At 43.5% G+C, this 279,625-nt stretch overlaps 18 protein-coding genes and 2 pseudogenes across 29 annotated transcripts in view; 8 read left to right on the top strand and 12 right to left on the bottom strand.

Annotated features, from left to right (window-relative positions):
• Positions 1-9,288, bottom strand: part of fam83fa (family with sequence similarity 83 member Fa) — an 11,434-nt gene extending 2,146 nt beyond the window's left edge. Inside the window, exons 1-3 of the mRNA XM_069165425.1 lie at positions 8,704-9,288; positions 1,766-1,933; positions 101-222 (exon numbers count right to left, since the gene is read on the bottom strand). Of these exons, the coding sequence (XP_069021526.1) occupies positions 101-222; positions 1,766-1,933; positions 8,704-9,177 (764 nt within the window). The 5' untranslated portion in view covers positions 9,178-9,288. The remainder of the gene's footprint in view (positions 1-100; positions 223-1,765; positions 1,934-8,703) is intronic.
• Positions 9,289-9,828: 540 nt separating this feature from the next.
• On the bottom strand, positions 9,829-20,164 carry grap2a (GRB2 related adaptor protein 2a). 3 transcript variants are annotated; one of them, XM_069165426.1, is made up of 8 exons: positions 19,892-20,164; positions 14,355-14,496; positions 14,178-14,269; positions 13,823-13,942; positions 11,887-12,073; positions 11,397-11,489; positions 11,091-11,207; positions 9,829-10,451 (listed from the first exon to the last, which is right to left on the bottom strand). In XM_069165426.1, the coding sequence occupies exons 2-8, from the start codon at positions 14,430-14,432 to the stop codon at positions 10,272-10,274; spliced, it is 867 nt and encodes a 288-aa protein (XP_069021527.1). In that variant the 5' UTR covers positions 14,433-14,496; positions 19,892-20,164; the 3' UTR covers positions 9,829-10,271. The 3 variants fall into 3 exon arrangements, with proteins under 3 accessions (XP_069021527.1, XP_069021528.1, XP_069021529.1); XM_069165427.1 differs by lacking the exon at positions 19,892-20,164 and adding an exon at positions 17,458-17,478; XM_069165428.1 differs by lacking the exon at positions 19,892-20,164 and adding an exon at positions 14,591-14,609.
• Positions 20,165-22,105: 1,941 nt separating this feature from the next.
• LOC138207912 (ras-associating and dilute domain-containing protein-like) lies at positions 22,106-44,094 on the top strand. The gene is given in 17 exon segments (XM_069165487.1): positions 22,106-22,758; positions 23,701-24,033; positions 24,208-24,443; positions 26,029-26,357; positions 28,648-29,343; positions 29,468-29,505; positions 30,468-30,637; positions 30,731-30,843; positions 34,079-34,298; positions 34,888-35,060; positions 37,586-37,730; positions 38,709-38,890; positions 38,983-39,346; positions 42,093-42,217; positions 42,334-42,390; positions 42,392-42,474; positions 42,565-44,094. Coding segments are annotated over 17 exon segments (3,483 nt in total). The 5' UTR covers positions 22,106-22,630; the 3' UTR covers positions 42,656-44,094.
• A 12,292-nt stretch (positions 44,095-56,386) lies between these two features.
• On the top strand, positions 56,387-70,906 carry unm_sa1261 (un-named sa1261). Of its 2 annotated transcripts, XM_069165488.1 has the most exons (5): positions 56,568-56,653; positions 59,459-59,571; positions 65,283-65,512; positions 68,400-68,602; positions 68,703-70,906. In XM_069165488.1, the coding sequence occupies exons 3-5, from the start codon at positions 65,341-65,343 to the stop codon at positions 69,525-69,527; spliced, it is 1,200 nt and encodes a 399-aa protein (XP_069021589.1). In that variant the 5' UTR covers positions 56,568-56,653; positions 59,459-59,571; positions 65,283-65,340; the 3' UTR covers positions 69,528-70,906. The 2 variants fall into 2 exon arrangements, with proteins under 2 accessions (XP_069021590.1, XP_069021589.1); XM_069165489.1 differs by lacking the exon at positions 59,459-59,571 and having other exon boundaries at positions 56,387-56,653.
• Positions 70,907-73,983: 3,077 nt separating this feature from the next.
• Positions 73,984-80,669, bottom strand: LOC138207881 (transcription factor 20-like). 2 transcript variants are annotated; one of them, XM_069165449.1, is made up of 7 exons: positions 80,251-80,669; positions 77,745-79,642; positions 77,333-77,426; positions 77,105-77,154; positions 76,629-76,697; positions 76,055-76,160; positions 73,984-75,756 (listed from the first exon to the last, which is right to left on the bottom strand). In XM_069165449.1, the coding sequence occupies exons 2-5, from the start codon at positions 79,638-79,640 to the stop codon at positions 76,656-76,658; spliced, it is 2,082 nt and encodes a 693-aa protein (XP_069021550.1). In that variant the 5' UTR covers positions 79,641-79,642; positions 80,251-80,669; the 3' UTR covers positions 73,984-75,756; positions 76,055-76,160; positions 76,629-76,655. The 2 variants fall into 2 exon arrangements, with proteins under 2 accessions (XP_069021550.1, XP_069021551.1); XM_069165450.1 differs by having other exon boundaries at positions 76,055-76,157.
• An 844-nt stretch (positions 80,670-81,513) lies between these two features.
• Positions 81,514-98,597, bottom strand: LOC138207849 (myosin phosphatase Rho-interacting protein-like). The gene is made up of 22 exons (XM_069165396.1): positions 98,365-98,597; positions 97,034-97,111; positions 96,880-96,945; positions 96,373-96,524; positions 96,175-96,259; positions 95,692-95,863; positions 94,394-94,502; positions 92,970-93,075; positions 89,514-89,612; positions 89,354-89,410; positions 89,157-89,225; positions 88,984-89,073; positions 88,795-88,904; positions 87,522-88,050; positions 87,107-87,199; positions 85,075-87,003; positions 84,176-84,323; positions 83,851-83,968; positions 83,592-83,751; positions 82,761-82,862; positions 82,359-82,445; positions 81,514-82,096 (listed from the first exon to the last, which is right to left on the bottom strand). Exons 1-22 carry the CDS (start codon positions 98,488-98,490, stop codon positions 81,956-81,958), a joined length of 4,626 nt encoding a protein of 1,541 aa, XP_069021497.1. The 5' UTR covers positions 98,491-98,597; the 3' UTR covers positions 81,514-81,955.
• A 1,381-nt stretch (positions 98,598-99,978) lies between these two features.
• Positions 99,979-109,795, bottom strand: LOC138207808 (splicing factor U2AF 65 kDa subunit-like). Its single transcript, XM_069165323.1, has 11 exons — positions 109,667-109,795; positions 108,006-108,180; positions 107,388-107,491; positions 106,995-107,146; positions 106,776-106,892; positions 105,452-105,590; positions 105,281-105,360; positions 103,058-103,180; positions 102,872-102,958; positions 101,922-102,164; positions 99,979-101,680 (listed from the first exon to the last, which is right to left on the bottom strand). The coding sequence occupies exons 1-11, from the start codon at positions 109,713-109,715 to the stop codon at positions 101,549-101,551; spliced, it is 1,401 nt and encodes a 466-aa protein (XP_069021424.1). The 5' UTR covers positions 109,716-109,795; the 3' UTR covers positions 99,979-101,548.
• Positions 109,796-110,925: 1,130 nt separating this feature from the next.
• Positions 110,926-115,581, top strand: LOC138207809 (dehydrogenase/reductase SDR family member 7C-B-like). 4 transcript variants are annotated; one of them, XM_069165324.1, is made up of 7 exons: positions 110,926-111,036; positions 113,201-113,378; positions 113,473-113,585; positions 113,682-113,892; positions 113,983-114,075; positions 114,403-114,558; positions 114,670-115,581. In XM_069165324.1, the coding sequence occupies exons 2-7, from the start codon at positions 113,216-113,218 to the stop codon at positions 114,873-114,875; spliced, it is 942 nt and encodes a 313-aa protein (XP_069021425.1). In that variant the 5' UTR covers positions 110,926-111,036; positions 113,201-113,215; the 3' UTR covers positions 114,876-115,581. The 4 variants fall into 4 exon arrangements, with proteins under 4 accessions (XP_069021425.1, XP_069021427.1, XP_069021429.1 ...); XM_069165326.1 differs by lacking the exon at positions 110,926-111,036 and adding an exon at positions 111,249-111,311; XM_069165328.1 differs by lacking the exon at positions 110,926-111,036 and adding an exon at positions 111,342-111,455.
• A 281-nt stretch (positions 115,582-115,862) lies between these two features.
• On the top strand, positions 115,863-117,538 carry LOC138207846 (protein NATD1-like). The gene is made up of 3 exons (XM_069165394.1): positions 115,863-116,062; positions 116,859-116,977; positions 117,063-117,538. The coding sequence occupies exons 1-3, from the start codon at positions 115,906-115,908 to the stop codon at positions 117,213-117,215; spliced, it is 429 nt and encodes a 142-aa protein (XP_069021495.1). The 5' UTR covers positions 115,863-115,905; the 3' UTR covers positions 117,216-117,538.
• Positions 117,539-119,867: 2,329 nt separating this feature from the next.
• On the bottom strand, positions 119,868-125,821 carry LOC138207810 (germ cell-specific gene 1-like protein). Its single transcript, XM_069165329.1, has 5 exons — positions 125,518-125,821; positions 123,871-123,918; positions 122,532-122,684; positions 120,715-120,826; positions 119,868-120,147 (listed from the first exon to the last, which is right to left on the bottom strand). Exons 1-5 carry the CDS (start codon positions 125,819-125,821, stop codon positions 119,868-119,870), a joined length of 897 nt encoding a protein of 298 aa, XP_069021430.1.
• Positions 125,822-129,847: 4,026 nt separating this feature from the next.
• rcvrna (recoverin a) lies at positions 129,848-131,304 on the top strand. Its single transcript, XM_069165421.1, has 3 exons — positions 129,848-130,228; positions 130,961-131,072; positions 131,186-131,304. Exons 1-3 carry the CDS (start codon positions 129,848-129,850, stop codon positions 131,302-131,304), a joined length of 612 nt encoding a protein of 203 aa, XP_069021522.1.
• A 2,423-nt stretch (positions 131,305-133,727) lies between these two features.
• Positions 133,728-157,353, bottom strand: gas7a (growth arrest-specific 7a). 2 transcript variants are annotated; one of them, XM_069165196.1, is made up of 13 exons: positions 157,206-157,353; positions 154,282-154,359; positions 152,118-152,203; positions 149,764-149,826; positions 144,648-144,737; positions 143,168-143,283; positions 141,633-141,707; positions 140,665-140,743; positions 140,157-140,288; positions 138,636-138,759; positions 136,805-136,884; positions 136,514-136,612; positions 133,728-135,646 (listed from the first exon to the last, which is right to left on the bottom strand). In XM_069165196.1, exons 1-13 carry the CDS (start codon positions 157,336-157,338, stop codon positions 135,533-135,535), a joined length of 1,269 nt encoding a protein of 422 aa, XP_069021297.1. In that variant the 5' UTR covers positions 157,339-157,353; the 3' UTR covers positions 133,728-135,532. The 2 variants fall into 2 exon arrangements, with proteins under 2 accessions (XP_069021297.1, XP_069021298.1); XM_069165197.1 differs by lacking the exons at positions 152,118-152,203; positions 154,282-154,359; positions 157,206-157,353 and having other exon boundaries at positions 149,764-150,083.
• Positions 157,354-165,687: 8,334 nt separating this feature from the next.
• On the top strand, positions 165,688-177,558 carry LOC138207812 (myosin-4-like). Its single transcript, XM_069165331.1, has 40 exons — positions 165,688-165,734; positions 165,825-166,038; positions 166,452-166,595; positions 167,208-167,364; positions 167,439-167,466; positions 167,554-167,662; positions 167,734-167,826; positions 167,928-167,991; positions 168,088-168,186; positions 168,280-168,383; positions 168,498-168,636; positions 168,728-168,846; positions 169,186-169,335; positions 169,421-169,591; positions 169,686-169,992; positions 170,228-170,304; positions 170,759-170,846; positions 170,925-171,042; positions 171,133-171,256; positions 171,334-171,470; positions 171,843-172,098; positions 172,192-172,434; positions 172,516-172,692; positions 172,774-172,919; positions 173,001-173,091; positions 173,186-173,575; positions 173,654-173,780; positions 173,884-174,002; positions 174,082-174,278; positions 174,397-174,580; positions 175,028-175,193; positions 175,290-175,414; positions 175,499-175,807; positions 175,888-176,091; positions 176,260-176,385; positions 176,462-176,632; positions 176,740-176,844; positions 176,950-177,045; positions 177,126-177,257; positions 177,342-177,558. The coding sequence occupies exons 2-40, from the start codon at positions 165,835-165,837 to the stop codon at positions 177,360-177,362; spliced, it is 5,817 nt and encodes a 1,938-aa protein (XP_069021432.1). The 5' UTR covers positions 165,688-165,734; positions 165,825-165,834; the 3' UTR covers positions 177,363-177,558.
• Positions 177,559-177,797: 239 nt separating this feature from the next.
• On the bottom strand, positions 177,798-179,483 carry LOC138207740 (general transcription factor II-I repeat domain-containing protein 2A-like; annotated as a pseudogene).
• Positions 179,484-190,189: 10,706 nt separating this feature from the next.
• LOC138207739 (myosin-7) lies at positions 190,190-194,846 on the bottom strand. Its single transcript, XM_069165220.1, has 6 exons — positions 194,783-194,846; positions 193,310-193,413; positions 191,853-191,957; positions 191,673-191,768; positions 191,442-191,576; positions 190,190-191,150 (listed from the first exon to the last, which is right to left on the bottom strand). Exons 1-6 carry the CDS (start codon positions 194,844-194,846, stop codon positions 191,127-191,129), a joined length of 528 nt encoding a protein of 175 aa, XP_069021321.1. The 3' UTR covers positions 190,190-191,126.
• Positions 194,847-195,405: 559 nt separating this feature from the next.
• On the bottom strand, positions 195,406-203,004 carry LOC138207876 (myosin heavy chain, fast skeletal muscle-like; annotated as a pseudogene).
• Positions 203,005-203,092: 88 nt separating this feature from the next.
• On the bottom strand, positions 203,093-206,623 carry sco1 (synthesis of cytochrome C oxidase 1). The gene is made up of 7 exons (XM_069165446.1): positions 206,426-206,623; positions 205,350-205,475; positions 204,948-205,038; positions 204,325-204,522; positions 204,124-204,216; positions 203,622-203,737; positions 203,093-203,457 (listed from the first exon to the last, which is right to left on the bottom strand). Exons 1-7 carry the CDS (start codon positions 206,558-206,560, stop codon positions 203,326-203,328), a joined length of 891 nt encoding a protein of 296 aa, XP_069021547.1. The 5' UTR covers positions 206,561-206,623; the 3' UTR covers positions 203,093-203,325.
• Positions 206,624-206,945: 322 nt separating this feature from the next.
• tmem220 (transmembrane protein 220) lies at positions 206,946-209,945 on the bottom strand. Of its 2 annotated transcripts, XM_069165531.1 has the most exons (7): positions 209,860-209,945; positions 208,742-208,923; positions 208,635-208,664; positions 208,497-208,557; positions 208,103-208,226; positions 207,466-207,525; positions 206,946-207,382 (listed from the first exon to the last, which is right to left on the bottom strand). In XM_069165531.1, exons 2-7 carry the CDS (start codon positions 208,838-208,840, stop codon positions 207,250-207,252), a joined length of 507 nt encoding a protein of 168 aa, XP_069021632.1. In that variant the 5' UTR covers positions 208,841-208,923; positions 209,860-209,945; the 3' UTR covers positions 206,946-207,249. The 2 variants fall into 2 exon arrangements, with proteins under 2 accessions (XP_069021632.1, XP_069021631.1); XM_069165530.1 differs by having other exon boundaries at positions 208,742-209,922.
• A 474-nt stretch (positions 209,946-210,419) lies between these two features.
• On the top strand, positions 210,420-222,124 carry map2k4a (mitogen-activated protein kinase kinase 4a). Of its 3 annotated transcripts, XM_069165527.1 has the most exons (13): positions 210,420-210,585; positions 211,501-211,536; positions 212,398-212,430; positions 215,091-215,193; positions 215,937-216,111; positions 216,219-216,338; positions 216,438-216,557; positions 216,657-216,708; positions 216,806-216,933; positions 219,787-219,864; positions 220,153-220,301; positions 220,902-220,947; positions 221,627-222,124. In XM_069165527.1, the coding sequence occupies exons 1-13, from the start codon at positions 210,420-210,422 to the stop codon at positions 221,738-221,740; spliced, it is 1,320 nt and encodes a 439-aa protein (XP_069021628.1). In that variant the 3' UTR covers positions 221,741-222,124. The 3 variants fall into 3 exon arrangements, with proteins under 3 accessions (XP_069021628.1, XP_069021630.1, XP_069021629.1); XM_069165529.1 differs by lacking the exon at positions 212,398-212,430 and having other exon boundaries at positions 215,103-215,193; XM_069165528.1 differs by lacking the exon at positions 212,398-212,430.
• A 1,885-nt stretch (positions 222,125-224,009) lies between these two features.
• On the top strand, positions 224,010-234,995 carry elac2 (elaC ribonuclease Z 2). Its single transcript, XM_069165219.1, has 24 exons — positions 224,010-224,218; positions 224,741-224,791; positions 224,887-224,957; positions 225,456-225,520; positions 225,609-225,666; positions 225,768-225,836; positions 225,926-226,057; positions 226,230-226,285; positions 226,395-226,453; positions 227,027-227,099; positions 227,188-227,300; positions 227,385-227,483; positions 227,724-227,862; positions 229,048-229,133; positions 229,459-229,580; positions 229,691-229,790; positions 231,351-231,489; positions 231,565-231,603; positions 231,705-231,814; positions 232,232-232,331; positions 232,418-232,538; positions 232,978-233,056; positions 233,358-233,502; positions 234,565-234,995. Exons 1-24 carry the CDS (start codon positions 224,010-224,012, stop codon positions 234,793-234,795), a joined length of 2,466 nt encoding a protein of 821 aa, XP_069021320.1. The 3' UTR covers positions 234,796-234,995.
• The last annotated feature ends 44,630 nt before the right edge of the window (positions 234,996-279,625 follow it).

Below are 279,625 nucleotides of genomic sequence, written 5' to 3'. Positions count from 1 at the left end.
TTCCCATCAAATCTTTTCGCCTGCCCGCTTTCTCAAAAAAAACCAAAAAAAAAACACCGACCAGGAGGATAAAGTTTGGTTAAAGCTGCCGGATTCTCACCTGTACGAGCCGAACATGATTTTCTCTCCGTCCACCAGCATGTATTTGGAGCACAGCGAGCCGGGCAGCTTTCCGAAGGACAGGGCCAGCCCGGCGCCGCGGACCATCCGCACACGGAGATTCTGCAAAGACACAGAAAACAACCCCCTTTAATTACACATTAAAAAAAGAAAAAGGGCTTAACATCACACGGGTGAGCCTGAGCACACACGGCGCGAGACGACGTTGATGCAGAGAGTCAACGCCTCGAGACCTTAAGTCAACTTTCGAGAAATAAAACGGTCTGAAACAGAAAAGCCTTTGCTCGGGTGTGTTTACTTAAAGGGAAGAGACATTAGAAAAGGGACACCGAGTGGACAAACTGGGAGGAGGCGCCGCTCGGCTGTGTGTGCAGGCGACGGCGTCGAGTTACGCTCTCTCGGGATCCGTGAGCGTTCGAAAAGGCCCTTTCACGGCCTCGATCAACCGACACCGGCTCGCGGGCGGGTACCGCGGCGCCCCGGCTCAACCGCTGTAAGAAACGCAGCGTAACGGGCAGATAAGGAGGGTTATTGTGTCGCCGTGGCGATCGGATGACAGCCGGCGATCTGCGTTTCGCTCTTAATCTGCATCGGCACTTCGCTGTCCGCAACGCATAGGAACACACTTTAAATGTTATCACACCGGTGCTTTAACACCGAGCGTCTTCCTTCAGCGGGGAACTCGGCCGTTTATTATCCAGGGAGTTCTTCAAATGTAAAACTTAAGTCATCCTTTTGACTTTTTTAGGAAATTTGTTTTTGAGTGATTACCCCAATTCTCCAGACGTTCGTCTAAAAGTTGAGCTATGGCTTCTGCAGAACTATCTCTTTATTTTACATCCATGCAGCAGGAACGTTTATTATTTAATTAAATTTGTTCCAGATTTCAATTTATTCCAAAAATTCATGACTTGTTTGACATAAAATGAATAAAACTACCAACTAAGCTTTAAGTTTAAGTGGCTTTACTAACGTAGCTAATGGTACGTTTTAGAGAAATAAAATTTAATGTGATAATCTGATGTATAAGAGTCATTTTTTCATCCATTTATATTAAATCCTAGTTTCCAAGTAGACCAGTTTTGTTCCCTGAAAAACTGTTTGTTTAAGGAAGTGTCACACGCGTCTCTTTTTTTTCTCGAGCACACAATACTTCCTCATAAAAAAAACCGGTGTGCGTCTGTAAATGATCCACTCGACCCTGCACAGAGGACAAAGGCTGCCGTTTCACACATAACTTACTGTCACCTGCATTGTGCGGCTCTGCAGGTCTCAGAACCCGAAACCTCCCCGACGGTGGGAAAAGTGGGAAAAGTGTGTCATCGTCTCCGATTTTGTGCGTTTTGGACGCGCTGACCCCGTTAACGGATCTGGAGCAGAGCGGTTTAATCTGTAACTGCTGTTTAAAGAGGAGGTTTACGGTCCTGTTTGAACTGGATCAGACTTGTCTCAAGTTTTTTAAGTTGTCAGGAGTTTCCTACATGTGATGTACGACGTGTTTGAAGTCGTTTTAAGCCACCGTAGCTCGAGCAGGGAACCGATCTGTTTGCTCTCTCTCTCTCGCTATGTGTGTGTGTGTGTGAGCGAGCGAGCGAGCGAGGCCTCCTCCTTCGTCATTGTTCTGTTTTCCGAGCTGTCTCCTCACCCGCAGATGCACGGCGTTGATCTGCAGCCGAGTGCACATGTCCAGGAAGTGGGGCACTCCCCTGGCCTCCAGCACGGCGTAGACGGCCACGCCGCGCCGCGACGAGGCCTCCAGCAGGTCCTGGAGGATCTGCAGGTCCGTCAGGAGGTCCATGACGATGGCCACCACCTGGGAGAGACGGGGAGGGGGGGGGGGAGTAAATATCTTACTCTGTATCCGCTTCCATGTCGACTCTGCAAGTTTATTTATCAAGTGTAGTTTCACGCACAGAACACGCAACCGTTATCATGTTGGGATAAATATTTATTTAAGTATAATGTGTCGTTGCAAATAGATAAAAAAAAAACAACCATAAAAATAGCCGCAGTCCTGAAGTAGGTCGTGCTTTTTGGCTGCAAAAGTATCACACACTTATAAAAAAAATACTTCATATATTGTAAATTTGTTTTTTTTTGTGGGGGGATTTTTCTATTCTTGTTAATAGAGTTAACAGTTGAAGCAAATATCAAGGAATTAAATGCGGAACAAGAACAATAAAAATTAAGCCTGTCGTGGTCATTTACCAAGCAGGAATCTAAGGGGCTGAAAAATGAAAAAAAAAAAAGAAAAAAAAAAAAAGAAGTAAAACTGCAGTTCCTCGATTGGCCACTTGAGGCCGGCTCCACAAGTGAGTCAGACCTCCGTGTTAAAATACGAAACGTTACAGCAGATGATCACAGCCTGTTACAAAATAATAGTTTTTATTCATTACAACCGTACTAAACTCCCCCGTTTAGATTCAAATAATTATATGAAGGCTTAAAGTTACACATAATTGAGGGCGGGATTGCGTTGAGTGACAGATGGGTGCCGTCAAAGCCGGCTAGCCGCTTGCGAGGCATCACTTGAGCTAATTAGGCTCACAAAACTATTTTCAGTGTACATCGTGTTGGTGCCTTTTGGAAAATGTTTTCATGCAAATATCGGACAATTATTACGTCTTACGATCAGACCGCCCCCCCCCCCCCCAGTGGCCCTCGGTGGTACTGCAGTTTAAGGCACTTCAGCATTGGCTTCACTTTTCAGACCCAGAAGCTAACGTCCCTCTTTCATTCACGGTCTACAGTCTGCACTCACCACACTCAAATAGTTTCAAAATGAAGGTGTACGCCCATTAGGACGCCAACCATCGCCCGACGGGAGGCCCGGCCCGGATATTCACACGGTGGATGCGGGTCAGGTGATAACAGACCGGCCCGGCAGCTAAAACGATCACAGCGCTTTTGTCCAACAACTGTTTCACCGCCAGTAAACAGTTAAGTCTGGTAAACGTTCAGCGCCACTCCCACTGCCGGTTCCTCAAAGACACCGAGGCACTAACCAGTCGTTAACCGCTTGCGATACAAAGCGCGAACGCATCATTTCCCGCGGTTGACTCGCCGGCCCGACTCGTTCTTCCAGGTGATTAAAAACCGCTGGACGAGCTCCAAAACCGGGGACACCGCTAATCGTTTCAGCAGCAGGACCATGACGTAACAGTCCAGGATCTGAGGATCACAAGACGCAGCATCAGCAGGTGCTGACACGGTCCTAAGTTTCACAACGCACGGCACATTTCATCTTTTTATGTCCCCGTGTGTAATCTAAAGCGATCGCCATAACTTGTTTTTCCCACTTGTTATTGTAGCTCTGGTGAACGTTGGTGATGTTTGGACCCGATCCAAGCAGACAAAAACGAGTTCTCCGGGCAGACGAGAGTTTAAATGTCATCGGTCATTCACTCTCAACCGTGTCTGAGTCAAACGTCGGTGATCACATTTTTCACCTTAACTGCTGATTGCGAGGAAAAACCGAAGGAGGAAGACGGTGGGACTCGTTTCAGTGTCAGTCTGACATGTTCATATCGAACACGTTATCTGAAGGCAACTCGAGCTCCTTTGAACTTCTAGAACTAGTCGAGCAAGTCCAGCAACCAAAAAACAAACTACAGATAATAGGTGTTTCATTTTTAGATGCCACTTTGGAAATCAAATATCTCGACAAATCTTTCATTTTGAACGATTGATGAACTCTAACAACCGAGAGCCGCATTTTTTAACTTCGAACTAAATCCCATTAACTTCCATTGTGTTGGTGACATTTCAGAGTCAGATGTCTCATTAAATCCGACTACCCAAAGAAAAACAGATTCGTGCACTTTCTGTACGTTAAATCCTAAATATTTTACTTTCTTTTGTAGTAATTGTAATTTGCGTTTATTTCATGGGTCAGAAAACGCCAACACAACACGACTTATCGGCTGAGGATAATAAGCGACGCAACTATGAACTGAAATTCCTGGAATAAAATGCATTTGACAGACAAACAATATTATGATTCTCCGGAATAAATGATATTTGGACTTTGGTGAATTGATTCTGAAATTAATCCGACTCAGCACACAGAAAACTTGAATTTGCACTTCAGTGGCGACTTTTAATAGAATTATAAAAACAGATGGTGTGAATATAAATAGTGATTTTCTTGCCTCTGGAGTTAATGAGCGCAGCTGCGTTTCCCTGTAAAGCAAAGTGAGCAGCAGGAGAGCTTCATATCCGTCTGAGAGGAACTTTGGAATAAATAAATCTACACAACTGTTTATTTTTCTGGTTGATTGAAGTGATTTTTTTTTTTTTTTTTTTTTTTTAACATCAGGAACAGAAACGACTGAAAAATCGGACACTTTTTTTTTTTTTACATAATAGATCGAATTTATTGATTATTAGCAATAATACATAATGGAAACCTCCAGACGTGCGAGTGCTGGCTGCAGGGCTCTAGTGTTTGTTGTCTTTAGGTGTGTATATTTATTAATGTGTGATATAATGGAAAACACTTCTTGTGTTCAGAACAAGTATGAACACTTCAGCCTTCTGACTCGTACCAATTATTTTTTCTCCTCGGGCACATCTCGGCTCTCCGTCTTTTCTATTTTTTTTGTTTTTTTTATAGAAATAAATGATGCACTAAAAATAAGACAAGTTCACCTGACAGCAGTGCTTTTATTTGCTTTTTTTTTTGTCTTCTTTCAAACACACGATTGGATGTGGAGTTAAAGGACATTTTTCTGCAGAGCTCCTCTCGAGTTACGAGATAATTCTCCACTTCACCTCACTCAGATATGAATTACACAGCTGGGCTGCATCTCCTGATTTCAGATAACGACCTCCTGTACGGTCACGGTACGCCTCCAGGGTCAGCGTACGTAGATGTTAAGTGTTAAGAATCACGGTTTGAACTGCAAATGGATCAGGTTTTTTTTAAGTGCGGAGGATTTACTTTACCTCGAGGGGAGCAATCTCAGCCTGTGATTGGTTAATTAAGCAGTCAGGGCGCTGAGTGAGGCTTTTGTAAACACACAACTAAGGGGATTAGCCGTTGACTGTCTATTAAAAGCGGATGTAGCTTCCGGGTCTGTAAAATGAGGCTGAAGTGCCTTGAGCTGCAATACTACCGAGGGCCACTAGAGGTTGGCTCCAAAAAGCCTCCATCGACTCCCATTCAGCTGGTCTCATGAAATTCTCAGTCAATAAAATGTCTCCAGCAGTTATCTCGGTGTTGTTCGCTAAATTCGTTCTTTTTTATTAGCTTTCTGGAGGTCCATCTGAAAAGAATCCCTCATTCATAAAAAAATAAGCCTAAAAAAGACCTGTTTCTGTTTGATTGACAGGCCTGTGGTGCAGTCAGGTTACAGCTATCGGTGGGCGGTACGTAGTATTGTCAAGGTTTCCAATCACATCAGTCAAATCAACCGTTTGCTCCTCCCCCCGCCCCTCCCTCGTCCAAATATGGTCACTTCCTTCTCCAAACCGCTCCGAAATAGCAAAGATGGCGCCGGACGAAATCCCAAACTTCATAACGACCGTTCACAAACCGACGGGTGACGTCACCGCCGGTCGCCTTCTTGGGATCAACTTATGTTGTAATTATAAATTTGCGCAGCAGGAAGTTTAACGCTCTGCAGCCTCCAATGCTGCAGGTCGAGTCAATCACAGGTGAGCCTCCTCCTCTCGAGCTGCGTGCCGGGGGAAGTCGACCGTGGAGATACGAGGCCCGTGTGAACCTGCAGGACGGGAGGGTTCAGCCGCTCCGCTGCGTGTCCCGATGTGAAGCTGACATTTAAAGCCGCTTCGCTCTCCTCCGATCTGATGACTCAGCTTGTTATAACTTGCTGACATGACTCTCCCCGAGTTCGCGCAGGTGTTTATTACCGGCCTGAGTCACGTGGCCCCGCTCTTATGTCTGACTTAGTGGAATATTTCTGGCTTGTGCAATATATTTCATTCTGTAAACAGCTATTAAAAAGAGCTTTTATAGGTCAGCTGCGTTTTGGGAAAATGACACGAAAAGAAGGAAATCGAACAACTGCAGCGAATTCAAATCAACAACATAATAATTTTATAAAAAGGTGCAAAGGTTTGTGCAATTCCCTCTTGGCAAGTCAACAATTTATATGGTGCACGTGTGGCTTTTCATTTCAGTCTACTGCACAGTAAGAAAATAATTAAACAGCTAAATAACACTGAGCATAAAATGTGGAGTTTCCTCGCTGATATTTCTTGTTGAACGTATACGCAACATAGACTTTATATGTGTCTGCGGGGAGCCGGCGTTTCTCAAGTCTGGCTCCGGTTCAAATCCGATGACAAGCATGAATTATTATACTAAAGAGGCCAAAACGATCTGCGAGCGAAAAGCGTTTCACTGATGCGTGTAAAAAGGCAGTTAAGGTGTCTGTCTGGCCTTCGAGGCACTTAAATCTGCAAAAACTACAACAGAAATAATATACAAACAAATTACCGACATCGACAGGTAAAAAATGAACAATGAACTATTATGGAGGTGAAAATTCTCCATTAAACCACATTAAAAGATCATAAGTCGAACCTGAAACTGCAGGAAACGACGTGGAAATATTTTCTCTTCTTTTCATTTCAGCTGTTTTTCTACAGACAAACAGGAAACGATTCAAATTATGATGCAAAATATATGCAGGTCAGGCGATTGTGAAATAATCACGATGGGACTCGTTAATATTTAATCTTTTTTTATCTTTTCTTTTCCAAAAAACAAAAACTACAAGAGCCAAAACACAAGCGGCCTTTAATGTGAGCTGCCTGGCTAACCCACGATCTGCCTTCAGCTGTTATTTTCTAATTAAGAGGAATAAAAGCAAAGTTTACATGAAAAAAAAAAATCTAGAGCAGTGGATTTTGGTCCGGCACGTGAAACGCTTTTTTTTCTTTCTTTCTTTCTTTCTTTGTTTCTTTCTTTCTTTCTTTGTGTGATCAAGAATCGCAGATTCAAATTTTGGGACCTCGACTACCAAACTTCTGTTACCGTGACAATCCCTCAGAGCTCACACCTGCAAGCTGAAACCCAAAGTATCTGTCCGACGCAGTGATGGTGGAAATAGCAGGTGATAACTGACACGTTGAATTTTCAGTTCCATCAAAAGCCGAATACGAACTTGTTGAAACCTGCCGCAGACTTCTGTTCTGTTCTGGGAAAAGTCCCAGTAATTATCTGGCTTTAAATCTGGATTGCAACATACATACAAATAACTTTTGTTCCATACGTCTGTCGCAGGAAGAACTGTGATGAATTACACCAATGAGTTAGTTACTACGTGATAGAAAATTTTTAAATAACGCTGAAATGTCTTTCTTTATTTACGTGATACTGAAAATAATCCTGAAGTTTTCTTCTAGATGATCAAAATTTTGTACTTAAAATGACATGAACTCAAGTTATTATTATAATGTGTCGTTTTGTTCCGCTAGTTGTCCGAACCCCAAAGAAATTCAGTTTACAGTCAAATATGTCGAATAAAAACTAAATTGAAAAGTGAAATAAGGAAATTTTTTTGTTATTTTCTGCTTGAAAAATCGAAACAGGTGCAGATTATTTATTATTTTTACTATTTTGCATTTGGACTATTAATGAATTAATACTTTAACAAATGAACACCATTTCTTCAGTGTGGGTTATATTTATGGTTTGAAATAAATCGAATCGACACCATTTAGTGTCGTCTGAGGATTCCAAAGAATCCTTTTAGACCCGAGAACGTCGACTAAAATGTTTATTTAGATTCAAACATCATTTATTTCCAGGTTCATGAGGACAGGAGAGTGACAGTAATTCCTCTCAGCCTGAGGGTCTGCCTCTTTCAGTGTCACATGATCACCTGCTGCCAATCAGTCTGAATATTTCAAAGCGATTATCCTGCTGAGTGCCAACTGGATCACAGGTTTCTTTTGTAAATTACACCTGCGTGTGTTAAATAGTTTTTCAGGTTAACCGCTGAGAGTTTACACACAAACTGTTCTTAATCTGTAAATCTGTTTAGTGTAAACCTGCATTATTTTTGCAGACAGGCGCACCGCAGTAGAGGTCTGATGTAAAAAGTTATGCTAGAAATGAGGATTTTTGATCAAAAATGAATAATTTAAGAACATTTTACAACACAAAAATCGCAAGTTAGATCTTCTTAAATGTGAATAATTGCAAATGTTCTCTGTATAGGTTTATTTTGGACTGAATTTGAAGAAAACTGATTAGAAATGAACTTTCTCTGTTATAGATTAACTGACACTTTACATCCTTGTCAGCAGAAGCCCAAATTGTTTTGATGATGTATTAGTTGAGTTTGACTCAATTTGCATACATATTATTATAAATTAAGGAATAAACTTCTTACATTTTAGCAAAATATGCAATTATTGGTCATTTAAATTCATTCATTATTAAGGGTGGGGTGAAAATAGGCTGATTACACCTAAACTTTTAACCATATTTTAGGGAATGTATTATCCTATATCTGTAAATAGGAGGAACTTATCAATAACTTGGTTTATTTGTGTTGGAAATATAAACGTCTTTTACTTTTGTGGACTCTCAGAGACTTAAGTACTGACCTTGTGCGCCTCCTGGATGAGCCTCCTCACCACCTCCTTGATGTGCGGCCCGGGCTCTTTGGGCGGGTGGGTGTACACGGACACCCGGGTCACCCCCTTGTAGACGCCGCTGCTGCCGGGCCAGCCGATGTCCAGGGGCGGCACCTCGGTGTCGGACATCTGGGGCCAGTAAGTGGAGTGAACCCCGGAGTCGGCGCTGGAGGACTCCTTGGACTTCTCCTGCTCGCAGGACTCGGAGTCGCTGTCCGTGTCGTACTCGTGGAAGGTGTTGCGGATGAGTTTGACCTCCCTGGCGCACAGGAAGTCCTTGACGTTGTCCTCCTTGAGGCGCATCTTGAAGGCTCCGTCCCCGTTCCTCAGCAGCTGCTCCAGCGCCGCGCGCTGCTCCTCGCTGTAGTAGAACTCCGGTCGGGACTCCGGCACCTTCTCGTTCACGTGCTCGTCGTCCATGCACACGAGCTGAGACTCCGCCATGGCCGCAGAAAACTTCTCCCCCCCCCCTGCTGTGGCTGCTGCTTCTCCCACCGCTGCTCGACAGCACACAGCGCTACCTGTGCGGACAGGTACTTCGGAGGGGAGAGCGTCAGGTAGCAGCAGGGGGCGGAGCCAACAGGTCGCTACAAAGACCCCGACAGGCTCAAATAACTTCCTGTTACAAAACCTTCAGAATAAACGCGGTCACCAGTGGAGGAAGTGCTCAAATACGTTAAAACCCCCAAAGTACCACACTGTAAAAAATACTCAACTACAAGTAAAAGCACTGCATTCAACTACACTACCGCTACAGGTAAAAATACTCCAAGCAAACAAACGATCATATCTTAAATTCGTACACGTGTCCTGAATCAGGGCAAAACTCGCTCAACGGCAGGCTCTTGCGTGGCTTTTATTTTGAAGGCCGCCCGTCCCCACCTGCAGTTCAGTTTTTGTTTGCTTTTGGTGCAGCTGGACAAGACTTCAAAACAACCCAGAAATCCCAGTGAATAATTATCAGGGTTCAAATGTGATGGAGAATTTACCTTCTAGTTTCTCTTTGCAAATTTTTTTTTTCTCAGCGGTCTGTCTATGAATTTCCCACACAAATCCTTCAAACATTATGAGTTGGCATTAGATTTAAACATGAAATCAGTGATAAAAATATTTTTTTATTTCCAAGTCAGTGAGCTGCGAGGAAGTTACATGTCTTGTGTGAAGCTCTTTTTTTTTTTCTTTTTTTTTTAATATATCATACAAAACAATGTTTTTGGTATAAAATGTGAGCGAACATGAGCAAGAAAAGAGTCGATTCATCAGCAGCCAGGCCGACGAGCATTTATCCAATAAATACCTGCCGACAGACACGTCACAATACACGGGATAAAGATATTCCCACGGCGGCACTTCCTGTGTCAGTTGATCATGTGGGGGAATCAGGAAGCTCCTGCTCCGTCGTGAATAAAAACAGTACGTACGAACACGACCCGACTGACACGCCGGCGGACGGCCGACCGGCGTGCAGCGCGGACGCTCCGAGGCCGCTGCACCCGCGTCAAAAAGGTGTCGTGAAGGCGTCGCCCGGAGCTCCTCCCTCACATCTGCGAGGTGTAGTTGGCCGGAAACAAGCCGCTCCTCCCCCGCAGCTTCCCCTTCCACCACGACGCGTCGGAGCGGTCCAGCACCTCGATGACGTCTCCGGCGCTGAAGCCGAGCTCGTCGTCCTCCTCGGCCGCGAAGTCGTACAGCGCCTTCACCTGCACCGCCTGCGCCCTCTGCAGGACGGGGGAGGAGACCAAAGCACAGATTCCAGATTTACTAAATAACAAATAATCCTTTCAAATTACTAATTTGAGTTCTTAATTTATTGCTTTCTTCCCTATCTGATTAATAAAATGCGTCGTTAAAACGGGCTCTCGGTTTGTTTAATTTGCTGTAGAGGGCAGCGAAGTGCAAAAAACGATGCAGTTTAAATACGGCGTCCTCCAGAAGTGCGTTTACAGTCGAGTGGGAAAAGTTTTCTGAATTCAAGATCAAACCGTGAGACAAAACTAGCGACAGACAAGTTTTCATTTCACAAATATATATTTGAATACATGAGAACTTAAAGAGTCTATTAACGGTATAAAGTCGTACTGTTAATGTACTCATAAGGAGGGAAATGCACCAAAACAAAAACAGTACTGAAAACTATTCAGTTCAAGCTCTTTCGAGGTAAAACGAAAACAATGAGATGTGATTTGACAGAAGAAAGTAAAGACAGCCGCCGCTTTTCAACTCGCCGTCGCCGTCTTGGTGGCAAAACTGTATTTTTATTTATAAAAAAAACGCTGACGATGTCCTCCAAACGCATCGTTCTAGGCTTCGAGCTGAAGTGCTGAGCGTGCTAACGTGCCGGCCTCGTGCAGGCTGACCTGAGGCAGGGGCATGGTTTCGGAGGTGCGGCGGGGAGGGTACGCGGAGCAGACCGGGCTGCTTCTTCCCGTGTGGCCGATGGTGTGAGCTCGCTCCTCCAGACCGGCTCTCTTGGCCTGGAAAACAAGGAATGACGCCATTTATTTTCAATGCTTCTGTTTCAGGGCGAAATATGTAAAACACTCGGCCTAAAACAGCTTCCTGCACCTTCCACTTGATTTTCTAAGTGTCTAAAACTATCTAAAAAAAACCAAAAACGTTATTTATTTATTTATTGAATCTCACTAGGAAGAAGAAGTGCGTACCAGCTGGTTGTTAGGTTGGTCTGAAGCTCTGCGCGGTGTCGTGGTGATGGCGGCGGCCGCGTTACGCTGCTCGGGCAAACTTCCCCTCTTCACCTGCAGGAAGGAAGCAGATACCGGAGATAGATAGATACTTTATTAAAACCTCAAAGGGACTTTTTTTTTTTTTTTTTTTTTTTTTTTTTTACATTACAGCAGCATATACAGGCCAAAGCAATAATAAAAAAAAAAAAAAAAAATAATAATAAAAATATATATATATATATGTATATATATATATATTTTTTAATGCACATTATATACAAAGAAAAATAGAATAATATTGAATTAAACTAAACTAAACTAAACTAAACTAAACAACAGTGCCTTAAAACAAAACAAACAAACAGATAACATCGGGAAGTACAGTCGAGTTCTCAACTCTCATTTCTATTTACAATATTTAATTTTTATTTTACGGTGAAGAAAAGAAAAGCCTTAAAAACGGTTGAACCTGGGCGGCGGAGGGGCTCCGGTAGTCCGGGCTGCCGTCGTCGAGGTAGATCTCCCGGGTTTTAGAGATGGACATGGTTTTGTAGAACTCCACCAGCTTGTTCAGGGAGGTGAACTTCTCGGACCACAGATAGTACTGGCCCTTATTGTCCCGCATCACTTTGAAGTGTTGGACGTCAGACTCGTGTCTGAGGAAAAAGATTGAAAATATGCGTGGAATAAACCAAAAAAATACACAATAGAATATACGACATATGTATCACGGGACTCTTTTAGATGTTTTCCAGGTTTTTTTTCTGGTCACGTTGAGTCACTGTGCAAAAGCAGCTCCAGGACAGCTCATTCAGTCCAGTGGTTCATTTCCTCAGCTGGGTTGTCCTCTGCTGGTCAATGTGCAAAACTACAACATCAAAGTTTACTTAAAAAAATAAAAAATAATAACTTCCATCCCAGTGTTTTTTTGTCATTTGGATGTCAGAGGAATGAGAGGTTCAGCAAAGTCCCAATGGATTCATCCTCTGGAGACAACGCATATGTAGATGGGGAGATACTTGACTTGAATAAGTGACTTGCTGGTTTGAACTGCCGAGGGGGAGGGAGGAGTGGGAGGGCGGGGTGGGGACTTTAATAGGAGCTTGATATTAGCATTATACAAATTTAACGCTGGAAAAACCTGTAGATGTGCTAAAACGTGTCTTTTCACGCTTGTTATATAAAAGTAACAACTACAACTCTCAATATTAGAGGTGAATATTTCAACTAAAACGAAACAAACCGCCACAAAATGAGACATATTTGAACAAATCATAGAATTGGAGCAGTCAGTCCTTCAGCCGCCATCAAATCTACTGTTAAATTTAAAATGTCGACTGTGACGTGCGGGGTGGTCTGAAAGCAAACTGACTGAACCTCATTCCGCCTTTACACCTCGGTTTGGTGGTAAATACATCTTGCAAAGTTTGCAGCTCATGAAAGAAGCTCGGAGGGACGAAGTGATGACTCACCGTTGATCAGTTGTTGTTTTTTTAATAATTAGTGTAACCTGACGGGCGTAAAGGGGAGATATGACAGTTGAAATCAGGACACCAAGTATAACGGCTTTATTAACAGATTTCATTCACGCTTTTGGTGTTTTTCTTCCACGTCAGCGACTTGATGAGTGGTAACACTCAAACTTAAGACATATTTCGATTATGTGGGTGTTATATTTAAAATCAGTGGTGAAAACGTAAGAACAAAGGATTAAAAATGACTCCAAAGACAAATCAAATATCAAATTCGCTACCTTTAACTAATTAACCTCTTGATTAATTTCATTAATTCATTTAATTTCAGCTCAAACCAACCAGGTTTTGGAGGCCTGAGGAAATAGTGTTAACTTAAATAAACAGTATTTAATGCACACAGCGGCTTCATGGGCTCGACTAGTAACTATTAACATGAATTAACTCCTCTTTCTGCATTGATGAATAGTTATCAAAGACTTTGGCACAGAAACCTAATTTCTGGAAAATTGAATGAGAGTTTTAAAGATTTTTTTCTTTCTTTCCATTTTAACTTTCTTACTCTGCTGTTTACTGGGTGATGATAAACAGCCTCAACGTCCTGAAATTGGTCCAAAAAAGTCCGAACCGTGTAGGAAAGTGTTTTTCACAACCACGGTTCAGTTTTAACCGGACTGAGAAGCACCTGTTGGCGGTTGAACCAAAATTCCTGACATTCATTTCAGAAAATCAGCGAATCCATCCATCATCTCTACCTGCTTTATCCCGAACAGGGTGCAAACGCACAGAAAGGCTTCAGGCCCCGGGATCGAACCCGCGGAAACCTTTTTCGCCGTGAGGCGACAGTGCTGCGCCACTGTGCCCAAATCAGCAAATTCCAAAGCCCTGAATATATCCTCGCGAGCCAAACTTCCAGCTGTTTTTCAGACTCACTTGACGGAGATGGAGAAGTCTCCCGGGGAGCTCTGGCAGCCTCGGATCACGAAGGCTCCCACGTCTCTGCACCTCAGCAGCTCCTCTGCGGCGCTGCGACTGGCGTTCTCCTGAAACCACCTGGATACGAGAGACCACAACGCATCCTCATCATCGCATGTAAAAAAAAAAACACACACACACCTGACAGCCAGGGTTTACAAAACTGAATCAAAATCCTCCTCTGAAAGTTTTACGCACCCAAACCTGATTAAAAATATGCTCTTTATTTTCTCTTTTACAGTATTTCTTTTCCAGTCTTACACGGTTTGCATTCTGCTTTCACTGACGTATATTTCATGTAATCGCCTCTCACCCCGGACTCTGCATTTCAATGTAGTTCTGCGGTACGAATCCTTCCTGCCCGTTCATCTCAGCCTTACACCAGTGATCTTCCGGGCTTAAGATCTGTCCAGAAACATAAAAAGAAGAGGTGCCGTGTTACGTCCACGCTTAATGAAAAATAATTCCTCATCTCATCACGCACGCTGACCTTCAGGATGTCGCCCTTCCTGAAGCTGAGCTCATCGTCCCCCGTCGCGGTAAAATCATACTTTCCTCTGGCCTCCATCGGGAGCAGCTGAAGAACGGTTCAGATAAAAACGTAGAAAAAGGAGAAGCAGACCGGCGTTTCTCTGCAGGGAGGAAGAAATTTGACATGTAAATTCTCAGTCCTGGAGCAAAAAAACATAGTTGTGATTTCCGTTCGAGCAAAGACAAAAATCATACATTTGAGAGCAGAGAAGCTTCTTCCCTCCAAGGTGCCAATGTGCTAATGAGATAACAGCTCTGGTTTTAGACTTAACAGCTGTGGTTGATCTGAAGGAAGTCACAACGGGACTTTTAAAACTCTTCAAAATGTACTTTTTGATTAAAGTTTCTGAGCTGCACAAAGTGGGGTTGTTCTTGTACCTTTATTTCAACACAATCAATAAACTAACGGGAATTTATTCATTGGAAAGTTTATCTAAAACATAAAGCATCTTTCAAATCCATTAATGTAGTTCACAGAGTTTTAAATTCACTGAATTGTAACCGCTGAAGTCAATTAATCAATTATGCAATCGCCATGAAAATGAACCAGCAAGTCATTTTATTTAAAACAAATATGGCAAAAATGAACTTGTTTCAGCTTTTCAGTGTGAATGTTTTCCGTTTTCTGTGATAATAAACTGAATATTTTTAGGTTTTTGAAACGTCGACACAGAGACAACTCTTTTCTCACATTTAAAGGACGAAGCCACAACTTAAATTCACCAAGAAAAGTAATCAGTAGAGTCATTGATGATGAACCAAACGTCTGCAGCCCTGAAGCTCGAGAGATAAACAGTAAGACGGAGACGAAAAGAAAAAATAAGGAGATAAAAGTTGAATAGATAAAATATTAACAAATTTGTAAAGGTCACATGCATGAAATGCGTGAAAGCTATTAAGCAGATATTAATTTTTTTTTTAAAATGGTTCATCCAGAAAAGATTGCCATCTTAAATGTTTCACAAAAAAGTGTTTGTCTTTCATCGATTTTCGAGAAGAGGGAACAACAGCAGTCATTCCCCGAAAACACAAATTCATATTTCAGTTCCTGGTCGGCGTGAATGAAGGACGTTAAACATTCAGGCAGTTACGGGAACTGGAAAACTTCACTTGTCGTGTATTTTTCTGCCAACTTCTCCATTCGCTGTTCGTTTCAGAGGCGCGACCGGGAACCTGGAAGCAGGTCGACACCTCGTTAGGAGGAAATTTAATTCTCCAGTTAAAAGTCGGTGGATCAAACTGTCAATTCGAGTCCCATGACAGCAGTTACTGTATCACGGGTGTCACGCCGGTTTATTCTTTTCCCACAGATGTGAAGAATTAAAGCTTCACTCTGTTTGCGGTTGCGAAGCGAAGGATGTGGTCGAGTTATCGAGCAGCTTCAGTCGTGCAGCTGCAAGCTTACAAACCCTCTTCTTTGAACTCCGGGAGCGACGTTTTAAAAAACACCCTCCATGTCCCCCCCCCCTCCCCCAAAGGAGAGGGAGGGGTAAATACATCTCTCAGTTAAAAATAAAGATTACTCATCTCTTAATCCACGCTCAGACATTTTTTTCTTTTTGAACTTCATGTCATGCCACTTTTCTATTCTAGAGGGGAGGTGAGAGATTTAATCAAGTATCCCAAAACCAAGAGGGACTTTTTGCAGTTGCCAGTGGGGGGGTGTGTGTGAAAAGATTCGATCTGTCTTCATGAACAGAAATTGTCATTTATAGGAAAAAAAAAAAAAAGAGCAAAGCTAAAACAAGCAACTGAAGCGTTGGCATCGTGACGCACGCCGAGCGGAAACTACAACCTCCGACGGGGAACTAATCCAAGTTGAGCCTCTTGACCAACGTCGGCACGCGTCTCAGGAACGCCTCGTCGCCCTTCGAGGAGTCTCCGTCGCCGGTTTCCAGATGTTTGACCCCCCTATTGTTTTTTGTAAAAATGTTCTCATTCTTTTTATTCTTACGTAAAGTGATTTGCCTTTTTGGAGGCTTTATCATATTCAAAAACTCATGAAAGTGGAAACACATATGTCTCCCGGAGGAAAATTTCGTATTCTAGTGGAGTCACGAGTGGGCTCGAGAGCGCCCCCTAAAGAGATGCCCCGGCGGCCACATTTACCTAAATTCACCAAATCCGGTGGACACGTGTATCACACCTGGACGCACAAAAAAGTTACATTGTACCGTTACGTCAACTGGACAGGAAGTCCACCATTTTGAATTTAGTCGCCATTTTGGGCATGTTGTACTTTGTCGAACTCCTCCGAAGGATTTTGTCGGACCGACTTGAATTTAGGTTCAATGGATAGAAAACATGTTTGGGATTAAATCTTCTTAAAATAATTTGTTTTTGTCAATGCGTGTGCCCGTGAGAGGCGGCCATTTTGAGGGCATCGCCATGAAACTCCGAGTTGCTTTAAATCTTATGTACATGGACCGACCTTCTCCAAACATCACAGGTATGATAACAGCCCCGCCCTGAAGACCCCTGTGGGGTAATATTCGCTCATAGTCATAGCGCCCCCTGTTGGCCACTGGAAATGACACTTTTCATACTTTCACATTCTACGTCGAGCTGGTTGATCACATTAACGTAAAGTCGGGTCACAATAACCTGAACATGTAGTTGATGATATATTGAGACATTTGTTCGACTTTGTCAATGGGCGTCACTGTGACGATGCGGCAAAGTTGGATGTCTCGCCGTGACACAGGAAGTTGATGTTTAAGGTCAAAGGATGCTTGAAACCTCACGAAACGTGTCACATACGTCCGGCGTGGTGAGACGACACATCTGATGTGTTTTGCGAGCGGGCGTGGCCAAACGGCTCGCCAGCGCCCCCTGCTGGAGACAGGAAATGAGACAAAAATAGCAACTTTAAGCGGGTATACGTGGTCCCTCGTGTGCTGCACGTCGGGGAAACAGCTTCGGGGAGGCGGCTAAAATGATGCTAGTGACACTTTTTTTTTTTATCCAAAAGGTCAAAGGTCAACTTCCCCCCTTTTCCTATCCACGTTTCCAGGCCCCGTATTTCACGTGCGGTCATGATACACCACCTGGTGACACTCAACCTCGAAACGTGCTTCCAATTGTACGAAGCGTCCGACGTTTTGCGTAGTTTCGTTTTGCGGCAACATCCGTATTTGAAGCGTCGTCTTCACCGACCGATCGACTTTCTCCGGACGAATTTACACGCCGAGGCAGTCGACATCCGGCAGAACGAGAACAATGTGAAGCTGAAAAAAAAATACACTGAATGATAGCTTTTCTTAAAGTCTTCACCGCGTGTATTAAAGAGTCTGGACAGACATCCAACCACAGGAAGGTGCTTCTGTCTCATCTGATCTTTAATATCTGACTCTTCTGCTTAAATCCATATTTGCCGATTGACGCTGCGACGTCTAACGAGAGGAAAAAAGCTCCGTTTTCACCTTCTCGGCGACAAGACGGCGGTCTTGTCGAGGGTCTCAAACATCGAACACAGCAAAGAGTGAATTCTCAATATTATGAGGTTTTAAAAAAAAGAAAAAGAGCCCAGAGCTCCAGATTTAGACGATACTGGAGCTTCGTAACGGCTGAATAACGTGAAGGTTTTTCTTGCTGTTTCATAAAGTTGACACAATTGAAGCCCTGTACCGACACTAAATGACAAACTTCACAGGAGACAACTGCAAAAGTGCCGACAGCCTGCTGGTCAGCGTTTCAGTGGCACCATGCTCAGCAACGGGGGTTTCCTGAACTCAGCAGAAATAGTCAGCCTCGTTGCGCAAGACATCAAATTTGATGTTTTTCTTTTGTATTTTACAGACAGTCAGGTCGTGCAATACCATCGATGTCTACAGGCAACGGCTGCAACTAATGATTCGGTCTTTTTGAACTATTAATGTCTGAAAATAGTCTTAAAATGTCCCGGATTGTCCAAAACTCAAAAGCTGTGTAGCAGATATTAACATTTAAATTGATGAATTGAGGGATTTTTTTTTTGGTTTACATTTGCATGACTAACTGATTACAAAAAAATGTCCATCTAACAGTCCAAAGATCAGGTCACAAAGAAAACTTGACAAATAATCACAATTTAAGAGGCTTCAGTTCTGGCATCTCAGATATATTGCAGATCGACGTGTCAGTTTATCAGGATGCACGATTTCTTCAGCGGGCGATAACAACCGACTGCAGTTCGCTGTAGAGTTTCAGCTGTGAGATGTGTTTGCTTGCAGTGATGCATGAAGTTTCACTGTTTTAATCGCGAGGGGACATCATGAGGAAGGGGGGAGGGGGGGATTCTTTCTAATGTTGATTCACCTGCGTTATAAACCGCTCGTGTGCAGAAACCCATGCAGTTGCAAAACAGTTCAGACGGGTGTTTCTGCAATTATGTGAAACTTTTTGACTGACATCACTTTTCTTAAGTAGAAAACAAAAAGATTTCAGTTTGCTGCGACCGCAAGGTGAATATCTTCGTTTCGAAAATGTTTCATCACGAAAATAACTGGCAGCCGAGTGGACAATAATAGGTCTCGAAAAAAAGTGAAGAGATTTAAATAATTATTTGTAATTTATTTCAAGACGCCATCTGAACTGCTTTTTAGGCTTTTTATGACATTTTAAGTAATCAAGGAAATAATTGACAGCTTAGCTAATAAAGTAGTTGAAGCTAAAGTCCACAAAAAAGAACCATATTTTGTAATCAATTATTCATTTCAGATGCCTTTTTGAAAAGCAGAAACGTCCAAAGTTCCCTGGTTTTAACTGAGCAGATGTGAATATCTGCTGCCTGTCTTCGTCTTCAATGACCGTAAATCAAAATATGATTTGGGTTTGGGACAATACAAGAGATTTCAAGACTATTGTTGTATTGCATTTTATACATTTATAGGCATCAGAGATGAAACGGGGGGATTGATCTCTACCTGACGGTCATGCAGCTAAAGCTGATCCATAAATCTGTTGTAGATATTAATGAGTTTGACTTTCTTCGACACTCCTCTCTCTCTCTCTCTCTCTCTCTCTCTCTCTCTCTCTCTAACAATAGCTGTTGAATCCACTTCCCCTGAGTAAAAGGACTAAAAAGCATGCAGCTGAGGAACAAACAGGTCAATTCAAACGGCAGGACCTGGCAAACGGACACTTAACCTTAATATTACATAAGAAGTTACAATTCAAACTGTTTTTCGCTGTATTGAAGAACAATAAATGCCCACATTGAAGTGCAGCTTTTATAAACCACTTAATTAATAACAAAAATAACACGTGTGATGTTGTGTGTAGGTGCAGAGATTTCTAAAAAAAAAGGACTTCATTCAATCTAAAAAGAAATAACACAGTTTATAATAAATAGGAGTAAATAGGAGTAAACAGTTTGTAACGTGGACGTGAACGATAGAGAAGTGGGAAACAATGAAAGAGGAAGAGAAGTGAGCTGAGCTGTTGCTAAAATCAGTCATTTTCTGAGGAAACTTTTGTTTTGGATTCCTTTCTCATGTTTAATATTGTTCAGCTTACCTTTCCGCCTCTCCGGGGTTGAGTTTTACTTGAAGTGAAGTTTATTCTAAGGCTCGTCAGCTTCTCCCTCCGGAGGGTGAAGGCAGCAGCATATTTAAGAGGGTTTTTTTTTCTCCAAAATAAATTAACTTCCAGTTGTTGTTGTTGTTGTTGTTGTTGTTGTTTTTTAAATGAAAGCAGTTCTTCTTGATGCGTTTAACTGGACGAAGTCGAGCAGACACGGAAGATGAAGTGCCTCTGAGTGTTTCTGCTTTCTGCGGCCACTGCTCCGCTCTGGTGCCGCTTGCATTTAATGAACCGCCTCTCTCCGAAGTACAGAACAAGCAGCTTTTCAAAATAAAAGCCCACACGCTGCAGCACCCTTCTCTGTAGCGCCTCCTGCTGTTGATGACGCTGGCGTCTACGGTCTGATCACATGTAAAAGAAGTGCTTATTAACTAAAACTAAAGTCCTCATCGTACAAATTGGAGACTTAAAATCAAAACTCACGTATAAGGTACAAGATGATGCATTTCATCCTCAAGTACAATTTTTTTTTTTTTTTTAAAGTGGAGGAATACAGGTCGGAAATATCAGGAACACAATCGCATCCGATCCACAACTTGTTTGAGATGTTGGGAAACTTCGGACTTGTTTGTTGATGGATGTGTGACGACAGTATGGCTGCAAATTGTTCGTTTCGGTTTTTTCTTTCTGTTTGTTTGTTGTTCTAAGACAACAACGACAACAACAACAACAACAACAACATAAAACCAATAACCTCTTTTGAGTTTGACTGCTCTGATTTATGTTAAATAACCAGGCCAGCAACCACTCCGAGTGTCACAGCAAGCAGTTTGCAGCAAAAGAAGATACACGTCTGACCTGAATGTTTAAACCGCTCTCTGTGCACAGAGGCTGCAGGTGGATGCCGCTCACATCCGCCGCTTGTCATGTTACTCAATACCACAAGATGAATAGACTCATATATGAGTGTGCAAGAGGCAGGCGACAGAGCTGAGTTTGTGAAGAAGTGGTGGTTAATGTGAAGTGAAAGCGGTAAAGTGAAACCCTTTAGGTCCTCAACCCCTCTATTGCAACATAAAAAAAACAAGTTTCGCTGATTAATGATCAAATAAGTGCAGTTTAGGAATAAATATACTTTCTGTTTTATGGGGAAATCTTTACAGCCGAATACAGTCTGCAACATAAGTAGTGACGACAGCTGTTGGAAGAATGTTCTGGAGCGAACATGCAGTATTTAATGGTAAAATGTCAGAATAAACGTAAGTGTTCTGAAGGTTGATAATGCAAAAGCTTTTTACAGATGTAAATATTTGTAACCTGTATTCGGTCAGATCTACGTAGGTTACTTTAGTACTGACTTAAGTTTTCCTGTTAATGCAGATTCAGTTGCAGCTGTGACACTTTCCCACCACTGGATGGCGCTTGTGATGCAGAAAAATAAATCTTAGCTGCAGGGCAATCTTCAGGTCAGTGACTGTTGGTTGTTCACGGTTTTCGAAGCAAGTTTAAAAAAAAAAAAAAAAATACAGATTAAATAAACTGCAAGGAACTCAGAAATTGTATCTTCTTTAGAAAGATTTAATTATTTCATGTTACATATTTGTTTTTTCGTGGCCTTCACATTCACAGAAAGACGAATATTTGTGTGCATGTGAGTAATTGTCAGTCTTGCTTTGTGAGGACCAAATACAGTTTTTGACCATCACAATGAGGACATGGCTGAATTGTGAGGACATCTTGGTTAGTCCTCACAATTCCAAAAGAGCTGGTTGATGGTCCTCACATCTACAGAAAGACCAATTTGTGTGTTTGCGCGTGAACTTGTAAATCGCTCCAATTTGAGTTTTTGACCATCGTAGTGAGGACACGTCTGTAAACAAGAGGACGTTTACTCCGTCCTCGCGGCTTCAAAAGTCTTTGTTTGAGGGTCCAGACGTGGATCTGGGGGTCCAGTTTAGAATCAGGTTTGTGTTGAGGGAATTAGTTGCTACGATTGAAGTTAAAGAATTAATTAGGGGACTGCTCTCTGTTCAGGAAAGTCCTCAGAAAAATAGAAGTACCAATCGTGTTCTGTATATATGTGTGTGTGTGTGGGTTTGCCCCGCCTCCTCGCTTGGCCATGCGCGTGACGCCGGAGTGACGTCAGCCCGCCGCCGCTCGGTCTCCTGTCCAGCGGCTGGTTGGTTTCATTCAGTCCGACTCTGCGCTCCCGGACGGAGCCGACGGGATTCAGCATGGAGCGGCTCGTAACTTCACTCCAGCCGCCTCCTCCTCCTCCTCTCAGAAACGGACAAACGGCGAGTGAAAGTGTCTCTTTTTTCCTCCTTTTTCTCAGTTTGGATTTTAATCTGGAAGAAATTTGACTTTTTTTTTTTTAATTTTTAATTTTTTTTTTTTTAAAACGGTTTGAAACCGTTTTCCTTTGAACTTTGTGAAGAAACGTTAAACTTGTCTTAACCAAGCTAACGTTTCCAATAACGGTCCCCAACATTTTATCTCATGGATGCGGGAGTCCCTGTTGGAATATTTTTAACACATTTCCCAACTTTTTTTTTTAAGGATTTTTGTTTTTTCTTTTGGACCAAGTGGACCGTCTCTCATCCCGAAAAAAACCCGTCTCATCTCCAACCGTTAGCCGGCTTAGCTGCTAAGGATGCTACGCTCCGGTTCGTCTCGGTAGTTTTGTTGTTGTTGTTGTTGTTGTTGTTGTTTGTGTAAAAACTGAAAACAACAATGATTTCGGAGGAGAGAAGCACCCACGTCAATAAACAAGCCCTGAACTTCCCGGTGGGTTTACTCCTCCGCTCCCCCAAGAAGCGCCTGGCCAAGCTGGGGAGGAAACCCAGCAATGGATCGGTCAAGTAAGACTTCACTTTGCTTTAATCTCTTTTTCAGTCTATAAACATTCAATAAACTCCCTGTTGTGTTGTTGTAAACAGATATTAAAGGATATTTTAGTTTTTTTTTTAATGTTATATATATATATAGTGTTAAACAACAAGTATAACTGCTCATATTTAGATGTAATTTGGATTATTTTGCTTTATAATTATGTTATATTTGTTTTACTAAATTATCTTTTTTTTTTTTTATCCTGCTTAGACGATATCAGAATGTGTTTTTAACTGAAGTGTTTGAATATGGATGACTTTATTCTTCATTTTATGGAAAGAAGTTTGGATCATTACTGTTCTGACTATTAGTTTTGCTGCAGTTTTCACATTTCTTTTTTTTTTAACTTAAATGTCATGTGGTGGAGAAAAAAAAAAACAATTTCACCACTTGGCGGGAAAACAGTTGTCTGTCCCTCATTAATACTTTAAATTTATATTTTGAGTAGTAAATTGGAGGAGGGAAAAAAAGTTATTTGAATAAACTTAAATCTGTTATTTGTAGTTGGTTGTGATGCTTTCTGTTGATCTGAGTTGAAATGATCCCTTTAATTTCTCCCCAATTTGAATGATGAGTCAATTAATCCAGAAGTGAACCGACAAACTTAATTTGCAATGATTTTGAGAATCGATGAGTCGTGTTTCTCAGATGGCAGAACTGACTGCTTCTCCTTGTCTTACGTTGAAGTCTTGTCCTGTTTCTTTTCATTGGTTTAACCGATTATTTTATTTTTATTTCTTACAGTTTTTCACATGTTTTACAGGCAAAACAAAAATGAATTGATAAAATAATCATGGAAATGTTTGTCACAGCCCTAAATCGGCGTCCGCTGTGAGACACCCGACTATATTTCGTGCCACAGAGGCCACATGTATCGCGGCTGAAACGCTCACCGCTCTGTCCCGTCTCAGGTCCAGCAACTCGGACAGCACCGTCCGCTCCACGGAGAGTGCCGGCGTCCGGCAGCCGGCCAAGAGCAAAATCCGCCGGCACAACAACCGACTCTCGACCGTCTTCAACCACAGCCCCAACCTGCGGGAGGGCGGGCGGCGCGGCGGCCAGGCGGCGGACGGCGGCACCCTGGCCGGAGACTCGGACGACCCGGCGGAGCTGTCCAGCCAGATGTCCGTCCCCGGCATCCTGAAGATCTTCGGCAGCGACATCTGTCAGGGGACCAACTACAAGAGCGTGCTGGCCACCACTCAGTCCAACGCCAAGGAGCTGGTGAAGGAGGCGTTAGAGAGGTGAGAGGTTTCCGTGACGAGATTTCTTCTGAGGAATGAATATTTTCTGATGACGTCACTTGAGCTCTCTCAAAACCGTGAGGGAGACCATTTCGGTAATAAAAAAAAAAAGTGACAACCCCCAACTCCCACGATCCTCCTCTCTGAACTCCTTTTCTTTTTTCGTCGTTTCAGGTACTGCCTGGAAAAAGAAGACGCCGGCGACTACGTGCTGTGCGACGTGATCGGCCAGACGGGCGGCGACACCCAGTGGAAGAGGGAGTGCTTCAGGGTGGTGGGCGACGGCGAGCGGCCCCTCATGCTGCAGTCGCTCTGGAAGCCCAAGGAGGGCTTCTCCAGGCGGTTCGAAATCCAGCTGCGGGCCAGCGTCGAAGCGCAGAGCTTGAAGGACAGAGACACGGTCACGGCAGGTACGGCTCAACACCTTTTCTGTTTTTTTCCTTTCCGGTGACGTGAAGGCACCCGGTGACCCCGACGTCCTCCCGCCTGGGTAATCAGCCGTTGAGTCTCCGCATGGGGAGCCTTTATTCTTGTCTCTTATTGCTGGCTAACGACCTTCATTGTCCGGCTTATCACCAGCTAGAACAAGGAGGGCGGAGGGGAGGAGGGTGACGGGAGGCATGTGAGAGAGGTCAGGAGGAAACAAAAGCTTTTGCAGTGAGGAGATAGAGGAGGTCACGGCGGCCCGGCTCTTATCTTTGTTTTATTTCAAGGGTCCATCAGGTTCCCCCCGACGGAGCATCAAGGCGGCTCCTCCCACCGGGTCCGTAACGTGGCCTCTCTCGCCCGCTCTGTTCTTTCTACCAGAGCTCACTTCCTCCTCTGCTGCCCCCCCCCCCACCCTCACCCCATCCCCACCTCCTCCCCCCACATTGACTTTGGCACCGAGTTTGTTGTGGTCCTCATCTCCGCTACTCCGCCGCTACTGTTGATGCTGGCCTTTTTTTTTTTTTTTTTCTGTTTTTTTTTTAATCAGAGCTCAGTCCCATATAAATAAACTTTTTTTTTTTTTTTAAATTGTTGCTGTGGCGTCTTCATAGTTTTAACCAGCCTGGATTTTAAAGGAATAGTTGGACCAAAAACACGTATTCTCTCTTTTTGGTAAATATGAAGACTGAAAACCGACCGAAGGTAACAAAGTCATCCCGCCTGCACGCGTGAATTTAAACTTTTATACTTTTATGTGTTGTTTTAAGCTTAAAACAAGAAGAATTCGTCATTTTACTGGAAACTCTGCGCTGTTTCCGCCCAACCAGCGAAGACGCAGACACACAACCGTCAAATACAGCACAAAAAAAACCGAGTAATTTTTACACTTAAGTTTTGGTACTTATTACAGTTTGCTTTTGTTACCATGAAACAGAGCTGGACAGCTTCTTTTTTCTTTTTTTTTTTTACTTCATACGAACTGTTCAGATATCAACCAGCTGTCAGAAATCGAGCGTTTCCCACCGTCAGTATCAGGAGCCGGCACATAATCAGCAGCTGGAAATATCACAATTCAGAGGCGTCTGTTGGTGAAGCCGTTCATCGGTTTCTCGTGGCTCTGCAGTGCAAGATTCACCCTCCTCCTCCTCCTCCTCCTCCTCCTCTAACTGACTGACTGACTGGAGTGGAGGGGGGGAGGGGCTGCCCTCTACCTCCAATTGGCGTGTTAGGCACCGGGCCGAGTCTGTCACGGCGGTGCTGAACAATGTGGAAAACACCCACTTCCACAGCTGATAAGAGCAGCGGTTCACAAATAAAAAACACAAAACATTCTTTAATTTTTTTTTTTTTCATTTTGGGGATTTTGAGTCATCGGTCAGACAATACAAACAATCTCTGCCTTTTACTGTGAATTACGTGCATGTCACAGGATCTCGTAGCCAATCGGCATCAATCAAAAACAAATACCTTAAAACGGTCATCCGGGTCCAACTTGAACTTTAACAGGTCATTTATTCATGATGTAAATAACGCACTGGGTAACTCGCCGTCTCCTCGTCCGTCCAGGCATCAACGCTCAGGCCCGTAAGCTGCAGAAGAGCCGCTCCAGGGTGACGTCCCTGTTCGTGGACGGCAGCGGCGAGGACGCCGACAGCCTCGGCTTCTGGAGGAGCCTGAGCGAGATGGACCTGTCGGCCATGGGCAGAGAGGCCGGCCGGGCCCGGCAGAGCGCCCTGCGGGAGGACCCCGAGGCCGAGGCCGACAAGGAGGTGCTGCGGCTCGGCATGGAGAAGGAGGAGACGGAGAGCAGCGACGACAACGCCACCCAGTACTCCATCCACCCGCCCTTCGACTTCCCCTACTTCCTCCTGCTGCAGGGCTACAGCCACAGACAGGTGAGTTACTCAAAACCCAAAAAATGGATAAAATCAAAGCTGAATTATTCCAACATAATTTCGAATTTGCTTGTTAACTAAATATTGTTAAGAGGTCTTGAGTTTAAATAACCACCGATGGAATATCTGTACGTTTGGGACAAAAGAAGACATTCTCGGGGATCATAACGGAGATTTTCTACATTTTCTGCCTTATTTTTATTTGATTTTCTCGTTTGATAAATTGAGGTTCCTCCGACTGACGATTCGACTCAACGATCGTCACGTCGCCTTAAATTTCATCAATACTTTTGAACATTTGATTCTTAAAAAGCACTTTATCTTTTCCTTTTCCGTTATAGCGTGACCCGCTGTGAATGTTTTAAATGAACATTTTGTTTGTTTTTCAAATTTATCTGGGAAATATTTGCCTTTAAGACGGGAGAACTCCCCATTCAGAGCTCACGGCGTCCTTGAGCGCCGGCTGGCAGCGCGTCAACGGGCCGAGGCCGACGCGGGCTTATAAACCGCATCAAGGTGGAAACAACAACATGAGATGTGTTGGATTGAACGTCTTAACGTTAAGAAGGAGAAAATCCCACGGTCAGAGGAGGAGAAGGAGGAGGAGCAAACGCCTCGGCTCTCTGAGAGCCGACCTGCGAGGTGTGTTGGGACCAGGTGAGGCCATCCGGGCCTCCACACCAGCCTGTCTGTCGTCAGGTGCCAATGAAAGGATCGGACGTGGTCGCCGTGGCTACCTGCCCGGGGGGCGAGGAGATAACCCCCGATTAAAGACACGCTATGGAGAAGGATAAACTCCACAGAAGCAACCCCCCCCCTCCGCCCCCGCCCAAATACATAAACATTAGAAACAACTGCTACGCTGTAATCAACATACCAGCGTCCTCGGTCGGGTTGTTTTAAACTTCTTTCCACGATGTCACCCTGCACTCGTTTTACACTGTGAACCAGAGAGGGCAACGCCTGTGGCTTCAGCACCACTCCCAGGAACGGGAAGCTCTTTCTCAATGTTTTTTACCGCCCCCCCTGCCACCGGAGATTGCTGACTGTGCAGGATGCTGGTAGCACCAGAGAGCTGCAGGCGAGCCCCTAATCTTACTCCTGACAATCGGTTGACCCAGAAGGGAGAGGCGGGTCTGTCCTGTATCATGAAACAGGAACTGAAAGATGATGTTTGTTTTGGTGTGGGGCTGCTGTGCATTTTTTTTTGTTTCGTTTTTTCATTATTGACTGAATGGCAAAGTTCCCCAGTTGGAAAGCAGTTTCTATTGTATAGAAAAACAATATAAGTGTAATATCAAAATACATCCGTCTTTAAATCAATTAATGAACTAATCTTTACAGCTCTGCGGCGATTTGAGCTTCAGCTTTCATCGAAGCGCCACGAGACGTCCCCAACGACCTTTTTTTGTACGAAAGGAGACGATGATACGCTATCATCGCCGCCCACTAAGAGTCTTAATGCGGCGACCCCGAGGTCACGGACATCGCCGACGTCTCGCTCAGTAAGCCCTTTCCATTCCTGTCTCGCCGCCCGCTGCCAGGGCAGGTTGTGCCTTGTCTTTTTTCTTCACCGCCGGCTTTATCCCGCCGCAGCTCACACGCACACCGCTTGGTGCGTTTCCAAAATGTTACACAAGGAAGTGAATCCCGTCCTGCGCGCCCGCTGCCGTTTCGGAAACAGCGTTCGCGTCAAAAATACGGAATTAAAACGAAGAGATTAAGTCGATCGGAGGTTCTCACGGCTTCTGGCGACGCTGGTGGGAATTAGTCGACTTTTTTCACCTCGTAAAAGACATTTGAGGGGAATTATGGGAAATTTGGAACTGAATTTTTTTTTCAGCTTTTCATCAGTCGTTTCTTAGTTTCAGCTTTGTTGTAAGAATTTGCTGCTTTTCTACATTTCGTGTGATAACAAACAGTTTATTGCTGGATTTACACTTTACAAAAATATTTTCACCCATTTCTGACCTTTTATACACACAAGAATTAATGGATTTAACAAAGTTCTCAGGGGAATTAAGGTAGATTTTGATGTCTTTTTTTTTTTTTTTTTTAGCTTTTTATCAGCCAAATGATTAAATATTTCTTAGTTCCAGCTTTGTTTTAAATTTCGCTGCTTTTTCTATATTTCACGTGATAATAAAATGGATATTTCTGAAACTAAAAACAGGACATTTTCACCTGTTTGACACCAAAAGATGAATGGATTTACCTTGAAAATAAATGGTAGGTTTATGGATGATAATTTTACAAGACAGTTAATAAATACGATCTTTATTTTTTCCAGGATTTCGTGATCTACCTGATGAGCGGGACCACCACCATCTTCGGCTGCTGCAGGGAGCATTGCAACGGCGAGGACGAGGAGCGGCTGAAGGTGGACATCCTCCTCTTCGCCCCCGATGTGCTGCCGCAGCACTGCTGCGTCCGACGCCTGGACTCCAGCCACCAGACCTCCGCGGGGGGGGAGCGCAGAAAGACGCTGACCATGCTGAAGCCGCTCCACGGCGCTCCCGTCACACGGAACGGTTTCCTCCTCAAAGACGAGGTGGAGCTGAACCCGGGAGATCTGGTCGGCTTGGGAAAACACTACTTGTTCATGTTTAAGGATCCGACCGGCGCGTCGCCGCACGCCCCCCCCTGGATGACCCGCCTCTGCCCCAGCTCGGACTCCAAGGCGACGTCGTCCCCCTGCTCGTCGTGCGGCTCCTCCGTTGCCATGGAGACGCTCCGGGGGAGGCCGTCGCCTCCTCGCTGGAGAGACCTGGAGGGCGTCGAGGCCTCGCTGAGCTACGAGCCGGAGCAGGAGGAGCGGGTCTTGCAGGAGATCCTGCACACGGTGGACCCCGGCGGGGACGAACACAAGCTGACGCCGGCGTTCCTGCTGAGCCTCTGCATCCGGCACTCGGCCTCCGCCTTCGAGCTGACGCGCTTCAGGCAGCTGCTGCTCCGGATCGCCGGTCAGATCCAGCTCGTCATGTGGGTAAGGATGAAACTCTCCCGGTAACTGCGGCGCTACGTCCCCCCCCCCCCACACAGTGGGACCGTGAAGTAATCGAGTGTTTACTGATGACACGGATATCTTATTCATCTGTTCTGCCTCTCAGGAGAAGACGAAGGAACTTGCTGCGATCCAGCCAGAAACGTGAGTAGACAAAGTCCCAGAAATATGTGACGATGAGCAGCTGCTTGCCTGTGATGACGGATGAAACCTGAAACCTGCAGTCTCACCGTCTGGAAAAACATTAAACAGACAGAAAACAATCAGCTTTCTTAAATCCAGAGAATTTCACACTCTCTCTTCTCCAGAAACGAGACACGGCTGATCACAAAGCTTACAAAAACAAATGATTTCCAATCATGATTTGGTTGCGAATCAGATTGAGTCAAATCCACCGCCCGCTCCTCCTCAGTTCATCCAAACACGCTCACTTCGGGCTCCAAAAAAACAAGATAGCGACGGCCAAAAAAACCTTCAGAACAGCAGTTGATAAACCAATGGGTGATGTCAGCATTCGTCAGCCGCTTGGTTTTTAGCAAGCAGGAGTGCGATGACTTTGACTTGAGAACGGAAAAAGCAAAAATCCTGGTTTTATTCGGAAGAAGTGGGAAAATAACATTTTGCTGATTTGATGAAATAAAACAGGAAGTTGAATTAAAAAAGAGTTCACTCAAAGGTGGATTTTATATAAAAAGAAATTACCACAGATTACTGAGGAATGTCAGGGGTCAGACAACTGTCTGTTGTCACAACAATCAGCATGTCGGCAGTAAAACATGATAATGGGAAAAAAAAACCTCCTCGAATATCTCGTTATGTTTAACAAAAAGTCCAAAAACGACAAATATGAGATGCTGAAATATGCAAATATCAGGATCTTAGAACAATAATCGCAGATCATTGTTCTAAAAAAATTGATTAATCGACTAATCAGCCAGAGAAAAAAACATGATTTTTTTTTTCTGTAGAAATGGGTCATGTGTTCAAACTTCTTTGAACACTTGTTATAACAAAGATTTCTCATATTTAGTCATTCGGGGGTTTGTTTTTCAGACCCGTTTCTAATCATCTCGTCATGGTATTTTATTTATTTTTTGTCACATCAGGAGCTCCGGTGACGAGGCGCCCGAACACCTCCAGCTGCTGAGCATGGCCGAGCTGATCCCGGGTCTGCAGCCGCTGGTGCTGTGGATGGCCAACTCCATCGAGCTGCTGCACTTCATCCAGCACGAAGTCCCTCAGCTGCTGCCCTGGAGGCAGGACAGGGAGGACGAAGGTGGTTCATATATCCGTGAAGCTCACAGCTGCTGGATCTGCAGCGTGTGTGTGTGCGTGCGTGACCGAGACGTCTTTGTGTGCTTCATCGCAGGTCTGCTGGACTCTGAGATGTCGTCCACTCGGATAGCCTGTGAGGAAGCCATGACGGTCCTGGAGGAAGTCATCATGTTCACCTTCCAGCAGTCCGTCTACTATCTAACGAAGGTGAGGCCCCGCCCCCTTCTCATTAATACGAGCAGCGGCCCCGCTCCTGACCGGTGACATCAGCGCGTTTCACTTCCCCGCGTGATCAGTCACACGTCAAAGCAGGAAGCCGCGCTGTGTAAACACCATATTCTGTTTTCATTGAGGCAGAAAACACGATCGCAGAATGGAAACAAACTCTCGGTTCAGGAAAGAGCCTGAGACAGAGGTGGCATATCTTTTCCACTCACTGGAATATAAACACACACAATCTCATCTCTTAAGGTTACCGTGGTTTCTTTAACAACAAAACACAACTCTCCATTTGGTGAGAAAAATCTGAAGGCCTTCTTTAGAGTTACAGGACATTTGCTCTTTTTCAAAACAACTGGTTTATACAGTATAACAACTTTAGTGTCATTTAGATAAATTAGCCGGACCTTGGCATTAAAATGGATCTTTATGCAGCCTCCGAAATAACAATATTAGAGTTGAGTCAAGGCTTCCATAAAAATGTGAACATTATAACCTTCATGAAGGAGGATTCATTGCAGGACTTTTTGTGTATGACTGCAATAGTTATTACTGCCAAATAAAACTGTCAGCTGAGTCAAAGTCATTTTTAAATGAATTATGCTCATCTAAAAGCAAATATCAGACGGGTCTTAACAGTATAGACCAGCAGCTACTGGTTAAATATGTGTTGAGTATCAATTTGTTGTTGTTCACATAAAAAAAATAAAGCTCATTCAGCTGGTTTGGGTGGAGCTCAGCTACGTGAATAAATGTTACTTTTTTTTTTTTTTTTTTATCAAAGTAGCTCTTGGAGAAAACAGGTCGGAGACCACTGACACAGACTGATCTAAAACATCTTGGTGAAACCGAACGGTTAAAAAAAAAAAAAAAAAAGTCTTGTTTAGCGTGAGAAAAATCCAACATTTCCAACAGACTCTAGATTTTGCTTGTTCATCGTGTTTGTGTTTTTTTTTTTTAAACAACAAACCCCAGCGCAACCATAAGTAATGGAAATAAAAATGAGCCGCAGGTGGAGCCTTGAGGAACACCACATAATACAGCAGCAGAGATGTAATTTATTCTACTCTAAGGCCTTATAAGGTCTTTAATCTGGACACGCTTGGAGAGACAGTCTGAAAATGCATCTCGGTACCCGGTGTGTGTGTGTGTGTGTGTGTGTGTGTGTGTGTGTGTGTGTGTGTGTGTGTGTGTGTGTGTGTCTGTCTGTCTGGGTTGGTTCTGGCACATACGGATGACCAACAGTCAAGTCTGCTGTTTTACAGTCCAACATGTTGAATTTATGTGACTCCTCCCACGTTTGAAGTCGCTCATTAAAGCTGTCTGGTTTATGCTGCGTGCAGCGTGGACATTTAAAGGCCCGTCCGCCTTCATTTTGAAGAATTGTCATTGAGCATGTGCAGAATTTGACACTGGAAAATCGAAATGAGGAGATGTTCTCCGTCTATTAAATATCAGTCAAAGAGTTTATAACTCAGTTTGGAGGAAGTGTGAAACTCGAAGCCTCGGATGAACAAAAACACTCCAAAAAGTGGATTTTCAGTGAAGTGTGGAGACACTTTGTTGTTCAGCAGTTAAACTTTGTGGATTACGGAATGATTTTTAACTGGATTCAAGTGAAACGACGTCTGGGATGTCGGCGGTATTTAAACAGGAGAGGCTGTGGAAACGCCGCCACCCTGCACGCCGACTGTTTGAGGAAGGAGGGGAAGGAAGCAGGAACAGCCTGCGCTCTGGGTTTGTGTACTCAGGCATATTTCCAGCGAATGTTTTTTTTTTTTTGTGCTACAAAACTGTCCGTGCTCAAAAAACTAAAAAAAACAAACAATACCCTGCATGTTATTCAATCTGGTAAATCCTGAAGGATTTCTTTGTCACTTCTGAGGCTTTTTTTTTTTGTGTCACGACACTAACTGGGATTTCTCCTTTAATCATCCGACGTTGGTGACTATCTTTTTCTGCTGGAGAGAATGGGAGGATTAGCGGCTCGGGGCCGCAGTCTGTTTCCTGCAGAGGAAGAGCGAACTGTCATCAGAGAAACACCCAAAGAGGAAGTGGGGAGGAGGAGACAGTCTTTCTGTTCATTTCCTGTGAAGTATGACTGGACAGTCATACGTGTCCATGCATATTCGCTTCTTCTTTTTTTTGTTTTTATTCAACCTCAGACTGTATTTATAACTAGATTTGTGGGTGTTAGTGAAACGATAAGATCTCGGGTGCGTATTTTAAAACCAAACAAAAATCCTCTGCCGTCTCCATGGCAACAGATCATCACCTGCAGATTTCACTGTACACTCTGAGCTGACCTGTTGTCTCAGGCATGCGGGGGGGTTATTGCGACCTTTTTGGCCTCTTTCAGTTTGTCTGAGGTCATTATCTTAGTCACCGGTGTGTGTGTGTGTGTGTGTGTGTGTGTGTGTGTGTGTGTGTGTGTGTGTGTGTGTGTGTGTGTGTGTGTGTGTGTGTGCGTGAGACCCGGCGGTTGATGTCATGCCTGTGAAACAATGGCAGAGCTGTGTCATACTGAGGAGTCACGATAAGAGCCGGCAACGAGGTGGGCCGGCGGTGAAACAGCTCGCAGGATGATTCTGTACCGTTTACTGTATATTCGGGCTGAAACGTTCACAATCTTCACTTTTAACGGTCGCACGAAGGGTCACAGAGAGCTGGACGTTCACGGCACGTGGAATAAACGGCATCGACTGAAATGGGGGAAGATTCCCATAACTATAAAAAAAAATCGGAATTCGATCAGCCTGAAAGAGAGAATCAAGCTTCTGTACGCGGTTTCCGAGCTCTCTGAAAAATCTCCCGGGTGTAGTGAGATCTTCATATTCAATGTTCCCAAGTCAGAAACGGTAATTACAATAACTTCAACGTGACCTGAAGGCAGCGCAGATGACGGCAAACAGTCAAACTTTGCAGCTACACAGACGTAACGTGAACTCAAATTAGACACTTCGAAACTCCTTATTTGCAGTTTTTTTAGCATCTGAGCTGCAGTTGTAGTCATCGGACGGCGTTACCCGCTCCCCCACAGACGTCCTTTGTGTCGCAGCACTCAGGCTTTTTCCTCCAAGTTTCCTGTGCGCTCTCCGAAAGCCTTTTCCTCTCATTATGTCATTATGTTCTGCGCGCAGCAGAAACACACGGGCTTCTGACTGCACGATCATTAAAATCAAGTAAAGCCATTTTCTCTCTCTCTCTCTCTCTCTCTCCACAGAGTATGTACTCGGCGCTGCCCGGCCTGCTGGACGGGAACCCGTTCTCGGAGAGCGGTCAGCTGCGAGTGCCCGACGGGCTCGGCGGGATCCTGGAGGTCCTGAAGGAGGTGCTGAAGCTCCTCACGGCCTTCCAGGTGCACCCGGACATCTCGATGCAGCTCTGCGCCTACCTGTTCTTCTTCATCAACGCGTCGCTGTTCAACGCCCTCATGGAGAGAGGTGAGACCTCCGCTTCGCCGTGAAATACCGCGGAGACGTTCGTTAGTTCCCAGAGGACGAATATATAACGACGGCGTCGGTGTCTTTTCATCTCGCTCCGCAATCTTAAGTTGTTGTTGGTTTTTTTTTAAGTTGAAATATCTTCACAACAATTTGTTGATTGCTGTTATAAATTTGTCACAGATTCATAATCCCCCAAAACGAATCAGATTCCCGTCAGCCTCAGTTGCACTTTGTGTTTAGTAAATGTTAGCATGCTAACGAGCTAAACTGCTTTCGTGAGGATAATGCAGTAATTAAGCGTGTGCAGGATTATCTATTCACGCTCTTTATTTTAAATCTATTCTCTATAGTTTTGGTGTGCATTAGCTAATAAACTACATTTTTATATTCTTAATCTATAAATTCTGTCATTTTATATCGAAAGCGTTAGCAATGTCTTTTTATATTTATTCCTACTTTGTCTTTACACCGAATGAAATGCGCTCCACGAGTCAACTTCCCCTCGATAATTGTGTCGAGCCTCAAGTTGCCCATCGATTATCTCGCCGGACACTTTCTCTTAACTTGACACCGACATGTCGCTCAGGATCCGTCGCCGGGTTCTTCCAGTGGTCGCGGGGCGTCCAGATCCGGGCCAACCTGGACCTGCTGATGGACTGGATCCAAAGCATCGGTCTGGGCGACCTGGCCGCAGAGTTCTTCCAGAAGCTCTCCGCCGCCGTCAATCTGCTGGCCACGCCCAAAGAAACGCTGCTGCAGGTCGGTGGACGTCCGTCTTCTCCTTAACCGTTAACTAACAATGCCGTGAAGGGTGAGAACAATGTCGTCTGTGCTTATCGTTATTGCTTTATGGTTATAGCGCCCCTGAGAACAAACAAGCTCCACTCACAATGATTGACATTAGATGGAGGAAGTAGCTCCAGGGAACAAAAGTAAACACTGTAAAAAAAAAATCATGACATCACCGTGCCGTTTACTTCAAGTCATGTGGACCTGAGCGTCCTTTCGCCTCCGATCTTGTTTATTTAAGCGCTTGAATGGATGGAGACATCTTGAATTTCATACCCTCGATGTTTGAGATTAACCTCCCGCATCACTCGAACGAGTCTGTATATAAGAGAGCAGCCGGTTTCCCGGCGCGTTTTCTTCTGCTTTGTGCTCAGCCTTCGCTGTTGCTGCAGAAGCTCGTCGACTTAACACCTAATCCGTCTTTAAGCACAGCGCTCTCTTAGTTACCCATTCAAATCTTGTTTACACTTCGTAGCGCAGGAGGAAGCTGAGCTCTCAATCTGTTTGACTCGTTAAAAGTAAAACCAGCAAACACAATTACACACTTATGACTCATGAGCAAGCACACAAGGGCTTACGCAGAAAAGGTCCCCCCGGACCCACGAAACTACAAACCTTTTCCTGATTGCCAGGTTTTTATGGCGCGGTGAAGTCCCCATGTGTGTAAATACATAACCACATGTCTTCATGTTTTTATCTGCAGTGCGACTCCAACATAGTGACAGTGATGGATTACTGTTAAATGAAAGGGGACGTTGCTTCAGGACAGATAGGCAGATTCATTTGGGAGGAGTGGGCGTGTTAGGGTGTCTGTATATCTTGTCACTGAATGAGTGAGGGATCCACATTTGGCCTTTTAATCGTCCCGAAGCAGCAACTTCCCTTTCAAAATAAAAGCCTTTGTTCACAAAAATGTTTCTCTCGTGGTTCAGCACAAATCCTAGATTGGAGTTCGTCTTGTGTTTCCCAACGATGGGATCGCCCAAAAAAATAGTCTGCACGTGAGGCATTCAGGGGACTTCTGTAACTTGTAGCTACAGAAAAATAACCTTCGGTTCCGCTCTCCCCTTCTGAAGTGCACGAGCGTGCAGCTTGCTGTTTACGGTTATTGTATATTAATAATAGAGTTAATTGTTTAGCTTTTTATTGGAGTTATTGATTAAGAAGAAAGTTTTTTTTTAAATTTTTTATAATTTAGCTGTTTGGAGTTTAACAACACAACTTATTTTATAATAAACGTGTGTCAAATATGAGGTGTAGTTTTTACACTGAGGTTGGCACCTGTTGTTCGGTCCCAGTGACTCGTCGTCGCGGCAACCTGCCAAAGCTGCCGAGGGGCTCTTGTCTCGTCTGTGTCGAGGGATTGGATGGTTTGCCGGTTTTAATGCAACACACACACACACACACACACACACACACACACACACACACACACACACACCCCGACATGAGGTCACGTTGTGGCTGCTACAAAACAGCACACACCCTCCACAGAGTTTAGATTTTTCCATCTGGAGTTCTGGGCTTTTTAAGAAGCGAAGTGGCTTCGCTCTGGCGCGGCCGTAAATTACACACAGAGAGGGATGTGGCGTCGCTTGTTTTGCCAGCGACACAACATCTGGGGAGTTATTTTAGGAGAGTATAGCTGCTGCCGAATCTCAGACATAACAAAACGGTGGCCGTTTTTTTTTTGTTGTTGTTTTTTTAGCGTTTCTGTCGTTTGTCAGCAGAATGTAAAACTCCACGCGGCGTTGAGCTCGGCGTGTGCGTCCGCGTCCTTCAGAGGAGGGCGGCGACATTTAGCTTCCGGTTCCTGTCGCGGGCACGTCTGGGAAAAACCGCTCACGTCCACCAATTCAACTGGAAACGGTCTGAACGAGCTGCGTAATGTTTGCAGTGTTTTCACGTGAACGGCACGCCGCCGGGCGACTCACCTGTTTTCCCATCAAAAGGATCAAATATTAGCATTGATATTAGCATTAGCATCAATAGCATAGCGATGACAATCACAGTTCACCTGGAGGATTTTCACAGCACAACCTGAGAGGATTAGATCGATCACTTCTCACCAACAGCACGTGTTCATTAAATGAAATCCAAACGCTCACCTTGTGTTTAAAAAGCTGCAGCGGGACTGTAATCACCCAGGCCTTTTCTGATTTTTTTTTTTTCCCATGAGGCTTTGTGCTGCCACATCTGGCCCCGTGGGCAGATAAACTGTTTAAACATCATCATATAATTGGTTTGAAATACTTTGCCTGTGAATGAGAGAGCAGCAGAAGCTGTTTAGAAAACAAGCATGATGGGAAAAGCGTTGTTTTCTGCCTCCCCGTCGTTCTCACAATGACTCCAAAGAGCTTTTCGTGGCTTTCGATCCAAACCGTCCGTCAAAGGGCTTTTTACAATCCTGCATTTTTTATTCTTTTTTAAGTTCATGTTTCTCAGCGTTCTGCTTTGTCTCTGTTGTGTGTGTTGTTGTTTTTCTGCGGGTCCAGGCGTCGTGGGCGTCTCTCCGGACGGAGTTCGCCGCTCTGAAGCCGGCCCAGCTTCACCACATGCTTCGGGAGTACAGCTCCGTCAAGGCCTGCCAGGCGGGATGGACACCGCCGCCGGAGGACGAAGAGGACGTCTTCAGGACGGGTGAGCGACGCAGACGGAAACGTTTAATTGATCCAGTAAAACAAAACAAAAATTGCAAAATGAGAGAATTTGCTTCTTCTCTCTTTTTTTTTTTTGCCACATATGATTTTAGATTTAATATCAAGCAATGTTAAAGACGTCAGTTTGAGTTCTGGTTAATTGTGATGCTTTTTTTTTTATAATTAGTTGATTAATCATAATTTATTATAGAAATAACTGTTCAAGACGATTCTGTCTCACATCATCCGTTCGGTTAGAAAATAAATCTTTTAACGTATCTGGATTCATTTTGTTGTCATGAAAGTAAAGTCACAGGCTGTTTGTTTTTTTGTTTTTGTTTTTTAAATCCACAAAGTCTATTTAAACGTTTGTAAAACGACCGATCCGTCGTCTCCGCTCGGTGACCTCGCGTTCGGTAAACCGCGGCGACCCGATTCGTTGGGCAGGAATCAGAACAACAGCTCACATGTTCAAACTTGACTTGAACACAAGACTTCATGATGAATAACAGAGAAACGCAACGAGTTTAATAACTTTATGAAAAAAAACATGCTGAAACTAGAACTCTGCGCCGCTGGATCCTGTTTTATTATCATACTCGTTATATCCTCTGTTGTTTGTCATCAAGTCGTGCAGTTAAATGAGAAAGTTCATGTTTGTTACATTTCCTGTTAGAAATGATTTGAAGGCTGTCACCAATAAATTAGAAATACTTTTTAAAATCAATACAAACATGAATGAATTTTGTGAAATAAAAAAATGCATTATTGTGAAAAGGTTCCTCAATATTATACAATAATATTATTCTTTCTGTATTATTTTGTTTTGCATGAGGTCTTTTTAAAAAGTCTCCATCAGCACCAGTCCTGGACTTTATTTACTGCTCTTAACGAGGCGCTGACCCGAATACAGCAGCTTTACTTTACTTTATTTTACGCCTCCCCCCCCCACTCTTCATCCTCTTCCTCCCCTCCGCAGCCGACATCCTGGAGAGCTTCGACGACCACCCGCCGCTCATCCTGCCCAGCAGCACCTTCCACCTGGAGCTGGACAAACCCACCGTGGAGCCGTCTCTGTTCGAGCAGCTCGTCCGTCTGCAGGAGTTCGTGGGCCGGCTGCCCCGCGGTGAAACGCCGGCCGAACCCGACGCGGACGAACAGGTAACGAGCTCTCTGACCCGAGGAAACGAGGAGCTTTGATGTCTCTCACATCTGTCGTTGATTAACACCGTCCTGCCCCCCCAAAACTAAAGGCTCTCAGCGGGACGCCCGCAGACGGCCAGTCTGCGACCTCGGCCTCCGTCGGCCTCGTCCGGGATCCCGCCCGCCAGGCGGTCTCCGACCCGGCCGAGTCCGACCCGGACCGCGCCTCCCCTGCGGAGCCGGATCAGGCCCGGGGGGGTCACGGTGACCTGAGCAGCTGCGAGGCGGTCCTGACGCAGAAGCTGAAGAGCCTGGAGCTGCAGAACGCCCTGCCGGGACAGGCCGACATGGGCTACCACAAGAGCCTGGCGCTGGACCCGTCCTGCCTGCTGACGCCGCCCAACACGCCTCAAGGGATGGAGCTGTCCGAGCTGGAGGCGGATCTGCAGGAGGGCGCCCGCCAGCTGAAGAAAGGTAACTGAAGGCCAGAACCGGACAGAACATCTGCACAATATATATACGTATATATATATATATATATTTATATATTTATAGATATACGTATGTATCTATATATATACATGTATGTATATATATGTATATATATATATATGTTGTTAATTACACCTCTCTTGCATATTATGTAAAACATAAATGGAAACAGTCAATGAATCGACTGATTGAGTAACTGATCAATCACACAATCTCAATATTAGTAAACTGAATACTTTTGGGTTTTGTTCTGTTGGTCTGACAAAGAACTTTCTGGGAAGTGATAAGAGACGGTTTCACTACTTTATAGCCCCCCCCCAAAAAAACCAATAATAGATTTAACTGAATGAATAATCGCCACATTAATCAATAATGATAAATATTTCAATGTTTCCTCTAGATTTAAAAAGTTAGACATTTTAAAAATGTTTTCCTCTTAAAGCCGCAACCGACAGCTGAAATACGTTAAAGTTGAAACCTGACGACGGCAGGTGATAACGGAGAGCGAGAATGTGCTCGGAAACCAGGAAACAAAGGAGGAAAACAACAACAACAACAACAACAACAAAAAACAGCGTGTGAAACGGCCAGTTGAGGAATCTGTTTTGATTCCAGCGACACGTCTGGAATGAAGTCACCGGCAACTCAAACCCTCGTTTCACCTCCTCCGCCGACGGACTTAAATCTATCAAAGGGAGGTATTTAGCGACTTGACCTCGCTGCATATTTGTCCCCAGCGGTTCCGGGTCCACATCAAGCGCACCCCCCCCCCCCACACACACACACACACACACACACACACACGACATGAAAGAGGTGGAGCGCCCTCCCTTCATCTCGGACCGACTCCGCAGGTCAGGAATTTCAAGTGGAAAGGCTGAGCGAGGGGGCGTTCACTGTGCGGAGGAAAAGAGGGCTTCCTCTCCCACCTCCTTATTGTTTCTGGACGCCTCCAGTCATGAGGTCATCTGCGAGGGAGGGAGAGAGAGAGAGAGAGGGGGGAGGGAGGGAGTCACCGAGAAAAAAAAAATCAAACCCCCTTCGAAAATCACATTTGAAAGTGGCACACTTTCTGTGTAAGGAAACTAAAACCGTGTAATTATCTATTTTTAAAACTTTTTTTTTTTTTTTGGGGGGGGGGGGGGGGGGGGGGTGTCTGAGCATCTGGATGTGTGTTTCTAATTGGCAGCGGCTCGACGTCCGAGACCCGCAGACTACACGAAGATACAAGACGTGACGGCTCCTCTGGTCCTAAGCCCCGCCCCCCTCGGTGTTAGCAGATAGGCAATAAATGGAACTAAAAAAACAAAATTTCATAAAATCAACGTACACCCAGACTGTATATTTTGGGATCAGAAAAAAATGAAGATATGTATCTAAGGTGTAATACCACTGAGGGGTCGCTAGGCAACCAAACCTCTGGCTCCAATAGACTCCAATTCAAAACAAAGTCAGTATGTTTTCCACAGGTCGTTATGGCTCCATATTAATACACATTTTTAGGCTGATTCCTTATTTGGTTTTTAAACTTCAAAGCTCAGTCGGTGTCTAACGAGCGTTTTCGGTCCACAGAGCTGAACGCGTGCTCTTGCGGTTCAACCTGCGCTAATGCGCTCGCTAACAGGACAGGACCCCCCCCCCCGCTGTGATTGTGCGCTTTGACTGAAGCACTTTAAGCTGCAGGATTTTGTTGCTCTTAATCAGATGTCTTTACTCTCATTGGTTGTTTGTCACTGTGTTGTTTTCTCTCGATGCTTTTTATCAAGAGTAATTTGCTTAAACGCTTTGAGGATTACGCTGAAACCGAAGCCATCTGGCACGTTTCTCCGTCCTCACTGGAAGCACATCACAAAGTTGAATCTGCACAATTTACTTCTTAATTAATCAAAGGGAAAATAATCTGCAGCTATTTTGATGAACCGTTGATTATTTGATTGACGTTTTCAGCTTCTCAAATGTAAAGATTTACTGCTTTAACTATTAACTGATTCATTAGGCTTTTTTTTTTTTTTTTTTTTTTTTTTTTTTTTTTTTTTTTTTTTTTTTTTACGTCCTGTCGGGACCTTCCGCCTCGACCCTCCATGCGCGTCCAGCACCTCTGCGGGTTTTCGGCTCGCGGCTGATGTTATTTTCAAAGTTTGGTATAATCCTTTAATCTGGCCAGAGGGAGTCACAGAGAGGTGGTGATGTCAGGAGAGAAAAGAGCAGCGGCCGATCCATCATGGGAATTTACAGTTGGGTTGGTGCGTGGAATCTTAATCGGCCCGCGGCATTGTTCGGGGCAGGTCCTGCGTGGGGGGCAGACAGGCTGCATGTTGGGAAAAAGGGTGTGTGTGTGTGTTGGGGGGTGGTGGGTGGTGGGCTGCAGGGGTGGGAACAGGTTTTTTTTTTTTTGGGGGGGGGGGGGGGGGGTTTGGTACTGTTTGGTACCTATGGAGGCAGATCGGGGCCAAAAGTTTTGTAAATTTGTAAAAAAAAAAAAATTGTAAATGAAAAACAAACAAACGTAAAACTGAAATAAAACAACGTATTCAAACTAAAAGAATCTGTGAGAAAATGTTTTTTCAACTTCAATCTAATTTTGATTCAATTCTGAAATCAAATTGTTTCAGATCTTTTTTTTTCACTTCCATGTTGTGATTGTAATTTGTAATCAAACTCTCGCAGATCCACAGTCTGTCTTCACACCTCGTTGATCCGCCGTGTTTCTCTCTCTGTGTTCGTTCAGCCGGCGGAAACGCCGAGAAGAAGAAGACGGGAAACGTGGAAGCGGAAGAAGAGCGAGAGGAAGTGTTCACGGTGGAGCTCCGCCGTGGGCCTCACGGCCTCGGGCTGGCGCTCGTAGACGGGACGGTACGACGACCTCTTCCTCCTTCCGTAACACCGACGGACCCTTCGCATCTCTCGATTAATCACGTTTTTGCTTTTGTTTTCTTTCCTCCTGTGTTTTTTCGTGTGTCTTCGCTCAGAAGACGGCGCTGAGATTAAGCGGCATCTACGTGAAGTCGGTGGTTCCCGACTCTCCGGGCCGCTCGGTGCCAGAAACTGAAAACGGGCGATCGCATCCTGGCGGTGAACGGCATCAGCCTGGTCGGGATGGACTACAACACGTGGGTGCACGCGTCGCGCTCAGTCGGCGTATTTAACGTCGCGCGCGGGTCCGATCTCACCGCTCGCTCTCTCGTGTTTTTCCGTTTCAGAGGCAGAGAGCTGATCCGATCGCTGGGAGACTCTCTGAAGCTGCTGGTCGCCACCATCGACTCCAAAGCTTCGGCTAAAGCCAAATCCTGAAGGACGCGAGGTTCATCCTGAAGGATGCGAGGTTCATCCTGAAGGACGCGAGGTTCATCCTTCCTGCAGCATCCCAAGTCAGTATTTTATCCTCACAGGACGGACAAAGAGGAAACGCACACTTCCTGCTTCATACTTCAGGCTCAGTGTGGAAGACGATCAGCCCGAAGCCGCCGTGAAGTCACGCCGGCCGAACGCAGATTGTTGGGCGTTTTTCTGGCAGACGCAGGGTGGAAGTTTTTCTTTTTTTGTTTTGCTGTCTCAGCTTTCTGTCTGGCCTATAAACAAACTTTGCTCCGCACCCGTTAAACACAAACAACCAGGCGTCTGCGGTGACTCCCGAGTTGTTAAACGTCTCATTTGAAACGTCTGAGAGCTTCGTTTTTCTGTCCGAAGAGCTTCGTCGAGCCGCGTCTGGATTCAACTGGAAATTATTTTTAAATTATGTTCATATTAAAACAAAAAAAACAACAACAACTGTGAACTTGTATATTTTACACTGCAGAAAAATATCCCATTTTACCCAGTTAGTTAGTCTGTTAGAGTTATTTAACAGTTCAAAAGTAACTTTATCTTCAGGACGACATCGAGATATTCTGTAATATTAAGATTTCTTTTTAAACAAGAAAATTGCCAAACCAAAGACAACGTGAGGATTTTCTCGGTTGTTTTTCATTGTGGGACGACTGTATTTTAGTTTCTGGTTTTTTTTTGTCGTGCAAATGCTGCGACCTCGAAGTAAATGTCGGGTTTAACCACAAAATTCCCGCTTTTAAACGAGTCGCGCTGTTTGTGGTTCCCACGGTAAAGCCAAGCGCTACCGTGAACAGTCCCGGCTGCGGGCTGATGGTTATTTTCAGTATCAATTTTCTTGATTCATTGTTTTATGAAACAGCAGAAAACGTTCCTTCGGATTTCTTTGGAGCACAAAGCAGCGTCGTTAAATGTCCCGTTTGTCTCAACAACCGTCTACAACCAAAGAATATTCAGTTTACTTTCATGTAAGATGAAAATAAAATCCCCAAATTCTCATATTTAAGATCAAGTAGTTGAACATTTTGGCTTAAAAATGACACAAAATAATACATTTTTATTTCTCCTGACAAATCAGCTGATTGTTGCAGCTAAACAGGGAAAGCAACACAGTTTAAAGGAGTTTCTGGTTGGAATATACTCCAGTGTACATATGAAAATAAGAAGAGACACTTTGTCGTGATGTTCCTCTGCTGCCTCTGACGTGTTCGGCAGGTTTCACGAATCATTAAAAACATCTCGGAGCTGATTTATGGAAAAACATCTGTAGATATTTGTCACGGTATTTTTCACCCTCCGTTGTAAAAACAGTGTTCAAACTCTCTCACTATTCTGTTTTGTAATATTTATATTGCACTGTATTTTTTTTTGGAACCGATGGAATAAATATTATTTGGACTTTGAAAGACTGGATGTGGATCTCGTCCTCCTGCCGGGTGGAGCGGGGCGGGGAGGAGGGGGGGTGGGGTGGTGATGCTGGGTGTGTCGGCCGCATGGCACGCTTTAGCGGCCGCTGTTTATAGCCGCTCTGTGGTTTCCACTAGCCCGGCACTTTTCCACTGACTCCGGCATGGCACAGTTCAGGCCCTGTGGCCCCGCCCACTCCCCCCCCCACCCCCTCCACCCCCCCGCCTGAGGCCCCGGGTTAAAAAAAAACAACAACTTCATGTCGGTGTAAAGTTTGCACAGCGACTGGACTCACACCTCTGGGTGTGCGATTAAAGTTGCTGAGTGTGAAGCTCCCTGCAGCTCTCTGACATTAATAAGAGCTTCAGCTGGTCCTCGTTGTTCACGACGTTCAGGCTGCAGGCTGAAACTGCAGCTCAGAGTTCAACTTTGTGGAGAAACGTGAATTATTGAAAGCATAAAAATGACTTCACGTGTTATTAATTATGTTGTGGTCTTTGTTCAGACTGCAAAAAAAAAAAGAAAAACTCCGATTTGTTCCTCAGATCCGATCTTGAGGACAGACTGTTGCTTACAGCTGAGCAGATCGGATTCTGTGTGTCCGAACGTCACCAACATATCTGCGTGGGTTGCCGTGGTAACCACGTACACGCATGCCAGCAGGACCGTTGTTCTCCCGTCGGTTCGTGAACGGACGGTACGAAGCAACGACTTCGGATTTTCTCCGTCGCCATCTTTGCTAGTTCGGAGCAGGAAGTGACCATATTTGGACAAGCTGAGGAGGGGCGGGGGGGAGGGGGAGCGGCAGATCTGATGATATTGCGTCCGGCCCACCGATAGCCGTAACCTGACTGCACCGGAGGCCTGTCAATCAAACAGACCGAGAACTCCGGCAGAACCGACCTGGAAGTCTCCTGGACGGCTTGAAGTAGGTAGGTAGGTAGGAGTGAACCGGAGTTATTGTTGACGTCTGTACCTCCGAGTAAACAAACCTCTCCAACTGCTGGGAATAAAACAATGTGGCTGGATTGTTGGATTTTGTCCGATCGGCACGAAGACGGACAGTTTGTTTCTTTTCTTTATCGTCGGCCATTAAAACTCAAACGTCATTCCGCCTCAAAAGAAAAACAATCGCAGCGGCTCCACCTGTCGACGGCGTCTCCGAGCTGCGTTTGTTTGCGGAGCTGTCGAGGCTGTAATTTTGGTCGCGTGGACGCAGTAGGTCTGGAATAACTCGGCCCGGTCGACCTCACACACGCAGGTTTGTCAGCACTGATGTCAGTCTGGCTTCATTATATTTTTACATGATGTTTAAAGCAGCTGTCACTCTAAAAAAAAACAAAAACAAAAAAAACCTCAGAGGCATTTTGTGGCTTTTTAGAAGAAGCATTCAGGTCATTAAAATCCTTAAAAGTCCTGAAACCGGGTTCGTTCGCATGTTTTTAAAACTGGAAACCACTTTTAAAAAAAATTTTTTTAACTAGTCTTTATATTAGCTTTATAAGAAATATTAGCTGAAGTATACAACGGTGAAAATTCCTAATCAAATTTTCCTTCGTGGTCAAAGACAACATGGTTCTGTAGGTCTGAAGCTGAAGTCCTTCACGACAAAAGTACAGTTCACTCTGAAGTCCGACAGACAAAAGGTACCATTGTTTTGTTTCCCAGAGCAGCTGCTCTTATCTGCGGGGTGGAGGGGTGGAGGGGGGGGTCCACCGAACCCACCATAAATCCTTCAGCGCTGCCACACTGAGGTATTTGCTGCTGACTCACATATTTCCGCTTTCCTTCGAAATTATCTGAAAGAAGAAAAAAATAAAACGTCTCGACAAAACCGTCATGTCAGAAACCTTTCCGTTGAACAACAGGAGTTATCGTAGAAAAGGTTTATCGAGAACAAATTCTCAGCGCTGATTACGTGTTTTTGTTTTTTTTAAACAAAGTTGGCGAACCGGAGCTTTCAAACTAAAGACGAAAACATCCACAACAACACGTCTGTGCTTTGATCTAATTTCACTTGTTGAGTTTTATCGTTAAACTGACTTTTAGCTTTTATCTAAAAGAGCTCGGCGACTTGACTTTACTCGCGCGCGTTACAGCGCCCCCTGGTGTGCAACAGGAACCGTCTCAGTCAGACCTCTTGGATCCGTTAGAAATCTTAACTCAACAACCGCTCATCTTTTTTTTTTTTTTTTTCCTTATTTAAGTCTTCATTTCCATTTTTAATTTTTAATGTAGTCAAAAAAAAGAAAAAGACGTGGATTATTTGTTCATCCTCTCGCGGCTGATTTTCCAGAGCGGCTTCGGCGATGAATCCTGTTCCACGTTTCAATGTTTCGATGGCGGAGAGACAAAAAGGAAAGAAGAGACGTGACGTCCTTCCTGCTCGTCTCCAACAATGAAGGCAGGAAACGAAGCCACGGAGACGAGTGAAAAACTCCCGTCAGTGTCCCAGGACGGATCCAATGCCACCCGGGCCGGGTCCTGCAGCTAGAGGGAGGGGGGGGGGGGGGGGGGGGGGGGTCTTGAGATCCAGCCGGGCCCCTCAGACACAGACAGGAAATCCTGTCTGGAGACAAAAGGTTCACGGGGAGAGTCGGAGACCTGGACGATCCGACGGGGAGTAGTTTGATTTACTGGCAGCAGATGTTGTTCAAAACAAGAAGACAGAAAATAAACAAAAACAAAAAAACCTACTATTGTAAACAAAACTCGTTAACAAGTGGCCGTTAAGAACTGGAAATACAAAAAAGTGCCCCTAAATATATTTAAAATCTGCTACTATAAAGTCAAATACGTTTTTATATTAATATTATTTATGCTTTTTGAACATTTTCTTAGACAAACAATTTAACTGATAAGACTGAAACTTTTTTTTTCTTTCAATTACAAGTATAGAAAGTACTCATAATAAAAAAGTGAGCGTGATATTTTAACATTATTGGTAAATGTTGATCATTTTAGGTTTTTTAATGTCGCTATTTTTCATAACGTCATCATATGTTTTGTATGTACGATCTTGATCGCGAAGTGAAGCTGTCAAATTATTTTTGCTTTCTTACAAAGTTTATTTTTTGTTTCGAACATTTAGCCTCTGAATTTATCAGATGGTTTTATTTAAAACAAAACAAAAATCTGTTTCAGGCACAATCAGATCAAATTATTTCATATTTTACGTAGAAAAATAAATCTAAAGTTTTGTCATTTTGAAGCCGAGGTTCAGCTTGTGTTTGGTTAGAGCGCCCTCTGTTGGGCTACAATATGAACTGGAGGTTGGAGGAAGATTATGATCTGGTTTTTAGTTGTTTGCGTCATCCTGTCTTTAGTTTGTAAAGCTGTCAGCTCTCCCTTAAAGGTCACATATAACAAATAATGCAATAAATAATATAATACCAAAAATATAATAGTAAAAGTCACAGAAAACACATCCATTTAATTAATCTGTCACTGGAGGAAATACATGACACAGGAGTGCACTTTAAACTTATTAAACTGATTTTTTTTTTTCTGACATTGAATACATTTACATTTGCGAATAATACTTCCTGCTTCCTGCTTCTTTAGTCAAATATTAAACTTTAATCAGTTTGATGTCACTTTACAACATATTTTGGGGGGTTTTGGTCAAAAAGGAAGATTTTTAAAGCCATTTATTGAAAAACATTGTTGAACTATGATTGCCACATTGGAATCAACCTCCAGTTACATTAATCGACAGCATCACACGGTGTCACGTGACGTTTGCTCATCACAGGCCAGAACCAGTGACAGAAACATCCGACTCACCCTGAATGGAACTCGTTTAATCATACCCTCTACTTCCTCCTCATCTTCACTTCCTCTTCTCTGGCATTGAGCTGTGTTGACCCGCTGCCACGGTAAACACATGAAAAGGAAAGGAGGCTCTTTTTTTTTTTTAGTTTAGTTTAGTTTTAGGTAAATAAATCGTCCACCAGATGTCACCAATCATCTTCGACAGTATTTGAACACACTACTTTCCTCTCTTCTATTGGCTGATACCGAAAAAGGTCAAAATATCCATTTGACCCTCGGTAACATGAACAAAACAAAAAACTTTTAAACACACATATATTCATTTAGATATTCTACTTCAGGAAAAGCATCAGTAGAAATACTTGATTGTAAGTAAAAGTCCTGCATATAAAGTTCAAATACAAAAATATTAGCACACATTATTATTGATTTATAATCATAAAGGCATTAATATGTTCATGACTTTATTGTTGTGTCTGGTTAGGTTGCAAATATCAATAAAACAAGTTTACCTGAAGCTACAATGACGCATCACATACGTAATAATTTGTTCGTGATACTTTTTTTTTTTTGCTGAATTAATCTGAATATAAACAAAAATGAATGAGAAGGTATAGGTTAGTAAGTAAATGCAGTCGGGTAAAAAAAGAGTATGTGACCCAGAAGTGTGGAGAAATTTAAGTACGAAGAGACACAAAATAGAAAAGTCAAAGTAAAATCACAACATTGAACTCATTTCAGGAACCGTTTATAATTTCAGTCTGATTAATCAAAATAATCAAAACTCTGATGGTTGGAGCTGCTTTTAATGTGCGAATGAAACTAAAATAAAATACATTATTACTATGTTTTTTATTTATTAAAACTGCTTCTCTGCCGAGCGCTGCAGAAACAAGAGACAAACAATAGATGTATAAATGGAATATATCGAAGTTCATGATTATTCATATATACGGTCATACTTTCACATTTTATTATGAAACAGTCTTTTCTGGTGTTGTTCTGCCTGCGACCCATTAGCCTACTTTTATTGTTGTTGTTTTTTTACATAATTCCTTTGAATAGATTTCTGTTCAACACATGCTGAAATTATTATTTGCATAGTTTTACATAAATCAGCTCACTTCTCTTCCTGCTTACGCATTTATTTTTCTTCCCGATATTAATTCCAATTTCATGCTGCAGTGACACACTTCGCTTTTTCTCTCTTCTGTTCCGACGGATGAATTCAATACGGAAATTACGTTTTAAGAAATGAAATTGAATGAAAATATGTTCTCAACGGTGTTATTTCAAATTAGGGAAGATTTGGATAGCCTGGACTTACATAAAAACATAAACTATACCTATATAGTTTATCCATCCGTATCTACAAGAAGCATATATATTTAATATAATATATATGTGTGACGGGCTGCGAGAAAAAGGAATAATAATGAATAACTGACTGGTGGAAAAATAAATGTATCACTTTGTGTTTCGTAGGAGAAGTTGAAAGAGAGTTTATGAACCTTTTTTGGAGCCGACCCCTAGAGGCCGACGGTGGTATTGCACTTCATGGCACCCCCATGTTAGCTTCACTTGTCGGACCCGGAAGTTTCGTCCAACGTTTACATTCAGTCTTTGGTCACTACGGAGGATTTTTTTTTTTTTTTTTGTCCTTCATTGGTGCTGAGAGACAAAAGAATTCTTTAAATCTAATGTAAAGTGGACATGAAGCATGTTTTCCTCCTGCTGACAACAAAATCATTGAAGAAAAATAAAATATCCACGGCATTAACATTCGTGAGGATGTGACTCACGTCTCCGTCACACCTTTAGCCTCGACCGCAGGTCAGTCCGAAGCCGCTGTAGAAAATAATGCGAGTGGCCTTTTCACTCCTCATCCGCTTTTATAAAAACTGACTCACCGACAGCAGCATAAAAAAATAAAATAAAAGCTCCTCTCCACGTATCACGCTGTGTTCGAAGCCGTCGGCTGTCTGGAACTTTTGAAAGCACTTTAGAGGATTAGATTTGGTTTTATATGTGATGAGCATGTGCAGCTGAGGTCAAAGCTCCCTCAATCTTTTCTATTTATCTACACGGGAATGTAAAAAGTGTTGAGTTTGGAAGGTCGGTACCGAAGCGGAGGAATAAAGCTGCTTTGATTTTGGTGCTTTTAGGCCAAAATACTGAAAGAAGGAATCAGCAAAAAAGAGATTCTAAGTTTCTAAGCTGCAGCAGCTTACGTCAAAACATCAGCCTTTGTACCTTATAAGAGGATTTTATTATTCCCCATAATGTAATAGTGATTATGATCAGAGTTATTACAGTCTACAGCAACGTTAACAACAGATTAAGAAACTGGAAATAACTCGGCAAACGGCTAATTGCCTCAAAATGACCAGAAGCAGAAAATCTAAGAAAAATCAAACATATTCAGTCATTATTGAGTCGTTATTAAACCACGATAAAGTACCAAAACAAAAAAGCATTGTTCACGAAGCCACTGTCTGACCTGCTTCAGTAGCACGATGGAGCTTTTTATTAGTAGTAGCTAATGGCTGTCATAATGCAAATGCATCACGGGTACTCTACTTATCTACCATCACCGATGTCAGCATCTGGCTCATCTCTAAGGTTAAAAACAGAAGCAGACGGATTTTATTTTTTTTCCTGGCGGCATGCTCGCGGCATTAAACGATGCCGGTCGAGTGTTTCTGTCTCTGTAGTCTGCTGTTGATCAGACGGTGTTAATATTCTGAGCAGCGAGCTGCAGGTTCAGGAGGACATCAACATCCTGAACATCCTGAACGTCCTGAACATCCTGAACGTCCTGCTCGACCCAAACTGAAGAGATTCAGAGTGTTGAAGAGGACGATCACACGTTCGTGCACACGCATTCATTATTTACGGCGACATCGCGGGATCAGATCTCAACTGCAGCCGCTGCGAGGCCAATTAAATGTGACGTGTGAGAGAAGAAGCTCTTTGTTTACTTTCTGTCAGATTGAAAAAAAAAAGAAGTTCAAAATACTTCAGGGGTTTTTTCTGGAGGAAAAGCTGCAAGAAAGTTACGTTCGACTTCTTGTTTCCTGAATCTGGATTGAGGCATTTCTTACTATGATCTAGTCGGAGATGACATTTTTTTAAAAAGAAGTTGTGAAAAATCTATTACATCATCTGAAGCTGGATGTCCCCCCCGCAGACTTTCTATAAAAGTGTTCCTAGCTACCCAGTCTGAAAAATGAGGCTGATGAAATTCCTTAAGATGCAATACCACTGAGCGCCACTAGAGGTCGGCTCCAAAAAGCCTCCGGCTCCATAGACTCCCATTCAACTTCTCTCATCAAATCCAAAGTGAATAAAATGTGTCCATCAGTTATCTCGGTGTTGTTAGCTAAAGTCACTCCTTCTTATTAGTTTTCTGGAGGTCCATCTGAAAATAATCCCTCATTCATTAGAAAATAGGTCTCAAAGAAACGTGTGAAACTCGAAACCGTTCGCAAACCAACGGGTGACGTCATCGTCGGAAAACACACCAGGTTGGAAAGAATTGAAATTATCTTTAACAATTGTATTATATTCAGTGTAACATTGATAGCAGATGAGCCTAATTTGATCGTATGTCTTTAAATATTGAATCCATAAAGGTGCAGAAAAGGGGCATCAGCTCCTTCGATGCGGATCCACTTCACTCGATGACGTTCTCGTTCGGCTACGAGCTCGGAGGGTGATTCTGTTTTTAATTTACCGTTTCAAAGTCACGGGACGCTGCCGCAGCCACGAGAGAGACTTTCAATCATTTTAATCCTCCTCCTCTTGAAACTGTAACACCAGAACGATCCGGGATGTTTACGCTTGTTGGTCTTTGAGGATTTAATGGTGATTATAAAACACTCGCCTCAATTAACGAGATGTTGGGGTTTTTTTTTGACAAAAGGCGCCCCGGAGGAAGAGCGTCGGTGGACGGGGATGGTGAAGAGAATAAATACTCTCTGTTGTCATGGAAGTGCTCAGAGGGGAATGGAAAAAAAAGCAAAACTCATTTCCGAGCCGGCGAGAGCGTTAAACAAGAGCTGACCTGGATGGTTGAAAACCGGCTGCGGTTTCTAATCCCTGATGAAGAATCAGGGAGATTCATCAAAGTTAGAAAGACGTGAAGTTTAATGGACAGAGATGTTTTCTGCCGGACCGGACCGGACCAGCAGACCACCAGAAAGGCTTGTTCACACCAGTCGAAACGCATCTCCACGTGAAAAATGACGCAAAAGCGCCTCAAGCTGCAATACCGCCGAGGGCCACTAGAGTTTGGCTTAAAAAAATAATAATCCATCGGCCTCTAAAGTGACCGCTCACTTTCTTACTTCCCTGCTCTGTACGCCGGTCCCTCCAACAAATAGCAATCTTAAGCAATTGACGCAAAACCTCCCCAATACGTGCAAATTTTAGCGACATTACCACCATTTTTCCCCCAAAAATGCCCCGAAGAGAAGCTCCATGAAAGTATCACGGCATGAAGCTCCTTTCTGAAACAAAACACAAAAAAATAACTCATTCGCTAAATTTTACGATCAGCACGACTCTCCTGCAAAAAAAAAAAGTGTCCTGAACGGTTCGGTACAGTTCAGCTGCATATGGCAAAATTTACAGAAGGTAACTTTAAAAAACAACAAAACAAAAAAACACGTAGATCTTCAGACGCAAGAACTGCTTGAGCGGAGAAAAGAAACCGAGACGTTAACGTGGACGCACCGAGACGTCAAACCCAGTTACTCGGATATTAGATATTTTAAATTCTAGAGAAAAGTGGGCTCATTTGTTTGAACTAAATTGATCTCAGCAGCCGTAACAAGCTGCGTTTGGTTTTCAGCTGCTCTTTTTCTTTTTTGTTGCTTTTCTCTCCTCAGAAATGATTAGTCGGCGTCTGAAAGTCTGGCTTCGGCTCTAATTAAACATGTAGTCGTCTGCTCTCTGTTGTCGTCGTCATACAAACTCAACCTCAAGGTTGATCGCAGTTCGTCCTTTTTATTTCCGTCCGACGGCAGAACGAGACGCTTTAAAGGCGAACTGGGTCCCGGCGAGGTGGTTTTTCCTGGAGGAGGTCTGAGAAGCCGATAATTAACCGACTTGTTGGCTCATTATCACGGCGGTGCGTTTGATCAATTCTCCCCGGGCAGGAATAATGAGATCCCCGGGCGGGGAGGAAGTTGCTGTACCTGCTGCTCCACAAAACAAACACTCCGTCCGTCAGCAGGTGGAACGAACCGGAGCGTCCCGGATTAAAGGCTTCATGCTCAAAGTGCAGCACCGCTGATCCCGGGGAGGGATTTGTGCCTCACGTTTTGTCCTCTTTGTTTACCGCCAGACAAAATTAAAAAAGAAAAAAAAAAAAAAATCCACCCAACAGCTGGGACTCCTTCAATCAAGGTCACGAAGGCAATCTCCCAGAATGCCACGCTGCGTTGTGAATCCCCCTCCCGGGCTGAGGTCCAGTGGTTTTTAATCTGGCCCGGGAGTCGGACGTCGTGGTTACCGGCCCGTCGCGTTCGAGCTCCTCCTCAGATAATTGTACACTCCGTTTCCCGGCCTGATGATCTCAAGTGAAAGATTTCTGCTGTTACGCAATAACTGCAAAATGTCGTGTTTGCACAGCCGGAGGATTTCCGATCCTTTTCGTGTTGTTTTGCGAGTTTTCGGTCGATTTTTTGTACCCGAAAGGGGGAAGGAGACCACAAGCGGGTGTTCGGTTGATTGTAATCTGCAACGTCTCCACTAGATGGCGCTAAATCTTACATACCGCGCCCCCATTTGTAGCTCAGGCGTCTGGGATTGTTTTGTAAAAAATAAACCTTGAAAAAAATAACGTAACTCGGCACGTAAACTTTGTCCCCAAAAATATCGTACTGTCCCTTTAACGTTTAAGCGCCCGCACAATATTTATGCTCCCTACAAACGATGTCGTATTTAAAAGAGTCCGTATGAACGCTGCCCTCTTGTGGTTCTGACAATTTGTGACATGTTTTCTTACGTTTTCAGGAAAAGGTCGGAGGCCGTGGAAGGTCATTTTTTTAAGTGAATTAAGCTGGTAAATCAATATGTTATAATTTTGTAATTTAGCGTAAATAAATAAAAAAAAGTCACCACTTCCTGCTTTACGTTACTCACCCGCCAGCTTGCTAAACGACTTCGGCTTCTCAATACCGACAAGAAGTCTTCTTCGGGCGTCGGTGTTTTTCCTAACGGTGTTCTCGAGACGTCGCAACGGCGCAGAAGAAGAAGAAGACGACGTAAACAAAAGCCGATAAAAAGACGATTTCTAATTCTTTAAGATGTGACGGGTAATTTTTAAGATGCGGAACGCTGTCAGACGCAAAAAGACACGTTCGCGGTAAAATAATCCACCGTTGGGATTAATTAAGCTGTGATTGCACAGTAGAAAAAAAAAAAAATAAATAAAATTAAAAATCAATGTCTTTTTCATTAACACGGCTGCTTGTTTCTCTTCGTCTTCCGTCTTCCCCCCCGAGACGACGTCCTCCGCCTGCAGAATAACAACCTGCCGAGGTGACGCAGCCGCTGAGTCAGGACGGACGGCGTGATTAAAAAACGAAGCTCCGACTTCATGTTTTCTAATCGAACGTCTGCCGCGCTGCCCTTCAGGTTCCTGCTGCTTCCACCGTCTCCGTCTCTCACGACATTGAGAAATGATTTGTAATTTCCTGCAGCTACAAACCCACGAAACATTCGAGCCGAACGCTTTCATGGACTTGTGTTAGTTAACAGGAGGAATAAAGTCTGTATGGTGTCAATTTTTCATTATTGTGGAAACTGTTTTTCTTTTCGAATCTTCTTGTTTGTCGAAACTTAAAGTATTGTTGTTGGTTTTTTTACTCATTTGAATCACATTTTATGGCCCTATTCATTTATTAGTAATGTTTTTATGAAGAAAATAGTATTTTGTCATTTTGCATCAGGTGCCGTGTCATATTATTATCGTGTATTTTGGTATTTTCAAGACAATTAATCTGTATTATTCTCCCACCCTCTAGTGGCCGTCAGTGGTATTGCAGTTTAAAGCACTTCTGCACTGGTCCATTGTTTTGTTTTGTTGTTACAGTTAATTACATTAATTTAAGAGTTCCCAAATAAAAATGATATGAATAAACACAATTTGCTGCAACGTAAATGTTTCTCATGACCCCTGAGTTACCGACTTTATCATCACACAGTTCAACCAGCTGCACACCTTTTTATCACGACAAATGATCTCTCTGATCTTTGGACTTTAGCAGAAACGAAACAATACCAACACCGCAGTGTCAAAGAAAGCACACTCGAGTCTTTTTGAATTCCTCGAACAGCTTTCATCACGTTTTTTTTTTGTTTGTTTGTTTCCCTCCGAGGGACCAAATAAACATCTCAAGGTTCCTCCTCTGGTGACACCCACAACCTTTCCATTCACATCCATTCAAAAGCACAACTGAGTCACAGCCAGACTGGGTCACCAGGTACACGCTGTGCTTTTCCCTTCATGCTGCGTTCACAGGCCCTGGGAAATAAGGGAACAGCTGCGGGTCCAGTTTGTAGTTTTAAAAATTATTCGTATGTTTTAACGGTTGACTTTTCTCAGGAAGTTATGCCACATGTTCTCACAGGAAATCGCAATTTTTTTTTTGTCGCTTAAACTTCAAAGTAAACTACATTTTAAATAGAAACTCCACAACAACAGTGTCCAATGTTTGTGTTTGTAGTTTTCTTTTTGCCGCTATTTTTTAGCTTAGCTTCAGCACTGTTAGCGATACACACGACGGACGTTTTTTAGTACCATAGCTAACGTTCACCTCGACGTTTTAATGTATACGAGCTTGTTAAGTTAATGTTTCCTGATATATTTGTTTATCTTTTACACCAATGATTGAACTGGAAGTGTTTCATGTTGATCGACGCCACAGAAGTGATGTAATTGTGAGTCATCGAAATTTTTCTATTCGTAAAAGGAATAGCCAAGTATTTTTTACTCATTGAACCAGAAGCTAAACCAAAATTGCAAAGTAACTCAAAATATTGCAAAAGAATACAAATTATTGTGAGCTAATACGAAATTTATTGCGAAAGAAGCAAAAGTAATCCTGTAAATTCTCGCCATGAAACGTAACTGTTTTTAACACCTTCCTGCAGCGCCCCCTGGTGGAGAGGAATATAACGTTTGATCGAAAACAGCTACTCCAGAAATTGGATAATCAACCTTTACAAACATCTGGTTAATTATTTTTAAATAAACTGATGGTAAATGGGGCTAATCTTAACCTAGACACCTAAACATAACCCAATCATCATCCGAAATAATTATCAATAATCAATTCAATATTTACACGTGTTATTAATTATTATAATCTCAAACCAAACCTGCAGCGGAGCGTTGAAACTGTAAATTCCTGCAGTCCCGCAAGGCGTCGCGGTCTCAGCGGAGCGCGCCGCCGCTCTTCGCTCTGATTGGCCGTTTGGAGGCAGGTGGGCGGGGTCTGCCGGCGGAGTGCGGAGAGACAATAGAGATAGAAGGAGCTCCGGGGAGACACCGCGGCAGGACAGACGGGGACAGGCGGCGGCGGAGCAGTCAGACAGCCGTGTTACCTCCCGCCGAGGGTCGAGCTCCGGGCTTCGGTCCGTACTGCGAGGAGGAGGAGGAGGAGGAGGAGGAGGAGGAGACGGACCTGCGGCAGGACGTGCGGCGTTTGCGGTGTCAGAGACTGGAAGGGAGCGGTGTCTGGATGGAGTGACAGCTGGAGCACATAGTGAAAGGTAAAACCACATCTGCTTCTTCTTCTTTTATTTCAGCCAAAACAAACCATCTTACAGCTGAATGAACACCAGCGTGTTTTCACACATTTCAATCTCAGATTCTGCTTCAAAGTGAATCCTCTCCTGATGTCACAAAGCTCTCCTGTTTTTTTTTTTTTTTTTTTTTTTTTTTTTTAAATCCCTGCAGTGTTTTATTTTAAATATATAAGTAAATTGGATTTTCCATTTTCTGGCAGTAAAAAGTTGTGCGTGCACCACGTGACCAAAACTGAGCAGAACAATAGAAGCTGCTCTGAAGCTATTGTGTCCCATCTGCAAGCTCTGAGACACTATTGGTGTAATTGGCTGTAATTTACTCACCACACACTCTCCATTTACACACCTGGTTTTCCTGTCACGTGCACGCGCACTCACACACTCACACACACACACACACACACACACACACACCCATGCATCTCCACGTCATGGATGTGCTGCACGCTTTGTGTCTGCAGAGCCGTTCAGGTTCTTTGTGCTGCAGCTCCTCTTCATGGTCTGTCTGTTTAAAGTCTGTCTGTGTTTACTGACACCGGATCCACAGCAGCAGGAATTTCAGGAGGTTTCTTTTGGTGTTGATTAAAGACAATTAGATGATTAATTGATGAGTCAGATTGTCAGAAAATTAATCTGCAACTATACAACATTTTCTGTCATTTTTAAAGCGAATTTAGCGAAAATCTGAAAATCTTTTATTTTTGGATGCTGAATTCTGTAAATAATTTTCAAATTTTTTTTTTTGTGTGAAAAATGACTAAAAGGATCGAAATAGTTGATGATTATTAATGAATTGACTCTCTAGATCTTCGGCCTATTGTTGTACACGCGAACCAAAAGTTTGTCGCATTTGAGGAACTGAAACCGGAGAATATTTTGTGTTTTTTTGTTTGAGAAATTGTTGTAAACTGGGAACTTCTTTATTGGGCTGTAACTGAAAATGATTCTTCAGTATTGATAACGGCTATTTTCAGATTATTTCCTTACTGCAACCATCAATCACTTCACAAGTCTTAGTTGAAACAACCAAACAGATTCAGTTTATCGTCACTTTCGCCAAAAAAAAACCTTTCTTCGTATTTTAAGGGGCTAAAATTTGAAAATATTTTTGCTCGAGTAATTTCTGTAACATTAAAGCAATAAATCCATTGAGAGGAAAATAATCCATTATATTGATTGTTTTAGTCATTTTTCAAGCCAAAGTAGTAAAAAAAAAAAACATTCTTTGGTTTAAAGCTTCTCGAATGACAAAACTTGCTGCTTTTATTTGTCTTGTTGACTTTTGATCGAATTAAAAACAATCAGTGACACTAAGCGGGTTTGGAAACGTCCGATTCTGGTATTTTATCGCTATTTTGTACGATTCGTCAACAATCGTTTTTTAAGGTTGGCGTTGTTAGCCAGCGAGCTGCAGCTGATGAATGAGCCGGTGGCCGTTGTTATTTCAGACTGTTGCAGACTAGAAACGAGATGCAACTGCTTCTGAAATTAAGGACACTTCCCGGAGACACGTTATCTTTCGGGTTTCGTACTTTAGTTTGACCTTTTGCGGACGTCTCCGTTCGTTCCCGCCGAAGAGACGTCCGGTCGCGGCCTGACGTCGAGGTGTCTGCATGGTTTTTATTTTGCGCGGCCGTCGAGGCGGCGGAAAGACAATCGGAGAAGAAGAAAGAGAGCGAGATTAAAGCGGACAAAAGGGGGGTGACGTTGCCGACTGTAGCGCCGGGTTCGCAGCCAGCAGAAATGGCTCGGCATTAAAGGGGAGCTCCCAGTGATGTGCCGCCGAGCGTGCAGGCACAAAGCCCCGGTGTTCGCCAGCGCTGCGGGCCGAGCCGGTTAAAGCCGCCCTGCTTTGATGTGCTCCACAGCTCCGTGAGCTCTGTGGGAGCCGGAGGGCCCGACCTCTCCGGAGGGCCGAGCCTCTCCGGAGGGCCGGACCCTCTCCGGAGGGCCCGAGCCTCTCCGGAGGGCCCGAGCCTCTCCGGAGGGCCCGAGTCCACGTTCACAGGCCAGCGCCGTGACGGCCGGGAGGATGTAGCCTCACTTCTACAAACATTTCCAGAGGGGAAAGAGCCACTCACGGGGGCTGAAATAATCTCCCTGGGTTTGTCATATCTCAGCGGGCAGAGTCGGAGAATAACATTTCACACGTTAGCGGTTGTAGCTTCGGCGGCTCCGAGTCGGAAAGGTAAGAATGACAAAGGGCCGAGCTGAAAGTGCCGACAAGGACCGGTGGCAGGAAGTCGCTCGCTTATTTTCCAAGGCTGCCCGAGGAAAAGATAGTCTGGTTTCAGCTTTCAGCTGCTGAACGCTCGGTCTTCTGACCACCAACATGGCTGATACGCTCATGGTTTCTCATGTGGCGCCAAAACGGGCGACAACCTTGGACCGTACCAGACGTCCGTCGGTGCCCTGCAATTTGTTGTTTTGTTTTTTCCCAACCAAAAAAACTGCAGAGATATTCAGTTTCCTGTCAGACATCACAAAGAAAAGCTCAAACCACAGAATATTTGGTACTTCGCTTAAAAAACGAACAAAAAAACCCCACAATGTTGTTTGGAAAAGCACTCCGAGCATTTTGTAGAGAATCTTTGATTTTTTTTTTTCCAAACCAACAGACCAAACCCCGAAAATATAGAATTTACTGTCACAAACGATAAATTGACAAACAATTGCGAAGGGAAGAGCTTTCGGTTCAGCAAACGGTAAAAAGTCCTCATTTTTCAGTGCTGACAGATTGTGCTGCTTTTTTATTTTTTGCCTCGGCAGGTAGCGACAAACAGACGACGTCGATCGGCACCGAAGGCCGACGAAAACCAGACGACGTTTCAATCCAATACAACTCGCATCGGATCCATTTTGTTGCAGCATTCAAATACACGGTAAAAAAAAAAAAAAAAAAAAAGAGGTTGAAGCCTGCAGCTGCATATGAGAATGATCTGAATTATTGATTATTCTAATGACTTTTTTTTTTCTAGAAATCAATCCTACTGTTGGTCTGTAAAATGTCAGACGACATCACGATCCCTTCGCAGCGCGTTAAATGTCTCCATTTCCTCGACCGACAAAAGACCCAAAGAGTCTCGGTTTCCACTAACGTGACCAAGAAAAGCAGCAAATCATCACCTTTGAGACTAAAACCAGACTTCCTTTGACATTTTTACTACTTTTAGTTGGAAAAAAAAAACAAAAACGTCACGTGATCCCTAAAACTTCTTGACTCCCGGATCTTTGCACTGAAATTTAGCGGTTAATCCATCAGCCGGTCGTTGACCCACGGCAGCGAGCCGCTTCAAACAAACTACCAACATTTCTAAAGTAGACATCAGCTCTGCTCTGTTGTTTTTATGCTGAAATGCACAAATGGCTCGTGAAGTGTAATTTAACAGAATAAAAGTGTTTTGTTTTTTTTTGCTCCTTGTTCTTGAGCCCCGTGGAGGAAAAAACAAAGATTTTCACCGGAGGCCAAACACGGTTTAAGATGGCAGCATTTGTTCATGAAGTATTTTTCAGCTGGCTGACGTATAGATTTAACATTAGAAATGATGAATTAGATGCCGATGTTTTACAAGTCGATGCTGGCCCGAATACAAACGAGGCTGGCAGAGGCTGCTGCTTTTTAAAACTCCTGCAGCACAGGGAACCATTACTCAGCACTTTTGTCCGTTTTTGTCGCGTCAACTCGTCGGTCTCGCGTAGCAACGGCGTCTAACCGTAAACGTCAGCAGCGTCGTCTGTTTCTCAAGTAAAAAGTCTGGCTGTCGCGTTTCCGTACGACTCGTAATTGATTTCCTGACTTTTTCTTTGCGGACACCTGAGAGGTTTATGCTGCAGTAGTTCAGGTTTGCTGGGAAATAAAAGCTTCTCTTTGTCAAGAGAAAGAAAGAAATGGACAGAATCTTTTGTTGTGTTCATTTTCTGTGCTTCGAAGCGTCACGCAGCGGATTTCATGCCCATTTGGCAGTTTTTTATTTTTCTTTCTATCCAAGCTCATTATTACTTCTAATAATGTTTCGTGTTTAATTAGCGAGCAGGATGCCAGGGCTTCCAAAAGTTTGTGATGTCACAAACTCGCGCTCATGTCATGCATCCGCCCCTCAGGACGACCCTTCGCCCGACTTTTTATGTCCAGCGAGCTACGAGACTGAAGAAGACCTGTGATTGGCCTGAACAAGCGTCACTTAGAAAAGAGTCAGCCAATCAGAGGAGAGGGTCGCTGATATCGATGCACCTTAAAGGCACAGACAAGAAACTTCGCAGAGCTCCAGTGAGGAGATGTAAAACTACACCGAGGTGGTTTTTGGTCCTTAAAACCACCAAAAAAACAAAACATTTTCTTGTGGAGAACAAGAATTCAAGGAAAAATGTAAAATATGAGACCTTCAAAGTCCGACATTTTGACATTCAATGAGGTTTTTATTCTACGAGGAACGGCATCAACCAGGAATCACGGTAAGCGCGACGCCTCTCTGCTGCAGGAAGATGACTGAAAGGTCACAATCACGCTGCGTTCAACCAACAGGTGTTCCCACAGTCGGGCTGCCCTCCTCCCCCACCCTCCTCACCCTCCCTCCCCCCTCCGAGCCGGGCGGTAGACAGGTAACATTATCAGAGGCTTACAGATGGAAGGAAAAGCAGCGGTGCCGGGAAGCAGGCTGGCCGAGCTCCAGCTGCGCTTTGTTTACAGCTCGAACAGAAAAGACAAGCGAGGCGGCCGCGCCCCTCCTCGGCAGGAAGGCAAACGGGGCACCTCCGGGGGGGGGGGGGGGGGGGGGCCGTGGCACCGTTACCCTGAGAAGGAGCGCTGGGGAGCTGCAGCAAACCGAGGATGCTCCTAATTAGCGCCGGTTGTGACTTCTTTCATCTCCGCGCCCTTCGATGCGACGGCAGCGCGTTACGAGCGGAGGTCGAACGTCGCCAGACGTACGTACGTGTGACGGTTGTCATGGTGACTAAAACGAGGCAGCCTGTACAGAGACGACGACGACGCAGCCGTCTCTTTTTGTTTTGTTTTTTGAGCTTGTAGCGTTCAATACAGTGAATGAGTTCGCGACATCTAATTGAATGCACGTGACAAATGACTCTATATTGTTCTGTTACGTAATAATTTCAGAAACTTAAAATGATCTACGTTCATTTTTATCATTGAAAACAGTTTGAGTTCCGTCAAAATTTTTCGCAAATTTTATCAGAATTTTCAAAAAAACTTAGTTTTTTTTAATCACATTAAGCCGAAAATAAGATGACGTAATTAAAAGAATCAATTAAAGCTTTAAATGGTGGAAAACGTGATAGAAATTCTGAACTTTTTTGTTTGTTTTGCATATTAATCTTCCGTTCGTTTCACATAGATCGGATGTTTTTCGACACTAAATGATAAAGCAAAATACGTTTTACTTTATATTTAAACTTTTTTAAAGATATCTCTTTCTTTATATTTTTATAATTAGTATTGTGTCACTTCATGCACTGTTTAGGTTGCCTTTCTTCTTCTCTTCATACACTAACCTTTCCAGTCCTAGCCAATTTTTTTTTTAAATTTACAAATTAGAAAAAAAATGTAACGCACAAAATACAAATTTACTATAAAACAGGTGGATGGAAATATGAAATTGTTTAACCGAAGATCGAAGACATTTATTGTACTGTCAAAAAAAACAACTTTTGGTGCGTGTGGACGTAACGATCTGGTATTTTATTGTGAAAGTCCGTAAAAAAAATGTGCTTCACAGTTCCCCCGTTTGAAACGGGACGAAGACATACCTCAGAAAATAGCTTGAATTTTGAATCACAACGTCGACGTAAAATGAAACGGCTGCGAGCGGATGGCGTTTGTCTGTTTGCAGCTGCGAACACACTCCGGCTGTGTCATCGACTCGCCGCTTTATTGACCTTGTCAGAGGGATGCTGAGTGGACCGGTGACGGACAGCCAGTTGGCTCCTTTGGGTTCAGCTGACTCATCATTTTTATCTGCTTGTTGTTCTTTAACGCTCAGCAGATACCGACTGTGTACAGAGACGCTTCCATCCTCCAGCATCGCTGCCGGACAGACGGTTTCACGTGTTTTCAATTTCTGAATTTTCAGTGTAATTAAAGATCTGTGGGAAGAGAGGAAGGTAAAGCAGATCTTTAAGGATGTCAGATTTAAGCTGTTAGTCCTGTTATATTTGGCATCAACCAAATTTTCTGTCGTAGCAGGTTTAAAAGACGACAGTTTGTGTCCAGTGAAGCCAAACAAAGGTTTTTTTTCACAACGAAGTCAGTCATAATTCGCCTTTTTCTATCGATCTGAAAGAAACCTTGATCTGACTCACTTCCCTGTCTCTTTTTTTTTTATTAATGATTTTCTAAATCCTAAATGTCAAATATGACCTTCCTCATCTAACAGTGGTAAAAAAAACAAAAAACATTTTGTTTCCTGTGACCGCTCGGCATTTGTCGTTTTTTTTTTTTTTTTTTATCCGCTCCCGTTTGCCCTGTTAAAGTCACTGCATTACACTGTTGATAAAAAACTCAACACTTCCTGTATGTTTCAAATTAAAAGCCCTCAAACCTTTTTAGTGGACAGGATACACATTTCTTATCAAGGCTTTTATTGTGAAACATTTAGATGAACGTGCTGTGACACAAATCGGACGATAACACTTTTAATGAGTAATACGGAACAAGCAATTCAAATGGCGAGATTATAGTGATGACTTTATTATATTAAAGTGTCCGATATAGATATTATGAATTATTGACCTCCAGTACTTTAACAAACAGGACTACAATCCTGATAATAAAGTGTCAAATTATCCCCTGCATGGACAATTTACAGAGGTTGAGTAAACCACATTCCATTTCCTGTGTCTGTTTCACAATAAAAGCCTCCCTGTGTTTCGTAGAGCACTTTAAATATGAAAATATTACGTGTGCGTTAGCAGTAATGTTATAGATGTAGACTTACACAAATACAGTGTGAGAGGTGGACTGATCAAAAGAATCAAATATCAGCTTATTGGGGAAATATCAGTGTTTAAATCACGTTGGAAACATAGTCGGTCCACCGGAGAGGAATCACAACCTCATTTCTAAACAGCTGAACGTTGAATATCAGAATATATTTCAGATATTTAATAAAAAATAAATCATTTGTAAAGAGAGGTTTGATTTAATACAAATCTGAGAATATAACTTTTAAAAGCCGCGCTCCTGTCTGGTTGAAACATACAGCGTGTTGCTGTGTGGTTTTCATAGTTTTCACACTTTACTTGAGTCTTGCGTACACTGGAGACGGGAGGCGCCGTCGCCATGGCAACCACAGATGGACCCACTTTGCCCAGGACGGGGCGAGCATCCCGTCTCCTTCAGCACGTTTCGAAGGCTCCTCCAGTCACTCAGAGGACTTTCATACCCGGCTGCTCTCGGCAGCAGGAGGAGGAGGAAGAGGAGGAGGAGGAGGAGGAAGGTGAGACAGATCTGCTGAGAGAGGAAGGCAGCAGGCGTGACAGAGCGGAGACACGTCGGATCAGAATTAGACGTTTCATTAATGCCGGAGGATCATTAATCAGCTGCAGAGGATCAGCTCCTCAAATAGAAACACGCTTCTCCTCTCAGCTCCCGTTTGGATTCACTTAATGAGATTTCTTTCGTCACTTTTATTCCTCCGAAGGAAAAATAAATAAACACCTTGAACTGCATCACTTTCACAACCTTCAGCCATTTTGGAGTCGCGTCGTCGAACGAGCGTCGCCGTGAAGTGAAAGTGTTAAATGAGCCGGTTGTGTTTTCACCAAACTAAAATAAGAACAGATTCAAAATGGTGTCGTCGTTCACGTTGCAGAAGTTTTTTTTCTCTTTAAGCTTTAATTGGAGCTATTTTAGAAGCGGGGATTCAGAGATGGAAAATCACGCTCAGCAAAGTCAAATATTTGAATGACTACTGGTTGAAATGGTGAAACTATTTCTCCTTTTTGATTCTGTTTGATACGTTTTGATTTAACATACAGTACATGCTGTCAATCAGTGTTTGTGGACTGTGAGGTTTGCAGAGTGTCGCATGCATACTTTTATTGTTTTGTAATAAAGGGGGATTTGTAGATGCTCATTTATTTTAATGAATGTTCTCGTGATTTGTAACTTTAAGAATGAAATTTTAAGCAGTTTTATGACTTTTTTTTTTTTTATAAAAAAAAAACAACAACTGCAAAATGTTGCCATTAGTATATACCACGGTCATAATTCAAATAAATAAATGTTCACGTCATTATCCGATTCTTTAAAAATACGTGTCCGTATCAGTCTCAATGGGTGATTACGTAATGTGAAGTCCTTAAATGGGGATTGGTGGCAAAAACTCTTATGTTCAGTGTGTTCGTCGTGACGGAGCCACGTGATCTTGAAAAATGTATTTTCTCTCAAAGCGAGTTCAGAGGTTACACAACAAGTTTGTTTGGCCCGAGCTCAAAGCCTTCTCGTTTCCTCGAGATAACGGTTCAGACATGCGAGTGTACAATGCAGTAGGTGTGTTCACAGCGGAGGTCGAGTGGGCGGATGCCGTTCCTCGAAATGAACCTTTTGCTTTCCTTCCTGCTCCTCCCCGTTCCACAGGAACATCCGTCTCCGGACCGCCCCCCCGCCCCCCGGCCCCCCCGACCCTTCCGCCACCATGAACTCCTCGCCCCACGGCTCCCGCGCCTCCATGGACATCCTGGAGGAACTGCAGCTGATCGCGGCGCAGAACCTGGAAAAACTGGACATCCACAAATACTACGAGGTCGTCCGTGAACTGGGCAAAGGCACGTACGGGAAAGTGGACCTGGTCGTCCACAAAATCAGAGGTAATAAGAGCCGATTAATTCATGCATGCATTTATGTTCTTTATGTGTCTATAAAATGTCAGATTATTCAGATAAAACGTTCACCGCTGCTCAAGGTGACATCTCGAGGCTGATCATCATCATACAGATGAGAACGTAATGAGTCCTCTCGTTTTCATGTGACGCGGTAAAAGTGGATTTTTGTTATGTGTGCTTCAGAATTTTTTATATTTCTGCATAAATCTGACCGAAAACATCCTCAGATTTTCACAAAAGTCGTTAATGTCGATTAAAAATGATTGGTCATTTATTTATTGAGGAAATTGGTCCAAGGTTGCATTTTGTGGTAAAATATGTGAACCTCTAGGATGAGCGACCAGATTGAGGGTGAAATTAGAGTCAGGAGTTGGCACCCTTTTTAAAACAAATATTATTTAAAGAACAAGCATCTATAAAAGTCCGATATTCGCAGCATGTTTCTGTTTATCAAACAAAGCAGAATACTGAGGAGCTCGGAAAAATGTTTTGTGGATGAATGACAAAAAAAAAAAAAAATCAAACTTTTTGATTTGAATGAGAAGCGTTATGTTTGGAGGAACACTTTGTGTGAAGCACGGTGGCGGCAGTATCATGGTTTGGGCCTGTTTTTTTCTGCATCTGGACCAGGACGACCTGTAATCATTGATGGAACAATGAATCCTGAGTCATACAGGAAAATGTCAGGACATCGGTCAGTGAACCGAATCTGAAGAGAAAGTTGGTCAAAATGACCCGAATCACAAAAGAAACAAGAATAAAGTTTAGGTTTTGGAAAGGCCAAGTCAAAGCCGTGACACGACCTGAAGAGGGGAATTCATGAGAGAAAACCAACCGACGTCCCAAAGTTAAAGCTGGTCTGTTGAAGAAAAAAAAAAAAAGGGTTCAAATTCCTCCAAACTTATACAGGACTGATCAACAGTTAGCGGAGAGGAGGCGACTCCAGATACTGAAAGCAAAGATTCACACACTTTTGCCACTCACAGATATGTAATAAATGACCAAGTTTAATATTTCTTTTAACTGGGTTCTCTTCATCTACTTTTAGGAACTGGGTGAAAATCCGACGACGTTTTAGTTCATATTTATGCAGAAATATGGAAAAAAACTCCACCGTAAGAGACCAGAATCCTTCTTCCGCTGGTGTTTGATGTTTTATTGCAAAAGACACTGAACGGGGAAAAAGGAAAACCAAAAGATGATGAGTGCATTTTTCTGCCCTTGAGGACAGTACGCATTTCAATTTTTACTTCATCACATTTTGTGGGTGGAGAAGATTTCCCAGACTCTCCTCCAAAAAAAAAATGGATTTGGCCTCGAATCGAGCAAATCTGCAGGGTTGCGCTTGCAGGAAATTGGATGTGGCTCTCGTTTGCGGTCCTGCTTTGTGCTTCGGAGAGATTAGACGGGCTCATTTCTGAGAATCCAAAATAGTAATGCGTTGGTGTAATCATCGCACAGGTCCGAGCACGTTGTTCGCCTCAGAGTTGTTTACTTGTCGAGATTAACGCTGGCAGACAAATTACAGGTAACGTGAGCTGCCTTTATGCCGTGGTTTAGCACAGACCGGGAACCAGACGGCCTCAATTCACCACTTAACTGATAGAAAGTCTGTTCAACCTTTTCACATCAAAAGACAAAAATGCTGCCCATCTGCTCTGATCCTCTTTACGGAGCACAAAGCCACAGCGGCCGTTTCGAGAGGCTGCAGCCGGTCACGGAGACGAATCCTGACCTTTTTTCCAGCCGCTGAGCTGTCCAGCTGAAGGACGCATGAAAAACGACGTTTACCGGCGGTTTTTTATTATCCGCTGCCGGATCTTCTCAGAGCCGTCGGAGGACGACGTGTAGCTTTATTCATCCGCCCTCCAGCGTCCGGACAGAAAGATAACCGGGATAAAATGGTCATTTATGACCTTCTGAATCACAATTGTTTGCAAAGGGAAGTCTGATGCTTTGCCTGACTGGTTTCCCCCGGGTTTTGCCTGTCAGGCTCCTGCACGACTCTCCGACAAGTAGAGGACGCACCAGCTGGGACTAATCAGGCATTCAAAAAAACATACTGCAAGGTTCACAGCAAAACGACAAAGTCTTTTCACGGCTTTTTATCCCGAAGGTCTGAAGACTGCACGCACCAAATTTCAAGTCGATCTGATGAATCCTGTCGGGAATTTGATTAAAGCGGAAGTCGCCAAAAATGGACACTTCACTCAAAATGGCTCACTTCCTGTTGATCTGAGGTTTCGGCGCCGAGAGACTTTTTTTTCGTACATCTGGTTATGATACACACATTAACCGACTTTGTAGGTAAGTGGAAGTGGAAGTTACGGCCATTATAAATACAGATCCTTCCACCAAATTCCCCGGGATTAAAGCTGAAGGTTCCAGGAACTGATGTGAACCAGCAGAGACGGAAACCTTTCGTAATGTTTCTCCTCCGGTTGTCTCCATGAATTAAAGTCTATAAATTGACTGTAGACTCCAGAACCTGCCTGAGATTCGTCACGTTTCTTTTATGTTTTCTTCAGTATAAAACTCAAAAGGTTTCTCCCACAGTTCAGATTAGTCCGGCTAATCTGTCTCGTGTCTTCGTGTGTTTGCACCTGAACGATCAGCGACGTCCAGGTCGCTCTGTTGAGGATTTGAAATACTCGCAGTATAAATCTGCAAAAAAAACAAAAAAACAACCCACATCAGGATTTAATTCTGTGTGGAGATTTTAATTATTCAGTAAATGGTATTAATTAAGTTTCTTGGAAGCAATTAGGCGGCCGTGGAATAAATCCCCGAACACTTTTTAATGGGGTGGAAAAGAGGGGAACGGAGACTCGGTTGTTGCGTAACCTCGTCCCTTGTCCTGTTTTTTTTCCAGGCACGAAAATGGCCCTGAAGTTTCTGAGGAAGAAGACGACCAAGCTGAAGAGCTTCCTGAGAGAGTACAGCATCTCCCTCTACCTGTCGCCCTGCCCCTTCATCATCAACATGTACGGCATCGCCTTCGAAACCGATGAGTACTACATCTTCGCCCAGGAGTACGCCCTGGCGGGGGATCTGTTCGACATCATCCCTCCGCAGGTGAGCGCCGACTCTCGTCTGCGGTCTTTTCCAGGTGACCGCGTTCGCTCCTCGTCCATGTTTTTTTTGTCACGTGACCTCGCTTGTCCTCTCCGTCCAGGTGGGGCTCCCCGAGACGGTGGCGAAGCGCTGCGTCCACCAGGTGGCCGTCGCCCTGGACTACCTGCACTGCAAGAAGCTGGTCCACCGGGACATCAAACCCGAGAACATCCTCATTTTCGACAAAGAGTGCCGGAAGGTCAAGCTGTCGGACTTCGGCATGACGCGGCGCGCCGGCTCTCCGGTGAAGCGAGTGAGCGGCACCATCCCGTACACGGCGCCCGAGCTGTGCGACACGTCGCGCCACGAGGGTTTCTGCGTGGACTACAGCACGGACGTGTGGGCGTTCGGCGTGCTGCTCTTCTGCATGCTGACGGGGAACTTCCCCTGGGAGAAGGCCATGCCCAACGACGCCTTCTACGAGGAGTTCGTCCGCTGGCAGCGCCGCCGGACGGGCGCGGTGCCGTCGCAGTGGCGCCGCTTCACCGACGAAGCGCTGCGGATGTTCGGCCGGCTGCTTTCCGTCGAGCAGGAGCGCCGCTGCTCCGTCAAAGAAGTCTTCGGCTACTTCAACATGTGCTGGATGTTGGACACGCAGAACGGGAACAGCGGCGGCGGCGGCGGCGGGAGCTCGGCGAGCGGCGCTCCGCCTCTGGACGTCAGCTCGTCCTCGTCCGAAGAGGACGTGCTGGTGGACCGGCTGAAGCAGCAGAGCCTGTCGCCGGCCTGCGCGGCGGCGAAGGGGGGCGTCGCCATGGAAACCCACTACTCCTCCATGTCCGCCAACAGCTCGCCGTCCTCCACCGGCAGCTACGAGCGAGTCAACAGAGACAACAACGAACGGGGACGCATCCTGGTGGCCACGCCCATCGAGATCTGTGTGTAGAGACGGACCGACGCCGCCGCTTTCAAAATCCACCTGCTCGCACGTACGCCGGCGAGGAAGATTTCTCCGAGCGTGAGAAGAAGAAGAAGAAGAAGAAGAAGAAGCGAGGAATCGAAGGGCGACAGCGTTTCGCATCCGGAAACGAGCGACCGTCTCAAACACGCTTGTAGCTTCCCCGCGGATTGACTCACTTCTGATGACGATGAACTCTGAGGAAATCAGCCGCGAGACAGTCGTCTCCCGTATGTGGTTTATACTTCAGTTAGTGGAGTAGTACACGAACTCGCCGGATAAGAAACACAACGATCAACAAAGCAATATGTTTAAAAAAAAACAAATTAAAAAAAAAATCCGTGAAGAAAGACGTGGTCGGCTTCGTGCGGTAAAGCGACTTGTGACGCGCGTTTATTGTCGTAAACCATCTTCATGTTTGGTAGAAAATGTTTCCGTGAAGTGTGTTTTTATTTGGAGTTAAGTTATTTATTTATGTCAGACGCATTTATTTATGATTCATTTCAGTCGAGCGGCGCCGCGGATCTGAAGCCTGATTTTTGAAATTTTTAATAAATAAATAAAAAAAATTCCCCTTTCTAACACGAGACAGAAAACGGCTTGTAGAGGCAGGTGTCCTTCACACAGACACATTTTTCTTTATATATTCATCGTGTTGTCGTTGTAATCTCATAAAAGTAATGTCCTTCTTCATGTTTTCCTGTGATGCCTAAACTCACTGTACAGTAGCAATCAAACTTTCTCCCAATAACCTGCAGTGTACTGGGACCATTACTGAAAACTGCTGCAGTTATTAATGTGAACACTTTTATTACATCTTAAGGTAATTAATTAAATAAAATGTACATTTTCTTCTATGTAAAAAAAAATAAAAAAAATTTGTCATGTAAAATCTGACAAATGAGATGAAAAGCAGACAATTAGGAATCATCATTTTTCCACTTGCATGGGTTATGGAAAAAAAAAGAAAAAAAAGAAATAGTACCTTTTAATTATCTAACAAGGGATCTAATTTGACATTTTCTAAAAAAAATACGACAGGAAATATCCTCGGACCTTAATATGATAAATAGTTTTTCAAAAGGAGGAGCGTAAATAGTATTTACTACTTAACAGTTGACTTCCCCAACAACTCTTTTTTCCCCCACGTTTCTTTTCTTTTCTTAATAAAAGTATTTAAAACGCTTAAAATGTGAAGAGATGGATGAACGTAGAAAACAAAACAAAAATCTTTCGGATTTGTGGGTCAAACTGCTTCAGACGTCTATTCTGTTTTTTTTTTTGTTTTTTTTTATCAAATATTGCATGAAGTAACAATAAGTGGTGAAGATTTGTTGAAATAAAAACCCTGAATAAAAAAAAATTTAAAAAAAAGTGCCTGTTTTGTTATCATTTAAAAAGATCGGTTGGATATTTAAGGAGTTTTTTTTTTGTTTTTGGTGATTTAGTTGAGAAAAGTGCAGCTGCGGACAAAAATTTGGGGGAAAATTTTGAAAATTAAATTGAATTTTGCCGTGTTTGAATGAAGGAGGTGCCATTTTGTAACCCGGTACCCGGTTCTCTCTCGACAGCCATGTTCTGGAGTTTCTGTTCATAAACAAGGGAAGTGGGACGCAAGCAGCTGTGAGAAAACGAGCACCTCTAAACCTCTCCAGTTAACATGTTGTAGTCCGCCAGTTATTGTTTATTTACAAATAACAACATGGGAGTTTTAACTCTTTGTTCGCTGGCGAGGCCCCAAAAAAACCCCTGAAAACACAACGTTAGCGAGCCGGCCAACTTCATGTGCACATTATTTTGTCGTTTCGTCGATGGTTCGTTGTGGAAACAATAATCCTCCGAGCGAAGCACCAAATCAGAAACGTGTCACGACGCCTTCTGTTTCGGTCTTTTTTTTTTCGGTCGGGGATTTGAAAGTTCTGTTATTTCCCCCCAAAATTTGTGCAACACGACACGAGCAGACGGTCGGCCGACGACACCGGGCCGACGACACCGGGCCGACGACACCGGGCCGTCTCCGTCAGCAGATGAAACATCACAGGAAATATTGCAGCGGTTATTTCACGTCAGACTTTTCCCTCCGTTCATTCAAAATTCAATAAAGCGCCTCGCCGTCGGTCTTTCGAGGCGCGAAGAGTCAACACCGACTCCTCGTTTGATTTTTAATCAAACTGCGGATTTGGCATCGACGCGTGCGTTCCCCGCTTCTGCATTTTTTTTCACACAGTGAAAACACTCGCTGTGTTTTTTTGTTTTGCGCGTCGAACTCGAGCCTCGCTGTATGTCGGTCACATGATTACGCTCCAGTAAACTCACAAACGCCCCGCCGAGCTGCGAAACCGCCGAGCTGCGAAACCGCCGAGGCGCGTTTCAGGCCGAGCGAGCGTCTGCCTGCAGAAACCTTTCGCTCCGAGCGGCGTTGCGTAACACTCCCACCCAGGTGTTCAAAAAAAAAATACAAATCTATACATCTACAACGACCTGCACAGCAGAGCGAAGAAATCCAAAACTGATGCGCTTTTCCTGACCGATAAAGAACGAGGAGGGTGAGAACGAGTCCGATCTGAATCTAAAGGAGGAGAAACGAGAAACGAGAAAGCGCCTGGTGCAGCTGAGCTGGGAGCGAATCATCAGGCAACCCTGCATGTTCAGCGTAGTAATGACAGCCGAGCCGAGCACGTCTCCGAGACGTCCTCCACCACGTCTCCGAGACGTCCTCCACCACCTCGTTTATCCACCGGCAGCAAGCGGCTGCTGCGTGCCACGTTATCTAATTCTTTCTTTTGGACGTCTCCAAAGTCAAATATAGTCGTGGGTATTCGAAACCGGAGTTCCAAGTCGATAGTAACCTGAATTTTTAAAATAATTACCGAAGTCGAAACTCCTTTTAAAAGACAACCGAGTGAGTTGCGGACATTTTATAGCAGCTGATTTTAGACTTCGTAAACCAAAAACAGGACGATTGCCCGAGAATGGACGCCGTTATCCCCATATGTAAATGATGGTTTTAGTTTGGGCCTTAAAGGACAAGTAGAAACGCTTTTATCCTCCAATGTAACCGAGAACAGTCGAGCATTCATTTAACAGTTTTCCTGACTGCTGCAGGCTCCAGACAAAACGCCAAATAAGATGTAATTGGACAGTGAAGACGTTACGTAACTCTAAAGACAGACAGCAAAATTATTATCTTGCAAGATTACATGTTCAAATCGACAAACAGCCGCGGGCATCGACTCCATTTTAATTACTCTAAATTGCTAAAGATGTCATAAGGCGTCATCCGACAACATCAACTTTAAATTGCTCATTTTTATTGTTCAAATCAATTTATTGTTCCTGTGGGCTTTAATACGGAAGCCAAGAAAGGAACCGAATTGCGATTCAACCGTTGAATACTTCAGGAATTTGTAGCACTAAAATGAATTAATTAAAAACTCTCTACTTTTGTTTTAGTTTTGAATTCATACAGGATGTATACGGTGATAAACTAAACTAACAACACAGATAAAAACTATCCATCTCAATTACAACTGTTCAATTTTCTTTGAAACTTTCAAAATGTTATTTCAGAAATTTGACTTCCATAACCTTTTTTTTTTAAATTTTTTTTTAAAGGGTTCGCAAATTCAGAGTCCAACATCCGATATCTGATCAAATAAGCAAAGGCTGAATGGAATCCGTCCAATCAGGTTACATCCTGTCAGTCATGTGACCGAATACTTTTTTTTTTAACAAATTAAAACGGGCATCCAGAAATATACGTATTTCTACTCAGAATTTATGATTCTGAAAAAAAAAAAAAAAAAAAGTTACGATATCCACTTGTAAATATTTTATTTATTCTGGCCTTTCCTTGGCTTCAATATAAAAGTAGTTTAAACCACGTGGTGTACTGAATGTACCCGAGTTTCCCGCTGATGTATTTTTACATCACCAGCTGCTAGCGGGGAGAAAAAAAAAACTGCTGCTTATTTACACGTTTGAGTCGTGTCGGTTTCAGCAGCTGCAGCGTTTTTTGTAAATGAGCCACCTGCAAAAAAAAAACCAAGAAAAAAACGCAGCCAAGCTGCGCTGCAGAGATAGCGAGGAGGATTGGGATCGGAGGAACCTGTCGGTCCTAAAAAAAAAAAAAGGAGATAAGCCTGAAGCCCGAGCGAAGACGGCAGGAGGTGAAGAACACAAGAAGAAGATGAGGAGAAACGAGGAGGGCAAAAAAAAAAAAAAAAAAAAAAAGGAAAAGGAAAGCGAGGCAGTAAAAAGTCCAAACAAAAGAGGGTTTCGGGTGCAGCTGCAGGCGGGGAACGCCGCAGACGTCCAGTTTACCCGAAGCCGCCGAATATTGCGTAACACCAGCGTGTCAGCGTGATAAATATGAGTGTTTTTGGGGAAATGTCCCAACTTCTCCTGGAGGTGAAAAATGAACAGGAATATTAACAAAACCAAGTGATCAGCACAGTTCCTCGGAAAAACGGAATAAACGCTCGACCTTGATTTGACCTTGATCTTTTATCCAAAAGAGTTGAGATGGAAGTGAACACGACAGCTGCTGAAAGATTTCAAGTTTGAGAATAAAATCCCTTCAGACGGTTGGCGATTTGCAAAAAAACAAAACAAAACAAAACAAACCACAATCTTCCTCGGAGCAAAACTAAAAAAAAAAAAACATTTTGTTCCCGAAACTCAAAGGAAACACAAAGCTTCGTTGTTGTTGTTTTTTATTGACTTTTATTAAATAACATGAATTATCTTTTTATTCCTGAAATAATAGAGCCTACAGACACGAAACCAAACTGAACATTTATTTAAATCTTTCTCTTTTTCAACACTTCAGTAACGACTCAGGCGAACTGAAACACATGAAGGTGGACAGTTAAAGCTGCACCGGGCCACTTCAGCGCCACTCAAATAGACTTTAAAGGGTCAATTCACCCAAAATCACAGAAACGTGTTTCTGAGCTCACACTTAACTTTTTATTTTTATTTTTTATTTTTTAAACATTTGACAGCAGCGATTGTTAATTCATATTTGAATCAATCATTTGATAATTTAAAACGATTCATGTTAAAAATCGGCAGCGTGTTTTCATTTTGGATACGTCCGGTAGCTCCTCGTTCCTCGTGTAGCGTGACTTTAACCCGCGTTAACGTTTATCGGAAACAACGACACAAACATTTGAACCCATCACCAACATATCTGACAGCTTTGTTTGGATATTTGACTAAAATATAGTGTTTTTTTTGGGCCTTACGATGAACATAACATCCGACAGCAGTGTTTGTAAAATGCAGCTTTCTGCAGTTTGAAAAAAAATGTGACTTTTTTTTTTTTTGTCTTTATTCTTTTAAAAAACAGTGAAAACTAGTGTTACAAAACTAAAAACTTCTCACATCCAAGCAGCTAAAAATCAGTTTTTATCTGTAGATTAAATACGTTTTCTGTAAACCGACGTATCATTTCCGCTCCTTTCGGAGAATGCTTTGCTTTGCGATTTGGTTGAACTGACCCTTTATTTTATTTAAAAAAAAAAATCTATAACACGTAAAAATAAACACTGATGTCTTTCTCGCTGCGGCTTGTGAGACGTTTTTACATCCTGTAATCGGAGGAGCGTCCGAACCCGACGCCGGCGATGAAAATCAATCTGCTGAATGCAAAAGTTTGTGGCGTCAGTCGGCGAGGATGAGATGTCCTTATCGAGATTCAAACGGAAATCATCTTAGCTCAGTGCAGCTTTATATTAACTTTAAATAATTTTAGTAGAAAAAAAAAAAAGGAAGGACAGACGAGACATAAATAACAAGACAATATCATCAAATTATACGATATAAAGTGCGTCGGAGCAAAACGTCGACTGCATGCAACTCATGGAAAATAAATAAAAGGTAAACGCGTTGGCTGCAACACTGACAGGAATAGAAAAGTAGTAGAAAAACTGTAGAAAAAGAAGTGGCCTCATATAAAGATATTATTGTTGTTTTTCTATACAACAGATCAATAAAGCTCATTTAAACTCTGATATAATAACTATGTTCAAATAATAAACTGGCTTTGTGACGTGGCTAGTCCAAGAGTGGATCTTCAAGACGAGGAATAAACACACACACACACACACACTCGCACATACACACACACACACACACACACACACACACACACACACACACACACACACACCATCTCGGCTCTGTCCAATGTGTGTCACTGCCTGTTAAAGACCTACGAAAAAAAAGAACAGAAACAAAACACAAGACAAGTTCGTATGTGAAACGCCCGGATCGACGTGTGTGTGTGTGTGTGTGTGTTTGTGTGTGTGTGTGTGTGTGTGTGTGTGTTTGTGTGTGTGTGTGTGTGTTTGTGTGTGTGTGTGTGTGTGTGTGTGTGTATGTGCGAGTGTGTGTGTGTGTGTGTGTTTGTGTGTGTGTGTGTGTGTGTGTGTGTGTGTGTTTGTGTGTGTGTGTGTGTGTGTGTGTGTGTTTGTGTGTGTGTGTGTGTGTCGAGACGAGTGAAATCTTACCAGAAGGTTGTTGTTTTTTTTCTTCCCGCTCAAAGCTGCGTAATTAGAGTTAGAAAACGTCTGAGGTTGAAGTCAGGCGGCTCCCTGAGGAGATGCGAGGATCCTTCTGGGACAAACGGGAGGAAGGAGAACGTCAACCTGAAACATTTCTCATCTTTCATTCAGCCTGCTGTGTTTATCTGGAGCGTGAAAACAAGTCTGTCCACTAGGGGGCGGTATCTACGTCCAAAATTTAAAAATATAAAACAGAGAAATGTCGCCGGCATCGTCGCAGAACTTCGTCCAGCTGACGGAAAATAAATGAGATGAACCAGAAATATTTTTCAGCTTTTTTTTTGGTCTTCATTATTGCAGAAATACTTTGAACTGTTGTGGAATGATTTTGTTATGTTTTTAAACCGCTTTTAACAGTTAATGTTTGTGTTTATTGATTAAGAGACGTCCAGCTGATAACAGTCTTAAACTGAGCAGTGTGGTTTTTTTGGGGGGCTTTTAAATTTGGCTTTGCATTCATAAAAAGTAAGAATTTTGTTATTTAATCCTTTAAAAATGACATTGAAATGTCAGTACGAACCTCCAGCGCCCCCTGGTGTCCTCTGTGTCATCTCTTGTGTCGTCTGGTCGCAGTCCTGAACGGTTTGTTCTGTCCGATACAAACACACACACAAAAAAAAAAATCAGCCGGACGTTAAACTCAAGGAAATATTTCTGAATCTATCAAACGTCTCGCAGAGTTTCATTCTTTCAAAATGTCTACACCGATGTGATATTCTTCAAACTGCAGGCTTTGAATTTATTCATTTTCAAAAGCAATAATAATTGAATTTCCTGCTGCTTGTCTGCTTTTTGTGTTATGAGCTTCTTAAAATATATTTTCAGTGTTCATGTCTGCAAGCAGTTTCCCAACATAAAAGCTCCTCTGCTGCCCCCTGCAGGCGGAGCAGCTCCTCACACGTCATCAAACCCAGACATCAGACAGATTTAAAAGTTCAAACTCTTTGTTTTTATTTTGTATTTGTGTGTGTGTGTGTGTGTGTGGGGGGGGGTTACCTTGTGCTCTGGACATCTCATTGAGAAGTTCTCTTCATTGAGGACGCAGCCTGAAAAACACAAACAAAAACGAGACTTTAACACTCGAGACAGAACGAAAACAAAAGATTTTAGGTCACAGCAAGTTCAAAAATTAAATAAAAATCAGCACATCAAAACATGAATAAAAACAGAATTCTGAATGTCTCGCAGCTGATAAACCGAAGGACGTGTCACGAGGTCGTTTACCGGACTGGGTGGCACATCTGTGGTGATAATTCCTGGGACAGCCCTTCTGGAAACAGCCCATTATTGCACCTGTTTGTTGGCAGGTTGAACAAATCTGGAAAAACAGAAGTCACAACCAGCGTTTATCATACAGTGTTCACTTTATTAGGAACGCCCACGAAATCTACTGCAGATGTTACGCAGCAGATCCGTGAATCCAAATCATCTCACAAAACAACCCGTAAGAACCTCCAGCTGCTTCGGTCGGCTCGATTGTTCATGTACCTTTGTTTTTTTTTGTTTTTTTTAAGAGAAGCATGAATCCGGCGCCAGATATCAAAATATATCGGTCGGCATTTAACGAAGGTCGCTTGCATTCGTTCGACGGTCCTGCAGCCGTGGTCCCGAACCAAAGGAACAAAAGAAGACTCACCGTCTCGTGCGCGAGCCGAGCCGCCTCCTCCAACCCGTACAGCCTCCCTCGGACCAGGAACACGCCGGCCGACCAGATGCCGCAGTCCTCGTGGATCCAGCACTCGTCCAGACGGAGAGGCGGCGCCTTCGGGTCGGAGCGGTCGGGCGAACTTCGCACGGCGGCGCGGCCGTCGCCGTCGTCGTCGTCGGAGTTCCCCCGTCGTCCCCGCCCGTCGTCCCTCGGCTGCGTCCTGCCGCTCGGACCGCCGGCGGGCCGGTACGGGCCGTGAAGGTCGCCGAGGCCCGTCGCGTTGGCCGTCTGTCCGCACATGCAGCACAGCAGCGTGTCCGGACACCTGCCGTCGGCGCCGAGTCGGCCCAGCTGGTAACAGGAGGTGCTGGGAACGAACCCGGACAGAGACCCGAGGGCGGCCGGCTGCGGACCTCCTCTGCCGCTCCGCACCGCCGCCTCGTCCTCCTGGTAGTTGACCACCGTGCACGACCTCCGCTCCACGTGGACGAAGGGGAAGAAGCCCTCCGACTTCTTGTCCTTCTTCTCTTTAGCTTTTGCATATTTGAGTTTGATCTCCGGTTCTCTGGGAGAGAACAGCGCCGACGGTCCGGTCGGAGGACGCCGCTTCCTCTTCCGCCTGGCGACGGTCTTTTTGCCGGCGGACGTCCTCCCGCAGGTCGACGTCTTCTGGCGCTGCTGCGGCGCGACTCGGCAGTTCTGCCGGTTCCTTCCCGGCTTCTTGGTTTTGGGAACGTCGAGCGGCTTCTTCCGTTTGCGATTGATGCTTTCCGAAGCCTTGCGGCGAGGCGACGGCCGGCGCCGCTGCTCCGGCTCCGCCCCCCGCGGAGACTTCCTGTTCGGCCGGACGTCCACGTCCGACTCCTCCGATTCGCTGCTCGCTCTCCGAGACAGATTCGGCCGCGAGGCCGACTCGTCCGAGCTGGACAACCTGACCGCGTACTCCATCGCGTCGTCCGAGTCGCAGCTTTCGTTGTAAATGCCCACCGCGTTGTTTTTCACCTGCCGGCTCGGCGTGTGCCGCGACGCGCTGCAGGAGAACGCCGGCGCCTCGGAGACGGACTGTCGGATTCTGGTGCTGCGTCGAACTTGCCTGCGCGGAGTTTTCTCGCCCGCTCGGCTTTTCTTCTCGTGGTTCGTGACCGACACCTCGACGACGTCGCTGTCGTCGCTGGAGATGTCCACCGCGGACTCGGCGGCGTTGCCGTAGACGGCGCCGAGGTCCGACAGCAGGACGACGGGCCGGGTGTGGTGGACGGGGATGTCCGCGGAGCTGTCTGACGACTCGTCCGAGTACGAGCTGTCGGGACTGGGCGAGCTCAGCGGCTGAGGTAGGTGGTAGCAGCTTCGCCCGCCCTCGTCCGGCGAGGACGCGGCGGGCGACAGCGGCGCCACCATGTGGCCGCCGCCGTCCTGGATGAAGGAGCCGCACAAGAGCGGCTCCTTCGACGAGGAGAAGAGGACGATGACGTCGGAGCCGCTTTCGCTCTCCTCCTCCCCGCCGCTGCTTTCGGGAACCGGGCTGCCGCTCCGGTCGGGCCCGTAGAAGCCCGGGTGCCACAGGTTGCTGTGGACTCTGTCGCGGTACAGATCCAGGCCCGGAGCGAGAGACGAATTCACGTAGTTGCCCATGGACTCGGGGCCCGGCTCCATGTCCCGGCAGCGGACGGGCGCGTCCGGCTGCGCGGGGAGCGAGTTGTAGGAGGACGAGGCTCTGGTTCTGTAGGCGGAGGTGACGTCCGTGCTGCAGCTCGGCGGGCGTCTGTGGTACCACTCGGGCTTCTTGGCCAGGTCCAAGGCTTCGGCGTGGCTGCGGGTCAGCGGTTTGTAGCTCTTTGACAGGTCCATGGCCACGAGAGGGGGATCCCGAGGGGACACGTTCATTGCTGCAAAACACAACAGGAAGAATTATTAGTTCATACACACCGTGTTTTCAATTACTGCCAGAAGTCCATTTATGTTTCCTGAAATAATCCAGATTTGAATCAAACTTAAAAAAAAATCGGACTTTTTAAAACCTCCAAAACATCCTCATCAGCGTTGTCGGGCTGATTTCATCCAAATATTACAAGGCATCATAAAAATAAAAGATTATTCTGTGAGTTATTTGTTTTTAATAGTGTTGATGTAAATAAAATATCTTAAAACAATATATATACATATACATATATATATACTTTAACAAGCAAACCAACATGAACTTCTATTACTGATCCATCAATCTACAGGTTGATCAGATTTATTGTTATTTACACGTACAATTCATTTTAAATAAGAGAACTAGAGCAGCAATTTTGTTTTCTCGAAACTGAATGTTTGACATCTTTGTGAATATAAATGATCGAAATAGGAAACTATTTTCTCGGTAACTCATCGATAAGTTGTGTCGTGTCCCCTTCAAACAGGTGAAGGCCCGTTCACGGAGCCCTGCGCGAGGAGCGTCAATAGGTGACGATGAATTATTGATCACTTATTGAGAAGTTGGCGGTCTCACCCGCTCAGTGCGGCGGCAGGGTTTCGGGGGAGGGGGACCTCCCCGGCCCCGGGAGTGCGGGCTCCCGGGATGACACCGTCCTCCGCGGAGCAAAGCTTTTCGGGGTAGCGGGGTTAGCTCACACGCCTCTCCAGGCCCATCACCGGGGCTGGATGTAAACAAAAGCGGCGGCGGCCCGAGTTCATGCTCGCTGGTTTCGGCCCGCTAAGCGACTCCCCAACGCGGACGACACTCGACGGGAAACGGACTCGGAGACGACATCTTCTTCTTTTTTTTTTTTTTTTTTTTTTTTTTTTTTTTTTTTAAACTGAAGTAAATCCAGCAGCAGTCAACCTCGAAGCTGCTCGGCTACTGTTGGTAGTCCAAAGTTGTCATCATGGACACCTTCTTCCTGCAGAGTCAAGTCCGACCGAAAACAATATGGACGACACCGGAAAAGGAGCAAGGCGCCTTCAAAGTAAAAGCATCAGGAAACGGAGCCGTTCCAAAAATCCTTTAATCCACAGATTTACTCAATAGTTGCGTCCACAGAATTGTTTAGTCTTAAAATAATAAAATAAAATAATGATAATAATATATACGTATATAAATCAAGACTAATCCACTCGAAAAACCTTTGCTTGCTACTTTTAAGATCAAAATGTATGTTGTTTTTTTTTTTTTTTTAATTATATTGATTGCAACTAACTGTAAATAATCCTCAAAAGGTTCATTTCCATCACTTGTGCTGCCAAACTTAAATTTAAAAAAAAAAAAAAAGCAACCTAAGATTGGAATAAAATGAGATATCACGTAAAGTACATCAAGCAATCAACAAAAAATGGGGAAATAACAATGTTTAGGTAATGCACTTATTTATTTTTATGTTGCAATAAAAGACAAGAGAGGAAGCCATATATTTACATATTTATCTGCAGTGCATCAGTAAAAATATGTAAAATGAAAATAATGTGCAGATTTGGTTATTTACCTTCCGCTGGTTTATGATAATTACCACAAAGATGTTCTATGTTTTGGCTTATTCTGTTTTTGATATTAACATTTCAAACAGAATAACATTATGTAAAATTATTTATATTAAACAAATATAATACGTCACATCGTTTAGGGCTTTTCTTTTGAAATACTCGATCGGAAGTTTCCTTTATGTTTCAGGTACCTTCACACTCTCCTTCAGGGCTGAACGCCAACAGTCACAGCCTGAATATTTCCTGCTGCATCTTCAAAAAAATACCAAAATAATAATAAAACAGCAGCATTGAGTTTTTATGTTTTATGTACAAACTGTTGCTGGATTTTATTTTTTAATACCAAACAATAAAATAAAAATTAGAGACCTGTGGCACCACGAACACCCAACAACACAGCTGGTTTAATCAGCCAATTCCATTTAATAAAATTAATAAATGTATATCAACAACCCTGCAGTGTTAATATATGGATTTATAAATATAAATTAGTGCAGCGTTCTCTGCCAGAAAATTGAGTTTAAGTTAAATATTTAATTGCTTAAAAGCAACAAACAAACACATTGTGACGTATAAACAACAACAAAACATCTGCACATATAAAACATATTAGAACACACAAGTTTTCACGGTAATATTTGGAAAATACAGACATCTTAATCTCCAAAAACAGGAAATAAAAGAAGGAGGGTGGAGCGAGTATCAATTTATATGATGAAAATAAAACTGATGGATCGTCATGGTGAAGTCGGTCCCAGAGCCCGATGGGCGAGTCTTAGGTTCTCTTTCAGCTCATCGGCCTCTCGCTCGGCCTTCGCCCTCATGATGCTCAGCTCCGTGTAGATGTCCTTGTACTTCTTCGTCGCGTTCCTCTTGTCCTGGGACACACACAAAAAACAATCGGCTTATTTTCTCAATTAAAGAGGCATTATGTTCAGATGGACCTCCAGAAAACAAGTAAGGAGGAGTCACTTTATCTAAGGACACGATAATAACTAGTAGAAAAAATGGATTGACTTTGTATTTGATGAGAGAAGTTGAATGGGAGTCGACAGAGCTGGAGGCTTTTTGGAGCCGACCTCTAGTGGCACTCGGTGGTATTGCAGCTTTAGGCGTTGCCGCTGCGTGCGAGACTCTCACCTTTTGTGCCGCCTGCAGATCGTCCTTCAGAGACGTGATCTCCTGCTTCAGACACTGGACCTCCGACTCCTTCACTCGCAGCGTGATCTGCAATAAAAACCTCAAGTGTTCAGAAAACGGAGGAAGTAAAAAGTCGGGAGGACACGCGGTTTTTTTTTTAACGTGGGATTCAGTTCCAGGTGACGTCAAAAAACAACAAACACACCTGAATATTTCCTGAAAATAAAACCCATAAGCGATCATCGCTCCCTCCGCTCTCCACTATGTATCCGTCTCTGCATATAAATGGTTATATTTTCCGTTTTTTAATCGCACTACGTAACAGATGGTCGGACGGGAAGTGTCCCCGGACAGAGATCAATAATGCAGTTGGTGAGAGTTGCCAAAGTCAGACGTGCTCACCTCCATCTCGTAGACGTCCATCCCCTGACTGAGCGGCAGCGCGTTCTGTTTGGCAAGCGAACACAGTCTGGTGATCTCAGCGGCGAGGTGGCCGCTCAGCTCCTACACACACACACACACACACACACACACACACACACACACACACACGACAATCAGGCTGCTGCTGGTTCGTCTTCTGACTTCTTTTTTTTTTTAAGCTGTTTTAATACCACAATGACAGCTGAACTCTCACATCTGGTTTCAGCTGTCTTTGCATTCAAAGTGATTCTGATAAAGTCAAACCTTTTTTTTTTTTTTTTTTTTTTTTTTTATCTAGCTGCAGCTGCAAAACCAGCTCTTCATTCTCAGTGAATAAAGCTACTTTAAAGTCATAAATCAGTGAAATCTGCACCCACATATTCATTCATTTCGGCAGCTACCTTTATTTCTGACATCAATCAAGAGCGAATTTCCATAAATCCACTTAGAAAACAGGAACTACTGATAGCGAATTCTGCATATTTCTAAAAGTGCTATAACACAATATAAACAAGTACAGGCTCATAATAAACAGAGCTCCGGACTGTGGTAGTTACAGCTACTTCCTGCCTGGATGATTATCCCCAAGTGGACGTTAAACAAAGAACACAGACAGGAGATGATTAATGGCTGTTGTCATTTTTTGATCATGTTAACTGGCATTTTAGAGGCAAAAACAAAAAGCAGCAGAGAAAAACATGAAAAAAGAAATAAATACACGACGTTCGGCTGGGATTGGATTGAATATCTGTAATTCAATTTATATCCGACATAAAAAGGAGCTTTAAATTGGGGCTTGAAAGGCGTCACCTGGTTCCTGGTCCTCAGGTCCTGGTTCTCCTGCTGGCACTGACACAACGCCTTCCTCTCAGCGTCCACCGCCTGGACCAGGTGTCCGTTCTCCAGACACTTCAGGGAGAACTGCTGCGACAGAACCTGGAGCTCCCGCTGGTAGGAGGCCAGCTCCTCGCTTCACACACACACACAACACACACACACACACACACACACACACGATTTGTTTTTGCCGGATTTATCTTCTACGTTGAACGCAGCGGCCGAGTCGTACCTGTGCTGCCGGTGAATGTCCTCCAGCTGCGCGTCTCCGTTGTTGTTCTCCGACCGACATCTCCTCTGGACCTCCCGCTGCAGCTCCTCCCGGTGGGCGTTCTTGATCGCCGCGATCGCTGAGGAAGACGAGGAAGAAGAGGGAGGATTTTTATACTCTCAATATCAAATGGCAACAAAGGAAGGTTGGTTTATTTCCGTTTTTTGGGTCTCTGCATTTTTAAAAGTGTGACGGAAACACACTCCTGCGCGCTGTCGATATGTCTCGTTTGATTATTTGTCATTTGGCAAATATTTGTGTTACTTTTTGAGTAACTCCTCCTCACCGGTCAGAGTGGCAGCGCTCTCCTCCTCCAGCAGCCTGTCTCTCTCCACCAGGAGGCGCTCCACCTCCTGTCGGTGCCTGCGCTGCAGCTCCTCCACCACCTTCAGGTGAGACTCCTCCATGCGGGCGAAGCCGTGCTCACACGCGACCTGGAAGGACGTAGAAATGCACAAAGTGTTGTTGTTGTTGTTGTTTTTACGACAAATCAGATCAACTTTATTTAACCTGAATTCAATTTCATTCTCGTTTATGAGTTTGTTCATCCCCGTGTGCCGTTTTGCCTTCATGTTGTTCCAGGCTGCATTTGTAGGATACAAACTTCAGTTGTAGTTCACAAAAAACTGATTTTACATGGAAACAAGTTTATGTATCTATGTAATGCGAAAGCCTTAAAAAAAATAAATTAAAAAAAATGTTTGTTTTTCAAAATTGGATATTTATAAGATGAAATATTCATATCTACAGAAGCCACTCTTAGTTCAGAGATATACTTGCTATAAAACTACACGTTGGTTTGTGCGTGACAGCTGCCTCACGTATCCTGGTCGCACACATCCTCAGAAATGATTGAAACTGCAAGATGCAATATACATATGACCAGCAGGGGCAGCGCAGAGGTGTGACAGGATCACAAACTAAACGGAAACAAGTCGGAGTCGTCCACGCAAGATGGAAAATGCCAATACATTTTTTTTTTTTAAAAGTGTTTATTGTTTATGTCGGGTAAATCCCGATGTTCCGATTCCACCCTCGTTTCTCCGGTGCGCCCTCTGGTGGATTCCTGCGGTAACACGCGGACGGCCGAGAGTCGAGTACGTGAGCGACAACGTTCGTGGCCGTTAACGCGAACACGCTGTGATTCGATCCGAGAAGTCTCCGGCCGTGAACAGCGCCCCCTACCTTCAGCTTCTCCAGCTCCTTCTCGTGCTGCGTCCGCGCCCGACTCATCTCGCCGTCCAGCTCTTCCTTCATCTCGTCCGCTCGGACCGACAGCAGCTCCTCCAGCTCCTCCACCCTCCGTCTCAGCGCCGCCGTCTCCACGTTCGAGATCTCCATCCCGCCGATCGAGGGCTCGTCCTCGCCCGTCTCCTCCTTCACCTCCTCCGGTGTTTCGCTTCCCTCCCAGCGTTCCTCCGACAGCTCGGTGTCCGTCTCCGTCTTCCGAGCGCCTCGTTCCTCGACGTTCGACAGTCTCGCTTTCAGCTCCCTGTTCTCCTCCCTGAGGTCGCCGAGGCGTCTCTCGTGTTTGGCCTGCAGCCGGCGTAGATAACAGCAGTAGAGCGCTTCGGTGGCCGCGGAGTGAACGAGCCAAACGGGCCGCTCTGAAAAGTGCCGATCGTGCGTTCTGTCTGCGGCCGGCCGGAGCTCGGAGCCGCCGACGGACGAGGCGACCCGCCGCAGCAGAGAAATCTTCATCCGCGTGACGTCTCGAGGACGCAGCAGCTCGTTGAAATTGTCCGTCTTTGTCGTTTCTGTCGCCGTGACGCTGTAAACGATGTCCAGATCCTTGAGAGCCTCGTGTTTCCCCTCGTCGGTCTCCGGCAGCAGACGGTGGCCGGCGAGCATCGTTCGTCTCTCCAACATCAGGAGTTCCGTCGCTTCGCCGAGAAGCGCGTCGACCGGGTCGGCCGGTTCGGACTCCTTCAGCTTTTGAAGCAGCGAACTCCAGAACTCCTCCTCCCACTTCAGCTGCTTCACCACCGCGGGACCGCCCTCCTCTTCCTCACTTCCTGTTTCGTGGCCCAACGTGTCGATGACCTCCAACAACCTCCCCAGAGCTCTCAGCCTCGTCTCCATCTCCTCCGTCACTTGCCGCGTCTTTCCTCCGTCTCCTGCTCTCCGCCTCTCCTCCTCCAACTCCTCCGTCAGCCTCCGGACGTCGGCCTCCGCCTCGCCGGCTCTGCGGAGGTGAAGCTCGTCCGCCTCCTTCAGCTCCGAGTTCTGCCGCCGGAGCTCCCCGCAGGTCCGCTCCGATTGGTCGAGCCGCCCCTCCAGCTCCGTCAGCTTGGCCTCGGTGGCCTCGAAACAGCGCAGCAGGTATCCCTCCGCTTTCTCCGCGCTCCTCTCGTCCTCCTCGTCGTCTCCGGTTCGTCCCGCCGGGTCGCTCAGCTGCAGCAGCGCCTCCGTCTCCCGCAGGGTCTCCTCCAGGGAGGCGATGAGCGTCCGGGCCTCCAGGAGCTCCCGGTTCCTGCGGCGCAGCTCCGTCTCCGCGTCCTCCGGCCCCGTCGTCCCCTGCTGCTCCGCCTCGGGGAGGTGACGGGGCTCCGCGTACCGGCCGCTCAGCTCCGCCTTCAGCCGCTCGATCTCGCGGTCGGCCTCCGTCAGCTGGTTCAGCATCTCCTGGTTGCGCTGGTTCAGAGCCTCGTTCTGGCCGGTGAGCAGCTCCACCTCCTGGGAGAGGCTCCGCAGCACGTCCCGGTCCGGAGACGAGTCGTCTCCGCCCGCGGGCTCCAGAATCAGCTCCTTCGTCTGCGTTTCTGAGGCGGGAAACAGCTCGCGGTCGTCTCGGCGCAGCTCGTTCTGCTGGTTCAGTCCGATGATCTCTCCGTCGCTCGGAGGCAGATCGAGTCGGCCGTCCGACGCCGGCGACAGCGAAGGCGACGCCTCTCCCTCAGGAAGTAAATCCTCCAGCTCCTGCAGGTTTCCCTCGGTGTCGAGCAGCCAGATGCTCGGCGGCTGTGGAGCCGACGGAGGCTGGAAGCCGCGGAGCTGCTCCCGGAGGTCCCGTCCGACGACGGCCTCCGGCTGCAGGAGCTCTCCGGTGTCTTTCAGGTCTTTTAATCGATTTTCATTCGCGTCCAGCGGGAAGAAATCTGACTCCGAGTCAAGCTGAGAGAATTAAAACAAGCAGAGAAAAGATAGATTAGACTGAAATAATTAAAACGTTGTCACATAACGAGGCAAAAAAAAAAAAAAGAAGCATCTTCCAGACCTGCTGTTTGTAAAATCCTGCTGAAATGAGCTGAGCTTCCAGCTTCAGCCTGAGACGCTCTGACTCGGCGAGCTGAACCTTCAGATCCTCGACCTCCAAAAACACAAAGACAACAAGTTAACATCAAATAAAAAGCCTCCGAATGTCCAATCCAGTCAATCTAATCATAAAGGAACCAGAGAGGACAAATACAACAGTTAGAAAGACATTATAAACGTCTTTAATTCAGCTTTTTTGCTGCGACTGAAATCACTGAACCAGACCGGAAAAACGGAGCAAAAAAACAAAATAAAATGAGCAAATGAAGTCGAGATGAAGATTCGCTCCTTTTCTTTTTTTTCTTTTATTAAACATTTGATTCACTGCTAACTTTAAGAATATAGTTTAAAAATAAAAGGTGTGTATCTCCGCTCACCCCCTTCCTGTAGCCGTGCAGCATCGTCTCCGTCTCCGTGGCGACGCTAGCTTCAGGAAACAGCGGGACGGTACTGTCCGGCCTGAACGCCGTCTGCTCCACCCGCCTCCAGCACTCCTCCACCTCCTCCTCCACCCTCTGCTGCGTTCTGGGACTCAGCGCTCGGACGCCGCCGTCCTCCGTCTGCCCTCCGGCCTCCCCACCTCCCCCCACCAGAGAGATACCCAGCATGCTCTCGTACCTCCTCCTCCTCTCCTCCCGCCTCCTCCTCCTCTCCAGCTCGCCCAGCTCCAGCTCGCACGGAGGTTTGGTCCTCGGAGGATCGACGTCCGCCGCCGGCTTCCTCTGCGGCCTGAACTCGGCCCAGTCGAAGGTCCTGTAGCGGCCCTCCCGCCGTCGCTCCGTCACGCTCCGGGGTTTGGGGCGGGGGTCTCGGTCCGACGGGACGTCGGCCGACGGGGAGTCCCGAGTCACGTCCGGTTTGGGGAGGACTTCAGGAGGGCTGCAGGCGACGTGGTGGCCGGGAAGACTGAAGACAGGAAAACATCAAAAACATTTTCAGAACAATTTAAGATTATTCAAGTAGAAATGAGAAACATTGGCTGTTGATTTGTTGCTTGAATATTTTTCACTTTTGGCTGCTGGTTGGATGAAATTTATCATTTGAAGATGTCGTTTTGAACTCTGGGAAACTGTGATGAACATTTTTCATTATTTTTCAACAGTAGACACAAAAGATTTAACTTAAAATAATCAATTGAACAACTGATAATACAAATAAAATCATCATTAGCAACCCTGATATTAATTAAAACAAAGCTTTTATACAGTATTTTGTCAACAGAAAAAGAGCAAAGATATTTTCAATTTATCGACAATATTTGAAATGAAATCTCAAAACTATTGCATATAATGGTAGACAGTTTTTAATTAACAGCTGTACCGAGTTACTTGTCAGGTCATATTTTTTAATAAGTCATCGATTCCCTGCAAGATTTTTGTCTTGAAACGGTGTCTTCCTTGTGTCTCCTTACTGTTTCGGAGACCCCCTCCTCCATTTACCGTATTTTTTACAGTGTTGTCTGAAACGCAAAAGATCTGAAGACTTCTTCCACTGCAGGAAAAACAGGCTTTAAAATGGTGGTTTTTATTATTAAAAACCTGATTTTGAGTTATTTTTAGTTGCAAAACACATTTTATTTGATCCTACAGGAGTATTTTTATTCATCTTTTATGGTCTCGCGTGCATTTAAAAGGCCCTTGGTCTGATTACCTGGCCACGTCGGGGGCGTTGGCCGGACGTACGTTCTTCATCAGCGCCTGGATCCAGTTCTTGCGGATCCCCGCCGTCATGGCCGACAGCGTGAAGACGCACTTCGGGGTCTGCAACATTCGATCAGATTTAACTTCCTGTTTAAAGCAGCAGCAGCAGGTGAAATCTGGACCGTTTCGAGCTGCTTACGTGTATCTGAAAGCCGTAGTTTCTCTGCACCTGGAACTCGGACACGCTGAAACACTTCGTCAGGTCGATTTCTCCTTCGAGGTCGGAGGCCTGAAGGGAAAAAGAAGAAAAACCTCGTCGACGACGCGCAAAGACGACTTTTATTAAGGAATATACATCTAATTTCAAAATACCTCCTCTGCTATCGAGTCCTTGTAGAATCTCAGACTGTCGGTCGACAGCACAAACCAGTATTTCTTCCACTAGAGGGCAGCAGAGGACATTTGACAGCTTGTTAACTCACTATAAATACGTGTAAAACCTTTTAAATCATCAATGTAACTTGAGTTAATCAGTTTTAACGGTGAGTTTAAGACTAGAAAATATTTACCTGATCGTTTTCATCCAGTTTCATCATCCAACCTTTTTTAAAGTTCAATAAATCTGGCTGTAGAGGAGACAAAAACACAAACATATTAAAAGAAAATTACATCTTTACGTCACTTTCTATAAACAGTCTTTGTGGTCTGATGGGTGACCGTCCGACTTACCGTCATCACCGTGTCGGACGTCCTGCGGTCCAGAGACTTGGCCCGTCTCGGCGGAGGAGCGGGGCAGAGCTGGACGATGTCGCCGCACGACTGCAGCTTCTGCGAAAGAAAAGGAAAAGAAAAAGAAAAAGTCCAAATCAAACTTTTCTGAGAGGGAAAGTTTCAGAAGACGTGACGTGTTTTCTGAGTTGTTGTTGTTGTTTTTTTGCAGCCTGCATTCCACCGGCCGGAGAGACCGACAGCGCGGCTGCTTGGCAGAGATGTCGGCCGTACGGATTAGACCCTCTGCAGAGCACCGCGGGGAGTCCGAGCAGGCTTTTCTACACTGCCTGTTAAACTCGTACTCACATCCAGAGTTGGACTCGCACACGGATGACTAGATCTGGCAGAGGAATGCCTGAAACGGCTTTTAGAGGCCACGTGATCTCCCCGATGCTCACCGGAGCTTTTTTGTCTTACGTTTCAAAATGATGCTCCAAAAAAGCAAACTGTGAGCGAGATCCCGGCTCCTTATGATCAGGTTTCATGGCGGCTCTTATAACAAGTCTGGATTACACGGCATTAAACGAAACAAGGGTTCGCTTTTTGTTTACTTGAGCCTCTGCTGTTGAAAAGATTCATTCTTCTCTCTTATGTAACCACTTTAATGGGAAAAGAAAAATGACCACTTTAAATCGCCACAGAGCATTCTTTGTGTTGTGTTTTTTTTTTTTTTTTCCCTTCGTCTTCTTCTTGGCATTTACGTTGAAAACCATCCAAGGACACGACACACGGAGGAACGCAGAGTGAACCGTCCTCTGTTTGGGGGAAGAAGACTCCCGGAGCTGAGCTGATGAGGAGGAGGCAAATGAACTGGCCGCCCTCTGACCTCTGACCTTCTCCTTGGCTACCAAAACAAACGCGCCCAAAGACACATAAATCATCGCCAGGGCTCGATTGTGTGTATTTAAAAAAGGTAAATCCTCTGGAATGAGCGCTGCGTGTTTAATCAAAGATTAACAGCTGCCGCCGTGACGACCATCTGTGTGGCGCCGCGGCGATCTGAGCTCCGAGTTTAACCGAGAGAGCGACGAAACAAAATGAATTAGGATTAAAAATGTTTCATAAAGTCTGAGCGGACGGAAGAAGCAAAAGTTAAATCCAGTTTATCCCGTAAGTTTAAGACGCAGACTTGAAGCTGAAGAAATATGACAAAAACGGGAGGGGGGGGAGGGGGGGTCAGTCTGAACAGCAGGAAGTCACGGAAACGCTCGCATCCTGTTGGAGACGACCTCGTTTTAATAAATCGTGATCAGATATCAAGGCTCCGCTTGTTTAGCGTTAAAATCTTTGTTTAATCTCCACGTGAGCTGGATTCTCCCGCAAATCAGCTTCAGACGGCTTCTTAGAGGAATAAAATCCCCAAATATAAAACACAGGAATACAATACGGCGGCTGCTCCTATCAACATGTCACACGTGTCACCGAACACTTCAGGAAGATCAAACTGTGACATCTTTTCTCTCGACACTTCACATCACATCACGGTCCAGGTCTTTGTTAGTGTTTTTGTTTTTCTGAGTCAGCTGTCTGGAAGAGAGTTTCAGTCTGACCTATTCGAAATCAGCCTGATTTACCGATGCAGGCCTGGTTTAACGTGCTTTATGTAAACCCCCCCCCACGACGTTTGTGTTTTTGTCGATGCTGTCACACACGAGACGGATACTTGTCGGGGTTTAGTCACCTCCTTAATCACTCGGGTCTCGCCTGACAACACGCTGACTATCGCTCCCAAACAGATGTTGCAGTTTGGAGACGCTCAGTAAACAGACGTGTGATTCTGCAGTTTCCATCTCCCGACATTTAAACTTGAATTGTGAGGAATCCCTGGAAGAAAAGAAAAAGTCAGGGAGAGGAATGCCGTCTGGCAGATTGCAGCGGAGGGCGGATTGAAACGCCTCCGGGGGCATCGCAACCACTTCTGTTCACAAAAACAAACAAACATGAGTCACCGCCTTCGCGACCCACCTGCCTCGACACGGCGGGACCGGCCTGCCTCGCCCACGCCAAACTATTTTTTTTTTTTTTTTTGACGCAGAAAACAGCCTCAGTGTTGGAGCTCTGATGTATTTCATGCGATCGAGTTAAAGTTGACGTCTCTCAAGCGTAACACCTGACGGCGTGAGTCACCGTCAGCAGGCTGAGAGCAGCGACTGGTCTTAATCACAGCGAAACCCACGTCCGGATTAATCAGCGTTATTACTATCACATGGCAGCAAAAACCACCGCAGTCAGGAAGTGGGTTTGTAATTGATTGATGCTGGCATTTAAAATAACCTGAAATCTGATTTTTTTACATTTTTTACGGTCATGTTCCCGATAAAAAACGGCAATAAAAGTTTTGTTTTTTTTACAATTCCTTTTTTATTGTTTTGTTCTGTTCTTTTTCTCACCGGTTTAAAAAAAAGTTGGCGTGACATCGTTGAGGTGTTTCCAGCGTGGTATGAGGTCAACTTTTACTGCAGGCGATCCCATGGCAACCGACCGCGACGTCACTCGTTGGTTCGTTAACCATTTGTTTGTTTTTTTGGACGAGCTGCGGATCTGGCCGAGAACCCGGGGACACTGTGACCCCGCCCACTTATACCGCAAAGCTGACTGCACCTTGTCAATCAAATTGGCCACGCCCCCAAATACAGCTCTGTTTGAGTCCTAATATCTTAGGACTTTGTATTTATAGTCTGATGGAGTAATGGAGTTTTTTTTTTTGGAGCCAGCCCCTAGTGGCCCTCAGTGGTAACGCACTTTAAAGAACTTTAAGGAAGTGGAACTGGGGGCTGAAGTTTGTTCTTGTTTCCAAAGAGTCCAGGAATACTATGAAATGGGCGAAAGCGTCAGAGGCATGAATGAAGGAATCGTAACTTTTTGTTTCTGCAATTTTTTTTTGTTAAACTACGTGAAAAAATGATTTTTATGAATTATATTCTCCTCGAGGAGTGTGTTTAGATCGTGGTATTCAAACACAATTACTTTCAATTCTTTCACTCTACTCGAGTTCATTTTTTGACACCTTCAAACAGAGCCATGCTAGCTATATCCACTTGTTCTTTATGCTAAGCTAAGCTAACCAGCTGTGGGCGATGGCGTCATAAAATGACGTGAGAGTGGTATCGAACTTCTCATAACGTTTTGCATACGATTGCATTTCCCAACACGTTGAACCGGTACTTCGACACTGACCGGCTGGAATACAGTAAAATGTGTCGTTTCATAAACGGCAAGAACTCGCTGGGGCCTGCAGAAATTATACAACACGCCCCGATAATGACTAACTGTGGGAGGAACATGCATCTGGCAGGAGACCAGGAATTACATATCGTCACTGTCTGGGACAGGTGATCAGATTCATCATCGAACATCAGGAAGTGGATGAACTGAGTGTCTCAGACCGAGTGGACGGAGCTGAGCATGCGTTACCTCCCGCTTGTTGGTACGAGCTTCGCTCCTGCCCGTCCTGAAATCAGCCATCACGCCCTCCTGCTCTTTCCTGGTGGCGTCCAATCCCAGCAGCCTCTCCGGTGACCTGCCGTGGCGAGCAAAACAAATGTATTATTAAGGTGCGTTTCCAATGCAGGAACCATACGAGAAACAAGAACTTTCAGGGTGGAGCCGACTGCCACCGATTGGTTAAATGGGACCAACATCGTTCACACCTGACATTTTTTAAAACTCAACTGCAGACAGATTGTTTCACTCGTAGTTCGGGCTGCGCAGTTAATCACATTTTCAATCTAAATGCCAACAACTCTGGCTGCAATTTCATTCTGGACATCAGCTTGCATCAAAACAAGCGCTCCTTCTCTCCCCTCGACCAATAACGACTCAGCGTTACACCGAGTGATGCAGAAAAGCAGAAACCGTCAGAGAGGAAAAAGTCCTCGGCCAAAGGTTGTGTTTAATAAAAGATCAGGATCAGATTTCGTGAACTTGCTGCATTTAAAACGGGTTCTGCGCCCGCTGAGAACTGCATGCAGCTCGCACGGCCGCGCGTAGTTACACGGAAAACCTCTCTGGTGGGAAAAAAAAATGAATAAAAAAAAAAAAAAATGAAATTACGACACACTGGGTTTTCTTTTACTCCTGGCAAAATTCCCCCAAAATATTTTCTCACCAATTTAAAGCGGTGAATAAATAAGCTACTTTAAGTCCTTTTTTTTTTTTTTCAGTTATGTTTCACAAAAGTTACATTTTTTAATTTCACCAGCACCAAAATCAGTTGTAAAATGTGCAGACAGCGTCTGTCTTCGTCACATGACTTGTTGCCTGACCGAATTTGTCACTTTGACCTTTTTAATGAGACACTTTCAGCGACGAGTCTGGAACTCTCCGAGCGAGATGTTCCTTTGGTGCAGACGCAGCTTTGAAGCGACTCTTCTCTGACGTGGAGGGTCCCGAGAAAACAACGCTGCAGATCTCTCATTACTGCAGCGTCTTGGAATTTCTGGCCTTATTTGGGGTATTTTTTTATTTACTTTTTTTGCTTCCCAAAAAAGGCAACGAAAGCGAGCGAAGAGCCGACATGTTCGCTCCGCTGCCGGGGCACAAACTGGGAGGGTTCGGTGGAAAGCTAAATTTAAAAAGTGCAGCGGGCAGATCTCTAATGGAGGGGAAGAGCAGCGAGCCTTTGATCTGGTGTTCGGCGGTGTGCGATGAGAAGCGGGGAGGCGGTGGATGTCCTTTGTGCTAAATGCTTGCACATTTTCCTTTTTTTTTTGCCCCGATGCACTTTGAAACGTCCGTTACCACCAGATTACACGCAAACAACACGCGCAGGGAAAATAAAAATAAAAGCAGCCGGCTGAAGCGTTTATGACGAGTCGCCGCCCGGATGCATTTCTCACCTTCTGTCCCGTCTCTGCCGCACGTTGTCCGCCGACGTTTGGACGTCGTTCGACTGGTTCTTGTTGTTGTTGCCGTCGGTGACCGGGGACGGGTAGGAGGACGGGACGCCTGGACGGAGACAGGAAGGTTTCAGACTGTTGGATCGCATGCCGATTTGATGTCGATGCACGTGAAAGTATGAAATATTTAAGTGAGTTCATGAAGAGATTTTGTTTATTTTTTTAACGCAAACTCGAGTTTCTTCGAAGGAAATTTTAAAGGACAATTCCGTGTTATTTGGAGCTGCTGTGTTTTTCCCTTTAATGTTCGCGTATCAGTGAAACTAACATGAGCTTTAACACCAAAACTTACGACTTTACACACAAATCATCTTAAACTTCCCTGAATCTCTGCAACAGAGGAGCGTAGTGCAAAGTCAGCACGGCGACCTGACGAGATGCGTTCAAGGGAAATGCGGCAGGTTGGCTTTTCCTCTGATGTAACACTGCGCTCCTTTAAGACCGCAGGCGGGAACAAGCAGGTCGACGCAGCGCAACATCTGATATCGTCTTTCTTTTTTTTTTATTGCGCTCGTATATCTTCCCTGTCGATAAAACCTGGCATCTACATTACCCACAATGCAGCTGGACCGCCGACAGCGCGGTCGGCGATTTCGGGCGTGTTACGAGACGTCTGGTGAGATCTTCCCAGGGAAACAAGAACAAACTCGGACTGAAGGTACTACCATTTTATTCCCCTGTAGAGCTGATATGTGCATTCTCTTATTTACACATACGAACAGGCTGAAGGGCCAGAAAAAAATAAATAATAATATAAAAACAAGCAGCTGAAAGGGGCTAAAACGCTGCGCTGCAGAGTTTGTGTTTTCAGGATGAATACCCGTCCACCGCTCGTCAACACGCTTATTAGGACCCGTTTAAGAGCTGTTTTATGGATCACGTCTGCTGTCTGTTCGAACTTTTTACGATGCCTGAAGGTCAGAGACGCACGGTTCCCTCCAACATCTCTCCGTGTTTATGACACTCCACTTCCTGTTAAAAACATACGAGACGTTCCCACGGTTACGAGTCAGGACTCGGTCAGCGGGCCCGGCCGGACGAGGGTTAAACCGAATGTACAAATGGAGAGCCGCGAGCGTGTGAACATCTGCAGGACATTATGGACGCCGTGAGAGAGAGAGAGAGAGAGAGAGAGAGGACAGGAAGTGGCTGTGATTGGCTGATGGACATGAAAGCCTGTGTGTGTGTGTGTGTGTGTGTGTGTGTGTGTGTGTGTGTGTGTTGTGGCTCTGCTGCACCTGCGGGGGTCCGCTTGGGGCCCTGGAGGGGCTCTGTGTCGGCGACGGTCCGGACAGGGGTCACGTCCGGTCCGCCCCCCCGGTGGTCTTCCCGCCACCGGCCGGATTCTGGGTCTTCCTCCGAGGACGGGAAACTGGGATCGGTCGCAGCCATCTTTGCCGGACTGGGTTCCTGAAGTTTGTCGGAAAAACAACAAAATAATGTGATTTAATCTCTATATTTTGCTTTTTTTTTTTTGTCCTGACGGTGGAGCAGAATAAAAATTAAAATGTGGAGTTGTGTGATATTTTTAAATAAAGCTGCGGTTCATCCTCTGAAGAACATGAACTTTGAATGTATTTTATTCTCCCCCGTAGATTCAGATTTTTTTTCCGACCTCGCGTGGAGACATTTATACTGACACCAACGTTGAGATTCCTCCTCTGGGGACGATGAATATGAAACATGAAACCCGATGCTTGTTGTTGTTGTTGTTGTAGTACCTGATTGGCCACAGGTTCCACTTTGCGTTTCTTCTTCTGGTTCTGCTTGTTCGTGCGCAGGTAGACGCTCAGCTGTTCGCTCCACCTGGTGAAGACACAAAAAAAAAAAAGTGAAAGAGGTGAGAGTTTCAGACCCCCCTCCACCCTCCTTCCCCCTCCACCCTCGTCCCCCCTCCACCAGTGAGGTTTCCTACTGACCCGTGGATGATCTCCTTGTTGTCGCCGCGGATGAAGATCTCCCGCTCCGCCGTGACGACGCAGAGCGCGTTCCTCTGGCCCGTCCGGGGCTCGGCGTCGCCGATGTCGGTGCACAGGTTCATGTTCAGCGTCCCCTGAGGCAGCGTGCTCGGCTGCAGGAGAATCAGAGCCGGTTTAACGAGCCAGAATCAGAACGGAGAGCCCGTTAAAATAAACCTGACAGCAGTCTGCGGTGTTAAGTGTGGAATGAAAGGGATGAGAGATTTAAAGGGGCTCACAGAGAGCGATGGGGGGTGAGGCGGGTGCGGGGGGGGGGGGGGGGGGGATGTGTGCATTAAAGGACAGGCTAAGCCCAAATCATCTGTTGTGGTTCTGCATACGACATCTGGCCTAAAGATGCCGGCTTGATCCCTCCGATACTGTACACGGAGATCCATACAAACACACACAGTCGGGCTTCCAGGACGTTCGGCGGCGGGGTTTTGTGTTTTTGTAGTTTTTCCTCACCAGCTCGTCCAGAGCGAAGCTCAGGCTGCCGTCTTCGTACAGGATGAAGAAGCGCCGCTGCCACTTCTGACAAAGACCAGAAATAAAATCATTACGTCGACCATTTATTTTTTTCTTCTGAGGGAAAACTCACAGCGCTGAAATGACGTCTCACCCTGGACCTCTGCATCGGGTTGTTGAAGTCGGTGCCCTCCGGAGCCAAACACAGCCAGCCGCCGTAGACCGGCTTCGCCTGGAAAGTTAGTTCAGTTCATCAACACAATCTGCAGCTATTTTATTTTTAATTTTTTTTTTTTATCATGTTTCATTCAGCTCAAATGCCCGGATGGTTTTCTCTCTCTGCACTTCCAGCGTCTCTAATGGGAGTATTTCAATGCTTTTCTTTATCTTTCTGACCATAAATTCAACTTCTCGGGGGCTGAATGAAGCATTGAAGTATTATACGCGTGAAAACACCGAGAAGATGTGAGCCTCAAGAGTCGTGCAGTGATTTTGCAGGTTGAGCAACACTGCTGAAATTACAGGGCACGGTGAAACCAGGCGGAGGGGTGTTAAAAAAAATAATACCTTTCTACCCCCCCCCCCCCCCCCCACGAAAAAAAACAACAACAACCGTTAAAAAAAAATTACAAAATAAACAGCCATCCCCCATCCCTGGCCTAATAATTTGTGTACAGTCCCTAATTTGACCCAAATTTTATTTTTTTTCTTTTACACACAAAACAAATTGACCAACAGCTAAAACCAAACCCAGAGTTTTAATTTTGACTTTTCATATTTGTATGCTTTTAGACATAAAAGGAAAACTGACATCAGAACATATTACACGATGTTTTCATCCACAAAAACTAGCTAGCCCACGAACAGTTCCCCTAATCCGACAAATAACAAAAAACAAATCATCTTCTTACGCAACAACAAATTATTTGGGAGCTAAAATCTAACTTTAAAATAACTCGTCTTTTATGCCACGATATAATTTTGTCGTGTCGAAAAAAAAAGAAACCCTTTTCTGTTTTTAAAGAATAAAAACACCCCTTCTTTGACAATATATATATATATATATATATATATATATATATATATATATATATATATATATATATATATATATATATATATATATAAACCTCCACCTGCCTGCCCCCCCCTTCCTATACAAATAATTTGTGTACAGTCCCTAACTACCAAAATTTCGTCTTTTTTACTGGCAGTAATTAATGGATGAATCACTTAATAGAGAAGCTGAATCTTCAAACCTTAAACTCAACCTTTACATACTTCATATTTCGATGCTTTTATAGGCCTATTTAGTCTGTTAATTTAGAAATGTATTAATTAATCCAGAGTAAACTCGCAAACTGTTAGTTAACGTCGAACAAAAGTGGAAAAAAAACAAAACCTTGTGTTTTCGGGATTGTGAGACACATTTATTTATCTGAGGGTGAACGTGGTTAAAACCAGCCGATGTTTAATCTACTTTACCTGCTCCATGTCGTGGTCGTTGAGCAGATGCAGCTCGCGGGACTTGAAGCAGTTCTGGCATTTACTTTTATTGAAGATGTTGGCCTGGAATTTGTTGCAGGGACTCGTCGCCTTCTCTCCGGACATGTTTTCCCCGCTCGGCGCTGCTCTCCTCCCGCGGTGACAATCCAAACGCAGAGCCGCTCTCCTCCTCTTCCTCTCGGCGTTGAACGAGGCGGTCTGTCCGCTGCGAACATCTGTCAAACACTGATCTGTCGACTGCTGTCGTCATCCTCGTGTCCTCTGACGTAATCGTCAGCGCTCCACATCCGGCCACAACCTACAAAATAAAACCAATTAGTGACCGTTTTTCTCTCCTTTAAAAACCCCACAAACAATCGTGGACATAAATATAGGATGCAGATAATAAAACAACAATACTTTAATAAAATAAACTGTGTAAAGTCCTCTGACCTAATATCACCATTCACATCCGACCACAGCCTACAAAGTAAAACTGGTACTGATGGTTTTTTTGTTTTTGTTTTTTTAAATAATTGAAATAAAGACATATAGCTTCTATACAGACAACAATATAACATATTAATACAATTAGAAACATTATTAAAGAACATCTAAATTGCTGTTGGCAATGTATTATGTATCATAATACAACATCCGGTCACAACCTACAAAATAAAACCAATTAATGACTCTCCTTTAAAAACCTACTAACAATCATGGACATAAATATAGAATACAGATAATAAAATAACAATACTTTAATAAAAGAAAAACGATGTAAAGTCCTCTGAGGTAATATCACCATTCACATCCGGCCACAACCTACAAAATAAAACTAGTATGATAGTTTTTTTTTTTTTATTAGAAACATTATTAAAGAACATCTAAATTGCTGTTGTCAAAGTATTTTGTACCATAAAATAACATCGGGTCACAGCCTACAAAATAAAAGCATTGTTTAAGTACCATTTTTTTCCCCATTTAAAAGCAATTAATTAAAGAAATATGAACTAATAAAACAACTTACAAATGTTTCATTTCTTTCTTTAAAATCAAATTGAATGAAACAGGAATAAACACTTGTGTAAAGACCTGGAACTTGCTTTAGCACCCATTTTTCTGGCACATTCAGCAATGAAACACACATTGAACCTGGTCAAATTGTCAAACAAAATTGAGTAAAGTATTACTTATTTTGAAAGTAATAAAAAGTATAAAAGTATACTATAACATCTGTTCTGACACCAGTGAGGTGATGTGTGCAGGAGAGACTGTTTTTTTTAAAACAGATATTGACACTGATGTTATTTATCATTCTCTATCAATAATAAATTGTACATGCATAAATTATTTTACTCACATTAACAGTGTGCAATAGCCACTAATTAAACTCCACCCGATGTCAAGAAAAAGCTATCACTTTAAGTTAAAAAAAAGGTCAACATAAAACAAAAGAAAGAACTATTTTCTGATATTCTATCTGCAGCTTCTTGTTTTTAATATTAAAACAATAAAAATAAATATCTGTATCATTCCCCTCGTATTAAATATTTGTTTATCCGACGTCTTTGATGATGCAGACAAAAGAAATTCCACACAAGCAGCCGGACCGTGGATGCAAGCGTTTATTCAAGGCAATGGCAGTGGCGGCGATCGAACAAACTAAAACTGTTTTTTAAATTTTTGGGGCATCCAAAAAAGACCGTATAAAATACAATAGTGGTTTGGTAATTGATATGTTGACAAAAAAATACAATTTGCTAACTTTGAAACAGAACACTGATGTGCAAAACCAGGCTTTCATTCCAGTTTCTGACGCGGTCGTCGTCTCGGCGATAGATAAGATATTTCGTAATAAATGAATGCTTTGATTTCATCATTTTTTTTTCCAACGGATGCAAAACAGCACACAAAGAATATCGCTTTAAAAAAAAAAAATTAATCAGATGACTAATCTACAAAACTTAAAGGGGCTTTTCGTCCACATGTGCATATCTACTTTATTTTCTTAAACGAGACCATGAAGACAGTTTTGGTTTTGTTATTCTCACATTGACAACAACTTGTAGAGTATTGCTGGTTAGATGGACAAAAATGACCATTTATTAAGCCCCCCCCCCTCCCACACACACACACACCTTCCTTACTGTTGGTTAATTTACAACAATAATGGCGGCAGATTTATCATCGTAATTCTACGTGATTTTTGAGACAACAAAATGCGATTTAAGAGACATAAAAAAATAAATATAATATAAATAAAAATGCTGTACTTACGGTTGCTATGCGCCTTGTTGTGGTTGCTAGGTTACAACCGGTGAAGAGGTGAAGAGTTTTTGCTCTTACTTCAGCCCCAGTTGTGGTTGCTAAGCAATGATTGGTTGATCGCTGCTCAGGGGGAGGGGTTTAACAAGCGGTCAACGGTCCCACTTTTTTGATAAAATGTTTTCCCGTCAACGCATCTCGGTTCATGTTCTGATCATTCTTTAATTCAAGCAGCTTTCAGCGCCGATCGAATAACGATTCTCTTCTTTAGACGCTGATATTCATATTTACAAAAATCAACCTTGTCAACATTTTGGTCGATGGAAGCAGTACAAGTAACGGCATCGTATATGTTTAAGGAACATTAATATTACAACGCAGAGAGCAGGAAATATTACTTTGGAAAAATAAATAAATAAATAAATAAAACCCTTTTTTTCTATTTCCCTCGTAACTACACGCAAGAAAACAACATGATGGCTTTTCAAATCTCGATCTGAAAACAGAAATCGGTTTGTGCTCAGGAAGGAAATCTAAACATTTGACTGTTGTTGTTTAGTTTTTTTTCTCATATAGTGCATTCTCAATAAGACGGCTACTCTGCATCATCAGGCAGTATTAGTTTAGGATATATGTCACATTCACTCTACTGCAAATGTCATGTAATAGTACAGTATTTTTTTTTTTTTTTAAGTTCAGAAGGAGTTATTCAGTACGAAGGAGATGCGCGCGCGCACACACACACACACACACACACACACACACACACACACACACTGCAGTCCAGTTTGTTAAGAAGATGGTGGAGTAAAACTTCTCCAGGTCTCTAAAGGACGACATTCAGGGGAGGACAAAACGGACTGAACCCCCGAAACGGGGGAAAAAAAAAAAAAGGAGGAGGGACTCGTCTGTGCTCTCAAAATTCGTGTCTGTGATACATGTCCGGGTCGTAGTATTTGGTGACCACAACTCTGTTGGCGAACTTGCGTCCGGTGAGCGCTTGCATGGCTTTCTGACAGTCCGCGGCCGAGACGTACTCCACGAAGATCTGCGGAGAAAAAAACAAAAAACAGTCAGTCTGTGTTTCTGATTGAAGAGACGGTTCATCAACCAAATCGCATCTGTGTGGGAGTGAAAACGGACGTCACATCGCAACTCCTAATGACTCTGAATGGAAATCGCCGCATGGGCTCAGGAACGCTTCCGAAAAAAACAGATGGTCGCTGCGTCCACAAATGCAGGTTAAAACTCCACCGTGCAAAGAAGGAAAACATCTTGTGCCGACTCACCTTCCCGCAGCCGGGGACCTCCACGCCGTCGACGGGCCGGGGGATCTCGATGGAGCGGACGCTGCCGTACTTGCAGCACTCCTCGCGGATGTCCTCCAGGATCTCCTCGTAGTCCTCGTCGTCCACCAGCTCCTCCGGCATCACCATGTTGAGGAGGCACAGCACCTCCGTGGGCATGCCCGAGTTCTGCAGCCTCTGAAGCCCGGGGACCTGCAGCGTCACCGGGGTCTCGATGACGGAGGTCTGTGAGAAGGAGGGGTTGAGGGGGAAGGGGAGGGGGGGGCGCCCCAATAAAACATTGAGTAAAAAAAAAAAGAAGTAATTCATCAGTACAATATAAATTCTCCTGCTTCCTGTGTTGGTGGAGTGCATTTCCCTTTAAACGATATCTTTATTTTACACACGTTTAAATAATGTCAACTTTGTTCCCGCTACATCATGTTTTTTCGGTGATTTTTTTTTTTTCCACGGCAGCCCGGCCTGAATTCTCCAATACCCATGAGCCTCGGGGGCTCGTTGTCAAACGTGACATCAAATCTAAACAGTGTTTTTTTTTTAACGGCGTCCTCTTTAGCTCCGGTGATTGGATGTTTGTTGCCTAAACAGCACATTGGGACACAACTCGTGTTCATAAGCGTTTTACATATTTTGGAAATTTTTATCAAAATATTTGTTCACAAAAGGTGAAATCAGTAAAAAATGATTTCTTTAAAAAGCCAGGTTCGTCAGAGTTGTTAGTTCGGTGTGAACATCAGTTTTGAAGTCACTAAATGCTAAAACTGACATGTTTTTCATTTCTTTTTTTAAAGAAAAAAAACCGGCTCGTAGTGAAGTCAGCTGGTCACGTCAGTTACAAACTGTCAGCTGATTTGAGTTTCGGACCATTTCTATTTCTGAAAGTCGTCATCGGGAAGGAGGAAAGCTGAAGGCTAACAAGGACTCGCGCTCACAGGATTGGCGTTTTTCGCTCCCACGCTCGCCCTCTGGACGATCAGCTTTTTGTCGCCCAGTTGCATCCCGTTGAGGCCGGCGACCGCCTGATGAGGAAGAGGGAACACAAGAGTCTCCGAACGACGGGCCGAAAAACAAAACACAGCCGATGAGGAAATATGTAAATAAACACAAATCCCCGTTACCTGATCGGTGGCGCTGACGTCGACGTACTCACAGAAGGCGTAACCTTTCGACAGTGACGTGGCACTGTCCTTCACCAGGTTGAACGCTTTGAGCGGCCCGAACGACGTCAAGAGCTCCTTCACCTGCGGACACGAGTCGGACGGCAGGACGTGAGGCGGAGAAGTCACCGCCGGCACCAAAGTGTGTTTTTAATACTGGGTGAATTCTAAATGTCCATTTGATACTCAAAATCAGCTGAACACCAAAAAAAAAAAAAATCAATGGAAACAAAGTGTGTGTACGATTAAAATATGAGTGTGTGAAGGTCACTTTGTACAATCTGCATGTGCAATTTACAGTTTATATATTCTGCATTGCTACGCTGGTTTATGAAGAGAAGAAGAGGAGACAGAAGTGTGTGTCTGTGTGTGTGACATAATAAACGGTTATTTTCATGATCAATCACCTTGCAGATTAATCGATTAATCAATGAACCGTAAATCTGTGAAATGTCAGACAAATGGTTGAAAATTCCCCGTCACAATTTCTTAAAACTCAAAGCTGACGTTTGGTTAAAAATACAGTCTAATATTGTAAAATATTTAATTTAAAAAGGTGGAAATCAGTATGTTTTGGGGCATTTTTCCTTAAAAATTTTTTTTTTTTTTACAAAAAATGAATCAATTGTCAGAAATTTTGCCATCGAACCAATCATTTCAGCTCCAATGAGGAGAGTTGTTAAGACACAGTTATACATATCCGAATGTATGTACAATTATACTCTCCTATTGAGAGTTTGACTCATTTCCAAGACTAGCTGAGCATTAAAAGGTTCAAATCTGACCTGCCATCTACAGTCAGACATGATGTTCTTACCTTTAATTTAAAATCTAGATACACCTAATAAACCCACCAACAACATCCCCCTAAAATCCCCCCCCCCCGGGTCCCTAAAACGCGCTCCAAAAGCATGATGGGAGAAAAGACAGTAGCCAGTGAGGGAGCCGGCTGGCTCGCAGTGTATCCGTGTGAGGACCAGAATGTCTTACTTGCCTTGTGTTACATGTTGGCATGGCAGCAGTAGATGAGTACAACTGAACAAATTATGAGCGCAGACTTAACGATCTTACAGGCCCCTAGCTGGGGACAAAGTGGGGGAACAAAAATGAAAGAGCTGTGAGTATCAACGCAGTGGTAGCGACTGCAAGTATTTATAAAAAAAAAAAAAAAAAATAAATAAAAAAAAAAAATGTAATAAAGATATATAGATATAAGTCAGTGAATAATAGACATCAGGCTGCATGTGCTCTGAAAAACTAATTCATGAGACAGAATGGACAGTTAGAATTAAATTCACTGTGCAAAAAGTTTTACACCTTCTGCCCACCTGAGAGCAAACTGTGACTCGGCAGAAAATATTTTCCTCCGTGTCAAAGGAAAAGTCCAACATCGAAAAGCATTTCTGGAGCTGTTTGGGGACTCGTGGATTTAAACCCGCTGACACGTCGCTGGCTGCTTTTCAAAAGATACACGAGAGGTAGAAACTGGGGCTCTCGCACTCTGACATATTTCAAAAATATTCATATAAAGCAGCAAAAAAAAAAAAAAAAAAAAGTACGTTTAATCTAAGCTGTGAGAACCAGATGGCTTTTGGCGTTTTTACTTAATGTTTAATTTCCTGTTCAATAAATGACTCGTTTAGTCCACTAACATGAAAGATATTTTACAAGTGTGCAGCTACAATGAATTATTTCACCTTCTGTGACTTGGAAACTTGATGCTTCACTGGACATACGACACAATGGAAACCAAACGGCCTCCAAACAACCAACAAAACTCCAGAAAGGCAAAATACTTTTCATCAAAAATGTCTTTTTTTCTTTTTTAAATTGTTGGGACTTTTACTTTGACAGTATTGACTAAAAATGAATAAATACCCCACAGAAATAACTTTACCTGCCTTTAATGTAAATATACTGGACTTTGCTTACCTTTCTTAAATCAGTACGCTTAGCATGAGAAAGCAGTTTACTTGTAATATATCACGTATGATTAATGGACATACTGTTTGGTTTATTATCAGAGATTTACCAAAATAAAAGCTGTGAAAATATCTACAAATATAATATATAAAAGTAGTTGTGTTTTTTTGTTTTGTCCTGTGTGTTTTTTTGTCTTTGGTTCTGTTTGGACTTCTCTATGAAGCCTTGCTGCACATGTGGAGCGTGCGTTCACTGAAATACCTGGTCGTCGTTAAGGTAGTTGGGCAGGCCGCCGATAAACAGTTTGTGGGGCGAATCGGGGACGACGGTGGAGACGACACCTGCGGGAGAACCGTCCGATCGCGGAACAGAACGGGTCGTTATTAGGAATAAAACAATAAGATGAAAAATAAAAAGGTCTGAGGAACTGACCTGGGACGTGGAAGGCGGGCTGCTCGGAGATCCCGGGTAGAGGCCGGTAGTCGTGCGGTCGTCGGATCTTCAGCGACTGACCCTGGAAAATGATGCCGTCGAAGGCCATGGCCTGCGTCGTCTCGTCCACGGATCGAAACTGGAGGAGGAAGTCGGTTAATAATAAAACCGTGACTCTGCAGGTCTCCGAGAGATCTGATGGAAAGTAAACCGTCACACGCTGGTGTCAAAGATTCATCTCTGGGCTCATCGCTGCTCCGACTGTCGAAGAGATTCTGTTCCAGCTTCGGCCGTTTTTCTCTTTTCACGAACTTCTCCGAGCTTTAAAAGACGCGGCGGTTCATCTGTCATGTTTGTTTTGTTTATTTCAATGTGTTTAGAAGAATCGCTGCAGAAGCCGACGTGCCGGCCGGGCAGCGAGGACGAACGGACGGAGACACTTTGCTGCTCTCGGCTTAAAATTTATGCAGCGAGACTCGGAGAGACTCGCGGCGGGTATTTAATCATGAACCACAGCGGCGGACAGGCGGGGGATCCGTCCTGAGGGGAGGATGAACGTCTGCAGTTTTGGTTTAAATCCAACTCAAAGCCGTAAATATGAACCTCGTGACGGCGCCGGAGGAAACGTCAGGAGACTGAAGGATTCGTCCTCCGAGCGTCGGGAACGTTTTCTTTCATTACGATCCATCCCACAGTTTACCGTTTTAAATCCGGATCAGACGTTCGAACCGACGGCTGCGTAATTATAAATCTGATGCGTCCCAAACTGTTCCGTTACTCAGCGTTTGGTTCACGATGAGTTCAGACCAAAGATTTATGACGAGACGATTTGGAAACTCGCAGTTTTTTTTTTTTCAGTCTGTGATTTTCTGCCAGTTTACAGCAAAAAGCAACCGGACGAGACGCTTTTCAGGCGTTTTGAGAGCTGCATATAATTTGGGACGTTTTTAAAACGCGAGCGATGACAACGACGGTCGGTTACAGCGATCGGTTGCATTTTGAGTCGTAAATAAAACGCTGAAAACGACCTCAGAGGATCGAGAATCTGGAGCTGACGACTGTTTCTCAAATAAATAGAAATGGTCCAAAACTCAAAATCAGCTGACAGTTTTTCAACTGACGTGACCAGCTGACTTCACTACGAGCCGATTCTTTAAAAAACAGAAATGACGTGTCAGTTTTAGCATTTAGTGACTCCAGCAATCAAACCTGTTTTTTTGTTTTGTTCATCGGAAAGAAATAATTTTTTACTGATTTCACCTTTCGTGTAAAAATATTCTGGTTAACACGGACATTATCTGCACGCATCAGAAACACAACTCACCTCTAAGAAAGCAAAGTTCTTGTCCTGGTTGATCTGCACGGCGAGGACCGGGTTGCTCGGCGCTTGCGAGAGACCGGCGAGACGCATCTGAGCGTTGAAGAATTCGGCCATGGACTCCTGAGAGGAAACGACGTCGTATCAGTGTTTAAAAAAAATAAAAAAAACACAACAAAAAAAAATCCCACCGCGACGGCGACGTCATCGGTCGAAACACGTCACCTCGGTAACCCCGAACGGGATGTTTCCCACGTAGAGGCGTCTGGCTTGTCTCGTCATCTGGCTGCCGACGATGGGCACTTGGGTCGGCGCTGCAGCCACGCCGGTGGTGGTGGACGTCGCCAGCAGAGCTATCGTTGGGATCTGTCCGGCCGCTGGGAGGGAGGGAAGAGGAGGAGGGGGAGGGGAGAGGAAGGGAGGGGAGGGAGGAGGGGGAGGGAAGGCGGGGGAGGGACGGGGAGACACCAAACCACTGTACAGACGGGACGGCAGAACGATCTTAAGTTCATCAGCCGGTCTACGTGAGAGCAGAACCGGCGCCCCAACTCCGAAACTGCGTGTCGGAACGGAACAGGAAGTGAGAGGTACGACGGGTACGACGGGTACGACGGGTACCTTGCATAGCTTTGTATTGCATCGGTGTGATGTGTTCGAAGCCCGGAGGAGGAACGTCCCAGTATCTGCACGTCCTTTTCTTCCTCGTTCGCCTCGGCGAGTGGCTGCAAGCAGGAAACACACAAAAATAAAAGCTCGGAGACACATAATGTGCTGATACATCTTTTTTTTTTTTTTTTTTTTTTTTTTAAATGGACCTTTTAATATTGCTATAACGACATAACCAGACAGTAGAAACCTCAGTTCTTTTTTTTTTTTACTGTAAAGTTTTCCTTGGAACTCACCACTTTCAGAGGATCCTGGGAGTTAAATATGAAATGAAAAGCTGCAATTTACCGTAAACCCCCTCTCCCCCCACAAAAAAAACCCCAGTTCATGTTCATTTTTCAAAAGAAGAAAAATGAATCACAGATTGCAGCTTCTTAAATGTGAAGATTTGCAGCTTTTCCTTCGTCTCACGTGACAGAAATTTGTGATTTATTTAATAATGAATAAAACAAATCAGCTGAGTCAGCGAAAAGGGTGAAGACTTTCTTTAAACGTACCGACCGCGTTCAGACCCTCCCGTGTGCGTTTGCGCTGCGACGGCTGCGTTTCCCGGCTTTCAACCTTGCTCACCTGTGCTTCTTGTGGTCCCGGGAGGAGCTGCGGCGGTCCCGGCTCTTCCTGTCTCGGCTGCGGCTGCGTTTCTCCCGGCTGCGGCTGCCTCGGTCTTTGCTCCAGCTGCGGTGCTTGTCGCCTCGGCCCGCCGACCCGCTGCGACTCCTCTTTTTGTGCCTCTCTCGCTCTCGCTCTGCGAAGCCAGAGGAAAAACAGCAGAGAGAAATATTCACTATCTTTTCCCACCGGTTTACGGTGAGAAGTCTAAAATATTCCATTTACAATTGAAAGAAAACAAACAAAATCATTTTATTACATTTTGATATTGATTTTATTGTCCAAAAAAAAAAAAAAAGGCATATTAAAGAAGTTTTTTTGGGCAAATCAACTAATTATTTAATAAATTCAGCTCTATTAGATAACGATTGCTTAATTACCTCATAAATTCTGAAATAATTAATCTCCCTCAGCCTTTAAAATGACAGAAAATCCTCTTTAAAACACCTCTACTATCATTATTGTACCTGTCCTGATGGTATTTCTGATCATCACTGAAATAAAATATCTGAAAATGCTTCCTGTCTGTATTAATGCTCTGAAAGCCTCCAGTCTCTTCTGCGTTGCGGCATTTAGTGTATTTCTTTGTCAAAGCCGACAGCTTAATGTGGCTTCTCTTCTTGGCAGAACCCGACTTTTAGCAAATCAATGAGGTACGAAACCGATCTGATCCACCTGGTCCTGGAGTTATGATTAGATGTCAACTTACAGATGTGGTTTCTTTGGGTTGCTATTCTTTCTTTCTGCCTTTTATTTTGTATTACTTTAGACTTCAGATTGTTCTTATTTCTGTTATTACAACTATTTTAAACATTAATATATTAATGGTTGGGACTTTAAAATGCCAGACTATCAGTCCAAAAGCCAAATATATTCAGTTTATCACCACATAAAACACATAATACACATAATAAAAAAAAAATTAAAAAGAAGCAAATGTTCACTGGAAAATATAAAAATAAGGAATTATTTTTTTTAGGTAAATCTTTTTAAAATTAAGACATGATAATTTTCTGAAAATTATTATTATACTTACTGTGAATAAACAGAAATGTTTCCTCTTTTAGCCCTGTTGCATAAATTAAAGTTTTGATGGGGACGATACTAATCAATGAGTGGTGATATTTCTGTATTGGATTGTATTATTAATGCATTGCAACACTTAAGTATGAATGCCGAATTAAAACGTAGACCTTAAAGATTGAGAAAACGTCATATTTTGTCACCTCTACCCGTGCACATTTTTGCAGAGGAAGGCGACATCGTAAAAAGGGGCGATTGTTTCATGGACTTTGGCATTTCGCTGCCTCGCGCAGGTAAAACTGCCAGCGAACTCTCACCGGCACCAGACCGCGTTCAAGCTTCACGTGAGATTTAGCGGCGGCTGTGTGGAGGACCGCAGAACGACAGAGGCTTAATGTTAATTACGCTGACATAAACAGGGGTAAATAAGATGAGTCATAGCGAGGAAAAAGTGCACGTTAAAGTTGCTGTCGGGTCGCGTTATGATTTGATTTCATTAAAAACCCAACTGGCGAGCTAACGGTCCGCACCAACCTGCCGCTGCTAGCTTGGCAGAACCGAAGCCGGGGCGCGAGACGCGCAGCTAATTAATTACTCACCTTGTCGATTCTCGCTCAGCTGTTTCTCAAACTCCTCGAAATCCGACATTATATCGGCGGCGTTTGCTGCGTGACGGCGCGGCAGCTTGCAGACGTCTGAGGGAGGAAGATGAACCGACCTGTCCGCCGTATCAGTGCAGCAAAAAAAAAACAACAACCTGCGAGACCCTCCGCGAGGTAAACACACAACATCCGGTGAGCCCTTCAAAATAAAACCAGTCGGCCCAACCACGCAAGGGTTCAGTTGAAGAATATGTTTTTATGAAATTGAATAATATTAGATAAAAAAATTTTTTTTTATATATATAACGAAAATACAAAATATAATAAAAGAGCTGAGCCTGATTGATAAGTTCTAAAAAATAAAACAAAGACTGATTTAAATATCAGTTTAAAGCACCATAAAATTTGCAAATAGGAATACAACTATTTTTTTTTTTGTATTGCTGATAATCTGCCACACATCCTGACCTATTGCATTCATTGTTTGACCTTTAAAATGTGAAACAAAAGTGGAAAACGGCAAGGTATTGTTTCAGTCTTATTTAACCTCAAACACATTAATATATTTCATTTATAAAAGCATATACAGTGATGTACTGTACGTGCTTTTATTTTGATGGTGCCAACATCTGGTTTAAACTTGAAACAACGTAATTGACAGGAATTGTCAAGCCTTTAATTGTCACAAACACAGGCATGATTATGTTTCCATCATCTCAGAGGACATCCATTTACACTGCCTTCATAATAAAAATTTAATGATTTCCCCTTAAAGGGAACTTATTTAAAGGGAGACCAGATTTATGCCCCCACAACATAAGTGAAACACGTCATAGAGAAATATACCTGAAATCTTGCAAGTGAGGGCAGAATTAGACTCATAAACCTCAAATAGAGGGACACAGCAGTGTATAATGAAAATATCATTAGATACAAAGTTATGTATATAAAAATAATACAAATGACTGACACCACACCGTGTACGCTGCAGGGAAATGGATTACTTTTGCTGGTATATTTGTGATGTAGAAACACACAGATGAGCCTGGTGATCATTTAAAAAGCCGTCAGCATTGTTCATTTGCAAATTATCTTAACATTTTTGGCATAAATTTGAAACCATATGTATTACTGTGTTTAATTCATCTTTGCATCATACAGAATAAAGCCCAGCAGCCCCCCTTCCTCTCTCCTCCTCCTCCACCTGTCATTCTAAACATACCACGTTGACAACATACATGGAAAATACCTGACTCAGCTGTGCTGCTATTAAAAGAGCTCAAATCCCAGAGTATTGCCGCAGGGCGTGCAGCCACAGCTCCTCGGAGAGGGAACCGAACCGGACGACCAGCGGAGAAGGAGAAGCAGTGAGTGGAGGCTGAGAATTCAGTTATTTACAGTGTTGAAGTTCAGACTCTTTAAGCTACTTCTGCAACCAGTGGTGGTGGTGGTGGTGGTGGTGGTGGTGGGGGGGGGGGGGGGGGGGGGGGCTTGATTTTGTTGGAGTGAAATGGGGGAGTCCTCGTGACATTGAGCCTTTGTGAGAGCGACGGAGTCTATTTTTAGAGCCCGGTTTATATTTAGAAGCGTCTTCTCGGGCGAACAGCCGCGGCTCGGCCGGAGTGAACCTCCAAACTGAAAGGTTATCTTTTGAAATTAAAATTCTCCGGCCGGACTCAACGTTTTGAGTGTCGGTCTTTAACGTTTCAGATGACAGAAAACTGGCAGTGTGGATGAATTATTATAAAAACCTGGCCCCTCTGACATCGGAGCAGCAGGCCGAGACGTAAAAACAGACTTTGTGGTTGTTTTTCATTGCTGTTCGTGGCTGTTTTGTGTCTTTTTGTGTTTGTTTGCTCTCTAATTGTGGTCATTTTCTTTTTTTTTGTATCTCTTTGCAGTTGTCTTGCATCTCTGTAGTTATTCTGTGTTCATCTGTGGTTGTTTTGCATTTATTTGGTTGTTCTGGTCTCTTTAATGACATTTTCAGTCTGTAGTTATGTTGCACCTGTTTGTGGTTAATTTGTGTCTCTGTAGTTGCTTCAAATGTCTTTGTAGATGTTTCGAGTCGTAGTGTCGTTGTTTTTTTTTAGGTTTTTTTTGTGTGTTATTCAATTTTTCATCTCTTTGGAGTCCTAAGTCCTTGTAGCTGTTTGTGTCTCTTCGCAGCTGTTTTGTGTCTTTGAAGACATTTCAAGTCTTTTTGTGTCTCTTAATAGTCGTCGTGCATCTTTTTGAAGCCGTTTTGTCTTTTTGTGTTTGTTTTTTGTGTCCTTGTCGTCATTTTTCATCTCCTTGTAGTCACCCTGAGTTGCTGTAGCTGTTTTGTGTGTCTGTTTCCATTGTTTCTGTCTCTTTGTAGTTGTTTTGTGTGCGTTTTGTGCGTCTTTGCGACCGTTTTGTGCCTTTTTGTGTTCGTTTTTTGTCTCACAGTGATAATTTTGTCTGTTTTGTCTCTCTGTGTCCGTTGTGTCGCACCGCCGCCGTTTGTTGATGTTTTGAGACTCTACGTAGTTGTTTTATGTCTTTGTATTTGTTTGTGTCTTTCTGTAGTTGTTTTCATCTGCGTTTGTTTTGAGTTGTTCCGAGTCATTTTTGTGTGTCTTTGTGGTTCCGGTCCGTTAACACGACGAAAACAAACAGCGACTGTAATCATCGTGTGTCCAATCAGTAATCAGGTTAGAATCACACACACAAATGTATAAACTCCTGAAATGAAAACTAAGACCTGTGTTCTCTGTCTCTGTTTCAGACTCATAAGAACATTAGTTAGATTTAAAGATGGTTGTAGAAGGTGAGATGGATCCGACTGTAACAGAGCCAGAGAGCTTCTCGGTACGAAACGCTCCTTCATTAGCTCCTCGATGGTGTTTGACATCCCATCTCATCTTCATCACCGAAAAACCAAAATCATTCTCCGTTAAAGAAGCATGTTTACGTCTCCAAAACATGCTTCAACGGAGGAACCTGTTGACTGACCGCGACTTCAACGTCAACAACGGTGGTTTTTCATTCCATTTAATTTAAACTTTTTTCTCTCTGCCGCTCTCGTTAGTCAGCAGAGGTTAACGCACAAAGACTGGAAACGGTTACCAACGGTTACCAGCACTTTTTAATGCTCACGAATCAACACATTATACTTTCATTTCTTTATCTGGTACAAAAACTCAAGTGTGAAAGTTACAATTTGACGTTTCACGGTGAAAAACAATGTTTTAATGGCACCTTTGTTAGAAAAGTGATAACTATGATAAAAAAAAAAAAAAAAAAGGTAGATTGGCATTTTTACACTTTTGGTTTTTGTACCGTTTAAAAGAAAAAAGAAAAGAAAAGGTCAAACTTGTGAGTTTTTGAGGTGCCGGTGGATTTATTTATTTTTTTATCAGGGGAAGGCTAGCCGTTTCCCTCTGTTTCTAGTCTTTATGCTAAGCTAGGCTAACCAGTGCTTGTAGTTTATTAGAAGCTTCCAAAAAAAAAAAAAAAAGAATTCAAACTTGATTTCTGCATACTAAGAGTAAAGCATTTCTCCAGGACATCTTGCAGGAGATGGACTCGGTGTGGACCACCACCGTCCTCCTGGTGCCCCTCGTGGTCGTGCTGACCGCTGGACTTTTCTACCTCTACGGCGCGATCGTCAGCCTGCTGTCCAAAACGTCCGTACGCAACAAGGTGCTGGTGATAACCGACGCGCTGTCCGGCCTCGGAAAAGGTAACAGAAATGTTGTTGTTGTCGGTTTTAAGGAAAACGCTTTCGAGCGCGATTCGCCTCGATGTCTCAAGCTGTCGCGCGTCTCGTTTGAAAGAATGCGCAGGCGTGTTTCACAGAGGAGGCGCCAGGCTCATCCTCTGCGGGAAAAGCTGGGAGAAGCTGGAAGAGCTCGCGGACGACTTGGCGAACGCTTCGGATCCCACGGTAGTAAGTTTACGAGCGCCGAAAACGACGTCAGACGACCGGTTTGGTGGAAGAGGTGACAAAAAAACAAAAAAAACAAAAACCTTTTCCTTCACTCAGACGTTTCCCCCGAAGCTGGTGCTGCTGGATTTCGGAGACATGGGCAGCCTGCCGGAGGCCGTCGCCAAGATCCTGGACTGTTACGGCTGCCTGGACATCCTCATCTTCAACGGCAGCATGAAGGTCAAAGCTCCGGCGCAGAGTCTGAATCTGGAGACGGACAAGCTGCTGATGGACAACAACTACTTCGGGCCCGTCACGCTGGCTAAAGGTAGACGATGGAAACCACCTGAAACTGGATTTTTTTTGTTTTGTTTTTTTGTTTAGCCGGTGAAATGTGGTTGACATTTCTGTTTTCCAGGTGTGCTGCCCTCCCTGATCTCCAGGAGAAGCGGTCACCTGGTCCTGGTGAACAGCATCCAGGGGAAGCTGGCCGTGCCGTTCCGCACCGCGTGTGAGTTCAGAGGTTTAATGAAGAAGGGGAAAAAACCACAGGACACGTTTAGGTCTTATTTGAGGCGCCGCAACGCTCTAAAACTGGTTTCAAGCGGGATACCTCGGTGAATACTGCTCCAAGAAAAATACGTAAAGTACAACGAATGTTAGCATAAAGACACTCAGACAAATAAAATAAGCAAACAAATAAGAGACCAGAAAATAAATAAAAGTCAGCACAAATTTGTTTTAATAAATAATCTCGTTATTTTAAAATTAGCCAATAGCATAAAACAAATGACATTAGCCTCAACAGCTGAAGTTGCTCTTCCCGGTGTTTTTCCAGACGCGGCCTCCAAACACGCCGTTCAGGCCTTCTTCGACTGCCTGAGAGCCGAAGTGGAAGAGTACGGCGTCTCCGTCAGCACCATCAGCCACACCTTCATCAGCCGCTCCGCGTCCGAGACGACCAAGGCGGCGACCTCCAAGTCCGTCTGGTCGCGTGAGTAAAAATTTTTTTTTTTTTAAAAATCAGAGGACGTCACAGCGATTCACGGCTTTCGTTTTTACAGCCGGATTTATTATTATTTTTTCATCTTTCTTTTCTCGGCAGTGCTTTACACCAAGAAGCCGCTCGGCGTCTCTCCGGACGAGGCGGCCGCCGAGATCGTGAAGACTTTGAACAACAAGAGGAAGGAGGTGGTGATCGCTCCCTCGCTGCCCAGGGCGGCCGTCTACGCCAGGTCCTTCTTCCCCAACTTTTTCTTCGCTGTGATGGCGGCGGGCGTGAACAACGCCGCCGCCTCCGAGAAGATGTAGAGCTGTCGAGTATTTATGACCCCCGAAGGTTTTCTGGATGAAATCCTGTTTATTGATAATCCCCCTTCCCCACGGAGCCCAGATTTCCTCCATATCGTTTCTGTCCACATAATCTGATTTATCACTAGAAATCTGCTCCACTGATTATCCGTGATATCAAATCCTCCATCTCAGTTCCTTTCCCCCGAACAGTTATAAAGTTGTGTTTCATCGAGTCGCTTCCATTTTCTTTTTTGTCTGTCAAGTACTTTACACACAGAAAATAGCTTGTTAATAATTTGTTGATTGTTTGGTGCATAAAATGTCGGAAAAAAAAAAAATGCTGATTTTTTTTATTCCCCTCCAGAGCGCAAATTAATGTTACTTTTTCTTGAGTCAAAATCCAAATATGTTGAGTTTACTTTGATGGAAATCTACAATTTATTTGCTTTCAAGGGATGAATTTTGTCATTTTTTCTTAAAAAAAACCAATCAAATATAAAATGTAATATTTACAAATCTTTACAGCTCCAGTTCGGGTTGGTTTCTGGGTCTGTGATGAAATGCTGAAGCAGAAACGTGTAGTGGGGGGGCCAACAGGGGGCCCCCTCAGGAGGTGTATGATGATGCAGAATTTGCATAAAAAGGTGAAAAATGTTGCTTCTGTTTTTGTATTTGTCGACTTGATTACGTTTAGAATACAAATAAAAGTAGTATTGTTGTCACATTTTTTATTTTAATCGATTTCATCCTTTAATAATGTTTTGTTTTTTTTAATTTCCCTTAAATTAAAATCTAATTTTCACAACAGCTTATTTCTAGAATCAAGGTCACACACAAAAGTTTCCACATAACGTCAGAGAAAGTTAAATAAATGGCTTCAACTTGATCATGTTCATTTCATTTAACTAAATTAATTAAACCTTGCAGGTCTTCTTGTAGAGGTTATTAAATCTCGTGAATAATTAACCATTGTCATGCGGCGCCCTCTAGCGGACATGTTGGAGAACGACTCCTCTTCTACACGCTGTCGAGTTGTGTTTTATAACAAATGGCCTTAAAAATATTGTCCAGACTCTCCGCATTAACTCACCGGTTGGACGTCTATCAGCAGACCGCCTTCACTGCGTTAAGCTGCGGCCGCGGGGTCTCGGTGGAGCACGACCGACTCAACCGGCGCTTCACGGTCACTCCAGGCAGCGGCGCCGGTAAGCACACGCCCGGGAACGAGGCTCCGTCGCCGGGGGGAGATCCTGTACGAGAGCCCGCGTCCAACCGGCGGCCTAATCACACACATTACTGAACCACTTTTTTTTTTTTTTTTTAATTTTCTACCGAGAATATTCAGATGCTTTTGCTGTGCCAGCTGTTTATTAGTTCCTAACTCACACGCAGACTGTTTATCTCGCGAGAGAAAGCTCAGCGAAACTCCATTCAAAAAACCTGTGATTTTTAAGGAGCCTTTCGCAACGGTCACTTCTCCAGCCGATATCGATGACTTGTACTTTATAGGATTTGGTTCGACCAGTCTAACGGTTCGGCATGTATACAATTAGCAGAACAAACACATTACACTGCATTTTGTGTGTGAACTTTCGGCAATATCACAATAGCAGCAGACAAGTAATTGGGACCTAAATACTGATATTTTTTGAAGGGAGTTTGGTATTGTGTGTTCATAACCTCTTGTCTGTTTCGTTCTCCAATATGGATAATCTAACTCCCCACATTTAAATTAAACAGAGGAGGTTGTAACTGCTCTCAGTAAAAAAAACAACAACAAAAAAACATTAGTTAATTTACTCCAAAATATAATAAAAGAATAAACTATAATTCCAGGTAAACAGCTGTTACTGCATGTTTGTTGCCTCATGGAGAATATAGCTGTGCACACCTGGAAACGACCAGTGTCGTGTCATGTCACACCCCCCCTTTGGGATCCTGGTCTTGTTAACTAGTGTGTTAACTGCATTGTGAAGTGCTTCCTGTCCTCTCGGTCCTCAGGGGTCCATGAATGCGCCGTGCTGCACTACAGATTCACCGGTGAAAAGGAGGTGGACCTGATGTCCACCTTCGTCCCCGAGACGTTCAGGGGCCAAGGTGTCGCGGCGCTGCTGTCGCAGGTGAGAGTTTCAGGGCATCAGTCTGCTCCTGCAAAGTTAAAAGTGAGGTATTTTTCTTACATACAATTTATTTCTCCTTTCACAGGCTGCCATGGACTTCCTGGTTGAAGAAGACTTGAAGGCTCACGTGTCCTGTTGGTACATAAAGAAATTCATCGAAGACCACCCACAGCAGCCGTATAAAGACCTCGTCATCAATTGTTTGTCCACCACGGGCAGCGATGCTACCTCACATTAACTACACTTGGATTTAAAGTGGGACTTGAATGAAAAGTGAAAATGCCAAATCAGCGTTAGTGTAAATTATAGCATATTTAAAGAATAATGAATGTAATGTAAAGTATACATCGGTAAAATAACTGCATTTTTTTATTTAATCTAAATAAATAGAGCGTTGAAAATGACGTTTCATTTCTCAACCTGAGACTATTAAACTGATGCTTATTTTGTATGTCAGATTACACTTTTTTTTTAATGGTTTGTCTGTATTGTTTGTTAAGGTGTAATGTTGGGATATTGATTTTGTCCCCTTTTTTTGCAATTAAATTTAATTAATGAAGACATTATCTTTTTTGTTTTATATTTTCAGCTGAAGTCATTCCTTCTGGTTAGTTTTCTGGAGGTCCATCTGAAAATGATCCCGTCATTGAGGAGAAAAGAAGATTCAAAAAGACGTGTTTTACAACCAGGTTTTGTGTTATTTTGTCCTGCAAATCACGAAAATCTCTCGCCGCTGGGACACTGAAGACCCGCGGACCACGACAGGTCTTCTGTTGCACCTTTAAAACAGTGAGATCTTCTTGAAGACCCTCCTCCCGGAGTGATTACTAACCCGTCCAACGCAGCCTGTCACTTGGTGATCACCTGGATGATCCACCCGCAGGCTCCGCCCCCTCCAGCAGGAGCGCCTCATTAGTGCTGAAAGCTTGTTTTCTGGCCTCTCCAGCTGTCAGTGAAGCTGGTGGAGGAGGTAAATGATGGTGTGTGTGTGTGTGTGTGTGTGTGCGTGTTGAGGTATGTAGATTGCAGGTGTCTGCCGAGTCCTTCACTGAGGGTCTGAAGGGCCGCGTGACGAAGGGAGGAACCCCTCGCAGTCACACCTGTGTTTTTCTACAAGGTTAAGTTTGAAATCTAACCCGAGTCGGAGAGAGGGACCTTCGTGACAAACCTTCTGAAATGTCTTCAGACTGCATGTTGCGTAACCGCATCTTCAGACGTCCACCGTACGGTAAAAAGCCACAAAATGCTCAGAAAGGGATGAAATTTCTAGTCGCGTATTAATGAGTCAGTAATAATACAAAGATCGCCTTCACGCTGATGAGCACGAGAGAAAAACTCGTACTTGTTGGCATTAGGGCGTCACTCATATCGACATGCTGATGGATTACAGACGTTCGAGGTCTTCAGAGGATGAACCCTGATGACTTCGGCGATCCCCCTAACTCGTGAACTCGAGACTCAATCAATCAATGAATTACTTTGATACTGAAGAAAACTTAAAAAAATGTGCCAATTCTCAACCAAATTCTGCATTTATAATTAGCATATATATATATATTTTATTTTCTAATTTCAAAGTGGGTTTATTCATAATTTAGCACAACATTCAGCAGAATGATCATCTGGTCATCGTACAGCAGTGTGTTTCACGTCTGCAGCATTCAAATGACTCCAATTATAATGTACATTTATATAGTTAAAAAAAAAAATCGAAGTAAAACAGGACTAAACTGTGATGAACCTTCGGTGAACCTGTGTTGCAGATAAAATCCCAACTGGAAGGAAAATGGTTCAAAAAATAAAAAGAAAGATGCCGTAAGAAGCAGAAATCTTTCCTTTCCTCTCAAAACGAGCTTTGAATCGACGCCACAGCGGCGGTTCGTCTGCAGGGAGAAACGAGGGCTGAACGGGGACCTTCACAATAAGAGATACTAACAATATCAAAGGTTTTAATTGGATTTATTAGGCTGAGTGAAGAGCATACCGTTCATAAAAAGCAGAATCTTACTGTATTTTGTACTTTCATTACATCTTCAGTAAGAGATAAAGCGTGCGATAAGGAGATATTCTGTAATGCATCATCTACTTTTGCTCCAACTGATGTCAGTCCAACTCCATTAATGACATTTCCTGTCGTGGCCTGCTGCTGTCAGCGTTTGATTTATGTCTCTAATTAGAAAAATGTACTTTCACACCATTAAGAAAAGCATCGCATGAATCACAATCAAAGACAGCAGATTGCTGATTTTAAACCAGACACACAGTTATTGTTTTTTTTTCATTTTTTTTCATAACAACAGAAAACGGTGAAATGAATCGTTTTGATGTTGTTTTTGTCTTTGTGGGCTTTCTCGGTCGTTTCGCAGCATTTTCTGGTCATTTTCTGCGACGGTCCAGCGCAGTCATGTTGTAAGTGCTCCGCTCTTTCCTCTCATCGAGTCGGCCGTCGAGCCAATTTCAACGCATCTTCGATAAAAAAAAATAAAAAAAAGGCCGATTCAGCTGTTGAAGCCGGTACGAAGGGCGTGTGCACATCCTGCATCTCGCCACAGCTTAGTGTGAAGACGCAAAAAAAAAAACCTGCAGCCCTCTTTCCCTTCCTCCCACAGATAATATCACATGGAGAGATTTGATTACAAGCATGTTATGTCAAAGCCGACCGTGTCACATTATCTCTGGAAAAAAAACCAAACACAGAATCTGGGTTCCGGCTGCCCAGACGCACATCGGATGTGCGGCGAGGAACAACAAACGGAACGAATGCTCGACGTATTAGACATTTAAATCCAGGAACAAGAGTCAATCTGGGTCCAGGAAATCAAAAAACTGTTCCAGTGGGTCACGGCGTTGGATGGGAGGAGGGTGGGGAGGGGGGGGGGGAGATGAAGGTTCAACAATAAACCTCTCCTTGTGTCTCCGGCACGTCGTCCATCTCGACCACGTACGGCGTTCCCGTGGACGGTTTGTGGCCGTTGATCGTCGGTTCTGGCGGCGCCTCATACCGGTCCCACATCTGCTCGGGGAGGTCCAGCTCCATCATCTTCTGCTTGATCATCAGGCTCTTTTCGATGTTCCGCCGCTTGTATTTAAACTCTATGATGGTCTTCGTGTAGCGGTTCAGCGCCGTCACCGCAGAGCCCATGCAGGTGCCGAACGAGCCCCATGCTAAGCTGCGAAAGAGGGTCGAAAACGAGATTAGACTGCAGACGTGCAAAGTAAACTTTTTTTGCACACGGTATATCAAAGTTACTGTCGCGCCATTTTTATTTGAGCGTCTAAGTAATCAATTTAGTCCACGATCGACTAAAAAAAAAAAAAATAAAAAAAAAAATAAAAATCATAGTTCTCGTGGCTTTTATACGACCGGAAAACAAAAGTGAATAAACTGCCCAGTCAGCGACTCTAAATCTTCGAAGTGAAGTTATTTCAAATTCAATTTTCAACTCTATTTTGCACTCTTATGTTTCATATCGATCATTATCGATAGTATTCACCACTGTAACAAATCTCTGTAGATTCATCTTCAATCTGTGGACAAAAGTATGATCCAAATAAACGATATTAGCCGGCAGTCTCTCGATTTAGTGACGTCAATTAAAAAGTGTAGAATTTTTTTTTTTTTTTTTTTTAAAAGACCCAAAGATTTATACTGTTTTTCTGGGGAAAATATTTTCAACTTGTTTTTTTTTTTTTTTGCTTACAAGCTGGGATGATTTTAGCGGAAATAAAGTGCTTACGCATAAGACCAGCTGTAGTCCCAGGTCTTGGGCCTCCAGTCCTCCGGCCCCATCGCGACAGCCAGCTGGAATATAGTGGTAAACATCATGTGGGCCACCATCCCACAAAGGCCTGAGAAACAAGAAACAAATCAGAGTGTATTACACAGTAAACTAATAACTAGAACAAAAAAAACCTAAAAAGTTGGCACACAAGAAGATTGCTTTTAATTTTCCAGAAAAATGAAACATGTTTTATGAGTTTCTTTTTACAATCCTGAGTAGCTGATCGATAATAGTGATTTTAATATGGATATTGAGACAGTTAGTCAGAAGGGAATCACTTTCCTGTGTTTTTATTTCTAATGCCAGTTGTTTGTTAATGTTCATTTTTTAATGCCTATGTTAATGCCATAATTCGCTTTTCAAAATGTAAATGTTAGTTGTTTTTAACTTTTTTTGTGGTAATACTATTTTCTATGCTAATGTTAGTTTTTATTTTATTTTATGCACGAACAGTAGTTTTTGTTAATGCCAGTGTTTGTTGTTTTATGTTCACATACGTGAACGTGGCATGTAGTTAAAAAAAGAAAAGAAAAAGATATACAATAATGTGTGGCATACAATTTTACCTCTTAATTTTCAAGTTTCTAAAAAGCTGTTTTTATAAAAACCTAGGATGAACTCACGGTGTGGATCCGAGATGAACTCTTCTATTGAAACACTACTATAACAAAACGAGCTGCTTTAAAGGACCGCATTGCAGTCGGACCGGTAAAACCTGATGTTGAAGCCTGAAATATTCCTTTTGGATGAGACAAAAAAAAAAAAAAAAGAGCCAGATGTGTGATGTTCAGACAGACGCTGCAGTCTGCCTCGCCACAGCTGCTTTTCTTGGGATTAACTCATAACAACAGCGGGGGATGGGAGTCGGTGGGGAGGAGTAGAGGGAGTAGAGGGAGCTCCTCTGGGGAGGTACTTGGCACGGCCCAAAACCCCGGCTCCAATCCGATTAGTCCACAAACCAGCAAATCCTCCGAGGCGGCGGGCGAACGCAGAGCGGTTAGCTGCTCCGAATGATCGCCGACTGTTCGGCCGTCGTGACCCGCCGCCCCGCTAACGCCGGGCTCCTCCTGCAATTCATCTCCACGTCTATGTGGACTTTAAAGACACTTTACTTTAAGCCCGCCTAGTTAGCATTTATATACAGTGTACTGAAAGACTCATAGAATTGTTTTATTTGCACGATAATGTAGATTTAAGGAGGCACAAAGCGTATTGAGATACAAGGTTTGTTACACCGAACCGTTCGAAGGGCCGGCGCTTTAAAAAAACAAAAACACTTTATAATAATTGGTAAATGGTGATCGGATGAGACATCTGTCATCCCGGGGATACCTTCAACCAGCAGGATAAATAAACCACGCAATGTAGGAGCACAATTTACAAGGACAGTTAGCACGTTGGAAGATTTGTTGCTGTCTTTAGAAAATGGAAGATGTACGCATTAAAGGAACTCGTTTCTTGCTGTCGTCACACCTAAAAAGAAGATCTCGTGATCTCACAAATCCAGCTGACTTGCAAAGTAAAACGCAGACGCGTTGATATTCACGTCTTGAGTTTAAAATGTTGACATCAATGAAATACTTCAAACATCCGTGTGTCTGCATAAAAGTACGGAACATTTCGTACACAAATAAATAAAACATAAATCATCGAAAGGATGAAAAAAAAGCAGCGTAGAAATATTCAACCTTTTAAAGGAAAAAAAAAAAAAATCATCATTTTAGAGTTTCTAAGTGAACGTGAAAGTTGGGAGCTGATTTCTGCGGCGTTACCTGACAGGGCGGTGCACATGGCAGCGAAGGCACTGAGCTTCAGCTTGTCCATGACGCTGAAGCAGGGGCACTGCTCCAGGATCATCAGGGCGCCGCCCGTGAAGAGCAGCGAAAGGTACAGACTCTCGGCCACGATACATAACCACAGCACCCCTGGGGATGTAGAAATAACAGGCGGGGGGGAGGAGACGGGGAGGGGGGGGGGCAGAAATGAGTTGTGTTGTCCCAGTAATACCATGTCCCTGATCAATAATCCTCCTATTAGTTTCCAGGATATCCTGAACCAGATCGTGGATGGATTTATAAAATCAGGACAGCAGCTGTCGTTATGTGCAAAAGCTAGTTCTGCTCAACCTGCGATTTTAAGTAACATAAGGAGTAAATATTGTTAATGAATGCACATGGTAAGACGCAAATACCTCGCTGTTGAATCTGTCGGCAAAAAAGTTCACTGACGACGATTTTTTTTTTTTTTTAAACACTTATTTTGTTGCACTCAAATGTAATTTGAGAAAACAATTTAGCTGTACGGGAACATCATTTTAACTTTACACCAGAGAATAAGGACAGAATTTGGCGCCAACCTGAACTGTATTGCTTATTATGAAGAAAAAAAACCAACAAGCATTTATTTGAACTTGTAGTAAAGTAAAGACTGCAATTATGTTTTCTTCAAATAACAAAAATCCACCAATATATGCAGGACTATGAAATGTTAATTGTGTTTCCTTAAAAACACAATTGAAGGAGTCGAGTGAACTCATTTAACGAATCATTTAAAGTCGAAATACCGTAAATCAGAAAACTATACATTGTTATGAAAGCACTTTTGTGTCTGTGTTATTCATGCATAAAAACAGGTTTGAAGGCACATTTTTTTTTGTACTACGATGAAAAATCAAATGGAAATCCAAGCAGCGTACCGCTGAAGGCATCGGCATGTTAATGGAAATGATATATCAAATATAACCAAAGGGAAAGTCACGCTGCCACATTTAAAAGCATTTCAATATAACGTCAACTGATCTCCGTGTAGCTCAACACAAGTCAGATCCACCAATAGAAACTCCTCTGATCCATTAGTCCCGCCCACTACATCCAATATATTAGTTGAATCAACATGGCATTAATTCAACTTATATATTTATATTAAGTTAATTAAAATAAAATTAGTTGATTCCACTTAAGTCCTGGTTGTAATATGATATGTTTCACAATGCTGTCATCATTGTACTTCAAGATCAGATATTCTGGCAGAAAAAAAAACACGTCAGTGAATTTTAGCGATACGTTAAGTATTTGCGTGTGAAATTTAGTTGATAAACATGATTTCACAAACCTCTTTCATTTTCAGGTGCAATCTCTGAGAAATCTCGACAGTCGAACCCTGTGACAAAAAAAAAAGACAGTCACATGAAGTTTTCAGGAAGATAATAATTCATTTTGTTCCCTCAAAGAAAAGAGAAAATATTCCAAGAAAAATGTTCAATATTTTGACAAAAAGTCAAAGATATGATCAAAAATGTAATATTTTCAGAATAATTACAATTTATTTAAAAGAAAAAAAATCTTGATGGTTACAGAAAGATAATTTGAATGAACTCAATATTGAAGGAAAAAGTCGTAACATTTTGACAAAAAAAAGCATTGACAGTTTAAAACTAAAGAGTCGGACTTCTCAATGAACTTACGTTACGTTTACACTTCACAGTAAGCAAGACATTCCTGCATCAGCTGGAAGAATGCATACTCGGCATTATTTATTTGCAAGACATATCCACCGAACGAGCCAACTAGCTTCTGGTTTAGCACGATGCTAACTTAAAAGGGAGTAGAAGAAAAAAACTAGAAGTTATGCAGCTCTTCAAATGTCATCGGGCCGAATGAATCTCGTGAAGGGAGTCACTTCCACGTGGTTGTGAAAGCTCAAAACTATTTAGGAGTAGGCGTAGCTTATAAAATGTGCACGTGTTGACAGGGTTTACGTAATTTCTCTCACGAGCCAGAAGGGGAGTCCACAATCATGGACATCCATCCGCTCTGGCCGGAGATCTGAACTGATTGTAGAATCTTTCAACTTTACGGTTGGACCTCCTGAGAAACTGTTTACATACGCTGGCCATATTGGTGGAAGCCAGCAGATTAGATGGACAATTTGTCTCTTATTTGCATGTAAATCTTGAATTAAACCTTTTTTACTCAGTCTTGCTACCGGAGCTTATGAAACCAACTGGGGCGGCTTTCATGCAGCGCAAAGAGAAATGGTTCTAATCTGGAAGCTCTGCCAGTTAAAAACTAAATCTTATGAAAAAAAAAAGAAGAAATTCACTCAATGTTGAGTGTCTTTTATGCATCTGATTATTTTGCATTCTGACCATTATTACACTTTTTGTCACGACATGTTTCTTAACACGTTGGTGAAAATGACAGGCTACTCTACACGTAATGTTTTTGGGCCAATATGATTTCCTGTTAAAGAGCTATTAAATTTAGAATTAGGTTATTGATTAGCATTGATCCTCTGATACTTTCTGCAGACTTTTCCATACATTTAAATTTAAAACTGTCCGACAGGCATTAAATCTTTCTTTTCTTTGTCAATTTATCAGGATATAAAGCTGCCAGAAACTGTTGCAGGCACCTATAGAAAAGTACAAATCTTTAGTCATAAGAAAATATGTGCTTAAATAAGCCTGTAAATCTCTAAAATTTGAAAAAATATCTTTCCCACATCAGCAACGTTCTTCTCTTTTGTCACCTTGTTTGTACGCGATACATAAATTAAATTACTTCACAAATGGGCTCCAGAGGGTTCAAAAATTATGCAACTGCAGTAACTGGATTGACATTTATAAGCTGATGATTTTCCTGCTGTTTCCTCCATCATCACTTCCTCTTTTTTTGGTTTTTTTTTAAAACACCTCGGCTGCACCTCTTATCCCCGCCTGAAATCCAAAGGGGGGGGGGATCGCGGTCGGCGTCTTACCGTTCATGTCGATCGACTGCTCGCAAGAGAAAAATATGCCCGCGTGGAACTTCCTCAAAAGAAACTTCTCCTCTCCCGTCTCGAAGATGTACTGCACCAGGCGGCTGTCGTTGATGTTGGAGCTGTTGAAGCGGATGCAGAACGGCTGCTTGGCCTTCATCGGCGGCCCCGTGCAGAAGGGTTTGACCACCTTCCTGGTGCCCTCGCACCAGTAGCTGGTGGTCACCGCTGATAAGGCAAAAGCAAACGCCATAAAGTTGAGGGTGAGCGCCAGGGAAGCCCGCCGCCCGCGCTCTAGCCTCATGGTCGAGGACCAGGCCGAAGGGAGATGAAATGAAAAGGCAACTAATCCTGGCTCTCGATATGCAGCCACCGTGTTTCGCCTCCCAGCAGATATATCAAATCTTCATAATCTTGTTGCGTTCGGAGCTCCTTGGGTGAGAACGGCGTACATCCCTCCGCTGACTCGACCGACGCGCCGCCACCTCGGTTAAAGGATTCCTTCTCTGCACTTCCACAGGAACAATAGAAACCCATGGCAGTCTTTGTTTTCCCGTCGGTCGCTTCTTTCCAACTCTTTGACCCTTCACTCTGCGCCGCTCGTCCAAACCCATCGCTCCTCCCCTTCTACAAATCTTTTTCCCCTGCAATATTATCCATTACAAATGGAAAATTATGGTCCTGACTTCCCTTTGACCATATTAGTAAAAAAACAAAAACAAAAAAAACAACAGATTTCTGTGAGTTTACAATATAATAAGTAACGAGGTTCTCCATGTTTCTCCCTGATTTTACTGCTTTTGGAAAGTCTTTGCAGCCTCAGGAATAAAATTGAGTGCCTGTTCTACAGTCAGTGACCCGTGACATAATGTGTGCAGTTTCATGAAAATCCATCCATAAAGTGTGTGTGTGTGTGTGTGTGTGTGTGTGTGTGTGTGTGCGTGTGTGCAGGGCAAATCTCCTCATGTCTAACAGCCTTGCTGATGTCGCACACACAAATGAAGACAAATTACATGAAGGAGGCGGCAGATGTTGGAAGGAAACACTCCGGCGCATCTGTCTTTCTCTCTTTATGGTTTTACATCATTAAACTTGTCAAAATATTCTGCAGCTCAGGCTTTCAAGTGAAGCTGTAAGTTTGAGCTGACAAACGTCAGGTCAGTCGGTTAGGACGGCGGTCTTAAGGCGTGAGCCTCGGAGATCCCGCGGTAAATACAACAGCTGACAAGAAGGTGTTTCCTCTTTGCTTCTTTTGGCACTCTGCAGTTAAGACTTAGAGGTTGATCAACTATTGCTTCAGGATGATTGCTGTAATATTAAAATGATGACATTGCTTGAGGTGAGTTGCATCATTCGCTGAAGTGCTGCCATAATAAGAAAACAATCAGTTGCACAACCGTATCAAACATCAGCGCAGGCAGAGGCGGCTTTTCGTAACTCCCGTACCAAGATATTTGGTAAAAGGTGAATTCAGGTTGATGTCAACCTTTCTGTACTTCTACTACTTCTGTGTTTGCCATTAATGTATCTGTTGTGTCACGACGGTTCATGCTGACTTTGTCCTCTCCACCTCCGTTATATAATAAAATCCCGGTTTATTTCCACGCCAACGTTATGCACTCGTCAGTCCCACGAGAGGATGCCGTGTCAGTGTTTTGACTCGTTTAAGGCATTAAAAGCACGGTGGCTTTGGTTTCGCCATCGATAAACGTGGTTTATTTGAGGAAACTCTACTTAGTCAGTGACGGGAAAAGATTTCTTAAAAGAAATCGCTTGTTCACGGACTTGAGGTCTTAGCTAGCTGCCTGGATCGTCCATTTTACTAACCGCTTACGAGATTCTCCGTTCAGTAATACGTGCTTTGTTGAAGTAAACTGGAAATTAACTTTACAAAAGTTTGATGTAGAAGTCAAAACTGGGCCAACATACAATTTTATGTCGTCTTGGTTTGGTATTGTTTCAAATGTATTCCGATGACGACAGTCTGTTTGGATGGATTCATGTGAATTTGGTTCGTAGTCCCCAGAGGACGAAACCAGCTGATTTTTGTGAAACCCTGACTTTTTTTTTCTTCCGTGGATTAATAAAGTGTAAAGTCTAAATCTAGTCTAAGTCTATAAAACATATCTTCATTGTACTTTTTGTTTTTATTCACACTTGCACTCAACCTGGAAGTAAAGCTAGAATATTCCCCTCGTATCAACCCTGTCGTGTTTTCTGAGTCAAATCCAAAACACGCCGAAACATCAAAACTTACGGAGAAACAGTCTTCCAGCATCACTGCGTTTTAAGTCCACAACAATGACAGCGTTCAACTCATGTTGGGACAATTATAACACAATAAATATGACATATTACTGTCATTGTGTATCTGTATGTCTTCGACTAGATTTCGGATGCATCTCAAAAGTAAAATAGTGCAAATCTCCGACATTTACAGCAATTCTAAAATGGGTTGTACGGTTGACAGCGTATATATATTTGCATAAAAACTCCTAAAGTCTACTTTCCTCTAGAGGAAAGATCTTTGTGTCTCAAAACATTTGGATTCATTGTCTTCTTAATTGCTCTTTAAATTCGACTTTGACTGCATGAGTCGGAGCATCTGAGTAATTTCCCTGAACATAAAGAGATTACGTCGAACATTAGCTTCCATGTAATAAAAATATGAACACAGGATGAGTCGGTCCAGCTTTACATTTGATTAAGCAGTAAGCCGTTTGTACGGTGCTTCCTGGACTCATTGCTTTTTTACATAACAATACCTGCCGGAGCATAAAACGGACAGATGTGAGGTTTGAATGAAGGCCTTTTCCCACGAGATAGAGCTGCTCAATGTTTTGTGCATTTTATGACCGAAACCTAAACGATTATGGAAAAGTATGTGATGATATTTTGAAAGGTTGAAGATTGAACTTGGGTTTCCTAATCTGATTTGGTGAAAGGTAGGCATGCAGACGCTCCCAGATTATGTTCAGTGGTTTCAAAGGAAAAAAAAACCAAAAATATTTCTAGCATAAACAAAGTTTAAATAAATGTGTAATACATGTCCTTTAACTCATCATACCTGTTGGTAAAACACAGCAGCCTCTTGAGTCCAATGGTTTGTTGACCCATCCATCCACCCTGACATCCTCCCTACATGGACTTTTTGGCTCCCTTGACTCCCCTGTTGTAATCACTACGACCACTAGAGGGCACTGTCACAATAAAACAGAACTATGGGATGTGAGAAGCTTACCGAGGAAGTAAATAAAAATAAAAATTCCAAGTCATCATAAAACAAAAACAACAAAAAGTAACAATAAAATACGACAGTAAAAAAGCACCAGCGATAAAAGAAACCAAAGTATGCAGCAATAAAAGTAAAAATAAAGTATAAAGTAGTATGAAATCTGCAAATTATATCTGAAATATTTAACCTCTGGAACCTGAAGCCTTTTTTTTTTTTTTTTTTTTTTTTTTTTTTTTTTTTTTTTTTTATATCTAAGAAGCACAATTTCACCCAGATTTTGTCAATTTGAGATATTGAGGTGAGTTATCATCATTCCAGATGTTTTAATTGTTGCATTCATTGACTCCCTCAGTTCAGATTCAAATACCAGTGATCAGGTTTTAAACCTTTAACTCACCCGGTGAAGAACGTCGGTGTCAAACTGCCATTTGTCGCCTTCTTCAGTCAACATTGTACTGAATTTTTTATTTTAATTAAACATATATTACAATGAAATGTATTATTTGACCAACAATTAGTACAGTGACTTACTACTGTCACCATCACTCATAATATTCTGCACGGTAGAGCATTCAGTGCCAGTTCTACAAATGAAACAAACTCTCAAATAAAGATTTAATCTAAAATTAAATGAGCAAAATAGTAAAGGGGGGCGGTGGGGGTGGGGGGTGGGGGTGTGGGGGGGGGGGGATAGAAGGAAGAAAGGTGGATGAATACAAATACTACTACTACCAATCATTTTAAGTGTAGTTTGAAGTATTACAGAGCATTAAATCCAAAACTGGTGTTGCAGTTTGAGAAACACGAAGGTTTCCCAGATGTTGAACTTTTTAAAGTGTTTGCCACCTGTTGTGTTTAATCCTCTGCTTATACCGCCGGCATTCAACCGTGTCTTCAAAAAAAGGTGTCATAGCTTCATGTGACGCGGTTATCCCCTTAATCTTAAAGACAGCTGTCGGGATTTAGGGAGTGATGACCATAATCCCGTTTGGCACCTTGAGGGGCTTGCCGGGGTGAAACGCTGGGCAGAGCGACGCCGAACGAGCTGCGCAGAAGTTCCAGCCGAGGTGTGCAACGCAGGAGAGAGGAAGCGAGATGGGGAACACGAAGAGCAGCGCTTTGTCCAAGGAGCTCCTGGAAGAACTGAAATCCAACACCAAGTACTCCGAGGCCGAGCTCTGCACCTGGTACCAGTCCTTCCTGAAGGAGTGTCCGAGCGGCAAGATCAGCAAGCAGCAGTTCGAAGGCATCTACGCCAGCTTCTTCCCGAACGCCGACCCCACGGCGTACGCGCGGCACGTGTTCAGGAGTTTCGACACGAACGCCGACGGCACTTTGGACTTTAAGGAGTACATCGTCGCGCTGCATCTCACCTCCGGCGGAAAGACTCTGCAGAAGCTGGAATGGGCCTTCGCCCTGTACGATGTGGACGGAAACGGAACCATCAGCCAAAACGAAATCCAAGAGATTGTTAAGGTATTTATACTTTATACTTACACCGCGGCGCAACAATGAACATGTGAAAGTAGATATAATAGAAATTTCAATTATCCCAGCATACTTAATACAAATGAAAAAATTTGGCAATATTCACAAAACTTTCCATGACATGGGTAAATGTTAAAAAACCGGATGCTATATTATATTAACATTTCATTTGATCAATTCATTTTCAGCTTGGCAGATAATTTATCTCTTCATGTATTGCTAATTACCCCTTTAATACCTAAAATGTTCTTCTCACAAATAAAAAAAAAAAGAAAAAAAAAAAAGAAGCTGTTTGTTGTTGAGTCTATCAAGTAACATTTTTGATTTGCTAAAAAAATAAAATTAAAAAAAATTAAAAATCAATTTTACCGGTTATTTTCTTGAATGATGATGTAGTCTGTAAAAACCTGTAAATTGGACATCATAATTAAAAAAAAAAATTGTGAAATTGCTTCAACAAACTCCAAACTATTGAATTTTTACTAAATAACAGCAGGAGTCTTATTTCAGAAGCTGGAACCACAAAATGTCGGGCAAGTTTGCCTGACAAATGGCTTCAAATGGCATAAAAACTGTTATTCTTATGATGGTTTCAGCACTAATTGGAGCACCCAACTTTAGAGTCGCCTCCTTCTTCTTCATTGTGAATAATTTGTATTTCATGATTGAATTCAGCATTAACTGTTGAAGAGATCATAAAAACGATTCACTCTCCTACAGTCAATATTCAACATGATTCCCATCAATGACCAGAAGAACCTCTCCGAGGATGAAAACACGCCGGAGAAGAGGGCTGAGAAAATCTGGGCGTTTTTCGGGAAGAAGGATAACGGTAATTTAAAACTCCATTTGACTCCTTCACGCGTTACTATCAACACTTTACTACGCCGTCAAAAGTACCAGCAGTTTGTTTAACCCGTTTGCTTCGTATTTGTTCCTTCACAGATAAAATTTCGGAGGGAGAATTTATTCAGGGTGTGATGGACAACAAAGACATCCTGCGCTTAATACAATACGACGAACCTCAGAAAATCAAAGACAAGCTGAAAGAGAAGAAGCAATAGTATATGGGATTTTTAAAAAAAATGTTGTTTTTAAGACATTTTAACATGATCTGACTGCTTGTCCGCTTGATCAACTCTTTTTATTTTTTTTTTTAAATTTCATTTATTCATTCATTTTATTTGTTGTCTGTTTTGGCAAGCAGCCAGTGTTGCATTTTTGTCTTTGTACCCAGAAAGCAAGAGGAGCAAAGGTAGTTGAAGAAACAAGCAATGCATTGTTTACAAGTTCTCCACGATGCCCCTCGATTGTCCAAACGTAGTGTAAATATCTATTTAAATCTCCGTCCAGCTGTGGATTGGTTGTCAACATCATTGCTCTGCCCAACAAAGCCGCGACACGGTAACTCCATATTTCATTTTAGCCAGGATGTGACTTTTTGGATATTTCACCATAACTTAAACCTTTGAATGTCAAATTTTTGTGATAGCAGCATGAAACGTTAACGGCAAAATAAACTAGTCCAGCTAAATGTTGGTAACTTAAAAAGTCCCTCTCCTTGCGTTGATTAAACTCTTAAATCTCTGTTCATCAAAATTACATAATTAGAAGTGTGTTCGAAGAAAAAAAACTCCTCTAATGTGTTCAAGTGGCTTATTGTGACTCCACATTATTGCCTTCACTCGATATGCAGCCCCATGATGCTCCCCGCCTCCTGTCGTCATCCGCCCCTCTACTGTGTAGTAAGCCCCGCGCCCAAGTTGATCGGATTGGTTCGAAACATCGTCCAACCATACAGACGTTTTACTTCAGGATACTTTAGCAAAATTTCAGTATTAAAACCTCTGACAGTTTTGGGAAAACCGCATGAATAAATTAGTCGGCCCAACGGCCTCTGACTCAAGTGGATGATTTCATTACATATTTAAATGTATTTAATCAAAATAAAAAAAATTAATAAAAAAGAAGCTGGTTATTTTTGCTTCCACCAAACGGTGTAGTTTCTAAATGTTTCGTACATTATTTTGGAAGGTCTTTGAGAGTCGTTAACTTTGTAAAATCGACTCACTCATTCAGTTTTTAAGTGCTCTCCGACCCGCCACTAGCCTTTTTACCGACTCTAATTTACTCTCTCGTATCTGGCAGGGTAGCAAGCGTGTCTTTTCACACTTGGATTCATTCATTACATTGATAGCAAGAAAGTCGGGACGAGAGCTCCTTATGAAGGGAATTAGGCTCAGGTTAACAATCCACCTGGATCAACCAATCCTCTTAGGAGCTGAAGGTCAGATGAGACAAGCAACGTCCTCACTCAAGTGTCCGGTTTGGAGAATATGGGCTTGGCTCAGTGAACAATACGCTGGATTCGCTTGTATACTAATCACAGTCCAACACAAATCCAAGCCTGTTGCCCCTTTTTGGTTTATAATTATAATTATGTCATTCATTTTCTTACCTGAAATTCACGTTATTGCAGCATTACTTTTTCCCCCCCGAATTTATTTAATCGACCTTTCGTAGCACATAATTCAAATTCTACAAATGTTTTTAGTTTTAAATTGGAGTGTACAAAATGTGTTATGTGGATGGTGTTCACGTTTTTTGCAGTCAAAAGAAAGACATAAATAACATTTACGAAAAGCGAATAATTTTCAGCCCCTCCTCACCGTCCGAATAATTCGTATATATTCACGCTTGCTGGCGAGCGAGCTTCTTCTTCCCTCACCGCTCCCACACATCTTATGGTGAGTTTACTGCCACCAACTGTTTGTTGGTGGAATAGCATTTAAGTCTGTTGAGCTTGATTTTTCGTATGTTAAAAACTTTAAAAAGGTAAAAATGTTAAAGTTAAAATTTGTGCGAAATTAGACGATCTGTTATTGGTGACAAAAGTTGTTTCTAATTTCACGTCCACTCGAATATCAACACAACGTGAATGTTAACAAGAAATGGGAATTCACTTGATACCAAACTGTTGCTGCATTGTGGTGGCTTTCCCTACGCTTTCAACTTTAAATATAGAAATGAAGAGATATTATAAAAAAATATTTAAACTTCAAATATCAATCCATCAGTGCATAATTCAAATTAAAAATGTTTTTTTTAATAATTTTAAAATTAGTCATTAAGCGTTTGTATTGCTGTTTCAATGCCACTTGTGGTACTCCATAGTTTCAAGTCTTTAGTAAATGAGAAATTGAAGCAGTATAAAACTTTATTCAGCAGTAGATTCAACTAGAAAACGTGCTCAGATGTTTAGGATTAGCTTCATTGTATAGAAATAAACCTTACAACATTTAACAATATTCAAAATACTATAATAATGGAGGACCGAGTTGGAATTGCTGTTTTTTTTTAAAAATTTTTTAAAGGAAAAATCGTAAATCTTTTCTTAAATTGAACATCCTTCAACTGTAACTGCCCATTTCTGAAATCCCCCCCCCTCCCGCCCCCCAGTAGAGTTACATAATGACACTGCGTGACATTTAGTTTTCAAAGAGGAGATTTATTTTGTACACCATCTGGACAGAGGTCACCTCTTATCGAACATTCTCAAAACATGGGGAACATCAGATTTAATGCACGCGAATGAAAAGGTTCACCACAGAAGGGCAGTTAACTCAAACCGTTACGCCATCGTGAACTCTCGTCAAGGACATTAAGTTGAAGAACATAATAACTCGTTAACACTTAGTGCACAACACTGACACACTGATAAAACCTCTACAACAGATACGCTATTTAAAAACCTGCTCATGAAGCCGTTTGGGTTTTAAAAGCAAAAGTCTGAATGTACTGCAGTTTTCACCTGATTTTTCTTCATGTAGCACAAATCAAATCATCAGTGTGCTTTTGATAAGGCAGATAAGCATTTCTTTTTTTTCTTTTTTTTTTTGTGTGTGCTGGATTAAGATTCGTGTTATTTAATTGGCCTTTTGAGAAACGTCAAAATCCCAAATAAATCCGGGAACAAACAGACCACAACGAAATGTAAAGACGACGACGGACAGACGCACGCACATGTAAACACGGACACGTACCGTACATGCAGCCTCTTGATAACATGTTTTACCTGCTTGGTCAATCAAATCTTCTCTTTTTTTTTTTTTTTTTCATTTGGGGAATTTTGCTTTCTGCTGCATGTCGACCCCTTTTATTTATTTATTTTTTTAACCGAACACCAAATGTAAAGATATTCTCTGAATATTTACCCCCCCCTAAAAAACAAAAAAACAAAACAAAACATACAACATTGTACACAAACACACCTCGTCGGGCCCGAACATCCGCCGGACTGTTAAAACATTTGACGGTAAAATACATCTAAGCCAGTATGTACAAATGTACACTGATGCAGAGGACAATATATCAAGGACATTCCAGGTATATAACCGTTAGGCACTAAAAGGTGTTTCAGTGTAACTTGGACCACCTTTTCCCTCCGGACTGATCCAAAATAAGACCCTGGACTAAATCCGATCGACCGCGCGTTGGGAACAAATTCACTTTCCAAAACACTGACTGTTTTTCAAACAATTGAGGTTTCTGGATATTTAACGCTGTACACTTTTTTTTTTTTTTTTCTTTTTTTTTTGTGTGTGTGTGTGTGAAAAAGCTCCTAAAATGAATGACAAGATACAGAATACCTTGTGTAAATTCAGTGAACTATACCAAAAACAATCATCGTGGTTCCACAAATTGTGCAGCTCTCCATCTACGGTAAAAGCAACATATTCAAAACATGCATTTCCACCAAAATACAACCGACCCAGCAAAATATGAAAATATATCATATTCACTCTCGAGATCTCGATATGCTTCAATATCCGTATCTAAAATAAAGGTAATATCAATAATCAGACTTTTAACCTTTTTTTTTTTTTTTTTTTTTTTTTGGTTGGTTTACTCAAACTGGAAAAAGTGTTGATTGACTCTAAACTAAACGATTCAAAAGACATCGATTTTTTTTTAATTTTATTTTTTTTTAAATAGTGTCAACTCTACAACAGGTAAACAGCAGAATACGTTAAATGGCATTCAATAAGCTAATGCTGATTATGATAGGGTTAAAATTTGGAAGGAACATGCTGGTACTTTGATCCGTGACTGTTTCCTGGACTCGGACTGTGTTACGTGTAGAACCTTTTCCTCCTCGTCATCGCGGTCGGAGGGAGGATGAGCGGACCTCAGAGGTCTGAACCCGATCAGTGTTATCAGAAGAGTTCTGGGACTCTGTGGACGTGTTGTAATACTGAAGACAGGGACGGCTGATCCCAGGTCAGGAAGCTTTCAGATGTCCATGTCCACAGGCCGGATATCGCCCGTGTTGTTCTCTCTCACCCACAGCTCTCGGTCTTTGGCCGGATCCACGTTCTGCAGCAGCTGGTCGACCGGCTCGGCCGTCTGGAGGCACATCAACAGTAATATTTGAACATGAATATTCATTCAGAGTGGGTTGATCGCAAGAGTAGCTGCAGGTGGGACAGACTGGGGAGCTGTGGGCAGGCAGGAAGGAGGCAGGGCATGGAAAGAAAGACTGGGGACCTCTGGTGGACGGAAGGAGTCACACGGGGAATAAACCGAATTACTGAAAAAGGCAGGAAGACCAAAAACTATGACGTGCATAGAAACAGAAAGAAGCGCTAAAAAGACAGAAATCGGCCACGAACAGATTGAATCGACTACAAAGAGAGAGAAAATTGCAACAAACAGGCTGAAAAAAAGCTATAAAGAGACAGAAATATGCCACAAAGGGACTGAATCAACAAAAATAAAACAGAAAATGACAAAAAAAAACTATGGAAATGGCAATAAAATCACAAAAAAGAGATGAAAAACAACAATAAAGAGACATAAAAGGGCTACAAAAAGGCTAAAATAAGTCAAATGAAACAAGATGACTGAAACGGTTACAAAGAGAGAGAAAACCTGCAACAAAAAGCCCCCAAAAAACATTAAATGGCATAAAAGGCACTGAATCGATCTCATGGAGTCATAAAAAAATCAGCTACAAAGAGGCTGAAACAGCTCAAATGAGACAGGAAACGACCACAGAGACATGAAATGGCTCCGAAGAGACCAAAAAAACAACAACCAGGAGACAAAATGTCTACAAAGAGAGGCTACAGACGGAAACAGACAAAATCCATCACAAGTAGAAAAAAGAAATCAACACGAGGAGACGATGAAGTTACGAAAAACAAAAACAACAAAAGGACAAGTGAAACAGTGGAAAGGTCTCTTCTCGTGATCAGGAGCGACGACACTCACGCTCTGGTTGAACATGTCGGTTTCGTGCCGCAGGGTCGTGTACTGGCGTAAATGCTGCTGAATCCACTCGATCCGCTCAACCTCCAGCTTCTCCAGCTCCTGCAGAGGAAGACAAAAAAAAACAACATCCGTGAACCTCTTTTGTGTTTCGATGACATTTTAGCTTCACTTCCTCGCTGACTGCGGTTCAAACAGAACGCCTCCGATTTATCTGAATATAATAATAAAAAGTAAATAAAAAACAAAAAAAGACAAAAAATAAAACACAAAGACTTTGTCGCCCTGTCTTACCATGCTGGTGGTGACCATTTCCTCGAACCACTTGGACTGGGTTTGGTTGTAGAGGTCCACGCAGCGCATCAGGTCGTCTCCTGCAGAGTCCAGACAGGAAAATCAGATTCAGAGGACAACAAACAAACGTTACCGCCTGAACTGAGTGGGCATCGTCGTCCCAGACATGTGTAATATGTGCTGCAACCCTGTACACGACCAGCAGAGGGCGCTCGGGAGCCACAGCTCAGTGAGTTTGCAAGCTGCCGCACAGACGCCTGTTTACACCAAAGTCCAGTTAATTAGCGTTAATAATCGTTCAATTAAAGGTTTCTAACACGCTGTAATGTAGTTATAATGTGATAAAAAGGACATTTTAAAGTGTTTATTAATGCACAACAATTGTAACTCTAATTTTTGGCATTTATTGTATCTACTTTGACATATGAATTAATAAACACTAATATCTGCTCACAACAACATTTAACTGTAAAATTAGGCTGTAAATACCACTTTTTAATAGTTAAACATACATCGTAAATATTTCTTTTTGAATGTCCAAATTAGACTCGATCTCTCCGTCCAGTTTTTTTTTTTTTAATTTTTTTTACTACAAGCCAAACCCTGCAGGATATTTCAGCTCTTTACATCCTTGAAGAGGAAATATCACAGAGGCTTATTAAAATTCATGCAGCGCAGGTAGAAGCACGTCAGCGAGTGCAGCGAACCGAGATGACGTCTGGCTCGGCTTCGAGGTCGCAGCGACACAAGGCGTCGTTTAACTGAGCCTCATGAGCGCTATTGATCAGTCCGCTGGACGGTGACTAATCTACTGAGTGGAAAGATTAGTTCCCGCTGAGGGAACAGAGCACAACTGTTGAGGAGGACGATTACAACGAGGCCTTTCTTAATTAAAGTGTCACGTACAAAGGGACTCGGGGAGGATTTTTCCGACTTTTTCTTTTTCTTAAACTGATGAAAGAAAAAAAACCAAATAATTTTCTCAATATAATCACCGTGCAGCCACAGTCTGCAGGATATTTCATTGAACGCTGAAATGTTACATCACCCTGCGTAACTTCAGCCTGCAGGCGGACATGGAGAACTTAAAGGAGAGTTAAAGGTCCCACTTTTTCTGTATTTTATTTGCAATCTTGAGATTTATAAAATATTTTTAAGTGGTTTTAAGAATCAAAAAACATCTCGGTATAGTTTTACATCTCTCTGAAGCTTCTCTCTAGAACAGACTCCCGTGTCTGATCACTTCATATCAGTGGCCCTCTCTTCTGATTGGCTGACTCTTTTCTGAGTGGCACACTCGCAGGCCAATCACAGCTCTTCTTCCATCTTGCAGCTTGTTAGCGCCATAACAGTGCTGAGGTGCTATCATGTGACATCGCAGCAAGTTTGTGACATCACAAACTCACACACAACTGCTTTATTTCTCACTTTTTATGCATCGCCTTTAATTTATGCTTTTTCTACATTTATTCATTTATTTGCTGATTTCTGCATTTGTAAATGTATTTTATTCATGTACTTTTGCATTTATTTGTTAATGGATATCTAAATTTATACAACATGGGACCCTTAAGTCTAAATAACTAAATGCAGAAATCTGTATTTCTACATTTATTTATGTGTGTATTTCTATATTTCTTTTATATAGTTTTGACAGGAATCCTTAGCTTCCTACTGGTTCGCCCAATTGACCAATCCTGGTTTAAGTCAAGGTTAGGACCGCCCACCTAATTTGCATATACAACATTTTGAATACTTTCTTTATCTTCACTGCAGCCGGGTCAGTCCGCGCGGCCACACTTCGCCGACGCTTTGACCTCTGACCTCTGACCTGCTTGGGTGGATTTCCGCCGGGCCTTCTTTATGTCCTCCTCCGTCTTGTTGCTGAGTTTGATCTCCAGCTGCTGGGTCTTCACCTCCAGATCCTTCTGCCTGTCTGCCAGGGCTTTACGGGCCTGAGACACACACGCACACACACACACACACACACACACACACACACACACACACACACACACACACACACACACATTATAAAAACAATGAGTCATTCATCATAATCCTTAGATTTACTGAACTTACATCTATTACGAGAGTCATTACAGCCTTTTCATGTCGGTTACTGACATCCGCGCTGTGATCCTGGTCTCATCCTTTAATCTTTTTTTTAATCCATATCATCGAGTCTTTCCTCTTATTCTGCACAGAGGCGCCTCTCCAAGGTCACGCTGCGATAGTGTTTGAAAGATAAACATACCGTATAAAGTACATGTGCCAGCGGAGGCACGTTGTCAACTGAGAAAATCTCTTTCTCCGTGTAAATAACAGCGTTAAGACAGGCAACCATAAATTATTGCGATGGCATCAGGTCGCAGATGCCGAATTGGATTAAACAATAATTCGAGCAGATCTTGTGTATCGCAGGGCTACGACAAAACTAACAAATCTTTTCATTATTAAATCACTCAGCTGTCTGTTTTCTCAGTTAATCGTTCCTTCATCATTTGTTCTGCAATGTCAAAAAGGGAATTGAATCGTATTTTAGAAAATGGCACGTTAAACATGTGTAATGTTTTCACAAGAAACAGGAAGTGTAGTATTGCCATGGAAACATTTTTTTTTTCTGAGCCTCTATTCGTTTTGCATTTTGGAAAATCAAGTATGCCGAATTAGTTATTACCATTTTCTTGAACTGTACGATTGGATGGACCGACAACGATCACTGAATGACTTTGATACTAATTAAATCTCTAAAAACCTGACGCTTCTCAGGCAAGTTCTGAATGGTGTCCAATCCCCCCTTAATCACTCTAATGAACATGATCTTTTGGAAGATGGTTGAAGGTCCTGAAACTCACATTAGCATAATTTGCTTACTACAGGTAATAGTTAACAATTTTTCAATTGGCAAAATCTACAGTTGCTGCCGAGAAATGAGAAACATCCTCTGTGGTTTCAAACATTTCTCAGAATTTAAATGGTAAATATTTCCTCCTTTATGAGTTTAATATGTACCATCTGCTATTAAAATCGCCAAAACATAAACTTCTTGGTAGAAATCCAGGTGCGGAAAGAAATGCAGCTAAAAATGTGAGGTTGGCTCGGCTCCTACTTTTGTTTGCCTTTTTCTGTAAGTGGAAACGGAGCAGTCACATACTTGCTGCCGCCCACCACATCGTACCACCCAAGTAGAAGCGAAAGACAAAAACACAAAAAACACTCATTCATGAAGCGGGTGGGAAGCGAAAAACGCCGAGCGGCGATGGACCGAGCGGAGGAGTCGTTATGTCATCGCTCTGATGTAAACAAACCGGTCGAGAGTGTCACGTTCCAGATCTCGACTCCGAGTTACCTTCTCCACGCCGGCGTAGCGGCTCGCCAGCTGCTTCCTGAGGTCGGCGATGTGGTGGTCGTACTTCTTCAGGTCCTTCTTGAAGTTGTCACCTCTGAAGGTCAGCAAAGGTTTCTCCACCTCAGAGTGGAGCTGAGCAAAAAAAACAACAACAACAACAACAACAACAACAAAAATAAGTGTCCTCAAGTATTGATCTCAGTGTCCATCTAAAAAAAAAAAAGAAAATCAGTTTTGGCAAAAATCATCTCTTAATCTCTTGTTTACAGTTTAATTTGCTTATTAGTAGTCTGTAGCAGTTACAATAATATCAAAATAAGTGCCAATAAATGCGACTCGTTGCCGACGCAGCCGTTTTCTTATTCTGCAAAAGTCAGATTCATCGACGTAAACGGAGATTTTTATAACACTTTTAAGCATTTTAGCTTCTCTAAAGATTTTCCTGTCAAATAACAAAATATGAGGCTCCACAAAAAAACAAAAAACAAAACACAATGTAGATATTGACCTTGTTGGAGAACTTGAGGTGAACTTCGGCCTCGTCGTGGAGACTCTTCTTCAGCTGAGTCCAGGCTTCTCCGAGAGTCCTGACAAAACACCGACGTGAAATACCGTGAGATCGCAAGAAATATAACAAACATAGTTTTCTTTTTTCTTTTTATGATAACTTTACTCTTTCAGAATGGAAGTATCATCTGAGTTGAAAAGCTGCTCACAAAGAATGAACCGGGCAGAAAAAAAAAAAAATCACTTATTATCATGTTAGCATTTTAACGTTAGCAACATTAGCAAATGTGCTCCGAAAGGTTAAACTGGTGTATTTCGGGGGATTATTTGGATTGGTCAAAAAATACTGAAAAATATGCTTTTTAATTTTTTTATATATTCTATGTATATGTTTGAGAAGAAGATATTATATTACAGCTTTCATATTTTTTAGGTATTTAAAAGATAACCCACAACAAGACATTTGGCAAAGCAATCCAGATTGCTTGTCGTCCCTGTTTGCAGGCGTCACTCAAGACTTTTTATGAGTTGTTTAATGTTTCAATGAATTCCTACAAACACACACTTGACTTCTGGTTTAGAGTTTGCTCCAGTTATATTTTCATGAATAAGATAAAGAAATCGTGGGATTTCCAGATCTGGAGCGCAACCAAAGTCCACCGTTCCTCGAGCCAAACCTTTTTATTTTTTTCTCCATTTCCTAGTTTTGAGATCTGCTCAAAGGTTTTCAGGTTTTTTTTTCCTCTGACAAGACAAACACGATGTTCGCCGTCGTCTTTGAGAGGAGCATCAAAGGCAAAAAGAAGTACGGGAAGTCTATTTTTAAAAACGCGGCTCCGGTGATCACTGAAACGGCTCGTTTTTTGTTGGTTTTTTTTGTAGAAAGGAGAATTTTGAGCTGCTGCTGCACTTCCCCTGATTCATTGTACGGTTTTCTGTATTTTTTTTTTTTTTTTTTACCCCACTCACCCTTCCTCCTGGGCTGCCAGGGTGCTCAGAGACAGCTTGGAGAGGTTCTTGGCATATTCCTCCTCAATCTTTATCCTGAAACACCAAGAAGGAGAAAACCATCAGCTGCCTGGCTCGAGTCGGGACAGAAAACCGTTTCAAGTGAATCAAAAAAAAAAGAAAAAAAAAAGGCTGCTATTTGCTGCAAATGAGATTCATACATAATTATGATTAATTCATTCATCTGAGGGAGATTCAACCAGCGTAGCCATGTTTCTGCCCTTTGTAACCCCCCCCCACCTCCACCGGCCTCACATTTACCTTCCACATCTGAGTAAATCTGTCACCTAAAGAAGGCCACGAAGGCTCTTTGATTTAGCATTCAGATGTTCGGGGTCTCAAAACGTGCGAGGATATTCGTTTAACTTCCCACGACTCGACGCGGGACGTGAATAGAGCTTTATGTGAGGAAAAAGTGGAGCTGATTATACGGAGAGGCGTGAGATCGGATGCTAAAAAGTTATTCATGGTTGCTTCGGAGCTTCCTGCTCCGGGTTCATTAGGAGGTGCTTTGTTTCCATCTGGAGCTCCTTAATTATTGAATGAATGAACTGAATTGAACTTTCATTCATAAATGGCGCTTTTTTTTTTTTTTAAAGGATTTAAATAACAATAAAATAAATCCGTATTTTCTCACGCTCTCCCTTTGAAAAGATATCGTCAACATTTTGATGACTTTATAAAATTTGAGTTATTCTGAGCCTGTAAGTAGCAGAAAGTTTCATTTGACAGATTGCAGTTACACCCAAAGTTTTACGTTAACAAGGACAAAAGAACAGAATCTTGTAAATACTGATGGTGATGAGAACTAACGGAGATAACAGCTCTAATCTAAACACTGATAAAGGGCGTCAATTGATTTTTTTTTTTCTGCATGTGTTGAATTTAAAAGCAGAAAAACAACAGCTTGATTTTTGTACTTGCGCTGTAGTTTCCTAATTTAATGCCAAATCCCACAAGTAAATCCAAAATCGACACGTGTTAATCTCAAATCTTAAAAAAAAACCTGCCACAAATGTATAGTTTCTTTAAAACTTGCCCTAAATTTGTGGACAGCTGAGTTTTTTTTTTTTTTTTTTTTTTTGCTCAAACAATATAAAATAGAGCATTTATTGCTTTTGTTGGGGACTATTTTTTATCATTGGATGAATCCATATTTCTATCTTTAGGTTAGTATTCCTGTAGCGGAACGGCGTTTATGAGATTAACTACAAGTCTGTATATTTATAGTGATTAAAAAACAATTTGTACCAGCAACAGGAGCACATCAGGAATTAGATTAGATTTAGTTAAGAGAGGATTTGTTGACAGTAATAGAAAAACAGAATATATTTTCCTTAAAGAGAGGTGGGCGCTGACATAATAACCAACTTCCTGAACCCTCCGTGTAAAGTTTTCTCCTGCAGACACTGTATTTTTTTTAACGAGTCAAATAAATCCCGCCGACGACAAACCGCCTTCCTCCGGTGGGCGCCGGAGCCGTTGAAAGCCGTTACCTCTCGTGGATAAACTCGGCCATCTCCTTCTGCATCTGTTTGCCCTTCAGCTGCTTCTGCAGGAGAACCTCGAAGCCCGCCACCGAGGTGGTTCCCTGCGGGTCCTTCTTGTCGGTCTGAGGAAGAAGGAGCACATCGTCGGGTCACGACCGGCGGACCAATCGACGGCCGCGGCTTCACGGACAGAACGTCTTGCGACACCTCTCAGCTGTTTACGTCTGAGAGCGTGTGTGTGTGTGTGTGTGTGTGTGTGTGTGTGGTGGGAGAGGAGGCGGGGGGGAAGGGGGTGGGTGAGAGTGAGTCAGAAAACTGTGCACGAATGCGTTACTCACTTGCATGTCAAGGAAGGCATGTGTTGGTGTGTCAATCACTGATGGGTGTGTGTGTGTGTGTGTGTGTGTGTGTGTGTGTGTGTGTGTGTGTGTGTGTGTGTGTGTGTGTGTGTGTGTGCATGAATGTCAAACAGATTTGGGGCGACGTGCAGCTCTCTCTGGAACGAGGAAAAGAAGATTCGTGTCGCACCGGCAGGCCGACGGACGAACGAAACATACATCACGACGCGACAGCAGGAGAAGAAAAAAACGGGTTCATGTTACGGTTCTTCGATACAAATCTACTTGAGGATGGAAAACGTACGGAAACTGAAAACGACAGGAGTCACCGGGGGAGACGTGGATCGTGAAAACGTCTTCTGTTACACGAGGACGAGAGTGCCGGATCCGTTCACGTGTAAAAGCATATTGAGCGTTTTCGGTAATTCGATTGAAGCGTTTCGCTTTTATCTGCTTTAAATGTTGAAAGATTTGTTCTAAAGGGAAACAAAAGGTTGTTGACGGGAATCTTCTGGAACTGGAAAATCACCGGTTCTTTATTTAAAACAGTTGGTTTGGATCACAAAAAATGACCCACACTTCATGAGATTTAATGGTTCCAGGTCCTCAAATGTGGCAGTTGTAGTAAATTCAGCATCTTTTGCTTTTGGCCTATTGTTCAGACAAAAAGCGAACATGTCATGATGTCCCGCTGATGCTTTATGATCGTAAACCGTATATAAAAGTGGACGTAGCGTCCAGATCTGAAAAATGAGTTGCAAGCGCCTTAAGCTGCAATACCAACGAGGGCCACTAGAAGTCGGCTCCATAAAAGCCTCCATAGACTCCCATTCAACTTCTCTCATCAAATACAAGGTCGATACATTACCTCCACATGTTAATATGGTGCTCTTAGCTAAAGTCGCTCCTTCTTATTCGTTCTCTGGCCGTCCATCTAAAAGGAATACCGTCATTAATTAGATATTAGGCCTCAAAAAGTAGGTTTCTGGGGGCGTGTCTGCCAGCTCGTCCAAATATGGTCACTTCTTACCCAAAACAGCTGCTGCGGATCACAAAAGGTTTGAACGTCTATTTGTCTTGTAGGATTGTAAAAATGAATCCCCGGGGGGACACTTTTGTTTTAGTTCCCGCATCGCAGACGAACTCACCCAGAAGTAGTCGCAGTAGCTCCATTCGTTGGGCTTGAGGAGCTGCTGCTCCGGACCTTCTCCAGGAAGGGGGAACGTCACACAGTTGATCTTGAGAGGGGGGAAAAAAAAAACAACGACAAAGATGAGGAGCGCGGGCCTCGAAGATGTCGCAATGAGCGAGGTTACGGGCCCTGAGCTTCGGCTGGATCATGCAGATGGGAAGGAAAAAATAAAAAGGTCAGACATGAGTAAATACATGTAGAAGGTGACCCATGAGGCTTCGGGGAAGGACGGGAGAGGGGGGGGGGGGCAGGGAGAGAGACAACACTGCCCACTCAACAACACAAAGAAAGCTTTTTCTTCTGGATCCGTCCAGATCGAACAATTGAACCCGGTGCTCTGGAGAATCTTGCGGCGTCGCAGATGAACACGGCGGCGGCTCGGCCTGAATACAGACTCCACGCTCCACGGCGTCTTCAATTCCTCTCTGGGGCTGCAATTATGTAATGTTCACCATCTGTGAGCACCCCCCCCCCCCGCCCCCTCCCGCCCTCCCTCCACCCCTCCTGGCACGGCGTGATACCCTCTGTGCCATGTCGACCGCCGCTGCACACCACATCGGGCATCCAGACAACGAGGCCGCGTCCGCACAAACACGGCGAAACGCACGCTGACTCACCGTGTTTACAGCACGAGTTCACCGCTGCCGCACGGACGGGAGGAAAAAACATAATCAGGCAACACGATGGAGCAGCTGCCTCTCAGCTGCTTCTTCTCTTTTTTCTTTTTACTCTCACATTTCAAATAAAATGCAGAACGGGGTTTTACCGAACCACTTTAAACACTTTGAGATCAGCCGTGAGCACACGGGACGTCCCGGTTCACCGCCGCTGAGAAACGCTCCGGGGGTTAAATAGTCGTAAGTTGAATTGTCTTTTGACAGGACGTCAATCAAAGTGGCGTTTACAGGAAGTCCTTTCATTTTTGATCAATAACTCCAAATTGGTATTTCGGCCGGTAGAGAAAGAGCTCGTCAAGAGCTTTCATTTGATATTTGTCACTTATGGTCGTCGCCCCTCGACACGTTATCACCTTTCAAAACAAAAGGTACAAAAGGGGTTTCACATTAAAAGCATCGAACGGGGAAGAAAAACAGAAATTAAAAAAGCAAAGTCAACGATTGATGTGTGAGTGGTGAGAGGATGAGAAACCTTTACAAACTTCAATGTAAATTATTTCTGCGTCATTTATTCTCTTAATGAAATCAAGTCACATGTTTTGTCCACCTAAAGGCAGCTCTAAAACAAAAAACACTGACCCTCCACTTAATTAATACGGTTGACGTGTCGGCAGACAGTTTAGACTTCCATTAGACATGAAGCGACGTTCATTTGGAGTCACGTTTATTTCCAGCTGACAAATTAAGGTCCAACATTCACCCTTTTTTTTTTATATATATATATTTTTTTTTTAGCTCCGTGTTTGGTCTCCTCCAACTCTTCAGTAAAATAGGAGGCTCTTCAGCTGCTAAACGCTCCACTCTGTTCACCAGCTGCTTTCTGAATAGAGTCTCCAACTGTGACTGTCTCTCCAAAAACAACACTATGGGTTCTTTCACTTCGTTTGGTCCGAATCCATAACGGCCCGGCGTGAAAGGAACCACAGTCAGGACCCGAAAGGACCGACATAAAGAGGTGGTGTCGTTCCGGGGAAAACTGAACCGTGAACCTTTTCGGATGGTTTACCCTTTCCGACCAATTACAGGAAGTTGAAGCCGCCTATTGTGAATTATTTACCAGTAGAAGAAGAAAAAAGCACGAAGAGAAGTGAAAACGAGCCGATGTGGCGCGTTGGGAGACGAGGAGACCAAGAAATTAGTTACGATTTGGTTTCGACGACAAAATCAAGTCAGCTTGAGAAAAAGAAAACACGGAAAAATACCAAAAGCTACAACTTCTTTTTTCTGAGAGCGAAATCAGTGCTGCCGGTGGGGCCCGAATAAAAACAGCATCGTGACGACGGGAACGATTCATTTTTCTCTATCGGCTAAATTTGAAAACCAAAAAAAACACGCTGACGTCCAACTGATCGACGTCGAGTACGAACGGGACGCAGCCCGGAGCTGGTGATGATCGACGGGAACGTAGCTTCGTCACGCAAAGTCCTTCGGCAAACGTGAAGCCGAAACCAAACCGGATTAAACGTTTCCAATTTAAGAGAAAACGTGGACGTTGGTGTGAAAACGATGACATCAGCGATATCGAAAGCTGTGGATAACAACTGCTTCATTTACAGGTCAATAAAAGTCCTCCCGTTATATCGTTGGTTTGCAGCACTTGTCTGTGCAAACTATTTGTCATCGCTACGTGTTACGAGGTCATGTTTACAAAAGCCTTGTACAATATACACAGTAGACTAATGAGGACTTTTGTTTTCACACACACACACACATACACACACACACACACATACACACACACACACACACACACACACACATTTGCTTTATTAAAAAGTATTCGTGCACCGATGAAGTCCACGTTTGCATCCACCTCCTGCTTTTAAACCGTCACCTACATCGAGCGGACGCTTTCCGCCGACCTCGTCGCTCTTCACCTGAACAGCTCCCCGATAAACAACTTCAAACATGACTAATACACTCCCCCCCCCCCTCTGTTTTATATAATCGGCCCAAAATAATCCAGAGGAAATGCTAATCTGGCTCGTCGATAAGAGAGAAGCCACAAAGGAGCGGCGCTTTGTTCATTTTCTGCCTCGGAGATCACGCTGATCGTCACGGGCGCCACGTTTTCCATCACGCCGGCTCCGCATCGATCACGACTCGATGTTCTTTGTTTTTTTTAATCCGCCTCTCTCTCTCGCAACAAAATGAGACCATTCATCTAAGACAGGAGGCCTCGTCCGGCCAGCGCACTTCTGATGGCTGCTCAGTGAGGCGCTACCATATTAATCCAGATCACCTGTCTTGTGACACAGCGTGTAATAAATCCTTCTGAGGGATGCGAGGGGGCCTCTGGTTCTGGTTCTGGTTCTGGTTCTGGACGTTTGAAGTCCAGCCTGTTGGACTCGGGCGGTGCTGCGATGTTTGAATTCAGCACAAAACAAAGCCTGCGAGCAGCACTACGAACAGCAGAACTGTCGAGTGAATTGGGACGAGGTTATTTTTATTTATTCATCCAGGCTGCAGGCGATGCTTATTTCATGGAGTATTTTTTTTTACTGTTTATTTATTATCAGTGCTGAATTGAGGAAAAAGAAGAAAAAAAAAACTGACCGAAGAGCGAGCGGCCCGTGAGAGACGTAACCAACTAATCGATTTTCGGCGCTCGAACAAACAAACGTTTTTCCTCTTCCATTTCTGAGCAGCATATTTCAGCGTAAAGGCTGTAGGATGCTCTGCCACTGTTGCTAGGTGACAAATTACTTTTGCTGTAAAAGACCCCCTCCTCTCCTCCTCCTTTTACACACACACACACACACACACACACACACACACACACACACACACACACACACACACACACACCTTCCCATAACAAAACAATCCCAGACTTCCTCTCCATCAACCACGGTTGCCTTTTCTTTTTTTTTCTTTTTTTTCGCTGACCAATCAAAATCTCCCGTCCGAATCCCGCCAACGGAGCCGGATGAGACACCACGCAGCCTAGCAACAAGTCTTGATTTGAAAAAAAAAAAAAAAAAAAAAAAAAATCTTTGATTGGTCACACGCGGTGAAGGTGAACACAAGGTCTTCCTCCCGTCTGACGCCTCGGCGTCCGCTTCGCCAACAGTCGTGGATATGTGTGCGTCTCCATGACAACTGTGAAAGGGGGTTGTGTAACGCGAGGTGCACCGTGGCGAACAAAAAGACACCTCCGAGCGGGCCGACGTCATCGTCATCACCTGTGTTTTTTTTTTGTTTTTGTTTGCTGTTGTTGTATTTTATTTGTCTGCAGCAGGAATATTTAATTGATTCCTGCAACATTAAATGTTTCTTTTTTTTTTCTCCCAGAGATGAAGACTTCTCTGCAGACCAGGTCTCCAGTTAAAAAGCATTCCTCTCCTCTGCATGACGACTCAGCGGCCGCTGATGAAGCCAGAGCGGTGAAAGCCTTAAACAAAAAAAAAAAAGAAAAAAGGAAGAAACCATTTTTTTCTTTTTTTCCAAACAGCATGTCTTCAGTGAATCTCTGAATGGCTCCCACTCTTCTCTCCTGTATGGCACCGTTTTCCATTTCAACACCCCATTAATCAGTGCTATTGCCTTTTGTCACCATGGAAACTGGACTTGCTGCGTCTCTCGCAAAGGTCTGCTGAGTGTTTTATTTTATTTTTTATTTTTTTTATCACAATAGACCAGACTGATGGCTCCCGTGGCTGAAACAGGTCAAATCACAAAACCACCTCAGTCCCCCCCTAACCCACCCTCCCCCACCACCACCACCACCACTACTACACGGTCGCCGTTATACCTCCCTCCACCGCCGCCTCCGTTATGGACCGAGAAGATTGCGTAACAGCAGCTAGTGTCTGGGCATCTTGAGACAAAGCTACTGTACACTTCCTCCTCCTTCCTTCCTTCCTTCCTTCCTTCCTTCCTTCCTTCCTTCCGCTACAGAGGAGTCTGCAGCCGGGACGCTACCTCCAGCATCATGTGGAGATGGACTACAGCTTCAACACACCGAGCAACAACTGGGTGACATAAACACACACCGACTCACATCAGCGCCTCACTTTCACTGGAAAGCAGGAAAACGTGTAAATTCGTCTCCGAACAGGCGTTAAAAATCAATATGATGGATTCAGGGAGACGGGAATGAGTGCTTGGATGGCTTCTTCATTCAGACTAATGTGGCGTCCAATATGCAGGGAACCCCCCCCCCCCCCCCCCACCACACACACACACACACACACACACACACACACACACACACACACACTCTACTCCAGGAGGACCCATGATGCCTTATGAGCTGAACGACAGTGTCAACAGATGGTGGAAGAAGAAGAGGTGGAAAATAAACAACAAAAGAACATCAGATGAGAACTTCTTCACAGACACTCCGGGGATGAAAAGGAGGAAGAGGAGGAAGAAGAGGAGGAAGTTACTCACAGTAGTCTTGGTCTCCTTGACCTCCCTGATCTGCCGCTTGGCCGGCGACAAGGAGCCGGGGGGCTGCGAGGAGAGACAGGAGGGATCATCAAAACTCTCCTCAGTGTCAAAGCTGGCTTCCATCATCGTCCCTCTCTCTCTCTCTCTCTCTCTCTCTCTCTCTCTCCTCCTCCTGCTTCTCTATTTCTGGGAAAGCCTCTCGCTCTCTCGCTCGCTCGCTCTCTCGCTCTCTCTGCGCTCTCCTCGCGCTTTCCCTCCTCCACGCAACCGAGGCTGCCTTCAGTCTCGCAGGCTACAGAGCGAGTGGAGAGAGGAGTCGCGTTGCAGGAGGAGAGGGGAGGGGGGGGGGGGGGGGAGAGGAGGGGAGGGGAGAGGAGAGGAAGGGTGTGGGGGGGGGGGTGGGGCGAGGAGGAAAAGGAGGGATCGGTGGCGGCTGTAGAAGCGTGACGGAGTCTAGCCCTCCGGTTAAACTGCTGCCACATGAGTTTTTTAAGGTTGGAGGCTGCTGCTGCACCCCCCCCCCCCCCCCACACACACACACACACTCCCATCACCACCATCACCTTCACCCACCTCCTCATCCTCGTCCACCCAGAGAGAGAGAGAGAGAGAAAGGGGAAGACCACTGAGGCGGTTCATGGATGAAGACGCCAGAGCACAAAGAAAGAAAAAGACAGAAGAAGAGGAGGAAGAGGAGGAAGCAGGAGAGGGGGCTGGGGGGGGGGGGGGTATTTACATTATCCCTGCCACACCTCCCTTTCCAGCCTGATAGTGAGGGAGGAGCAGCGGTGGTGGTGTATGGATGGAAATGGCTGAATGATGATCTTTTAAAAGACTAATTACAATTGGGACTGATGTTGGAAGGGGAGGAGGAGGGAGGGGGGGGGGTGAGGCAGGGAGCCAATCAGACGCAGCCTTTTGTCATCGTGGGTTTGGGAGTAAGCTGCATGCACATTTAAAATAAGGGTTAATAAAAAAAAAATAAAAACATGCACCGAGGAGGCAGATTCAGCTGAAATATCGGAGCGTGTTTTGCAGCCACGCGGTCGTCACACGCTACACGCTTCACCCCCCCCCCCCCCCCCCCACCCCACCACCAGGCGTCAAAAACACGGAGCGGCCACGCGTGATCACTGCAGCGCTCACACCTACTCACAACGATCCACCTGGTTTCCCGAACAAACACCGACGCATCGCCTCCACCGACGGAGCACGACGACCACGCTTCTCCTCACCTTCGCTGTGCAGAACATGGCGGCGGCCAGCCTCCGACCGGTCCACAAGCCCGGTTTTTGGGAGATCCGCAGGCCCCCCCCCGGCTTGAGCTCTGATTTGTTTTGGCTGGGCTCCTTTTCTGACAAACTCTGACACCCACGTGGAGTCCAAAATCTCAGCCGCCCATATGGCCCGACCGCCGGTCCATCGATGAGCAGTCCATCGTGCGATCGTGACACGGTGTGCCCTCATCTGACAATTAGTCACGTGGTTTGGCATGCAGTCGGTCGTTGGCCCCGGTTCACGGGACCGGCGGGAGCGGCCCTGCTTTCAGCGGAAACACTGCGAACCGAGAACCTTTACAGGTGCCGGAGGAAGAAATGAGGCTTCGATGAGAGACCGACTGAGACCGAGGAGGTCCGACAACGATTCTTTCAAATTATAGTTCAAGCTCTGAGCGTCGTGACGTCGTCAGATTGTTTGTCGTTATCATCAAACTGTATAAAAGTGGACGTAGTATCTGAAAAGTGACGCCAATGCAGAAGCGCCTTAAAGTGCAATACCACCGAGGGCCACTAGAGGTCGGCTCCAAAAAGCCTCCGACTCCATAGACTCCCATTCAACTTCTTCCATGAAGTACAAAGTCAATAAAAAAAAATGTCCACCTGTCATCACGTTGTAAAGGTTCCTTCCTTCTTATCAATATTCTGGCGGTCCTTCGTAAAAATAATCTCCAAAATCAAGACAGCGACGACCAAAATGATGAACTCGAGGCTTCAGAATGGAGCACAGAAAGAGTGGGTGATGTCACCGCCTGGTTTGTTATCCCAAAATCTTTTTTTTTTTTTTGCAACGAATCCCAAACATGAGCCCCAAGACGACTTCTATATATTTCCGCTCAAACTAAAAAAAAGTCCGCTTCCAGCTGTGAGGAAATTATGTTGTAGAGAATCAGGTGATGTTGTCGTTGTGGAAGGAGTCCGAGCAGAGAGGAGGTCGGGGTGGACGGACGGGTCAACGAAACATCATACAGAAAAACGCGAGAGTTTCGGTTTATGAGCACAGACGAACAGCATATTTAGTTGATTCCGAAAAAAAACCAAAGACCTGAACGTCATTGCGTTCCTCTTTCGGCTCACCTTTTTGTACGCAAGAGGTTTCCCCAGAGAAACGTCAGCGGTCTCTGAGGGCTGGCCGGTCTTCGTACCGCTGAGGTGTCTGTTGGCTGAAGAGAGAAAAATGAACCACACCTTAATGACGAAACAGACACCTGGAATCGTACACATTTAAGCGATAACTCATTTACGCCTTTTTGAATTATTTCCCTTTTCATTCAGTTCAGTTTCGGATGAAAAGATCTTCACTTTATCCCTGCAAAGTCCGTAAAACCGTTGAAATAAGACAATTTCATCCGAACAAATTCCAGTTTAAAAAAACAGCACCCACTCTAAAAACGGCACGAAAAATTCTGTTCAATGGTAAAATCTGCTAAATGTACTTTCTTAAAACGAGCATTAAACTAGCGCTAAAAACATTATTGAACCCTAAAACTAGCAACATCTTTTGGTCTTAAGCATTTTTTAGCGCCACGTCAGCAACAAATTGCCACAAATTCGAATTAAAGATGTTGATGTCAGACTTGGGCTGAAAAAATTGGGCTGAATTACCTTTCAGAGCATTTAAACAAGATTATTTACCTTTTTTTTAAACGTCATGAATTTCCTTTTTTTGCTTCATTAATTTGTTTATATCATATTTTTGGACATTTTGTAACGTGCGGACTTCAGGAGGATGAGCGTCCGGGGATCGAACCGAGCACAAAATTGTCTTTTCAGGTTTTGTATTTCTTCCCCTCAGATCCACATACGAGTGCATATTAAGAGCTGTTATGAAGAAGCCGGGCCCCTCGGGGGGGTTTCACAGCTCCGTAGTAACGTCCCCGGTTTCATCCTACGCGCCCGTAATGTTTCTTCATGGCCGGTGATTCACGAGCTGTCGGCTCGCTGCATATCAGCGCGGCCCGTCTCCGAGCTGAAGGTAAAACACGTGAGGCCCGAGGCCACGCGTCCCAGCCGGGGACGCTGGTCGGAGCCGGACGCCTCCGGCTACTTCAAAAATAGACGGTGGTCACTTTGCATAAAACGGAGGGGGAAGAGGGCGGGGGGATGAATCTACGACCCTTGTTGACCTCCGGTCGGTGACCACTACAACTGAGCTCTGACACACGCGGTTAGTCATTTGAGAGAAAACTGAAACAGGAGATTTTTTTTTTTGCACGAAGTTAAAACCAGCAGCCGATTAGCTTGACTTAGTTTAGTTTAGTTTAGTTTATTTTAGCTTAGTTGAGCACAAAGACCAGAAGCCGGAGGAAACAGCTAACCTGATTGACCTACCGTCAAAGCTAATAAGCCCAATAATCAAACGTATTTTTGTCTTGTTTGTTTAATTGGCGCAAAAAACCAGCGTAAGAAAGAACAATTTTATCAATAAGATCGCAAACCTAAATGTTTTGTGTATCTGTGGTGTTCAGAAACCTCGAGTCTCATCTCCTTCCCTTCAGACGCTGCTCCAATCTCTGCAATTCCCTTTCCTTTCAAAGCAGGTCACATCACCCACCGACTTCCTGTCCGGGGGACGGGGGGGACGGGTGGACGGAGAGGACGGGTGGACGGAGAGGACGGGGGGGGGGGGGGTGTCGAAGGCCGAGGCCTTTCCTTAAACTTCTTTGTCTCTCTCCGAGGAGGAGGATCACACTTGTCTGGTTAATCGGCGACAAAACTCCCCCGCAGCTGACGGCCTTCCCCCGCTCCTCCCTCCTCTCAGTGTGTTCGGGCCGCACGCCAGCAGAAAGAAGAAAACCATCTGCTATCTGGCTCACATGTCGTTAGCGAGGACGCTGGCAGCGATGAAACGTAATCAGCCGCTCATTAAGAACGAGGAGGATTTCCTGCGAGGAGAGCGAAACCGGAGCTCCACGATAATGCAGCAGAAACGCACGCTTACACGAGGGATTCCTCGGAGGGTTTCTGTTTTTGGGGTTTAGAAGAAACGGAGAATGAAGTGTGTCAAACTCAGCTGGAGGATCGTGGTCTTAGAATAACGAGCAGATCAGAAGTGATGATGAGCGATGGCCAAAAGGCCCAATCTGTCCGACGGGATAAACGATGAAAAATGAAGCCACGACGTGCGGAAATCATATTTATCATCAGCTCTCCATCCCATTTTTTTTTGTTTTCCCGCCTCTACTTTCCCCTTTTTGTATTGTTGTTTTTGTGGCCTTCAGATATCGCGAACCAGTTGTACCATATGGCGAGGAGTTGTGCGGTGCCAGCGGTCTCTGCGGGGCCTCAGCTGACTGGGAGGGGCGTCGCCATGTCGTTTCTGCAGGAAACCAAACAAACAACAGGAAGGATGAGGGCGGAAATAAAGAGGAAGAAAACTGTGGCACAGTTCATGACATTTTTGTTTTTTCTTGTTATTTATATGTTTGTTATTTTTATGACTCCCGTCTCTGGACTGAACTTTACCCAAAACATTCCTGTTTTGGCGGGGTGGTGAAACTTTTGGGAGGTAAAAAAAAATTGCCTTTCAGGATCGTTTTCGACTTCCTTCCTGTATTTTAGCTGTCAATCACACGCAGGTTGTCACGAATCATTCCACCCAGCGGAGCGGAGAAGTCCTTTACGCCGCGGTGACTGCGGGTGAATCGGTGTTGGTCCGCGGGTCCTTATGTGCGATCAAGCTGCTTCTTACGAGTGAGGATCAGCAGAAACATTTGGCAGCGCCGCGACTGCGGTGGCAGCAAATCAACGCGCAAATGTCCAAATGTGTGAACGGAGGCAGACAGTCAAAAATCTTGGAAATCTGTTTATCCTGAGTCAAAAAAAATATAACCGTGATGTCCATCATTTTTTTTTTTTTTTTCTGCAGCCTTTTCATTATAATATCCAATTTTACAGTCACTAATCTCCCCAATGGATGTAACTGTCTTCATAGTAGATGTCATAATGTAGGCCGGACCAGCATCTCAGTCTTAGTTTACATTTTCCCCAGAACAATATCTTTTTTCTTCGTTTAACTGCCGAAAATTAGGTAACATTCAATAATTAATTTGCGCAACAGACATACTCAATACTTATATAAATCTCTATGTATCGTTAGCATAACTATGGAAACATATCTAGTTATTTTTTTTATCATCTTCATGTTGAAGAGGAGAGGCCCGAGTACGGAGCCTTGGGGAACTCCGCAAAAGTAGCCAACGTTTTGTGTCTCTTCCTATTTGTTTCTTCGGTGTTTTATTTATCCGTTGACATCTATCGGCTCAAAGAGGACGCGCAGCTGCGTGAACGCTCGCTACTCGTCCACATCGTCAACTTTCCCATCATCGCCAGAACAACTCTCAACCGGGAGACGGGAGGTTCTGAAATGGAAAACGCAGCATAAGGTCGGCGTGCAATTCGTTAAAATTAAAAAAATGTTGAGTGTTGGTTGGTCACAGGTGACAAAAACAGCGTTCTCCAGATGTTTTGTATGCTTCGCTCCGTCTGTGTGCTGACATCAGAAAATAAATTTTTGAAGTCCGTTATGTTGACGGTTTAACTGGAAAGCCTGAACGAACGATCACTCCGGCCGCTGAAAGGCTTTAATAGTTTTGACGGGTTTGTGGTCGTTTTTTCTCGGTGGGACAGAAAACGTCGTTCGGCTGGCGGGCAGGTTTTTATCAGCTGCCTTCAGGCTGGTCGTAAATTGTTTCTTGTCTGAACTAAATCGGCTGCTTCTTTTTCTGCTAACAACACCAACTGTCGTTATGCAACTGTCATGTTTCTGTTTAAGTAAATCTTTCTCTCATCGTTCCCAAACATCCCGACTGTCACATTCACAGCTCCAGACGGGAATTAATTGGAAAGATTTCATCTGAGCCTCCTTCAGCGCGTCGCGTCTATTAAGTGACACAGACGGAAAACAACAAGCAGCTTTCTAATAACCACAGTAATGCTCATTGGCAACTCTACAAACACACACACACACACACACACACACACACACACACACACACACACACACACACACACACACACATCTCCAACTTTTTGAAGCTCCAAATTCAGACATGAAACAACAGCAAACTCGAACAAACAAACAAAAAAAAAAGCGACTGCTGCAGCGGCATATGGCTTGTGAATGTAAAAATAGCTTTTGGGTGATTTTTTTTTCTGCTCGGTGTGTGTGTGTGATAGTGTGTGTGTGTGTGTGTGTGTGCGTGCTATGAGCCAAAGTGCAATCACTGCCAGAGCTGTTGTTGATGCAGCCTCAGTGTGTCCCCGTGGGAGCCTGTCCTGTCCCTTTGGTTTCCCTCCCAAATGAGGTGTAAAAAACACACACACACACACACACACACACACACACACACACACACACACACACCGAAGCAGATGTTCGCGAAAGGTCGCCTGCCGCCGAGCCTCTGCGTTAGCACGCCTCTCCTTCGGTCTCTCGTTACGGAGCAGCGTATTAGAGCAGAAGACAAACAGCAACAGAAAACATCCGTCCACCGCTGAGGTGCCGGCTGCCGCCGCCGCACATTTAAATATAATCTGATTAAAACGGATCAAATCTGCAGGCGCGTCTCCGCATGGACGGACTGCTGAACCACGATGACGGGGAGGAATAACAATGAGTCCTCGTAGTGTGGAAGGCAGCGAGAGCCGACCGCTGCGATATCTAAGCCGAACCACGTCCGCCGAAATCAACCGCTCGAAGGCAAAACCGATGGAATCCGATTGTTTGAAATCGATTTCCCAGCGTGCGGCGTTAAAAGAACAAGTTAAGTTCGACCTCATGCGGGACCCAGAGACGACCTGCTGCTCCGGCGTGTTACGTCAAGATCCGTCGTGATGATCATTTCTGTGTTTGTTTTTAGCTACACTTGGAAAATCAAACGTTTGAAAGGATTAGTGTAAAAAAAAAAAAAAAAGGGTTTTGTTGGGAAGCTGCAGGGAACTCGCACTTTTGTTTCATCAAACTGCTCGACCGTGTGATCCACGGCCGCCTCGTTGCCTCTCGTTTCACAGACTATATAAAACTGCACGTTGCTTCCGGGTCCAACGGGTGAGACCAGTACGGAAGCGCCGGTAAGTGCAATACCACCAGCGGCCACTAGGTCAGGCTCTCTTGTTTTCCAGGTGTGTGTGTGAGAGGTGGGGGGGAGGGGGGGACTCTTTTACCTTTACTGGAGCTGTTGACGTAGTACCAAAGTCCCTCGGGTGACGTGTAGCTCCTCCATCCGGGGGGAAGAGGGCGCCTGTCAGTCTCCTCTCGGGGCGCCGCTGTCTCCTGCCACCATGAACAAACACCCATTTTTTTTTTACCAGCACATTAATGTCTCCTGGTGTTTCTGCAGTAAAATATTATGACAGATTATTCAATATTGGGTTGTAAAACCTTCAGGCAACACGGCAGCCCTGAAATCAATAGCATCATGTCTGAGCTTTAGCTGTATCTCCGGCTACCTTATTGCGTAATCAACAGTTGTGTCTCTTTTTTTTTGGCCTCGGAGGTTTGCCAGAAGTACAGATGGATTAATCCAGAACACACGCATCCATAAATGAAGAAGCTGCAGCTCCTACAAGTTTGTCATTATAATAATATGTCTGTTAACCGTTGGGGATCCTGAAGGCTGTGATAATGGATAGCTGAATTAGTAGCATAGGAACTACAAAAAAAAAAAGTCTATAATGTGATGCATTATGATGCAGCTGCTTCATTAAAGTTTATGTGGAGCTGCAACATTTCCACATTAAATGTAAATAGAAGTAAATCACCAATATTCCACCTGAACAGCACTTCTCACTTTTCTAGATAATGGTGTTATTCATGTGGTGAAATATGACTCACTATAACGGATAAAGAGTGATAAAATGCAGCTTATCAGCGATCCCCAGGAGCCTCCGGCCGCCGCCGACACGTTTTTTTATTTTTTATTGAGGCTGCACTCGGGGGCCAGATATCACTGCAGTGCTCTTTTTACAAGGAGAGGAGCTGCTCAACATCGGCCTGCTGAATCTGACACAGGCGACTGCTGAACGTCAGGATGGGCTGGGGGTGGGTGGGAGGATGGGGTGGTGGGGGGGGGGGGGTGGGACGGGAGTTCGCGGACGCGATCGGACAGATATATAAATGGGGCAGATTATTACCGGGATGATAAAGGAGTCATATCGCGTTCTTCTGCTCGCACGGCTTACAGGGCAGAGTGGGTGGATAAAAGTCGATTGATGTGCAACATTAAAGGGACCCGTTGGCTCTTTTTTCTTTTCTTTTTTTTTTTTTTTTCATCTCACTGCTTCTGACTCCAGTTTGCAGCTTCATGCAGTATTTTCAGCTGCTGAATTCACAGAGTTTGCAGCAGAGATAAGATAAAAAGTGATGTCCTCTCTCGGCCCGTGATAAAAAATAAATAAATAAAAATATGACGCCAGAGGTAGTTTGCGCAGCAGCAGTTATGTTTTATTGCGAAGCAACCTCGAGCGGTCAGATATTATTTCAGCAAATGCACCAAATTGATGAGGAGGTTTACGATCAAGTGATACCGCCCTCTAGTGGTCACAGTGAGTATGACGGGAGGAAAAGGGTGTACGTAGTGATGGAAATATGACATTTTTAGTATGTTAAATTTCATCCACGATTTTTTTTTTTGTTTTGATAGATTAATGGAAATGATCCCAAAGATAATTGCTGGCAGCTCCTCTTTCACAAATGTATGACTCCAAATCAACGCTAATGTTGCTCCATTGCCTGTTGGAAAATAAAAGAAACTAGATAACATGCCAGTGTTGTGTTAGTTTGCGCCTCATGTCCGCCCGGCAGCGACGACGCTGCGCTCGATATCAGCCGAAACAATTAGTCGACACGTTTCAGTCATTTATCAATCGACCGCCTCTTCGGTATCTTTAAGTTGTGCGCTGAATACAAGGCCATGACCTTGGCTCTGTTGAAATTGAGATTTTATAGATTTTAAAATTAAACAGTTCAATGAAAATATAAGAATTAAAGAGTGGACCATTAGAATAACTGTTATAGTTGCAGCCCGAGTTGAGTTTGGGCAACTGTACAACCTTTATTATTAAACCATATATTTTACTTCTTTCCTAAAAGCATTTTATGTCACTACAAACAGTGACTGCTGGGAAATGAAAATTTTAATCCATTAGAAAGCAAAAAAAAAAAGAAAGAAGTGGTCTCGATGTTTGAAGATGAAATCTTATCATGAGATGTTTATCAACCAACGATTTCACGTCCCGCCGGCTGATAAAGGAGAAGCACCGAATGAAATCTGAGCTCCTGGAAAAAAATAAAATCTCAACACCACATACACACACATACGGTGTAAGATATCTCTGCTAAATCCCCCAACGACCCTGCGGGGTGCTGCTCTTCACCGCAACCCTGAAACCGGGATCTCCACTTTCTTATCGCCTTAGCTCGCTTTTCTCCGAAAAGGGAAGAAACGAAGAAGACAGGCCGCGTCAGACCGCTCGCCGCTTCCCTGAGCGGCTGCCGGTCGACGAGGACCGACGGGGAAGAAAAAGAAGACGATCGCATCCAATTCTACCTGGAAAACGAGATTAAAGGAGCTCAAGCTTCTGATAGGAGCTGATGTTTACGGGGTTTTATAGTTTCAAATATTTCACGTAAAACTGAGGGGACTTCTTTTATACAGGAAGTATGAAAGCACCCCCTCCCCCCCCCCTCAAAAATATGGGCTAAAAAAATAAGTTCAAATCAGGGCATCTCATCACCAAAACAGCGACGTTAATCAGAAGTCTATTTGGGCTCTTGATCTGAATGTTGTGTTTGCGCAATCTTCAATCATCAAAAAGGGAAAAAGCGCCTTTGTGTAATTTTGCGACGGCTCTGACAAAAATCTGTAAAAGCACAATTTTTACACATGGTTACGTTTCCGTGGCCCCGAGGCAGCAGCTCAGTCTCAGACAGCAGCAATAATTAAAAAAAAACAAGAGGAGGCCTCAAAGAGGAATGTACGACGAAATAAAGAAGTGGTAGAAGAGTAGAGTAGAAGCAGTAGCAGATAAACTACTTACAGCTGAGAGGAGACGCAACGTTTCATCGGCAAAAGGTTTTTTATGTTTAAAGAAAACATTCATTCTCAAAACATTTCTTATGCATCTCATTTCTTTTCTCTATTTTAAAATTGCTCTTTTATATCTGTTTTTAAGTGAAACACCGCATGTCGTTTTCTTGCCTTGAAGCACTTTGAGCTGCATTTCTTGTATGAAAGGTGCAAAACAAATAAAGCTTATTATTATTATTATTATTATTATTATCTGATGTAAACTGCTGAGAGGTGATGAGATGCAGCACAAACAACAGCGTGCTAACAGTTGCCTTTATAAAATATAAATATTATATATATATATATATAGTATATAATATAATATAGAATTAAAGTGCAGCTAAATTGGACTTTTGATATTTGTGAATAAGTCTTCTAACAAAGTATGATATAACTTTTAAAAATTCTAGTTTCGTTTACTCAAATTAGTCCGCCGATGTTTTCTTCTACAGTTTTATGTTATAGTTTCAAAACCCAACACACAAAAACAAAATAAACCCGTTTTGCAGTTGCTCAAATGTGTTTGACACTTTTTACATTGAATAAATGAAGTTAAAAGACGACTAGCGTTAGCACGAGTTTAGCTGTTTTCTTTCTTCTAAATGATACTTTTAGCTGCTGTCTTATTCAATCCTGTGAAACAAACTGATCAAAAACAAAATGTCACTTTATTAAAGATGAATCTTTTTCAGATAGCTAAACTTAGCTTTCAGCAAATCGTGTTTCTGTGTTTCGCGACGTTTATCTGTCCCAGTAGTATTAACATTGATTTTGAAATTCATATGATATATCAATTCACAATCTAATGCACCTAAATGTGTTATTTAAAAAGCAGTCCAACTACTAAATCGTATCTAAGACATCACATCTTTTTTTTTTCTGCCCTGTCAGTTCATTTACATTTACAGATAACAACAAGGGAGAAATCAACTATTAACCTCAGTTTTAGCCTTCTCGTTGTGTATTTTCTGTGAGGAGAGACGTGAAGTTAAAAAGGGAAATCGTTTGTTTATTCACATTCAAACTAAATACATCATATCTCCCTCTTTTAATTTAAAAGTCCACTCGATATCGAAGCTCCCTCACGTCTTTACACCGCATAACACACGTAAGGCTAATTTAAAATAAAGTTCCTACCATGCTGCTCCGCTGAGAAGAAGTCGGTCAACCGGCCACAGGAAGCATGAATGAAGGGACAGAGCGGTTTATTAGATCTCATTACAGGCAAAACGATCCACAGCCTGCAGGGTCACAGCTCAGCGCTCGGGGGGGGGACGGGGGGACTGGGGGACACAGACACTGAGGACCTTTCAAACCCAGCACATTTCTATTCCACTTGTACCCAATAAAAGGCCCCAGCAGAGAGGCATGCTTTGGTTTTGATCCGTGCGAGACATTTTTTTTTTCCCTGGAGAGTCTTTGTTGGGGGAAAAACACAAAAGCGGACTCTGTCAAACGGAGCTGCGACGCACTCGGACACAACAAGGACTTTTCTGTCTTGCCAGCTTGTTCTCTTCCGTTAAATATGGAGCGTCAGCCGGCTCGTACTCACGCTGCAAACAGACGAGAGGTCTGTCTCCGTCGGGAGGACGAAGACAGCAGCTTCGGCCCCGGCAACGTTTGAGAGAGTTTCGTTTGGAAATGGGAAGATGTGCACGAGGGCAATTTTCAACACAAAAAAAAAGAAAAAAGAACTGGCTTAAGATATAAAAAAAAAAATATATACTGTCAAAGGTAAAAATGTGACCAAAAAACACGTTATCAAAGGCTTAAACCTGAAACGACTGATTTTGACTTGGGGGAGGGGGGGGCAGAGGACTATCATCTGCTATTAATTTGATATGTTCAACCTGTTTGCAAACATATTTATGAATCAATCAGTTACAGAGCAACATTATCATTTAGGTGGAGTTATTTTTGTGTCCGTCAAATAAAGAAAAATCAGATTTTTGGGCTTTGTTTTTTTGCTCCATTTTTGGTCTCTACCGACCGATATATGTCTTGGGGTTTTTGTATAGCATTTGTTCCAGATGTGGTATTATTTAATCCAAATTATAGACAGGTTTTTTTTGTTATACGGTAAGTAAAGCATGATGTCCACGATTTCAACATAATAAAAGAGAAGTCTACAAACAAAGTCAGTTTCTACGCGTTCTTTTACGGAGGTTTTATATTTGTAAAATCTCCCCAGCGCCTAGAAAACGGGGTTTTTATTTTTGTGACATCATCACAATGTAACGTCTATTGGCTGAGAGGCCAGCGTGGCCTATGGGAGGGAGGTGAGGGGGGGCACTAATTAATGTGTGCCGTGAGACCCGGAAACTAGAAACCGAAGCTCCAGGTGAGCAATTTGGATCCAAGTGAGCAGGCGCCATGTTTGAGTCGAGTGAGTTTCCGCTTATAGACGGTGCAAAGTTTTCTTTTGGACGCCTGGACGTCGGCTAACCTCGAAACCAAAGTGAACACGAGCTCGTGGGAATCACCGACCGATCCAATCAACGGACACAAAAATTTTAAATTGACCTCAATAGGGCAGTTTAGTGTGATAAATAGGAGAACGCCTCTATCGCAGGATGCGGAGAATTACTCCTGTTTTTGGGTTTTTCACACCAGAATTGGGTTTTAATAAATTAATCATAACATCCTTTCTGTGTTTGTCTGTCGTTTGTCGTCTCCTCCTCAATCTGTCACCGGAGTACAAAGCAGTTTGGTCTAAAATAAAAGAGGCAAGCAAGACAAGAAAAAAGAAAAAAAAAAGAAAAAGGAAAACGATGCTATTTTTATTACTTTTTTTTTTTTCTGCTGATCAAACGAACTCGGATGTCTCACTTGGAAAGCAAAATCCAAAAGAGATCAAATATTAATGTCTTTTACATCTTGACAGGAACGAGCTGCTTGAAGATAAAGACGAGAGAAACGACTTCGTATGTGACCGAGTTCGTCACGCCGACAAAAAGATCTCCAGCTGGCCTTTTATTTATTTATTTTTAACTGGGATCTTAAAGAAAACTCAATTTTACCCGTTTTAATTTCCGAATGAAATAAATTGTGGAGAGAGCAGCACTGCACCGGGGTCTTACAGACATTTTGCTTTCTGTGCATCGTCAGCAAGAGGTCAGCACAGCATTCAGCAGCTCCGGTGATTGATGGAGGTCAAAGGTCATTCCCTCTTGATGTATCAGGGAAAACGTGCAAAGAAACACGACCTGTTTCATTGATAAATGAGATGTTTTTAGTCTGACTGCTTTTCATCCAAAAATAAAATGTAGGTCTGGAGAAGAAGAAGAAAAAAAAAAAAGCAAGATAGTTGATGTTGTTCACCTGCAGATTTTTGGCATTTTATAGTAAATCTTTACTTCAGTTGAAAGAAGTTTTACAAGCCAGGTATGGATATTAATATTACGCAAGACAAACCTCGTTGGTATCTTCTGGTTCCCAAGAACCAACATTTCAGTTCTTTATTTTTAGTGGGAAAACTGCAAAACGGTGCCAGATTTTGTTCACGACGAATCCGGGTTTCATTCATCCGATCAAAAAGATGCTTCACTGACTCAGGAGTCCCTTTTCCATCACTCTCTGGAACATTTAAGCAACCACTGAATAATAATAATAAAAAAAAAAAACCTTGTTCTAGTAAGTCCACAAGATCAGATTTTTACGAGACGCTGAAGAAACCTGTAACGTCTGAAAGGTTTACATGTCGGTCGGTGTTGCCCGATTTTTAATTTTTTTTTTATAAGCGCTTTAAAAGGAAAAAAAAAACGAGGCGACGCCGCCGAGATCAGAGAGACGCTGACGTCCACCGTTCAATCAAAGTGAAACCGGACTCCAAGCTTACAAAACAAATAAATACAAAATGAAACCCCGTGTCGTACTTCACCTTGCTGCGACTTTTAACAGCCGCGCGACCCGACAACCTCCGAAACAAAAGCCGCGCTTGAAACGTTAGGCACGAACAACTGACGGGAGTTCAACCGGCGTCCTCGCACCGGGCTGTTGGCTTTGGCCCGCCGCCGAGGCCTCATTGTTAAAACAACCGCATCCCCACTCGGGCTTTTATTTCCGCACCAGCTGCCGGCAATAATCCCCGAAAAGGAATATAATCAATCCTCCTCAAATCCACTTCTAAAGGTTGTCTTGCCTGCTCGTGTCCGCGGCGCCGTCCACCAAAATAGCAGTTTAAGACCCCCGCGAACTACGGCGGGTATATTCAGCTCGTAGTTTAAACTTTGGAGATTTAAATAAGCTCTGCTAACAACGCTGCAGTCGTTGAGCTGCTTTAATTCATAGAGAGGTTATTGATGTTTGATCATTTGTGACGATAAAATACAAGAAAACATGGCCGCGAGTCCAGAAGAATATAATGTGATTTAAGGAAAATTAGCAGTAATTTGACTAGAAATGTTCTAAAACAAGATAACACGACAACAAGACTCGTAATTTCACTCATTTCCAAAACATAGACATTTTTTGGGGGAAAGATTCTAAGAAATCAGGTGTTTTTATTTTTTATTTTCATGTTTTTATGCAGAACTGCATTTTATTATTATGTGTTGTCGACACTTATTCCACTAAAATCCTGACCAGAGAACACTTCAGAGCAAAGTGCGTCTTCTCACCCTTAGATCTTCAAAAACAAAATATTTCAATTGCATATGTAAAGGAGATCATCTTAATCAGTTTCCATAAATATGTCTGCAGTAAATTAGTTTATTTATTCATAGCTTCAGTAATTTTTACACTTGTTTAATCTGTTTTATTCTTATTTATCTCAATTTTATGTATATTTCTTATATTTTAACCTTCAAACTTTTTATTTATATATTATATGGTTATAATAATTGATATTTTGGTGGTCAATAAAAAAACAAAACATTCATAAACGCTGCACTCTGTTGGTATTGAAGGAGTCTTCAGCAGATATTTGTAGGACAAACTTCCAATATCATATTTTACCTAAAAAGCTAATAACGAGCTGCATATGGATGGTACGTCACTCCGCTTTCACCGACTTGTTTCATATATAAATAGTTTTTAGAAACCGACATGCACAGGCTGAATAAAGGGACTAAAACCTAGTTTAGTCTACGAATTTGTGTCTTATGAATTTGTCTTGTTAAAAGTGGCCGTACAAACAAACGCGGTTCGTGTATCTCTAAAATATATATATATATTTAACATGTATGTGCTTCTCTTTTCTTTTTTTTAAAATTCCAAATCACGTTGTACTTTCTGGTTTTGATTCTGCATCCATTTTTCCCCCATTATAACATTTTTAAACCAAATTGAAATATTCTGCGGAGTCAGCATTCTTCAAACGTGACATTTTGTGGTGTCAAAAAGCTAAATATAACTGCCTTGCATCTTGAGCCTAAATCCATGATCCGTCCTCATCCGTGGCGAGCAGCAGGTCGGTGTAACTCGACCGGTGCGTGCCATGTAAAGGGAGAGGGGCTTCAACATCAAGGACAACGGTGAGATATAAAAAGGGACGGTGCAACCGGTTATGTTTGTTACCGCAGGGCGACGATCCCTCCGTTTGTGGCCGCCACCGTGCAGGAGTCTTTCTCGGGGAAAAGTCGAGGCGTTTGGATTTTTTCTTCTCGTTCCTCGTGCACTTAAAGTAGGTGAGTATGATTCAACTTCAAACATCAGCCAGGGCATTAAAGACTTTTACAAGAGGGGGTGTTTTTATATATATTTTTTTATTCAGGAGGACAAAAATGAGCACGGATGGGGAAATGGCGATCTTCGGGCCGGCCGCCCAGTACCTCCGTAAGTCGGAGAGGGAGAGGACGGAGGCTCAGTCCCGCCCGTTCGACGGCAAGAAGGCGTGCTTCGTCAGCGAGGAGAAAGAGCTGTACGTCAAGGCGGAGATCCAGGACAGGGAGGACGGGAAAGTCACAGCAAAGACCACGGATGACCGAGTGGGTGGACTGACGGGTCACCAGCAGAAAAAAACAACAAAAATATTCTGTTACATTGGATTGTCTGCTTCAATTTCTTTATAACAGAGCCGGAGAGAAGACACTAAATTAACGTCCATCAAGTAAAGCAGTAAAGTCTGACAGGGACTTTATTTCTGTTTGATGTAGACAGATTTGACACAAGCTTCAAACGTTCCTCGATAAAATCTGCAATGAGGAACCTGCTGAATTATGCGAGTCTGCTTTATAAACTGACATTTGAATCTCCCTTGAAGCTCCAAATGCTGCTTCAGAGTTCACATTGTTCGAATTTGCGAAGACCTTTAATATCCTGCTGCTTTGAAAAACCTACTTTTTTTTTTTCCACACTTTAAGAAATGTACTCTTTCAGTGTAAATGTTTGTGTTTTCCAGACTTTAACCGTGAGGGAGGACCAAGTGTTTCCCATGAACCCGCCCAAGTTCGATAAGATCGAGGACATGGTGATGATGACGCACCTCCACGAGCCCGCGGTGCTGTTCAACCTCAAGGAGCGATACGCGGCGTGGATGATCTACGTAAGTCGTACAGGAAGTGTGATTCCACGCTCACGGCTCCATTAAAACACCGGCGTCCTTTAAAACAGTCCTTTAAATTTAGATTTTTTATTTTTTTCAAATGTGGGAGAAGACGGCCAGTGAAGTGAGAATACTTCAAAGATTTCCGAAGCAGTTCAACTATTAAAATGTGTTCGATTACACAGATTAAGTTCACTTTGTGCCTAATTTATGTCGTAAAGAGATTTTAAATGTCCACAAAATAACAAAGTGATCGCAGACGTGCGAAAGATTTCCAAACAGACGCCAAACGGTCATAAAGACAAAATGACTGCAGAGACTCGAAAGAGACAAAATGACAACAAAGAGACCAAAAACGATTTCAAAGAGATTTTCAATAACGAAATACACAAAACGATAAAAAAAAAAAGGCTTTTATGAACTACAGAGGAAAAGAGACATAAAACGATTGCAAAGAGATTTAAAATAAAAGGATCGCAAAGATATCGAAGAGATTTCCAAAACAGGCACCAAATAGCTGCAAAGATGCAAAATGGCCGCAAAGAGACACGAAAGCACGACGGAGAGAGAACAAAATAAAAATAAAAACCTCTCCGTGTGTTTTCCATGCAGACGTACTCCGGGCTCTTCTGCGTGACGGTGAACCCGTACAAATGGCTGCCGGTGTACGACCCGGAGGTGGTGAAGGCCTACCGGGGGAAGAAGAGGATGGAGGTCCCCCCCCACATCTTCGCCCTGTCCGACAGCGCCTACCAGTTCATGCTCACCGGTACCGTCGGCGCAAAACCAACACCGATACTCACATTTCTGGGGAATCTTAACGTTCCTCTTTTGTGTCCGCAGATCGAGAAAATCAGTCGATCCTCATCACGTAAGTTCAGCAGAGGTTTTTTTTTCGTTCGTTTATGAAGACGTCGAGGTTGAATAGAAATGTGAAATGTTTTGAACTCGTCTTTAGCGGAGAATCCGGCGCGGGAAAGACCGTCAACACCAAACGCGTCATCCAGTACTTCGCCACGATCGCGGTCGCCGCCGACAAGAAAAAGGACACGAGCAGTAAAATGAAGGTGAGCGCCGCGAGGCCGTCGGCGTTTCGGAGAGTTTCGGGCGTCACGGCAACGCGTTTCCTCTTCAACAGGGAACTCTGGAGGACCAGATCATCCAGGCCAACCCGCTGCTGGAAGCCTTCGGCAACGCCAAGACCGTGAGGAACGACAACTCCTCTCGCTTCGTGAGTGCGACTTTGTTTTTGATTTGATTTGGCGAGAATTGGTCGGACGGCAGTAAGATGCCACCTTTTTTTTGTTTTGTTTTGTTTTTTGTGTCAAACAGGGTAAATTCATCCGAATCCACTTCGGTACGACCGGGAAACTCGCTTCTGCAGACATCGAAGCGTGTAAGTTTACACCGGCAGCTTATCTGGGCGACGTACACGTCGGCTGCACGGAATAAGTTTGACGTTTTCTTTTGTCTCTCTTTTCCTCCCTGAAAGATCTGCTGGAGAAATCCAGAGTGACGTTCCAGCTGGTGGCCGAGAGGAGTTATCACGTCTTTTATCAGCTCGCTTGCAACAAGAAGCCTGAACTCATCGGCGAGTTAAAAACAATCCTTCTTAAAATCCTGCTTTCATTTTGTGTTCACGCAAACGAAGATTTCCAACCGGATTAGTCTTTTTTCTCTTCAGACCTGCTGCTCATCACCACCAACCCCTACGACTTCGCCTTCATCAGTCAGGGGGAGATCAGCGTCAAAAGCATCGACGACGCCGAGGAGCTGATGGCGACGGACGTGAGTCGACTCGGCGAAAACGCAAGCTGCCCTCGAACGCTGCGACGTTACGAGTTGTTTGAGACTTTTCCCTTTGTGTTTATTTGTTTATTTATTTATTTTTTTTAAACACAGGAAGCCTTCGATATTCTGGGCTTCACCGCGGAAGAGAAAATGTCCATCTATAAGCTCACCGGCGCCGTGATGCATTATGGGAACATGAAGTTCAAACAGAAGCAGCGGGAGGAGCAGGCGGAGCCCGACGGCACCGAGGGTGAGCTCGTTAAAAAATAAATTAAACGAATATTAGTGGAAAGATGAGTATTAAAACGTTTTTTGTTGTTGTTGTTTTGGTTTGGTTGCAGAGGCCGATAAAACTGCGTATCTGATGGGTCTGAACTCAGCTGACCTGCTGAAGAACCTCTGCTACCCTCGAGTCAAGGTCGGAAACGAGTACGTCACCAAAGGACAGAGTGTGCAGCAGGTTAAAAAGACAAAACATTTCTATTTCCCCACGCTGTCTGATTATTGAATTAACGTTTCAAAGACCACACCGGAGATTCATCGTACTTTTTAAACGTTTAGAAGTCCTTCTGCGTCTGTTTGAAGCCGTTTTGTTTCTTCGCAGTCATTTTGCATCTCTGTGCCGTAGCTCAGTGTCTCTTCACGATGGTTTTGTTTCTTTTTGGTTGTCGTGTTTTTTTGTGGCCATTTTGCATCTTTTTTTTTTTTTTTAATCGTTTTGCTTCTCTTTAAGTGTGTTTTTTTTTTTTGCGTCTGTGCTTTTTTCTCTCTATATAAAATGATTATACCCTTCTTGTAGGTGTACAACTCCATCGGTGCACTCGCAAAATCAGTGTACGAGAAGATGTTTTTCTGGATGGTCATTCGAATCAACCAGCAGCTGGACACGAAGCAGTCCAGACAACATTTCATCGGCGTTCTCGACATCGCCGGCTTCGAGATCTTCGACGTAGGTGTTTAAAATATATCCGCGTACTTCCCAGGAGCTCCATCAGTGTGTATATTTAATATGATCTTTACTATTTGTGTTTTAGTACAACAGCATGGAGCAACTCTGCATCAACTTCACCAACGAGAAGCTGCAGCAGTTCTTCAACCACCACATGTTCGTGCTGGAGCAAGAAGAGTACAAGAAGGAAGGGATCGACTGGGAGTTCATCGACTTCGGCATGGACCTGGCAGCCTGCATCGAGCTCATCGAGAAGGTTCGATATCAATTCTAAATATTCACCGACCAGGAATTCTCTTTTTTCTAAAGTTGATAAAAATGGTTTTAATAAAAAACGGTTTGTTCCCAAGCCGATGGGCATCTTCTCCATCCTCGAGGAAGAGTGCATGTTCCCGAAATCAACGGACATCTCTTTCAAGAACAAACTGTACGACCAACATCTGGGCAAGAACAACTGCTTCTTGAAGCCCAAAACGGTGAAGGGGAAGCCCGAAGCTCACTTCACCTTGATGCACTACGCCGGCACGGTGGACTACAACGTCACCGGCTGGCTGGAGAAGAACAAGGACCCGCTGAACGAGTCGGTGGTGCAGCTCTACCAGAAGTCCTCCGTCAAAGTGATGGCCATGCTTTATGCCAGCTTCTCAGGAACAGATGGTAATTTGTCTGGATATTTTTTTTTCATATACTTTTGTCTATATTATCAGGTTATTTCTTTCACTGAGATCATGAACAAACCCTAGTTGTCACCACAAACTATAATGAATAAAATACTGAATACTGGACTGCAAATATAACGTCAATTTCTGTTTAGCATGAACATGCACAGTGAAAACAACACCAAAGTGATAAAGTGCAGTCGTGTATGTTTAAAATGTGTCATCGAGCGCAGAGGCAGCTGCAGGAGGAACGAAAAAGGGAGCCAAGAAGAAGGGAGCATCTTTCCAGACGGTGTCGGCTCTGTTCAGGGTAAGATGCGAAAAAGCTGCCGTTCATTACAGGCAAGGTGCATTGGTCAAAAGGTTTCCCTCAAATCTTTTAAAACACTTCAAAAATACAACAATATAAGGAGCACTTGGACATTTTGAGAAATACGTTTTGTTGCTTTCTGGTGGAGAGTAAGATGAGATCTTTATTTTAAAAAATAAGACCACCTCCGGCTGCCGGTTATCTTAGATTAGCACAAAGACTGGATTGCCGGGGGAAACCGATTTCCACATTCAGGTTTTGATTAGGCAAAGGAGATAAAACACAAAGCTTTAGATATGCTGGTTCCTTTCCAGTCTGCTAACAGAAGCTTTATATTTACTCTTTCCATTTAATTGGATTTCCCCAAATCTCAAACTACTCTCTTTGAAGTAAAAAAAAGATGTCTGAACAAAACAAAACAAATTCTCCAGCTCACGTGTGCATTTTCCTCCAGGAGAATCTCGGGAAGCTGATGACCAACCTGAGAACAACTCATCCTCACTTTGTGCGCTGCTTGATACCAAATGAGACCAAAACACCAGGTCGTTTTTTTAATAATCCCCTTTATTTTTATATTTCACGCGAACATGGCTTTAAAATAACCGTTGCTCTCATTACAGGTGAGATGGACCACCACCTGGTGCTCCACCAGCTGCGCTGCAACGGCGTGCTGGAAGGCATCCGGATCTGCAGGAAAGGGTTCCCCAGCAGGATCCTCTACGGGGACTTCAAGCAGAGGTAAACAAAGCTTTTACTTTTTAAATATTTCATAACATTTGTCCTCTTGCTCAGATCTATAATCCCCCCCCTCCCCTTCCCCTCTTGCAGGTACAGGATTCTTAACACCAGCGCCGTTCCAGAGGGACAATTCATGGACAACAAAAAAGCTGCAGAGAAACTGCTGGGCTCCATCGACGTGGATCACACCCAGTACAAGTTCGGACACACGAAGGTTTTTATCTGTCCGTGCAAGCGAGAGGTATTAAGACTAAATGAGCTGTGCAGGAAATAAATAACATTTCATTTCAGGTGTTTTTTAAAGCTGGCCTGCTCGGTGACTTGGAGGAGCTGCGAGACGAGCGGTTAGCTCAGGTCGTGAAGTCCACTCAGGCTCTGTGTCGCGGCTACCTCGTCCGGCTGAACTACCAGAAGATGATGGCCAGAAAGTAAAGATGTTTAACTGCTTTTAAGTATGGAGGAAGAAAAATGATCTACGTATAAATGCAGAATAATACATTTAGATATTTTAATTATGTCCTACCGGCTACAAGCAGCCAGTTACCTTAGCTTTGCATAAACTCTGGAAAAAGGTGGAAGCAGCTCATCAGGACAAAAGTAGCGATACGTAATTTAAAAGTTAAAACACCTAAACCCCCCAAATTTCTGGAAATATTACTGTGAATGACTTTCTCAAAGTATTCACAAACACTGTTCACTTGTTAGAAAACATCTTCGTGTTGAAAAAATAAAAAAATAAAAGGTTTGTGGACTGTAAAAAAAAATTGTAGATTTAACTAGTGTGAGTTTGTCTCTGACAGGGAATCCATCTACACGATCCAGTATAACTTCCGTTCTTTCATGAACGTGAAACACTGGCCGTGGATGAAGCTCTATTTTAAGCTCAAACCTCTTCTGAAGAGCGCCGAGGCCGAGAAGGAAATGGCGCAAATGAAGGTGGATTTCACAAAACTGAAGGACGATCTGGCCAAATCTGACCACCGGAGACGGGAACTCGAGGAGAAAATGGTCTCCGTTGTGCAAGAGAAGAACGATCTCCTCCTTCAAGTCCAAGCGGTGAGTTAAACCAAAGAAAGAGCCGGGGTTATTTACCAGAGGGTCGAGGCGGGTCTATGCAGTTGCTATGACGATGTTTATGATGTATTTCAGGAGGCTGACAACCTGCTGGATGCAGAGGAGAGATGCGAGGGACTCATCAAAAGTAAGATCCAGCTGGAGGCGAAGCTGAAGGAGGTGACGGAGAGACTTGAGGACGAGGAGGAGCTCAACGCCGAGCTGACCGCCAAGAAGAGGAAGCTCGAGGACGAGTCCTCCGAACTGAAGAGGGACATTGACGACTTGGAGCTGACCTTAGCCAAAGTGGAAAAGGAGAAACATGCAGTAGAAAATAAGGTGAGCCCGTCCTACCGCCGCTGAGTCAGCTTTTGTTTGAGGAGAACCGTTAACATCGCCTTTCTGTATTCATGACTTCAGGTTAAAAACCTGACAGAAGAAACCATGAGCCAGGACGAGAACATCACCAAACTGTCCAAAGAGATGAAAGCCCTGCAGGAAGCTCATCAGCAGACGCTGGACGACCTGCAGGCGGAGGAGGACAAAATCAACACTCTGACCAAAGCCAGGACCAAACTAGAGCAGCAGGTGGACGAGGTGAGTTCCTGGGAAGGTGCATAGTGGAGTATGTTGCTATGGTTACATTGCGTGCGATGACTGAGCTCGTGTTTTCTGTAGCTGGAAGGTTCACTGGAACAAGAGAAGAAGGTCCGGATGGATCTGGAGAGAGCCAAGAGGAAGCTGGAGGGAGATCTGAAACTCGCACAGGAGTCCATAATGGATCTGGAAAATGAGAAGCAGCAGATGGACGAAAGACTGAAAAAGTAAGTCTAATAAACTGGTGCATTTAGCAAGATTTACAATCCCCGACTTCAATAAACAGCAAACTCGGCTTCATTTTACAGGAAAGAGTTTGAGGCATCACAACAGCAGACGAAGATTGAAGATGAACGAGCACTCGGTGCTCAGCTACAGAAGAAGATAAAAGAGCTCCAGGTGAAATCAACTGAATTACTGGAGTGGTTGTTTACTTCCAGATAAAATGCTCAACAATTACGAACCAATAATTGAAATTTGCAATACGAAATAGGCCCGAATTGAGGAACTAGAGGAGGAGATCGAATCAGAGCGCTCGGCTCGAGCAAAAGTGGAGAAGCAGAGGTGCGATCTCTCCAGGGAGCTGGAGGAGATCACGGAGAGGCTGGAGGAGGCCGGCGGAGCGACCGCCGCTCAGGTCGAGATGAACAAGAAGCGCGAGGCCGAGTTCCTCAAACTCCGCAGAGAACTGGAGGAGTTTTCTCTGCAGCACGACGCCACGTCCGCCGCTCTGCGCAAGAAACATGCCGACAGCGTGGCCGAGATGGAAGAACAGCTGGATAACGTTCAGAGAGTACGGCAGAAACTGGAGAAGGAGAAGAGCGAGTTACGGCTGGAGATGGACGACTTGTCGAGCAATAACGAAACCATGGCCAAAGCAAAGGTTGGTCATCGATGTTTTCATGTTCAGCTCCATCCAAGGAGACGATAAGCTGATTTTCTTTCTTCTTCAAATTTAAAGATTAATTTTGAGAAACTGTGCCGCTCGCTGGACGATCAACTGAGTGAGATAAAAACCAAAGAGGAGGAGCAGCAGAGGCTCATAAACGACCTTTCAAGTCAGACAGCTCGGCTGCAGACGGAAAACGGTGAGGAGCAATTTCATCCCGAACAAATCCAGCGAGACAATCGCAGAGAAAAAAAAAACGTCTAATTCTTTCCACGCTTTTTTTTTTTTTTTTTCCGATCCAGCCGAGATGTCTCGGCGGCTGGAGGAAAAGGAATCCTTGATGTCACAGCTCACTCGAGGAAAGCAAGCCTTCATCCAGCAGGCAGAGGAGCTGAAAAGACTTCACGAGGAGGAGGTGAAGGTGAGATCTGAAAAACACACGTAACAGAAACGTTTGAAAGTCTCAAGTGTTTTTACGCCGTTTCTTTCATTGCGTGAAGGCTAAGAACGCTCTGGCTCACAGCCTGCAGTCGTCCCGTCACGACTGCGACCTCCTCCGCGAGCAGTACGAGGAGGAGCAGGAGGCCAAAGCCGAGCTGCAGCGCTGCCTCTCCAAGGCCAATGGCGACGTGGCCCAGTGGAGAACCAAGTACGAGACGGACGCCATCCAGCGCACCGAGGAGCTGGAGGAGGCCAAGTAAACAAAAACAAAAACGATTCGCTCCATCAGTTCAAAACAACGAAGGGCTTCCCGATGGGGATCGTACGACACGCTGCGTTGTTGTCGTTGTTGTTGTTGTTGTTGTCATTCACAGGAAGAAGTTGGCTCTCCGTCTGCAGGACGCGGAGGAAGCGGTGGAGGCCGTGAACTCCAAGTGTTCCTCTCTGGAGAAGACGAAGCAGCGGCTGCAGGGAGAAGCGGAAGACTTGATGATGGACGTGGAGAGGTCCAACGCTGCCGCCGCCGCCTTGGACAAGAAGCAGAGAAACTTTGACAAGGTTTCCATCAACATGTCCCGAAATGAACGCTAATTTAATTGACACAGTAACTCCGAGGCTCTGAAGGTAGAATATTATCCCAACTCCACAGGAAGTATGTTAAAGAAGCCGATTGAAGTCGATAGATAGACGACATTTTGGAACACAATCCAATTTTCCCTCAATGTTGGTTTTTCATTTTATTATGTTAAACAAAATTGCCTCTTTTGGGCGGGAATGTTTCCCAATAAAATAAAAAAAAAACATATAGGTAGGCAACCGAACAGCTTATTTAACCCCTTGATCTCATTGTTGTTTTTGAAATGTGTACCTGAAAAACATCCACAAACAGCTTCACAACCAGAGGGTGGAGAAGAGACTCCGAGCCCCCATCAGACATCGTCAGCTTTGACACTGAAACTTGCTGCTTAAAAATTTCTGCATTTCTGTAACTTCCCTGCCTGTAAGGTTTTGGCTGAGTGGAAACAGAAATACGAGGAGGGTCAAGGAGAGCTGGAGTCGGCTCTGAAAGAGGTGCGATCGTTGGGAACAGAGAACTTCAAGATGAAGAACACCTTTGAAGAATGCGTGGAACAACTGGAGACCCTCCAACGGGAAAACAAAAATCTGCAACGTATGTCCAGGCCTTTAAATAAAAAAAAAAAAAAAATGCTGTAAGCCAGTGAGTTTGAATGGTTGAACACATTATCATATTTTCTTTTCGTTGCAGAGGAAATAATGGATCTCACAGAGCAGCTGGGCGAAACGGGGAAAACCATCCACGAGCTCGAAAAGTCGAAGAAACAGGCGGAGCAGGAGAAGTTGGAGGCTCAAACGGCTCTGGAGGAGGCAGAGGTGAATTAGAAGAAAAATATCGAAATCATAAATATAAACGATCTCGAGCGTCGCTGGTCATCACGGCTGCCTTTCTGCGCTCAGGCCTCCCTGGAGCACCAGGAATCCAAGATCCTGCGAGTGCAGCTGGAGCTGAACCAGGCGAAGTCCGAGGTGGACAAGAAGATCGCCGAGAAGGACGAGGAAATCGACCAGCTGAAGAGAAACGGCCAAAGAGTCGTCGACACGATGCAGAGCACTCTGGACGCAGAGGTCCGCAGCAGGAACGACGCCCTGCGGGTGAAGAAGAAGATGGAGGGAGACCTGAACGAGATGGAGGTCCAGCTGAGCCACGCCAACCGGCAGGCGGCCGAGGTCCAGAAACAGCTGAGGAACGTACAAGTCCAGCTCAAGGTCGGGTCACGTGTACACGTTCGCCTTTTATTAAACCAAATCTAAACACGCTTCTTTAAATATTTCTGGACACATTTTAGGAGGTTCAGCTTCACCTCGACGACGCCCTGAGAAGCAGCGATGACGCGAAAGAGCAAGGCGCCATGTCGGAGCGCAGGAGCAACCTGATGCAGGCGGAGATGGAGGAGATCCGAGCGGCGCTGGAGCAAACCGAGAGGAGCCGCAAGCTGGCGGAGCAGGAGCTGCTGGACGCCAGCGAGAGAGTGCAGCTGCTCCACTCGCAGGTTGGGCTTTTTCCTCCCTGCCTTCAGCAGTCTGACACGACCTCTGACTGCTCATCAAGAACAGCTCCAGTTCTTCAGCGCGACAGATCTTCATGGCATCTTTTTGGGTTTTTTTTTACGCAGCGTCTACAACGAGCTATTATTTCAAACTAAATGTTTTGCTTACAGAACACGAGCCTGCTGAACAGTCGGAAGAAGCTGGAGGCCGATCTGTCCCAGATTCAGGGCGAGATAGACGACAGCGTCCAAGCATCCAGGAACGCTGAAGAGAAAGCCAAGAAGGCCATCACTGACGTAAGTGGAGTTTTTGCCTTCGTTTTTCGGTCGGAAAAATGCAACGTACCTGCCCGTTTTACAAAATCATGTTTAGGCCGCCGTGATGGCCGAGGAGTTGAAGAAAGAGCAGGACACCAGCGCTCACCTGGAGAGGATGAAGAAGAACCTGGAGGTGACGGTGAAGGACCTGCAGCAGAGGCTCGATGAGGCGGAGAACCTGGCCCTGAAGGGCGGGAAGAAGCAACTCCAAAAACTGGAGGCCAGGGTAATATGTAGAATATGTCCCACATAAAATCACCCCCTAAAAATAAAAAAAAATTGCTCAACTTTTGGGGATTTTCTCTTTACAATCTAACAAATTGTCTCGTGAAGGTTCGAGAACTCGAGAACGAGCTGGAAGCAGAACAAAGACACGGCTCGGAGTGCTTGAAAGGTGTTCGCAAACTGGAGCGCAGGATTAAGGAGCTCAGCTACCAGGTAAATCCATCAGAAAAAAAACATTTCATTTAAAAGCTGTGCAAAGTTTTCACAAATCTAAAAGATTTGAGGACGATTGTTTTGTCTTCCGTTACCAAAACCCAGTCGGATGAGGACAAGAAAAACATGATGAGGCTTCAAGAGCTGGCAGACAAACTCCAGCTGAAGGTCAAAGTGTGCAAGAGGCAGGCTGAAGAAGCTGTGAGTAAAACTTCTGTCCACGTTGGATTGGAGCGAGCGGCGGAGTCGTTTCATTTGCTCGTTCGTTTGGCTCCCGACAGGAAGAGGAAGCAAACACTCATCTGACGAAGCTGAGGAAGGTTCAGCACGAGCTGGAGGAGGCCGAAGAGCGAGCCGACATCGCAGAGTCCCAGATCAACAAGATTAAAGTGAAGAGTCGTGACATGGGCAAGGTGAGTGCGTCTCGCTTCGGCTGGTAGACAGAGTGAATCGTCCCAGTCGAGTAAGTAACCTGTTTTTCTCCTTCATTTTTCCAGACAAAAGACAGCGGAGAGTAGCTGTGAAGACAATACTGACTGCAAGTATTTGAAACCGAGCTAGTTTGCAACATACTCTTAAACCAAATGTGTTTTTCCTCATTCAAAGCCACTACTGGTACAACTTCCTGTGATTGAGGTGCTGTTCGAATTACCCTCTAGGGCAGGGGTGGGCAATTAATTTTTACCGGGGGCCGCATGAGCAACCCGAGCACTGCTGGAGGGCCACATCGACAATATTTCAATTAAATTTTGCTCAATATTATTTTTGATATACTGTAAGATAATAAAAAAAAAAAAAAAAAAATAATAATAATAATAATAATTTCATTTAACCTAACTTAACTTTATACAAAAGCAGATTGCTTTTGATGGTTTTATTTAAACTCTTAATCCTTAAATATTTATATTAGGCTATGTGAAATTGAAATAAGAAAACAAAAACAATCATTGAATCACTGCAATTTATTTTTAACTTGTTCACACTTTAACTTTGTTCCACAAACAAGGAAAAACAACAAACAACTTAACAAGTTTATAGAAATACTGCAATACAACAAACAATAACTTATGTTTTCCACCTCATTTTACCTCTTCAGTGCGAATAATCCAGTCTGTTCTGGGCTTGAACAAGGGCATTGAAATCTGGCTGAATGTCTGAGGTGGCTATGCGAAGGACAGCTGAGAGGTGCTCATCAGTGATAGAGGATCTGTGTTTGGATTTGTTGAACTTCATCACAGAAAATGTCTGTTCACATACATAGGTGGATCCAAAGAGGACCAGAATCCTCTGAGCATGCCTCCTCAGGTGTGGAAAGTTCTCCTCTTTGAGGGAGGAGTAAAAGTCCAGCAGTGAGACTGACCTGAAGTGCTCTGCCAGAAGTAGGTCAGACTGCAGGTCAATGAGCTCCATCTGAACATCGCTTGGTGCATTGTCCACACTGCAGTTGAAGGGAGAAGAAACCATGTGCATTTCACTCTCAAGAGTTTTGAAATCGCCTCGAAAACTCTCCATGCAGTGCTTCTAACTTGCTTGAGTACTTGTGGAGGTGATCGGCTGATCTTGTGGCTTCCTTTAGTGTTGGCAAGTGGGTCAGGATGTTGTCCTTCACTTGGCTTGAGAGAAGCTGCAACTTTCTCCTGAAAGCCGTCACTGCACTGTACATCTCATGCACAAAAAGGCCCTTGCGCTGCAGTTTGACATTCAGTTCGTTCATGAGTGCAGTCACATCCACAGCGAATCCGAGGTCTGCCACCCAGTCTTCATCTGAAAGTTCTGGGATGTCATGTCCTTTCTTCCCACAGAAATTCTGAATCTGGTCTCTCAGGTCCCAGACACTTTTCAGTACTTTGCCCAGGCTGAGCCACCTGACGTTGCTGTGGTAGCTTATGTCACCATGTTCACTCTCATTTTCCTCCAAAAGTGCAACAAATTGTCTGATTTAACGCTCTCGCTCTGATAAAGTTAACTGTTTTACTTACAGCATCAACAACATGGTTAATTTTTAACACTGTCTTACACAACACTTCCTGATGTATAATACAATGCAAAAATGTCAATTTCTGCACAGGGTTAATTTCTGTCACTTTATCCTGCATCCTCTTTAAAAGTCCAACATTTTTCCCCGTCAGATTTGGACAACCATCTGTTGTCACACCTGCCAGCTTGTCCCATTTCAGTCCTAACATGTCCAAACACGCATTTACCTCTGTGAACAAGTCATTACCTGTGGTTGTCCCTTTAATTGACTGCATGGCTGCCAGCTCCTCCGTGATTTGAAAGTCTGCAGTTATCCCACGTAAGAAGATGAGCAGCTGGGCGGTGTCACGTACATCGCAGCTCTCATCCAAAGCCAGCGAAAAACAGTCAAAGTCGGCCGCTCTGTTCTTCAGCTGAAGCTCCAAGTTTCCAGCGATGGTCTCAACCCGCCTCGTTACAGTGCATCGGGAGAGTGACACCCTCTTCTCCGGGCATATCAGCGCAACAGAGTCCAATAAGCACTCCTTAATAAACTCTCCGTCAGAAAACGCCTTACTTTTTCTGGCGATTTTGTGAGAAATGACGAAACTTGTCCTGACGGCTGCATCTCTGGGGGTGTGAAATTTGGCAAAAAGTCCTTGTTGGGTTTGCAGTTTTACCATCAACGCATCAGCCTCCCTTGCGCGCTCTTCATCAGACAGATTCCAGTATTTATCCTCGTGCTTCGTCGTGTAGTGGCGATTCAAATTACATTCTTTAAACACAGCAACCTGTGTACCACAAATTAAGCACACGGCTTTACCTTTAATTTCTGTAAAGAAATACTTGGCAGTCCATGTCTTGTTGAAAACACGGCATTCGTCATCAACTTTTCTTTTTTTAGCGTGAGCTGACATCTCGGGGGTAACCGGGCATCACTTGTCGCTGTGCACCTTCACTCACAGGTTACACACGAACATACGTCCATAAATAACACTTTTCAAAATAAAAGCAGCACAGTTGTATTGCACGCACGATATAGATGTTTTTTAAAATTTATTTTGTAATTTGTGATTGCCGCTGTTCACATTCACTCACAATCACGCATACGTCCACACGGAAGTAATACAAATAACGCTTTTCAAAACAAAAGCAGCACCGTTGTATTGCACACTCGACATACTTTTTTTAAATTTATTTTGTAATTTATGATTGGCCTCACGCGGGCCGGACAGGGACGCACAAAGGGCCGGATGTGGCCCGCGGGCTGCAAAATGCCCAGGTCTGCTCTAGGGGATGTTGACAATTAATTAAAAAAAATGAGTGTCTCAGCTCAGTTATTTACATTTATCTTTGACAGTGAATTTCTACCACTAGAGGGAACCAAAGCGTGAATTCTTTACATTGTACACAGTGGCTTTTAATAAGCAGCAGCACAACATGATTGTTGGGATAGTGGATGTATGTTGCCCTATTTGAATCCTAATAAAACCTCAAAAATCTACAGTTTGATTCTTTGTTTTACCTTCCTGTTATTTCTTAATAGGAAATGGAGGCACAAATCTTTATCAGTTTATACATCAAAATGCGAGTGAGCAAACCCAGCAAAGCTTAGTTCTAAAAATAAACAATTTAAAACTAGAACATGCAGGAAGAGATGATGAATTAAACTAAGGCTGTGAAGAGCAACTATCGAAGTTAACGGGATTGGAAAATTTAAATCTAAACGACAAGATATTGAACAAAAGAATTTAAGAATGAGCAAATACACTGTTAGCGATATGTATATTTCACGTCCGGATTAACCTGCTTGGGACCCGGAAAAAAAAAAAAAAAAAAAAAAAAAAGTGTTGGACCCTAATTAAACTCCAGCATTCCTGCTGCTCTCATCAGTTTAGTTGCCATTACTCAGCTGGATTACCTTTAATCCAAAAGTAATTTCAATGCAAGAACCCTCATTCTAACAGGAACCTCGAAACCAGGATACGACAAAAGATCCATCCTTGCACTCGTAAGATAATAAAAATAAAAGGCTGGAGAGTAAAATTGGTTTCAACTCTTTATTTCTTTAATATAGCCCCACACACGGGGCATTTTGAGTAAAGCCCTTGAAACAGAACTTTACTACATGAAAGAGAAACCCAACAATTGAAAAAATTCCCCATGAGCAACAGCGGGAAGGAAAAACTCCCTTTTAACAGGAAGAAACCTCCGGCAGAACCAGGCTCAGTGGTGGGCGGCCATCTGCCTCGACCGGTTGGGTTGAGAACAGCATAAAAATAAATACAAGGTTGTGCTTTACATTTACAGAGGCATACAGATACATCAAAATACGACATTACAAAATTGTAAATATCACGATACAAATTGTTGGTCATACCATTCGGCATGGACGATCGCAACTGTTACGTTTTGATTGTCATCACTGCCGTCATTTTCATCACCACTGGAAGGAAAATGAATACACCCAAAAAACTGGGTATCAAAAGAAATGTGCTTCTTCAGCATCATTTGAGCCATCGGAGTCGTCTCTCTGCCAAGATAACTCCCTACACCTAGCACCACCCCCATCCCACCACCCTCTCCCAAACCAGCCCCTGTCCTAAGATAAAATAAATATCACCTCATCACTGGATGCTGTCAGTAAATGACAACTAAATCCTAACAACGCTTTGCAGGGGGAAAGGTTAGATACCCCCTGCTGGGAGGCCTCCCAAAATGCTCACCAAAGTGAACTTCAACATCTGAACTGGAATTAAACTTGGCAGAGCGAGACCAGACAGTGTTCATCTCAATGGAGAGTAAATGTTCAAGTATTACGAACAAATTCTGTAAAATATTTGGGTGGTGATGATGGACAGCTGCAAAAATACAATCAATACCTATCGACACATATATATACACATAAAACAGAGTATAAAATTCTACAATTAGTACAACATGACGGTCTACGAGTTGGTACATAATGAAGGTGTGCACACGTGGTTAAGGTGGGTGTTGTTCCCAGAAAAAAGTTCTTTACAGTCTTTCGCTGCAAGCTGAGGATGATGAGGCCGTCATGATGAAATGAGGCCTACCGACCTCTTCCGAGTTGTTTCTTGGGTGGGTTGCCGGGCAGATGAGTCGCAGTGGGCCGAATCTTCTGAGAAGCGGGTCTTCATGCTGGGTCAAAACAAAACAAGCTCGTCAAGCTCTGTATTCAGCATCAACCGAACAGATAACCGCTACACCTCACCAACAGATTGTGGACAAAGTAGAAGAAGAAGAGAGGGAAACGGTACAATGCTGGTCACTAATGTTAGCTACAAGGCCCATTTAGCTGTATCGTATTGAAAGCATTTACAATTACTGCCCTGTTTTTCTAAAATATAGCTTAGTGTTAGTAATATGGATTTTACCATAAACAGGTGGTTGGTAGTGAACTCCAAGCTATTTCGGCTAATTAAATGTTTTGCCCAAAGCCAAGTTTGGCTACCTGCACGAAATGCAGAGCTGTTGGGGAAAAGGGATGTCGACTGATCCGACTGCTTAACTAGACATTAACATTAAGAATAACGTTCAAACAAAGAAACGGATATTGTGACCAGAGGTTATGACAAGGAATGTGAAGTAATGCGTGTTCATTTAAAACATAAGAGCCCATAAAAATAGTCCAAATAAAACCCCAACTATTAGCTAATGCTAGCATTGCTGTGATTTGCTCAATGGTTGCCATTGAGCTGGCAGTGAGCCAACTAGCGATAGCGACATTTTGTCGAACCGTTTCCTATCAAAAACAGGAAATTGGTTGACATGACCACTTTGGCCGCTTACAAATGAAAACATTGTGAATTTGTAAAGTTACTCACGCTGAGGAGGCGACGCCAGTTCTGTGTTGGAATCCTTTGAGAGCTCTTGGGCAGCATGTCCTGAAATGATTAAACTACAGAGAGAACACCAACTACACACAGCAACAACATTTTAAACATCAGTGTTGGTTTCCTATTAAAAGAGGCTTCTCTGATGACACTGGGGGAAAAAAACAAAACTTCATGTCCACTGTAATAATTCATCCTGGGCCAAAGTATGAGCCAATGTCGTGATGTAATATTTGAAGAGAAGATGAGACAATTAAGCATGTCAACTTCCCCTGTGGTCACATGGTACCACTGAGCTGAGTGTCAGCTGATCTGTTAAAGACCGTCTCCCCGACTCCAGCCCACGGCTGCCATTTTGAGTCCGTCCATATAAGCGAGTAGCGAGGTGATTAATGGTTAAAACCCCGTTGCATTTATCAACCATGTTTTCATTGTCACTGTTGTCATACTCATCACCGCTAGAAGGAAAATTGAAAATATACCCATAACTGGGCATGAGAATTGCTTCTCGAGCGCTATTCGAGCCTTCCGAGTCGTCTCTCTGCCAAGATAACTCCCTCCACCTAGCACCACCCCACCACCCTCTCCCAAACCAGCCCCTGTCCTAAGCAAAAAGAAATATCACCTCATCACTGGATGCTGTCAGTAAATGACACAACTAAATCCTAACAACGCTTTGCAGGGGCGAGATTAAATGCCCCTGCTGGGAGGCCTCCCAGAATGCTATGCAAAGATCCTAACGAGGTTTTATTCTGGAATTAAACTTGGCAAAGCGAGACCAGACGGCATTTACCACAAGAGGGAATAAATACTAAGGTGTGATAACTTCAAAAGTTTGGGTGGTGATGATCGTGACAGCAGTGTAACAAATACACTCGGACCAAACATGACGAAAAAATATAATATTAAATAAGGAATTAATTAATGGTTAATTATTTTTAAATGTCCTTTTGTCTTATGTTTTAATGGTTTTATATGAAGCACTGTGAATTGCCTTGTTGTTGAAATGTGATCTACAAATAAACTTGCCTTGCCTAAAGAACTTGCAATGACCCATCCATGAGCTGTATAACTCAACGAGAAAGGCAATTTTTTTTTTTTTTAATTAAATCAAGAATAATGTTCTATTGATACAATTCATGAGCAAATCAAAGCCCACAAGATAAATTCAAGTAAAAGACTATCTGAAATGATTGCCAGATGGGCAGTTTTCCTCAGCGTTGATCAAAGAAGCCTCTTAACTAATAAAATGCATTTAAATGTTTCCAGGCTGTGTACAGGATCATGGGCCAACAACAATTAAGAAAAGCGAGACTTACAGTTTGTAGATCTACTTCAGGCCGACTGGGATGGGAGTCATCACGATGTCAGCAAAGCATCAACTACATTGCTGAGCTCATATTGTAACTGGGTTTTGGAAACTACAAGAGCCAAATGGTGGCCAGAGGCAGGAGCCAATCATTTACATTGTGCTCGGGTGCCAATGTGCATGGGAACATGCAAGAAAAGGCCATGCTTAAAATGGTAAATAATAATAATGTTAATATTGCAGGTCCAAACTGGAGCTGCAATATTAACTGGAGGTAAAAAATATTCACCTTAATTAAAAAGTCAGGTGCACTGGTTCACCAGATATTGGGATGCCAATTTGGTCGGCATTGCGCAATACTAATGCGCCAAAATGGATCCTGACTTAACCAGATCACAGACGAGACACGAAGGGGGAGACAAACACAGAGGGGAGGACAGATGGGGAGACAGACAACAAGTCACGGCAAGGGAGCCATGAAGAGGTTTTGCGTTTGCATCTAAAGGACATGCTACGATTTACCAAAACTAAGAGAGCTGTTTAATTCTCAACAGGTAAGAGGAATTAAACAGATGTGCGATGTACATCCTGAGAGAGAGCGGGGGTGCAAGAAAACGCGAAGGAGGGTGATCGGCACGGCGTCCGACATGTTATGGCACACGGGCCGTGCGTTGAAGAATGAAATTGCTACAAACCTTTTCGCAGAGCTTGCCGACAGCTCCTTCTTCAGAATTGATGGACGACGACGTTTGTAGAAGCTGAGGGAGGAAAATGTTAGTTCTCGGCACGGCGGCCACCCACCTTTTTGTAGAGGCTGGGGGAAAAAAATATCGGCTCGGCGACCGACAGGTTAGTTCTCGGCACGGCGGCCACCCACCTTTTTGTAGAGGCTGAGGGAAAAATATCGGCTCGGCGTCCGACGGGTTAAGGCTGGCAGCCTGCAGGTTATGGCACACGGGCCGTACATTAAAGAATAAAATTTCCACGCACCTTTGCAGCAGCTCTTGTTGACGCTAAAGGGGGAAAAATATCGGCACGGCGACCGACAGGTTAAAGCAGACGGGCCTCCGAATAACCCAATAAAACTGACATGCACCCTTTTAAACTTAGTGGACGGGATAGACGAGTGAATGTTCAGATGGAAACTGATTCCAACCGAGTAGATAAGAGACCAATGACTAGCAACAGCACAGTGGCCAAGATGAGACTCATTAGATGCAAACACAAAAACCTAATTAGATGGAAAAAGAGGAAAAACAGGCGTAAAGCAAAAGATTTTAGGGTAAGTACAGGCCACCACCAAATCAAGGCACAACAGACAAGGTAATATATCACAGATTTAGATAGGGAGTTTTATAAAGTGTAAGCAACGACTAATGTATGATGGTGGTGAGTCAAAGAGTAACAGTTTGCCATAGTAGCCATTCAGAAAAATAAAAAAACGACAGGAAGAAATGGGCGGGGCAGGCTGGGGCTGGGGCAGGGCAGGGCTGAGGCGGGGGGGGGGGGAGAGGCTGGGGCAGGGCTGGGGGCTGGGGCAGGGCTGAGGCAGGGGGGGGGGAGAGAGGCTGGGGCAGGGCTGGGGGCTAGGGCTGAGGCGGGGAGGCTGGGGCTGGGGCGGAGAGGCTGGGGCAGGGCTGGGGGCGGAGGCTGGGGCTGGGGGGGGGCAGGGCGGGCAGGGCTGAGGCTGGGGTGGGAGAGGCTGGGGCAGGGCTGGGGGCTGGGGAGGCTGGGGCAGGGCTGAGTATGAATGGGTCCGTTTTAACGTAGGTTGGAGGGCAGGACAGGCTGGACTACTTAAAGCGACGGACGGCCTTAACTCCGTCCGAATAGATTTAAGCACGGACGGAAGTTCACCCAAACTGATCAAACGATCAGAGGAAAGAGAAGTTTGAAAGAGATAAAGGGATAGGTTGGCACGGCAGCCAAGGCAAGAACAACCATGACACGACGGCCACGCAAAACCAGAGAATTAAACAATGAAAACGGTGACTTACAGTTCGTAGAGCTTACTGGTGCTACCTGTGGGGGGAGAAGAGAAAAGAAAAGAAAAGAGAGTCAAGCCTCCCGGTTTTAACGTTTCCAATTTAATGGGCCCCATTTTGTGGTGGCGCAATGACAGATTGGTAACTTCCTGAACTTCCAATTTTTCCAGGTGCATCATTGTGAAAGTTTGGTAAGCAGGTGGGAGGTTATTTCAAAACGCAGCAGTGCAAATTATATTTATCTGGGAACCGATTGATTAAAACCACATCCGTCTCTGGAGCTTCTGACACTTTTGTTGAGTCAAACTAAATTCTTACAAATGTGAAAGAAAGTGTGTTCAGACAGCATTTAAGCATTCCCTAAAATGTCTACCATGCATCATGATGAATTAGATATATTTAAAAAAATATTGGGGAGCAAAAATATTAAACAAACAGTTGTGCGAATGCAAGAGGCTCTAAACAAAATGGCATGAATGGAATGAAAAGTCAGGCTGCAGCATGCTAGATTTTTTTTGTATATATCTAGCATATTTGTATATATATATATGGAAAAGCATTTCAGGAGGGGTTAAAGAAATCAATTCAAAAATTCATGTTTTGGGAGTGTACTTTTATGAAAAACGTGATCATATTGTGAATAAGTGTGGAAAGATGTTAAAATGTGAAGCGTTTCCTCTCGGACTCACAAGTAATGATATTCAGAACAATGATACAGGTTTGGATAATAAATCAGTATTGTCTTTGCTTTTACCGCGAGTCGATCGACAGCTTGTCCCTTATATATAAAAAAAACAACAACAACCTGCCAGCCACACCAGGCATAACCCCTGACACAGCACTTGAACGCAGCACATAGGCGCTCGTTAAACAAACAAATTATCCGGGAGAAGCTACAACACATCACGTGCCCACAACAAACGCTATTAAACCCACAGACACACGGATAAAACATTTGAAAAACTATAAAGCTGAAGTCACCTGTTGCAAAAGATACAGCAGCTGGGTGCCTGACTGAACCGGAGACAACCGTGGAGTAGTCAGCACACAAATGACGGCTGCGTCCGGCCGCTTATCAACGTCCCCGCGCGGGCTCGAAATCCGCCGCACCTGTGTTCAATTTAGTCAAAGCAGCCAATCAGCGAGCGAATGCTAAGTTACGTCACTGATTACAGACTGCTGGAAGGGGTGTGGCCAAGACATATTTTTCAAACGGCTGGATTTGGCGCGCGAGGAAATAGCAGCCATTGTGGAAAGTTTTGCCCCTCCACGCAGAAATGTGGGCTATGTTTTTCCACGAAGTACCACCGTGTCAGATGGAAGCCATCGGTATGTTTATTGTGCGAATAAAACAAAGAAAAAAACACATTCATTTTTGACTAAAATAAGTCAACACAGCTGGAAGATATGTTGCATGATGCTTTAGTTTTTTTTTTAGTTGGTTTTGTTTAACAAAAAATGTGCTGTAAACCTTATGCCATTTTATTTCAAATGTTTACCAGTAACTAATACAAAGTGCACCGTGCTGCTCTTGTATTTTAAAAAAAAAAGTTTTATACTTATAATCAGTTATAGCTTATTTTGGGTCAAGATTGTGTTGTTGTTTTTTAACTCTGAAAATGACATTGGCAAAACTTGAACTTGAAGTGGAAGCTATGGGAGAAAATCTCTTTGAGACCATCGAGGCCACGACTGTACACGACTTCACCGTGTCGGAGCAGCATGGAGGTCACCACGCTGTCGTTGGTGAGTACCCAACTGTACCTGAACTCCAGTTTAGTCCGAAATGTGTCTAAAGCTTCTAAGATGCTTCAAATAAATTATGAATGAAATAAATTAAGAATGTATCTAAGTCTGTGACGAATATAGTTTTTAGTGGTTTTTTAGGTTGAACAGTAAAGGAGGAAGTCACTTATTCAACAGTTTCACATAATCGCAAAATTTCAATGTTAAATTATCTGAAACGGTTCAAATGTGAGCGAAATAATAGGAAATTATTCAAAGTAATGATTTTCTAGGGAAAAACAAAACAAAAATACATTGGTTCTAGTTTTATCTGTTGGTCGGATTGATGTTTTTGTTCTTTAGCATCCACATAAAGCTTCTCGTCGTATTTACTGCAGCGCTCGGCAGCCGTCGAGGTTTGAACCTAATCGGCTTCGCTTTGGGCCGCTTGGTTTCACCTCATTAAGTATCTCATTAAGGGGTCTCTGGAGGAAAACTTCTACCATTTCAAATGACGGCTGCAGAGAGCAACAGACTTTTTGTTGTTGTTGTTATATTGTTCAAAAGGATCAACATCTATTGGTAAAATAGAAACAAATATTTTATTTGTTTTTGTGTACATAGTTTGCGCGTGTATTTATTCATCCTGTAAATTTCCCCACTGCGGGACTAATAAAGGATTATCTTATCTTATCTTATTGCTCTTATTTTTTTTCTGAAATATATATATATTTTTTATCCATATTTATTTTATGTATACATATTTGTAATTTTTTTCATATTGTCTGCACCTTTTTTGTGTTTCTAAATTTCCCCACTGTGGGATTCATAAAATCGAAAACTTCTATCTCCCGATATGAATCCGGTTTTCTCCTCCTTCTCGCAGCCTCTCTCAGCGTCCTCCCCGACAGATCCCGGTTCTTCCAGTACGAGTCGGTCTCTCTGAGCTGCTGCGGGCGGCCGGTAAACTCTCCCGCGTGGACGGTTCGGAGGAACACGTCCACGAACGCCAACGAAGGCTGTCCGACATCCCGGGACAGAAGAAATCACTCTTGCCGCTTCATCTACGACCTTTACTATTTGGACTCTGGAGTTTACTGGTGTGAGTCTGGAGCGGGAGAGCGCGGCGACGCCGTCGGCGTCACGGTGACGGGTGGGTTCAAACTAAACGACCAAGAAGTTCATGTCGTGATTTTGATCTTTCTGCGGCAAATATAGAAAAGAGAAATGAAAAATAAGAGAAATCCATCCGTCGATCTGTCGTCAAAACTTGTTTTTTTTTTACACATTTTATTGCCTGTGATGTTAGTGCAGGACGAAGGCGGGTATGGATGATGGATGGATGGATGGTTGGATGGATGGATGGTTGGATGGATGGATGGTTGGATGGATGGATGGATGGATGGATGGATGGGTGGATTGCAATTGAAGCTCTGCAGCCCGTTGACTGTTGCATAATTTACTCCAAAGAAAAGAGCCTTTTTGTCGACCCTCGTTTTCAGACACATGAAGCAAACGATCGTTTCACATTTTCACCTCATTGAAATTATGCTATTCGTCTTTGTCACGTCCTTCAGATGGTTTTGTGATCCTGGAGAGTCCCGCCCTTCCTGCGACGGCGGGAGACGCCGTGACACTGCGCTGTAGAAGCAGGGGCACCTCCTCCTCCTCCTCCTCCTCCTTCTCCTCCTCCTCCTCGTCCTCCTCCTCCGATGTCATCACTGAGTTTTACAAAGACGGGCGTCTCGTCGGGAGCAGCTTCGCGGGAAACGTGACCATCCACGGCGTCTCTAAAGCCGACGAAGGACTCTACAAGTGTTACATCTCTGGTGAAGGAGAATCACCAGCTGGCTGTCAGAGGTCAGAGGTCACAGGTTAGAGGTCAGAGAAGCCTCATCCTGCCCATAGTGTTAGTATTAGTAGTATTAGTGTTCCTAAAACACGCATTCAAAGCACCGTTGACTCCACCAAACTTAGACTGATCGCTGGATTCAATTTGAGCCACGGCGCGTGTTTCCAGAGGATTACTTCTCATTGATGACTCCTTTCTCCTTCAGGTGAGCCACTGAGGAGGCGCTCCTTCTTCTTCTCCTCTCTGGCTGTTTTCGGACCGGCTGGTCGTGTACACGCCGTGCAGACGTGTAAAGCCGGCAGCGGATGAAGGGAAGCGTCCGGCCAACCTCACCGATCCACGACATACAATCATCACTTTTCTGTAGCGGACAGCGGAGCCGTTATAATCGTTGTTTTCAAAGGGGAACTTCATGCGGACGTCCGATCAGCGGGCGGCCTGGAGACCTTCTACGAGATACAGATGATGATACACACACACACACACACACACACACACACACACACACACACACACACACCGTCCTACTGCATTTATTTATCTGCCTATAGAGGCACTGATCTTTACCCGTTTCATGATCGAAATATGGTCTATTAAACACGGGACAAGTTGAATTTTTAAAACATTTATTATTATTCTAAAACTAGAAAAAAGCAGAGAGAATAGACGTGAAACTGAACCAGGACAGTGAAGGCAACTACAGAGGTGAAAATAAAGACTGAGATCAGGAAAAATAAAAAACAGAAGAAATGATTGCAGATTTGGACTAAAAAGACCAAATACACGGCGAATATATTGCATGTGGATGAAGTTGCTGTGATCAGGTTTATCAAACTGATTAATCAGGAACCCTCTTTTTATCAGGAATATCTCATCATTTTTAATTTATTATAATTTAAAATTCCCAAACAAAGCTTTAACTCACTCAATTTGACGCAACAAACCAGATCCAGTAAACCTGGAGCTGTCGTGTTCCCTGAGGGAGTTTCACCTGCCTTGTTGAAACATAATGCATACAACTAATCTCACATGATTATTCTACCTTTGATTAGATGTTAAATGGCCTTTAACTCCTCTCTGCAGCGCCCCCTGCTGGGCGTTTGTTTACATGAGAAAACAAGTCTGTCACAATTAAATGTAACTTGTAGGCTACAAATGTGTAAAATGTCAAGTTAACACGTGGTAACTTGCTTTTCTGTTTTTATTACAACTCAGTGCATGTGTGTAAAATTTCTGCAAACATTTTCTTTCACTGCCAGAAAAATGTGTTTTCATGCAGATAAATAAATGAAGTAGTTTATGGGGAATATATTTATAATGGTGCCGCAGTGTCTTCTTCAATTTAAGCCATTAACCTCAGAGCTCGGATGTTTACATGAGAAGTTATTAAATGATAAGGTGGTAAAAATAATTCATTATTTAGGAATATTAAAACTACTGTTCTGAAATTCATGCTTCTGATTGTGTTGTAACTTAATTTATTTTAGTTAAGGTTTACTCAAATATCTTAACATGCTGTGATATAAATATGAGAAACTATAAAATACCATACGTATATTTGATTTCAATACAACATTTGTATCCACCGGTGTCTGCTGCTACTCGGCCTGTCCCTCTTGTGCCTGGAAAAAAAAAAAAAAAAGTTTGCTGTTACAGAATTTTGAACATTGGTATCGATCATAGAAGTAAAAAAAATTTACTTACTGAAAAAAGCACTTTAAAACTCCACTGAGGAGTTTTAGGACTTTTTTGTCCCAAAACTGAAGAGTATTTAATCACATTTGTTTTGCTTATATATACAGGATAAGTGTTAAACTTGAATTGTGTATCCTATGATAGAAGAGTGGTCACGTTATATCCCCTTTTATGTTGTTATGGGAGCAGCTAGACAATAAAATACAGAGTTACGGCACCTTCGTCCCTATTTCGCGGGTCTTGGCTCTCATCTTGTTGGCCAGAGATTCGGCCATGTTGGCTCGCTCCTCGGCCTCCTGCAGCTCCTGCTGCACCTTCCTGAACCTGGCCATGTGCACGTTGGACTGCTCCTCCTGAAAGGCCAACAGTTGTTTTTGTTTTTTTAGTGCACGGTTGATCCGACACCTCACCGTTTGTATCCCAGCGTGCATTTGTGCCGATTCGCTCACAGCTTCTTCGGCGTGCCGCTTGTAGGCTTTCATCTTGATCTGGAGTTTGTCCACCAAATCCTGCAGCCGGACGTTGTTCTTCTTGTCCTCCTCCGACTGGAAGAAGTGAAGACGGGACACTGAAAAACACACTCGGTTCGATCGTTCAGTAAAGATAAAGAGAAAAGTGGTTGTGTGTACCTGATAGGTGAGCTCTTTGACCTTCCTCTCGTATTTACGGACTCCTTTGATGGACTCCCTGGAACGTTTCTGCTCGGCGTCCAGCTCGTTCTCCAGCTCGCGGACCTGAGGACGAGTCAGAGGAGGGTTTTTTTTTTTTAATGTTTTACAGTTAAAGAGACTCTGTGGCTTTTATTGGGACTTTTGCTGAATTGTTTATGTGTAAAATACAACTTTAATAGGCTGTCAGCACTGTTTCATGCCCAGTTTATTCTGCATTAGGTGCTAAATCTCTTTTTTTGGATCTACCTAATTGTGGTCTTACTGTGGTCAGCGCTAACTAAATGCTGGTAGATTTTTTTTGGGGCCACTTGGGGGAAGCAGAAACATGTTTGACACCTTCAGCAGTTGAAGAGCAACATCATTGTTAATTTGAGGTCGTGTTTCCACGCTCTGTTTTTGGTCTCCACCAACTCCAGATAAGGGGGGCAAACACCTGGTGACAGACACGGGATATGAATTTTCTGCTGCTTTTTAATTAAAATGATATGGACATTTATGTATATAACATCCATGTTTCTCGATGTACGTGATCGCCAGCCCACCTTGAAGAGAACTCGTCTGGTTTGCCTGCCGTGTTAGCGAGTTAACGCGTGGAGTGTTTCCGGCGTGTGCGTGAACATCAGAGGCGGCTGGAAACGCACGGCGACCTGCTCTGTGCCGCATTTAGAAAGAAGGCTGGGAAGAGCGTCTGGAACTTAATATCTCATCATATTAGTCGGAGGAGCGCACGGAAGCAGGTGTGAACAGCAGCCCGTCGGCGAGGAAATAAATCACATCGTCTCCTAACGTGTGACGGTCGGAGGAGCAGTCGGCTTATGATGGTAATGAGAATCCCACTGAGCAATAAAATCAAAGCTTGAATTTGCATTTTTGTCTCTTTGTAGTTGGTTTGCTTGTCTTTTTTTTGTAGATTTTTTCAAGTCGCTTTTGTCCCTACAGCTGTTGTTATTTTTTTTTTTTTTCTCCTGAGTCATTTTGTGTTTCTTCGTGGGCTTATTATGTATTTGTAGTCATTATGTCATCATTGTCTCTAGTTATTTTGTGCCTCTTTGTTTTTGTCTCGTTTTTTGTGCCTATTTTCGAGTCTCTGAGGATATTTTGCGTCTGTAGTTGGTTTGTTATTCATTGTCATTTTGTATCTTTTTAATAATTGACTTTACTTTACTAATAAGTCACTTGTTTTTCTAGACACTTTGTGTCTGTTTGTGGTCATTTTGTGTCTAAGTTTTATGTTGTGTCTCATTTTATGGTTACTTTTTATCTATTTGTGGTTGTTTTGTGTGTCTTTGTGGTCATTTTGTGTTTTTATGTTATATTTTGTCTCTCTGTTGCCATTTTGCATCTATTTGTAGCCCCTTTACATCATTTTCTCATCCGTTTGTGTTTCTTTGGAGTCGTTTTCAGTCCCTTCCTACCGAGGCCCCTGGTCCGGGGGCCCCGTGACTCTTTGGGCCACTCGTCCTGTGGCTGTTCGGCCTGTTTAGTAACGACTGGTCATGTGCGAGGTGAGCGAGTGACCCTTAACGATATGTTGACAAGGAGCTGGTGGACACACCGTTTGTCCCCGTCTGTCCACTTAGTGTCCCATTTCTGTCTGTGCTAACAACAACCTGTCAGCTCCTCAGGTCGTCTTCCTTCCTCCTCCTCTTCCTCCTCCTCTCCTGGAGGTTACCTTCAGCCCTCGTACATAACCCTCCCCTGCTGAAAGTCACAGTAACTCTAACCCTGCTTCACGGGGATTTTAACAAATGTCACGAGCGGATCAGCTGCTGCCGACGACTGCAGCGCCGACAGCAGTGAAAAAGGTGGATTTTTGGACATTTTTTCTTTGATGCTGCTCTGCACAGCAACACGTTCTCATTCAGACATTTTCATCTCATCTCCTGCGTCTTCAGCTGCAGCTGCGAGCCGACACTAATATGATTCTTACGGTTGAATTAGTGAAGAGCTGCAGCGTTAACTAACAGATTTTCATCATCAGCTGTGTTTCAGTCGTTCGTTTAAATCACTTCTCTTCATTTTATCGATTTGTATTCAAATCTGAATTTTGTTTTCCAGATGTTTTGCCACCATTAATGTTTATTAGTATTTTTTTTCTTATTTTGTTGTCAGTAGAATGAAAACAGAAATAAGGGTCAGACTGTAGGTTTTTTTTATTGGTACAAAGCAACAGTTGATGAACATGAATAAAGTATCTCCATCTCTTGGCAGTCGATATTTCTGTTGCAAGTAACTTATAAATATCAGCCTGTGAACAATTTCTAAAAGATGATTTGTTCTCTTTTGTGAGCCTTTGACATCCCAAAAATATCACCTCCTGTGTTTCTTTCATGATTAAAAAAATTACTTCAAAAAAATAAAATAAACAGAAGTCTGTTGAATTTTTAATGTTCTGGCATCCACTTTTTCAGCCTTTTGTTTTATAATGACTGGATGGCGTGACATGAAACACGTTGAGAGCATCGACGGGACATTTATAACGATTCAATTTGAGCTGTAAATTCACAAACATCCCGCAGCGCTCGACGGACACAAAGACCCTTCATTACAGCATTTTTGTCTGTGTCTCGGTAAGAATGAGGTTTCAGTCCATGTCAGTTCATACATAACTGCCGTGTCGGCACTATTCCTGGACCACGTCGAGCTGTCTGTGTTTATTTAGCTCCGACTGAACTGATCCCAGGATTAAACCGCACAGATGCTGCAAATACGCAGGATTCCTTCTTGTGAAAAAAATAAATCATCTTTTAATCATGTAAAACTGATAGATTTTCAGAGGTGGAGGAAGAATTCAGATCCTTTACTCAGGTTCGGGCACCGAAAATGTAACTTCAATAAAAGTACGTACAGGAGGAACCAATCAAATGTCACACAAAGCAGCTGTTTACTGTCGCAGCTGGCTGAGGTGAACATATCTTTAAAGCGGTTGATGATGATGGCGTGAAACGTCATCACAGTTACCCGGAGACCAGAAAGTGACACAGATACATGAATTTTAGAGGTTTGTTTCAGTCCGAACCTCAAAAACATCAACAAACAATTAAAGCCATGCAAATATCTCTTAAGGAAAAAATCCCCCAAATCTTCACATTTGAGAAGCCGGAATAAAAATCAAACTTAAATGACAATCAAAAAAATAAAGCTGCAGATTTGTTGCACTTTTCTGCCACTCGATTGTTTCATCTCTGATTGTATTTACTGTTGAGTAATTGATATTCTAGAAATATTTATTTGGTTTGCAAAAAAAAAAACAACGTAACAGTAACTTGGAACCAAAGCTGTGGTGTAACGTAGTTTAGAGAAAAAGCTCATAATGTCCCTCTGAAGTCTGGTGGACTCAGAAGTATAAAATGGCCTGAAAATAAAGTACTCCAGTAAAGTACAAGTACAAAAAGTGTGTTAGTTTCCTTTTTGTAAAAAAAAAAAAAAAAAAAAAAAAAAAAAAAAATGTTGTATATAAATTGGTGGAAATGTTCCTTTAAAGATGAAGCCACTTTTTAACCACGTTAAACTATTTTAAAAAATAAAACAGCTTTTTTTTTCCCCCCTGAACTGAAATGGAGAAATATTCTGTAAACGCGTTTTCACCTGCGTGTACTTCTACTCCTCTTTCGCCGCGACGTCGCGGCTCTTCGCTCTCAATTTGTTCAGCTGCGACTCGGCGACGTCGGCTCGCTCCTCCGCCTCCTCCAGCTCGTGCTGCACCTTCCGAAACTTGGCCGACTGGGCGCCGGTTTGTTCCTCCTGCGGGTAAACGACAACGATAACAGCTGGCTGCTCTTAAGAGACGACGACGACAACAACAACAACAACAACAACAACACCAACACAACCTCCGTATTTGTGTGTGTGTGTGTGTGTGTGTGTGTGTGTGTGTGTGTGTGTGTGTGTGTGTGTGTGTGCGTTTCCCTCACCGCCTCCTCGCACTGCCGCTTGTACGCTTTGACTTTCAGCTGCAGCTTGTTGACCAGATCCTGCAGCCGGGCCGCGTTCTTCTTCTCCTCCTCGCCCTGGAAATAAAAATAAAAAACCGTCCGGGGATCACGTCGGTTTTCTTTGGTCGGCTCGTGTGAATATCGCCGCAGGACGTCTCTTCACCTGACAACTGAGCTCCTTCATCCTCCTTTCGTACTTCCTCACTCCTTTCATGGCCTCGCCGGTGCGTTTCTGCTCCGCCTCCAGCTCGTTTTCCAGCTCGCGGACCTTCAAAAAAACAGAAGAAAGAACGAAAGCGCTCAAGTTTAAAACCCTCCACTTCAGATCCCTCCGCAGGATGCTTCTGTGTTTTCTTCTCACTTTGGCCTCCAGCTTCTGCAGCTCCTTCTTCCCGCCCTTCAGAGCCAGCTGCTCGGCCTCGTCCAGGCGGTGCTGCAGGTCCTTCACCGTCACCTCCAGGTTCTTCTTCATCCTCTCCAGGTGGGCGCTGGTGTCCTGCTCCTTCTTCAGCTCCTCGGCCATCATGGCGGCCTGCGTGCACACGAAGGGGAAAAGGCTCACGTTTTTTTAACCCGACCTCCAAGCCATGAACCGGATCGGCGGGGAGGACACTCACGTCCATGATGGCCTTCTTGGCCTTCTCGTCGGCGTTCCTCGCCTCCTGGACGGTGTCCTCCATCTCCGACTGCAGCTGCGTCAAATCGGCCTCCGTCTTCTTCTTGGTGTTCAGGAGACTCGTGTTCTGATTCGTCGAACAGCATTTAAATATGACACGTTAATGACAACAAGAGGCGTGCAGATCCTGAAGAGAAAGTACGACTCATTTACAAAAAAAAAAAAACATAAAAGGAAGAGGATTTTTTTTTTTTTTAATTCGAAAATTGCTCGCAAAGTTAGTTTTATTTCCAGAATAAAAGAGGAAGCTAACGGAAAACACCTGAACCAGGGGAGAGTTGTGACACTCAGAGGTTTAAAGTCCTGCATTGAAAATGTTCTGTCAATAAAAGTATAATCAGGTTAATGGATTTAAAGGCTCTGATTTGACTTTTCGTGACTTTACTGTCACCCTAACCCAATTTATGAAATTAAAGGGGGCAAAAAAAAAATATCCCAAGATTCTGAATTGTATTGTAAGTAATCAGTGACTTTAACAGTCAAATAATTATAATGGAATAAAATGTACAAAGTTGAACTGTAGCAGAGAAGACTCGAGTAAAGAACCTCAGATTTGTACAGAAATACAGTATTTGAGTAAAAATGACTCAACCTCAATGACTTAAAGGAAGTTGTTTGGAAACAAAACCAAATACTTCCACTTTTCCAAACCTTTTATTGACAGATTTGATGCCTTTATTCTCAGTTTATGCTCCGATGTTTTCCGTGCACTCACCTGCGAGTGCAGCAGCTGGATCCTCTCGCTGACCTCCATCAGCTCGTTCTCCGCCAGCTTGCGACCCCTCTCCGCCTGCTCCAGCGCCGCCCTGGCCTCCTCGTTCTCCGCCGCCATCAGGTTGTTGCGGCGCTCCGCGATGGCGAGCTCCTCCTTCAGGTCCTCCAGGCTGCGGAGGGCTTCGTCCAGGTGGACCTGCGTGTCCTGATGGGGAGGAAATGACATCATCATCACATCATCATCATCATCAGCAGCCCGACAGTCTGAGTGGAGAGTTCCTCCACCGACCTTCAGCTGAGTCTGCAGGTTCCTCAGCTGCTTGCCGTGTCCCAGCTGGACCTCCAGTTCGTTCAGGTCGCCCTCCATCTTCCTCTTCACGCGCACGGCGTCGTTCCGGCTGCGCGTCTCGGCGTCCAGCGCCCCCTGCAGGCAGTCCACCGTCCTCTGGTGGTTCCTCTTGAGCTGGTCCATCTCCTCGTCCTTTTCCGCCGCCTTGCGGTCCACCTCCGACTTGATCTGGCTCAGCTCCAGCTGCAGGTGCAGGATTTTGGCCTCCTCGTGCTCCAGGGACGACTTCAGGGAGACAAACCAGCTCTTAACCATCTCAACCCGTTTTCAGGCTGATTTCACCACCTTCACTTTTAAGCTCATATCTCGGTCATGATGGAGGCTAAACATTCATGTTATATCTTGTTTGTTTCAGGACAGTTGGCGCTATCCAGATCTTTCATCATATAATTTGATAATACTGAGATTTTTAATATTAGCCTTTATTATCAAGGAAATGAATAATTTTGTCTTTTGAAATTGTTTGTACATGTATCTCACGAGAACATTTTGTCAGTAAAGATGCATTTTTATATTTATGTAGAGGAGAAAACACGAACCTCCACTTCCTCCAGAGCGGCCTGGATGTCTCTCTTCTCTTGCTCCGCTGCCTTCGCGGCTTTCTCCAGCTCGTGGATGATCTTGGCGGAGTTTCCGACTTGCTCGGCGACGTCCGTGATCTCCTCTGAAGACGAGCAGACGAAGAGGTCAAGACAGGAAATCGTTCAGCATCTCGCGGCATCGACGCGCGGCGGCGACTCACGCTGCAGGTTTTTGTTCTCTCGCTTCATGTTCTCCAGATGATCCAGAGCTTCTTCGTAGGAGTTCTTCAGCTTGAAGAGGTCGGTGCTGAGCCCTCGAGACTCCCTCTGGGAGACCTCCAGGTCCGACTGGCTCTCCTCGTACTTCTGCTTCCACTCGGCCAGAACCTGAAGGAGGAGTAAAAATCAGCCTCTTTCTGAGGCGACAGAGGGGAAGAGGAAGAGGAAGAGGAAGAGAAAGAGGAAGGACTCACCTTGTCGAAGTTCCTCTGCTTCTTGTCCAGTATGGCGTTGGCTGCGTTGGACCTCTCCAGCTCCACCATGAGATCCTCCACCTCCGCCTGCAGCCTCTGCTTGGTTTTCTCCAGCGACGCGCATTTGACGTTCGCCGCCTCCGTCGCCTCCTCGGAGTCCTGCAGCCGCTGAGCCAGCCTCTTCCTTCCAAACCACAGAAGAACTGAAGTTAAAGCAGGAGCAGCTTGTCGGCGCTGACGTGAGAAAGACTCTGCGTGTTTTTTTCATTTGTTTTTTGTTTACTTGGCCTCCTCCAGCTCCTCGGTGCGCTGGATGGCGTCCGTCTCGTACTTGGTTCTCCACTCGGCCACGTCGCCGTTGGCCTTGGAGAGGCAGCGCTGCAGCTCGGCTTTGGCTTCCTGCTCCTCCTCGTACTGCTCGCGGAGGAGGTCGCAGTCGTGACGGGACGACTGCAGGCTGTGAGCCAGAGCGCTTCGGGCCTGAAAGAACCGACGAGAACGACGCGGCTTTAGTTCTGAAACGAGCCGTTTTCATCACTTTGTATTTCATAGCTGCAGGAAAACAGTGAGAAGTGGACTAATTCAACAGTTATGGATGAACACGAGCTTCATTTGGGGTCTATGGAGGGAAATGTCGGAGTCTGTATTTGCTGAATGTTCACCAGCTGTGTCCGTCTGTTTTTAATCCTGAAAAGATTCAGCTTGTTAGAGATTTTTCTCTTAGAACAGCTGTTTTATGAGAGCGGTGAGCGTGAACTGAAACCGTCAAGTTTTAGGTAAATAAACTAAATCAATCAATCATGAAACCAGCTGCCGTTTTGCTGTTTTTCAACTCTGCTGATCAATGAATTGACACTCGGCCTTACGTCATTTTTTAGTTTCAAGTAAAACTACAGAGCATCTTTAAAAAGCTAAAAAACTAAACTAGCTGTAACACTCGAGCTGCAGGTAATGATTACTTGATTATGAATTAATCTGCAGTAAACTTTATTGATTCATATTTGTCTTTTTAAAAAAAAAAATCCTCAATAGGAAGACCAGAAAATTATTGAATTCTTAGTTTGGAGAAGCTGAAATCAGAAAAGTTTAAAATAATGAGGTTTAAATAATGAATTGAACATTTTCAAATCAAGTTTCTTAACTTTTAATGATGTAAATTTCTAGCAGCGACTTCTTGCGGAACAAATCTCTTTTAAAACCCTTCTGTTCCCGAACATCAGGAGCCATCGAGCCTCTCACCTTAATTTCCTCGTCCAGGAGCCTCTTCAGCTCCTCGATCTGCTGGCTGCCCACCGACTTCCCTCTGCTCAGCTGGGAGAGCGCCGCCTCCTTCTCCTCCAGCAGACGGCTCAGCTCGCCTGTTCAAGAGGACACAAACAGACTCGTCTGTCCTTCTCGCAGCTTCTTTTTCTGTTTCTTATAATAAAGAATAATTTAAAAAAAGGTACCATTTTCTGTCTCCAGTCGAGCGCCGAGGCTCGTAGAGTCGCTGAGGGACCTCTGGGCCTCGTCCGCTTTGCTCTTGTATTCGTCCGTCTGGTCTTCGAGGCTCCTGCGCAGCTTCTCCAGATTCGCCTGAAACATTTTGAGCGGCAGTTTTTTTTTTTTTTTTTTTTTTTTGTTAAAGGCCGTCAGAAGAAAAGCATTTCTCAGACCTGTTGGATCCTCCAAACCTTGCTCTTCAGGACGCTCCCCACGTTGGCGGCCATGTCGTCGACCTCCATCTTCAGCTCGCCCTTCTCCTTCTCCAGCTTCTGCTTGACGCGCTGCAGGTTTGTCGATCTGCTCGCCGAGCTCGGCCGCGCCGTCCGCCTGCTTCTTGTGCAGCGCGGCGGCGACGGACTCGTGGAGCAGCGTGGACTCCTCCAGGTCGCGCCGCAGCCTCTGGAACTCGGCCTCGCGCTTCTTGTTGAGCTCGGCCTGAGCGGCGGTCGCTCCGCCGGCCTCCTCCAGCCGCTCCGTGATCTCCTCCAGCTCCCGGGACGCGTCGCACCTCTGCTTCTCCACTTTGGCCCGAGCCGAACGCTCCGCTTCGATTTCCTCCTCCAGCTCCTCGATGCGAGCCTGAAAGTGAAGTTTTTAATACCTGGGTCGTTATATTAAAGAACATCGACTAAAATATTACGATAATCTTATAAATGACCCACCTGAAGCTCTTTAATCTTCTTCTGCAGCTGAATGCTGAGAGCTTGTTCGTCATCTATCTTACTCTGCAGGCTGCCGACCTCAAAGTCCTTTCTGAGGAAAAAAAGAAAGAGTTTTTTTTAGTCCACATGATTTATGTGGATAAAGTTTCATTAATACTGGTAAAGTTTCTCCAAAGAAAACTGCTGAAAGTTCAGTTTTTTCAGTGTTCAGTCCACCATTTTGGGAAAAATGCTTCTAATAACTTTTTGTACCTTTATTTATATGACCGTTTTCTTCAGGTACAAAATGAACGAGAAACATGAAGCAGGAGGAGAAAGAAGGAGGACGACAAAAACAGGAGAAGAAAGTGAAGCAGTGATCATTAAACCTGACGGACGTACTTCTTCAGTCTCTCCTCGGCCTGCTGCCTCTCGTTCTCCAGGTCCATGATGGTCTCCTGCGACAGCTTCAGGTCGCCCTCCAGCTTCCTCCTGCATCTCTCCAGGTCGGCGCGTACCTTCTTCTCCTGCTCCAGCGAACCCTCCAGCTGCAGGAGACGGAAAAAAAACCCACCAAACGATAAGACCCACAGGATAAAATCACACGGAATAAAAATGTAGCGTTTTTATTTCCACACTTACGTCGTCAACCTGCTGCTCCAGCTTGATCTTGGTCTTCACCAGAGAGTTGACCTTGTCCTCCTCGGCCTGGAGGTCGTCCAGCGTCTGCTGGTGCACCTCCCGCAGAGCTCGGATCTCCTTCGAGGACTTCAGCAGAGTTTCCTCCAGCGCCGCCAACTCCTCCACCAGATTCTTCACCTGCAGAGAGAAGACGCCCCGTCGTTTAAGTTCTTACGTGTTAAAAACACTGAACCCGTTTAAAAAAAGAAAAAGAAAACTCGACGTGCACCTTGTTCTCCGTGGCGTATTTCTCCTTCTCCACTTTGGCGATGGTGAGCTCCAGGTCATCGATGTCTCTCTTCAGCTCCGAGCACTCGTCCTCCAGCTCCCTCTTCTTGGCCGTGATCTCGGCGTTTATCTCCTCCTCCTCCTCCATCCTCTCGGAGAACTCCTTGACTTTGGCCTCCAGGTGGATTTTGCTCTTTATCAGGCCCTCGCAGCGCTCCTCGGCGTCGCACAGGTTCTCCCGCTCCTGTTGAAGACCGGGGACGAGGTTTTTTTTTTTTCTTCTTCTAAAGTTTAGACACATCTTCTTATTCTGTTTTTTCTTGTGTAATTATTTAGTTATCAAAGGAGTGTAAACAAAGAAAAAAAACACTTGTTTTTACTTTTAGCTTTTTGAAACACTTCATGAGATCATCATCTGGAAGGCTTTTATTTTGAAGGAGTTTTTACAGATGCTAATTTGGCTTGTTTCTAAACTTCCATTTTTAAGCCTCAAGTCATGACATTTTAGCCGTCGCCATCTTTGTTTTTTTTTGGAGCCAGAAGTGACCATATTTAGATGAGATTGGGTCTGTCAATCAAACCGGACACGCCCCCAAACATGGCCCTGTTTGAGGCCTAATATCTAATTAATTGCTGGAAATATTTTCAGAAGGAAACGCTGATCAGAAGGAGGGAATTTATTGAATGACACCATCATGACTTGTTTTTGGAGCCAGCCACTAGTGGCCATCAGTGGTATTGCATTTAAAGGCACTTCTGCACTGGCTACGTCCATTTTTTATAAATGTCCCCATCTGCCTCTGTCAGCTCCGTTATTATGTTTTTTTTACGATCTTTTTGAACGACTGCTGTGTTTTCTTTTCCAATCCCATTTCTAAAGGAGGAACCCGACAGGTGTGCAGGCGGAACAGACATAATCAAATCAATACCGGCTGGTGGCGAGATCATCGCTCCTCTCCGTCGTCTAATGAAAACAATTAATACACAGTTTAATGACAGATTTTTTTTAAATTTTTTTTGTTTCCAAAGTGAAGGAAATCATCCGCCTCCTCCGGTAAACTGAGTTTTTTTTTTTTTCATGACGTCATCAATCAGCCTGTCCGAAAGCGTCAACTCGTTATCGGTGAACTCAGACGAAACAGATTTGCACTGACTAGAATTGATCACTTACAATATCACAGCACAAATGGTTGAATTCCCCCACATGTAGTTATTTAACATTAACATAAATAAAATGCATCTATCTTTAAGTCACTATTATCTCTCCAAACTCAAAAAGCCACAATTTAGACCTCATATTATTTTATAAACATAAGAGGTAATGATTTATTTGTTTTAAGAGAAATGAAACAATCTTGGTGAATATTGGTGTAGCGTCATTTATGATCCGTCCACCGGGAGTCTCCTCCTGATCAATACGATTTTATATTACAAGAAAGAAATATCCCCACACTTGTTGTATTTATTTATTTATTTTTTTTATCACAAAATCAAATGTTCTTTATCCTTCATGAATTTCCTTTTTGTTTGATCAGAAATCAGAAATATCGAGTTTGTGTGTGGTATTATCATTTCTTTTGTTCCCAGCAGCACAAAAGTGTGCGATGGATAATCAATAAGACTCTTTTCTGCACGGCATCGAAGGGAACGTCACTGCAGACACGATCACGCAGCGTATCCAGAATAAATAAAGGCCAACAGCAGAGGGCGGTGGAGTTCGGCGGCCCGTCACTTCTTCTTGTACTTCCTCATGTGCGACGCTATCGAGGCGGAGATCTCCGCGCTTCTTTTGTTCTGTCCGAAATACTCCGCGAACTCGCCGTCGGGTCCCACCAGGTACATGATGATGGTGTGATCCACCTGAGGAACGACGGGAGAAACACATCTCATTACGTTTTACATTTCTTTCTTTGCCGTCGTCAAAGACGAAGCCAGAGCCCGCGGGGTGGGTGGGCGGGGGGGGGGGGGGGGGGGGGGGGGGGGGGAGGAGAAGGAGGGGTGGGGGGGGTCGTCCCGTCACTCACGATGTAGTCGTTGTCTTCGTCCTTCGGTCCCTGGCTGTAGTAAACTCTGTAGGCGCGGGACACCTGCTCCACCTGCGGTGTCGTCCCCGTCAGACCGATCAGCTTCGGGGAAAACTCTGAAAGATTCAATCAAAAAAAAAAAAAAAAAAAAAAAATCTAAAATAAATTTTGTATCTAAAATTACAGAATGAACGAGATGAATAGTCAGTTGATGATTTCATCAGATATGTAGCTGCCGGTTCAGACAAATATGATTTTTTTTCCCGTAAACAACGTTTGATTTTAAACACAAGATATTGATTGCCGTTTTCTGATGCGACCAATTTTATGCGAAAAATTAACAGGAGGAAACTTTCTGGGCCTAAAAAAAATTAACAAAAAAATTGAACAGTATTTTTAGGCATTTATCTGAGTAATAAAGTATTCAAATAATTATCTTTCCAGGTGCTTTCGGGTATTTATAACATTTTTTCCAGGGAAATAAAAGCATGTTTTTTTGTACCTTTCACGTACGCAGCCATGGCCTCCGGGGTGTCCCGGTCCGGGTCGATGGTGATGAGCACCGGCGTCAGGTTGGGAAGAGACTTGATTTTGTCTGTCGAAAAAAAACAACCAAAAAAACCCAGAAAGTTCCGTAAAAAAGAAAAAGAAGGAAACGCCGAGACGTTCTGGTTTCTGCTGCGTTTTTTTAATTTTTATTTACCTATTTCGTCCACCACCTCGATCATCTTCTCCAGCTCGTCCGGGCAGATGTCGGGGCAGTGGGTGAACCCGAAGTAGATGAGGACCCACCGGCCCAGGAAGTCCTCGCTCTTGGCGGGTTTGCCGTCGTGGTCGACGAGCGAGAACGGACCGCCCAGCGCCGGTTTACCGATCGATTTGTTCCTCTCTTTTTCAATCTCTGCGGATCACGGCACAATTACAGAGAGCGGGTTGTTATCGCTATTGTCGTTATTTAAGCTCCTCTTCCTCCTCACATACGAAGCTCTTAATGGACCGAGTTACATCTCTGACTCTCTGGTGAACTATGAGCCTTCGAGGACGCTGAGGTCACTCCAAACTGTATCGTAGGATATTGCTTATTTTATATTTTAACTCTATTTGTGTTTAATTTGATGCATTTTATCTGTTTCTTATGCATCTCATATTTTTAAATGTTCCTTAATATCTGTTTTTATGTGAAACACTGCATGTTATTTTCTTGCTGTAAAGCTTTGAGCTGCATTTCTTGTATTAAACGTGCTATACAAATAAAGTTTATTATTATTATTTACCACCAATATCACCTGATTTAACAATAAAAACAAAACAAAACAAAAAACGTACTTTCTTCTTTTTCTTTCTTGAGATATTTCATCCCTCCCAGCAGAGCGCCTCCGATAGCGAACGTTATCGCTAAAGATTTCCACGTCACCGGCTTTGAAGTAAAGAGAGGACAGGAACAGACAACAGTAAGAAACGCATGTACGTCACGAGACAACGGCGTCACGCTTGATTCTCTCGCTGCTGACGTAAATACAGATGACGTCATTTTAACAGCTAATTATTCTTCGACTCCTCGTTAGATTGGAGGTGATTTCAGACGACTCAGAATATGACGAGAGTCCAATTGTAAAACAAACAAAACAAAAAAAAACAACGTAAAATCTGAGCTCATGTTTAGGGATTTATTTCCTGGATATGAAGTGAATTCGTGTCAAACTTTAACATCAACTTTTCGACACTCACCCCAGACTTCTTGGTGTTCTTCCCCGACGACGACGATGGCGGCGGAGGCATCGCGGAAAACGGTCTGGAGTCGTGTGGATGCGTCCATCGTGTTGTTCTGCAGGTGAACCGCTGACCCACATTCACCTGGAAACCACCGAGCACAGGACGAAGGGGATGAGCCGAGATCACGACATCATACCCTGACGACATCATACCCTGACGACATCATACCCTGACGACATCATACCCTCACGACATCATACCCTCACGACATCATACCCTGATGACATCATACCCTCATGACATCATACCCTCACGACATCATACCCTCATGACATCATACCCTGATGACATCATACCCTCATGACATCATACCCTCACCGTGTTCGGGAAGTCCAATCAGAAAGTTTTGCAAATTTAAAAGGGGGCGTCGTCCGGTGGAGAAACTGGAGATGTAGTTTAAATTATTCAGTGTTTTTTTTTTTGTTTTTTTTAATCAATCCAGACAGCTTCTTGTTACGTGACAAGAAAGCCATTAAGGGGAAAAACAAAAAGTGCTTTTTCCATAAAACAAATATGAACAAGTTACTCTTGAAGCTCTCTTGAACTTGAACTACCGCACCTTTAAAATTTATATTTCTTATTTTATATTTTAACTCTATTTGCTTAATTTTATGCATTTCATCTGTTCTCATGTATCTCATTTATTTTCTATATTTGTAAATATTCCTTTATATCTGTTTTGATGTGAAATACTGCATGTCATTATCTTTGAGCTGCGTTTCTTGTATGAAAGGTGCTATACAAATAAAGTGTATTATTGTTATTACTATATTAAAACTATAGAAGCACTGAACATCCAACAAAAACGAGATGAGCCCTTGTTTGTCCAGAGTAATAAAAACAATTCGGCTTCGGTTTGGAGTCACGAGGTTACGTGACGATAAGTTATTGGTGTTCAAACTAACTTCACCGCAGTCGAACTCGTCACGAACATGAACGCTAAATTGGCAAATTTCTGAATGGAGTTTGGTGTGACAGCCTGAACTCGGCTGCTGCTGCTGGTTTTTTGTTTTTGTTTTTTTGTGACCTACCAGGTAGCTGTGAGTTCTCTGCGAAGACGAAGGCGTGTGTGTCAGTCCGGTTAAAACGCTGCGTGAGAGTGTGACGCCTCGACTCTGCAGGACTTTACTCTGAACCAGGCTGCGATATAAAACGCTCAGAGCCATGTTCAGATGTTCAGACCTTGACGGAGCCGCTGCAGCAAACCAGGAAGCGGCTGCAAAGTTTCATAAAACGTGACAAGCGAAAAGGGAAACTCGGCATACAAACCGCTGTTCTCCAGTCAGTTCTTAATAACCGCGAGAATATAAAAGGATCCATTTTAAACTGTGAAAGGCTGCTCTCAGATCTGCTGGCAGGCAAACGTTATCAACACACAGGAAGTGACGTCAAACGCAGCTTCTTCTATCGCCCTTTTTAGTTCGTGTGCTTTCTACTGCCACCTCGTGGATATTAAAATCAAGTTCAAGCTCGTTTTATTCAAATATATACAACACATTTTTTTTTTTATAATAAAATAAATGTAATAAAGACAAAATTATCTATTTTTTAATTAAATATTTTATTATTAAATAAATTGTAAAACATTTTGTTACATGTGCTTCATTTGAGAGAGGACTATTAGTCCAAGTTATTTAATCAACATTAAAGGGAAAGAAAGTTTTTAACACTGATAAAATACAGTTTGTAGGTTTTTCTATTACATGACAAGTACATTCAACAAAAAAATAAAATAAAATGAATTGTACCTGAGCTGTCATATTTTATATTTCATTATATTTACAAAAGGAGCACTTTTGGTTCACGATCTTCCGTCAAAGAACAAAACAAAAAAGGAATGTTTTAAAGTGGACATCTAAATGGCCGTTTTACAATGCGAGGGCCAGTTGGTCCTCAGCTCCTTATTGACGTAGTAGTAAAGCCAGGCCACGAAGGGGAAGACCGTGATGGCGACGGCGGTGGAGACTCTGAGCGTCCCGACAGGAGCTCTGATAGAAAAAGAGTGGGTGTCCTTAAAAGTGACACGTACGGGGAGAATAATACATCTCCTGGTTCTATTTTCAAATATTACCTTCCAGAGTGGCGACACAGGAGGAGCCAAACAAGTGTCAACATGAGACCAGAAAATTCCCTAAAAGGGGGGAAAATATATATTAAAAGCACATTATTCCTCTTTTACCAAAAGCAGCTCTTCTTCCAAAAAAAAAAAAACGAGGAACAAAAATGTGAAACTGCATTTGTGGGTGAATCGGTTGGTCTATTTAAAAAAAGAAGAAACCCACCAATTATCTGTAAAACATCTTGAAACTGACAAAGGTCTCCATCATTGTTTGTTCTGACTTGACTTTTTTTGCATTCCTCAAAATATTTTAAATGATAATAACAAATGTGAAAATGTGAATGCCTCACCCTGATATTTTTCTCTGACATACCAAAAGGCTGCAGGTACTAAATGAGAAAAAACTGCTTTTAATTTCATGAGTTTTCATAAAGAATGTTTCTTTGAGCCATTAAGAAGCGTATAAAGAAATTCATCCACGCCCGCGCTGGTATTTTATTCCTCCAGGAGCGTAAGCGACACGTATTTTGAAGTGGAGGGAGACTTGTAAGTTCTGAAAAATTATATTTTTCTTGCATTAAAGCCTGCAAAAAAAAAAAAGAAAAAAGAAAAAGTCGCTTTCCATGATGAGGTTAAGGTGGAGTCGTACCTGCCCTCCTCCTGCTGGAAGATCTGTGTGACTCCGTCTTTGTACAGTCTCCACCCCAACATGCAGATAACGGTGCTGGAAATCATCACGTGGAGATCTGCAACACGCCTCCAGGGCAAATTCTCTGCAATTTGAAGAGGAAAAAAAAACAACCCACAAGACTATTAATGCACAAGTGTAGAAGTCCTGCTTCTGCCCTGAGGTGCACAGTCGTGATAAAGCCACTTGAGGGCGCTATCAGCACTGCAAAGGAAGTTCAGAGTGGAAAACGGGCTTCATGATCTCCCTTTATATAGGGATATATTTATATAAGGTATTTATTCTCAATACTTAATGCATCTGTTAAAATGACAACTAACAGCACCCCATTTCAGATCCAAACGTATCTCTGTACCTGTCACGTGAGGTGTGACGCCAATAAAAGCACAGAGGACTGCAGGGACACCATAACCGACCTGCAACAGGAAAAGTAGTGTTCATAACAAACCAAATTTAAATTAAATTTAAATCCGTGACAGGGGTGTGATCTTACCATCCATAAACCTGCGTCTGGATCATTGATCTGCAGTGGGACGTCAGACACATGGTCATTGATCACAATTCAAACAGAAAATATACGTACAAAATGAAAGCACTCACCTGCACGTACGTTGCAAGAGCGAAGAACAAAGACATGAAAAGGTTGCAGATTTTCCAGATAACTAAAAGCCACGACTTCTCGCCACAAACTTCTCCCATCGTTGTTTGCAACCTCTCACTTTCCCCGCCCGGCTGGACGTCAATACGTCAGAAAGCAGACGCACTTGGCCAGACTCGACAGTCTGGTGAAAGAGGGAGGGGTTCGCTTGATATTCATCACATTAGCTGAAAGGTGGGTTGGATTTTTTTTTTTTTTTTTTTTAGACCTGAACGAAATATTTAGACTATTTAAAGTCTGTATCCTCCAAATGATTCATAAACGAGGCCACAAGTATCGTTTAGCTGGATTTACGCGCACAGACACTCATTACAGGTAGATGTTCAATTATATTTTGTATTTTTGTTGTTGTATAATTATCAAAAAGGACTCAGTAATGTACTGATTTTAATATCTCATATTTCATATTTCATGGGAAATAAAAAACCCATATAGGTCTGAATGGGTAAAATAAATTGTGTTAAAGCTTGATTTTTTTTTTCTGTCCTGGACGCCCCGGTCATCAAAACAAGCAAACGTTCCCAAAGACCGCAGTGTGGTCAAGGTGGGAGTACTAACAACACAATGCGGAGACAGCACTTCCGGTAGTTCTTTACAAAATAAAATCCCCACGATGGAAACATTTTTAAACGTGTGTTCAGGTTATCAAATGTTATACACTGGTAATACAAAATAATATGTCAGATTTGTATGTGTTAGAAAAAGGCAAAACTTAAGTCAACAAATCGAGATTGAGACATGGCATGGCAGAAAAAAGGTCCAAAATACACATTAAGTGATTATTATACTTTACAATAAAATGTATTCACAATGCATTTGTAAATGCACTGAAGTTTAGTTTTAGCTTAAAAAGTAGGAACATTTTTCTCAACAAATCAAGAAACATTTAATCATTCAGTTTAATCAGAAAAAAAAAAATCCAATTTAAAATCAGAAAATTTGGAGATAAAAAGTCATCGTTAAAAGTAAACGGAGTAAAAAAAAACAAAAAAACAAAATTTGCCTCTGAGATTTAGTGGAGAAAAAGTATAAAGTTGCATTAAAATATAAATATTTATACCTCAAAACTGTCCTTCAGTAAATACACCTAGCTGCATTATACCAACAGGTACAAAATGTCCCGTTCTGTTTTTGGCTCGCTGCCATTTTCCATCTTTTATTTTGAAGCAGACACGACGCACATCCGGTTTCCTCCTCGCTAACAGCTGGTAGCATGTAGCGGTCCTCGGACATGTCAGTGTCACTCGGTCAGCTGATTGCGGGTCGTAAAGCCTCTTGGTTCGCCAGTTCAGTCAGCCGAGCGCAGCTGGATGTTTGTTTTTGTTCTCCTTTCAACGCGGTCCGAGAAGTTACAACAACAACAACAACAACAACAACAACAAATCTGTAACAACTTTAACGTTTTTTTTTTTTTTAAACTCTCCCGCCGTCGCTAGATTTGCTTGTTGTTGTTTGTTGTTTGTTGTTGTTGTTGTTGTTTTTTTCTCTCTCTCTCCTGCGGCGTGAAGTTGCCGTACGTGAGGCGGTGAATTGTTGTGGCGGGGAGGAGGAGGAGGAGGAGGAAGGAGGAAGGAGCGGAGGAGGAAGGAGCTGTCTCTCTCTCTCTCTCTCTCTCTGCTGATGGAATTCAAACACGCAACAATGGCGACTCCCGGTCCGAACGGCTCAACGACACCCAGCGGACACAACAACGGCGGCGGCAACGCGGGAGCCGCGACGCACCCCCACCCCCACCCCCACCTCCAGTCCCAGTCCCAGCACATCACCACCATGAGCGGCATGCAGGGTGAGTGTGTGCGTGCGTGTGCGTGCGTGTGCGTGTGAGATCCGCCCGGAGCCGCGAGCTCACATTCTGCTGCAGTGAAGGTTAACGTTAGCTCGGCTAGCCGTGGGAGGCTACTCCCAGGAGGAGGGAGGAGGAGGGAGGAGGGAGGAGAGGGGAGCAGCCGTCCCTTACTTCCCCCTCCCCAGAGGAGCGGTTGCTGTCCCGTTGAATGTTTATTTTCTTATCATCGCGTACGGGACGAATTAAATGTCTCGTGTTCCCGTTTTGTGAAGTGTGCAGCCCCCGTTACGTTCTGCTCTCTCTCGACTGGCAGAATCTCGCCAGACTCCGTTACAAAAACTGCCATTTTTTTTTTTTTTTTTTTTTTTTTTTTTCAATCTCCGCAATATTTCTTGATCACATCGAAGCCAATTGAAAATACGTCCTTTCGTAAACGTGTCGTAAAGACGCGCTGTTCCGCATGCGTTAAATCGGTGTCCGTGCGTGTCATTTGGGATTGCAGCAACCCCCTCCTGATATTCAAGACGTGCTTCCTTGCAAATGCGGTGTTTTTTTGTTATGCTCATGTAAAAAAAAACAATGCCGAATTCATCAGAACACCTTCACAATTAATAATATATGTGAAGTCGTGTTACATGTGGTTGGCAATATGTAAAACAAGTCAAATATGTGATTTTGACGGTGGAGTCTGGTGGGTGTCCACACATTCTTTACAGCATTATAAAATAGTAAGTGCCTGTGATGTTGCAGCTCAGGTCCCCCTGCTTGTACAGAGGCCTCAAACCTGAAGCTGCTTTATCTTGAAACGTGTAGAACCAGCCGTCTGTAGCACCACTCATCTAAATGCTCGTTTCCAAAAATGCTGTATTTTTTTTTGTGCTTTTGTACAAACACTCTCTCATTTGAATATTTCAGAGTCCAACACCTGCTGGAGATGTCAGAGTGAAACAGGTAAGCCACACACCGCACCGACCTGGTAGAGTAGGATAAGCAGTTTAACTCGAAATCCTATTGCAGATGACAAATTCTAAAGAAAAACCTGCCATACACTCTTGATTTTTGTGTGCAATTTTCTTAGCTTCTGCTTTAAAAACTCTTCATGTGATGGTTTTATTTAATCAATACAATTAAGTTGCATGTTAATTTGTATTAATTTTTTTTATATCTCTGGTACCTTTCCCTTACAATGAAGCAGGTGATGCTTTAATTAGCCTAACATTAGTGTTAACCGTGTCTCTCTTTTTCTTTAATGCAGTATTTGATTTTAATATTGTGTTGTGTAACGTTGTTTTAATTCCCCTGACCGTATATCTCATCTTCTACCTCAATGCTGCTAACTAATGATTCCTAACTCCTGACATGGTGCCGACTGACTGGTGAGCTGTCCCGAGGAACAAATAATAATCGTGTGTTTCTGTCCGAAACCATTTTCATGATGGTTGAATTCACACTCACTTCTGGATCCCCGTTTTGTTGTTGTGTTGTCGTTTTATTTTACCTGCAGTTCATTTTGCCTCCTCCATTGTCTCATAAACGCGCATGCTGATGCATTTACCCTCCAGAAAAATACACTCAAACCTGCTGCGATAAAAGGAATGTTTGACAGCTCAGCAAAGCGAGGCCGGTTTCTGTGATTTTTTTAAAATTTCTTTTTGGAGTTTTTTTTTTTGTCGGAGGAAAACCTGTGAAGCGAGGGAGGTTTGAAGTCGAACTGACGGAGCAGAGTCTCCAGAGGGAAACGTAACAAGCTTTTCTAATTGAAAGTATATTGAAATATGTGGAAAGTAAAAAAAGCTGTCTTCTCACCTCCAGGGTTTCAGATAAACCTGTCTGGAGCTCCCCCAAGTAAGCCAACCCTCTTTTTTTTTTTTTGGCTTCAGCACCAACAGTTCTCATCCCTTTGTTTCTGGTATGGGGGAGTCTGTCCTGCTGTTTTTCAACTAATCCCGGTCCAAACTTCTGACGGGCTCCTGTAGGCTTGTGCCGGCTCCTGGTGATGCTTTTTTTTTTTTTTTTTTTTTTTTCTTTTTTTAAGGGACATTTTCTCTCTCAGATGGCTTGCAGCTTGTCAGACATGCGATCTTATGGAGGAGGTTTTTACCCTCTGAACCCCCCCCCCTCCCCATCCCCCCCAGCAGTTTGTGGGTGCTTTTAAGAAAAAAATATTATTTATTTTTTGCTCCTGTTGCACTTTTCATCACAGCAGGGCTCATTTTTTGCTGCATCAGCAGGTCCTGCACCTCGATGGAAACAGCAAAATCATGGCTTGAAGTCGAGAGAACTTAAACAAGTCTTTTGTGCAGTATAGTATATTTATCATATCCTAAATATATATATATATATATATAGTATTTTTTTTTTTTTGGATCATTTATTTTCCAAAAATGGAACAAAGATGGTATCTATTTATACAACATTTTGTGTCCACACTTGTTAGCAATACTGGGAGAAAAGGAGGAGCCTCCACATGCTATAGATGTTAAACTATTTACATTTTTATAACTAGATTCTAGAACACTTTCTCTGTATTATCCATCCTATTTCCTCTGAACTCCAGCCCGCTGGTCAGTCGAAGAAAAAAAATAAAAAATTGTCACGTGACCGCTGGTATCAGCCGAGTCATTCGAAATTTCTGCAGATCCGCTGAAAAGTGCAGAATTAGTTATTTTTCTTTTTTTACAGCATCTAATTTGAACAAACGGGTTTATTTTTGGCCGAATTTTAAATGACACGTAGAATAAAATTATTTTTAAGCTTAAATATTTTGGGGGGTTTTTTTGCGACGGAGGCATTCAAGGACAATCGGAAAGTGGAAAATCCGACAGTAATTTCTACTTTTACAGTTTCTGGGTCTTTTAAACTGTCATTTAAAAAAAAAAAATTCATATATCGATTTCTTCTAAAAGACAACGTGCGTTTTAAACCCGCCTGCTGCTTCTGTGAGGTTCAGAGGGTTCACACCTACTTCTGTATTTTCTGTGCTGCACAAAAAAAAAAAAAGCCATTTAGTAGAAACTCTCCTCCGGGAGGGAAGTCGTATCTGTTCTCGGCGGCACAAGCCTTTAAAACTAAGAGCTTCCGTTGATATTTTGTCTGGAGAGCCTCCGTCATCCTTCTCTCGGTGGGATCGAGGAGCTCCGCCAGATAAAGAGAGACCTCGGTGTGAAACTAACAAGCAAGAAGTCCTGCCTGTAGTGTTGTCACATGACCTTTTATCACCCCCCCACCCCCTCCACCTCCCCTCCTTGACTGGTGTGTCTGTTTTTTTTTTTTTGGCATGAGTGCACCTCAGCATAGCACTTGCTTGTCGAGACAAGGTACACGCACTCTAAAAGTTGTCGTCTCGAGTCCACACACACACACACACACACACACACACACACACACACACACACACACACACACACACACACACATTCTTGAGGTATTTCGGGGGGGCGGAGCCAGCTGTCCTTCGATTCAAGGTGAAATCAAAGCAGTCGGCCTGAGACGCATGTTCCCATCCGCATTTGTATCATTTACATTTTTATCACTATCATTATGGTTTAATTTCTTCCACTTGTTTGGGTTTGTGCGTCTGCATTATGAATGTCGGTGTTTTTATTAGCAGCATGCCGCATTTTCTGTTTTTTTCGAGTCCGAGTTGACGGAGCCCTCTGAAGGCGTGTCATCACCACGGTGAAGTTTCAGTCTACTTTTTAGATATTTTACACCACCATATTTAAGCACTGTTTTTATTACTTTCAGAGGACACTAGGTGCAGTTTGTTTACTGACTATTTCAATGTAAAGGAGCTGAATATCATGCTGCTGCAGAGGAGGAGGTGACTCCAGCTAAAGCGGATTATAAATTAGTCCAACGGCAGGAGATTTCCTGCATAATTTACACTCAGTTGCCACTTTATTAGGTACACCTGACCTTGAAACTGATGCAGCAAGAGACTTACGAGATGAAACAATTTAGTTTTTGACAAATAGATGCACCGTTTTTTTTGGGCTTGAAAGGTGTCGAGACTCAAACTGCAGTAAATTGCACCGTTTGTTAGGGACTATTTTGTGTGGCGGATTAATCCAAGTGTAGTCCTGCAGTTGGCATTTTTCGCAGCAGGACGGTGAAAATAACATAAGAATAGACTGAAATACACAAATGTTAATGCAGGAAAAATGCCACCCAGTGTGGAAACGATAGGATTTCATTGGATTAGTTGAGAAAACTGTAAATATGAACACGTTTACAGGTGAGTATTTATTTGAGAGATGACTCAGTGATTCCCCTCCCTTCTATGAAAAGCATGACATCCATTGATTTTACCACAGTGTGTGGTGTGTGTGTTCTCATTTGTATTTTTTTGGGGGTTGGGTTGTTGTCACTCACCTCTCCTTGTAACCTTTTCACCTGGGACCACTTTTCTTTCGGGTGTTGTTGTTTTTTTTCTCCCCCCTCCGCAGCGTTCGTTTGCGAGGTTTTAACGTGTTTTGTCGGCGCGTCTCTCTCGTCCCGCTCAGGTAAACGTAAAGCCCTGAAGCTGAACTTCGCCAACCCTCCGATCAAACCCACCACCAGATTCACGCTGAACACGGCCGGGCCGCCGTTCCAGAACCCGCACATGTGAGTGAGCTTTTCCACCGTCTCCACGGAAGCAACAGAATTTAAGGAGATGACGACTTAATAACAGAGAAATGTTCTGTTCTTGTTCGTTTTACTTGACAAGAAATCTTCAGCCGAGAAATAAACACTGAATATTACTACATAATTCAACAAATGTACTCGTGTTGAAAAAAGGTCGGCCTAAACTGAAATTTTATTTAATACCAGTTTTCATACACAAACACTCATTAATAGGGGAGTTTTTCAGCTTTGAGGCCCAGAGGAGCCGATAAACATCTGAACCGCGGAAAATCAATATACTCATCGGCATTTGAAATTAAGTCTCAAAGTCTTTCTGGTTTCAGTAATTCCTGTTTGAAGAAAACACGTCTCCAGCCGTGAAGTTCGAGGTTTCACCGACGTGTTCATCGAGCCGCCGCAGAGTCTCCCGTCAACATGATAATACTCAACAAATCAAAAGACAGAAACTCCTACTTAACTTTTAAAACAAGAAAATGACATCTCAGATTTCCACATTAAGATTTAACGTATGCCGTTTTACAGACATGTTCCTCATTAAAAGGAACTGAAATACAAAGATGCGATATTGACTTGAGTGAAGTCGAATAATCTCTTTGAGAAAAAAAAACCCCGAAACGATCCAAATTCTACTAAAAACAACTGAACCGACTGGATTTTAAATCTAAATATCTTCTGAGTCCGTCTCCTCCGGCTTCCTTCTCGTGTCTTTTAATGTTCGTCAGAGAGCGGCTGAGGACGCACAGCATCGAGTCGTCGGGGAAGCTGAAGATCTCCCCGGAGCAGCACTGGGACTTCACGGCCGAGGACCTGAAGGACCTGGGCGAGATCGGCCGCGGGGCGTACGGCTCCGTCAACAAGATGGTGCACAAGCCCAGCAACCAGATCATGGCGGTCAAGGTGAGGCCCGGAAAAAAACACTCGCGCACGGGAAAACGCCGAGTGTGCGTTTTTTTTTCTTCCCCCGATCGCAGATTTAAATCGTTATTTTTGCGTTTTTATTTCAGAGAATTCGTTCCACGGTGGACGAGAAGGAGCAGAAGCAGCTGCTGATGGACCTGGACGTGGTGATGAGGAGCAGCGACTGTCCTTACATCGTGCAGTTTTACGGAGCTCTGTTCAGAGAGGTGAAATAAATCCCAAAAAATTATTATTGTTATTATTGTTTTAATCGTCTTTTTATTTTGACGTCGCCGTAAATAGTGACCGAGCTTCTTCTGTTTCAGGGCGACTGCTGGATCTGTATGGAACTCATGGCTACCTCGTTAGACAAATTTTACAAGTTCGTGTATTGCTCGTTAGACGACGTGATTCCAGAGGAGATATTAGGAAAAATAACGTTAGCTGTATGTTGTTGTTTGTTTTTCTTTCTGTTTTCAAATTAAAAGCAGCCTGATTTTTCTATTACTTCTGCTGCTGAATCTCTTTGTGTTTTTTTTTTTCAGACTGTGAAGGCACTTAACCACTTAAAAGAAAACTTGAAAATAATACACAGAGGTAAGATGTTTTAGTGTGTGTGTGTGTGTGTGTGTGTGTGTGTGTGTGTGTGTGTGTCCACCGTGCGTCTCCTCACCGCCTCTGTCTCTCCTCTCAGACATTAAACCGTCAAACATCCTCCTGGACAGGAACGGCAACATAAAGCTGTGCGACTTCGGCATCAGCGGTCAGCTGGTCGACTCCATCGCCAAAACCAGAGACGCCGGCTGCCGGCCGTACATGGCGGTGAGTGGTGGTGGTGGTGGTGGGGGGGGGGGCTTCTGACCTCCTTAACTTCCGGAGAAATGAGAGCTTCGACTCCCCAGTGTTGTGAATGTACCCTCACCGATCACTTTATTAGGAACACCTGCTTCTTCATGCAGTTATCCGGCGAGCCAATCATGTTGCAGCAGTGCAAAAAAAAAAAAAAGTGCCATTAAATGTTGGTGGCAGGTTTGAATGTTTTTTTTTTGAAACTGCTGATCTCCTCATGATGGGACTTCGTGTCCCATTATTATTGAGGCCAAGCTACTACACAATTTGATTTATTCAGTTAAAGGCAAACCTGGAAAAACCAGTCAGGAGTTGCTGAAGACGACGTCGCGGTAGTTTTAGTTGAGAACTGAAGCTGTTTGAGATTCATTTGTGTTACGGCCTTCAGCTACGTCCTATTCATCGGTGTGTCGTCGTCGTCGCCGCCTGCGTTTCGTCCCGTCGGCTCGGCTCGTCCCGTCGGCTCGGCCCGCGGTGTCGCGTCGCTCCGTGAAACACAAATGAATCAGCGCAGGTGTGGCTCGACTCGTCTGCCGACACGAGACGCTCGCTCGCTGTTTGCTGTGATGAATCAGCGCAGCCGACTCAGAACCTGTTAGAGAAGACGCGTCCAGGTTGTTGTTGTTGTTGTTGTTTTTCTTTTCTGTGGCTTCTAACTGAATATTTTGGACGGTTAATCACGCGGAAGAATTTCAGATCTTCGAGGTGCTAAAGGATATTTTTTTGACGTTTAAAAGACCAGTCGTTGTCTGTGTGTGTGTTTGTTCACACAGCCCCCCCCCCCCCCCCCCACCTCCTCCAGGTCTCTCCACCGCAGTTTCCAGTCTAAACAGTTTCTAGTCTAAATTTGGTTCGTCACTATCGAGATCGCACACACACACACACACACACACACCAGGTGTGTGTGATCGACGTAGAGCATCTGACGTCAGTGCAGCTGCAGAGACAGACTCGCTGTCTTCGATGTGTGTCGACACGTTCAGGTGTTGAAGACTTTAGATTTCCCCTCATGGATTTAATAATGTTTGTATAATTTGGCTGTTTTTATTTTCCTGCAGACAGAAGCCGGCCTTCATGCCGATGCACAACAAAACGATTCATTTATCGTCTTTTCAGGCTGTCTAAAGGGTGTTTTCACAAGAAAAAGCAAGAACATGATCAGAAGGTTTTATTATACACACTAATCGATAATAGAAATCCAGTCAGGGACACCAACAGGTTTACTTTTCCTCTGCTAGCGTTTACCGGCCCTTTAATTTGAGCTTTTGTTGAGATGACCCAGAAAATTTGCCGCGTTTTTGTGTTGCGTTTGGTTTTGCACGTACGTTTACCACGAAAACTCGTGCAAAGTGACCATGAAGATCCCCAGAGGTTCGGCGGTGTCGGAGTTTCAGTGAGAACGACGTGACTGGCACGAAAGAAAGTGAAACGAGGAGTTTTGAAATGCAAGAAAGCGTTTGTGTAAATTAGGAGGTAACAAGTCATTTCAATATTTGATCAAAAGATTATTCATCCGTTATGTCCGTCAAAAGTTTCCTTCTAGGTGTTTATATTAATTAAAAAAGTAAAAAAAAAAAAAAAAAAAAAAAAAGGGTTAAAGATGCAAATTAAAGAAGCTGAAAATAGGCATTTTTTTCCTTCATTAGATTCCAATGAAATGATTATTTCCTGATCGTTTCCTGTCTGCTGCTGTTTCACACGTGCAGCTGCAGAGAGCCTGAAGCTCTCCGCCTTACAGATGTTTGCTGCTGCTGCATAAAACCCGTCCGAGCTGCAGCACCAAGCGTCCCGCTCTGCTGCTGGGTGACATCAGCCTCTAATTCAGGCCTGTAAATGGGCCAGCGAGGTGCTTCCTCTTCCTCCTCCTCTTCCTCCTCCTCCTCTGCAGCCCTTTTTTTGTGCGATGAAGTAAATCCGGTGGAGGTCATAAATGACAGACCATGTGTTGTGAGGCAGGAATGAGGGATGGAGGCGGAGAGCCGGCGGCGTCTTGTTGTGCAGGTGAAAACATGCCCAGAGGTGATGAGCTGCTTTGGTATTCTCCGGGGAAGAGAACCTGGTTTTTTTTTTTGGTTTGAGGAACAACTGTTTTTATTCTTTCTCAGTATTTAAGTTACGTCATAAAAAAACCCATTAAAAGTCTGACGCGCAGCTTTGTGAGAGACTTTTCCGGCCTGCTGCAGCTCTGGGACTCTTCCTCTCGGTGCGGAATACAGATTTGAAGCTTTCAACTCAACGAGCCACAGTGACACCTGCTGGTTTTGAGAAGCTACTGCAGCTGAATTTGTGTTTTTGTGAAGCATCGGGTCGTGTCTTAATCTTCTTTTGACGCAAGCACAGACAAATTTTACGTGTCACGAGAGGTCACACTTAACCAGTGGTTATCAACTGGTGGGTTGTGACCCAAAAGTGGGTCGCTGGGCCATTTTTAGTGTTAGGGGGAAAAAAGTTATGGATAAAAAAAAAGAAGCAAACTTGGGGCTTAAACAATTTCTGCTGCTTCGCTTTTATTTTGAAGGTTCCCCATGTTACAGCTGTTTGCTACATGTGTCAAGTCACAACAAAACATCAGGTTTGGGATGAAATAAATCAGATTTTTTTTATTCCATAATTCATACAGTTCAATTAATAACCCTGAAACATGATGAGCAACATCAGTTTAAACTTCTAATTCATTTAAGTTTTCACCTCTTGTTGATTTCCTGCACATTTTTTTCAGTGATTTATTTCTCACCTTTTCCAGCTGGTTTGCTTTTTTGTTGTTGTTGTTTCTGAACCCCAAATTTGATAAAAACTGTGTGTTTCCTGTGTTTGTGTTTTTTCCAGCCGGAGAGAATAGACCCGAGCGCTTCGAGGCAAGGATACGACGTCCGCTCAGACGTCTGGAGTTTGGGAATCACGCTGGTGAGTTTTTATCAATCAGAGTTATTTAAAAGCTGAGAGAAATACATCCCAAAAAAAAAAACCTTGTCATAGGTGTTGGACCATATTTATTCTCTTGCCGTTCAAACGTTGACGTCTTCTCACGACAAACAGGAGGTCGAACCGGAGGAGTCCATAACTTGTTTGCGCCTGAAGATTTTCTGCTCGATCAGCAATATTTAATAAAACTCACTGCGGGAGCTCAGCAGACTGCAGGAGCTACCTGTTTTGTTTTTTTTAACACTAAGTTGAACCCGTCGTGTGTTTCAGTACGAGCTGGCCACGGGACGGTTCCCCTACCCGAAGTGGAACAGCGTGTTCGACCAGTTGACCCAGGTGGTGCGAGGCGACCCGCCGCAGCTCAGCAACTCGGAGGAGAGGCGCTTCTCGCCCAAGTTCATCGCCTTCGTCAACGTGTGGTGAGAACAGACCGAAAGGAAACGCAGCGCTGCAGCAGAGCAATTTCAGATTTTTTTTTTCAGGGATTTGAGGTCTTGATTTGATTTGATTTGATTCATTTTGCACAAATTAAAAACACAAGATTTTACAAAATACAATAAAAAAAAAAAAAAATTCAGTGCAGTGCAGGGAGAGACAGAAAAAAACAAAACAATGGGCTTATTTAAAGCCTCCACCTAGATAATGTTTAAAATTTACAGTTATAGGAAATACAAAGTTTACATAAAAATAATATATACAGAATATAAGTTACAACAATCACAGCAAAAACAATAAAGTCAATATAAAAAAGCAAGAAGATATGAGTACTCTGATGGATGAGAGTGTATATGTTGCAGTTATGAAACAGAAGTTAAATGTTCTTTTTAAGCACCTTTTCAAGCATTTGAAGAAATTTCCCCTCGGGGATTAATAAAGTGTATAAAATAAAAAAAAAAATCAAATCAAAAAAATTTAATAGAGGAACAGCTTTTTGTCAGATGCTGCCCCCTGGTGGACAAACGGCTGAACTGTACCCTCCCAAACATGCAACACTTTTTCTGTTTTTCTGTTTTTCGTAGCCTTACAAAGGACGAATCGAAAAGGCCAAAGTACAAAGAGCTACTGGTGAGTTCACGTTGAGATTCTTTTACATTTTCCTGGTTCCCACCGGAATATCAGAGAATTATAGAAAGTTTATTCCCGACATGGAAAGTAAGTGGATTTGATCATTTTTCAGGCCGAGTCTTGAAATATCCGCGTTTAGTATAAACTTTAACTGCTGGATCTGACGCAATCTAATTGGAGACCTGACGATACTAAGTCCCGCCCACCGATAGCTGTAACCTGACTGCACCATAGACCTGTCAGTCAAACAGACACGCCCCCCCCCAAAAACAGGTCTTTTTTAATCTTCTTTTCTTATGAATGAGGGATTATTTTCAGATGGACCTCCAGAAAACTAATAAGAAGGAGTGACTTTAGCTAACAACACCGAGATAACTGATGGACACATTTTATTGACTTCGTATTTGATGAGAGAAGTTGAATGGGAGTCTATGGAGCCGGAGGCTTTTTGGAGCCGACCTTTAGTGGCACTCGCTGGTATTGCAGCGTAAGGCCTCATTTTTCAGACCCAGAAGCTACGAACACTTTTAGGTGGTTTTGTCTGATCAGCACAAAGTTTGGACTGTTTTTTCTGTTCATTATAGGTCATGGAAATTTGACATTTTTCAATTGTCGTGCTTCTTTTTGAAAGCCTGCATTGATGTTATGATATTTAATTTTTTTTGTCGTCCCCCTCCAGAAAGACCCGTTCATTCAGATGTACGAGGAGCGCTCGGTGGACGTCGCCAGTTACGTGTGCAGGCTCATGGATCAGATGCCCACCTCTCCCATTTCCCCCATGTATATGGACTGAAAAAAACAAAACACCCCCATGAATACACACCACTCTGCAACAACCACAAAAAACAACAACAACAAAAAAAAAGAAGTAATAATGAAAACAAACCCTCGTGTAAATTTGCTTGGTTCCCTTTATTGCAGTGTTAAAAGAGAAATGTAAAGCCTAAAAAAAAAAAAAAAAACCTAAAAAAAAAAAAAAAGCAGCACCACTTGCAGTAACAGCGGTGTCACTTCAGTCATGTCTGTATGATATATTAACACACTTCTGTTTCGCTCGTTCACGGACGCACAGTCACCTCGGTGTAATAGCAGCTGAATCGATGGATCATCCCGACAAGGACGCATCTCAGTGATTATTAGTAAACAGTGATTATAAGAAAAAAAAAAAAATTAACCTGGAACGTGTATTTATAGAAACCAGAACCACGTGGTGTATTTAAATTCGGAGACTCTCCGACATACTGGAAATCATCATGCTCTTTTTGTGAATCGTCCCCACCTCTTCGTGAATGAAAGCTTTTTGTGTTTGGTATCTTAATGGAAACTGTGCTTCTCTTTTGGGCGGGAAAGCGGTTTTAAAAAGGTGTCGGGTTTCGGTCCGACTGTTGCTGATGTACGAATAAAAAAATAAAAAAAAAGAGAGAAAGAGAAGAGAGAAGGTTGTCGTCTGTCTCTTTATTTTATGAAAACGGTGTCTGTGTATCCTGATTGTTTCATGATGGAACCAGCTGACCAGCAGGAGATGCTTTCAAGTAGGACTGGTTAATTTTCAAAATAAAATGAGCAGACACTTTTTGATTGAACTCGATATTAAGATGTTATACGTAGCCAAAAGTATGTGGACACTTGACTTGAGTATTTCCATTTTTATGCATCTTATTCTTCCACTTTTCAGAGGGGAAATATTCTACTTTATTTTTTTTACTTCACTACATTTGTCTGACGACTTCACTCAAGTTACCTTTTAAGATTAAAATTTTGTCAAACCATTCCTGTCCAGTAAAAACATACATTTCCAAATAAAAAAAAAAAAAAATTCTGATTAACTTGGATTAGATGTTTTTTTGTGGGAACTTTATGACTGTAATAAGGCTGACAATCTCATTTTTATATTAAGATATAATTATTGACATTTCACATTCCATAACGTTTTTTTTCTTCATTTAAAAATGTTTTTTTTTTAATTTTTTTTTTTAATCTATATTAATTCTATAATAGTAAAAGTGTCACCTCTAATAATGATGATCATAAATATTTTAAAAAAAGTTTTGTTTTTGGGTTCTCATGTCTTACAATTTACTCTTAAAACATCTTTTACAAGCTTTATTGAGAGAGCAGGAGGTTTTAGGTTATTGTTGGAGGCTCGGTTCAAAATCAAACACGTCGGACATTTATTCTTGCAAGAAGGAGCAAATACATGCACCCTCAAACAGAGGTGTCCAGCAATGCTCCCAGATCTCCTCCGTTAGGGCAGCTTTTATACAGTGTGACAAACATTTGACAGTCACCCCCATTCCCTTTGTATCTGCTTTCGTATATACTGAGTTGGTTGGAGGTCACAAGATAAGGACACAGGGGACTCGTCAATTAGATGCGGAAAGTAAAACAAAAAGGAATCACTTGCAAATAAGAGAGAAACCCAAAGAGACTTTTCCGGAGCCACAATGCAAACAGGAGGAAGAGACAAATCTTTTTTTCCATCGGTTATTTTATAAGAATATATTATAGGAATTTGTGGGGTTTCACTGTATAGTGCTGTAAATTTCTGCTGTAAGGACTTTAATGTGTTAAGTGCCCTTGAAATAACCTGTGTTGTGATTTGGTGCTGGTTAAATAAAATAAAATTGAATTGAACAAGTGCGGAACAATGAGGAATTATTTCCTTTTTCATTTTAGTTTTATTTTGTAGTATTTTTTATTCCCCGCCTTTCCCCTCCCGCCCCCTCTCAGAATGCGGGCTGTGATTGGCCCACAGATCCGCCAAACAAAACCCAGACACCAATGAGCTTTTAACAGCTAGCGACGTCATCATTAGATGCCGGAAAAAAAAAAAGCATCACATGTGTTAACCAACCTCTTAAAGTGCAGCGGAACGAGGCAAAAAACAACAACAACAGCGTTCAGAAAGCAGCTCCGCGTGATTTAGGGACGTCTTTAGTATGAGTGCGGCGCATGTGACGCTCCGGTGCTTCCCGCTGCTCTTTCTCTCCTCCGTACCTCCGACACTCGCGCGCCGCAATCCGCCTCCCGTCTCTCCAAAAGTGTTCCGGTTCCTCCGGACCATGGCGACCAACGGCGACGACCTGCCGGAGCAGAGGCCGCCGGGCCCGAAGAAGGCCGCGCGGAAGGAGCCGCTGCGCCGCGTCAAAATCAAAGAGAGCCGCAGCAAGCGGGGCGAGCAGCTGGGACCGTCCACCGTGTACCTGCAGGTGGCCGGTACCGGGAGCAGAGACAACCCGGCGTCCCTGTACGTCTTCTCCGAGTACAACAGGTGCTGAGGACACACAAACGGCTCACGGTGAACACGTTTAAATCATAACAACAACAACAGCAGCTGAAAGTCTCCTGCTTTTTTTTTTAAATTTATTTTTTTTATAAGAACTTTATTGAACAAGATGTAAATTTACATCTTGTTCAATAAAGTTCTGTTTCTTGGGGGGAAAAAAATGGACTGGTAGCAATGTGGAAAATAATAGGACAGTTAAATATCAAAAGTAGTGGTGTTTACAGTACGGAAGCTCGGAGGGACAAAACAAGGACCAAAAGAGACCCGAGTTCACCAAATGGGTCACATTTAATAGACCTAGAACAATTCAAAACCACCTTATATCACGTATATGAAGCTCAATTACAATCATATTTTCCCATTGAGAAGGTGGAGTGATATTTCTAGTGATGACGTCATGATGCTTATTTCCCAAATGTCCAGTTGACCAATCAGATCTCTGGGGGGGCGGAGCTACTCGTTTCCATATTTTCCAGTAAACCCGCCCTCCCCTCCTCTCCGCTGCAGGTACCTGTTCAACTGCGGCGAAGGAACGCAGAGGCTCATGCAGGAACACAAGTAAGCGGCTTCAGACGTGTCGTCGGCGTGAACACGCGTGTGAACACGCAGGAAACACGCGTGTAAGAAAAACTGACGTGTTTTCTGTGTGGCAGGTTGAAAGCCGCTCGCTTGGACAACATCTTCCTGACCCGACTCAGCTGGGAGAACGTGGGCGGGTTGTCAGGTCCATCTCACACACACACACACACACACACACACACACACACACACACACACACACACACACACGCGCGCTCGACTCGACGAAAATATCTGGAACCAATATTTATCTGTTTGGTTTTTCATCCCTGAAAACTAAAATCTGCAGAAAGACACGCTTCACATCAGAAAGTCCTTTGAAATGTTTCCTAAACCCTCAAACTTTCTGATTGTTTCCTGATTTTTCATTAAAGGACGACAGGTTATTTTCGACTCCTCTGTGCGTAGAGAAACGTACAAATGTGTATTTTTATTCAATAATTTTGAAACCTTTGAGGAGACCGTGGCGTTCGACAATAAAAGTATAATTTACTCCTTCATTCGTGGATATCAGGTGAAAATATAGCGTTTATTTTTTTACCTTTTAATCACACAAAAAAAACTTCTTATTTTGATGATTTTTTTTTTTTCCGCTGCATGTTTTCTGTCCTCTGAGCGTCCGTCTCCGTCTCGTCCTCTGCAGGGATGATCCTGACCCTGAAGGACACCGGCGTCCCCGAGTGTGTCCTCTCCGGACCTCCACAGCTGGTGAGAAAACTGGAAAAGAATAAAATAAAAAAAATGCACAGAGCTGCAAGACTCACTTTTTCCAATCTGCTGTGTTTTCTGCTCCAAGGAAAACTTCCTGAACGCCATCAAGTCGTTCTCCGGACCGCTGGAGGACATCAAGCTCTGTACGTCTCACTTCCCTCGACACGATCGGAGTCGCCTTTTATTATTGTTGTTGTTATTATTATTATTATTGTTATTATTTACTGGCTGTCTGTCCCCGCAGCGGTCCGACCGTACACCGAGGAGACGTACTCCGACGACACCATGACGGTCCACCAGGTTCCCATATTCGGTGAGTTGATTTTCGTCTTCAGAGAAAACTTTCCTTCGTCAGCTGATTCGTTTTTTTTGGTTTTTTTTGTTCTTTCCCGCTCTGAGAAGCCGAGTCGAAGGTCGACGGCGGGGAACGCTCCCCGAGGTCGTCGGGAGGCAGCAGCCCGGTTCCCAGTTCTCCGAAGAACGACGACGTGTGCACAAACGAAAACAACAACAACAACAACAGAGACGATCCAGGTGAGACAAACATCCTGCGGGGATTTTCAAAATAAGAGACCAGAGTATAATTAATGAAGGTGTAAAAAAAAAAACAATAATAACATAAATAATAGATTAAAAATAGAGAATAAATAAAGATGAAGAATAAATATGAAATATAATCAAAGAATAAATAACAAACATCCTGCAGGCGAAAGAAGGACGGCAGCTCGAGATCCGTCGCTGGTGGTCGCTTTTATGTGCAAGGTAAGTGTGTGTGTGTGTGTGTGTGTGTGTGTGTGTGTGTGTGTGTGTGTGTGTGTGTGTGTGTGTCTCTGACGTTTTTTTTTCTTCTCCGCCTGTCAAACTTTCACAGCTTCACCCAAAGAAAGGAAACTTCTTGGTGGCTCAGGCTCGAGATCTCGGACTTCCCGTGTGAGTTTTCTTTTTTTTTTTTTTAAAGTGAACACGTGTTCCCATTTGTTTGATTTCACTCATTTATGACCTTTAACACGGCTTGTAAATGCAAAACCTTTGAACTCGGTTAACTCGTCCAGCTGTTTTTCTAGTTGCTGGTTTGTTATGACCTTTTGGAAAGTAATAATGAAAACTCTTGCGTTGGTTTTGTTTGTGTATCATAATTTCCTTAAAATGTTGTTGTTGTTTTTTTTAGTATAAACTGACTTTTTAAATAGTTTTTATTATAAATAAATTCTCTCTTGGAGTCAAATTTAACGAATGTTTAATATGAAACCTTTTCATATTTAGTTTTTTGTCTTCAGTTTAAACTGCAGCTATTTTACATTAAAATTATGTTTTTGGTGAATCAAAATATTGTTTTGTTTTTGGCAGCAAAGGTCAGAAAATAGTGAAACATTTCCGACTAAGAGTTCAAAAGAAATTAAATTTACTGAAACAGAAAAAAATCTGCACAAAGTTTAAGCTTGTTTTTTTTTGGTGTTTTTTTTTTTTTAACAATTAACGAACTGCTCTCCGATCTTCCACCAGAGGCACGGCGGCCATCGGCCCGCTCATCAGCGCTCTGAAAGACGGGAGGAGCGTCACGTATGAAGGAAGAGAGGTGCTTGCCTGCGCGTTTCCCGTCTCGCACGTACGAGGCCGCAGCTCCGAAACCGTTTCCGCTCACTTGTGCCGCTGTCGTCCCGCAGATCCGACCCGAGCAGGTCTGCACGCCCACCGACCCGGGACCGGTGTTCGTCATCGTCGAGTGTCCGTCGGAGGAGTTCGTGGAAGCCGTCTGCGCCAATCAGCAGCTGAGGAGGTGAGAGTTTGAATATCAAGAGCTGAATATGTAAAGAAAATTCCGGGGGGGGAGAAGCTGAATTGACATTTATTCCACTTTTAGATACCACTCGGGAGGAACAGAAGACGCCGCCGCGCTGGTGGTCCACATGACTCCGGAGTCCGTTTTGAAGACGGATCGGTACAAAGAGTGGATGGAGAGGTTCGTGGTCCTTCACTCGGGGGGAGAAGGGCGGGTGAGGGGATGGATGGATTAATAGATGGATGGATGGATGGATGGATGGATAGATAGATAGATAGATAGATAGATAGATAGACTTTATTAATCCTAAATTTTTTTCGTTACATCAGCATGGAAGATGGATCTCCTGTATTGGTCCTTGAAGCACTTCATGACTGTGTGTGTGTGTGTGTGTGTGTGTGTGTCTCTCTGCCTCTGCAGGTTTCCCTCGACGACGGAGCACCTGATCCTCAACGAACACGTGTCCACGGTCCACAACGTCCGGAGTCACAAGATCCAGATTCAGCTCAACATGATCCACCCGCACATCTTCCCCCAGCTGAAGGCCTTCGGAGCGAAGGTGACAAAACACGCTGACGGACAGATTTTAATCCGACACTTTTAATAACTAAATCCACACACACACACACACACGTTGACACGATGAAGAGTCACACCGTTGAATCCGGCTCGTTCGTCTTTCTTTCTCTTTTCCTTTTTCTGCTGCAGACTTGCAGATTCGGGGAAATGCATCAAATGTTTTTTAAAATTAATGAAGCAGAAAAGTCATTTATCAAGTAAAGAAAAAAAACCTAATTTGTGTTCTATTTATAGGTACCTAAATTTGAATTAAATATATTTAGGCGTCTTGGAAACCTAATAATTTAAAAAAAGTTAATCAAAAAGGAAAACAATAATTAGTTTTGTTTCTTTGTAAAATACGTTGTCACAAGAAATGTAATTCTGTGTTTTGATTAAAGGGTTTGTCCACTGATTTAATACTTCTTTTTGATAAAACATGAAATGACAGTAAATGGAGGCTGTGGAGACAGGGAGGCTGTGACTCAGTCGGCAGGTTGGGTTGGACACTAATCGGAAGGTTGGTGGTTCGATCCCCAGCTCCTCCTGTCCACATGCCTAAGTGACTGACACTGAACCCTAAAAAATTGCTCCCGATGGTTGTTGTGAGTCGCTTTGGATAAAAGCGTCAGCTAAATGTAATGTAATAACCTTTCGTAAAAATCTCCACACAGCGTGTTTCCATGGTGACCGGAAACTTCGGTTTTTGGCCCGTTCGTCTTTCTCGTTCCCAAATCAAATGTTCAAAGCTGAAACTGAAGTTTTTATCATCAATTAAGCTTTTAAGTTGTTTATCTATTTACAAAAACATATTTATTCTTTGTTTACAGCTTCCTAAAAGTGCATTAAATATATCTCGGTGTCGCAAATTCGACTGATTATCGAAAAGGAAAATAATAATTTTTGTTTGTTTCTTAGTAAAGTATGTTGTCATTTTGCTCCTTCATATAAAATGTGATTCTATACGTTTGGTTAAAGGGTTCTTCTGCTGATTTAATAATCCACTTTGATCCATTTTTTAAAAATGCTGTAAAGTAAAAAAAAAAAAAAGTTCAACCGTTTGAAGCAGCAACTGAGACGTCCTGACTTTTAACGCTGAGAGTTACAATGTTCACAAAGTGATGAATGCTTTTTGTGTGTCTTTTTTTGTTGTTTGTTTGTTTGTTTGTTTGTTTGTTTCCTCCAGGAGCCTCCGGCTGCGTTACACGTCCCAAACGTCAGAGCCGAGTGTCTGCTGAAGTTCCAGCTCCGACCCGTGAGGGAGTGGCAAAGGTCAGTTCGACCTTCAATCCCCCCAATTTAGCCGCCGTTACTCTGCAGCTCGGAGCGCCGCCTCGTCACGGAAAACAATCTGGAACGGACTATTGCACTCGAGCGCTTTCTTCTCCACTCTTCTTCTTTTTTTTTCTTTTTCTTTTTTTAACCTCGTCTTACAAGTGTCAGCGTTTCCTCGTTCTGTATTTTTTTTTTTTTTTCTGTCAAGAACCGCACATCAAGGTCGGCTCTGTTTTATTTGTTTGTTTTTTTTTCCCCGGCAGTGTTTGTCTGCAGGCAGTGATGTGTGTCTTCCTCACTCTCCGTGTGTCTCGTTTGTTAGAGACGCCATCCCTTCCTGCAACGCCGAGGAGTTTGTGAAAGAAGCTTCTGAGGTCCCGAACTTTCTGGAGGAAGTGGACGAGTGCAGGAAGATTTGCTCCGCTGACGCCGCCGAGATGTCCGGTCGGTTCTGAGAGGAGGACGTTTCAAATTAGAGACTTTTTTTATTTCTTTTTTTTTGTTTGTTTCTTCTGTGATGGTGTAAGTAAAGATTTTATTTTTTTTTCTCCCAGAAGGTGGAGGACAAAACTACCCCGAGGTGGTTTTCCTAGGAACCGGATCCGCCCTCCCGATGAAGATCAGGAACGTCAGCAGCACTTTGGTTAATATCAGGTACGAGTCTGTCTGACAAAAAAAAAAAAAAAAAGATTTCCTCCATGTCATGGAAACAGTAAAATAATTAGTGTTTTAACAAAAAATTCCCACCACTGAAGTTGTAGTTCACGTGCATCTCTGTCCAGTGACCTTTGACCCCCAAATTCAAAGAAGAATTGGATTGGAGGTCATATCGAGCTTGACCTTTTGATTTCCCAAAATCTATGCACGTCGATCTTGCGTCCAAGTGATCGTTTGTGCCAAATTTGAAGACGGTCCCTCACAGGGCGTTCCTGAAGAAACGGGGAGGACGTGAGGTCACGGTGACCTTTGACCCCCAACATCTAAACAGTTCATATCTGAGCCAGAAGTGAACATTTGACAACCTGAAAACATATTCTGTGAGTTCTCCCCATCCTCTCAGCAGAGGCTCTCGATGAGTTGATGCACACGCTTGTTGCCATGGTTACACTCCTATAGATCTCCCCCTCGACTGTTCTGTTGGATGGATTTTTTTCTTTGTTAAAATCAGTAGTCTGTCATTGTTTTTCTCCAGAGCAATATAAAGAGCATAAAATATCAAATCTGGACAGACATTTTTTTTTTATTATTATTATTATCTGTTATTCAGTCAGATATTTGATATTTGGCCTGAATGACGATTTTTTTTTTTTCCGTTTACTTTTTTTTTATAACTTCATCGTTAGATTCTTTAAAATACACCGAGCTGCCAGTTGATTAGGAGCAAGTAGCCTCAGCCTGCAGTAAATCCTCCTCTAATGGAGGTCAGTTTGTTGTTGATTCGTCTGTCGTCAATAATGTTTAAACAGGACTTCATCACACAACGCTGGACCCACGAACGGATGATGTAAACAACAGTTTTGCCGTCTGTCCGGCGCCGATCGATCACAGAAGCGAGTCTCCGAGACGTGTTTGTTCCGTTTTCTCCGCTGAAATCGTTTAAACCGCTCAAAATGGCCGCCACGCCACAGTCAACACCATTCAACAAAAGCGAAAATCTTTTAACAACTTTTCCTTAAATAATAATCGGGCTTTCGCACCATTCGGTGCTCGGGCTCTAATAACAATACGACTTTCGCACTATTCGGTGCTCGGGCTCTAATAACAATACGACTTTCGCACCATTCAGTGCTCGGGCTCTCATAACAATGCGACTTTCGCACCATTCAGTGCTCGGGCTCTAATAACAATACGACTTTTGCACCATTCGGTGCTCGGGCTCTAATAACAATACGACATTCGCACTATTCGGTGCTCGGGCTCTAATAACAATACGACTTTCGCACCATTCGGTGCTCGGGCTCTCATAACAATACGACTTTCGCACCATTCGGTGCTCGGGCTCTCATAACAATACGACTTTCGCACCATTCGGTGCTCGGGCTCTCATAACAATACGACTTTTGCACCATTCGGTGCTTGGGCTCTAATAACAATACGACTTTCGCACTATTCGGTGCTCGGGCCGTAACAAAACCAGTGAGAGCTCAGAGGGACAGTTGCAGTCCTTCCTGTTTTGCTGTATTTTTTTTTTAATGAACCGTCCTTTTCTCAAAGCCCGACCCAGTCGCTGCTGCTGGACTGCGGCGAGGGAACCTTCGGGCAGCTCTGCAGACACTACGGCGACGGCGTGGACGACGCTCTGGCCAAGATCTCCACCGTCTTCGTGTCGCACCTGCACGCCGACCATCACACGGTGAGCAAGGCGAAAGCCATAATATACCGACTCGTGAAAACAAAACCATCAACGCTGACGTCCTTCTGTTTTCAGGGGCTCCTGAACCTGCTGTACCAGAGAGAGAGGGCGCTGGTACGTTGGAGAAAAATAAGTCTTTTTTTTTTTTTTTTTTTTTTTTTTTTATGCTGTTTGATGAAACTAAATCTCGTCTTTTTACGTACGATTGTCTCCAGGCGACCCTGGGAAAGGCGTTCGGCCCCGTCTACCTGGTGGCTCCGGTTCAGATCATGACGTGGCTCCACCAGTACCACAACCACTGCCAGGAGATCCTCAGTCACATCAAGTACGTGGACGCAAAGACCTTTCAAAATAAAAGCCTAAATGTCTCCTGCGTGCTCCTGGAATATTTGAGAAGTTCAGTGAAAGTCAAACCGTTCATAGTCTCCTGTATTTTTGTGCTCGTTTACTTGACATATAGTTTTTCCACATCATGCTTTCAGCAGTTTTTTTGTCATTTTTGGTGCCATTCGTTGGGCCGCAATTTTTTTGTTTGGCAGCAGCATTAAAACAAACAAGATTGAAAATAGATTGTGAATATAAGAAAATATGAGTGTGTCGGTACAAAAACTATATAAACACTAAAAAAAACAAATTTTCCAGCTTAATTCTACTGGTGTCTGAGTGGGGTCAAAGGTGAATATGGAGACGTGAGTTTTTCAGCCGGGCGTTGCTCCTTCGTGACGTCTGTTTTGTTTTCCAGCCTCGTTCCGAACAGATTCCTGTGTGACGGCGCCGAGGCGCCCAAGCAGAGGACGAAGTCCTTCATCCAGAGTCTGCTGAAGAAGAACGATCTGGAGCGGGTCTGCGGCCGTTTTGTATTTCACATCTCTCGCTGTTTTTTAAAACCTTTTTAAGAAGTCGCTCATTGTTTTTGTTGTTGTTCCAGTTCCGGACGTGCACGGTGCGCCACTGCAAGAACGCCTTCGCCTGCAGCTTCGACCACAAGTCGGGCTGGAAGCTGGCCTTCTCCGGAGACACCATGCCCTGCGACGCCTTCGTGCACATCGGTCAGTAGCACTCGGCGCGATTAAAGTCCACGTTGCCGCCGGAGTGGATCCGACGCTCGACTCGCGTAACGGCAAATCGAGCGTCGGCCTTTTGATATTTCCGGCGATTCGTATCGCAGCCGCGGCTCGACTCCACGGGGGTCGTCCTGAATAATTTATCCGATACTTCTTAGTGCCATCTATCTGTCTCGGCCGCTGGCAGCCTCCTCTAATGGTTCCTGCGGGATCCCACTTCATTGACTCTTCTAAAATTGCTCGGCTGGATTCTTTCCAAGCAAAAGCCTCCCGGAGACGGCCGGACAAAACAGGGGCGTGCCGGCGCTTGATTACACCGACGACCTGATTGATTTCCTGCGGGGGGGGAGGGGGCGTGGTGACGGGAAGAGTGAGTCGTTGTCTGCGATTCAGGTTTGGTTTTTTTTTTTTTTTTTTTTTGCAGGAAAGAATGCAACCTTACTAATCCACGAGGCCACGCTGGAAGATGAGCTGGAGGAGGAAGCTGTGGAGAAAAGGCACAGGTGAGAAAAACAAACTGTGGTGCTGTAATGAGATTTACTGCGATGAAGAAGGAGAAAAAAAAGAAAAAGAAAAGAAAGCTGTTGTCAGCCGGCAAAAGAGTCCCCCGTTCTGTGCTAGTTATTTTCTGAGTGCATCGTTAAATTTCTCTCCTCAGATATCGACGGCGCTTTTATGGAGGCAGCTTCTTCACAAAAAGCATCTTTTAATGTCTCCGACAACAATATTCCCAGCGAAACTTTCTCTCCTCGAAACGTCAATCTGACTTTATCCTCTGCGTTTTTATTTTCTTTCGCACGACAGCACGACCTCTCAGGCCATCGGCATCGGCATGAAGATGAACGCCGACTTCATCATGCTGAACCACTTCAGCCAACGTTACGCCAAGATCCCGCTCTTCAACGAGGACTTCAACGACCGCGTGGGAATATCGTTCGACCACATGAGGGTGAGCGAGCGGAAGCGGTCACGTGCGATTGGATGTTTTGACGGTCTGATTGGTGACGCTTCAGAATAGAGATGTCTTTTCTCCCGGGCTATGCAGTTGCACCCGAATGCACCGTTTGCACACCAGCTGCAGTGTTCGGTTTGCCTCTAGGGGTCGCTAGCGGCTCCACAAAAGCTCCAGATGAACTTCTATCATCTCTCCAATCAGACAGAAAAATCCTCCAGCCGTCCTTCAATTTAAAGTTTTCACATGACGTCTTCTGCGTTTTGACTCTTCTTTCTTCCCCACGGAGCTCGTTCCTCCACAGTTTGTTTACTTCTGTGGTAACAGAAACGCTCTGATTAGCTCTAACAAGCCTCTTACCGTCTCCTCGACGTCAGTTCAGCAGAGGTCTAACTTCTCAGCTTGAGACTGAAATATATAAGAAACTTTCAAGTATCAAATCTGGTATTACATATTCACCGATCATTTTCTGAACTACGTCAGGAAATATAATAATAAGAAACTACACTATTCAGACAATATTGTTATAAATGTTCCAAAAAACACATGCGTATTGTAAAGATAATGTAAATTGGAAGCATCATGTTTTAGTATCTGAATTGACCACATGAAAAACTTTGATTAATGAGTGCACCATTTAATTTACTCTAACATCGCAATTTCACTTGTTAACATTTATAACGAACCATTTATACAGTAATAAGCTTTTCTTTATCTTTTTTTAAAAAAAACAATTTTTTACTGCTGGACGTTCATTTGAAAGTTCCCCAAACAAATGTATTTTGAAAACTGGGACGTCAAACTACTATTTCCAATAATTTTATTTGAAGTAAAGGATTTTAAACTTCTGACAAAAAGAAGATTCTTAGTGCTTAAAAAAAAAGAAAAAGGAATTTAACATTGACAGTCTGTATATAGAAAATGACCTAAAAAAGGTAAGTTAAAAGGATAAAATTCAGATAAATTGCTGAACAAAACATCATAAATAGAAAAAAAAGAAACATTGAAACAAGAAATACTTCTAAATAATAAAATGTTCACGTTCTCTTTTTCTCCCAGATTCGCTTTGGAGACTTTAAAATCCTCCCGAGACTCATTCCAGCACTCAAAACCCTCTTTGCCGAAGAGATCGGTGAGATGGAGGAGAGGAGGGGGAGGAGGGAGCTGAAACATCCGAGGGGAAGCAGCTCGGAGGCGGCCGGGGGGTCGGAGGTCGGCCGAGGGGCCAAAAGAGACCAAGCGGAAGCGACGATGAACGACGTGGAAATGAAGAGGCTGAAAACCAGCTGATCAAACAGCGTTTCATTAAATCAGAGAAAAGGACTTTTACACGAGTGCGTCCTGAGTTGTATTTAAATGACCTTGAGATTTTTATTTAGCTTGTGTGGTTCGACTGAAGAAAATGTATACTTTGCTTTTTGCAGTGCGCTAATCTTAACTCTGACTTTTGTTTTGTTGTGAAAAAGGAATAAAGCAGCAATACGACACCGCTCGGTTTCATACCAGTCGTGTAATCTGTCATCTGAATCTGGAGTTTAGCCGAAGCGTCTCAGGGCTTTAAAAAACACAGTCAAAACAACTGACTTGATAAAACATTCAAAATGAAAACATCTATGATAAATCTATTTATCCAGAAGTTTTGATGGTCCGTTTTGACCGTGTTGATTGATTTGCTAACTAGTTTTAAAGCAGCAGCAGATTGTTTTTAAAAGATTTAATCTTTTTTTCCCCCTTCTTCTTATTTTTAGGTGATTTAGGTTTTATGAAACAGATCGTTTTAATTTAATTTTTTTTGTTATTTTTGTTGATTGTTGATCTTTCAAAGCTCATTTCGTAGTTGCTTTAACTGGTCCTGTATCGGTTTGGACTAAAGATCGATGTTTATTTTTACTCATTGATTATTCTACTGTTTGAAATTAGCACGGTGTACTTAGTTTTCCAGCATCAGATCAAAACTAGTGTCCAATTAAGTCGAGATTTTATATTTTCTCTCTTGTATATGTCTATTTTTTCCTCTCTCTTATTTAATTTTTGGGGATTATTTGGAAAGATAACAAACTCAAACCAGCTGAGGGCGAGTTACATATGTAAAGATTGAGAAGTTCCCCACCCGTCCACACGGGGGCTGCAGTGAGCCATCAAAAGTTCATGCCGACCTGTTACCCAGGCCGAAAGGAAAGAGATCAGCCAGCCACGGTGATGTCGCTCACGAACAGAACAGCGGCTTATTATCTTTTGCCACTTGAGGGAGCGGTGGCTGCAGGGATGGCCTCGGCTCAGTATCAACGGGGAGAGACTGCAGCCGTCGCCGGGGTCAGACGTGTTGTTAAAAACCATGAGGAGATATTGACTCCTCGGTGTTGGCACGGGAAACATGCTTAATGTCGTGCGGTTTGTTGGAAATGTTACCCTTTTGAGTTGATATATGACACATGCACACACACTCACTCTGCAGGCATGGATGAAGTTTGATGTCAAGGCTTGACCTTTCAATTACAGAGAGGAAGTACCCCCCCCCCCCCCCACACACACACACACACCCCCGCCACACCCCAAGAGAAAACATTTACCGCCGCCTTGCTGTATTTTTTTTCCCCACCCGCCTTTCTTTCTCGCTGGCCCGGGTTAAAATGGGGAATTTATTATCAGGTGTGGTTCTACTCTAAATTCAAAGGACCCGCCCGAGAGGATCCCCCTTCGCTCTCCGGAGATAAGACAGGTGCCAGAACTCCCGAGGTAAATGGGAGTTTTGGGAGATTAGCGGGTCGAGCGGTGGCTCTGCGATTAGCCTATTTTCTGGAGTGTGAAGCGGTGAGATGAAGATGCATTTCCCCCCTTGAGCCATCCCGACTCCATTTTTAGGGTTTTTTTTTTTTTTTTTTTTTGCTGCCACTGAGGCCGCTTCTATCGGAGGAGGCAGAAATGAGGTTTTGACATAAGCATCGCCCGGTCAAAATGGTCGATTGATGGAACCTAATTGTCGCTCGACCGCCGGCGGACCGCCTGCGATACGAATATTGAAGGAACAATTCAATCGTGCTGTATTGAAAAAAAACCACCCGAGGCTTCACTGGCCTGCTTTTCTTTTTTTCCCCCAGTCATCTCACTAACTTCTGTGGTATCCATTGAAAGATTTGGTTCCAGTTTAATACAATTTATTTGTGTTTGCTTTGTAGTTTTGCCCGTTATTTCATCTGATTTACTGTCGACGTTTAGTTTAGAAACCTCTCGGACGGCGGTTGTTTTAAAGGGTTACCTCGGATCTGGACTAACGGGGTTCGAACTCCACGAACGATCCATGTGGTCCCGGAGATCTGCGCGGAAACGGGGATCTCGAACTAATTGAGACCGCGACACCCGCAAGTCAGAAACGGGCAAGAAGCCTGGAGTTTCCGGGACCGTGCGATGTCCTCCCGATCCTGAGCTGCTGTCCCGAAGGTCTCGGTCGAGGGGGACGTCATCTGCACTGGAATCCAACAAAGCAAAACATCAGCTCCGACCGAGGGCACGACATCACCTTTGAAAAGCCTCCGGCGGAGTCTGGAAAAGGTGTTTGGACGAGGTGTGATTTTTTCCATCCACAAACTAAACCTCCATTAACCCGCGTCGTATCGGGGAGCTCCATTTCTCAGACAAACAAAACCCACGGGGAGAGGAGACTTAGGGAATATGTTTGGAGGAACCGATCCCGCAATCCGCAGGCCGCCGACCGCCGCCGTGGTAAATTACCTTCCCCCTCGGTAAACCAACATTTGTACCGGTAACTGCCGAAAATTCGAAAAGAAAAGAAACCTCGCTGCCATCTCGTCCCGCGGGGAAGTCATTAAAACGTAACGTCAAACTAACCGCCACCTGTGTTATTCACGTTTGTCATCGTTTATTTGGCTGAAGGGAGACGGGACGCCACCAATCAGACACGCCTCCTCCGCCTCAACCCTCCGCCTCAACCCTCCGCCTCAACCCTCCGCCTTGATCCAAAGTCAATTATGCCGCCTTGCTCGCGCCTTTCCACGCGTTTTACTACCCCCCTCCCTCCCCCATCTCCTCCCCCTTTTCTCTGGTCTGGCAGGAATCAAAGTGTGCGGTAATCTGAGAGGACTTGTGAAAGAAAGAAAAAAACAGAAAAAGAGGCACGAGGGGCTCCGGAGGCGCTCAGATTGGAGGGCAGCGTCGCGGCCGCCGACCGACGGGTCGGTAATTGCGGGGCAGACGATCCCCTCCTGCACTCCTGTCTGTCAGCCGTCATCCCACATCGAGATCTCCATCCAGGCGCCTTTTTTGTCCATCGGCCGTAAAAAGCACTCTGAAGCCGGAGGGGACAAAACCCAGCGAGCCTCTGCCCCCGCCTTCCCCGCCATAAAACGGCTGCAAAATTGAGATCAAAAGATCCGAGCCAGACCTTTGATAACTTGGAGAACACTGTGAAAATGGGCTTTTTTTTCTTCTTCTTTTTTTTTTTTAGGCATTGTGAAGCAGCTTTTTGTGCGACACAGGGCATTAATATTCCATGTAGTTGTGCCCGGGTTTGGCCTCCCATCGCCCCGTCCCGCCCCGGCATTAGCTGCTCTGCATTAACAGACTGTCAGCGAGAGAGAGAGAGGAAAACACCGATCAAAGATCTCCCGCCAGACGCTCACGTATTCACGAGCGGTCGTTGCGCAAATCACACCTGTTTTCTGAAAAAAAAAAAAAAAAGAGAAAAAGAAAACATGCTTTTCCCTCAAGCGAGATAAACTCACATTGATTTCTTTCCTCTTGTTTGTCTGTTATTTTGACTCACAGAGGATTTAGGAGCTCGTGGCGAAAAGGTGAAAGGTGCTGGACGAGCACTATTCCTCACCTCTCGAGTAAAATCCTTAGTCTTTAACGGAGAATCACTCGGTTTCTCGTGTTTTGAGTGACACAGATGTGGTTTGCGGTTCGGAGTCTGTGGGGAACATTCATGTATTTCTGCATTAAATGATATAAAAAATTTAACACTGCGGAAAAGTGACAAAGAACAAGATGTAACAACCTCCTACTTTCCCTCTCCACGGAGGAGACGGCGAGGGGAGGTGGCTGCTTAATGGTTGAAGTGTTAGATGTAGAGCTTGTCCTGTATATACCATTACAACAACAGCAAGGCCAGGTTTTTTTTTATTTTTTTATTTAATGATGCACTTTCGCTTCTTTAACGTAAACCATCGGTGGCCACTCGCGCCCTCAGATGGAGGAGAAGAAGCCACTTTGGCCGGGACAGGAATAAAATTAACAGATTATAAATCATCATAACGTTATTGGCATTAAGCCGACGAAACACACACACACACACACACACACACACACACACACTCACACACACACACACACACACACACACACACTCACATCCCTCATTAACTCCGAACCTTATTTAAGTGGTTTGCTATATTATCCCGCAGCCTGCCGGCCTCTCGGCAGACCACTTCACAGCCACAGCAGAGCGTATATATACTGTATATGTACGGTATATGTACGGTATATGTACCGTATATATATCGTATATGTACTGTACATATACCAAACATGTACGGTATATGTGTCTTTTCTTTAAAATGGATAATCGGCGGGTGACGATGTTGACTGTTTGGACTTGCAGCTTTCCGCTCTGACCTACAGTCTGTCGCCACTCGGTGCATTTTAAGAACCTTTTAGCAACATTAAACATGGAAATATTAAAACGTCAGAAGAAGGAGAGATTTGAACAAACTCCACCAGTGTCCGATAGACAAGACGGTCGGATCGGTTGGTGCTTTCGCTTCAGTCTCGGTGCCACCCTTCGCGTTGCGTCACGAGCTGATGCCTGGAGACCGAGTGGTGAGTCTGGAGAACAGTATGAGTGTCTGGAGCCAAAGATCTCCGCTGCCTGTGGACACACTTGACAGGAAGTCAAGGTCTCTCCACATCCAGACAGTTTTCAGTCTGACTAGAAGCAGAAAAGGGTGTTGGTTACGATGGTAACCCCAGATTCGGTGAGTGTAGGCGTCGCTACGGTTGCCCTGAGAACTCTCGCCGTTCGGGTTATCGCCTCGTGCGTGCACAGCCACGAAGCAAAATTTAACCCAACAGAAACTTGTGATTAAAATATGTGGCCACAGAGGTCGCTGTTGCCACCATTCAGCAAATGTTCTAAAACGACAGGTTAGTGTTGAAGTGACGCTGCCCCCTAGTGGCCACAGCAATTAAGAAAAAAGGAGATAGATCGACTGGTAAACAAAACATTGGACTTTTAGACGGGAGGCCGCTGTTCATTTTGTTTTTGATAGTTAATCTGTGCCGTATCAGAGGGTAAACGGGGACAAACACGTGAACAACGCTGCACGGTAAATGTTCTTCGGTCGGTTGTCAGGCCGGACACCGAAAACAAACAGAGACAAGACACCAGAGCAAGACAAGAAAAGTGCAGCCAGTCGTGTCCTTTGGCAGAATCAGGGGAAGTATGTATGTGTGAAGGTCGGAGCATCATGTGTGACAACTTCTTCACACCCTGTTGGCTTTGAGTTGAACTAGAAAACAACAGTTTTGACCGCGGTGGTGCAGAAAAACAAAAGAAACAGCAACTCTCTGCAGGAAAAGACTTTTGTTCCCGCTGAGAGAAACGGCAGCCGAACGTGACACCAACAAGAGATGCATTTTTTTGTTGTTGCTGCAGCTCCACAGTAAAGCGGATGGAGACTCCAGCTGCCGGCGCCCGGCCGCCTACCGGCTTGTAGCAATTAACTGGAGCATTGTTGGACGTGTGTCTGTGAACCGAAATCAGTCGGGAGAAGAATAACAGCAAATTGCACCATCGAGCCGTTCAGCGAGTCGGCGCTCCATCCAGGTGTCGCGATGCCGGCGTCGGTCTGTCGGTCCTGACGGAGCAGCTGGCGGCAGAGAGGGAGGAAACGGGGGGGGGGTTGGGGGGGACGACAACATCTGCAGCACGAAGACAGATGTGAGACGTTATGACGAGTCACACGGGGTGTAAAGAGAACAAACACTTTTATGACAGGAGCAACATGTTCATTTGGACAAACTCAGAAATGAGATTATTTCCCCGTTTCACTCAGAAGTTCCTCGTTTCCCCAAAAGAAAAATCCACCGTTGTTTTAATTTGCACACTAAGAGAGAAAAGAAGCAAACTTTTTATTTTTTAAAATTTTTTTTTAATTGCCACGATTGCTTCTCTAACTGCAGGTTTTTGGGACAAATCATTCGATGAGCTGAGCGGCGTCGGCTCTTTCATTGAGCATTATTATCTTCACGAATAGCAGCACTGGTTTTCAGGAAACACCTGCCTTGAGCGTTCTCCTCGGCCACTTCCTGTTTCTGTGTGGCTCTACTTTAAATAAGTAGAGCGTGAGGGTATATATTTTACTCTTTGATTTCACTCCTGTGATTCAGACTAAACACTAAAGAGTTTTGTTGTTTTTCAGTTTCTGTGTTTTAAATGTGTCTCATGAGTCCCGGGGACACGATAGTAAAGACGACGGCAGGTCGAGGTGGGATTCGTGTGACAGAAGATTCTGGTTTTGAAGGAAACAAACAGTTTGACTCTTTGTAGATGAATCTCTTGCTTCACCTCATCGGGGAATTTGATTTAATCCGCAAAGGAGCTTGTAATCGTTAGAGATGCAGTCAGGCATTTTATTTCTCGAAGACGGCTATACGACATTTATTAAACACGTTTAAATTCATTAGACCAAATTCTGCTTCAAATCGAGGATCTCACAATAAAAGACAAACTGTCAGAGTAAGAACTGTGCGAGAGGCGTTTTATTGTATTAAATCAAATTAAAGGGGAGAGTGTGACGACCGGACTCTGAAGTGTCTCTGCTGCCATCAAGCACCATCAAGCACGCTGGAACCGTCGTTCCTTCAGCTCATTGTTAAGGAGCTCCAATTATCCCGCGTGGTCCGCTCGCTTTCACGTGTCCTTGTCTTCCACCAGCCTTCCTCCTCCTCTTCCTCCTCCTCCTCCTCCTCCTCCTCCTCCAGCTTTGATTTGTTTTCATGCAGCTTCAGAGACAGGCTTCCCAAGCTTCTTGATGTCGCTTCACACCTGCGACAAAGGAGGAGGAGGAGAGGGGAAAACCCCATGCTTCATCATCATCCTCATCCTCATCCTCATCATCATCATCATCATCATCATCACACCGTGTCCTTGTTATCCCGTGGTGCCGGAGAAATATCCTCCACCTTCCTCAAATAAGAGGGCTTTGATTGTAAACTCTCCTGTTTTGATGACTGGAGATGAAACGCCGTCCTCTCTCCGTAACGAGCTCTCCAGAAAAAAAAAAAAAAGAAGAGAGGAACGAGGAGAATTTCCCTTTTTGTCTTTCACAAATGTTAATCAGCGGCGAAGTGAGCGGCTCAGATTGAGAAGCCGGTGGAGCGACGAAGACGACATTTCTGGACCTGCTGTGCAGAGAAGAAAAAGGATAATCAGATTCCACGGTGGTTTCTGTGGGTGGAGATGCTGCGCGGAGATAACGCACCCCCTCCCGCCCCCCCGCCCTCCACCCCTCCAGGGGAAGGTGGGCTGACAAAGACGGATTTGCTTTATCTTCTTAAACAGCGACATACGTGAGAGGTTGATTTAAGAAGTCCGGAGATAATTAAGACCTCAGCCTGACGTCAGCCGGAAGATCCACACAAACTCTGCTAAAGTTGTTTGGAGTGTGTTTGCAATTATGACCCGACACACCATTTCAAAATAAAAGCAGTGATTCTGTGCAGCTGTCAGACTAAAACAGATCACCGCATGCAGGAGTTTCATGTACCAGTAATTTTCAGATACCAAGAAATCAAGATTTCGTCCACATTCATTTCACATTAAAATGCTGCTGTGAGCTCCTTGATTTTAAATCTGCAAGTCTAAATACTATTAAAGGTTAGTGAAGGGGAAAAAACAACCGACACTTAAATTTGGACTCTTTTTTTCCAGCCTGAAAGCTCCACATATGTAAAAACATGTTCCTGTCCTTTTCTGTCGTTTCTCTTTAACATCCAGTGAATCAGCAGTGAACACCGACACCTGCGTTTCAGTTCAGACTTCCGGTGATCTCCATCTCATCAAAATGTCTTATGTGTGCATCTTCTGCAACCAGCTGCCTCTTATTCTTCACATTTTATTTGTTAATTTATGGAAATAGATATTTACTTCGTGTGATCTCCTCTCTTTTCTGTCCTCCTGCAGCGCGAACGACACAATATCCGGCATTGTTCTGCGAGACAAAGCTTCCGCCACTGAGAAAACGTTGGGCCTGTGTTGTTTTTCTGAAGTCCACCTTCAGCTTTCACTGCGTCTGAACATAACAGGCTGAACGCCGTGTTCTCGCCACCGAGCTCCTCCGTCAACACAGAAACACGCGGGGAGGAAGACGAATGCCTGGCAACCGCATTCAAACCACCCCCTTTTTTAAAAAAATGTTTTTATTTTTCAAAGTGGATAAAAAACAGCGTGGCTTGCTGTTTGTGTCTGCTGAATAAGAAGTGGCAGCTCACAGTACAAATGAATGAACCCGGTCGAACAGACACACGAGTCTGCGGGGAGGCCAATTGTTTCTGAGCCGGGGAAGTTTTCATTTATCACGAGAAAGAATCAGGAAATATAGAAAAAAAAAAAAGGATGTGAGACTGTTTCTATTGAGGAGAAATGAATGGAGACTTTAGCTGAGGTAAGGGTTCCTGGCAGTGGTGATGAATTTGTGGAGCTCCATTATCATCGAACAGCGTGGTGATATAATCTCAGCCTTTCCATAAATCCCCGCCCGTTGTCCTTGGTTTAAATTCTTAAACACTTTCACTGCAGTGACGTGAGACGGGTCGGATCTCTGGGTGGTCCGAGAAGCTACATGCTGCTCCTTTAAAAAAAAAAAAAAAAAAAAAAAACGTATAATGAGGAAGTAATCAGGAGCGATTGGGGAGTGGGAAAATTACGAACCTTTGGGTGGGACGTTTTTGAAAGGCTTTGCCGTTGTACTGCTGGGTAGTGGGAAGGTATCGCTCCCATCAGAATGCACGATCAGACATGTTTTGAACATGTTGCGAATATCTGCAATATTGCGAACCTCGATTTTCTTGGTGCGTTTTGAACGCCCACCATCCACCCCGACCTCCTCCCGACGGAGGCGGTCCTGAAGGTAGCGCTTCCTCTTTGTTGGTTATGATGTGAACCCGATCTTCGACTGATGATGTCTTCTTCCCTCAGGTGTGTCTGGGTTCGGTCTGATTGAGTAGAAACCAATACCGACTTTTTGTTTTCGATGGGTTCGTTTTCACTGATGTTGGTTTAGAGTGAAGACGCCAGAGCCGACGACCCTTTTGTGAGTCCATCCAATTTTGTTAATTTTGGCCGACCCATCAGCCTTCTGTTTTGTTCTGAAAGTTGTTTTTTCTCCTCTTTTAAGGTTTCGCTGCAAATACTTGACTCTTTTGATTATGTTTAACATGTTTTTATCAAAATCCTATTTATTGTTCTCATGCAACATCTACTCAGGAAAAAGATTTCACGACATAATATGAGTGTAATTTCCAGGGAGCAGAGAGTTGGACATTGAAGTGAGTGTCTTGAGCAGATGGAGTGATTTTTGTTGTCTTATCAATGGTCTAAACTTAAAAAAAACAACCTCTTGAAATACATTAAAAAAAAAAAAACTTCCTGGACCGAAGGAGCCGTGTGCTGCTGAGAGCATCACAATATCGAAGCTCCATAAATTGCTTGTTTTGTAAGTTTTCTAAATGTTTGCTCTTCCCTGACCAGAGGCTACGAGAATTTTTTTTTTTTTTGCATTTGATTAAAATCCTCCCATTTTCCCTGCAGAGTAAAATACGTTCGTTCTGCCTCGGCATCCAAATCAAATCACAGACCCTTAATATTTCCCACTGTCCTCTTTGTTTCTCCCGTTCCTCAGCGTGGCTCCTCCTCCTCCTCCTCCTCCTCCTCCTCCTCCTCCTGTGCTGTCTGACACGATCTTCACCAGGCAACTTGTTTTCAGCTGCTGGTGGCAACAAAATCTGACTCATGCTGGTAAAATTGAGGTAAAAAAACCAACAGGTGGTGTAATCCCCCCCCACCTCCCTCCATCTTCCTCTAATCTGAAGTCTATCGTTGTGAAATCTTTAACAGGTGCACGTCTCTTCATTTCAGGGAGACCTAGGGGAACCCCGAGGCCGTCCGAGCAGAGGCATTCATTTTCCCCACAGTAGACCAACACAGCTCGCGCTCGCTCTATTTAAACATCTGCGTGAGTTACCCACCGGATAAGATCTTTAAATTTGACGTCGCAGCGGCAGACCGGACCGGATCCGCTCAAACACACGATAGATTCAGTTTCATTTGAGTTGGAAGCATCGGCGTCGTGGGATCTGAACTCCTTTTCTTTTCTTCTTTAAGACTGAAAGTGAGCTGAAATAGACGAGCTCGGCGTCTCTCACACAGACAGATGAGATGATTTATTGTGACAGACTTCATCTTTTCGATGAGATGAACTCGAGCGCAGAGATTCATTCAAACCCGTCTCCAAAACAGAAGTCATCTCTCGGTGATTGAAGCCATCTGAGATGCAAAACAGATTTTGATTTTTAGTCAAACTGGTAGCGTTGCTTTTGAGAAGGTCAGGATTTTGTTTAACCGTTAAAACTAATGATCGTTTTCATCTTCAATTCACGTTTCTTTTCGTATTATTGGTCAATTACTCACATGTTCTTTAATGCCATAAAGTAGCAGAAATTGCCCGGAGCCCAAGATTAAATTTACAAAGTGCTTGATTTGCCCCAACCTGAACCCTTTTTAAATACATTTGATTTATATTAACAATAAATATAAAATAATTGAGGTAGTATTGTGTCTTTTTTTAATGCGCGTTTAAAAGACCAAAATCAACTTAACTGTAAAAGATAATGTTAAAAGAAAGTTTTTCCTTCCTACTGTCGGATGTTTGTTTTTCCTCCCGGTCGCTTACGTGGGAATTGTTGCCTTGTTGCAAAGTTCTGTTGTCATGACTTTTATTATGTTGAGTGCCCTGAAATAACCTGTTGTGTTGTCATTTAGCACTATATCAGTAAAACAGAATTTAATTGAATTCTCAGTTCATATCTTTTTACTTACAAACTCGATTTTTTTTTTGGTTCAAAATTTGCTCTCAAAACTAAACTGTCTTTTACAGTCTCATGATTCTTCTTGATTCAACTTTCCTGGACCACCACTGTCAGGTCAAACTTAACTTTCATCCTCCTCGTATGGTCTTCAGCTCCCCCGGTGATGCGGTAGGTAGAGTGATAGTTTATATGCCGTTCTGCCATCTGTAGGATCCTTAATTAAAATCCAATCCAGCTCATGCATAGATCAGGAATGCGCAAAAGATAGACCGACTTCCACAGAAATCCGGAGAGAACTGAAGTAAATCACTTCTGCTGCAATTCTCTCTCCTGCTCTCCTCTCACAATCAACAGCTCGGCCTGTCCGGTGTAATCACAGAGCTGTCTCAGAGCGCGGGGAGCCTGGATGTGCACTGAAGGCTGAATATGACAGACACATTCCTGATAAACACAAAACAACGGCGGTCAAAGAGGAATTTCAGTTATGAGCATCCTCTGTGCTGTTAGATGTTTGGCAGCAAAAAGATCTGTGTTGTGTGGAGGTGAAGTTCATGTTAAACCCGACGCTGCAGGCTGGACCGGTTTTATGGCAGCACTGTTGCGTCAGATCCTTTTTATTTTATCGACAACATTCAGCTCGACGTATCCGGTATCTTTTGAAACCTAGTTTGACTCGCCGCATAATATGAACCGTAGACTGGATATAAAAGTGTTCGTAGCTTTCGGGTCTGAAAAATGAGGCCGATGCAGAAGAAGCTGCAATACCACCGAGAGCCACTAGATGTCGGCTCCAAAAAGCCCAAGGCCCCATAGACTCCCATTCAAGTTCTTTCATCAAATACAAAGTCAATAGATGTTTTCCACTAGTAATCATGGGGTTGTTAGCTACAGTCACTCCTTCTTGACTCCGTCGGTCCATCTGAAAATAATCTGAACATTATTCAGATATCAGGCCTACAAAAGTGGTATTTTTAGGGGTGTGTCTGATTGATTGACAGGCCTGTGGTGCAGTCAATGCTACAATGCTCTATCAATAGATCCCCTCCTACACACAAATATTTTGCAAAGGCACCACTGCTGCATCTATAAGTGCAGCTGGACCATTCTCCACCACTGGAACAGCGCGGTGCCGATAGCTAATGGATATGTTGATTTATGAGCTTTAGACTTGCCGCCGATTGAACATGTTGCCTTTTAGCAGAGCCTGGCTAACACTTTTTCCCATGTTTCCAATGTCCGTGCTAAGCTATGTTAAGTAACTTTCGATTTCCCCCTTGGACACAACTGCTGGAGAGGAAGCAAATATACAATGCTTTAAAACGTAAACAGTGAAATAGATTTAATTAACACACATGCTTCCCGTTGATGCTGCCGTCGTACGGAGGACGACTGATCACACGCTCTCATCGATGCTGCTTGAACCGCAAAAATGGGTCTTTTATTTGCACATGCTTATTCATCAATCAATCCCGGGTCGTGATGTCGACGTAAGAGCTGTCCTCAGCAGATTGACGCTTCTTCTTTCCCGTGTTGGGTATTTTTTTATCTGCCGAAACCTTAACGAGAGAACCACGGCTTATGTTTACATATTGTGGAATCGGAGCGGCCGCCTGTGTCAGCCTCGCTTCGTATTGTCGAATCACTCGCGCCACATTAAAAGAGCGCGAGGCGGCCTGAGAGGAGCTGCTGTAAAAAGTCTATTTGAAAGCTATTACTGACGCTGCATCCCGCTCAGGATTACCCCCCCCCACCTCCTCCGCCCACCTTTCCCACTGTCCTCGGTGAGTCCCTGTTTTCCTCCGGTGTCCTAATTTGCCATGTGGGGATATTGCCTGTTTTCTCAGCATAATAGGCCATGCAGAGGAGTAATGGGCCAGGCGGCCGTAGAGGTGCACTCGTTCCCTTCTCATCCCTCACTCATTATTCCACCTCTGGTATGTGCGGCAGCAGCAGCAGCAAAAGGGCCGCGGCCTCCCATCATTGCCGATCAAATGGCTGCTCCTTCCTTCCTTCCTTCCTCCCTTCCTTCCTTCCTTCACTTCCTTCACTTCCTTCCTCCCCTCGCCGTCTATTTTTCATTGCGGGAGTCGGGGGATGGAGGGCGATTCTCCGAAGGGAAGCAGAATCTAGACCAAAGCCTTCCCGTGCGCCGGCCTCATAATTAAATTGGCAGATTAAACTCCCTCTTATTGTGCAGGATTTAATGAATATTCACTGGGCTTCGGATCGTCTGGGTGATGTGAGCTTGGCTTCAGTTGTCACATTGACCCCCCCCCCCCCTCTCCCCTCCCCCCCCCTCGCACCCCCGAGCCGTCCCTCCGCTCATCAGCTCGGCACACGGCGAAAGACCTTTTGACTTAATTGATCTGCGACGCTTTGGTTTCAGCTGATGGGGGTGAAGACCGGCTTTAAAAATGTCAGTTCATGGTATTTAGCGTTCGATACCAATCGGATTAATCATGAAAAAAAAAATAGACATTTCTGGCGACATCTGGTAGGAAAAGTCTCCAAAAAATACAAGAAGCACAACAGCGTTATTGTTATGTATGCTCCGAGTGACCTTTCGCCTGTCTTGAGTGCACCTGTCCTCCCGAAGCAGCAAAAGGACGAAGGAGTGTGATGGTGTGTCATCGTCTCCAGGGAGGTCGCCGGGGTGGACGGTCGGGACACCACGGTGAGTGACTTTGGCAGAGGACACCGCAGCGCACTTCCTGTCTCCAAGCAGCATCGGTCTCCGTTAGCCAAGACGACACCCGGAGAAAAGAGTTTTAGATGGCCTGAAGTAAGCAGCCGAGCAGATGATCCATCTACGAAGTATTTTTAGGTCAAACACAAACAAATGACTTATTTTGTGGTTACGGTTTGAGAACTTGTTTTGAAACGGTGCCTTCAATCGAGCAGTTTAGTCCAAATCCAGGAGTCTTCTCCAGAATTTTAGGAATACGAAAGAAACTGTATTTGCAATTTCACCTTTACGAGATGTTTTCTTTTGGATAGTTTGCACTAATTCATAATTTGACAATATCACAGAGTGTATGTTAAAGTGGACATGGCTTCCAGGTCTGAAAAATTAGGCCGATGCAGAAGTGTCTTAAGCTGCAATACCACCGAGTGCCACTAGATGTCGGCTCCAAAAAGCCTCCGACTCCAGAGACTCCCATTCAAATAGACTCATACAAATTCTAAGGCAATTTTTTGGTTTGAAAAAATTGAGAAAAAGTTACCCCGAACTCAAAGTGACACCATCACAACGCTTATTTTTGTTAAAACAACAAGTTAAAACTTCCAAATGAATTAAAAATAAATTAATAGAAGCTGCAACCATTCAATCTTTGTCACGTTTCCATGTATTTTTCTGGTGTGGATGTTACTACCTGCTAAAAACCTGGTTTGAATAGAATTGAGAACATAAAGTGAAAACAAACTGATTGTATGTTTACTACGAGAGCTGCTCGGTCTTCAAATGGCATTTCAGAGGTGGACGACACTGACTGACGCACACTGACAGGGCTGTGATTTTCCTTGAGTGTGGATGTTGGACGGAGGTAACGGTGTGACAGATGTGTGTGTGTGTGTGTGTGTGTGTGTGTGTGTGTGTGTGTGTGTGTGTGTGTGTGTGAGTGTGTGTGTGTGTGTGTGTGTGTGTGTGTGAGTGTGTGTGTGTGTGTGTGTGTGTGTGTGTGTGTGTGTGTGTGTGTGTGAGTGTGTGTGTGTGTGTGTGTGTGTGTGTGTGTGTGTGTGTGTGTGTGTGTTACCCACCACCCAGAGGAGCAGTAGAAGAAGAAGAAGGGGGACAGGTGGAGGAGATGGTGGTGGAGGAGATGGTGTGTGTGTGTTTGTGTGTGTGTGTGTGTGTGTGTGTGTGGGGGGGGGGGGGGGGGGGGGTTATATTTCGGGCAACTCCTTTCATGCCATTATCACTGTCATTTTGACGGTTAGGCATTCATTAGTCGCGTCCAGCCGCTGCCCTGAACCCTTCCACGGTGGCAGCTAATACGTAATGTGACTTCCACTGGTGTGAATATGATTACGCCGTCGTGACAGACAGAGGAGGGCAGGATGGGAGGGCAGGTGCAGACAAACAGGGAAGGAGGTCACGCATAATGAGGAGGAGAAGCGGGCCTCTCGCGGCGCCGCCTCCGACGTCGACGCTGACAGAAACAAGATTTTTTTGAGGAGTTCAAGCAAAACACAGCGAAAAACAAAAAAGTGTCACCGGGAGCTGGAATCTGTCGGCGTCGACCGGTTTCCCAGAAGCAGGGAAATGAAACTTGCAGCAGGATTGTCGTCCCGTCTGCTTTCTGAGTGATGCTGACGTTCAGTCAGAGAGGAAACGTCTCGGTTTATTGGACTCGCAGATAACAAAAGTCAGAACCTGGAAAATATGCAACTCACTCCTTCATGAAAGTTATTTTTTTTACCCCTGAAGCACAATTGATCGACTCGATGCTAGATATTGGGGCCAAAAAACACATTTGATTATTCGTCCATCATGTATAATACAAGATGTGTTTTCTCAGTGAGTCCGGACTCCGAAGGACGGCAGGAATATTTGGAAGAGCGGCGTTCCTGCTGACAGCTGCAGCTCCGCTGGGCTTTGATGATTATACAATACAACTGCACCTGAGGGGCCTCCAGCAAAATAGTCTGAACTCAGCAGGTTCGCAGAAAGACAGGTGGGCGGGGCATAGCGTCCTCAGATCCACACTCACTCCTCCTCAGCTCACCTACAAATGGTCACTTTTTGGCCTCGAAAAACACCTCGAGGCCTCAAAACGCCGGTTCAGAAACCAATTTCTTGGGCTGCACATGTTTTGCCCCTTCAGTTCACAATTTCTCACAACACAGACCCCAACCAGTTGTTCCAGTTGCGGTGAAATGCTACCTCTCTCCATGGCAACCTCGAAGTTTATTAATAACTGCGACTCCATCAGAAATCAGGGTTCAGCACTCGTTCGATTGACCTCCAGAGGAGAAGAGCTGCATTATTCATGTGAGACGACGCGGTTTGTGTATCTGATCTCGTCCGGTCCACGCGGCAGAGCACTGAAAAGAACAAAAAAAAGAAAAGTTAGAGAGACTCGAACGTTCCCACATAAATCACACGGCGTTATGAGCGGAAACGGGGGAGCGCTCGGGCAAAGTTGAGCAACCGCGGTGAACGCTGGAGAAAATAAATCATTTATCATCTAAACTTGCAGCGCTGAATCGTGCGGTGGTGAAATAGAGGAGGTGGAGCGAGAGAGCGCTTTGTCACAAAAACAGCTCCAGTCCTGCCGGCGCCGGACGGTTGCTCGGCTACGAGGTGTGTGTGTGTGTGTGTGTGTGTGTGTGTGTGTGGGGGGGGGGGGTGCTACAACTCAAATAAATGCTACGAGTCAGACGTCGGGCGGTAATGGAGGAGTAGCCGCTGTAACGTGGTTGTTAGCTGATTGCACAATTAAAAAGGGAACAGCAGCGTTTTCTATTATTTCAGTCCAGCAGCAACTTATTCTCTTCGGGGAAAAAAAATAAAGCCTGAATATAATCTCCGTTAACACCTCGCTGCCACCACCGGTGCCCCGAAATGAGACCAATTTGCTGAAGTGAGCGGCAAAACACGGTGGAAATGGTTTCAATTAAGGCGCCACCTGAAGGCGCTGGGAGACATTTCTTGGAGGTCATCAGGACGGAAACTTAATTCCCTCCTGTGGCTCCTTTTCATTTTGCGCAAGTGACATTTCTCCTCGCTTTTCTCATTTAAACATACATTTTCCAGCTCTCTCTCCCGAACCTCGTCTCGCTCTCTCTCCCCCGCAAGAACAAAAAACAAAAAAAGAAACAGTGACAAGTCAGCAGCTTCCTCGCCGCACTCGTTTCCCTCGGATGTATCGGAGGGATCAGAGGGTGCCGCAGATTTATGGCTCCCTCGACTTTGACCGGTGGCCAATCTGATTCGGCAGATAATTGCAGACTATATGAGCTGTTATCAAGCGGACAACCAAAAGGTGCCCGTGATTTATTACCCAGAAATCTCAGGTTAACTTCATCAGGCGAGCTGTCACAACAAGAGAAGCTGAACAAGGGAGTTTATCGAGAGGTGCTGAAACTGTGGGAATGTAAAATTAATCCGCCGGCAGGGAGAGTTGTTTCGGCTCTCGGTGGCCGTGAAGCAATTAACTGCATGGATACAGGCCAGATTGTATGGAGAGGGGGGGGGGGGGGGCTGGTCAATGTGACTAAAGTCTAGAAGAAAATAAGTAGGTAAATATGAAAGAGATCCACTGAAGCAACACGATGTGCTTGATGGCTTGAGGAATAATAATGATTAAAAAAAAAAAAAAAAGTCTCCTTTAAATTTGCCGTTAACGAAACAACACGTTGTCATATCAACCACATGTATGACCGTTGGGGGAGTGCCAGCCAGCATGCTTACCGGGCCCCGTTGTCACCTGGTTCACACGTGAGACTGTTAGTTTGGTGAAGTTAAGTGACGTTAAGTTTCCGCGTTAGGTAACTGTCGCGCGTCATTTGGAAATAATTGCGCGTCTATTTAATTCAGAAGTTGGTATTTGATTCAGAACGGTTAGAAAGGTACATTTGAGAAAGTAGAAGGTAAAAACAGGATGTATTTCTTCAACACCTTTTTCTCACTGTGTGTGTGTGTGTGTGTGTGTGTATGTGTGAACATTGTGTATATGTGACTCAAAGTGCATCTCTGCAAGAAAAAACAAGGCTAAAAGGGAACCGATGTTGTGTGGGCAGAAAATGACATCAATGGTCTTTTTATTTTTTTATTTTCCAAGGACATCCCAAGGTAACCGGGCGGCTCACACTCCTTGGCACATCGCTGCTCCATTTGCCAGAGGCCACGACGGACTGTGCTCTCTCTCACCATTGCGCTGCTGCCTCCACAGCGACGACAGGCTCTTTTAAAATGCCACCCACAACGGCCAAAAGATGATCGCCGCCACGTGATTGGCTGGGACCGGGCTGACCGGTTGCTATGGAGTTTTTTCAAAAAGCTGATTTTCAGTACGTCTCGAGAGGATGTGGTGACGCCTATATGGCAGCACTGCCAGGTGATTTGTCACAGGTCTCTTAAATTAGAGGCAGATCCGATTAAAGTTTAATGAATTTTAATGATCGCTGTGAGGGAAGTGGGTCACTTCGGCTGCGAATAGTCATCAGATACAGCTAAGAAAAATAGCAGATTAATGGCAAACAGAGCTCCGCACATACAGCGATGACAATGTAAATGCTCAAATCCGTACGGAGGGATGGAGCGTTACATGGGATGTGCAAATCAATATTAAACTAAGAAATAGGCTATAATGTTCATAGATTTGAATATATTTTAGCAAAACTTTTGTTTTCTTTACAGCCTTGAATCGAGGCTGTGGCTGAAGTTTTAATGATGGAAAAGCTCTTCAAATAAAACCCAAATCATCTGCATGATAAAAAAAACAAAACACTACATGGAACCTTTTTCTGCAAAAACAAACCTACAAAATCTCAAATTGCTTTAAATTCTTCCTGAAAATGTGAATAAGAATCCTTTCAGAATAAAAGCGATGTATCTGAATTTACTTATTCGAGCTGGAAAATCACAAAATAAATCTGATATTATTACTTTATATCCGATTTGAGTCAAAAACGTTCTCTGCTTTTCAGTCTCTCAGGGACATCATCTCCATTGTTTTATCTGTTCAATAACTCCTCTGGTGAAACCTTCCGGTAAAAATGTTATTTGTGTACAGAAGAAGTGAAACAACACAGCAACATGTCTGATAGAGGTTCATCTTTTCTACTTTTTTTTGTTTTTGCAGTAAAACACAGTAAAATCTGATTATTGTCTTCAGTGTTCATGTAAACTGTTGGTGGGAACAGTCAATAAAACTCACATCACATAATACCAGTCATCCTTTTTTATGTATTTATCAGGCATGTGATTTAAATTATGGCTCAAATAATCAAATGAAAGAACCTTATAAAACCACTAAATAGCCTGAGTCTTCTGCCACGCCCACCTCCACACCTGTTCTGCATCTTTGCTCGTTTGCCAGATTGTTCGGTGTTTGCTGAGCTCTCCAGATGGGTTTTTACCTGCTTGTTTAAATCCGTCAATCCACCAAAAAAAACAAAAAAAAACCAGCCACATTTCCTGCTTTATCTGTATATTTGCATCCTTCACCCTGCTTTCCTGACAAAAACCCACAGATTTCACAGATCATAATTCTCCTGTTGTATTTCTAAAGACTTTTTAAACTGGATTTAAATGCAGCTACTAAATCTTTTCTAATACTGACGTAATACGGGCAGCGGGGTCATCTGTCTCTGAGAAATGACATTCATGTGCGCCTAACATACAGCAGAATATATTTTTTAAAAGGAAATGTACTTGTGACTGGATTTGTTTGCCCACCATCCACCCCCACCACCTCCCTAAAGATTCCCCTGCAGTTCATGAATGTGGTGCTGTTCATTCAAAACAAATTTACCTCTGAAATAAAACCCAGCCAGGAAAATAATTACCACCTAAGGGAGGTTGCTCAACCCAACTATGATGTCACTTATTGGTTTGTGGACTGCCGTTTTGAAGCCTGCCATTTTGTCACCATCTTGTTTTTTTTTTGTGCCAGAGGTGACCATATTTGGACAAGCTGGGGAGGAGCCAGCAGTGGATCTGATTGGGAGACAAAAGTCACTATGCCCCGGCCACCTAAAACAGAAACCGGGCTGCCCCCGGGCCTGTCAATCAAACCAGACATGCCCCGAAACAAGGGTGGAATTATTTTACAGACTGATCAGAAGGAGGGAATTTAACTAGTGACACCATGATGACTTGTGGAAAACATATCATGATTTTTGTATTTCAGGAGAGAAGTTGATGTTTTTTGAATGGTAGTTGATTGGAGCCAGACCCCAGTGGCCCTAAGTGGTATTACACTTTAAGGCACTTCTGCTTTGGCTTCAATTTGTAAACCTGGCAACTACATCCATTTTTCTATACATAATACACTATGATGAAAATGTTTTCAGATCCAGTTGAAGAGCTCCTGTGTTTCTGTAACAGTGTCTGAACTGAGCCATGTTAACACTGACTTTGACCTTGTTGCCAACACTGTCGACACTGTAACAAAGTATGACCGCCCTGTATCAAACGTATCTTAACCATCTGGAAATAATTTATCTTGAGAAACTAACCCGCACTTCTCGTTGCGCGGCACTCCTCCACCTTGTAAAATCCATTATACTTGTCGATTATCTACTAATTAGACAGTAAATGTTGCATAAGACACTGAGGCGGTAAATAAGGATGGCGGTGCCATGCATGTGTAATTGATTTCCTGCTCTCAATTTCCAAAGAATAACAGTGAGGATGAATTATTCAGAGAGTCCACACCTCTCAATGGATGGCTGACCTTTTGAGAAGGACTTTAGCCACGCTTGTTAGCACCTGACTGATAAACTGAGAGCTTTCAAAGCGCTCTGGGTGAAATGTGAAGTGTGAGAGCTTATTTCTGACGGTCCGTTCTTGACTTCAGAAATTTGTGCCGGCAGGTTTTGGAAAACTCAATTTGCCAGGGGGGAAAGTCTGCATCACCACAAGAGACATATCGCATTAGATCGAACCTTTGCAAACTCCATAAAGTCCACTTTCAAACACTATGAAAGCAAACTCAGCAGGACTAGTTTGGGTTCTTACATTGAGGAAGCTTGTTTTAATTCCGCCCACAGTGAGACGCACAGAGATCAGAGGACAGAAACACAGCAGAGACTCTCACGCTGAGCTGGAAACAAACATAAATTAGGTAAATAACATGAATTCAATATTTTAGGCTGGGCTGCAACAACAGGGGGGGCGGAGCTATAAACAGTGTCTGTCACCGCCGGTCAGCTTTTCCAAATGAAAATCACGCACAAGCTGCTGTGATACAAAATGTGTGTGTTGAGTATCAATTTATTGTTCGCGTAAAAGAAGCTTATTCAGCGAGTTTGGTTGGAGCTCAGCTATGTCAATAACTGTTGCGAAATATGAGTAGCTCTCGGACAAAAAAAAAGGTTGGAGACCCCTGTTTTAACTCTTCCAATCCCCAGCCATGTCCATGTGAGTTTTAATGCTCATATGTAGCCCCTATAGCTCCACTACTAGTCTTTCTAACACTATCTAGTAATGAAAAAAAGAAGTTTAAGTGTGTCTCTCTCGAAAGACTGAATTGCAATATTCCTGTCGTGAATCTGAAAGAGAATAAAACATTTTCCCTCTACACGGTTCCCTTTCCATGTATAATTCCCACTCTGCTGTATATATAAAGTACAACGTTATCTTCCTTTTCATGCATTTTTGAGGAGAGGAAAGGGATCCAAAGGCCACTGCCACTTTGATCGTTCAGTGGTTTTGTTTGTTTGTTTGTTTTTTTTCTGAAACCCAGTTCTCTATTTTTCCATCTTCAAAAAATTGTTTTTTTTTTTACTTTGAATTGATAAACCATCTGCTCCCGTGACAGTTCAGAGCAGAGTGTCATCAGCTGCGGCGCTCCGATTCTCGCAGATGCTGCTGTCAGACTGCCAGCCGGAGAGCCAGAGACGTGTCCTGTACCGCAGACTGTGTGTGTGTGTGTGTGTGTGTGTGTGTGTGTGTGTGTGTGTTCAGAGTGTTTACAGGAAAACGGTTCCTGCATCTTGTACACTTCATAAATTATTATTTTCTGACTCTAAAGGTAGTTGATTGATCTGACTTAAAGAATATAGTTTATTTCTATCATTGCCCCAAAAAAATAAAAAATCACCGTAGGCTATTCAATACCACATACAGCTCCCCCCCCCCTCCATCCAAACATAGACTGTGTATGAAAGTGGCCGCAGCTGCTAGTGAATTACGTAAGTGCCGTAAAGTGCAATACCACAGAGGGCCACTAGGGGTTGATGCTAAAAAGCCTCTGGCTCCATAGACTCCCATTCAACTTCTGTCATGAAATACAAATTCAGCTTTTTTTCCCCCCACAAGACCATAATGGTGTCATTTGCTAAAGTAACTCCTTATTAGTTTTCTGGAGGTCCATCTGAAAATAATCCCGTCATTAATCAGATATTATGTTTTTGGGTTCTGTTTGATCGACTGGCTTTTCACCCGCTCGTCCAAACATGGTCACATCCGGCTCCAAAAATAGCGAGATTGTGACGGCCGAAATGCCAAACTTGAGGCTTGAGAACGGCAGTTCACAAACCAACGGGTGATGTCATTGTTGGTTGCCGATTCGAACCCAGAATCTTTATGCTGTGAGGCACGAATACACAATGCGTATTAATCCGTGACTGAAAACGGCACGATTTGACAAAATGCAGTATTTCCTCCTGCTTTTCTTTTTTTCTCGAAAAACACAACTATTTATTTTTGTGAAGTCTTTATTCGAAACCAAATCGGACGGTGATAGACAGATCAGACAGGTCAGAAAATAGTGAGACAGACGAACACATTGATACATTTGGTCTTTTTCATTGGATATTTTGAAGACTATAGTAATTCCTTTAAAATACATTTTGTATTGGTTTTAAAATATTTTTTGTTTTTTTGCTTGAATTGTGTCCACAAATATGTTTTATTAGATTACAGTGACCTTTGACTTTATTTTTTTTTTACCACGATATCCGAATTAATTCACCTTTTGGACTAAGCGCCAAATTTAAAGAAACTGGGGAGAATACAACCCAAAAAAATGACACCACGACTGTCACCGACAGGAAAATGTTGTCCCCTGAGACATCTATGAAAACCGGTCCAATGGAGCAAGAAATAGTCGACAGATAATCAGATATGTTTATTATAATTAATAGAACAAATGGCCGGGGCTTTTATGCATGCAATCTTTCACAAGTCGACCATCCCCTATGTATTTGTATTTTAGAACAACGGCTGCTATGAAAAAAAGGCAATTTTTTAATATATGGAGGATCTAGTCAGGGTTGTCAAGGTTGCACGTTGCTAGTTTGATGTTTATTTAATTTGACCGAAGCAACTGACTCAATCCTCTCCGTTCATTATTCATACTGACACAGAGGCGAGATTTTCAACTGAATCTGAACATATTTCAACACCTCATGCAGCCCCGTCTTTGATTTAGAAAATCCAAAAAACCCTTCTTTCTGCAAACTGCACTTCATATTTATCTTTTTAAAATACTCTATAAAGACTTATAGACTCTCCGGGAGTAAAGTAAAAAATGCAAAGAAACCAGAGCCAAAAATCCACAAAAGAAGATGAACAAAAAGCCCCCAGTTTTCCCATCTTGCAGTGGAAATGGTTTCCTTTTGTTTTTTTGAGGTGCAGTTGAGTTGCAACATGTTTGCTTGAATGGGCGAAAGCCGTGTTTTGGATGACGAAGAGACAAACTTGCATGCTGCGAGCTGCAGGAGGCAACTCGGATTGAGTTAAACACAATAGCTGCACGGGGAAATCTCCACTTTCTTCCATTATTCAACTGCCTTTCCCTTTTTTTGGGGGGGGGGGGGAATTTGGCTTATGTATGATTGAGCGGGGCTTAATTTTAGATCGGATTTTCTGAGAGGAGCGCTTGCTATTTTTAAGCACCGACTTCTGTCATACTGAAGGAGTCTGTGACACGGGGGACAGCTGGTACATGACATGGTTAATATGCAGTCTGAGCGGTCACCTTAAGAAGAGCTGGCAGTGACTAATGCCGGAGGAACGAGGGCCGAGCTGCGGGGGGTAAAGATCGATCCGGCCCATCAGCATGTGTAAATATCCACGTCAACACGATGAAACGCGCTGATGGAGAAGACTATAACGCACACGGTGCAGGAAAATGAAAGCGTTTGACAATTCGACATCCTTGTGACGTTAAATCATCATTACCAAAGATATTGTATCTTTTATTGATTTTCCACAAACAAGTTTGACCAGGGTCGAAACCAGTTTTCTTCGTTTTCATTTTGAGGCCCGGTCTTGACATTGTTTAGCCTGGCGGATGCACAGAGAGCCTTGGCGGTGGAGTCGATGCTGCTTGGTGCAGTATAATTGCTGGATGAGGGCTAAAGTGAAGGTTCAGCACAATGAAAGCGGTTCTTTTAATGCGCTGCACTCCTGACAGACGAGGCCGAGATCTCAGCTGCCACCATCACGTCTCCCAGGGACGATTCAAAAATGTACCGACAAGCTGTTTTCTCTCGTGATTTTTTTTTTTTTCAGCTTGACACACCTCTCATATAGATGTGTGGGCTATTTTTCAATATAATAGTACATTAAAGCCCTTTTTGCAGGCAGCATGAAATCACAGTAAAGACTTACATGGCTAATATGTTAGCAAACAGTAATGTCCAATTTTTTTCTATGTATTTTTCAGGCTGTTAGCTATAAAATAAGATTGAATTCTTATTTTCCAGCTTCCTCATCTTCCTCATTTTGACTTTCAAAAATCAATCCAGATACTATCTGAATATGGCGGGAAGGTTTTGGGCTAGAAGTCTGAACAAGGCTTCAGTGCTCAAAAACTTCAAAAAGAATAAAAGCAATAATGTTGTAAATATAAAGTATATCAGGAATAACCGCTCACACCGGTGACTAATAGAAGGAAAAATTGGTAAAATACATGGTAATATTGCACATGATGTTGAAAAGGAAATACAGATTTGTCAGAGCTTTTACACTGAACATAGTTTTTTGACCCCTGAACCAAAACAATGAGCTCAAAGAGGCTAAAATACACTTGGTCACATTACAGTCATCTGATCCCTGTTAATGTAAAAACATTCTGATTGGAGCAGCTTTAAATCCTCAAATTGTGGATTTAAGAAAGACGCTTTTCAGTTACAGTACTTCACTTGCAGCAGCTTAAAGTTTGAGTTTTATTTTATAATCATTTCTGGCAGGTTTTCAGCGGCGGTGGGAAAACTTTGGCACATCATCACTGATTCCACGTCAAAATGTTTCTTGGGTTCACCGCAGTAAATAAAGAATGAAGAAAAGTGAAGCAATTTTCAGCTTTAAAGAGGGTACACATGGAAATAAATTATATAGATGAACCATTGAGATCATTTTCTTAACTGAGGATTCTTCTACATATCATCTAATAAGACTCGACTTTCTTATGATTTCCTGACCGAGGAGAGAAAAAGAAAATGAGCCGTCGCCGACTCCCCGAAGCAAATAACGGCTTCCTCATCTCGTTATATACCGCTCAAGTAGAACAGAGTTCAACGCATCTGCATGCAGACCGTCTGCGGAAATAACTTTTTATTATGTTTTATGATTAAAGTCAGCATTACTGATATTCGTTAGTTTCAAAACTCTGCAGTGAATATGATTATTTATATTTAAATAACCGAGTGTATACCTTTTTTATTTCATGGTACTATATGATGTTTGCAAAGGTACATAAGTCAATCCACGGTACGTTAATCCTCAGGATTACGCTGGCCTCCGACTAAAGGAAAAAAGGTGATGTAGGGATTAGAGATGTTACCTGGCAACTGCAATGAGTTTTTTCTTTTTATAATTTTAATTAGCGCTTCTCTCGTTTTTGTAGTTCGTCGCAAAAGCTGCGTTGAACGAGATATTTTCATCAGACTTTACCAGCAAAAATGATTTAAAAAAATGCATCACTAACTGGAAAATACTTCAGGTTTGACAGACAGCCAAAAAACGATCAATTCAAAATGCTCCGATACAACTGAAAATAAACAAATGTTCCCAAGCCCTGACCTTTGGCAATTCCCCTATATTCAGTGTCACCACACCTGATAACATTTGATTGTTTGCGTCGCTTTAAGCCATGAAGCGGCATAAGGGACAACCGACACAATGCGTCAGTCGTTGTGGGTAAACACGAGATAACGGCCGATATCTTTTAATACAGCTTGGCGATTCGCCACAAAGGGAAAACACCGCGGGAAGCGTTTTTCATTTTCAGATACTCATCTTCTGACTGTTTAAAGTGACCGAACATTGTCGCCCTCATTCTGCAGCCGTCACCTGTCAAACACCTCCTCCTCCTCCCCTTCCTCCTCCTCTTCTTCCTCCACGCCCTCCGCCGCTGACAGCAGCCTCCGGTGAGAGCGAATGGACGGCCGACGATGTAGAGTGGATTCGAGCTGCGGCGGTTTCCACGTGCACTCGCTGTCTGGAAGATATTGTGTGTTTGTGTATTTTTTTTTTAAAAATTTTTTTAGGAAGATTTTCTTTGAGTGGCCCTGTCAAATCCTGTCCCCTCCCCAACCCCCACCCCTCAACCCCGGAGGACGCTCGGGTGCTGGCGTGTTGACAAGAGCAGCTGCCTCAGTCAACTCTGTGCTCTGATAAGAAGCAGCACATCTAAAGACTGAATAATGGCCTGCTGTCCTGACGCCTGCAGATCACTCCCAAGCTGCAGGACAGCGGGGGGACAGGCAATCAGCGCTCAATCTCCGGGCACTGGGAGGAAGAGGGGTTGGGGGTGTGGGGGGGGGGGGGGGGTAAAAATCAGAGAGCAGTCCATGCAGTCAGCAGGAGGCTGGAGGATGATGTGTTTACACCGACATCGGCACAACTGGGAGACACTCAATACACAGTATATACGATTGTTGGACTTCTTTGTTGTGAGATACTGTAGTTTTATCTGCGCCTCTCCAGTGGATTCTCCGGAACGTCACTCCATCATAAATCCCGTATGTTTCATCTTGTTGCACTTTCAGCGTTTCTAAATCCAACCAGTCCACCTGTATCGAAGCATACCTTTTTTTTTTCTTCCTTCTTTCGGCAAGAAAGAGTAAAACCCCTTATCTCTGTCCTTCAAATGTCTTGTAAACAGGATTTGATGGACTAAAGCTCTCCAGGTCCTGAAAGCCAGGAGTGTGTGGCGAGCATCGTTCCCGCTCAAAGAGGACAACTTCCCCTCTCCCCGCTCACCCCCGCTGTCTGTTTGCAAATTATCAGCAGATGACAGTTTTATAATTCTGCAGGGATGATGAGATTATGCTTCACAATCTAAGTTACAGCGGTTGTGAATATTGCATTCCAGTATGTGCGTGTCACAAGTGTCACGTTAAGTTCCTGCTATTCTCTGCTGCATGGCTGTCGCCTGCTGCAAGACTTTGGGTTCATTTATTTTACAGGCCATCGTACGCGCATTCTGTTTTGTAGAAGATATGGTGTGTAGGATGTATCCCAGATTTTACATTGTGAAGAGTTACTGGGTTCACAAAAGTTTTGTAGCTTCGAGTATCTGGCTTTTAAACGTCTTCCTCGTTACGTGTTGGTGTTTGAAGTGATTTACGTTTGAATCCACAATACCACTAAAGTCAGACTTTCCTCTTTCGTTTGACAGAGAGGAGGACAACGTTGCATTATCAGTGGTATCAGGTCTTGCAATTTTGTTTTTCTTCAGTAGTATTTACTGCTTATTTGTTATTTAGGCCTAATAATGTTTTGAATCTACTACAATGCAAGGAATCTATCTCGACAACGGTTTTTCCTATCTGCTTCTAACTTGGTGGGGGTGTTGCTGAGGAGCCGAAGATGTGCATTGTCAAATTTGGTGCAAATTGGACATGTGACATGCTAAATACTAATAAACAGGCACCTTTCTTTTGTATACAGGGAAATAAGTAAAGCGACCGGCCATGTAAGCGAGTGTCAACTGGAACATTTAAAGACGTCTCTGGCTTCCTCACAAAACATCGAGCATCAACGCTCCCACAAATGGATTTTGACTTTAATCCAGTGACAGTGACTGGTGCTTCACTGACTCTTGTGAGCCTTTTCGTGTGCATGAAAAGGTCAATAACCGAGCAGTAAAAACTCAGATTGTTTATTGGACTGACAGAAACAAACGTTTTGTCTGATGGACTCCTTCCTTGTATTTCCAGCTGCTTGCAAGTGAGATTCGTTCTGAATGTTAACAGCGAGTATAAGACTACTGCAGAGCTGCATTGTCTTTAAAAAAAAAAGAAGAAAATAAGACTTTGCCTTCCACAGTCATGCTTTTGTCTCACTCGCTGTCCGGCTTTTTATTTGTTTGGTTCAACATCTAGTGGCCAAATCACCCTTCAGTTCGTATGTATACTGACGGTCTGCAGAAGCTGATTTCTAATGTTTCGGTGACACCCTGACCTTTTTGCTGCACCGCTGTCGGATCATCGTTACCCTTTGATTAGCACCAAGTTGGCACATCAATAAAACAAAAGGCAGACTTGAGTAAAATTCTGTTTTTAATAGTCTGCAGAGGAAGTTTTGGACAATATTCAACTTTATTTTACACACAGTTGTGCAGAAGAAATATCTAAACTGAGCCCTTTAGATTTCTATGTCCTTACAGACAAAACACATGAATTTCACATGTGCACAAACTCATGTGATTGTGCACATTTGAAACATGTATTTTGCAGATGTGAAATGTGGTTTTGGAACATTTTCGTGGTGAAAATGCAAGTCTTCCTTGTAAAAACGTGTCCACATATTTTCCCCATGTTATCATCACCAACAACATGTGGTAAACATGTGACTTCTCATGGAAATCTAAAGAGCATTTTCATGCTCGCCTCATGATGAACCAATTGGATGGATTTGGATGCACCGGATTCTCCACTTGGATTACAGATGAGCCTGAACCAAAAGTGTAGAGAGCCCTAACTGAACTCAAACAAAAGAGTTTATTGGAAAAACAAAACAATTATTGACTTGATTGAACTGAACTACATTTCTTCAAGAAAAAAAACAACTAACCTCACAACAAAAGAAGAATTAAAGAAAACATACTGAAATCAGAATGTGATGCTACTACTGAGGTTTTGGTCTTTTATCTTTTGAGGCAATACGTTTGGTTTTCACTCAGTAGTGCTTACTTATCAACCTCCTTACAGGGCTTAAGATACTGGTGTATATCTATTTAATTGCCTTTTAACCCATTTCACTTTAAAATGTAGTTACATCTCACTAATGAAGATAGAGGGTTTTTTTTTAGTGAGAGGGAGAGAAAAAGAAAATACTTTGTAGAAGCTTTAAAAGAAAATTCTCTGCTGGTTCCTGGTGCAAGGCTTTCATGACAACACTTCTGATTTCGTAGCGAAACATCATGTTTGCTCATTAAAGGAGGCCTTTAACATTCCCACACAAGGCAAACAACTCCACCCCTTCTCCCCCCACCCTCTCACACTCTGCATTTCCAATGCAGTCTATAAGTATCCTTCAGGTGGAGAAGAGATGATCAAACATTCGCTACAAAATGCTTTGGCCTCTCAGCTGATATGTAGCCGTCTGCCACGGTGGCGGTTTCATTCCTTTATGCATAATTCATTTGAAATGTATGACCCATAATGCATTTTCTATCCATTAACGAGACAATGCTCATTATTTTCCCTCCACTTATCACGCGGCCTCACAACAAAACAAAATCAATCTGCGTCACCAGCTGCTGTTTAGGTCAGGAAAAAAGGGCCAAATATTGCTGAGCACCGTGTCTTCCCTCTGCGCTTAAAATTCAGAGGCTCCCCTCTGCTCGGAGCCCAAACAAAAATCCCGGTGATCAATCTGACTTCTAAACAAAGCTGGGCTGTTTGGTAAGTATACGGGGACACCGATCTCCTCCGAAGGCTGCAATGAGGATTTAGATCAATAGCAGATACTGAGAGACCGTTGCAGCCAAGACAAATGTTGTTTCTGCTGCTGCTGGTCTCATGCACCATTAAATAATGGAGCACAAATAGCTGGGCTTACGTTTCATCTTCTGAAGGATAAAAACTGAAGCATGTTCTTTTGAAAATTACGACCCAGCCGTCACATCAAAGTCCCGCTGATACTGGAGTGAGTTGCGTCTGTATTTGGAGGGAAAACACAGCTCATTATGTCGGAGCAACACAAACCAGCGAGACTCTTTTATTTGGTGACACAAGTTGTTGTTTTTTTTACAAGGGATTTATTTGGCTTTAGTTGGTCTAAATCGCACACCATATATGATATGCTCGTGACTGTGTTTACCGCATGTACCTTCAAACTGCAAGCTGGTCCTATTGCACATTTCTGCCCCTGACAATGTGGAATCTGTTTGCAGCAGAACATACAGAATCAATAGACAATCAGGTTATCCAGTTGTTTTCCCACAGTTTGGTAATTACTGCCCTTAAAGCCTCGCAGGGCTCTGACACGGGAATTTTTGTAATCCTTTATATGTCTGGAGCTTATAAATGAAACACGAACACAAAATGTCGCTGTATTTTTAAACGTTCTGTCTGTTTGGACATTTCTTTTGGGCACTAACTGAAATCTGACTCAAACATTTGAGCCAAATCTTCTCTTACATGATTATTAGATACATTTTTTGAAGGTGGCATTTTTAAGACATACAGATGAAGTAGAAGATACTGTAGTACATCTGGGAAGGAAACGTAATTGCAACCGTTTTGTTTTTCTATGAACTTAATAAATAATTAACGTACTTTCGATTTTGTGATTGCAATAATCAACACGAATTCAAGCAATCTCGGCAACTTGCAATTTTGCTAAATTCCTTTGATTTTTATCCGCAAAAACTGTCATCAAAGAAGCTCTGCTGAAAGTATTACAGCATAAAGTAGCCTTTTTACAACAAGATAAGCTTTGTTAACAAAAATAACTGCTCCTTTCCAATCTTAGAGGCTCCCCCTTTTCCTCTCACCATCGAAACAAACTGCATGCGAGCGAACCGGAACAGGAAGTGACGGGGTTTGTGGGAAATGATTATAAGTAAAGTATATCTGTGCTGTGCAGCATGATTATTATCACAGGAAGTGAATATATATGACTGTTATTTCAGGTTGTGCTTTAAAAAAAAAAAAAAAATAAAAAAAATTAAATAAATATATATATATTTTCTCGACTGGCAACTTTTGCTCAATTTTACTTTTTCCACAAAAAGCTTCAACATTTTTTTTTTTTTTTTTTTTTTTATCAAAATCAAACATTTTGATCGCAACAACATCATAAACACTCTGCGAGAACCTAAAACCATCTGTCGGCTTTATATGGGGATCTTGTTGAGAAATTTATATGTTTAGTAAATTGCGACCTCCTGCGGCCTCTCGTTGCCTTGGAGACTGTCTTGGGTCAACCTCAGCAGGCAGAGGCTCGACAGCTGATCTAGTTCAGCTGAGCCTTCCAGGCTATAAAAGTTCAATGATTTCTGAAGCAGATGAGCCAAACACTCAAAACTGGTTAGAGTTTCTAAAAGATTAGTGATTAAAAAGATGAAAGTCGTTCGTGTTTTAAACTGTTTTGACAAAACAAAGGCAATTTAATGCATCATCTTGGGATCTGGGGAACAGTAATGGCATTTTTTATTATTTCTGACAATTTGATTTAGTCAAAGATTTGAGAAATATGTCATAATTTGTCACCAACCTTGAAGAATTTTAAGGCCATTCCAACAAACTACATGCTTTTTAGCTTTCAAAAACCAAAACTATGGGAATGCACTCGAAGAATCTGCGCATGTACTTCTAGTAACACGTGTCTCCGAGTACATCTTGTGATTTTAACCCTCATGTGAACCCTCCCTCTGTGGGCTGTGACATCTGCCGTGCCCCGGGCCACGTTGCAGAGCGGGGGTGTTTTGTTTTTTTTGTTTTTTTTGGAGAGAGATGGCTGATATGGTAGGTTGATCATTTCCCTAACAGGATGTCCTCCACAAAGTCAAGTCACACTCCAGTCTCCAATTTCTCTCCTCGTAAACAAGTGTGTGTGGGGTGGGGTGGGGTGGGGTGGGGGGCGGCGGCGAAGGCGAGGTGAGCACCGTGATGCAAATGTGGAGTGATGTGGAGGGCATGGGAATGTTAATTGAAAGTCAGACTGTGTTTCCCGGCTCAGATTTCAGACTAGAGGGAGCCTTTCTTTATTTCTACTTAACCCCGCCACCGTTACGCCATCTAACGTCCGTCTTTATATCTCAGGTGGCCCATCAGGTCTGAGGCACTATTTGGTCAACAACAGGACAGGGTTATAAAGAATGGCAGGACCATCTTTAATAATGATCCTAAAAGCATTTGTTCTTACCCCTCTTGAATTTCAAGTTAGATAAAGATAAATTAAAACTACAAAAAAAAAATCATTTTCAATTTGTGGCCAATTCAAGGTGACTGCACCAACATTCTTCCTGTTATTATTTTCTAATAACTTTGTCATTAAGTATATTCCTTTAGAAGTGAAAAAAATCTGCAACAGGATAAAGCTGAAAAAATATCAACAAACCAGTAGGTTCATGTCTGTGATGACAGTGGCAATTTCCACAAAATCGTAATTTGCTGAATAGTTAAATAATGATAATAAACAATGTTATACTGGACTCTAGTATATCCTCGGTCGGGCTGGATATCGTTCAAAGATTTGTGCGTTCTGTACCTTAACTTCGATAGCAGTTTCAGAGTACTACTTTTTTTGATATTCGTGTTACAAAACACATTTTAACACACAAAAAAAATGACATGACACAATACAGTAGAAATCTTTGTTTTCATGCATTTTAGAGGGGGAGAGCGTTACCCTCGTTATTTTCCGTAGCTACGCTAAACTGATGCTGACGAGATTTCTTTCCAGCATAAATGTAGAAAAAATATTTTTTTTGTGTGTGTATGCAGCCGAGGTATTGGGTGCTGAATGACGAGGCATTTTTCAAAACTACTTCGTATTAAAGCAATTCGTTTGCTGTCATAAAAGCATCTCAGCCTCAGTCCTCTGTGACTGTAAACCTCTGTACAAAACTTTGTGGCAATCTTTCCTCCGCTGTTGAAAATGTCAGCGCGGACCAACCGAAGGTTTAAGCCTCAATAAACAGAAATAAGACTTTATAGGATGGAGATATTTATCGGGGGCACTTCGTATCTTACCACATTTCAACATCTGACAACAGCAAACCTTCAAGAAAGCATCAATAATTTCTCACTCCGTTCTCGGTGCGATCTGCCGCCTCAGCGTAGCCTCGAGCTCGGTGCCCCTTCGCTCCTCCGGGGGTATTTCTCGGATTTCGAAAGTCGGATAGACTGCGAGGCTGTAATGACTGTCCCCAGGTGTTTCATGTAGATCTGTCTCATATATACGGCTCCTCTGACGGTGCACGATGTGCAGGCGGCTCTTTTGATTGAGGCCTCGAATCCTGCCGGGGATGATTACGTCTGAGGCAGAAAGGGACAGCTGCCAACTGACGGAGCTTTCAGCCATAGAAAGAGCAAATGTGGAGAGTGACGATAAAGCTTCTCCCCCCCCCTCCTTCTCCCTTTCCCCCCCAGTGTGTGTGTGTCTACTTCATTAGTCATTCAACAGACCTGCCCATGTATTCTGTAACTTATAGCTCACAGACGACAGACAGAAGCTTTAACATTTAAGGATTTTTTTTTTTTTTTTTTTCACCTTATTTGATTAAATCATCACAACATCTGGATATCTGTAGCTGGATGAGCTGTTGATTAATACGAGTTAGAGCCGCTTTCAAAAATAGCCTCTCAGCGAACAACACCGTGCTGTCCTGCAGAGGATCCGATATAATCTGACAGCTTGTAATCCTAAAAACACAGAAATATTTGAGCCACGGCTTCCCCTCGCCAGATGTCTGATATTTTTTTTTCCCTCTTAGCTTATGCAAATTACACCTGTTAGTGCGTCACTGAATTCAAATTGTGCATATAATTAGCTTTTCTATGTATTTCAAATGTGTGTGTTGCTTTGAGATTTCCTGGCTGGTATACTGTTGCATTTTGAGATGTCCCAGACTACATGTGCAGTCTAGAGAATTCAAGTGTCAAGGATTGACCTCCAGATACCGAATGTGAAACTCGACCACCGCCGCCGTTGTTGGAACGACTTCAGCCTGAACATACTTGAAGCTGTGAGAAATAGTTGGGTGGAGTCAAGCTAAAACTTAAGTGCGGTCAGTGCTTTTAACATAACCATGAAAAAGTTTCATAATGCTGAAGTTATTTAAGAAAATATTGTGCTGCGAGACAGGATGTGCAAAATATTATTAAAAGGTACTAATGTATTTGCAGCTCTCCAAATATGTTAATTAAAGTCTCCACATTACATTAACAGAAAAAGCGATCTGGTTGCTTCTTTCAAAATGTGTTGGCTAATGCGATTTACATGCATGTTGATGTCATTTTTTGGGGACAAAAGTCAGAAAACTGGGACCAAAGTCTGTAATTCATGTGCCAAATGACATTGAAGCCGACACCGGTCATGTGACCTCCCTGTAACATACTGTACATGGAGACACAATTTATATGTGTGTGCCATTTTTGAATGTCAGCTTGAATGCCACAGCTTTGCTTTGTTCTACATTTCAGAAACAGCAGTGACGTGTGAGGATATAGATGATAGGACGTATATGTCCTGTTTACATTAGGGGTGAGATTCAGACTCGCACAATCTGACATTTCTTAAAATGTATGCCTGTCTGACACAGATTACGACCAAAATCTTATTAGAACCACCTCCAAAAGTGTGACACGCAATAAATCTGTAAAATGGCTGTTATCACGCCGTGTGTAGGCGCTTTAAGAGATAGAAATATCTCACCCTCACTACCGCTGTTGACAGTGCGGTTTGGGAATCATCCAGAGCTACAGGGACACTTTGTAAAAAAAAAAACAGATGTTGCTGCTAATTTCAGACAAAAATCAGAGAGATGAATATCTCAAAATCAGGGTACATGCAAGCAAATCTGTTTGTGCAACTCTCCACCGGCTGCAGAGCGTCATGCTGGTTTTGAGGAATTAAAATATACGCTTAGCAATCATTTCTCATGTAGTATTAACGCCATTGGAAGAAAGTTACTTCATAGGTTTGAAGAGAAATAGTTGAGGGGATTCCTGCTGTTTGATTGACAGGCTGCACACAGGTTTTCTGCTATAGGTGGGAGGGCATACTGTCCTTAGGTTTCCAATCAGATCGAGTCAGATTCACCGCAAGCTCCTCCCCCTAGCTCGTCCAAATATGGTCACTTCCTGCTCCAAACTGCGCCGAACCAGCAAAGATGGGAGTTCGGCCAAAACCAAAACTCGAGGCTTCATAACGGCCGTTCACAAACCCAACGGGTGACGTCGCTGTTGAATGCCACTTGCTGGTAAGATTATTTGGGGCTGGCATATTGTTTATGCATGACACGTTCATAAAATTAATCAACTCTGCATAGCAAAACACCAGCAGAAAAAGTACAGTGAGATTGCTTTTTGTAATTTGGGTGAAGCAGCCCTTTAAAAATCTACTACAGAATCTGTGTTGGATGAATTTTATATTATTCTTCTAATGTGTTGAAAATAATATCTGAACTTTAATAAAATGTCTTGCAGAGAACTACACACACACACGCACACACACGCACACACACGCACACACACGCACACACACACACACACACACAGAAACGAGGATATATGTGTGTTCAACAGGTTAAATCACCTGAGCCTCTGTGGCAGTGAGAAATTAGGTGAAGGACAAACTGTGGATTGTGATTCATTGCCTGCCCTCGCTTTATCCTTGCTTTGAGCCGGCAGACAGAAGTCAAACCAATAAAAAAGAAAAAAAAAAAAAATCCACCAGCTTTCAGGAGCTCGTTCTTGCAGCTCTGGTGGCCTACTTAGAATTCGCTGTCAGTAGCGCTGGCGTCGGGGCTCCGTGTGCAGTCAGCTGCTGCCGATCCGGTCCAGGCGCGTCCAACACACACTGCGCTAGTCATTAGTGGAACAACGGCCAAGTCCTGATGATTAAGCTGAGTTTGGATTTTCAGAAGAATTTCTACAACCAAGAGAGCGCAGAGACGGGTTTTTAGTTACATTTTTTTTTTTTTCTTAAGCTTTATGATGAGTCGGCTCCGTTCGAGTGTGCGCACGCTTCCACGCGGTAATTTGAACTGCGTGTCTGATTAATGTCAAACACAGGTGACGGTGATACGTGAAGCTGAGACGTTCGTTTTAAATGTCACAAACTTGTTTATCTATGACGAAGAAGGCGATGATTGAGGTGAATGTTACGAAATGAGGCCGAAACCTCAGATAGCTGTCAGGTTTATACCAACCTCCTACATGCGGGGATTCACGACAGCTAACCATTGCAACTTACTGTGTTCTGGCTCAATGTTATAAACTTCTAATTGCTTCGTACAAAGTGCGTCAAACAGAAAATTCAAAATCAAATCAGTATTTTGTTGGGGCGCCCTTTGCCAAGTTTTACAGACACGAGTTCTTCGAAGTGCACTTCCACAAGGTTTTTCCGAGTATTTGGCCGACAGTTTGTTCCAGACGTCTCAGACAACTTTCTGTCTGTTCGTTTATTCCCAGAATGACTCTGACGCTCTGGACTCCTCGTTGGAAAACCTTCGTAGAATTGAAACGGATGAAACTTGCTAAAACTTTTGCACAGTGCTGTTTGACATCTGTTGCACGTCTTCACATTTTTTAAGGCGTTCTCTGTCCAAATTGAAGGAATCGAAAGTAGAGAATACTAAATACTGGTGTACCTTTATTTTGGATGAATAAATTGTGATTTTTAGGCTGTATTAATGACACCATCTTAACGTGAGTACAGCGGTAAACATATTTAACACTTTTCCAGCAATCATCGACTGAGTATCTGATTTTCCAAGAAATTAACCAGTGAAATACACCAAAAATACACAAGAGAATTTCGATGACCAGAGTGATTGCGAACCTCCAACGTCTCCTGAGGACTTGTCGTTCTGCACATCTCCAACACTATAATCACATGACATTTAAAACTCAGCCTCTTTCACCTGCATGAATAAAACCAAACACACACACGCACGCACGCATTGGGTGAGACACTTAATTAATTACGGTGACATACCGTCCAGTGGGAAGGAGTGACTTTTAACGGTGACTGTTTGGGTTCGCCGTGCCGCCGTTACTTCTTCACATTCTCAGACCTTTCTGTTAGGAAACCCTCCCTCACACGGTGTCAAAAGATTACCCAGCCAAGGCGCATTAAAATGAACAAAGTGCTCAGCAACTCCCATTAGCTGAAGAATTTCTTTGAATCCGTGACCCTCTGGGAGGCCTGTCTGAAGAAGAAATAGCGCTCCTAATTAAGTGAAGGGATTGCACGGCGAGTCAAGAGTAGTGAAGCGAGTGGACATAAACTTTGACTAAAAAATAAAAAAGATTTTGCCGGGGAAGCACTTTTCTTTTATGAAACCCAGGGGTGGAAGAAAAGCTGGGAAAGTCGTGTCGTGTAACATCTTATCATCCACCACGGCCCCCAAAAATGCACAGGGCCGTGGTGTGTTCTTTTGACAGCCACGCAGAGGACCGTGGGGAAATGCTGAGGCGGCCACTGCGGTGCCTGCAGCTGATTAACTCCAATTGAGGACTCATTAACATTCCTGCCGGATCATCACATGCACAGTTGTTGATGAAAATCAGTACTGACAAGTCTATAATTATGGGACACTTCTGAATTGGTCTGGATGACCGACTCCTTTCAGGATGAGGGCGCAACGAGAGAAAAAAAAACACCGACTCGGGAGAGACGATCGAGGACAAAAATGACATTTGCCCGCTTGGGCCCGTTTCCATCGATTGCTTTGTCAACACGTAATCTCGGCGAGGCATCGCAGAGGGGAAGGTCGCCCAAGCGGCGTGGCCCAAAGGGAGAATCTGAATAATGCAGAAAGTGTAAGTGAAACGTAGCGACGGCCACGGAGGAGAGAAGAAGCCGATCCCGCCCCGTCCTCCACCCTCTTCGTGGTCCTGCTCCAGTGACCTTGTCGTCGCCGCTTTTCTTTTCCCCCCTTCGTGCTCCGACACGTCCCACTTTCACAATGGCCAAGATTTACCACTGTGCAGACGAGGAGAGCACACTTTCACCGAGACGAAGGCTATTTATTCCCCCCCTCCCCTCCTTCAGCGCGTGGCAGATTGAGAGCTTGATATACAGGTTATCGCTGGTGTATCTAGGTTTCCTCCGCCGAGGCTCACACTCGTAGGCTACATACTGTACTCTAGCCCAGTTCCATCATGAGGGGGTTGCACTGCCTGGTGCCTTTCACTCTGGGTGCGTGGGACGGCAGATGCGAAGCTAGAAAAGAGAAACATGCCAGGTAATAAAACATTCCGTCGTGGTGATTAGCGGCGGCGTCACCGAGCGCTTGCCGTTCGCGTTAAGTGAGGAGGCGGCGATATCGTTCATCTGCGGCGCCGCGATGAACAGATGTCCGCGCGCAGCTTCCCTGGCACGGTAGTCGACAGATGCCCTGGACCTTGTTCCACCTCGGACACCGTGATCGCCGCCACCTGTGTGAATCTCGCCGCTAATTGATCATCTACAGCCGCCGCCGCTAACCACCCCCTCACGTCTCTGGATGTCGGACGGCCACGAAACCGGCGGACTGTTCATGTTTTGAGCAATCTGTTGGCACGACTCCTGTGATTGCCAGAGGAACATCGGTTTCCATGCTAGTGTTTAAATGTGTGGATCAGTATTTGAGAGCAGGGATTCCCAACACCGGGGCTAATGTTGGCTCATTTTTAGCCTTTTACGCTTATAAATTGAAGGGAAATTTGAAAGAGCCATTGAGTACAATGTCTGCAGCAAGTTTTCCAACCTAGATAATAAACTGACTTTCCAAAATGACCTTTGTCAATTTTCTGACCTGTTGTTCCAGAAATATCATCATCATTGTTGAAAGAAAGCAACACTGACTCTCGGGGGGGAAACAGTTCGTCCAACTCAGCTCTTCAGCGGTTTGCTGCTGTTTTAACAAAGGCCCACTTCTTCTGAATAAGAGAGAATAAAACCATAAACAGTCCGGTAATAAGACAGTCATGTCAAGAAAATGTACACTGATGTAATTAAAAGTGTTTGAACCATTGACCCATGCTTCTTCATCATTGGTCTTTCTGGCAGCAAAACCCGTGATGAGCCGTGACGAACCCTCCGGCGTCCTGGTCACTGTTTTCATTTTTGCCGCCGCCTCTGATTTCTGGTTGAATATGCCGCCGGTCCACGAGGGTTCATGAAATTTATTGTGCAAGGAAACGAGTACCATCGTTTGGTTCAGGAGCTGAAGTTGGACGGAGACCGGTTTCATAGTTTCACACGAGCAGGACACCGTTTGAAGTTTCGCTCCGGAAAATTTGCCCTTTTCATTTCTAGGAAAGACACAAATGAGACCATCTCTTGTTGGAGATGTTTACAGGCGTGAAAAAGGAATGATGTCACGTCTTTGTAACATTTGTCCCGCCTCTCCTTCACTACGATTGGAGTTGTAAAAAGTGACAGTGACGAGTGCAACATTTTTAAACTCTTGGTGACCAGAAAAGAAACGTCGAAGCCTCAGCGCAGAATAAACGCTCAGTGCTTTACCACGTTGCTGCTCCCATTAACAACCGTGAAAAAAAAAAACATGCTGCGTTCAGAGTAAAACGCTTTTAAGCTACCAAGCAAATTACGTTTTTGTTGGTTGCCGTCCCTGGAAGCTGCTTGACGTCGTCTTCAATCCAAAATTCTTCATGTATGTTTGAATTTTGCACACGTATGTTGTTTTTATTCTGCCCTCTCTATACATACATCTGTACCTAAGAAGAATCTCTCCTTTGTTTTTCCCTCTTTTTTTTTTTTTCTGCTGAGAGGATTTCTGCGGAGCTTTTATTTACCTGAATCGAGAGTCAGAGGTTCTGTTCACATTCTCAAGCCTGTGATTTGAGGTCTCAAACACTATTGATACGGTGCTTCCCCAAAAACTCATCTGATGAACACCTGCCTTTAAATCTCACCTGTTTTTTTTTTTCAACCACAATATTAGGAGCTCAAAAAGTATGCAGAGCATTTATTAAAATATTTCTCAGTGCAGGACGACTTTCCTTCTCTAAAATGTCCCGATTCGACTCGTTCAGCTCCAGGAAGCTACATTTCCTCGTCTGCCTTAATGATAAAAAGCGGCCGCACTTGGAACACGTACCTCCTCCTGCCGATCGATCATGAAGAAGCTGCCTGATGCTTCCAGTTGGCATCACGTGTTTGGCAGACCAAAAAGACCTGACATTCAATTCCTTTGCAGTTTGCTAGAAATATGGCGAGGCACCAAGAGCCGGTGTGATATACGGCGTTCCGGTAGATGATTAGGTGCGGAGGAACCAGGGTGGCTTGACAGAAGCGGTACCTTGGGGTGATCTTGTACTCCTGGCAGATCGGCGCAGAGGTGGCAGGGCAGAAATATGAATGTCGTCGTCGCTGGTTGTGCAGCATATCGCATTAATAAACCCCCTCAATGCATCATTCTCTGGCCCTCTGGCCTGGACCGCTGCCCAGAACAAAGAGATTGAAAGTCATTTGAATCACGGGTGCAGAGCAGAACTTACATGAAATGAAAGCTACCGACTGCACCGCCGGTGAATACCAATCAGGGAGGAGGAGGCCGTCAGTGTCTCCCGTCTCTTTTAACCAATAACTCCGAGAGGCGACTTTTCCCGAGAAATTACAGCAGATCCAAATTCATCCTGTGACTTCTTTACTTTTTGGACATTTATCACGGTACGTAGTTAGTTTACAGGGGCATGAGCCACTTTATTGAAGTGTACATTCAATATCTGCTTCTGTACATTTAATGGATTTTCATTGAAGATAAAAAAAAAAAACATTCGATGTGACAGGGCTAAGACCAAACTGAAAATACACAGCAAAACAATCAAACTAACCCACTGCTGTATCGCCTGAAAATATCCTCATGAATGATGACATGTTTTTAGGAAAACTGTCACGAACAGAAGGTGTAAACAGATGGTGGTTATTTGGAATAAACACAGAATGATCGGTCCTTTAAAAGAGCTGAGATGGTCGATCGTGTTTTCCTTGAAAAAGACTGATTGGATACCTCAAAACAAAACATGTAATTTCTGTCTCAAGTCTGACCACGTTTTCAAGTGTCTTCTTTTGCTGGGGAATTGAAGCCTTTTGTAACAAATAAATTTCTTTCATTTCACACAAAAAAATAAAATGACAAGCTAATATATAAATATATAAATAAGTAAAACTCGCTGTAGTTTCAAACAAAAACACAATAAAGTTAATAGAGGGCGAAGTTAACCTAAAGTTTGCTGAGTGCACTTCTGCACACTGTTTTCATCTTATCCATCTCATCATTGACTTCCACAACACCACTAGAGAAGATGGAGTGCACTGATGCTGCGTTTTTATGCTCCACAAGTACACTGAATAGTAAGTAACTAAATTCTGGGGAAGCTAATTGCTCCGCGAGGTCCGAGGAGTAATGGCTGCTTCAACGCGCGCTGCCTCGCCACCTCTAATGGGCTCTTTTGACATGCGTTTTAGAAAGAGGGATTAATTACAGTAGAAACACTGCATGCATGTGTATGTTTTTTTTTTTTTTGGTATATTTAACACAATGATTTTCTCTGCGATTTATTTCACAGTTTCACTTCACGGTTTTCCTCTCTGGGTCCCTCTTGACAGGAGCCGCATATTTAATTTATCAGGAGTCTCAAAGGAGCAGTTAATAAAAGAAGAACAAAGAAAAAGGTGTTTGTTTACCCAGAACAGCTGTTCGTCGAGTAAATAAAGTGTCAGGAAACACTGACAACCTAATTCCAATAAGAAAGGGGCCTAATTAAGCTAATGTAATTTCAATAGTTCAATTGCTCCAGGTTCAGTTGCTTATTTTTTTGTCCGATAAATTCCCGACCCCCGTCGAAATGACACAAACTCCATTTAAAACCCGCTAATAATCAAAGTGAATTAGCTTTTCGGAATAGCCATTCATCACCCAGTTAATTAGCGCGCATTACGTCCACTTTCACTTTGCACAGAACAATTTATTATCAAATGATTCAGTTCAGTGAAATGCTGTGTCAGAAAGAGGTGCCGGTTGCTTCTTCCACAATCTCCGGGAGGTAAATGTGCACAAAACACAAAATTGTTTTACACATCGGTGAGTGGAAATATTCTGTAAACTTTTCCTGTGTTGTTGTTTTTGAGGAGGGCTGCTGAGGGCCTCCGCACAGTTACAGGAGTCACGTCTTAAAAAACAAGTGCCACAAAAAAACATGTTTCAGTGCAAGTAAAGATGGACTTCAGAGAAATTCGCCGCCCTTCAGCTGATTGCGTCTTTTCTCTTTTCTGTTTTTTTCCTGCCGGTCGCCTGCTGCGCATCCCTGCTCTGATTTTGGCATCACCGAGAGATGATCCCAAAATTACAACATCTTTTATTTATTTATCTGTCTATCTACCTGTGCCTTCTTCCATGCTGCTGCTTTGTTTCCCCAAACCTGACAAACGTATTAGAACTAATTGAACACGACCCGCTGACAGCTGTCTGAAATAATGAAGCCTCTTTGTCTCGCATTTTCTCCCCCAGGATGGCCTCTCCTCTCCCGCACTTCGGTCCACATCAAAGTGCCTATCAGTGTGGAATCGGGGGGGCTGAAGGAATTATTGATCACGCTGAGAGCCCGGGCCTACGTGTTTACTGCGTCTGCAGCGAGGTGGAGAGACGGCATTATGGAGCCAAGAGCCGTGCTTTCAAGGTTCGGAGACAATATTTTGGCTTGTTTTTGTTATTTCGGATCATTTTTATCTAACATCAGGCTGCATGAAAGGGACTCCAAAAAGTAATCCAAAACCTGAGCACTAATGGAATATATTTATGATCTGATTGCTGGTTCAGAGCAAATTATTAACTCAGATTGGGCTTTTTTGGAAATATATATATATATATATATATAAGTCTATAAAACATGCTTTTTAAGATCTGTATGTTTCGTCTCGTGGTGCCAAATTGATTTTACATTTGTTTTAAAAATTACAGTATATAGTCTCAGGAGTATCTGTAAGTTGATTTATATATTTCTGAATATTGGGCGACATACAGGTCTGTTAGTAAGTCAGAAAGCCAAGAAAGTAAGTTGGGTTATAGGTTGTTTTCCCCATTTAAAATCAAGTATATCACAGTTTGTGAAGCCTCTTCCTTTAAAACAATCTATTTTGGGCTAAAAGTTAACTTTTAAGCACAACCATGAACCTTGACAACCACAAAAAACTTTTTTGAATTCGAACGCTGATGTAAACCAAGCTACTTAACGTGGAATATTTACTCTCAACGGTCACAGCTTCCTCCTGTTTCGTGCACGAAGTCACCGTTCCCGCGCAACAGGAGCAGTCTCTGAACTTTTTTTTTGATTGACCGTCGTAGTTTTCGATGAGACAACGGCTCGAAAATACAAAAGAATTGTTCAAATTTCACCCAACATTTTGAAAACAAATAATCCAATTTGAAACAAAGTCGCAGTGAATATTCATCGTCTCTTTTTAATCAACAGGCACAAAATAAACTGAGGCCGCTCGCACTCAAATTCACTCCTCTCATATTTCTGCTCCCCAGAGGTTAAACCATCATATTTGCGAACATTTTAATTCCCCCTTTCTCCACCTCCAGTGTAACCCAGACTAATGAATCTAATTCTGTGTGAGCAGCTCTTTAAGGCAGAGTGACCCCCATCTATTCAGTGGCAGGAAACACTCTGGGGATAAACCGCCACCTTTTAAATCTGAATTTAATTTGGACGTAAAAAAAAAAATTAAAAATTCCACTTAATTGATGAAAGTATTTCTGGCATATTGATACAGCTGTGGTGTTGGGAGAGTTCAAAGCAGAGGCGTGCACTGGTTATTCATTTGGCCCATCCTATCTCCAGATGGCGTTCTGTTCGCTCGACATGCCAAACAGCGTCGACGGCGGGGTCGGCGATCTGTCCGTACACTCGGCTTCACCTGCATATTTATAATGAGGCCGACTGACACCTCCATGTGTGCCGGATTAAAGCCGCCCAGTGTCATTTGTTTATAAATGGAGATTTGCAGAAGTGGCCCTTGACACTTTACAGAGTAATGAAAATGTAAATCTGCACATGATTAGCCATACAGCCGCCTGACAGGGTATTATAATGGGCCTACGGATCGTAATGAGGTTATGTTAATAAACTGCAGTATAGTAACAGTGGCGCCGAGATCTTTCTTTTGTAGTATTAGTAGTTTCATTGTTTAGTCATTTTACAGCATAAATTATATGAATCCTAATTTGATTTAATAACATAATATGAAAACAAAAGTTGTAAAAAGTAATCAGATTATGAGCGGTTTTGGTTAATCAGGCTTGATCCATCTTCATATCTTCATATTAAATGTGGCCATTTTGAAATATTTAGAAAAACGTATGTAAAATGAGTTCCTTTGAGAAAAAAGCTGCTTCTTTTCTGATTCCCCCAAAAAATTGACGCAAAATTTGATGTGAAATCACGGCTGCTCACGTACCAGTGATCACAAAAACATGTTTGACTCAAGTGTTCGATGTTGATAAAGTGATGCGACTTGAAATACGTCGTCACAAAGGTTACAGCTTCCTTCTGCTCGGTGCGCTTTCCAGTGTTTTACACAACAGTAAAGGGTCTCTGTCTCTGGGGGGCTTAAAGAGCCGGTATGAGATAAATAACAACTGTGAACCACGTAGAGATACTTCAGTGGCGTTTCAGAATATGAAAAAAAAAAAATATGAAGATGAGCATCTTTTCTAAATGAGTGTGTCATGTAGAAATGTTTGTTGTTGGGGTGTATTTAAGTCCAACATAATGTTGCACCATGAAGCGGAGTGAGTCCGTCCGTCCTGTTTGCAGCGCTGCCTCTCTGAGTCGTTGAGATTCTGCCGGCGTTCTCTTATAAACTCCACATCGATGTTCTCTCCGCGAGAGGTGATGTAGCTCAGAAACCCTCCGACATGTCAGCTGGTTAAAAAGCAGGTTTGGCTAATGGGGATGAAACGCTGTAAATAATCCACAAAAATATGTTTTTTCCACTTTCAGAAAATCAACTAAAAACTGATGCTTTGGGGTAATACGGGGGTGAAGAGCATTTTATAAATTTATGTTAATGTATTTCATTTCGTTATTGACTCATTTATTTGCTGCTGGAAAATATTAATTTTGGTATCAAGTTTTGCAACATTTTTGGACTTTATTTTGATATTTTTGTGTTGACCTTGCATCATAAAGTTTTAATGTT

This window comes from Embiotoca jacksoni, unplaced genomic scaffold (genome assembly GCF_022577435.1).
Source record: "Embiotoca jacksoni isolate LCO1_2020_lvr unplaced genomic scaffold, fEmbJac1.0.p SCAF_34, whole genome shotgun sequence".
Classification (NCBI taxonomy): Eukaryota; Metazoa; Chordata; class Actinopteri; family Embiotocidae; genus Embiotoca; species Embiotoca jacksoni.
The sequence above is the reverse complement of the archived record's forward strand: the minus strand, read 5'-3'. Positions and strand labels throughout refer to the sequence as shown.

Coding starts and splice junctions, on each gene's coding strand:
- grap2a (XM_069165426.1), bottom strand. CDS start 14,432: ATGGAGGCCAGAGGAAAGTATGATTTTACCGCGACGGGGGACGATGAG. Junction 14,270..14,354: donor GGAAGGGCGACATCCTGAAG/GTCAGCGTGCGT, acceptor GTTTCTGGACAG/ATCTTAAGCCCGGAAGATCA. Junction 12,074..13,822: donor GACTTCTCCATCTCCGTCAA/GTGAGTCTGAAA, acceptor CTTTTTCCTCAG/ACACGAGTCTGACGTCCAAC.
- unm_sa1261 (XM_069165489.1), top strand. CDS start 65,341: ATGAACTCCTCGCCCCACGGCTCCCGCGCCTCCATGGACATCCTGGAG. Junction 65,513..68,399: donor GGTCGTCCACAAAATCAGAG/GTAATAAGAGCC, acceptor TTTTTTTTCCAG/GCACGAAAATGGCCCTGAAG. Junction 68,603..68,702: donor TCGACATCATCCCTCCGCAG/GTGAGCGCCGAC, acceptor CTCTCCGTCCAG/GTGGGGCTCCCCGAGACGGT.
- LOC138207881 (XM_069165449.1), bottom strand. CDS start 79,640: ATGAACGTGTCCCCTCGGGATCCCCCTCTCGTGGCCATGGACCTGTCA. Junction 77,427..77,744: donor CTCGGCTCGCGCACGAGACG/GTGAGTCTTCTT, acceptor CTGTTTTTCCAG/ATTTGTTCAACCTGCCAACA. Junction 77,155..77,332: donor CAGATGTGCCACCCAGTCCG/GTAAACGACCTC, acceptor TGTGTTTTTCAG/GCTGCGTCCTCAATGAAGAG.
- LOC138207849 (XM_069165396.1), bottom strand. CDS start 98,490: ATGTCCGGAGAGAAGGCGACGAGTCCCTGCAACAAATTCCAGGCCAAC. Junction 84,324..85,074: donor AGGAGCTGGAGAAGCTGAAG/GTAGGGGGCGCT, acceptor ACGTCCTTCCAG/GTCGCGTGTGAGCACGGCTT. Junction 82,446..82,760: donor TGGACGTCTACGAGATGGAG/GTGAGCACGTCT, acceptor TTTTTATTGCAG/ATCACGCTGCGAGTGAAGGA.
- LOC138207808 (XM_069165323.1), bottom strand. CDS start 109,715: ATGTCGGATTTCGAGGAGTTTGAGAAACAGCTGAGCGAGAATCGACAA. Junction 107,147..107,387: donor GCAATACAAAGCTATGCAAG/GTACCCGTCGTA, acceptor CCTCCCTCCCAG/CGGCCGGACAGATCCCAACG. Junction 105,591..106,775: donor AGAACTTTGCTTTCTTAGAG/GTGAGTTGTGTT, acceptor TTCCTCCTCCAG/TTTCGATCCGTGGACGAGAC.
- LOC138207809 (XM_069165324.1), top strand. CDS start 113,216: ATGGACTCGGTGTGGACCACCACCGTCCTCCTGGTGCCCCTCGTGGTC. Junction 114,076..114,402: donor CGTGCCGTTCCGCACCGCGT/GTGAGTTCAGAG, acceptor GTGTTTTTCCAG/ACGCGGCCTCCAAACACGCC. Junction 114,559..114,669: donor CTCCAAGTCCGTCTGGTCGC/GTGAGTAAAAAT, acceptor TTTTCTCGGCAG/TGCTTTACACCAAGAAGCCG.
- LOC138207846 (XM_069165394.1), top strand. CDS start 115,906: ATGGCCTTAAAAATATTGTCCAGACTCTCCGCATTAACTCACCGGTTG. Junction 116,063..116,858: donor CACTCCAGGCAGCGGCGCCG/GTAAGCACACGC, acceptor CTCGGTCCTCAG/GGGTCCATGAATGCGCCGTG. Junction 116,978..117,062: donor TCGCGGCGCTGCTGTCGCAG/GTGAGAGTTTCA, acceptor CTCCTTTCACAG/GCTGCCATGGACTTCCTGGT.
- LOC138207810 (XM_069165329.1), bottom strand. CDS start 125,821: ATGAGGCTAGAGCGCGGGCGGCGGGCTTCCCTGGCGCTCACCCTCAAC. Junction 122,685..123,870: donor TGCACCTGAAAATGAAAGAG/GTTTGTGAAATC, acceptor CTACATCCCCAG/GGGTGCTGTGGTTATGTATC. Junction 120,148..120,714: donor GACTACAGCTGGTCTTATGC/GTAAGCACTTTA, acceptor CCTCTTTCGCAG/CTTAGCATGGGGCTCGTTCG.
- rcvrna (XM_069165421.1), top strand. CDS start 129,848: ATGGGGAACACGAAGAGCAGCGCTTTGTCCAAGGAGCTCCTGGAAGAA. Junction 130,229..130,960: donor AAATCCAAGAGATTGTTAAG/GTATTTATACTT, acceptor ACTCTCCTACAG/TCAATATTCAACATGATTCC. Junction 131,073..131,185: donor TTTCGGGAAGAAGGATAACG/GTAATTTAAAAC, acceptor GTTCCTTCACAG/ATAAAATTTCGGAGGGAGAA.
- gas7a (XM_069165196.1), bottom strand. CDS start 157,338: ATGGGTGTTTGTTCATGGTGGCAGGAGACAGCGGCGCCCCGAGAGGAG. Junction 138,760..140,156: donor GCTACGCCGGCGTGGAGAAG/GTAACTCGGAGT, acceptor TGTGTGTCTCAG/GCCCGTAAAGCCCTGGCAGA. Junction 136,613..136,804: donor AAATGGTCACCACCAGCATG/GTAAGACAGGGC, acceptor CTTCCTCTGCAG/GAGCTGGAGAAGCTGGAGGT.
- LOC138207812 (XM_069165331.1), top strand. CDS start 165,835: ATGAGCACGGATGGGGAAATGGCGATCTTCGGGCCGGCCGCCCAGTAC. Junction 167,992..168,087: donor TTCTGCAGACATCGAAGCGT/GTAAGTTTACAC, acceptor CCTCCCTGAAAG/ATCTGCTGGAGAAATCCAGA. Junction 176,633..176,739: donor TCCAAAAACTGGAGGCCAGG/GTAATATGTAGA, acceptor TGTCTCGTGAAG/GTTCGAGAACTCGAGAACGA.
- LOC138207739 (XM_069165220.1), bottom strand. CDS start 194,846: ATGACGTTTCACGCCATCATCATCAACCGCTTTAAAGATATGTTCACC. Junction 191,577..191,672: donor AGCGGCACGCCGAAGAAGCT/GTGAGCGAATCG, acceptor TTGGCCTTTCAG/GAGGAGCAGTCCAACGTGCA. Junction 191,151..191,441: donor CCCGCGAAATAGGGACGAAG/GTGCCGTAACTC, acceptor TTTTTTTTCCAG/GCACAAGAGGGACAGGCCGA.
- sco1 (XM_069165446.1), bottom strand. CDS start 206,560: ATGGCTCTGAGCGTTTTATATCGCAGCCTGGTTCAGAGTAAAGTCCTG. Junction 205,476..206,425: donor AGAGAACTCACAGCTACCTG/GTAGGTCACAAA, acceptor GGTGGTTTCCAG/GTGAATGTGGGTCAGCGGTT. Junction 204,523..204,947: donor CAAGAAAGAAAAAGAAGAAA/GTACGTTTTTTG, acceptor CGTGATCCGCAG/AGATTGAAAAAGAGAGGAAC.
- tmem220 (XM_069165531.1), bottom strand. CDS start 208,840: ATGGGAGAAGTTTGTGGCGAGAAGTCGTGGCTTTTAGTTATCTGGAAA. Junction 208,227..208,496: donor CGTCACACCTCACGTGACAG/GTACAGAGATAC, acceptor TTCAAATTGCAG/AGAATTTGCCCTGGAGGCGT. Junction 207,383..207,465: donor CTGTGTCGCCACTCTGGAAG/GTAATATTTGAA, acceptor TTTTTCTATCAG/AGCTCCTGTCGGGACGCTCA.
- map2k4a (XM_069165527.1), top strand. CDS start 210,420: ATGGAATTCAAACACGCAACAATGGCGACTCCCGGTCCGAACGGCTCA. Junction 216,934..219,786: donor GCTGCCGGCCGTACATGGCG/GTGAGTGGTGGT, acceptor TGTTTTTTCCAG/CCGGAGAGAATAGACCCGAG. Junction 220,302..220,901: donor ATCGCCTTCGTCAACGTGTG/GTGAGAACAGAC, acceptor TGTTTTTCGTAG/CCTTACAAAGGACGAATCGA.
- elac2 (XM_069165219.1), top strand. CDS start 224,010: ATGGCGACCAACGGCGACGACCTGCCGGAGCAGAGGCCGCCGGGCCCG. Junction 225,837..225,925: donor CCACCAGGTTCCCATATTCG/GTGAGTTGATTT, acceptor CGCTCTGAGAAG/CCGAGTCGAAGGTCGACGGC. Junction 229,791..231,350: donor AGCACTTTGGTTAATATCAG/GTACGAGTCTGT, acceptor CTTTTCTCAAAG/CCCGACCCAGTCGCTGCTGC.